Source organism: Artibeus jamaicensis, unplaced genomic scaffold (genome assembly GCF_021234435.1).
Source record: "Artibeus jamaicensis isolate MK-2021 breed Jamaican fruit bat unplaced genomic scaffold, CSHL_Jam_final contig_797, whole genome shotgun sequence".
NCBI classification, from domain to species: domain Eukaryota; kingdom Metazoa; phylum Chordata; class Mammalia; order Chiroptera; family Phyllostomidae; genus Artibeus; species Artibeus jamaicensis.
Genome location: NW_026521977.1, coordinates 20,714,368 through 20,984,921, shown reverse-complemented (window position 1 = coordinate 20,984,921; position 270,554 = coordinate 20,714,368). Strand labels below are relative to the sequence as shown.

At 44.7% G+C, this 270,554-nt stretch overlaps 2 protein-coding genes and 1 non-coding gene across 6 annotated transcripts; all 3 read right to left on the bottom strand.

Annotated features, from left to right (window-relative positions):
* Nucleotides 1-92,073: 92,073 nt before the first annotated feature.
* On the bottom strand, nt 92,074-209,800 carry TRIM44 (tripartite motif containing 44). 4 transcript variants are annotated; one of them, XR_008392946.1, is made up of 6 exons: nt 208,779-209,789; nt 177,038-177,115; nt 156,021-156,260; nt 145,770-145,789; nt 141,994-142,104; nt 92,074-92,982 (listed from the first exon to the last, which is right to left on the bottom strand). XR_008392946.1 is itself a non-coding variant. In XM_037128220.2 (5 exons), exons 1-5 carry the CDS (start codon nt 209,445-209,447, stop codon nt 92,955-92,957), a joined length of 1,035 nt encoding a protein of 344 aa, XP_036984115.2. In that variant the 5' UTR covers nt 209,448-209,788; the 3' UTR covers nt 92,074-92,954. The 4 variants fall into 4 exon arrangements, 3 of the variants coding, with proteins under 3 accessions (XP_036984115.2, XP_053528996.1, XP_036984117.1); XM_037128220.2 differs by lacking the exon at nt 141,994-142,104 and having other exon boundaries at nt 208,779-209,788; XM_053673021.1 differs by lacking the exons at nt 141,994-142,104; nt 145,770-145,789.
* Nucleotides 116,220-116,361, bottom strand: LOC119036494 (small nucleolar RNA SNORA29). The gene has a single exon (XR_005080004.2). It is a non-coding gene; the product is annotated as a small nucleolar RNA SNORA29 (small nucleolar RNA).
* A 33,850-nt stretch (nt 209,801-243,650) lies between the features above and the next one.
* Nucleotides 243,651-246,138, bottom strand: FJX1 (four-jointed box kinase 1). The gene has a single exon (XM_037128299.2). It carries the CDS (start codon nt 245,888-245,890, stop codon nt 244,589-244,591), a length of 1,302 nt encoding a protein of 433 aa, XP_036984194.2. The 5' UTR covers nt 245,891-246,138; the 3' UTR covers nt 243,651-244,588.
* Nucleotides 246,139-270,554: the final 24,416 nt, after the last annotated feature.

The window sequence follows — 270,554 nt, the reverse complement described above, 5'->3', positions numbered from 1 at the left end:
AAGATTACAATGGAGCGAAATCAGGATCTTCTTTAAGACAAGGAAGAAAAAGGCTAGAATTTTTCATGTGTCGATAATTTTTTAATGATCACACCTAGAATAATAGCTACCATGTATTTGTTCTGTGACAGGCACGGTATTACACATTTTATAAGTTTGAACGTATTTAACCCACCCAATATCCCCCAAAGTCAGAATAAATATCACCATTTGACAGAAAGAAAAGTGAGGCTTAGAGATGTCACATATGTGTTAAAAGGTGCCAGAGCTGGGATTAAAACTGAAGTTTAGGCAAATCCCAATAATTACTGAGTAACCTAGGCCATGAACCAGTCTTAAAATGAAATGCCATTGTCTAATTTAACAAATTGGCAAAGATTAGACCCCTTCTAATACTGAGTGTTGGCACAAGTATGAAAGCAGCGTCTTGTAAGGTACAGGTGAGAATGTAAATTGGTGCTAATGTTCTGGAAAGCGACCCATCAATATTTACCAAGAACCTGAATATTTGCATACCCTTTGAACCAGTAATCCCACTTCTCTGATTATATTCTAAGCAACAAATCAAAGATGTGTTGGAGATTCATGTACCAGGTTGTTCTCTAAGATGTTGCTTACCGCAGTGAAAATTTGCAATCAGCTAGAATGTAAAATAGTTGCAGAATAGTTAAGCAATTGGTATTGCTACAGGCTAGAATAATATGCAGCATTAAAATGCACATTTTACTGGTATGAAGAAATATTTTGGCTACGGTCTGAATGTTTATGCCCGGCCCCCACAGTTCTATCTTCCGATCCCACAACCCGAGACCATGGTATTAGGATGTGGTCTTGGGAGGTGAGTAGGTCGTGAGGGTAGAGGCCGCATGGACGGGGAGACTGACCTTATAAAAGTAGCCCAAGACCTTTCTCACCCCTCCCACTTCATGAGAACACCACAGGAAGACGCCCTCTGTGCTTCAGGAACGGCGTCTTCAACAGACACCAACCTTCAGGCAAACTGGTCTTGTACTTCCCAGCCTCCAAAACCGTGGGAAATAAACTTCTATTGTTTGTAAGCTACTCAGTCTCAGGTGTTTTGTTATAGCAGCCTGCATGGACTAAGACCGTTTGCAATACACTCTAAGTGTGGGGGGTGGTTGCAGAAAACAAAACTGAGGATGTTACATGACTCCAGTTTGGAGAGTGTGCGTGTGCGCGTGTGTGTGCGGGATAATACAATAGAGTAACAATTATTTCTGCATGCTGATTTTCTGTGGGAACATTTTACATTTTCCAAACATTTTTTGTTTCTCAAGTTTTATAGAATAAGCGAATGTTACTTTCATACCTAGAAAAACCTACTAAAATGATTTTTGAAAAGAGAAACACTGACTACTCTCCCCGTAGAATACAAGCACTGTGAGAACACGTTCGCTGATGTAGGACCGGAATAGCATCTGGCTCCTGACACGTGCTCAGTGAAGATTTGCTGAGTGACTGCAAGTTAGACCCTGCAGCGTGTACGAAGCCAGTACGTATGTGCAGGTACCTATTGCTGCATAAACAGCTATCCTGAAAACAGCAAAGCAGGACTTCAGACAGGACACAGTGGGATGGCTTCTCTCTCTCTCTAATGCCTGGGGACTTAGCTAGGAAGAGGTGAACAGAGAGGGGGGACTTGAAATGTTAAGAGCAGGAATCAGCTGCAGGTTTCTTCCCTCCCACGTGTGGTGCCTGGATGGAGTGACTCAGAGGCCAGACTCAGCGGAATTGTCCTCTAAAGCATCTCCACACACACCATGTCTCCATCCAGCTTGGGCTTCCCCAGTGGATTCTGCATGCACGAGGAGTGAACCTTTACTAGGCTAACCCACTAATAGTTCAAGATTTGTTACTGTAGCGATGCCTAGCTTACTCTGAACAAAAATGATGCTTTCAAATATATAGCTGTGTTATGCACTAAGATACAGCTGAATGTACTTTGTCTCTTGCCTCTGTCAGCCTGGAGGATGTCTTTCTGTTCCATCCTGGGCATAGGAGATACACATGACATGGACCAGCGTGTCTGCCCTGCTGTGCCCCTTACAAGTTGTGTGGCCTTGGGTAAGTTACGGTATCGTACTGAGCCCCAGTTTTCTCATCAGCAAAATAAGAATGATGATGACAATACTTGCCTTGGGGTTGTGTGAGCATTAAACGAGAGAAGGCGTCTCATACATGGCACTTGCCATGGCATAAGCATTTATCAAATGTTAATTGTTGTGTCCATTCTATTATTACACAGTGTCCCCAATTTCTTGATAGGAAGGCGAGGATGGTATCAACTACGCAATTTTTTTTTTTAAAGTCATCACATTCAGAGAGGATCTGGCATATTTTGGGTGTGGGAAGGGCTGGGGATGAGCCAAAGGAGGGTATTGAGCTCCAGAGTTAAAAAGTGGGGAGCAGGACCTCCCGCTGAGAGTATTCAATATCCACTTATGTCTACACCACCTGGTTCCATATGAGAATGGAGAAGAAGGCAGATTTCATGCTACTTCATATACTGGAAACAAAAGCAGACAACAAAACAAGGATGGGATGTAAAATACAAGCAGAAAGTAGATTAAAAAAAAAAAAAATCTGACCACAGGAACCTTCCTTGCTTGCTGCAGACTTTGGCCGAGCGCTGAGCTCTCCAGCACACTGTGCCCAAGGAACTTGTGCTGGCTGCACGTCCAGGCTCTTCGCCATTTGGTCACGCCATCGCCAAGGTGCAGTCTCAAGGGGAGGGCTGCTGAGTGAGCTGAGGAACGTACTGGGGTTCGCACCCAGTGCTGTGCCTGCAAGCCGGGTCTCCCAGGAGCCCCAAGGCCCGGCTGCCAGGCTCCAGGGAGAGGGGAAGAGCCAAAGAGAAGCATTCAAGTTTTGTGTTCGTCGCCATCTCAAATTCAGAGGACAGACAGTCTAAAAAAATCTCTCCGGTTTGCACTTTTTAGGCCATTTAATTTTTTATGGTAGAGCATGAACAATGCAACAGAGCAGCTTCCTGTCTCCCAGCCCCCACCCCCCACTGCCTGGGAGTTTGGGCTTAAACTGCAGGAGAGGAGAATTTAAATTCTATAAATTAGCTTCACTAAAGATGCTTAAGCATTTATGAAAACATTTGCATTTCATACTCGGCTTTATAAAATCTTAAAGAAAAAAAAATCCCCAACTGCCACGTGAAACTAAGCTGGCAGAGAGTGATCGGCTCAGTGCAAATATGCCAACAGCTTTACAAATGGGGAATACGGAGTCGGGACTAAGAGCTGGCAGATCATTTATCAGTGACAAAGCAGAGATTCTTAGCCTGTGTGCTCCAGTCCCTGGGGACGCACAGGCTACATCCTACATCTCAGAAATGCTATAGATACAGTGTTAACCCATGTATCTCCACGTGTACGCTGGTGGCAGGGAATTCCACGGTGCCCCACCTTGGGTGCCCAAGACAGGCATCCTGATGTAAAGCGAAGAGTTACGTTTTCAGGGGAGACCTGGGGGTCAATCCTGGTTCAGTTGCTGACCAGCGAGCGAGCGACCTTGGACAGCGGACTTCACCACTCAGAGGCTCAGCTTCCTCCTCTGAACACTGGGGACAACGTGAAGGCACTCACTTGGTAAGGGGTACCTCCCTTGTTGCCTTTACTTCTGGGCAAACAGAATAAATGTAATCAAATTACAGAGGCGTTCCATCATATATACATTCAAATAAATGTGTTCAGACAAACATCTCCCTGCAACAAAAAAGAGAGCACGCCACAGAAGAAAATAAGAGACTGGAGTTTGTTTTACCCCTTTACCTGGGGCCTCATGTATTCCTGACTGCACCTGGGCCTCTAGGGTTCCAGGGAAAGAGGTCACAGCCAAAAGCAAAGGCAGACTGAAGAAACTAACTTGGGCTTGTGATCCTGAGGGTGCTGGTTTAAGAATCATTTGGACTCTTGACTGTATAAAAATTTCCCCTGAAGTGCTTACTGTAAAACCGGTGACTTTCCCGTCCCCAGCAGCCTCTTAATCCCTAAATGAATACGCAGTTCTCGCTGCTCTCTTAACCTTGGGCAGCCTGGGGGTACAAGTGCCTGACCACAGGCCCCACTTCATCCTTTAACTTCTTTGAACCTCAGACACTAAACCCCTTTAAAGAGAGGCTTAGGGTCGACAAGGAAGTTCTTGGTCACTAAAATGTATTAAAAACACCTGGAGGCTTTCCAGTTTTTTTCCACCTGATTTACATCTTTCCTGTCCATCAAAATTAGGTGCCCTCCCCAGCAGATAAATACCATCTTTGAAGCAATTATCCTGAGCAGCACTTGCAGATTAGAATTTCCAAGAACAAATACCTTAGTTAATAACTATCACTGCCGACCCCTGCTATCGCTATTTGCACAGTTTTACCTTTAATATGACACATTTATTTTTCATGGCATTTCATGACCGGTCTCCATGGGCAATGGCTTAGCAGAGGGGCACGCTCAGTTCTCAGGTTTGCTTACAGATGTGCAAGATGAGCACTTTCCAGTAGAACTTTCTGGAACGATGTAAGCCTCCCCTGTCTGTGTAGCCCAGAGTGCGAGCTGCCAGCCACCTGTGGCAATAGCACTTGACATGTGACTGCTACAACGGAGGAACTGAATTTTAAAATGTATTCACTTTTTAAAATCCTTGCCTGAGGATATGTTTATTGATTTTAGAGAGAGAGGAAGGGGGAAAGAGAGAGAGAGAGAGAAATATCAATGTGAGAGAGAAATATTGCTTGTCTGCCTTGTGTATGGGCCCCGACTGGGGATTAAATTCGCAACCTAGGTCGGTCCCCAGACTGGGCATTGAACCTGCAACTCTTTGGTGTATGGGATCATGCTCCAATCACCTGAGCCAGCCAACCAGAGCTAAAGTATTTGCTTTTAGGTGATTTACGTTGACACATGAGGACAGTTGCTACTGTGTTGGACAGCTCAGTGGTAGACACTACCTACTTAGGGCTTGTGCTAGACCACTGCTGCCCAGGGGAAATATACTGTGAACCACACAAAAATTTAACATTTTCCAGTAGCCACACTAAAGAAAAGGAAAAGAAAGGCAGTGAAATTAGCGTCAATAATATATTTCGTTAAATTGACTATTCACAATATTATAATCAGGATATAATAAAAAATATGCAAATAAATAAACAAGAAAAATGTATCTTTTTAATGTTAACCTTTTATTAATATTAATAAACATATTAATGAGGTGTCTTACATTCTTTTTTTTTCATACTAAGCCTTCAAAATTCAGTGTGCATTTTATAATTACAATACATTGTGATTTGGACGAGCCATATTTCAAGTGTTCAACTGTGGCTAGTGGCTGATATGTTGGGTAACACAACACAGATATTAGCCACCCAGGGGCTAACTCTTCCATTTGCAACATGGGCATGTTTCTGACAACTGTAATCAAAAACGCTCTCGTGTTTCACTAGGGATGCTAAAACATTTTCAACACATAAGGTGTTCAATGTGAACATCAAACTCACTGTATTTATTACTGAGTTTGTACACATACACAGCTATGCAAAATAGTTTGTATTTCCTTTCCTTTCCATTTTGAATTAAATTTATTAACCAATTTCACCAATATGCCAATATTTATTACTACTTATAGAAGAACAGTTCTACAGTCTGAAGAAATGCAATGTGACTGCACCATAGAATTCTTAAGCTCAGTGCCTAGTAATTTCCATATCAATAATTTCCATTAGTGTAATGGGACAATAGAAGCTGCTCCTGAAATAAAAATGTGTAATCAAAAAAGCAATTATAGAGAATAATTTGGCAGCGAAGTAGATAACCAATAAGCCAATGACCTGATCAATGGGTATTAGATACATTAAATACAGAGGATGATCCTGAAGTGTCCATTAGCAGAAATTCTAACGAATAAATTACATAAAAATAATCAATAGAGCTAGCAGACAATATAACCTGTAACAGCAGGTTCGGAAGCAATTTCAAAGATTTGCATTGGCCACACGTGGGTACCTTCTAGAGTTTTACATTGCAAGCTACACCTCCTCCCCCATCTCAAGCCTGCCGGCTCTTTAATAATGCTTTTTCTACATCCGCTTGCTGCTTTATCCGTACTACGTAGTAATGAAAAGTGGGTAACGGCAGTCATGAGGGTTTTCTGTCTCTCCAAAACACACCTCGCTGAAACATGTTCAATATTTGCTAATAGCTTCGGAGAAAAAGCTGTGACAGTACAGCCTTTGCCTTTGAGGAAGAGGCAAACAGAGGGGAAACCTGAAGGGCGAGTAGCAAGGGGATGACCTGGGAGGGGACATCTCTAAAGACTGCACGAATGCCTTTCAAACTTGGACAGGAAAGTTGTTTTATGAGTGTTCAGAATGTCAGCCTGGCTCCTGATTGGAGAAAAGGAAGAAAAATATAATTCCCATGGCCTCGTACTGTTCCCAACTAACCAGAATCACGCCTTCCACTTTACAAGTCTGCCTAGTCTGATTTTGGATATGCCCCATAAGTGTTTCCATGTCACCAAGTTAGCTGCCTAAGAGAAAGGAGACAGGGTAATGAGCTCACGATTATGTATTATCTAGCTGGTATTAAGTTTTCACTTGCTTTTCTGGCAGAAGCAAGATTTTATGTCGGAGGAAAGCCAGCAGAAGTGGGCTGGAAGCTATACTCTCTCGTGAAAGGCTTGCCCTGCCTTCAAGGAGTTTGATCCCAAGGACTCGATGGGGAACCCAGGAGCCCCTTTATGTCTTTTTTCTGTCCCCTTGTCACCGTGTGGCTGGAAACGAAACAGAGGGCTACCATTTACTGAACACCTAGTGTCTATCAGGCGCCACGCTAAGCACAGTTAGGTAACCTAATGTTACTGATGTTTTTCCCCACCAAGACATAGCTAGTTTGGGGGAAAGTAAATTATTTTGAACACAAAGAAGAGAAAACCCTCTGCCCCTGCCAGCAGCAAAATCCTGGAACCCCAATATTCTAAGGGAGCAGGGCCCTTTGATAGCTCTGGTTCATGACAAGGAAGTTAATCTGGGAGTGGTAAGCTGTAGCTGCCATTCGCCCCTCTTAACACCCAGGCAATAGTGGCTGTGTGACTGGGCACAAGGGTTAAGCTACTTACAGCAAGATCAGTAAAAGCCGAAAACATCGTCCTTGCAAAGCAGCAAATAGCATTAGGTCTCAAGAGGTGCTATTTGCATACCTCTCTGTGGAGTTTCTGGAAAAGAGCCCTTTATTTATGCATGTATAAGTCAGCAACATACCTGTTGCTTTTAAGAAACTGTGAAATAACTATTGACATAAAAGCGATGTTAAAGGACAATATTTTTAAAGGTAAAATCGTGACTTATACAAATGTAAAATGAACACATCTCAAAGATTTTGTTTAACTTACTGATTAATTAGGGATCGAATCAGATAATACACTAGGTTCAAAGGAGAGTTTAAAAAGCAGACACAGCCCTAGCAGGTGTGACTCAGTGGATTGAGTGCTGGCCTTCAAACCAAAGGGTTGCTGGTTCAATTCGTAGTCAGGGCACATGCCTGGGTTGCAGGCCAGGTCCCCAGTAGGGGGCGTGCATGAAGCAACCACACATTGATGTTTCTCTCTCTCTCTCCCTCCCTTCCCCTCTCTCTAAAAATAAATAAAACCTTAAAAAAATAAAAAGCAGATACAGGCATATATGGCCCGATATAAATTTGCTCAATAGATGGGAAACTGGCTGCACAAAGGGCAGTGGGAGCAATTTTCAATATTCACTTGCATGATTCAGTCGGCAGAATTCTGAGATTCCTGACCCCTCCCTCCCGACTGTTCATCCTGGACAATCCCCTATCTTTGGGTATGAACAAGACTCTGGATATTATGGATTTCTTCTCATGATTAGGTTACATTAGATGACAAAGCTGAAGGGATTTTGCAGCTGAAATTAAATCTTTGAGACTTTGAATTAATCAAAAAGGAGATTATCCCTGAGTGGGTCTCATCTAATCAAGTGAACCCTCAATGGGTCCCTTCCTTGAAGGGAGGGATTTGATGCTTGAGAGGTTCCACTGGCTTTTGAGAAGCAAACCACTGCATTGTGGAGAGGGCCAATGGTGGGCTGGTGGGTGATGCCAGGCTGCCTCCAGAGGCTGAAGACGGACAGCCCTCAAGGAAGAATGGACCTCCAACTTGTGACTGCAAGATGAATCCTGCCAACCACCAGTGCACAGAGCGAGAGCAGGGCGGACTTTTTGGACACCTTTGACAATCCAATATGGGGTCACTGTCAGCCATGACAGTTATGTCAAGTTCTATGTCGAGACTGAAATAATGGAGTGTAGCAGGAATGCCATTGGGAGGGGCCTAGAAAACCCAAAACCAAAAGTCTGGTCACTTGGATGAGGCCTCTATCTAGACACCGATACGAGAGGGACCTCCGCCACTTGCGGGCCCACAGGGCGCTTGAGCCTGGCTCTACCACAGTCACGCTCAGAGCCCTGCCAAAGTCCCGCCCCACTGGACACATAGTGCTGCTGCAGCCTCCTGGCTTGAGATGCTCACCTGCCTCTACACTTGCGGACGTCACCTCTGCCCACTTCTATCATGTCGGCTCCCCTTCTCTGTCTACCCTGATAAACCTGGCACTGTGAAAAGACACAAACGTGTGTAAGGGGCTCTCTTCAGGGATGCTCCCTTGCTCACGACAACCAGTGAACTTGGGAGAGGAGCCTGAGCTACAGAAAAGACCAGGCCGACCTCTTAAGGTCAGCACGCTGAGACCCTGGCAGAAGGCCCAGCTCACCTGTGTCTGGATTCCTGACCCACAGGAAACACAGGTAGTAGCTGTTTCTAGTTGGTTGTTAAGGTTGTGGTAGTTTGGTAAGCAGCCGCAGAAAACTCATACACACGTGTACAAAAAAGAATGATTTGTACCGCTCTCAGTTACCTACAACTTACAAAATGGTAAAACGACTCAAGGCAATAAAAGGTATAGAGATCCCACAGAATCAAATAACTTCCGGATTCTCACTGAATGTACCCAGTAATCCATTTGGTCCCTACCATGAAAAATGTTTCATTTGATAAAGTGCCCATTCCATAGTCAATATTGTTCGATTTTATTTTTATTTGAAGAAAATCTCTCCCTCCCCCCTCCTTTGGACTACCCTTTAACTTGTTTTCCTGGGCATTGGAGTGGGTGAGAGATGGCTAGCTAGCAGGGATTACAGAATGGACACTCAAGAAGACTGTAGAAAGTACCAGAAGTCCTGAGCTTCACCACACACCAGTCATTGCTGAGAAAATAGAACTGTCCTGTGAGGGTGATGCTCTGTTTTATCCAGTCATCCATATATTCACCCAGCAAACAGATCCAGTACCTACCTGATTCTAGACAGAGACATGGTGGTACACAAACTCCATCCAGACCCCACTCAGAGGGTTTACATTCTACAGGAGAAGGAATAGCCCAGATTTGGAGACGTGTATGGAAAAGTCCCAGATTTTGAGAACTATACTGGTATTTGACCCTTGTGTGGAGCCATGAAGAACTTTCTGAGGTTAAAGGTTGAGACCCTACCCCTGTGGAAAGAATTTCAGAGACATTTCCATTGTTAATTATCGCAGTAAGAAGCAGATCCAGTCCAGAGAATGGGGGTGACGATGCTGGGCTCTAGACTGAAGTGAGGTGGATGTGTAGGGGGAACTCAAGAGTTAAAAAAAATTAGCTCTAGTTGCAGTTAATAGGCTTAGGAACATCTGCCAACCAGGACGCAGAGACAGAATTGCTGGTCAGCAGACAAAGGGATGCTAGCAGAATCACTGGATGCAGCTGTTATCTGATCGACCTTTGCACTGAATCCCAAACCCCTTATGTGCCCTTTCCTTCTCCTTATAAAAAAGATTGGCTTGAGATGAGATGTCCAGGAGGTTTTTTAGGGTACACAAGCTGCCGTATTCTGAGACTGCTGGCATCTGAATGAAGCACCGCCCATAGGGATTCAGTCCTCATCTCTACTTACTGGTTCTGGTATTGACAGGCAGCACAAACGCTGACTTTTCCGGTTTCAGATGCATAGACGCCCTGACCCCATGAGGAAATACAGACTTCATAAGGTACCGCCCTGGTGCTGGGACCAGCGCTCATCTGCCACGTGGAGCCCTGCATAGACACATGTAGAACATACGAGATAATACATTTATTATGTTAGGTTGTGTACGTTTATTTCTGTGGTTAGTAGTAATGACAGCTAACACACACAAGCACTTACTATGTACTAATCACTGCTCTGAGTGCTTCCCATGCAGTCACTTATTTAATGTTCACAATAACCCAGTGTGATAGGTACTGTTACCACTCGCACGTCACAGGTGAGCCAGCTGATGCAGAGAAAGTTTAAGTGATGTCTCCAAGGTGCAGGAGCTGGTGAGTGTGAGCTGGGATTTATACCCAGACAGCCTGGCACCAGAAGCCTAGTTCTTAGCCCTCACGGGGAACCATCTTTGCAGTAAGGATTCCCTTGGGCAGGGCAGGAGCCACATCTAGGGATGGGGGTGGGGGCGAGTTCTGAAGTGGCTCTACCTTGCAATTGACTTCGGTTACCCCAGAGTTTCGGTATTCTCAATAGCAGTAGTTCATCTTCAGCTGTCCTACGAAATTGAGGCCTTCTGATATTTAACTCTGGCTACTGTGTGGGGACGTGCTGACTGTACACCAAGTAAAGCTAAGTTATCTTGCCATCCCTGCAAATCTGTCACCTATTTAAAAATGTCTCTTGCCTCATCTCTCAGCTTCATTTCTGCTTCCTTTTGAAGAAATGTAGTTCCTCCTCTGGGGACCCCGACTTAGAAGTACATCTGGTTCAGCTCCCCACTGGGATTTAAACCCCCCAGGAAGCAAGGTCTGTAGTGGCAGATCCCCTGCAGCTGCCCACAGACAATCCGTAACACAAAGGAGGACTGAGCGTTTCAAGTTTCCTGTTTACAGCCTCCACCCAATGGGGATCTCTCTGGGGGAAATATAAGGCTGGCAACAAATTAACAAGGGTTCGGTTATTTTACAAGGGAGAACAATGGTTCCTCTGACCACTTTTGATTCATTCCATCTCTGTTTCCATGGAGCATCATAAAAGGACCTATGTGTGTGTCAAGAGAGCGGAGGGAGAGATGCGGCCCAGGACAAACGGGAGGAAGCACCGCCTGATGAGTCTGCGTCCGAAAGTTCCTGTTTGGTGGGCCGCCCTGCCTGGGGAGCTGTGGATGACCAGATTGGACGGCACAGCCCCCATTCCACCAATCACATTCTTTCCTTCTCAGATCTTTACGCCGAGTTTTGGTCCCTTTTCAGACTTACTCTTACCTCCATATGGTGACTAGCTGCAAAAAAAAAAGCTGTGTAGAAAATCAGCCGTGTCTGCAGAGCAGCCTCCCAGGAGGAAACAGTTGAAGAATTTCCTGGGGCTGATGCTGGAAGTTGGGGCTACTGAGGTGAACATCTGTGCCTTCTCGGCTGCCCAGAATCCTTTCCCCGTAAACCACTCCACTCCCCTTAAAAATAAAAACCTCCACCATCCCCTTCCCTTCTCAGTGGTGATTCTAGAAAGATTTAACCCCTGGCTCAGGAGTAGATTGAGCATGCGATTTAGGTCTCAGTAATCAGTGCATTGCCTTTTCTTGGCCACTGATGGCGGGTTCATTGATAATCACCTGATTTAATTAGAGTCAATTTCTGGGAATTCTGGGAAGAGAGTTTCTTGCCCTCCTTGCCTGGACTTAAGGGAGGTGTGGGGTAAGGGCTGCTGTGGCCGTCCCACTGTCCACAGGGGGCGCTGCTCTAAGGGTCCCCGCAAGCCAGGAGGAGGACGAGAAGCGCTCGGAATCTGGAGGACAGTGCCCTGGATCAATCCATGTCTCAGGGAAGCCCCGGTTCCAGACACTCTGTTACATGACTCAGTACATTTTCTTTAGGCTGGGTACTGTCTTGGGTTGGATTTTGTTTCTTGTAACCGAAAGAGTGTCTATTCCCCACGAGGAAAGGGCGAGAGGAAACTAAGAGCTGCCGGAGGAAGGGCGGTTCACAGCCCTTCGGGCAGGGAAGTGATTCTCACTTGAGGGTGCTGGTCCCTGTACAACTGGCCGGAGAAGGTAAAACCTGCAAAATATGCTCTTAGAGCCATTAGCCTTTCCATTTCCTCCCACCTGAAACTGCCGTTTTTAGGGGCGGGAGGAACATCTGTCCAGTCTGTTATTGAAGTGATCGCTGGGCCTGCCTTCAAGTGAACACAGACGTGGGTTGAGTTCCTCAGTGAAGTTCATCCATATATATATATTGTTTTGGTCACCATGCCTCTTAGGTGCTTATGCTACCATCTCAATTGCACCACCTTTTCAGCTAAGGTTTGGCGCTCAAAGACATTTGGCCTGGGGACCCAGAACCAACTAAACCCTGCCTCTGGGGCCAACCCCGTCTGTACGCAGCACCCCGTGCTGGCAATGAGTAGAACTTTACTTTCAGAGAGAGTTTTGGTCCCAAACCTTAACGCGCCCTTGAGTATGTGTGGACCTCGTGCTTCTCCTCATCGTTCAGTTCCAATTCCCAGATGTAACGGCTTTATTTTTCTATGTCCATGTCCTCTGCCACTGGTGGGCATGCGTTGGATCAGGTTTCTGTTCCAACACATGGAACAAAAATGTTCCCGTGGTTTGTTTTTGATTTTTGATTGTCAACGTACATCAGGGAAGGAAGAGGGAGCATTTTGCCCTCTTTTTTTTTTTTGCCCAGCATATTTGCCCAGAGGCCGCCCAAGTCCTGCGTTAAGGAACAAAATTCTGCTGAGTAAATGTTAACGATCTTATTGGCTTTGTTCAGCCATTCATAAGTTGGACAGCACCCCATCTGGCAGACACAAAGGAATTCTGACAAGCTGTACGAGGTGAGAGATTTTTTTATATACCACAGTAAGCGGGAATAAAGAAGTTATAATGGGCCTTTGCTCAGGGATTAAATTAGGGTTACTTTCCTCATGTGGAGCAAAGGGAAGTCTGAGAGCCGAGCCAAAGAACTGGGGCTGAGCGGCGAGGGCTAATTGGGTGACCGAGGCCTCCGTTTTCCGGTACAGCTGAGCCTGGAAAGCAAACTGAGTTTGGTTTGCTGACACAGGGCTTCGCCTGAACAACTCCAGCGTGGGCCCGATCTGGTACTTCCAAGTGGGAGGGTGAATACGTGTCTCAGGAGAGAGAAAGTGAAAGGCTGGGGAGAGGGGGAGAGAATGTGCTAAGGCTGCCCTGCCATTCTGGCCACGAGGAAGAGAAAGAAAGAGAGACTGTACTTACATGTGCTATAGCCCAGTTTCTGTCGAAATGCCTGTCTTTACAAAATGTGAGCCAATAAGTGTCTTGAAACCAGTGAGATTAATACCCTCCTTCTCCGAGCAGAACAAGACAGGAGATAAAGAACTTCTGAAAGCTTGTTCTTAATACTTAACATTATTGTGTTAGTGAGGATAATGCTGGCTGCGGTACCAAATCATCTTCAGAATCTCAGTAGCCTAACGGAACAGAACTTCATTTCTTGTTCGTGTAATAATCTAAAGTGGCTACTTCTCACCGACAGGCTGCTTTCCTCCACTTAGAGATGCAAGAGCCCACGTGCCTTCCACCTTCGGGCTTGCCTCGAAGGCAGTGGTTTCCAACTTTAATTGCCCGGTGGGCTTTAAAAATACGAACACGTGGGCTCCACCCCGGGAGATTCTAAATTCCTCCATTCAAGTAGCAGCTTGAGCACTAATATGCTGTTCAAAACACCCCCAGAGGAGTATAAAGTGCAACCGGTATTTAAATCGGGCGTTGCCCCAGGGCAGCGGCTTCCAATGCATGGTCCCGGGACTGGCAGCATCAGCAACACTGGGGAATTTGCAGGACTTGCAAATTCTAGGATCTCAGATGGATTCGCAGAGTAAAAGCTCTGGGGAGGGAGCCCAGCAATCTGTGTTTCAACAGCCTTCCAGCTGATTCTGGTGCACATTCAAGTTTGAGAATCACCGCCCCAGAGCCCCCAAACTCAGTGCATCCAAATGGAATGGGAGAGGGGGAGCTCGAAGGAGCACAGCTGCTTCTGAACATCCTGGGGCTGGGAACGATGCTCGGATCCTTTGGCAACGTCTGGCCACATGGGTCCCGACTGGAAGCCTGTTTCTGCCATAAGCATATGCCTTTGGTTGTCTGCACTGACCCTGGATTCCACACCGACTCAGGATTGAGGGAAGATTTTCACCTAGTTCTATGTGTCCTAGGGTTTTGAGACCAAGCAAAAACCTGTAAGAAGACATGCAATTGTTTATGTTGATGCAGAATAGAACGGGTTCATTCGGATAGAAAAATTAACACATAAACGTTGGATAAATTTGTAAGCGATTGACCGCCTCTTGAAACTCATCTATTAACGTGGTAAAACCTCTCAGAAAATTCTCATTCAGACTCATAGGTCTCTCTGTGAGTCACCTCCTCCCACTCGCTCCATCCCCCACTCCCAACCCCGGGTCGGGGCAGAGATGGAAGATCACATCTGCACCCACGGGCTATCTCAGAAGCCGACCCAGAAGGCACCGCCCTGCCCAAGACTCTGCTATGCCAGGAGGAAGAGAACGAAGAACTTAAAGCCGGGCAGTGTGAGGTCTGTGCCCTGGCCCCACCATTTCTTTCTCACGTGACCTTGGCCGAGATGCTGAACCTCTCTGGGCCTCAGTTTCCCTGTCTCTGAAAGAGAGAAAAAGTCCAGGCTTGTAGAATTATTGGAACGACTACATGAAATAATGGAGGGAAGGGTGCTTTCAAAACCTTCACTGTCTAATCCCCACTTTTTTCTTTCTACACTCAGGGTGGGAATAAAGCCACAGAAATAGGCAGACCCCGTCGGCCAGGTTCGGGTCCCCACTGCAGGAGAATGTCACTTGGTTGAGTTTTGGCTACCTTGTGATGACAGAGGATTCAGGCCATTCTTATCCCCGACAGGCCACATGAAGGAGACAGGACTTAAGATGCTTTGAGATTGTCTGAGGGTAGCTAAGTACAAGCTATTTTTATTAAAGCTATTTGTACTGAGAAGGCATTCAGGTCAGGCCTGCCTTTCCAGTCTGCCTCCTTGGCAGGGTGGCAGGCCCCAGCCCCTGTCTGTTATGTGTTCCCTGTGGTTTGTATCCGCTCTGGCTTTGGTGGTTTGCGTCACTCAGACCACATGCCAAGACGATGATATGGTCCAGTGAGCTAAGGGGCAGCCTGGTTACCTGGAGTCTGACCTGTCTGTGACACTCAATCAGCCTGCGGTACCTAGAAGGGAAAACCTACGAACCCTTCACCCCTTTGAGGGCAGAGGCAACTCTGGCCTTGTGAACACCTGAAATATATACCCAGCCCTTGAACACTAAGGGGCGATTTGGGGTCTGTGATCTTTATAGAGGTCAAGCGGCCACGCTTGGGGTGGGGTGGGGTGGGGGAGGGGATGACAACAGGCAACTGCTGGCACCTAACAACATTGCACATCCCAGATAAAACGCATAATTCCTGGATGGTTTAATATCCATATCTCAGAGTCAGTTCAGAGCTCGTGACAATACAATGACAAATGTAATGAACATATGTACAGTGCTTTGCAATTCACAGAACATTTTCATACACTGTGAGAAAGCTAATCTTTCCCATTTCCTAGAAGCACATATTTGCCATGGGCAGAGATCCTTTGCTGGCGTGGAATACAAACTCACCACACGGTACCAGGTACCTCTGCAACAGCCAGAGGTACCCCCTACCTTTCTAAGGAAGACAGCCATGCATCAAAGCAGCATTTTTCTCCCAGTCTGGCCTGAAGCTAAAGCTCGGGAGTCGATTCTCACTGCCAAGCATACAACACGGCAGAGGTGGTGTGGCTCTGCAGAATCCACGTGAAAGGCCAGCTGCCTTCACATTTATGAGGACGCATCCCTCCATGGAGTGTCTGGATGTTGTACTAAGCTTGTCACATGTCATTAACACAGTTCAATTTTGCAGTTGAACTGCTGGGAAACCTGATTTCATTGCAAACTTGTTTTTGCCAACAGCATCAGCATCTTCCCAAAATATATTAGAGTTGCTATTGACAGATGGTCAAAGAGGGGCCCGAGGAGGCTGCTGACAGGTATCTTGAGATGGATCTTATTTCCTTGGTGAATCTGAAGACTGTCTCATGGGAAATGTCTTACAGGCCTGGAGGCCACTATAACGGAATGGAAGCACTTCAAGAGAACTGCCAATAAAAAGACAGAAAATGGGTGCGCCTTCCAGGGGTAGTTTGGCAATCTGCGTTCAGTCTGAAAATATCCGTGCCCTTTGACCCTGGTTTGTCATCTTGGGTTTTAGCTGAAAGTGCTGTTCAGACATGTATGCAAATATTTCTGTAATGTTTTCACTGTTGCATTAAACAGAGAATGGTGAGGACCTAACTGGAAATCACCTAAAATCTCACAGTGGTGTGCTGGTTATACTGATATCCAAGCTGATTATGATTTTAAAAAATCAGGATAAAGAACTGTTTGTGAAGGGTGATCTAAGTTTGTGAAAGGAAAAAAGATGGGAAGAAAATGTTTTCTGCATGTTAATATCTCCAAGTGGTGACATAATGAGTAAGTTTTCCTCATTTCAATTTTTGTATTTCCACTGAGATTCCTGGGCAAGTGTCAGGAAACTAGGTGCTGTTTTAAATGTATATAAACAACAACCTATAGAAAGTTTTGGCTATCATCAATACAACCATGTACATTTTTATGTTATGGGCTTTGTCTTTGTGCGTGGAAATTTCAGGCATAGTCAGAGAGTGCTCATAAGTCTGTATTCTATTTTTTTACAACCTAAGTAAGAATAACACTAAAAAATCTGATGAACCTGAAAAGTTGTGTGTGCATTATTACATGAAATATTAACTTAGTTGTTTGAAAATTGCTAACCCACATATGTGGGATAACTCTCCTAATCAGAAAACTTGCTTATCCAAAACAAGTTAACTTCTTTCTATAGCAGAAATACCACTGTACGCTTAAAATTAGAAATATAAAACTAATTCCGTGAATTTCACCAGTTTAGCTGATTGTTGAAATCTACTAAATACCCCTCAAGAACATCAAATTTAAACGTAACTCAACCCACTGGAGAAGGGGAATGATGGATTTACAAAAACACCCGTGGATGAAAAATCTGTGAGGCACCAGGAAGCAGCAATAGCTGTGAAAGTGTCTCTGAGACAGAAGCACACACGGAATTACAGACCACGGTGCAGCACGAAGGGCTGAGGCCCTGTCTTCATGTCCATCATGACCATGACCTTGAGGGACAGTTGGGAGGGTTTGAAAATTCAGCACTTAAATGATACAGAAAATAAGTCTATGTATTGTCCTCTCAAAACAATGCAGAATCTTCACTTTTACTTCCACAAGGTCTGCCTCACACAATTCAAGTTAAAACATTAATGTCATCAAAGAATTATCTTTGTTCTCCGATGAAAGAACACAGAAAACACATCATGACATTACTTGGCAAGGTCAAGAAAACTCATAATCTTGACTCCAGGGGGAAGACAGAGTAATTGTGCTTCTGTCTAGACCAGCAGTTCTTAACCAAGGGCAATTTTGCCCCTTAAGGAACACTTGGCAATGTCTGGAGGCATTTTTGGTTGTCACATCTGGGCTTCACAGAGGGGGATGCTGCCTGGTATTTAATAGGTAAAAGCCAGAAATACAGCTAAATATCCTACAAAGCACAAAACAGCCTCTTACAACAAAGCATTGTCTGGCCCAAAATACCAGTAGTGCCAAGGTTTAGAAACTCTGATCTAGAAAGATGACCAAATGCAAGACCCCTGCCATCCTGCTTTCTGTTTGGGGGGGTGGGGGTGCAGGTGGAGCAGAAGACTATGGAGAGGCCAGGGGCCGGGCGGGGGAAGTGGCTCCCGACTCCTGCTGGCTGAGGCCTCAGTGGCATGTTTCATTAGGACTCAATGAAAAAAAAAATCTTGATTTAACTGGAATTGACTCTCAGTTTAGCAGACTTTTTTTTCCTCCTATGCAAGGGGAAAAAAAGAGCAAAATTCATGGAGCTTATTTAAGGAACTTCAAAAACATATCCTGAGGTCAATTACAATTTCTACCCAATCTCCTGTTTTGTTTTCTGGACAATGGGAATTGGGGTCCAGAATGTTTAGCCTGAGGTCCGGCTTGACCCTCAACTATCAGAGAAGCATTAAATCACAGTTGGAGTGAACTGTGTTTTAGGCAGGAAACTCCACTCAAACCTTTCGATAATATTTCCAACACTGAGTTTGGTTGTTAAAAGGATTTTCTGGTTAACTCTGAGATCACTTGGAATCTCCCATTCCCTGGGCATTTTGACTAATTGGGGTTTTCCTGTAGTTTACATTCCCTAAGACTTTCTTGACAAGCTACTGACAGTATCAAAAACTCCAATTCAGACTTTCCCTTTCTATATTTTCATGTCTGTAATGTTGGACTACATTAAAATAAGCATGTCACATTTCTCTGTAATCAAGAAAAGTAAGTCAGCCACTTTGGGTTGTGTATTGCTTTTGTCTAAATAACACAAAGACAACACTCAGTAGGCAGAGATGTCGGCAGGAGAGGGCAAACACTTGGGTTCCAGGGTGCAGCATATTCCGGATGGGCAGCCTTACGTGTCTCTGTCAGTGGTGAGGACTCTGGAAAGTCTGACTGAAAGTCTGGTTTGCACGATTGTCTTGCTAGGAACAGACCACAGTGAAGTAAATGCTTTTTGCCTGAATCAACCGCACTCCGTCCAGACAGGTTCCTGTACGAGCTGGGAGCAGTGGGGGCCAGCTCCTCTTGGGCATTATTGCTCATCGGCAGCAGCAGATAGTGTGTGAGTTTGAGTCCATGGCACGGGGGGAAACAACAACGAAGCCAAACTCTACAACTCCCATCAGCTTTAATTAATCAAGAAAAATCAACAGCTTAAGAATGAACACCTACTGAGCTAGTGGGAACCTCGTGGCCTCAAGGCGTCTCCAGGTCCAGCTCACCTTCCCTGCTGCTTGGCTGTTCCATTTAATAACTACGATGTTAAGAATGGCTATTCTCGACTCCTCCCTGAAGGAGCAATGCTTCGTTTAGAAAGTGCAGATGCATCCTTCACAGACGCAGTGCTAGCAGGTTATTCTCCCGGTCTCTGTCTCTTTTCCTGAATATACACAACCAGTGCATACCGTGCCAGTACTGATAGCCAGAGCCACACGTCCAGAATGTGATAGAATCTCTGTAAGAGGCCATCCCAGTCAAGACACATTGTTTTGTGTGGAATAACGTGGAGGAGGGGAACAACATCAAGTTGGGTTCTCCGCAGACCTAGGTTGAAAGCCTTCCTCACTGGCTTCCCAGCCCCGGGACCGGAATCGATACAATGTGCTTCCCTGAGACTCGGCTAACTCGTTGTAAAACGGTTTTAGAGTCAGTGCTGCACAGCCTGTGGTGAGGACTGAAGTCAACAACATGTGAGAGGCAAATGGCCGAACGCGATGCAGGCTCACCCCGTTCCCTGTCCCTCCAACACGCGGCCCAGCGTGAACCACCCACAGTTATTTGCTGTTCTTACTGGTGAAGGTTTTGTTGAAATGCTTTTGTTTTTAGGGAAGAGGGTGAAAGCATCAGAAACTGAACTGATAGTGAAGAATGCAATCAAAGGCCATTTTTGTAGCAAGTTCTCGGTGAACTTATGACAGGTATGACTCATGATCTTTGGTTTCCTACACATAGAGTTCAGACTAATGAGAACGGGAAGTTTCTACTGATGACCTTGCCTGTGTGTGTCTATTTCATTTTGGCATCTAGGCCTTACGTGCCTGATTTGTGTGTGTGTGTGTCCATTTCATTTTTTCATACATTTCCAAATATCAGCTTTATCTTCACATCCCAAGGGGCAGAGAAAGAGCAGCCCAACAATTCTGGAGGTTTTGTGTTACATCCCCAGTCACATGAAGATACTGACGTAACTAAATGGCGCTCCATTTCAAATGCCCAGGGAAAGGAGACCACCTAGGGTGCGCTGTACACCTGATCTGTGAGCAGGCGGTCAGGAGCCCACCCTGCAGACCCGCCTGGCGAGGCTTGCTCCTGAGAGCCTGAGAGTGGGGAGAAAGGCGGAGTTCTCAATGACTGGGGAAAGGGGACGGTCGCGTTAGGTGCAGACACAGCAAAGGGGTCGGCAAAGGTGTCGTTCTGCTTTCTTCATTAGGGAAAGAAAGTAAGTTAATACACTGCAGAATAATTTTCCATAGCCGGGGTCACAACCTAAATGGTATTCTGCTGTCCCAGAGCGAAGACAACAATTCAGTGAACCCAAACTTATTTTAGCCTATGAAGAGGAGCACAGTTTGACACCCCAACATACGCCTCCGTGGAATAGTGTTTTAAGCTGGTTATTTTTTTCCCTGCAAACTTATTTTTTTAAGTAGTTTTTAATTGTTTATTACAGTTGTCCTGGATCTTTCTCCTTTTGCCCAACTCCCCGCAGCCCCTCCTCAGTGGATCCCCATTTCACTGTCTGTGTCCACGGGTCATGCAAACATGTTCTTGGGCTGGTCCCTTCACCAGTCCCCCCGGTCCCCCCTGACAGCTGTCAGTCTGTTGCGTGGATCTCTTCTGTTTCTATTTAGTTCATTAGTTTATTTAGTTCATTAGATCCCACCTATAAGTGAGATCATATAGCATGTGTCTTCTGCTGACTGGCTTATTTCACTTAGCACAATAATCTCCAAGTCCATTCATGCCGTCATATAAGGTGAGATCTCCTTCTTTCTACTGCACAGTATTCCACTGTGTAAATGAACCACAGCTTTTTTACCCACTCATCTACTGATGGACACTTAGGCTGTTTCCAGATCTTGGCTGTTGTAAATGGGCACTGCCGTGAACATAGAGGTGCATTGCGTTTTTTTTTGTATTGGGGTTTTGGGATTCTTAGGGTATATTCCCAGAAGTGGAATTGCTGGGTGAAAAGAATGTACCATTTTTAGTTTTCTGAGGATATTCCATACTGCTTTCCACAGTGGCTGCACCAGTCTGCATTCCCACCAACAATGTACTAGGGTTCCCTTTTCTCCACATCCTCACCAATACTTGTTGTTCGTTGATTCATTGATGGTAGCCATTCTGACAGGTGTGAGCTGTATCTCACTGTGGTTTTAATTAGCATCTCCCTGATGCTTTGTGACGTTGAGCATTTTTCATATTTTTTAGATAGGGGATGTGATGGGGGGAACCAAGCAAGGTCCCTTTGATCAAAGTCCTTCCTGTGTCCCACTGTTAAAGACAGCCCAGCAGACATTTGTTTACCTAATAATGCTTGCCATGTATATGTGATGCTTTCCTCCCTTTGAAGTCCCAAGCCGCTTGCCCCCTTTTCTCCACAGTTCCAGACAGCATGGGGTGGTGGGGGAGGGTATGGGAGAGGGCAAGATGGCATATAGGCCTTAAATGCCTGATTTGTCCTTAGGGCTCCATATTCTTATGGAATCCCTGCATGTACATACATAATTAAATTCGTTTTCTCTGTTAATCTGTCTTATGTCATTTTTAATTAATCGACTGGCCAGGAGATCTAAGAGGGGAAGGAGGAAACTCTTCTCTTCTGACGCCTGCATCCCAAATGAACCAAATACAGAGCGTGGTCTACCTAACAGCCAGTTCCCCTTTCTTTTTAGCTGGTAGGACCCCGCATTTATTTGGGTGTTCACTCCTCCCTCATATCACTCATAGAAAGATGACCCTGGCCCTGAATTTAGAAATAATTTATCTAATGAAGTGTTGTGATCCCATTTGTCTTCTTACATAGGCACATGACACACTTCTGACCAAAACAAAATGATGAGGAATCTTCTGAGAGGCTTTCTGCAAAGACTTTTATCTCACTGATAAAAAGAAACTCACAGGAATACTCTCTATTCTTATCACATTCGAGTATCTGGGTGTGATGCCTGGAACTGTGGCAGCCATCTTATGAGCATGAGGTTGACCTCACACGAGGATGGAAGAGAGGAGGATGAAAAGAACTTAAATCCTTGATAACACCATTTGAGTTGCTGGCTTAACCCAGCTGAGATTGCTTTATCTCTGGGATTCTTGTTATTTGATTTAAAAAAATGTTCTTATTGTTTAAGCCAGTTGAGTTGATTTTAAATTTTATGTTACTTGCACCCCCAAAGATCCTAACTGATCTACCTCGTAATTAATACAAGTCACAAAGCCACAAATGCGACATGCTTTAATAACAGCTGACATAATAGCATGGGGAATCATTCTGCAAATACATGGGAGAAAAATGTCCTGTAGGCAACATTGATATGGAGAGCTAGGAGATCATTAAATCCATTCTAATGCTCCCAGAGCCTATCAAGACATGGCATTTTGCAAGCAGACCAACATTATGTTTTTTATATTTATAAAAAGCAATTTAAAGGAGTCGTTCAGAGTAGCTTTTTTATGCTTCAAAGTCCTTGCTCCTTTAGACAGGGAGCTGGCCAACTTTAAAGTGGTTTCACTGTACGTTCTGCTCGCTTGAGTTTGATGGGCGGTGTTCTCATGTCAGGTCTGTCCCTGCAGTGGGTGTCTCGGATGCTTTGATGTGGGTTGCATTTGGACAGCCTAATACTCAGGGAAAAATGTGCAGAAATTGAACAAGATTGCTTTCTGCCCAGCTGTTCTCCAAAGGCTCAGACATTTTTAGCACTGAGCAAAGAAGCTTGTATTTGTTTTGACAGTCTTGGCAGGGAGAACAATGGTTGATTATCCCAGCACTTTACCAACAAATAAGACCGCCTCCAGCAGAGATAAAATATGGGTCTTGACTTGATTGCATTTTATGTCCAAGGGAATTATCTTCTATTCATTCCCATGCTCTTCCATTATGCAGTGTATCTTTTTCTTTCTTTGTTCTGGCCCCCCAAATCAACCTTGGGGCTCTCTGTCTGAGGGGGCAGGGCAGATTTCCGGAACCACCATGGGCATGGTGGTTTGATTATCTTATAAAACATGTATTTTCATTTCTCCAATTTGATTTCTTAGAAGTTTTTTGGTTGTTGTTGTTTATTTTCTGTTCTCCAGATGTGTACGGTTAGTTTCTTCTCTAATTTTCTGCCTGCTTGCTTTTGCTATTTATGTGGCTGCTACTGAAGCCATGGATTTCACATCCTATCTGCAAGTTGAAGGGCTACCCCCATGCTTTTTTTGACCTATGAAGAGAAGTGTTTACAACAGAGTAATTATGATTCCTTCAAAACAAAGGGATTTTTCAAAACTTTCATGAAAACATTTCTATTTCTCTGTATCATTTGCCTTCCCAAAATTTTTTAAGGTAAAAATATCTTTAAATATGACATGTATGCAGATAAGCATATAGCTCAATGCATTTTCACAAAGTGAACACACCTGTGTAAGCCTGTTCCCCCCTCAGCCCCCTTCACCCCCCCCCCCCAGTCTGTTATTACCTGCCTCTCTCCAGAGGACACCACTGTTCTGACTTCTGTCATCAAAGGTGAATTTTGCCTCTTTTTGCTCAATACTACAGCTGTATCCTTAAATTGTGTTGCTGTGCCTTGAGGTAATTTTTTCATTTTTCTTGCTGCTATCCCATTGTGTAAATACATTGCAGTTTACACTGATGGACATTTGGTTTGTATCCATTTGGGGCTATTACAATAGTACTGCTATCACATTTTCGGGCATGCCTGCAACTATATGTATATATTTTTCTTAGTTATCTAGGCATAGGGGCAGAATTGCTGGGGACAGGGCATGCATCTGTTCGCTCACCTTTGGTGGATTGTCCCAATTTATCCTCCCACCGCAAAGCTGCGGAAGTCCAGCATCAATTCAAATCCTTGCCAGTGCTTGGTATTATTGGCCTTTTAATTACAGCAATTCCATTAAATGTACACTGGCATCTCACTGGGCTTTTATTATGCATATTCATGATGATTAACAAAATCACACACCTTCTTATGTGTATGGACCATTCAGCTATTCTCTTCCCTGAAGTGACTTGAACCATTTTTGTCCTTTGTCTATTGAATGATCAAGTTAATTTGTAATACTTCCTTATGTATTATGGCAATGAGTTCTTTGTGGATATATTATATATTATAAATACATTCTCCTATTCTGTGGATTGCTTCTTTCTAGTCTCACACGAGTGTTCATTTCTTTGGATGAACACTGAGGCATTGCTGGGTCATATGGCTTTTGTTTTATTTACATTTAAATATTTAAAAGTCGACGTGACCTTGAATAAGCGTATGTTTAACTGTATGCACACGTAATCCCCAGGATTTCAAGAGGGCCGTGTCAGTTTGCATTCCCACCAGCCATACACGAGAATTCTGGTTGCTCATCAGCATGTCATGCCACGCATGCCTGGTCACATTGAGATTATGCATATTTGGGGGCCAAGAATGCCTCCGATATGACCTGTGCTCTTCTCTGTGAACCGCATCAGAAGGCACGTGTATCAACACAGCTTGTTACTGGTCAGGCTGACTTTGATCCCATGGTTAAGGTGGTGTGTGCCATAATCCTCTGTAAGGAAGGTCCTGTTTTCCCAGTATAAGCAATGAGTATTCCATAGGGAGACAGGAAGTCTTTTGCCCATTTTCCTACTGACTCATTGCGTTTTATGTTTGCTCATTTTCTTATTGATCGGTAGTCCTTTATATATTCTGAATGGGTCCTTTGTTTGGAAGCACGCGCTGCAGACATCCCGTTCTGTGGACTCCCTCGGCATTCTTTTCATCACGTCTTTAGATAAATGAAAGTTCTTCATTTTAATATAGCCCAGTTTATCAAAACTTACCTTGGGTGTAGCACTGTTTATGTCCTGTTTAAGAAATATGAACTACTTTGAGCTCACAAGGATTTTTCTCTGACTTTTAACTTCTAGCACCTTTTTGCTGTACCTTTCAATTTAGGTTGCATTCTTCTGGAATTTTTTTATGTATAATGTAAAATAGGGATCAAGATGCATTTTTGTTCTAAAAGATTTCTAATTACTCCAGGACAATTTTTTTAAAACAAACTGGTTTTCCACCTTATCATAAATTATGTTACCATATATGTGTGTATCATTTTCTGGTCTCTACGTTATATTGTTCTGGTCTAGTTGTATATTTTACAACTAATTCTTTTTTTTTTTTTCATGTACAACTAATTCTAATGAACAAATTGAACTAACAAACAAAATAGAGACAGACTCATGGAGGCTGACAGTTCTGGTAGGGAGGTTGGAGGGCAGAGGGATTAACCAAAAAAAGAAAAAAACACTCAGGGACATGGACAACAGTGTGGTGACTGCTGGGGGAGGGGTGGGAGGAGGTAGCAGAGGGTACGAGGGAGATAAATGGTAATGGGAAAAATACAGTAAAAATAAACTATTAAAAACCAAAAATAATCCCATACTCTAAAAATAAAGCATTATACTAAATCTTGGCCCCTGATACTGTAAGTGCCACAGCCCTATTCTTCTTGGAGATTGTTTTGGCCATGCAGAGCACTTCGCACTTCCATCAGCATTTTAGAATAAGCTTGTCGATACCCACCAAACACACACTCACACAGAACTGCTGGGAGTTTGCTTCTGTTGGCATTGAATATATGGATCCATTTGGGGACATCGTCTTCTTTATAAGCTTGTGCTTTTTAATTCGTGGAGGTGGTATGTCCTTCGATTCAAGCATTCCATAATTTGCTCCGAGAATGGGAATTTTCCAGCTATCTTTTGGTTATTGATTTCCAGTTTAATTGCACTGTAGGCCAAGACCATGTTGTGTATGTTTGAAATCCTTTTAAATTCACGGAGCTTTGCTTTGATCATGTATACTGTCAATTTTGGTAAATGTTCCATGTTCTGTAGTTCAAGAATCCAGGCAAGCTCTTCTGGTCTCTGTTCCATGTATGCCAAGGTTAAACTCAAGGTGTCAGACAGCTGTACCTTTATCTGAAAGTTCAGGGGATGACTTCACTTCCAAACTCATTCGGGTGTTGGCAGAATCCAGTCCTTTAGGTTGTGGGATTGAGATCCTTGTTGTTGGCTGGCTATCAGCTGAGGATCGTTCTCTAATTTCTTAAGGCCATTCATATCATCTACCACAGTCCCTCCAGCTTCAAGCAAGAAACAGCAGGTTAAATAAGTTTTGTTCTTCAAATCTCTCTGACTTTCCCTTCTGCCTTTCTTCTGTTTTAAAGGGCTCCCGTAATGACTTGGGGCCTGGCCAGTTAATCCAGGATAATATTCCTATTGAGTAACTCTTCATCTGATTAACAACCTTCACTAGGACTGCAAAGGGCCCTTCCCCGAGTAACATAACATATCCATGGATGCAATGCCAGGAGCAAGGGCCGGGGGGCGGGGGGTGGCCAAACTTGCCTGTCACAGAAATAAACAAGAAATGGGCAAAACTGTCTCCTAGAAGGCACTGAAGGACCCCAAAGAGAGGCCCAGCCTCCCTAAGATAAAAAAGTAAGTGCCCTTTGGATTTCGGCAGACAAACCCTGCCCTCAGCCCTCTTTCTGGAACTTGGTCCACCTTGTCGATGGAATACAAAATTTTATGTTGGACCAGTTAGAGGTAACCAGGGACTCAGTAGCTGTTCCGAGAGTGGTGAGTATGAATCGAGCCCTCTCACTGGGATGCTTTTCTCACCTCTGCCTGGTGCTCCTGTTAATCCAAGGCTGATGGATCCATTCCAAGCGCTAATCTTCTCAGCATCTCGTCTTTGGTCAGCTGGTAGCTTACAGATGCAGATTCACCAGTGCACCAAATGAATTACAATTGCTGGTGGGAAACTCGGGTCTGTATTCCCAGCTCACTCTCCAAGTGATCTTTATATCTTCACCGTTAACCACACGTGATTATGTCAAAACTCAATCATCCCAAGCATCAAGAAGCGATCCAAACCATCAGCTTAGAGAAGTGCAAGGACTTACATTTCAAGATCATGAGGAAGCATCTTGATTTCCCTGTTCGGTGGAGGGGGCACCCTGAACCCTGGGGATGAGGCCATAAGTGGGGGAGAGACAGGCCAGGGGGGAGTGCACGCTCGTATAGGGCAGCAGCTTCTCCACCTACACAGACACACAGACGGAGACAGGCAGGACAGACCTCCCGTGTTTCACGATTTGTGCTGAGGCTGGCCTGTCTGGTTTCACAGGTGGGCTTCTTCCCTCTCCTGACAGTCAGAACACAACCTTCTCTCCACCTCCTCCGATTTCCTGCCACATCGCAGGAAGCAGAGCCAAGCGCGGTGGCAGCCTCAGCCTCAGGAATGTCACAAGCGCAGGTGCCTCTGGATTTATGGAACTCCGGACTGGAAGACGGACCAGCTGCGTTTTTACTGCATCCCGTTTGTCCTGCTTCCTCCCTGCCTGCTTGGCTCCCTCCTCCCCTGCATGAGGCTTGCACTAAAGCACACTGGCACAGACGTGGGTGCAGGTAACAGCTGCTCCGAGGCGCCCGGGGATGTGTGAATTCAGGGCTGTCACCTCATTCCCCATTTAGGCAGCTGGCCAGCACCTGGGTGATTTTCCGATTTGCCAAACACACATTGGAGGCCGAGAGCAGGGAGAGTATGGTGGGGACAGGATGGCAGCTGGGTGCAGTGGAAAGAAGGCTTTGGAGCCAGCCAGGCCTGGCCTTTGAACCCTCGCCTGCCACTTCCTGTGTGACCATGAGCAAGTCATTCAAGCTCCCTGTTATAGTTAAAACAAGGACTTTTATCTATCTTTTGCACATGTGTTTTGTGGATGAAAAGAAATAATATTAAATTGTCGGTTAAAATGCTTGTCATGTTGTAGGCTTTCATTTATGTTTGCACCTTTCTCCCAGTATTAAAAACCTGCTTGGCAAACTGTTCAGTGCCTCAGTCTCCCCATTTGTAAAGCAGGGACAGTAATAATATCTCACACGGGTTGTTGTTGTGAGACTTAAATGAATTAATATACGCAAAGCTTTGTAGAACAGTGCAAAACACTGTTCGTAGAAAGTTTTCAAGAAGCGAGAATAATAAGTTACATGCCTCCATTGTGTGCATAACTCACACGGGCTAATAAGGAGATGCTGTGGTGAAGGCTGGAAACCTGGTCTGGAGACAGGCCCCGTCTCCCCACAGATAACAAAGTCACGGCCCTTCAGATCTTGCAGACAAACCCTCCTTTCTTCTCGGGAGTGGAAGAGCCCCTCCCGGCAGAGGAGGCACTGCTAACTCCCTTGTCTGTCTACATAAATCCAAGTGTGCGGACATTATATTAATTATCTGCTGCTGCATAATAAATTACGCCCAAGCTTAGTGGTTTTTAACAAACATTTATTATCTGTAGGTTTCTGAGGGTCAGGAGTCTGGGAGCAGCTTAATTAAGTAGCTGTGACTTAGGGTCTCCCATAAGGTTGCGGCCTTATGGCCTTCAGGGCTGCAGTCACCTGAAGGCTTGACTGGGACAAACGGATCTTTTCCCAAGATAGTCACTCATTTGGCTTTGGCAGGAGGCCTCAGTTCCTCACCATCTGGGTCTCTCCGCTGGAGTGTCCTTGGAACAGGGCCCTGGCTTCCCACAGAGCAAGGTGGGAGAGAGATGGAAGCTGCAGGATCTCTGTCCTTCGTGACCCTGCCTTAGAGTGAACACATCATTTCAGCAGTATCCTGTTCATTAGGAGCTGGTCGCTAAGGCCAGCCCACCCTCCAGAGAAGAATGAGGTGGCATCTTTGGAGGGGGTGTTGTTGGAGAACCTGAGACAATGCTTTAAAATCACTACACCCTCATCATGCCCATGACAGGTGCAGGGAAAACTGGGGAAGGAGGCCGATTCCCAAATGAGCCAGTATCTTTATTCTTTGTTCTTTTAAGTAGCTCCTGGGGGTGGGGGGAAGATTTGAAAAAAACAGCCTCCGGAAATGGTTACAATTCTTCCCACAAACTATTACCAAATGCCTTCTTTATGTTGTGTCCTACGTGGGGCATGAGAAATAAACAGGTGATTAACACAACTCTCTGCTCTCCAGGAACTTGATGCTTCACCGAGAGACAGGAAAGAGGCAGAATAAAACAAGAGGTGGTCAGCTTTACCTCATTCCTTATTTTCCATCTCTATATCCTCTTCTTTTCCAGTTTTTGTCACAAATAGCATCTCCTCATTCATTGGTTTGTTTTACTTGTTTATCACTGACTTCTTTCCACTGCACCCCCAGGGCCTGCCACGAGGTTGCTGGGCAGACAGGCTCAGTGAGCACTGCCCGTGAGTGGCTGTGAGGAGGTAGGCACAGTGAACTCCAGACAGCAAAGAGAAGGACGCCCACCCCGGCCTTGAAGGAGGACCCCTGGGAAAGGCCATCCTGCAGTGAGATTTGAAGTCCAAACAGGAGTCAGGAAAGTGAAGCGTGCATCGTTCTTGTCCCCAGGAATAACATCCCAAGCTGAGAGAGAGTCCATTGTATTGGAGCAAGGAAGTGAAGAGCCGCCGTAGTGTCCCCTCCAAGGTGTGCCCCTGGGGACCACAGGTGCCTCGGGGGCCAGAATCCAGAAGGTTTCATTGAAGAAGTTATTTCTGGACACTCTTGGGCAGAGAACACAACCTTTATACCCATCTTCCCTGGGGCGGGGGCAGCAGCTGCCTCAAGCCCATGAGGCCAGGCCCCAAGGGGCCCCAATCAGTGGCCCTCAGAGCTTCTAGAAACCAAACCCTGCCCCTCCTCATTCTCTGACTCCCTCTCAGAAGCAGAGTTGGAGGAGTGGGTGCCTCAAGCCCAATGAGTAGAGCATAGAGACCATGGGTGGGAAAACACGTTTTCCTGCAACATGAGGAAATGTAGTGTTCCTTAGATTCCCCCACTGGAATCATCCATGGCAAGTACTTGCAGTGTAACAGAAAAGCAGTTTTCTCCTGGAGACATATGGAAAACAGTTTGTTTGCTTAGAGGAAAATCATAACTAGTTGGGTTTTTTTTTCCCTCCAGAGGGAAATTAAAACTCTCACACATTTCAATCCCTTGTTTTTCTTACTCTCCTGAACCACAATGCAGGCAGGGAGAGCGGTGCTTGTTGGTGAACAGGAAATCTGATTCGGAGGGTGAGTTCCCCTGGCCCACAGATAGCAATTCCGAACTTTAATCGCCCATTCATTGTCTCTAAGGCCGGAATAGGGTCATTAGGCCACAGAACAAGATGACCCATCTTTCACGGAAGGGAGGATGGGGCTGGCGGACGGCACCTGCATGGTGGTGGGAGAACAATGGGTAGCGACTGAGTGTGAAAATCCAAACGCAATCTCCAAAGCGGGCTCCAAATAATTCTCCCTTTGGAGACACAATCTTCCACATCCAGAGGAAAAAGAAAATGACCGTCTTTCATTTTGTTCACTAGTCCAGAAAATGGGCCTGGGAAGAGGAGGCGGAGGAGGGTGACTGATGTGAATAGAAGGGGCTGTGGGGGCGGGGGGTGGGGCTGGGGCCTGGCCGGGGCATTCTATGGGGATTTCTTTGGCCCAAGAGCCTCCTCAGCCTAGGACTTCCGCCTCCCAGGAGATCTGGGAGCTGCCCTCTTTCTCCCCTCAGCATCCCTCTTTGAACAACCTCAGAAGCTCTTTCCTTGGTACCATGAGAAACTGGACACAGGCCTTCAAGGATACATGAGTGATGACCCGTACTGAGTCATGGACTTACCCTCCCCACTAACAATTCTTCCAGAGAACAGTTGCCCGATTTGCAAAAAGTGTATCAAATCCCCCAGAGGATGGTGTGCATCTTAACTGTGGATGAATGTAATTCTGATCATTCTCTGAAAGCTCAAAGCTTTATGAACGGAATAACCCAAATGTGCAAAAAACTGTCAGCTTCTGAAGGGCAAGTTGATTAGCCCTGAAGGGGAACTGAAATGAGTGGGGAGATGCAGATTAATTCTCTGGATAGACTATTTGAATAGCCTTTTGGGTATTTCCAGAAGTAGGACTTAAGTGAGCCAAATTAATCATGCCTTCCTCTTTTAAAAAAACATGCTAAGCACCCAGAATGTGCCAACAGCTTTGCTCAATGCTTGTAAAGATGTGCCCCGGCTGGTGCGGCTCCCTTGGTTGGAGCACCATCCAGTAAAATGAAAGGTCGCAGGTGGGATTCCGGATCAGGGCACGTGCCTAGGTTGTGGGTTGGGGCATGCAGAGGCAACTGATGCATTTTTCTCTCTCACATTGATGTTTCTCTCCCTCTCTTCTCCTCTCTCTAAAGAACAAAAACAGTAAAGGCAAAAATCACTTGTAAAGATTTACAAAAAACACAGCCAGTGAACTCTGAGGAAAGGAAACACACGAGATAAGCTCCACGTTCAGCCCACTTCCCGCCAGGGTTCAGTCTGCAGATGCCAGCGCAAGAAGCAGATCCCGGTCGACCACGGTGGTCTCACTGGGGGCAGGCAGCGGGCTCGAGTTCTGGCTGCTGAGGGGCTGGACGTTATGGGATAGGATACGAACGGAGATATAACTGAGCAGAGAAGGTGCCTCAGAAATTTGCTTTCAGGTCTCTTTCAGTCTTTAGCTAAATACAAAGCTGTGCGTGTACAAGGCAAGCTCCTACGTGGCTGCGCAGAGACTAGGTAGCTACCGAGGGACCAGGAACTGCGTAGAGATTCCTGAGATGACACTGTGATGGAAGACGTGGGTTTCCGGCCCGTCAAAGTGTAGTTATGCTACTGAACACTCTGGGCATTCAACTGAGACCCTAGAAAGGCCAATCTAAGAATATAACTACACCAGCCCTAGCACCTGAGCTGTTCTTGACCCACCTTAGCAACACTTAAAAAGAAGCCTTCGGAGGGTCCAACTGAGCCACAAATAAAGGACTCAATACTCAACGCTTTCTTTGTAAGAAAACAGCATAACATTCGCAATGTCCAGCATTCAGAGAGAAAAAAACAAAACAAAACTAGATGTACAAAGGAGCCACAAAACGTGACCCCTAACCAGGAGAACAAGGTCAACAGAAACAGACTCAGAGTGGACCCAGACAGAGGCAGCAGCAGAGAACGTGAAAGACCCGTTGCAAGGAAGCTCAATAGTTTAAAGGGAAAGACAGACCTCTCAATATAGACATCTCAATGAAGAAAGATAAAATTTAAAAAAGAGACAAATGGAAATGGTAGAACTAAAAAACCCAATTTATGAAACGACAGTTTATTAGATTGGACGATGAAGAAGAAAAGATCAGTGAACTTGAAAACAGGTAAACAGAAATTATCTAAACTGAAGCAGAAAGAAAAAAGTTATTTTAAAAAATGAACAAAGACTTGGTAACCTGTGTGAAAACTTCAAGCAGTATAATATGTGTGTAAGTGAAGTCTCAATGGGGAAGAGAAGGGAAACCAAGGCAAGGAAAGAAAAAGAGGAAATGCTAACAAATGTTTCCCCAAATTAGGCGAAAGAAGATAAATAAGATCCGGTAAATAAGATAAGCACAAAGAAAACCACATCTAGGCCTATCATAATCAAATTGCTGGGAAAAAAGAAAAGGAACATTTTGAAAGTACCCAGAGGAAAAAAAAGCAGGTCATATACGTAGGAATAATGAAAGAAATACTGCTGATTTCTCATCAGACATAAAGCCAGTCAGAAGATAAGGGGACAATACCTTTCAAATGCTGAAGTAAAAACAAAGAAGAACAACGAAATACTCTTAGTCAACCTAGAATTCTATGTCCAGAAAATAATAGCTTTAAAAAACAAAAGTAAAGTAACGACATTTTCAGAGAAGCCCAAACCGGATTCATCATCAGCATGCCTGCATTCATATAAGAAATATTGAAGGAAGTTCTACAGACAGAAATAAATAATTCCATGTGATATCAGATCTATAAGGAGTATTACAAATGAAAAATATGTATGGCATAAGCATAAAACACATTTCTTTTCATTTTTTACTTTCTTAGAAGACATTTGACTGCTTAAACCAAAAATACCCCTTACAAGGCATATAAATCTACATAGAAGCAAAATGTATGGCAACAAAGTGCAAAAGATGAGAAGGGGCAAATAAAAGTATATTGTGTGGGTTTCTTATGTTGTATGTGAAGTGGTATAAAGTTAATGCAAGGCAGACTGTGGTAACTAAATTATGTTTATTGTAAACCTCAGAGTATCCACTAAAAATTAAAAGAGGCATAGTTAAAAAATCAGTAGGGAAGATAGGATGCAGTGCTAGAAAACATGTACGGAGTCCAGAGAAGGAAGGCAAAGAGGGATAAACAGCATACACGGGACGAAAACCCGTACCAAGACGGTAGCATTAAAACCAACCAATTCACTGATTACGTTTAAATAGACTGGACAGCCTGATGAAAAGAACAATATTGTCCGACTAGATTTCAAAAATGAGACCCATTTATGTGATGTTTATGAGACGCATTTTAAACATACATACAAGTTAAAAGTGAAAAAAATAGAAAAAGATAATCATATAACGATTATTGTAAAAACACTGGAGTGGCTATATGAATATCCTTGACAAAGTCAAGGATAATTACCAGGTGTAAAGAGAGACATTACATAATGACAAAATAATCAGTTCATTAAGAAGATATACAATTCTTGAACGTGTCTATACCTAATAACAAGCTTCCAAATAAATGAGTACAAAACTGATAGAATTGAACTGACTTCGGAGAAACAGACAAATCTGCAATGAGAGTTGGAGAGGTTTATTCTCTTCTTCCAAGAATTGATAGAACATATAAAGGAAAAAGTCAGAAAAGATATGGAGGGCTATAAACAAACTTAACCAAATTGGCATTTTATCAAACACCACTCAACAATGGCAGAATATGTGTTAGTTTCAAGGGCACATGGAACATTTACTACAACAGACCATAAACTGGGCTATAAAACACATTATCAATAAATGCCCCAGGATTAAAATCATACACAGTATATTCTTTGACAAAAACAGAATACACAGTATATTCTTTGACAAAAACAGAATGAAATAAAAATTGAGAACAAAAAGATCTCTGACAAATCCAAATATTTTGAAATTAAGCCACATACTTCTAAATAACCATGAAATCAAAGAAGATATCAGAAGAAGAAAAGATTTTGACCTGATAATAAAATCACAACATACACAAATTTGTGAGATTCAGCTATTGAAATATCAGCTAGAGTAAAACCGATGGTCTTCAATGTTTATATCAGATCAGAAGGAGAATCAAAATTAATTATCTAAGCCTTTACATTAAGAAACTTAAAAAGTAAATTATACCCATAGTAAATATTAAAAAAATAGAGTATAAGTCCATGAAATAAAAAGTAGACAAACAATAGAGAAAAATGGAAATAATTTTCTTGAAAAGCAATAAAATGAGAGACCTCTAGCTAGACTAATCAAGAAGAAGAGAGATGACACAAATCACCAATATCAGGAATGCAATATAGGGCATCAGTATAGATTCCACAGTCATTAAAAGACACACAGAAGACACTCAACACTTCATGTCACAAAAATAAGAAGTATAACATATAATAACTATTTGTTAAAGAAATTAAACTTGTAACTAAAAGACCACAAGAAACTCCAGCCTCACATGAATTCACTGGTGAATTTATCAAACGTTTAGGGAAGAAATAATACCAAATTACACAAACGTTTTCAGAAAATAGTGGAGGACAGTACACTTTCCAACTCATTTTATGAGCCCTACATGACTGTGTAACAAAGAGTTATGAACACTGAGGACCTTACAAGGAAAGAATCACAGACCAATATTCCTCCTATGCTTATACGCAACTTTTTTAAACTTAGTATGAGAATATTAAGAAACTGTATATTTCAAACCATTGTAATACATCCTTAATCACCAAGTAGAGCTTCCCAGTTATGTTAAGATTTGTTTAACACTAGAAAAATTGTAAGATAGGTGAATATACAAAAATCAATTGCATTTATATAAAAGAGCAACAAAGACTTGGCAAATGAAAAATTCAGTGTCATTAACCATTGCATCCAAGAAAAGAAATACTCAGGAACAAAAATAATGGGAAAAAAAGTAAGACTTCTATATTGAAATCTATAAAACACTGCTAAGGAATATTAAAGAGCTAAATAAATAGGTATTTCATATTCAAGGATGGAAAGATTCAACATTATCAAGATGTAAAATTAATCTATAGAAACATCACAATTACCATCTGTGTAGTCTTTTGGGGGGGTGGGAAATAGAAATTAACAAGCTAATTCTCAAATTTATATGAAAATGCAAAGGTCGTAGAAGAGTCAAATAATCTCAAAAAACGCACAGTTGGATGACTTTTACCACCTAACTTCAAAGCTTACTACAAAGCTATGCTAATCAAGACAATGTGGTACTGGTCTAAGGACAGATAAATAGATCAATGGAATGGATTAGAGAATCCAGAAATAGATTAACATATACACGGTCAATTAAGTTTTTACATCAGAACTAAGGTATTTCAATGGGGGAAAGAAAAAAAAAATAAGGTGCCGGAATAACTGGGTATCCATGTGGGGGAAAAATGAATTGTGACAGCATGTTACATAGTACTGATAGGGGAACTCAGGAGCTGAACATTTTAGCCTTAGTTGAAAGGTCCAAGTGACTAGTGCGTGTGGAAAGCTGTTACTGCAGGGACTAGAATGCATGAACCAGGTGACACCAGGAGGTTGTTCAACCTTGGTGCCCAGGGGGTCTGCAAATTGAGATGGTATCTGAGCCATTGTGTTTCAGGGAGGAACATGCCTGAGGTGGGCAAACAGTTATTGACGGACAGATAAAGAAGTACTAGGAAAATAGCAGCCAGGACTGCAGCTCTTATCCAATTAACCGCTTTTCCAAATCCCTTAACTACCATTTCTTCTCCTAAGAAGGTCAGTTTGAGATGAGATGTTAAGATGGTTTTTGAGGGTATATAATGTCCGTCTTCTCAGATCACTGGCATCTGAGTAAAGTGCCCATAAAGGTTCAATCCTTGTCTCTACTTACTGGTTCTGGTAGTGACAGGCAGCACAAACACCAACTTTTCTGGTTTCTGTAACACAGATCAGCAGTCACCAACCTTTATAGCACCAGGGACTGGTTTCATGGTATAAATTTTTCCATGGATGATGGGTGGCAGGTGTGGGGGGGAGAGAAGCAGGGGACAGGAGGCATAGCTCAGGTGGTAAAGTGAGTGAAGCTTCATTGGTTTGCTCACCGCTCACATCCTGTTGTGTGGCCAGGTTCCTAACTGGCCACAGACCAGTACCCGTGTGCAACTTGGCGATTGGGGACCCCTGCCTAGATTATAGACCTAAATTTAAAAGTTAAAACTATAAAGCTTCTACAAGATACATTGAAGAATATCATCCCTAATTTGATGTGGGCAAAACTTTCTTTAAAAAGACACAGAAAGCACTAGCCATAAAAGAAAAATGTAATAAATTGGATCTTATAAAAAATGAAAATTTTTGCTCATTAAAGGTACCATAAAAAATCAATAGGCAATCCACTGGAAAAAAATATTTGCTTATACAAACTGACAAAGAATACAAAATATGTAAAGAACTCCTACAACTCCACAAAAGGAGGTCATCAATTGTAAATAATGGCTGAAGGCTTGAACAGCAAATTCTCAGATAGTAGTAGCCCGTAGGCACAAGAAAAAAGGTCTCAATCTCATTAGTCATCAAGAAAAGTTGAAAACATAAGGAGATAACAGCACATAGCCACTGGAATGACTTAAATTGAAAGGTGTGATGATACCCAGTGTTGGTGAAATTACAGAACAAATGGGACTCCATACGTTCCTGTGCAAAAGTGTGTAAAAGGGTGCAAACACTTTGGAACTCTAGGAAATAAATCTCTCTAGCCTCCCTCATTCTGCCCATCTGCGCATTACAGATGCCCAAGAGTGAGTTTCTTAAAAAGAAAATCTGATTGTGGAACTTCTCTACTTAAACCATTTTAGTAGACTTTAGTAGACTTAGTTGCTCTTAAGATAAAGTTAACTTAATTGGCTTATAGGGCCCTTCAAGTTTAGGTCTCTGCTTACTGCTTCAGTCCCTTCTCAGACTTCTTCACTGTTTCCCCTCCATCCCTCAGTCCTTGCCCCAGTAATGCTGTACAACAAAGCACCCCCAAACTCCGTGGCTTAAATGAGCAGTCATTTATTCCCATGGATCTGAAGGTCAGCTGGACCAGTTCTGCTTCTGGCTCTGCAGCCAAGGGTTGGGTGGTCTCCACTAGGCTTGGCTAAGCGGCTCTGCCTCTAGATGCAGTTCTGTAGGTTGTCCTGAGGCTCTGCTCCGTGGGTCTTTCATCCTCCCTGGACCAGCAGAAAAGCTGGGGTATGTTCTTCTCATGGCAGTGGGAGACGCTCATGGAGATGAAAGGAATACCCAATGCCTAAGACCTTGGCTCTTAAGATGCCTTTTAAGATTGGAACACTGACATGTGCTATCAAGTTTTAAGGCCAAATCAAAGTCAACGCAGAGGGAAGAACTCTTCAGCCTGCCTACATCGAGGCTGGGTCTGCGGAAAGTAGTGAAGAACTGGGGCCAATAATTTGATCTACTCCAAATCCCTATGTTGCTGGTAAACTACAGCACTTTCAGTAGTCCCCCAACACACCATGTGCTCCTCTTCCTCCTTCAGACATCCCACTCTTTCTTTAAAGACTGTCGGATTTTCACTCACCCTCAACTCTTCCTTGGCCCTCCCTGCATCAAGGTTAGCCCAGGTGCCCCTGCTGTGTGCTTCCATAGTAACCTGTACTTCCCTATCATGGCTCCTACTACACTGGGCTTGGTTATTCCCTTGTCCATACCCCCCCACCCCCCTTATCTTTGTTGAAGGTTTGGTGATCTTGTCTTTGATGTGTGAGGTAGTGGTGGGGAGAGTTTGTTCCTGTGGACAATCCTCAGTTTCTGGAGATAGAGTACTGGCTGTTTCACATGTTGGGTCTGAAACCTTTGGAAGGGCACAATTGAGAATGGGAAAACGTATACCTTTCTTTGGGTTACAGACACTAACGAAAGCACAATGAATATCTATTGCTTTTGCTTGCCCACCTCTCTTTGGCCTTTTTGAATAATAACAGCTGGCCTTTGGGGAATAGCCCCTGTGCCACTGTATGTAGGCTTGTGTCCTGTGTCCTGTATCTCCTCCTGGGCCAAGGGCGAACTCATCAGATGTTCTTGCCCAACTGTTTGAATCAGATGAAGCAACCTGATGGGAAAATAATTTGAGCAGACTTTTCTCAAAGGCAGTTCTTTGTTGTGACTGCTCATTATTAATGCCTGCTACCCAGATTCTAAGAGCTGCTGGGGTTCTTACTCTTGATGAAGGTTGTAAGTCTAGCTTTTCCTAGTTTTCTTTATGCTACAATAAACCTTTTCAGTGAACGCTGCTTTCAGTTTTTTGAAGATTTTATTTACTTATTTTTAGAGAAAGGGAGAGAGATAGAGAAGGAGAGAAATATCAATGTATGGTTGCCTCTCATGCACCCCAGGCATGTGCCCTGACTGAAAATTGAACCGGCGACCCTTTGGTTCACAGGCTGGTACTCAGTCCACTGAGTCACACCAACCAAGGCTGCTTTCATTTTAATTAAAAACATATAGCTGATGCTACAACTATATGTTCAACAACAGATCCCACTCTGTTAACTCTTTCTTGTTCTGGTCCACAAGGAAAGGGGTAGGGAGTTGCCAGCTCTGTCTAGGGTTAACTAGTCTTGGGGCTCTCATAAAGCTCATTTCAAGAGACAAATCTCTGGATAATTTAAGGCTGTCAGCAGCTGGGAATCTTTATATGTCTGCATCTTTTCTTTGCCAAGGAAGGAAAGACACTTCCTGTGGCAGCTGTAATAACAAATGACTACTGTGTACCAAGTCCTGCACGTTAGAAATTTACCCCCATAATTATACTTGCAGAGCAGGTCTTTTGAGTCTTCTTAGAGCTTTGGGGAAGGAGACAGTCAGCAGAAATTACTAGGTTTGGTGAGCTAGAACATGGCCTGAGAACCATCATATTGCATGTCCAAATAAATCCCCCTGCTGAGGAGCCTCTCATTCATTTGTCTAGCTGTCTGTCTATCTATCTATTGATCTATCTATCTATCATTAGACTTGAATGCACTTTCATATGTCTTAGGCATGTTCACATTTTCCATAAGCCAGAGAGCACGTAGCTGGGTGCACTGACATGGTAGTTACCCAGCTTGTTGAAGAGAAGGCCCAAGGCACAGCTCACTGTGGCCCATCCTCACTTTGTGGTTAAGCTCCCACTTGCTGGGTGACACCAGAAAACAAAAGCAGCCACCCATTAGTCCCTGCTTGCCAGGAACTTATTCCATCCTTGTAAAATCTAATTATGGAATCCTGTCCTGATTTGGGACAAATGACACCTCTAGTTTATTCTTAATTGTCCTCCTATGCAAATTTCTCTTTTCCTTTCTCATTTGTCATGTGAGAAAAGTTAAATTAGCCTGAACATGTGGGAACAGACTCTGCGGATTTTGAGCTCTTCACTTCCTTCCCTTAGGCATTTATTCAGTGCCATTTTTTGGACTAGAGTTGTTTGGCAAGTCAAAAAGAAGATAACAAGACTGGGGGTGAGAGAGGCAGGCTTTTTAAAGATAGAAGTACAAAAGAAGCTGCCATCTGAGTTCTCAAATTAGGATGGAAAGCACATTCTCTACAGCTTTATCTTACCATAATTTGAAGTTTAAAACAGAGTGGATTTGATTTGAATCAAGAGGCAGCGATGAAATTTATTTTTCTAAGAAATGTACTCTTAGTACATAATATAGCCTGCTCTTCACAACTAACTTGGGGAAAAGAGTATATTTCACTGTGAATCTATTTCATTTTATACAGTATATTTCATTTTAATGCAAAGATTTTTGAGAGGCAATGAGGTACAGTGAGAAAATGCATTAGGTTTTCAGAGACCTGAATTCTTGTGTGTCTCCCTGATACTTATCCACCGGTGTGACTTTGCCTAAGTCCCCTATCTTTCTGAGTCACAACTTCTCCCATCAGATAATGACCCCTCCCTCTCCCAAATGAGGGCGGAACCTAATCACCTCCCAAAGGCCCCACCTCCCACAACTCTGTGATCACGTTGGAGGTTAGGTTTCGACACTGGAAGTTTGTGTGAGTGTTGGGTTGGGCGGGGACACAGTCGGTCCAGTGCAATGGCACAGCTGAGATTTGAATGGGTCTGCGCAGCCTGGCTCCATCCAGACTGGATGTTCAGCCACTCTGCAGGTTCACATCCAAGTTTGGTGGAGACTGATGCTCATACAGTTTTAGATGGCCTTTTAAAGGATTCAAAATTGTAAATAGAAGTCAGGCACATTTGGGAAGTATATGTAAGAAACTGTGAAGTGTGGCTGCCACTGGGGAGTTAGGACTGAGAGTTGAGCAGGGAAATTTTTAATTTTCACTTCCGTAGTATTTGAATTATTTGACTGTGAGTATATGTTATTAACATATGTACTCACAGATGACATAGAACTCCTACTCCAAAGACATTAGTTTAAAAAAAGGGAAATTCATTAATTCATACAACCGTTGTGGCCAGGAACATCAGGCAGTATGACAGGAACTAGACTAAGATCACATTCTGGAACAGAAGGTGGGGTCAGTTTCCCCCAAACCACATGGGCAGAGCATTATGGGAAGAGGGAGGAGGGAGGAGGGAGGAGGGAGGAGGGAGGAGGGAGGGGGGGGGAGGGAGGAGGGAGGAGGGAGGAGGGAGGAGGGAGGAGGGAAGAGGGAGGAGGGAGGAGGGAGGAGGCAGGAGGGAGGAGGGATTCTACCAAGAATAACTGAGGTGTTGCCTAAAGATGAGAAAATGGGCACTGGCAGGGAAGAACAGCCTACCACACAAGCATCCCATTTACAATTTAAATAGGAGAGAAAATTTTAAAGAGAAATAGTGTGGGTTGTCAGAGGAAAATCTCAGAGCAACTGAACTATCTCATTCTTTTCCTAGTAAAGCAAAATAGAAACTATTAATGTTAACAATTGAACCCACAGTAGAGAAAATTTTTCCTGTTATTTTTTTCAAAGAACCTAAAGATGCATTTATTTGCTGGAGGAATTAGGCTCATTGAATAATTAATGGTTAATGTGAGGTTGAATTAAACATAGTATATCCACATCATAGGAAATATGCAGCTATTAAAATGATATAATATTGATAAAGAGAAATTCCTTACAGTTACTTTTAGGGGAAAAAAATGCATGTTTTCCTCTTATACAGCTGTTTTCCTGCTCTTCTCTTTTCATCCCTCCTGAAATTCCCCTTCTTTCTTGTTCTGTGCTAGATAACCTATTGGTTACTTTCTTTTCTCTCAATTTATGCCTTCATCTTGATGGAGTACATCCTTCAGTAACTTCTTTAGGAAAGTATGTAGGAGATAAATTTAAGACCTTGCATTTTTGAAATGTCTCTATTCTTAACTCATTCCTGCATGATAGTTTGGTGGGCTATAGTTGGAAATAATTTTCCTTCTGAATTTTAAAAGCTTTGTTCTGTAGTCTTCTAGTTGAATGTCCGCTATTTCTCCTCGACAACGTCTATGACCTTTATTTTTGGTGATCTGAGGTTTGAGCATGACAGGCGTTGATGTGAGGATGCCTCCATTCTGCCAGGCTCCCCAAAGACCCTTTCAATCGGGAAACTTATCCTTCCTTCAGTTCTAGAAAGTATTCTATTACTTCACTGATGCTTTCTCCTCTCCATTTTCTGTCTTGAATATTGGACTTTGGATCTCCAGACAGAGCATATCATTTCTCTCATCTTCCATCTGTGTTCTAATGTTTGAGTTTCTGGAGCTTCCGTGTCAACCACATCTTCTCATCTGTCCACTATATTTTTATTTCTACTTTAACATTTTCAGGTGTTCTTCCTTGTTCTTCTCTTTTTACAAGCTCTCATTCTTGTTTTATAGTTGCAGTATCTTCTCTTACGATGGCCACTAATTATACATTTGGGGAACCAGTTCTGTTACCTCCTGCTTTGAATGAATTATGTCAGGGCGAACGTACCTTGCTGCCTTCCCTTCCTCCCTCCCTCTGTCTCTCACACCCCTGTTCTGTCCCTTCCATGCTTTGTTTCTTTCAGATCGCTGTAGTTTCTGCCTCCCAGAAATCCATCCCTTAATATCTGATGGACATTAGGAGAGATGCTCTGAACTGCAGAAGAAGTTCTCTGCTCATCAGTGGGACTTAGCGGGCTTGCCTCGAGGCAAACGGGGCAGGACCTGGCTGTGTCCTTGGGGACTCCTCATTGAAGCCACTTCTCTGGGCTGAGTGAAGCCCTCAAGGCTCATGCCTGGGGTGGGGTGGGTTAAGTCTGGCAGTCAGCTTAATGGGATCTAGGTGGGGGCCACTCTTCGGTGTGTAAATCCTGTGTTTTACCCTGCACTCTGCCCATGTCTACAAGCTGACCTCACCAGAAAGTAAATCTCCCATTTCTGCCAGGGTAGAGAAGGGGTCACTGCTAGACTTTGAGAGTTGAGGTTAGAGATCTGGGTATCCAAAGACTCCTTTTTAAAGATCAACCATATTTAATTGGACATTGTGAATTATGTTTTAAGAAAAAAACACATTAATTTAATGAAGGGCAGTTATACACTCCACTTAAATCAAACCTCACCTCATTAAGGCCAAAAGATTCCAAGAGCACGCATGTCCTAGCGCCGCAAATATTTGACTGCTCACCAAGAAAGTGTCCAGTCAACTGAGAGCCATGACCAACTTCCTGAACTCTGGGCTCTACAGAACAGTGAAAATAGGTTCCCTGAGGACCTCATATCCCCGACACCACTGAAGCTGCCTCGTATATTACCAGGACTACAAATTCCTGCTCCAAAACTGCTGTATTCGCTGAAGGCTACCGGAGTGTCCTTCTGTGAGTTAAAGATATAATGAACAAACCTGTTTTGGGGCCACCATCTATTCAGCAGTTACTAGGTGCCAGGCCTGTGCCAGGGGCTTTAGTACAGCATTTCATACCTGTATTACCATGTCTGTGCCCTGCACAATCCAAGGGCCATCACTGATGTTGTAGTCCTATCAATGGAGGCTGCTGGAATGGTGCAGCATACAATCTGAGCAGCAATACAGAGTGGCACTGACTGAAACCATCCCAACAGTTCTACAAGGGAGTTAGTGTTCACATCATTTGATAGATGATGAAATTGTGGTTCCAAGACGCTAAGCAATTTGCTGAAGTTCTCACAGCTACCAAGTGTGGGAGCTGAGACTCCAGTCCTCAAAATTCCTGAATTGGAAGCCAGTGCTCTTATTAGGATGCTGTTTCACTGTGGCAAGAAGGGCAGGACGGGGTGGGATGGAGGTACTGGGACCTGTAACCATGCCAGCTGTTCTCTGCAGGTGTCACTCTGCCCTTGAAACTGCCACCTGGTTTTGAACGTGGAGTGTTTTACCATGGTAGAAACATCCTTCAGAAAGTCTTTGCTGCACTGTCTGGTGTGGCCAGGGGGTTGGGCAATGTCCCTCAAACCAAGAAAGAGGGAAAGAGGGAAAAAGGGAAAGAGGGAGGGAGGAAGGGAGGGAGGGAGGAAGGGAGGGAAAGCTTTTGCCTTTTAAATTCAGGTTCCACAAAGATTCTCCTGCTCAGCATGGGGCTTCTCTTGGGGATGTCTGGGCTGGAACTGGCATAGGTTTACCCAGGGCCCTCACTCCCCTTTGCAGCCAGACCATTACGAGAACTCTCTGTCTTGAGCTCAGAAGGTACAGTCTGAGGTGTTAAGAAGGTCAGGAAGTGATGCTTTGGACCTGCAACAGTGTCTGGCAAGGAACTCCAGTGCAACCGTAGCTGGAAAGGAGAAAGCGATCAGGGGGACCCTCATGGAGAAGGTGACATCTACATAAAGACACAAAGGCTGAGAAGGAGCAAGCCATGTGGTTATCTAGGGGGAAAGCATTCCGGGCAGAGGAAGCTGCTAGTGCCAAGGTCCTGGGGTGGCTGTCATCTCTGTTTGCGCACTGAGCACACCAGCAGGCTAGAGCAGAGACCACAGGGCGGTGGCGAGCAGTGAATATCATGCTTCTTTAGTCATGAAATGAAAACCTGTGGGCGATCATTGCTGTACCTCTGACAAAGCAATTGCCCAGGTTCCACAATTAACTGAACTCCACGTTCCTGGCAACTTCTGCTAGTCTGCAGAGACTGGAGGCGGGGCTTATCCCCCAGGGAAGGAAGGAGGGACCCTCTAGGTTTCCACAATGCCCACCTAAGCTGGAGGAAGCTGCAGGGCTGTGGGTAGGTCTAGGGGAACAGGGACATCTCAACCCTCTCATTGCAATGCTGTTGTCCTCAAGTAACTTGGCCACCTGCCCAAGAGCAGCCCTGCGGGACCCTGCACAATTATACCCCTGTCACCCTGCCTTTCTGTTCTTTACTGAAGCCAAAAGAGAAGCTCCGTATAATTCTTAAGACCACATATTTAGCTAACCTGCTCAGGCCTAAGTGATATTTTATGAGGGATTAATCTAATGGCTGATCATCTTTCACACCCTGACAGTGGTTAATGTGTCCTGGAGAGACCTCACCGTTGAGCCTGCCTCCCTGTTCTTGGCAGGGCCTGGGTCTGGGCTGGAGAAATGGCCAACATCTTGCCTTGGCTCCAGTTGCAAGCCAAGTCTGCGGGTTTGGGAGGTCTTCAGGAAATCAGGGCCAACCCAAAGGAAAGCAGATACCGAGAACAAAACAAGTTAAAAATTTTTTGAGGGTATTACTTTTTGCTTCTCATGTATAGTTCCTCTCTATGAGTTAGTTATAGGCAATCAACTCAGTATTTTCCATCCATTAATCAGTACATATGAAATATTAAAGAGCCCAATTTTTGGATAGCTGGTTGCCCTGGACAGCCCCACGTTCCACAGTCCCTGCTATGCCTTCACCTCCCCTCTGGGGGGTCCTTTCCCTACACGGTCCCATGGCGCCTCTGAGTTCCCTCTCCCTGGTCACAGAGGGTAGGTCCCCTTGCCTAGCGATGCCTAGTCCATCACTGCTTATCAACACGTGAGGTGGTCTTGCATCCAGTGGGACAAGTGTGATCAGTCAGATTTCCTCACTGGGAGAACTTAACCTCAAACCCTGGGACTTGAGTGCTTGGTGGTGAGAACAAAAGGCACAAAAGGAGAGGCAAAGACAGAGTGACTGAGGCTTGAAAAGAGGAGGTGAAGGGAACTGATTACAGGAATGTGCTGGGTCCGGAGGGGCTGCTTCTCTGCACTGTCTCCTCTCCCTTTCTCTCTAATCCCTTTCCCCATCATTTTCTCCTCCCATCTGCAAGCTCTGCTTCCCTTAGTGCACGCATGCATGCCAGTGGCAAAAGGGAGGAAAATGAGGAGAAAGGTTTGGTCCTAAACTACATAAGCTCTAGATTTCTATCACTCTAGTGGGAAACTCCAGCTAAAGAAAAGAGCTTCTCTTTCCTGAAGCAATGAATAAAATTTCAGAGAAGGCCTTTGATTGGCCTGTGTGGATCACATGCCCCATCACATGGCAAATCACTGTGGCCAGGAGATGGGTTATTTGCTTAGTCTGGTTTGGGTCCCATGCCTAGACCAGTGACCAGGTGGGTAGTCTTCATGAATCACATGAAATGGAAGATGGGCACAACATAAAAGACCTTGGTATTTGAGTCACCAGAGGAAGCAGCTAAGCAAAATGATGGCCAAACACAGACCTACATGTTGACTGTTTTCATTTGGTGATCCACCCTGTTCCAGGCACCGGTGGGGCAACAGTACAGGCACAGACCCTCCCCTGTATTGGAAAAGATGGCAACCTCATCGGAGACTCATAAAGCACTTACCAGCACTTGTCAAGCAACAGATCTCCACTGCAGAACTGGGATTCCCAAATGCCAAGGGTATTGTTTAGTCACTAACTTGGCTCCATGTCCCCAGCCCCACCTGATTCACAAGGGCCTTACTCAGTGCTGTGTGGTGAGCCTGTGGGAGGTAGGTCATGAACACTGCCTTGTAGCCGATGGGCAAATTCTTAGGTTGTTGCTGCTGTGACAATTTGAGAAAAAGACGTAGGTTGGTGGAAGGAAAAGAGTGCAGAACTATCACGGTCTTCACCCAGCAACAGCCAGGGAAGGTCAGGGGACCCAGAGCCCTCTGGGCCAATGGGAGATTATCAGCCAGGGTATGAGAAAATGCTTCCAAGAACATGGGCCCCAGGGTCAAACAAACCAGGAGGTAAAGTAGAGGTCTCCTGGCTAGAACATCCTCATTAGAGCAGACCACTAACTGTGGGCCCAAATCCTAGATAGAAAACTTGAACTGAGGATGGCAGGGGCATAGCTTTAGCTTTAGAGGTTGGACTTGGGGCACAGAGAATAGTTTGGCAGGCCCCACCCCTGGAATGAGTTGAAAATAGCTTATAGATACCAGCTCAGAAGCTGTCAGGAACTAAGGACTAAAATCAAAAGACAGAAGAGCAGGACTCTGAGGAAGAAGATAGAGCTCAGCACTGAACACAGTAATTGGAGAATAATGGAGGACAATGTACGCCCTCGGACTCAAGTGAGAGCCTCTGGACTATGTGGCACCCAGCTGGTAGAAGACAACTGTATTTGGATGCAATTAGTAGGAAGAAACTTGTTACCAGGTCCGGATGAAATGAAGGAGCCCCTCAGAAGCGGATGGACGGGCAGCCAAGAAGCCTGGAGAGGTCCACACTTGGGCCGGCCTATTGGTAAGGTCTCTGACCTGGAGACAGAACAGAAACTTCTATGGAACATCTTCTATGCGTGAAGTTCTTTTATACTTTTAATCAGCCAGTCAATGTAAATGTGGGCCACCTGCACACAATCTGGTCACCAGCCCAGGAGAAAAGTGGCTTCGGTCATGGGGCAGTGGTCGGGAGGAGGAAGCCAGGGAAGTCTCTGGGGATGAGACAAGGGGTCACGGAGCAGGCAGATGAGGACCTGTTCTGAGAAGGCAGAAACCTAGTGGGAAGGAGAACCATGCATTCGAAGATATAATTATCAAGAATTTAAAGATAGTGACTGAATAACATTAAACCCTGAGAGGGGCCCTTCTGAGCAGGGTCTTCGGTGTAACTGCACTGGTTGCCAGCCTGGGAAGCTGGCCCCATCCAAGCGTAACAGGGGGTGAGAGTTTCAGTGCCTTAGAAACTGGCCCCAGAATTCCTCTCGGGTAACGAATTGTATCTGAGTTGAAGGCAACACCTGAGGAGCATAGGTGCTGGCAAGACTGTGTGACAGAGGGCAAGGTGGAACTTCTCTGAGTGCGGGCAGGAGAGAAATTGTCCCTTTGTTGCAGGGAGGAGCAGGGAGAGAAATGCCCGGGACAAAGTGTGAGGCTGGAGACCCTGTGAAAGTGCAGGGAAGGATGGTGGGGACAGGTTCCTGGTGGATGGAGGCTGGGGACATTTCATCTATTTTTAACTAATTTGAGAGAGAGACAGAAACATTGATTTGTGATTTGTTGTTTCACTTATTTATCAGCTGATTCTTGTAAGTACCCTGACTGGGGATTGAACCTGCAGCCTTGGTGAATTGGGACACTGCTCTAACCAACTGAGCAACCCAGCCAGGCCTGGCCGGAGACCTGTTAAGCACTGGGAGACATAATGTTATTCGAAGATCTTTGCAAGTCTGTGACTTAAACTCTTTTCTACTTCTTCCCTCTGACTCACCCTAACTGGGGAAAATCTTCTGTGCCCACAAATGCCAAGAAGGAGTAGCGTGTGGATGTGTGTGTGTGTGTGTGTAAACATGGGTAAGTTGTAAAAGGAGTTGAGCTTCACATCAGATTCAAAGTGATATAGACCGCGGGAGGCACAATCAGAAGCAGAGTCGTGAGAATAGAATTCCTGCACCCTGGCGATCAAAGAAATCCCAGGGAGGGCTTTGAACTTCCATGGGATATTGAAACAAGAGAGTGGCATCGGGCTAACCCTATACAGATCTCCAGGAGCTATATGATATGTGGGCCGAACAAATCCACGTGGTCTAGGATTGAAATAACCTTGAACTTCTAAGTAGTGGTGGTGGTGATGGTGATGATGATGGTGATAATGATGACTGTGAAGGTAATGATGATTAGGTCAAATACTGTTCAGTGTAATCTTCATACCACCCTATCAAGAGGAACTCTTCAACCTTCTTACAGATGAAGGTACAGAGTCACTTGTCCAAAATCACATATGTACTAAATAAGACAAAGTCCATCCTGGTTGACCTTGAAGGGACTAACTCTGCTTTGTGGTTTGCCTGCCAGAATCGGCTCTGAGCATAAACTAAGGAAATAGCACAAAGGTAAGCACCATTGGTTTGCACCCTGCTTGAGGGAAGAGAAGTCTAGATATTTCGGTTTGCAATGGGGTACAGAGTAGTTTTGTGCATGATTGGATAGATTTGTGGGCCTTTGGATCCTGAAATGCTGTTTGTGTCATACTAAGAAGTGAGATCTGCATAATAAAAATGTGTGCAGAGAGGCCGGAACTTCCGCTTCCATCCTCTAAGATTTGTATCATGGCAGTAGAAACCATGAAAAAGGACATGAAGAGCCTCTTATCAGGGGCCTGAGAGCAGGGGCCCTGACTAATAAACTTGCCATGTGCCTACTTACAGGTAGCTAACGTGAAGAACTGGAGTTTGCAGGTGTCAGTCAGAGCAATGTGGAGTGGAGGGGACTCTGGTGGACTGAAGCACCCACAGCCCGTCTACAGGGAAAGCCATTCTTAGTTCCAGTTAGTTGTTGGCATGAAAAAATTGGAGCCTAGTTTTGCAGAACTTCCAATCGTTCAGGAGAAGCCATAAATCCCAATTTATAAGCTATTCTGTGTTTCCAATGAAAACAACTATTTCAAAATACCATATAGGTGAAACAAAACTCAAATATGAGCAGGATTTAGCTAGTCACTACCTTCCTTTTCCTCCCATTCATCACTCACCCTTCCATTCACCTACCCTTCCATTTATCCATTTCTCCCCATCCACTCATCCATCCACCTATACTTTTGTCCCATCCATGAACCTACCTATCTATCCACACCCCCATATATGCACCCACTCATTTATCCACCCACCTATTCATCCAACCATCCATCCCATCCCTCTGTCCATTTCTTTCCTTCTACTACCCATCCACTTATAAACATATCCACCGATCTTTCTACCCATCCATGCACTTACGTACCTACACACACACACCCATACTCTTATATCCACCCGCTTATCTACCCACCCACCCACCTATCCATCCATCCCTCCATCTCTCTCCCACTGTTAAAAGTACACATCCTCTTAAACCTTTACAAAGCTAAAACACTTCATTTTGTCCCATCATCTCCACCTGCCCTTGGCCCTTTAAAATTCTATTTCCTTCCAAGTTCAAGCAAATTATAAGTTTATAAAGTGGTGCAAAGGTAAGCAAGCTTGTGCCTGCCTCGTTTTATAGGGAGATTTTTGCTCTCTTTATGTCCTTGCTGTGCTGCCTGAAGTAGGAGGGTATTTTTTCCTCCCCTTGGGTTTGAGCCTTTACGAGTAAGTGTTCCAGAACACAGGGGAGAATTAGGTTCCCCGCCCCTTTCTTGCCACTGGGCCATGCTCACTGGGAATTAAATAAGTCTTCAAAAGGAGATCAGAAATAGATTTCTCAGTGGGTTTTCTAGACATCAGTGAGTGGATTTATAGAAAATGGGTTAGGTTTGGCAAATTCTAAATCGTGACTGGGTGAATGTGCAATATTTCTGTGCCAATAACCCTTCTTAAATTTTCTCCTTCTCCACATCCAATTGGAATTCCTCCTCTTTAATGTCCTGCTTCAACTGTTTTTTCTTACTTTACCTGAAAGTCTTTTCCATCTTGAGACCAGTGGATTGGAAATGGGGAGGGACAGAGAACCGGTATTTATAATACTAAGCGTTTGATATCTGTGACAGCATTTATATTCCTGTTTTCAATGGCGTATAATCCGGCATCATCTAAATAGGAGGGCTTCAGCTTCCTCATCTGTCAAAATGGAACAGAGCTTCCCTATCCCCTTTCTCAACCAAAACGAAGTACCTTCAAAGGGGCGACCAAGATGCCTGACACCACGGGGGCGGGTCCACCTCAAAGAAACGAAAACGTCGCTAAAGTGTAAATGTTCCCTGGGCGTTCTTCCCACTGTCAGATAAGAGTTTACTATTCATTAATTCCAAAGAATTAGATTGGGAGGCCCGTGAGAATGTGGAACACAGAGTGGGTGGGTCTGGATGGAGTGTGACGGAGCCAGAGGGGGGTCTGCCCTGCAGCTGCAGGGGGGTCACGGGAGAGGGAGATGACGCTGCGCAACCTCGGGGCGGACTGAACGGGGTCTGGGAGGCAGGCAGAGGAGGAGAGAGCCCTCTCCGGCCGTTCCATCTGCTTTCTCAGCTGGAACCCCTGCCTGTCTGTGAGGCGTCCTGATGTGTCAAAGACAATGATGTCGTGGAGCCGGTCTGAGCGCTTCTCGCCACCCGTGACCCTGCGTCTCCCCTCCCATCAGGCGGACAGGATTGCAGTGAGGGGGTAAACAAGACGGGCTTAGCTAATGCCTGCGTGGGGGCTGCCGTCTCCTCTGGGGGCTGCTGCAGACCGGGCCGTCCCACTACCAAGGACTGGAAGACAAAGAGGGCACAGCTGGGCCCAGGTGGAGGCCAAGACAGGTGACCTGTTAGCCTAACCACCCGTGGACTTGAAAGGGCGTGGTAAGTGGGACAACAGCAGTGACCTTGGTGTGTATTTTGTGCCAGACACTCAACACTTGTCATTTATGTAATACGACTTTCAGCAACCCCTGAAGTAGGGACTCTTCTGAGTCCCATTTTATTACATGACATGTGAACAGAGGCATTCAGGGGTTGAGTATTTCTCCCCAAAGCCCCAAGGACTGGGGTAATCAGCACAGAGTACTGGTGACAGGGACCAGATGGCCCACAGAGCCTAAAATATTTACTGTTTACAGAAAAAGTGGGCCGACGCTGCTGCAGCAGAAGCCACTGGCCTCCCTGATGTTCCCTCTCCTCTAACCCTGTTTCATTTTCCTCCAAACCGCTTATTCTCCGTTCATGTCATATATGTACTGCATAGATGTATACACATATTTCACATAGGCACACAGTGTATATACATATGCATGTGTGTGGACATACACGTACCTGTGTATTTCGGATCTCGTGCTCACTCTGTCGTCCCATTCATCTCTCTATTCCTTAGGCCTAAAACGTCGACCTGCTCAAATCAGGCATTCAGTAAATGCCGGTTGACTGAATGTTAAATAGTGTTAGTTATTTCTTAACAGTCTCTTTTATATCCCATGTTATGGACTGAATATTTGTGTCCTTCCAGAAGTCACATGTTGAAACCCTAACCTCCAACGGAGTGGTATTAGGAGGTGGGGATTTGGGGGAACCCTCTGGAATGGGAGGCGCGCCCTACTAACGGGGCCCAGAGAGCTCTCCTGGCCTCTTTCCCACTATGTGAGGACCCAACAAGAAGTGGCTCGCTGCAGCCTGAGGAAGGTTCCCACCAGAATCCGGATCTCAGCCCCTAGGGCTGGAAGAAATTTCTGCTGTTTCCAAGTCCCCCGGTTTACGCGAGGCTGTTTCAGCCTCCCAGACTAAAACGCCTACTGCCCGGCCAGAGCAGCACCTCCACCACCGGCAAGTTCTGGATGAATGAGAGTGTTTCTGATAAATGTTTATAAGCATATCCAGGACTGGAATCCCGACTTCGAGGAGGGGCTACAATCTCATTCCAGTCAATGACTTTCTCTGCAACCCCCCAACACTGCCCCCATGCCCTTTGGCCCTGCCCCTCACCCTGGGTGTGCTTCCTCTTCGGATGAGCTCATCCTCCTCCTTTCCTCTCCTGTGGCCTCAGGTCACAGGTGTGGCTGGGGGGGGGGGGGGGGGGTGGCGGACAGATGCACCGCCAGTTAGCACCAAAGCGGAAATACATGTGATTTCCTCAGCAACACACAAGGACAGTGAGATTTACGGGGAACAGGAAAGAGGAGTTCTGAGGCCAGCAGGCAGCTGGCTGGCTTCATTTCCTGGGGACCGTAGCAGCCAGCAGGGAACCAGGCAAGCCTGAGAAAGGGGCATTGCTCTCAGGTTCTCTGATGGGAAGTCTCCTGGGTGAGTACGAGGACTGGCACCAAGAGTGGCAGAAATACCCCTACACGGATCACTCAGCAAAGTTTTCCTCAGCTCCTGCGTGTCTCAGGGCTTCACCGAGAGCACCTTTGTGACTGAAACACCTTTTAGCCCATTTCAGCCTTGGAAGCTCCGTCTCCAAACTACCCACACTTCTCTTGTGGGGTGTAGAGAAAACGCAGATGGTTTGTCTGTAACTACTCTGACTTTCCTCACAGGCTGGAGCAAACATCTTCTAGTCCAATTCTACAAACTTAGTTTGACTCAAACTTTGAGAAGGCATGGTTAGCCAATTTAGGGAAAGCAAACAAACGAAAACTTTTCTCTCGTCCTACCCTCCTGCTCCTCTCTGAGACAGGGCCTAGGTATGTGCTAAGGCCTGGGACCCACTTCCATGGCAACAGCGGGAGGCGGTGGCCTCCAGGTCCTGGAGAGTCTAGGCTGCTCCTTGCGCAGGGTCTGGCCCTGCTGTGGGTTCCTGCTCCTTCCTGCCTCCAGGTGGTAGCCAGTGAAGCCTGCGGCCGGTGTACTGTCTCCTGATACATCTTTGGCTTGATCAGGTCCTGGATGTGCTCCTGCAGGGACCAGCCCCCTTTTGGGACTCACCTTTGAGCACCTGCCAAGTTCTCTATCTAGGCCCTTAGGCTAAGTCCTCTCCAGAGTCAAGAACAAGACAAATTGATGTTACCTTTCAAATCTGTCTTTTTCTTTCATTATGATTTTCCTATGGGACATTTCAAACATGGTGTTTAGTCACTGTCCTCACCAAAAACAGAGGACATGCTCAAAGGCATTTAGCTAAGAGAACTGAATGAAGAGACCAAGGAAAGTGTGATGAGGGCTCATGGAACCAGAGAGGGCAAGTGTGACACCCAAGGACTAGCAGAGACCCCTGGGAAGTGGATACATGGCAGGCGATACCACCAGATGCAGGGGGCGAGGAACGGTGGCCTGTGGGCCAAACCTGGCCTGCCACCTGCTTTTGTAAGTAGCTATTGGAACACAGCCCCCCTCATTCATTTACATATTGCCTACAGTTGCTTTATGCTACAGCGGCAGAGTTGAGTAGTGGTGACAGAGACTGTATCGCCCCCCCAAGTATGAAACACATTACTATGTAGCCCCTTAGAAAAAAAGTTTGCTGAGCACTGCTAGTATGGGTGCCATTGTGTCCCCTCAAAATTTAATGGGGCATAGGACATGTTAAAGTCCTATGCCCCATTACTTTAGATTGTAACTATATCTGTAGGTAGGGTCTTTAAAGAGGCAAGTTAAAATGATGTCATTATGGTATGCCCTAATCCATTATGACTGGTGCCCTTATACAAAGAGAACATATGGACACAGATTTGTACAGAGGGAAGGCAGTGTGAAGACAAAGGGAGAGGGTGGCCAACTGCAAGCCAAGGAGAGAGGCCTTAGAAAAAACCAACGTTGCCTGCACTTTGATCTTGACCTTCTGGCCTCTAGAATCGTAAAGAAACAGAATGGCTTTTAGTTACGAGGACCTTAGCAAACTAACACCACTGCAGCAGCAGGCAGAGCTACTGTTAGAGCACTCAGGAGGCAGACAGGGAGCAAGGGGAATAAATAATCTGACTGCTCTATCCTCCCAAGCTAAGTTGCTGCTGGTGACCCCACTGGCTGAATCAACCCAGAAACCAGCCAACACAGGAGCCTGGGCGATTCAGTCAACCAGTGTTGGCCTCCCATGGCACAGAGTGAAGCAAAGAAGAGCAGAGGAGGGGCCCGGGAGCAAAAAGTAGAATACCCAGGGTACACCCGGAAAGAACAGAGAGAATGGTGTGTTAAACCCACACGCAGCCATCCCCAATAACAACTGCCAGTGCTTCTCCATTATTGTTTCATCTAGATTTTCCTACTTTTCCCCTGCAGAATAATAAGACAAATCTCATAAATTATATCATTTCACCCAAGAATCGTTCAATATGCATCTATAAGAACTCGAAACGAACAAAAGCCATGGTAATAGTGCCTTGATTATCCCTGAGAAAATTAACAAAATTCCTTATTAATACCATCTCATCCTTGTCTATCAAATTTCCCCATTGTCTCAAAAACGTCTTTTATTGGTTGGTTTGTTCTAGTCAGGAGCCAAAGCCTATACATTTATTTATCGGGAAAACTGGGTCATTTGTCCTCTTGCAGAATCTCTCACACCTTGGGGTTGGCTGATTGCATCCTTGAGTTGTTGCTTAACTTGTTCCTGTGTCCCTGCATTTCCTGTGACTGAGAATTAGATTCAAAGGCAGATTAGGTTTGGGCTTGATACCCATGGGTGGTGCCTTCTATTGCGTCACAGTACAAGAGAGTATCTGCTTCTTCCCCTTTCTGTGGCATTGAAAACGATCACTGGGCTTGGACGCGTCAGCCCGATGTCTCCATTTCCGAATTCCCTCCCAACCCTTTCTCTAATTATGCTTATGTTTACTGGTAATCATTGCTAACTCTATTTCATTCAGGTTTGCAAAATGGTGACCTATGGGGTTCCCCGGAGGAACAGAACTGTCGGGAAATGTGCATACATTTCCTGTGTCCCCTGAATTTCCTGTAAACTGAGAGTTCGATTCACAGGCTTGATTAAGTTTTGGCTTACTATTCACGGGTGGTGCCATCTATGGCACTGTGGGAAGAGAAAACCAACCTGTGTCCTTAGTAGGTGGTGATTCTAGTGAGGAAGCATGACTTCCCACTCTGAAGTGGAAGGAGTCTGATATAAATGTGCTTGTCACCAAGAGGCTAGCTGAACTCCCTCTAAATAGGACCATACTGATGCTGGTACTTTAGTCATTTAGCACAAAAGGCAGAACAGTTTTGATGAAAAGGATGCCATGTTTTAGGGGCCACGCCAAACCTCCATTCCTGCTTGCTCCTGGCCCTCTCTGCAGACACTGTGGAGGCCAAGGGGAGAGGCTGGTCGATGTCAGTGAGGCATTGGTACCCACCCCATTAGTCCATTCACATACCTCTTCCCCAGACTTCCTTGTTCCTGACCTTATTCAGTGCCTCCACCACCACCCACCACCAGCCAGAGGGCTGCCAACTAGCCCATCATGGAATCCTACACTACTTGACCTCAGAACCAAAGAGCACACTTTACTACTAAGCAGGTATTACACACTGTGTTCACACCAACGGTACCCTAGTACTCTGTGTACCTCATCACCCAGGGACACCCAGCCTGACAGGCCGGCTCAGGGACACCCTGCAGAGATGAGACACCACAGGTGGTACATGGGCTGCAGTCTTCTCCTTCCAGGCCCCTGACCAAAAAGCTAAGCCACTTGCTGCTGTAGAGGAGTCAATGTTCCCACACATTAAGCCAATGTACTGCTGGCAGCTGGGCCACTGGAAAATGTCTTCCTCTGCCATTCAGGGGCCACCTCTAAGTGGGGCTGTAAGGTGGCAGCAGCCCATTTCTGACTAGAGTCAACGTTACATTCGTGCTTCTAGGGCCAGGGCCAGTCCTGCTGGATGACGCAGAGGGACGCCAGTTCAGGCGGGGCTCAGAGGGAGAGGGCTCTCCGGCAGCACGTCCAGGCCGTGGTCCAAGCTTCTCTGACACTTGAGCTGCCTGGCGCAGCAGATCCAACGGTGTCGGAGGCACCGACAGCAGATGATGATGTGGTGGAGTTTGTGATGAACGTCTGTAACAGAGATGAAGCAAGGGCTCCAAGAGTTCTGCAGCAGGGCCAGTAACTCGGAGCTTTGTCGAAGGCAGAATGCCTGTCCACAGGATCCCATGTGGCCATGTAACCACAAATGTTCATCATGGCCTGAGTATGATCAGATTCAACAGGTCACAAGGTTGGGTGGATACCGAAGTAATCCACTGTGTGATAAAAATAATACATTCAGGATTTGGGTTGACCACACCCCCATCAGCACAAGTAAATGGCATAAGCTGGTGGTCCAGACTTCATGCCACCTCCCTCTTTCATACCAGTACATCTGTCAACAGAGGAACAACAGAGAATGACTATTGCTTTCCTTGTCATGTGAAGGAGAACTGCTTTTGGCCTCCCTAGTATTAGGGATAAAGGGGAAAATAACTCACCATATCAAAAACCACAGAGCAAGTATGAGAAACACCACAGCTGGCATAGCAGCTGTGCCGCGACAGGGGCTGCCACCTCTCCAGATTGACAGCGATCCACCACCGTTCCCCAGGATGTGTCTGGTTTCCGCAAAGGCTAGGGAAGTGAACTGAACAGAGACGTGATGGGAGCGACTATCCCTGCATCCGTTAAGTCTTCAGCAGCAGCACCAGTGTTTCTACTTCCTCTCAAAATGACATAATGCTTCTGATGCACTAGGTTGGCCAGGACAAAGGATAGTTTCCACATGGCTCTTCCTGTCGAAATGATCTTTACCCTTCCACCCAGGAAAGCAATGTGAAGGATATTCATCCCATGTATGTATTCTAGCTGGAGTTATAATTGGGAACCAGAGACATAAACGGGGGGTCGATCCACAGACTTCCCCTCCAGCAAAAGGCAATAGGTCGCTTTGGAGAAAGACTGGAGAACTGTTTACTCTATTTCTTGTCATGGCATCGTAAGTTCTTCTTCAAGGGGATCCAGTCCTTCCTTCTGTTGTTGAAGGGTTTGTGAACTTACTTAGATCTGGAAAGTGGATGAGGGACAGGTATGAGGTTTGTTCAGAAAAAGTTGCTGGACTTTTTCTCAACAAACCATAGCTCAAGAATGGTTTGAGCTATGTCGATGTAACCTAGCAGCCAAGGAAAGTGGACTGGAATGTGTACATGTGAACAATGACGACTTCACTGTACCAGTCCATGAGGGCAGGAGACACGGTCGAGTGAGTATGTGTAAGGTGTGGCCAGGTTGCATTAAAAATGACTAAGCGATAGTCCAAGTGTCCATCAGAAGACAAGTAGATAAAACAACTATGGGATATTTGTGCAATGGAATACTCTCGACCATAAAAAAGAAGAAAATTTTACCTTTTACCGCAGTATGGATGGACCTGGAGAACATCATGCTAAGTGAAATAAGCCAGTCAGAGAAAGACAAATACCATGTAATCTCATTCCTATGTAGACTCTAAAGAACAAATGAATGAACAAAACAGAGACGAGCTCATAGACGGAGAACAGATGACAGCTGGAGGTGGGGGACGTTAGGAGGTGGAAGAAATGAGCAAAAAGGAAAAAGGACTCAAGGACAAGGACAACAGTGTGGCGACCGCTGGGGAGAAGGGGTGTGAGGGAACTAAACAGTAATGGAAAAACACAATGAAGATTAAATTAAAAAAACAAAAAAGGAAACAAAATGAGTGAGTGGAGCAATGATCTGCATCACATTTTATGTTAAACTTGAACATTCCTCTGCAGAAACTATTCAGATGATTCAGAGGCCGCAGCTGTGGGCACCTGGTGGTTGGCAGCTGCATCATGTCAACAGGCCCGCTCACGCATCACCTCATGTCTCATGCAGAGTTTTGGGGTGAAACATCAAATCACCCTGGTGACTCAGCCCCCTATAGCCCAGATTTGGTGCCCTGTGACTTCTGGCTTTTCCCAAAACTAAAATCACCTTTGAAAGGGAAGAGATTTCAGACTGTTGATGAGATTCAGGAAAATATGACGGGGCAGCTGATGGCAATTGGGAGAACTGTGTGAGGTCCCAAGGTGCCTACTTTGAAGGGACTGAGGTGTCATTGTCCTGTGTACAATGTTTCTTGTATTTTGTACCTTCTTCAATATAAATGTCTCTATTTTTCATAGCACATGGCTGGATACCTTCTGGCCAGATCTTTTATTTTCCACTGTGATTGCTGAAATCAGCCACCTGCTCTCCAGCTCTCAGTATATTTTGTTATAAAAACTGAGCAGCACTCTTGTCCAACTGCCGTACCACTGGGAACACCATGGTCCATTAGCTGGTTCCACAAATCCCTGCAAGTCAAAGGGTCCTGAATGCCTTCCTGCCAGTTATAGTAATGCCTCTGATGTTGTGCACAATCCCTTCATTCCCACCGATGCTAGAAAGCCTAGTTCCATGGTAATGTCCCCCACTGTCAACCAGGCCTTCAAAGATGCCCGTGCACGTCTCACTGGTGAGATCTCTGTTGCCTTAGTAAATGAACCATTGTCCGTGCCCCCCAGGAGCACACAGTGAGGGGACGAGTCTTGGGTCTTATATACTAACTTCACTCTACCATCATTACCTCATTTCCTGTATGTCACCGACATGTCCAAGTCCAAGGAACCATTCCAGGGAGCTAGCCTGGCTCCAAATACCCTTTTCAAGATGGTAGGTCCCAAGTCACAGGTGTGTGTCCTTGTACCATTAGCTCCACACTCTGCCTCATCTCCCAGTCCAATATCTTAAAGACCCACTCCCACATATGCTTCCTGACTCCTTCTGGTACAACCCAGCCAGTTCCTAAATCTATTTCAGGTGCAGGGAATTTTCTCCCGGAGTGAGGATCACACTTCACGCTTCAGGCTGAGCTGAGATCTGACCTTGGTTATGAGCCGGGAACACCAGGAGAAAGAGAAGAGAATCTTCAGAACACTGTGCTTTGGTCCATGGGGCACTTACTTCAGCTAAGGTCCCTGGTTATTCTGGTAATAGGAGAAGAGGGGAGGCTGTTCCTGGATAAAGGGGATGGGGTACTTTCTCCAGCCAGGGTAATTCTAAGGGATGCTGAGATTCAAGATTGTCAAGTGCACCCACCCAATGTCCCCATCCTGTGCCTCACACTCTTTGTCTATCAGGGCTTTGGCTTTGACATAAAGAACTTATTATGGCTGCACATTTACTATCCTTTGTAGTTCTGAACCTTTATAACCAGGTCCTAAATCTGTTTGCAGCGGGACCCTCCATCCAGTGGCAGGAGGTAAAAATTGTACAGCTGCCAGGCAGGCCCCCTGGCTTTCACCTTGTGCCTGCAGAAGGCAGTGGTGAGCTGTCCTGAGCTGACTGGGTTTCTTTTTCAAAATTTCCAATGTCCTCAAAAGCAGTTACTCACACCACATCTTTATAATTATCACCCCTTTAGTAATCAAATGCAGCAGCCACCTGATAATTGAAAACTTCACCTAATAAGAATTAACCGCAGGTGATGGCTCCAGTAATTGTGGTATCACCATGTATTAGTTCCACTGGCCAACTGCAGTGGGAGGCTTACTGCATTCAGTCAGCCAGACAATCTGACACCAACACCCCATTCAGAGGGTGCACTTCAGTCGCTTCTGATAACAAGTGTCTCAGCCCGAGTTTGGTAGAAAATAGAGTGTAGTGCAGACGTGTATGTCCTAACAATTTATCGGGTGGGCAATTCCAGGAAAGCAAGAGAGATGGAAACATGGAAGAGATGCAGGGTAGGAAAGAAAGGACTCACAAGGAGTGATTATTTGACTGGCTTGAGTTTTGCAAAAACAAAGAACAGTGATGGCTGCTTGTCACTGGACATTGTCAGAAGCTACTGCAATTTTGAACAAAACCACCTGGGAGAAAGAAAGGCTATTTCTCTAGTGTGCCCTTCTCACCCCATACCTTTGTTTGATATTCGTGCTAAATGGTGTTGCACCCCAACACATCTAGGTGGTGTTCGCCGGCCTTCCCAAACAGCTGATGGGGAGTCTTAACACCCATGGGCGCAGTCGGGCAATGCACTACTGTCTCTCGGTCCGTCAGTGACGCTAAGGGCCCTCCTCTGGTGGATGCAGTGGTGGCCACAGGGGCCACGTCTTTACAATCAGGGGACAGGGGGAGCCTGCACAGGGAGCCTTGGGCCATGAAGCAAAGTAAGTGACTGAGGGCTGGAGTAATAAGGGTGAGCAAGACTGAGTAGGTCAGGTATACCCTGGTTCCTTTTTAGAGGAAATGATAGTCAGATCACATTGCTGCAAGGTTGCCATTGCTTCTAAACCATTTCATTGGACACCCGGGGTATTTTCTTTTTTAGAAAGACAAATTATGAGTTCATATTGGTATCTCCAATTAAAAATGTAAGCTTGGAGAGCCTTACCTAAATTATTTGGGTTTATACTTGTGTCTCTTATGCTGAAAATCTTGGCTTGCAATGACATCAATAAAAGTACTTAGTGGCTAATCCTGCAATATGCATGTGTAGTTTCAAAATAAAAGTACTCAACCTATTAATCTGTGTTAGACTGTGTTCCTGTTCACACATATTTGGTGCCAAGTTCTGCAGTGCTTCTTGATGAGAGAAGATTAATACATGCTGATCCTCTTGAGCTCAGATTATGTGACTTGAAAAATTAGAGTGGAAGAGGAGTGGTCACGAGCAGGAAGAGGTTTCAAGAACCAGAGTGTCTTTTACTTTGGCCTCAATGACTGCCAATATTCTAGATGGATGATTTCCCTGGCTTGGGACACAGATCAGAGCTACCGCTGACATGCACTAAACTAGAGTAAGAGAGAGAAAAACGTTTTCTTGTTGCAGGCAGCAGGGTTTGGGTTCATTTGTTATTACAATAGAACATAATCTAGTCCATCCTGATTGATATACCAGTGCAGGTCAAGATTTCTTCATGGTTCTTTTTAGTCCTTAGGATATGTCCCATTAAAGATATGCATTCAAAATACTGTTTTTAGAGTCAATTATAATAGTTTTTCTTTGGGTGGCCATTCCACCATCCTAATACACAATTCCTGTGTTTCCATTTTTTCAATTTTTATAAATTTCCATTTTATCTTTAATTTTATTTTGATTTAGAACATCTGCACAGTTCGAAAGTTAAAATCATACAACAAATTACATGCAGTTAAGTCCAGGTTCCATCTCTGTCCTTCCATCCTGTTGCTTCTCCCTTCTTACAGGTCCGTATTTTTACTAGTTTTGGGTTTATCCTTCCATTATTTCCTTTAGATAAGCAACTATGGCCCAGGCCGGGTTGCTCAGTGGGCTGGAGCATCATTCCGTACACCAAAAGGTTGGGGGTTCAATCCCAACCTCTTTCCTGACCTATGTATGGTCAGGGTACATACCTGGGTTGAGTGTTTGATAACCAGTGGGGGTACCTACAGGAGGCGACTGGTCAATGTTCCTCTCTCGTATCAATATTTCTCTTTCCCACCCTCCCTTTCTCTCTCTAAAATCAAATATCCTTGATTTATATCCTCTAAAATATATCCTTGGGTGAGGATTAAAAAACGAAACAAAATGTTTCTATATTCATATACCTTCCTTTCTTAAATGAAAGTTAGCCTACTATAAACACTGTCCTGTTACTTGTTTTTCTTAACAATATATATCCTGAAAACTGTTTTACATAAATATATAGAGATCCTTCTTATTCACTTTTTATCGTTGTATACTGCTCCTCTCTATGAATGCACCGTAATTTATTCAACTGTTCCTTATTGATGGAAATTTCAACTGTTTCCATTGTTTTACTACTCCAATTATTGGCAGCAGGTGTCCAAAACAGGGCACCGTGGTTGCTATAGCCGTGTGACTGGGAGAGGCCCAGGGAAATTGTGAATGGATTGGCATTTGTGCGGAGGTTAGGCCCTGCCCGGCCATCGTTCTCTTGGCCACTCTCCCTGACCTTGGGGAAACTCACATATTTCCAAGAGTCTGATGCTTTGGCTCAGCTACAGCTCAGCTTATCATTTCATACGGAGGAGTCAAGATTTAGCACTAAACTAGACTGTCTTACAGAAATAAAAGCGCTAGTACCTAAGGATTTATATTCTAGGATATGTATCAGTACATCATTTGCAGTGGCCAAAAAAATGGCCACAACACAAATGCCTATCAGTAGAACCAATAAATACTGGTATATTCATTCGCTCAGTGAGGCATCATGTCGCTTCCAAAAAGTGAGTTAGCGGTGGATCTATTGACCTGGAGAGATGGCAGTGATGCCCTACTCTGGAAACACCACTACAATCTCCATTGTGTATTCCATTTTTGCTATATATTTAACAGGCAAAAAACTGCCTTTGTTTGTATACTCACTTGTTTACATTTTTGAGTATGTTGCACATGTTGGCCCCGGTTTCTTTTCGTGTACAGTGAGCGTAACACTAGACGTCCATGATGAAGTTTTTCTGAGGGTTAAATGAACTGGGGCGAAAACTGCCTACCTTGTAGTAAGAGTCAAGTAAATGTTTGCTGTCGTTATTACTATTATTACATGAACACAGAGAACGATATTGAGAGATATTCTCAGGCTGATAACATCGGTTACAGTGTAGGGGGAAGAGAAAGTCAGAAAAGAGAGATAAATTATGATTTTCACAAAATGGAAATATTTGTGGGGAAAATGTGGAAATCAATATTCTAAGGTATAGCTATAATGCGGTCATAAATATGAAAGAACTACGTATGTGAGAGGAAAAATAGAAATACCGACTTCATTAGGTGACTGGAGTGCAGGTCATTTTCTTCTTAGACCCTGTGGTTATATTTCCATTTTATTTTTCCTACCAACTATTTTTAAAAAGGGCCTCGTATAGGTCCTGGCACACAAGTGTTCAGTAAATGGCAACTATTGATAAAAATAACTTTAAGAACTGCGTCCCCGGCAGCTTCCTGTTCTTGGGCTCCTTCCAAAACACCTATGGCCCTTCGCAGGTGCTCCCCCTAATGAACCCCTCTAGCCCCCCGCATACCTGCTGGATTATTCCTGTTGGCAGAGTTGTTTTGGTCCTGTGACACCAAGCAACAGGGAACCATGACTAAATTGTTACTGATGACTAAGCTGCAAACAGCAACAGTGCCCAATGCCGAGGCCCGGGACGGACTGCAAGCTCGACCTCCACGGTGGGCACGGCAGGGACAGCCTCGCCTGCTTTCCAACACCACTCAGAGCCGACTGTCCAGATCAGAGCACCAACCCCGGGAAGTCACTCTGGAAAGAAGACAATGAAGTCTGGATGTCAAATCGTCTTCCCCCGTTTAACCAAACAGGGGCATAGACAAGCAGCAGTGCAGGCTAAGGATAAGAGAAACCTCAAATGGGTGGTAGGGAAGGGAAGTGACAAATATCATTTATGGGCTCGGGACCATCACAGTGGGGAAGGTGGCTGGTTCTGTTAGCCTTCTTGCCTCCAGTCTTAATGGAATTTTGGACTGGCCACGACCACGAAGGAACGCTGTGACTGATTAGATTTTTACTTCTCCTCTTAGGGAGGAAGGAGTGTATCTTGTTTTCAGAAAATAATGGCATGTCTCATTTTATAATATGGAAGAGGATACAATGGCAGAGTATAACAGATCCGAGGGATGCCAGGAGTGAAATGTGTGGGATGCATCTTGGGTACTTCCTGCGGTCTCCTCCTGCCTTCTCAGATTCTGCTGGCTTCACCTGCAGTCTGGACCCTCAGCTGATTGTTCTGTCTGGGTGGTCACTTCCCTACAGGCCTCCTGAGCCCGACCAAATGCACACCCAGAGTCTCTGGTTACTCCCACCAATTCCGGACTCAGATACCACATCCCGCCAAAGGTCAAACAGGCCCAAATGATGCAACCCAGAAATGTGCAGGAATTAACTCCATGTGGTGAAAAACTTAATCAAGGGGAAATAAGAGATGGGAGGGTACCTGACAGATAAATTCGTCTCATTGGGTCCTTCAACTGATTGTTCCACAGACAGTTCTCCACAGAACCTGCCTGGAGACTTCCCCTGTGGCTGAATACTTCACCTGCTGAGCAACCTGCTATGTCTTTTCTCCGTTTATCCTGAGGCAGTGGTCGCTCAATAATCATCACTTGCATTGCTTTGTATTCTTGTGGCTTTGCTTCCTTTTTTCTCTTCTTACTGCCCTAGGTTTATACATCACAATAAAACTATCAGTGCATCATCCTTACCCCAGGCTCTATTGTCTAGGATACCAAGGTCAACAGAATAGTGACCCCTGGAAGCAGACATGTCTATGTCCTATCCCCAGGACCTATAAGAATGTTACCTTACACAGTAAAATGGACTTTGCAAATAAATTTAGCACCTCAAAATGGAAAGATTATTACAGATTATCTGGATGAGCCAAATGTAATCTATCACAAGGGTCCCTATGAGACATAGGCAGAAGTGTGAAGTTAGGGGGAGCTGGTGTGTTGGTAGGAGCAAGGCTGGGGTCATGCAGATTTGAGCCGAGGGATGCGGGCACATGAAGTTGGAAGAGGAGAGGAACTGCCTCCCCTGGCGTCTTCAGAAGGAAGCTAACAACACCATGTGCCCCATACACCCATTCTGACCTCCAGAACTGTCAGAGAACAAACCCATGCTGTTTTCAGCCACCAAGTAGGTGAAATTTTGTTACAGAAGGCATAGGAAACTAATGCAGGAAATTTGGCAAAAACATTGCTTAATACCCTGGTTTCCTTAGCAATCCTATTTTGCATGACTAATGTGAACAAGAACAGTGGGTCCTACAGCAAGTTACTCCTGAAATATTGCTGGAGGCGAGCAGGGCAAAACTGAAGCTGCCCTACTGCAGCCCCATCGTGAGACGGCGGGGCTCTTTGGAAGAGACAGTAATGCAGGGGAAAGAGGAGGCAGCAGGAAAAGAGGAAGGCCAACCAGGAAAGGGACGGACTCCATAAAAGAAGCCACGGGCATGAGTCTGCAGGGGCCGAGCAGGACTGTGGAGAACAGGACACTGTGGACCCCGCTCATTCATCAGGTTGCCGGGAGTCAGAACTGATTCAACAGCACATAGCGCACGCAAAGCTGAATGTCACGTGTACTTTCTCTTTGAAGTCCTCCTGTGAACAAATTCTAATCGCAGGTGGATGGATGCCCTGGGTGGACTAGGGCAAAGATTATTCTCAGAAAGGCAACTGTTAAGAGGTATGTTTATGTTCATGTACACACAAACAACAAAAACAGGAAGACCAGGAGCTATTCTAAACAATGACAGCAGGTGACTTATTTCCTACCTTGAACTTCTGTGGATTTTCCCAATTATCTCTAACAAACAGGAGTTTCTTTCATAATAAAAGAAGATCATGTTAAGTGATTAGGTACGAGACAGTCTAAATATTTACCCCATTCTCCAGTACTCTAGAAGCTGGTACAAAGGACAGACCACCATGAACAGGGAAGGCGCTATGAAGGAGGGAGGCATCTGAGCAAGGCCTAAAGGATGGGTATCTGAGAGGTAGAGTTGCAAGGGGGAGGGGTATTATGTGAGCAAAAAAATAAATAAATAAAGGATGTATTTTCTTAGGTTAATAAATAAACTCATTTGACTTAAGGGGAGTGTCTGCAGAGAATAAACAACAGTACAAAAAAACTAATTTATACACCACTTGCTTTTTGATGGACACTGTATTAAGGGTTTTGGCTGGATACTCATTGAATCCTCCCAACAATCTCCTGAGAAAGGTTCTATAATTATCCTAAATACATGGGTGAGGAAATGGAAGAACATGGGTGCCATGTAACTTACCAAGGAGTGAGCGAGTCCAGACTCAAATCCCACGATCACTCCAGAGCTAATGTTTGAGAGGTGGACCAGAGAAGTAGCCTGGATAAGAACTCTTAAGGCCTTGAAATAAGTATACCCCCCAAAGTCATATGCCGAAGCCCACTCTCCAATGTAATGAATGGTATTTGGTGATGAGAGTTTTGAGGGGTAATTAGGTGACGAGAGAGGGAGCTCTCAAGAAGATTAATGGCCTCATAAGAAGAGGCACTTGCTAGAGGGATCATCTCTCCCTCCATGTGACGACACAGAAGAAGACATCCACAAACCATGGAGAGGGCCCTCACCAAACCTGATCATGCTGGCACCCTGACCTTGAACTTCCCAGCTTGCAGAAATACATACTTTTCTGTTGATTGAGCCAGCCAGTCTATGGTACTTTGTTAGAGCAGCTTGAACTGACAAGACATTGCATGACAAGTTACGAAAAATTCAGCAGATTAAGATGACACCCATTTACACTATCATAGTTTTGTAGGTAAGAGGTCCAGGTAGCTAATATGGGGTCTCACAAGGCTGAACTGATGGTATTGGTCCGATTCAGCGTTGAAGAGCCTTTCAGTCGCTGGCTAAAATGAGTTGCCATGGCTACAAGACTCGAGTTCCCACTTCCATGCTGGCTGTTGTTGAATCCTGTTCAGGCTTCTAATCTCTAATTTCCTCTTCTATTACTGGCTGGAGATAACGCTCTGCTTTTAATGGGCTCATCTGATTGAATTAGGTCCACCTGGATAGGCTCCCTTTTGCTGCATAACATAATTATGGAAATGATAGCTCATCTTATTCACTGGTTCCACCCACACTCAAGGGAGAATGGATTATACAAGGGTTTGTGCCGTTGGGCCTTTCTGAGAATTCTGCCTCCCATCACCATTTTGGTTTTCACCTTGTTCAAGAAGAACTGAAGAAGGTTTTGTAGAAGGATGGACCTTGCTGAACTGCAGGTCGGAAAAGATTACTGGGCATTCGTGTGTTTTCATTGGGACTGAGGTGAGGAGAGAGTGAAGATGGATGGTGATGATGGCAGCTTAGATCGGGGTCAGGGGAAGCTGAGAGCAGACAGACGGGAAGGACAGACTTCACGGGGCCCGGTGATTCATTCTGCAGGACATTCGACACTCCCACACCCATTATTTCACCTGAGCCTCATTTCCCACCTGTGAGGGAACAGGCATTATTCTCTCCATTTGACAAACGAATTAACTGGCAAGTCCCCAAATGTCTCTGTGCTTCAAAGGTCATTGTGGTCCTGGCCTCTTGTCTACGCCACTCTTCCAGGAGTTCAGGGGAAGGTTTTTATCAGTTGCCTCCCAGGTTCCTGCCACCTACTCTTGCCTGTGCCCATGGGCAGTCCCTTCCCGAGGGACACACCTGGAGGAATCTGAGTGATGGGCAAATGGCTGAGGACAGGAGAAGTTCCTTCCCTCCTCCAAGACCCCCTGCATTCTCAGTGAGGTTGTAAGGAGCGGGGTGGGGAAGGGAGAAGAGAGAGGCCAACAGAGGGAGGATTATCCTCATCCCTGTTAGCTGGAGAGGAGATGGAGGAAAGAGAAACTTATCCTTACTTTAAAAAGGAGATAAATAAAAAGGGAAAGAGAAGGTGGAGAATATGGAAAGAGAGCAAAATGACATCTATTCTACCAGAACTAGTAACCCCATGACACCTATAGACTGTGATACAAGTCTATACAAAAAAAAAAATGAGGTATTACAGAGGCGCAAAAAAGACAAAAAAAAAACTTACTCATAATCCCCCTAGGTAAAAATAATTCCAATTAAGATTCTGGAGCCAGAGTTTCCCAGTTTTGTACGTGAGTATGTGTATCCTGTAACAGGTACCCACTGTTTTGGAAACCTGCTTTTGTGGTCAATCAATACTTAGGACAGCTGTCACGAATGGGGCCTGGGGCCAGTTGGACTCAACGGCTCTCCAAGCAGATGCCTCAGGGGCCATTCCTCCCTTTCTCGCCCGTGACCGATGGACAGGCATGCAGCAGCCCTGTCTTACTCTCTCTCTAGGAAAGCGTCCAGTTAGCCTGCCCTGGACTGCCTATTCTTCAGAAAAAAATCGTTAAAAAAAATTCCTCAATTAAGAATTTCAACCCAGTAATCTCAGCCTTCAGACGCTTGCTTTTTCTCCAGTCTTGTCTGTATAGGAGAAAAGCAGAAAGGAGAATTTTAAATGGCACGTATTGATTGGCTTGGCTCACCAACAGAGAGCACTTTTACCAGCTTTTCAAATTACAATTTATTCAATAGTGAAAAAGTAACTCAGTTTGAGAAAGAGCTCTGACACCCCTCAGGAGTTGCCTTCTCACCACTTAAATTATACCGTATCATTGTTCACTCATCATTCTCTGAAAGCCACTGGGCAAAGCACTATTCTTGGCACCTAGGAGTCAATCAATAAGGGTTGTTGAATTAATGAGACTATAACTAGCAGGAAAGGTCAGATTCCACAGACGTGGGAAATTCAATGTGGGATGAAATACGCTGAACTTGCAGCAAGGTTTATCCCCTTTGCTCAATACTGGGGAGATCACAGGGTTTAGAAGCAGCTGACCTAGGTTCAAGTCCTACCACGTTTTATCTCTGTGAATACTTCATGTCTCTGAGCCTTAGTTTCTTCATTCATGGCACAGTTGTCTCTCCTGCATGTTTGTTGTGTGTATTCAATTAGATGCTCCCCATCCAATGCATCCATGGGAACAGAACAAAGACGGTGCCAAAACACCCTTGGAGAGTAACACCTCTGCATCTTCTCTTGCTAGAGGCTAGGGTTTGATTTTCCAAAGGACAGGCAGCTGTATCGTGAGTCCACTAAAATAGTTGTTAAATTTTTTTTAAAAATTTCTCTTTACTTCCCACTTCCTCTTCCTTGCCTGCAATTCCAGAAGCTGCTCCTAGGGCTAGAGCCATGGGTCGGCTCAGAAATGCAGTGAAGCACAACGGACCCTTGCTTGGAAGACTGGAGGATTTTTGTATCTATTCCTTTTCCCACTTTTCTGTCTGCAAATGACCTGAGTTTCCCTACACACAATAAAAGGATCCACTTGCATATCAGTTTCCCCAAGACCTCACTGTTAAAAGTTGTGGGGCACAGTGTTGCCTGGGCTGTTAGTTGCAGGTGAGAAAGGAAATAAACAGGGGGGAAGCTTTTATAAGCTTCTGGACCCTTTGCACTTGGGATCAGTTGATGACAATTTGGGAGAGACTTCCTGCTAAACGGTTTGGGAAGCTTAGGGGGCTTCCAGAAGATAAGTGGCTAACTTCTAGGTCAAATACTGGAATTAAGAACAATGGCCATAGAGGCATGAAAAAGGATGTTTTTTTCCTTACTTTCATGGGACTTTCTGTCATTTTAAGTGTTCCTTCATTCAATTCATGTCATTCCATTCCATTCCATTCCATTCCATTTAATTTCTTTCATTCATTCATTCATTTCATTTCATTGTCTTTCTTTCAAATGTTTATTGGGTGCTGTCTTAGGTATAGCATTGCTATCTTTAGGCCCTTAGGGTGCTGGCTTGTTGTCTCATGGTCCCGGGGTGGTTCCAAGCAGGGGAAGGGCAGAAGGGAACCCAGGCTTGTACCAGCAGACTGTCCCTTGCTGTGAGGGAAGCAAGAGGATCGCCAGGAGTCCCATCCTGCTTTGTGTTTATTTCTTATTCACCAGAACTGTTCCCAGCAGCGACTGAACTGGAAGGTGGCCAGGAGTCCGGAATGGGAGTTGGGTTAGCCACTCGTGGTGTGGGCTGCAAACACTAACGGCAGGTCCTATAGTCCCGAGGGAGCAGCCCTGGGCCCTCACATGCGTGGAGAACCCTGGCCAGTCAGCTGGCTTCGTGTGGCTTGCAGAGAGGTTGTCCCTCTGGTAACGTGTCCCACGTAGTCCCCTGGGACAGATTACAGAAAGACATGGACATTGTTTGCTTGATCTCACTGGGATCTTCAGGACCTAGGTCAGGGCCTGGTACATTACAGCTACACAGGAAACATTTATGAACAAACTGCCCATCAAAGCATGTGGATTTCAGTAGGCTGAGGTATTCAGGGAAGGAGAGATCTGGGTAATTGGATTTTCTGGCAGCCTGAGGGTGAAGCAGAAAAGCTCATAATTTCAAATTAATTCCAGCAACACTGAGTGCCTACCACATCCAAGGTTTCAAGGCAAAAAAAAAAAAAAGTCATACACAGGCGTACCTCGTTTTATTGTGCTTTGCTTCATCATGCTTCACAGAGGTGTTGTTTTACAAGTTGAAGGCAAGGTCTTTCCCCAGCAAAAAGATCACAGCTCGCCTCGCTGAGGTACTTGCTTCGCGGCAAGTGGTCTGGGACCGAACCTGCAATATCTCTGAGGTGTGCCTGTGTGTTCAGTCTTGGCAGGAGAAACAGCACAGTCAGGATAACTCAGGAGACCTTAATGAGGGACCACTTATAAAGGAATGGCGGGATTAAGAAAACGAACAAGAAACAGCGGAGTCCCCTGCGGCCAGCAGTGGCGGAGGCGGACCTGGGCCCCAGCAGGAACGAGGGGCTGCTGTGGTGGGAGCCCACTGCTGCTGGGGTCTTCCAGAGTGCCTCGTGCCTGCCCACAGCCCGGGGGGCAGGGCCTGGCACAGAGGGGGCTCCGTTCTCTCCCTCCATCTGCTGAACCCTGCTGGGGACTGGAGAAGGGTCCCACTGATGCAGTCCATTAAAATCGAACTGCAGCAGGACACCAAGCAGGGAGAAGGGCAGAGCGAGGATCTGGGGTGGGGTAGGTGGAGAATAAATAGCTGGCATGATGTATCATCCTCACGATGACTCTCTGAGGTGAACTTTACTGAGTCCACTTCCAAATAGTAACACAGAAGCCCAGCGTAGCTCAGCCATTTGTCTAAGTCCACACAGCTCATTAGTGGCCAAGCCAGGACTGGAGCTCAGAGCATCTGGCCCCCATTCCAGGGCCATTTCTGGTTCCATACTACCTCCCACACCAGCCTACGAGGGAGTGAGCCTGCTCATTCCTTTGACTTCTGGATTCTTCTTGAGAACAATGAGACCAGGGTGGGGAGGAACTGCCTTCCTGGGTAGGAGAATGAATTCTGCAAAGCGTAGGGTTGGAATTTGGATGCCAGGGGTAGGGGTTTTCTGTGTGAGCCTTTTCAGCAATGTGCAAAGAGAACGGGGCTGGCAGTCAGCAGGGCTGAGTCCTAGGTGGTTTCCCAGTAACAATAGGCATTATTCATGGAGCCTCTGTTATATGCCAAGTCTGTGCTTCACATACATTATTGTTAACCTTCAAAGGAACTTAGTGTTATTTCTATTTTACTGAAACAGAAACACAGAGGCTAAATTACTTGTTAAAGGTAGAAACAGGATTCAAAAATCAAGGCTGTCTGGCTACAAAGGCCAAGCTCCTTCCTTTACGCTGTGGTTGCCCTTGGGAGAGCTGCAAGCTGATTTTGACCCACTCAGACCACAAGGATTTTGTTAAAAACTGAAATCAGTGGCCAACATCATAAAATTGTGCAATTTTACATAAAAAAACAAATTTCTGACTTCTGTTGAAAAATTGGAAGGTCAGAAACCCTGAGCCCACATTCTTGTATGGCAACAACTGACTAAAGCTGAGTAACAGCTGCCTCCTTTAGACTGGAGATTTGCTCTGTTTTGCCACAGTCCTCTCTACTCCCTATTGCCCAACACAGAGCCTGAGAATAGGTTGCCATTTCTTGTTTGCTGTGCCGCTGGTTCTTTCCACTTATTTATGTGCCTGCTTGCCTTCAGTAGGAACTTGAGCTTGTATCTCCAAATTGCCCACTTTGTTGATGGTTCAAGATGATCTACTGGGGGGAGAGAAGCAAATACTGGACCTTCTCTTCACATGTACAGCCTTGTCCATTTCTAATGTTTATTTCCATGTCTCATACTTAATGTAGTAAAACAATCGTCATGTTTATATTTCATAAGTTATGCACACACATTGGGGACATCTGCTCGGCAGCACTTTTCTGATAGGGCTCTGAGAGAAAGGCCTGAGGGTCACTATTCTGAATCCCCACCTTTACATGAGCCGTGAGATACTGTGAGAATTTCTTTGACTCCTAGGGTGCAGACTTTTTTCCACCTGGAAAATGGATACTATGCACTTTGAAAAGTTGTTTCAAAACTGTAAGCGCCCGGAACACTGTAAAGTGCCAAGCAGTGAAAGCAGAAGGCCATCTGGAAGAAGCCAACCCGCAGGGCCCGCCAGGCGGTGGCCGCTCCTATTACGTTGATGCTGACCGGGAAGTGCGGCTGGAAGGTTCCCCGTAGGGGCTGAGTCATGAAGCCCAGGCTCTGGCTGACCCGGTACAAGCCCCTGAACAGCAGCAAGGAGTGATTTTCAGGTTCATTAATGTGGCTGATGTGCTCCTGGGGAAGACGACAGCCCCGCTCTCATTAAAGAGAAGCAGCAGCAGCTGCCCCATTTCTGTTCACCTGCCCCTCATCTCCTGCTACATCTGGTATCCGAGGGAGCACTTTCCTCATTTCCTTCAACATCCCCTCCCTGCCCCTCCCTTGGGTTCGGTCTGGCTTGGGGAGCATCAAGATTTAAAGGAGTGCTCAGAAACACAGGTGAGGGTGTCGGCGGAGTTCTGGGCCTCACGTGCTCGTGACAAAGCCTTCTGCCGCCCGAAGGGAAGGGATGGTCCTGAGATCAAGCTCTTCACGGCTTCTCCAGGGCAGCTCAGCCCAAGCGCGGGGGTGTGGGCCTCCTGGGGGTGGGCCCTTCATTGGGCTCAGGGGCCCCGGCAGACCCCGAATGCTGACTTGAGCGTCTGGGACAGGATGCTTCAGGCACTCACTTTGTTCCTTCCCATCACCAAGGATGACTGGAGAATTGTTCAAACCCCCAAGGTAGGGAGAGCTAAATTTTAGCCAAGATCACAGCCTACTAAGGAGTGGAGCAAGGATGACCAAATGTCCTGCTTTGCCTGGGACTAAGAAGCTTCCTGAGATACGGGACTTCAGTGTGAAGATAAGGGCAGCCCAGGGCAAGCCAGAAAGGCTGGGCATCGCAGATGGGGTCGGGACTGAAACCCCTGCACGCTGTCTCCAAAGCCCACGTGCTACACTGCTTCTCTACAGTGGCCTGAGGACAGTGAGTGCCACCGGGGGTCTGTGCAGTGTGACAGGCAGCGAGTATCTGGAGGAGGAAAGAGAAAGAGCCGTCGTCCAACACAGGGACAAGTTCTCTTGTTCTCATTCCGTGTTGGAATGGGCCAGGAGAGAGTCGGAGGGTGGCTCTGTACCCACCCTGTTTGCAAGATGAGATTCCGGCAGGGAGAGCGCCAGAGCCGAGCAGACCCTAAGAGCTGTTTGTGAAGCATCTTTCCATTTCCAGCTTCAGTCCAAATCCTTGTGGGGCAGGTTTTCACAGATGAAGAAAACAGAGCTTTGAGAGGTGCAGGACTCTGCTCAGGGCCTGCCGTGGTCCCTTTGGTCTACTCTGACAAAAACAGCACAGACATTTGGACCACGGTGCCTGACCCCCCACCGCCAGAAGTGGGAGGGTCAGCACTTGACACTTGCCCCCAGGTCTGCTTGCTTTCAGGGCCTGTACTTGTGACCAGTAGGCAACACAGTTTCTCCAGGAGGCCTTCTTAGAGCATGGAATCACTCCACGTGATCGTTCTGATTCAGGAGCTGGCAGGCTGGGGAGCAGGTGGGTGGGCACTTTGCTCCATCTTTCTGTGCCTTTCCAGTGCTCTAGACGTTCTGCTGTTGGTTGGCTGTGATTAAAGCAGGGAGCATGAGCGAAACTTGTGTCTCACGTCTCCTATTTATTAACACCTGGTCAGGAGAGCCAGTCAGAGCTATGAAGTCCAATGAGGTCTCGAAGACGTCTGTGGGTTTTAATCACCAGAAACCCCCTCCCCACCTGTCCCGACAAACCCAGAGTCTCTGACTGAATTTAGCCCAGAAGATATAGGAGGTGGGAGCTGCTTGAGCCTTGTCTGAGCCTTTGGGGGTGTGGTAGCGGTGGTGGGAGTGGGGGAGGCATTCCACACGTGTGCACACTGTGGGTTTATCAATGTTACCTTTTTTTAAAAAAAAAGTTAAGCTCTGCAACACTGCCTAAGGGTGAGCATCAAAATTAAAGTGTTATATTTAAAATACATGACTGAAACCCATAGGCATTTAAATAGCTTTAAAACATATAAGACTGCATTGGCTGTAAGATACTAACTCCTTGAGAAATACATTCCAAAGACTTTTTTCCTAGGTGCTGGCAATACGTGTAGCTGCAATCTTCTCATATCTGAGCAAAAGTCATTCATTTGTTCATTTCACAAACATTTACTGAATGTCTCCTATGGCCCAGGTCCTGTGCTAGGTGCCTCGAGGCAAGGAGGTGAGACTGATTAGGACCTTTCTTTCATTCAGACCCCAAGCCATTAAACAAGGTAAGACACCAGAGTAAATATATCACTGGGTAGAAATGAAGAAAGGGACAGCATTCCAGGCAGGAGAGCGGCCTGAGCAAAGCAGGGATGTCCAACCTTTTGGCCTCTCTGGCCTACACTGGAAGAAGAGTTATCTTGGGCCACACAGCAAATACACAACACTAACAAAAACTGATGAGCAAAAAAAAGAAAAGGTTTTATATAAATTTATGATTTTGTGTTGGGCCACATTCATAGCCATCCTGGGCTGCGTGCTGCCTGTGGGCACTGGTGGGGGGGGGAGGAGACCCCAGGGAGGGAAAACCAGGGCACTGGGGACAGGGGAGGAGCCTAGTTTGGCTCCCAGAGCACAGCTGGGACAAAGGCAGCTCCCAGCAGGGAAGAAGTGCCCCTGATGTCTGCCCTCATCCCTGAAGATAAAGAGATGTAGATATAAGCCAGAAATAGGTCCCTGGAAGACCTGATGGTCAACAAGAGTTCAACGGGGATAAATCACACTTGGGAAACTTCCAAACCCAGGGCACAGAGGACGAGGTCGTAAGTTCAGCTGGAGCAGAGCTTGTAGGGGTGGAGAAGTAGTACTTTTTAAGGGCAGAAGAGGAATTCAAACAGAGGTGGGTTTTGGAGGAAGGAAAGAATGTCATGATGGGAGAGGAGGACCAAGACCTTCAGAGCGGAACCTGATTGAAGACCGGTGGGGAAAAGGGAGTCTAGGCCCAGGCTGGTGAGTCCCTGGGTCTGACCAGCGCGGAGGGACCCTGCTGTAATTCCTCCCCTTTGGGGGCCAGTCGACAGACCCGTGAAATCAAGAGCAGCCTGAGTTTGGAGACAGAGGGCTGCGCGCCGGGCTGAAGTCCAGCTCTGTCACTTACTTTAATGGACCTCCCTGTACCTCCCTCAGCCTTGGTTTCCTCATTTGCAGGAGGGCCCTACCCAGGGTTCCCTAGTGGGGTAGATAAGAGAGTTAGAGCCTTAAGTCAGCGAGAGGGCTTTGGGCGCAGGTCACAGCGAGTCCCCCACAAGCTGTCTTACCTTCTGCGGCGCACCCCCAAGCAGGCTTCCTCCTGAGGGGCCTGGGTCACAACCAGGCATTGCTCCGGGAAAGAGGAGAGACAGGACCTTCTCTTGGCTTTCTTGCACGCCAGCAGAAATCTCCCAGAAGCCCCTGCAGGTCACCTGCTCATTCAGATTCACTCATCGACAGGAGGTGGGGCTTGCCTAGGCCAATCACCACCCCTGGAGCTGGGAGGCGGAGCCGGCTGCCTCCGCAAATCCCAGAACCTGGAGGTGGGAGCGGAAGAGGTTGGACCCTTGGAAGTGCTTGTTCTGAGAGTGGCAAAACGCCCCACCCAGGGGGTGTTCGCAGGCCGGTGGGGTGTGGGGGGTGCCGCAGATAACTGGTCCAGTGGTATCTGAGGTTGTTAAACCTCTAAAAACAGGGGAGGGAGAAAATGAAGCTAGATTCTGGGAGAACCCGAGCAGCTCAGAGTTGTTAATATCAACATCATAATGTCTCTAAAGTTCTTTTAAATCCCTGTCTTGTGACTTTGTTATTCCTCTCTCAAAAATCACCTTAAAAAACAACTACAACAAAAAACCCGTTAACGTTTCTCCCCTCTTCTCCAAGGTTTAACAACGTATCCCTTTTCGCTTCATTTTTGCAACCACGCTGCTTCTTGTGGGGATGTCACAGAGTCCTTCCCGTTACCTCTTTGTGCCGCCTGGAGGTTGTTTGTTTGTTTGTTTGTTTGTTTTTGCAGTCAGTACTTGCAGTGCTTGTGAATCTAGTGAGGCCTGGGCAACGTGGACACAAACCCAAACCCCAGCTTCAGCCCCAGCCCTTCATAGCTGCGCAGCTGTGGGCAAGCTGGCCTCTCTCTGCTTGTTTCCTCATCTGGAAGAACAATGGTACCTGGCTTTGCGGGTTGTTATGATGGTTCAGAAAAGTTTTCTTCTCTGTTTGGCAGGGGTGGCTTGTTGAAGATGGGGAGAGTTTGTGAATCCCGGGACTTTGGCTTCGTGCCACTTTCTGGCAGCTCAGCACAGAGCAGAGCAGAGTAGAGCTTTGTGAGGGGAAGGAATGTGCAACTTAATGAAAAGCATGCATTCCATAAATTTAGGAAATTACAGTATTATTACTTGCCAGCATAGCAGCAAGATATAAATAGATACTAATAAGTAAAATTAGGTTGATTGCTGAAAAAGTACAATTCATTAATAGGGTTGCATTATGTAAATGTTTGCACATGTCAAAGTTCGTACATTTGTATGGATTTTAATGGCTGAACTGGCATGAAGAACGACTGGCTCAGCCACTGCTCTCCGTGAGATCTCAGGCAGTTCCCTTCACCTTTCCGAGCCTCAATTTCATTGGCTATAAAACGAGACTAATAATTTCTTTCTTGTAAAAACAAACCAGGTGAGGTAATGCATGAAAGGGCTTTGAAAACTGGAAACCATGACAGTGTTCTTATTTAATTATTATTGTGACTAATAATCACCCACAAAATGTATTCAAAGGCTCATTGTTTGAAATACCAACTTTAAAAGTGATCTAGAAATAACTAAACTCATGCTTTTCTTTACAATGGCATCTAGAAGTTGGAGACATTTAATTTGCTTTTTTAGATACAGTCTTTTTTTTTTTTTTTGGTAAAGATTTTATTTATTTATTTTTAGAGGGATGGAAAGGGAGGGAGAAAGAAAGGAAGAGAAATATCAACTGACTGGTTGCCTCTCACATGCCCCCAACTGGGGACCTGGCCAGCAACCCAGGCAGGTGCCCTGACCAGGAATCAAACCAGCAACCCTTTGGTTTGCAGGCCGGCGCTCAATCCACTGAGCCATATTAGCCAGGGCTAGATACTGTCTTTTTGAGGAACAAGTTTGGACCTTATGGCAGGAATTTGAGAACTGTTTCCAACAGAAATCTGGACAGTCCAAGCTCCTGGATTAAGATACCCTTTTTGTTGCTGGGTAAACATGAAAACTGGATTAAACCAAGCACTTTATTGTGGATAAAAAAAAAAATCAATGCCCCGTGGGCTGACCTGTTTACAGTCACACTACAGAAGTGAATGCACGATTTCTATTCAAAGGTTCTGCTATGTCAAACCGTAACAGCTAGCTTCTCAACTTCAAGTTCATTCACCCGGCCATCAGGATGGAAGAGTCAGCGCTTGTAGGTTAAAAGCAACTAATGTCAGACCCCTGCTGGCCTAGTCCAGTACTGCAGAGAAACACACTCCATTTCCTATTAGTGGGGAAATCTGCTCCAGGTGCAGGACAGCTGAGACGCGGAGGATTCCGTTTTGACTCACTCTATCCAGTTGTCAGCGTTTGTCAGAAGATGTGCCAAAATGGGAGCAAGAAGAAAGGTCAGGCGTGACTTGCAATGGAGAGTTGGTTCTCGAGGGGCCACCAGGGGATCGTGGTCTCCCTGCAGCCCCAGGTTTGAGCTGGCCTGTCCAAGCAGCTTGCTTTTCATGGAGACAGCCTGTAGGGTAGCACTTATTTTCCAGATGCCTTTCAAACTCATCATTGGTTGAGTACTCTAACCTCAAGAGGGGGGCTGAGGTTTTCTCCCCAGCTTTTCAATTCTGCCTCTCAAAGGTAAGGAGGAGAATTAGGAAGGGTCAAGGTCAAAATGAAGGCCCAAGGATATATATAATTGGGCCATAGGAGGGGAAGTTTGCAGGTGTAAGGAGTGCCCAGAATGACAATTCTTTTCCTTCTGGCCCTGCAAGAATTGGGGGACCAGGGGGGAAGAAAGCACAGAGCAGCTGAGAGATAGAGAGAAGAAACCGGAACCAAACAAGAACCTCAGATGAAGGGAGCACAGCTCTGGTTTTCAGGTCAGGGTCTTGACCTGTGCTCCTGGCTGGCAGGCATCAGGCAGTAGAAGTGAGGAATTCACTGGGGAGGAGCCGAGGCAGGAGAGTGGCAAAGTGGCTGAGGTGCCTGGTTCAACTCCCAACCTAGTGTTTTTGGCGACAGTGAACAGGTAAATCCCTGGGAGCGGGGCAAGGGATTGGGACTCGGTAGCCATGAGGGGTGGGGAAAACCATACCACACTCTCTGCTTTGACATGGGCTAGCAGATGAACTTAGCTTTTTCTTCTCAAGATAAAAAGGTCTGAGGAGGGTTGCCAATGGCCAAAAGTCAGGGCCTTAGCTCCTGTGCTCCACGCTAGTGGCGCCGTGACTTGAAGGTCACAGGAAGATGGGGTTGTACTGGAAACCGAGAATCTTTCAGCCAAGCCCCTCGATCCCTCCCGCTTCACGGTTTATGCCTCTCCAGTGTGGCTTAAGTGATGCAAATCCACTGTCCCCGTAACACAAAACCCTCATCCATCGCATTAGCATCCAGAGGACGCTTTGTGACTGCCCCTAAACCCGGAAGCCATGCTGATTTTCAGAGGCATTGCGGGCTGCAGGGAAGGCAGCGAGGAATCCAGCCCTGGTTTTCTGCAGAGCGTTCATCTCTGACATACTTTGTTAGTCTACTGTTGAAGGATACTTAAGTTACTACCACATATTTTTGCCATTAGAAACAATGTTCCGTGAATGTTCTTACACAAAAGGCTTCATCCATGTCCTGTATAGTTCTCTCAGAGAGATTGCTGGAGATGGGATTGAACACGGCCAAATTTCCTTCCAAAAACCTTTGCTTGTACTTCAATCAATTTATAATAATACTGGTAATATTGATCATAACTATTTTATTGCTTAAAGATTTACTATGTGCCAGGCATTATATTAAGTACTTTTCATGCATTATCTCTTTTTTTTTAAAGATTTTATTTTTATTTATTTTCAGACAAAGGGAAGGGAGGGAGAAAAACAGGGAGAGAAACATTGAGATGTGAGAGATACATCAGTTGGTTGCCTCTCACACGCCCCCAAATGGGGACCTGGCTCACAAACCAGGGATGTGCCCTGACAGGGAATTGAACTGGTGACCCTTAGGATCACAGGCCAGTGCTCAATTCACTGAGCCACACCAGCCAGGGCTCATGCATTATCTTATTTGATCATCTCACCAACCCAGGGCGGTAGGTCCTATTATTATCCCCATTTTAGAGATGAGGAAATGGAGACACCAGGCGCATAAGTTAGCTGTTTAAAGTGACCATGCATTCTGATCCCTTATTTGACTCTGAAGAGAGAAACTACTATTTTAGGAAGAAAAAGCATGGGTAAAAGGTGTGGTGAACTTGGCCACAACTGCCCAGGAAAGGAAGCCATTAGAATCCTGAGTCTTCATTAACACACCTTTGAGTCTGGTGTTGATACAAGAACCTTAAACTCAAGGTCACGAGAGTATTTCAATCCAGCTGTGCCTATGAACTCTCTTTTTTAAATGCATAATTCCATCAACCTAGCAGTGGTTCTATTTAACCTCTCCCGAACAACTGGCTGAAGAGATCCCCCCTCCCCCACAGTTAAATTAACCAGTGTTCTCTTGTGGGCTAAGACTGCCTGAAATGGGATGCTGGCAAATCCAATTCGAGACCGGATGTTGCGCATTCCTGGAGATGGAATCCCTCAATAGGCATGGAACACCATGGTGATATCACCCACTCAGGTGATAGCTTTTTCCAGGTATGTTTGCGTCCCTGAGCTCCTCTTGATGGTACGCCTTTGTCCCCGAGAGGGAAAGGGTCAGAGGCAGCTAAGGAAAGGGACCAGAAGGAGGAGGTGGAGGAAAGGCAGCTGTTCTAGCATGTGTGAGAGAAACATCAGTTGCTTGCCTCTGGCACGGGGGTATTTATTCCTTACCACCGCTAAGTGCTCTTGCTGCATTCCAGGGGATCTAGCAATCTCCTAAGAAAATAGCACCCTCTGTCTCTTCTTTACTTGGAAGGGCATAAACTCGGTGAGACAGCCCATGTCCACAGGGAGGGTGTCACGCACACTTTCTATATAAGGAACATCACTAGATTATCAGCTCGATGAAATACACACACACCCACAAAACATCTGACACATGCCTAGCCGGTTGGGGAGGGGCGGTGCCGTAAAAACTTCACTGAAACTGTGATGAGTTGAAAAATTGTAATCCCAAGAACTCCTTTCAGGGAAATAAATGTGCACAGTTGGAAGAAATACTCTGAAAGACAGTTGGAAGTGGGTGGGGTAATGCACCCCAAAATGGTAAGCTGGAATAACAACAGATGGCTGCTAAATGGCTCTTTCTAAAAAAGGGGTCAGGGCTTTTGTTTCTGGGACTGTGGTATGCAGGTTGGGGCACAGGCTCCCGTGTTCCCTCCCCCAACCCCGTGGATGGCACAGTCTCCTACCCTCTAAATAAATGTTGACCTAATATGTAAAGAACAGCAGGTCGGAGGAGTGCCTAGTCATTATTCTCCTGGAGGGGCCCACATTTCCCTCTGGTGTTGTACACACACACACACACACACACACACACACACTCAACTAACTCACTGGCACCTCCCAGCCCCGTGCTGCTGCCTGGCACACACGAGTGCACCTAAAGGGCCAGGTCTAAAGCGCCAGGGAAGGTGTTTGAGAATGGTCCACGTTCAACTCTGTTAAAAACTAGACACGAACAGCCATTTTTAATGACCTGACACCTCGGCTTCCTAAGTCCAGAAAGGGATGTAACTGTTCAGCTGGAATAAAGAGAGCTGCCAATGCATGGGGCTTACTAAACGCCTTCACCTGGCTCTCGGCGTCCCGCAGTGGTAGAGGAGGACTTAGGCTGGCCAGTGCTGCCTTCTCTCCCCCAGCAGGGATCCCAGTGCAGTCTGGGGAGGAGGGGAGAGAGAGAGCAGAGGGAGGGTGGTGGAGGGAGGAGAGGGAGAAGCTTGCACCAGTGCTAAAAGCTATGTCTGTGCAGGCCATCAGACTAAGAACTGCAGCCAATAGAATGTTTCTCTTCAGTATCAAAGAAGGAAACTTGGGGTATTTCCCAGAAGGTTCTACTGTGGGTTCTGGGGTCACTAAACAGCCTTTCTATTCCGAGACAGGGGCCAACTCTGGTTAAGAACTCAGGTTTCCCAACAGCCGTAGAACCTCCGGAGAGTCATTTCATTTCTTTGGACTTGGTTGTTTCTCCAGTTACACTCATGTCTACATCCATGTTTCCTAAAACGGTGACCTAGCACACCAGCAAACCTCACGCTTCTCTTCCTGAAGTTCCACAATGCACGTGCACTTATCAGGAAGTCCAAGAAGTCCCACAGGGAAGGAACTTCATGTAGCCTGCTGTTTCATTTCCCAGTTTACTTGACTACAGGGCGGTTTTTCATGGCTCACGCACACGGTGCCTCAGCCTGCGGGGCTGCTACATTAAAATGCTGTAAGCGGGCTGGCTTATCGACAAAAATGTATGCCTCGCAGTTCTGGAGGCTGGAAGTCTGAGATCATGGTCAGGTTCTGGTGCGAACCTTCTGGCTTGTAGACTGCTGACTCCTCCCTGCATCCTCACACGGTAAAAAGGAGGCGAGGGAGCTCTCTGGGGTCCCTTTTCATCAGGGCACTAACCCAATCCTGGGAGCTCCACCCATGACCTGATCACCCCACCGAGGCCCCACCTCCTCACGCCATCGTCACATAGTGGTTGGGGTTTCAACATGTGCATGTTGGGAAAACAAACGGTCCAACGCATCTGCACAAATGTTCTCCATAAAGACTTCATGCGAGTCCAGTTCTCCTGGGATAGCCCCAACACACACGTCTGTGCACACGCGTACACATACATCATCACCCATGGACACACACATGCTCACACAGGCACATGAACACACAAGGAGAGGAAGAGTGTTGGGGTTCCTGGGGGGGCTTTGTTCCTGTTGGCACCACTTAACTCTGCTAAGATCTTACAATGGGAGCGATCCTCCAATCTGGCTGACGCCCCCCTTATTTGAGGACTGTGTGGAGAGGGGAGCCCATCTGTCCAATGCTGCACAGCTTGTTAGTGGTGGAGCAGGGGGCAGCAGTTGGGTGGTCCAGCCCCCTTCCCTCTTCTCCTGCAGAGAGCACGTGCCCCTTGGTGACACCCCTTGCTCTGGACACTCATGCTGGGGTAGATGTAGTTGACGATGTCTCCTTAGTTTTCTGCATCAAGGTGTAATATCTGGAATAACTCCGGCTCAGTCAGCAAAGTCCACAGAGAGTTTTCGAACATTTATTTTGTGTCGGGCAATTTTGTCAGCACTGGTAACACAGTAATGAACAAGCAATGCAACCTTCAAAGAGGTACAGGCAGTAACTGTATGAACAAGTACATAGACACAGTTTGAGATACTTGTAGTTGGTATCCAAGTGTAACTGGGTGGGTGTGGTAGAGAGGACTGGGAGGCCATCTTGGGGAGGAAGCAGAGGCTGAGCAGAGAAGCTGGTCAGTGTGGAGCAGCATGAGGGCAGGCTCACCTACCCTACGGGGCTCCACAGTGAGGCCTCATGGCCATCGCAGTACGCAGTGCCCATCAGCCGCAGCCCATTGAGAGCTTCCTACGTGGCAGACACTGTCCTAAGCCCCACAGATCCAGGTGCTCACCTAATTCCTCAGACTTGCTTAAGGACATAGCCGGCACCAGAGCCGAGTCTGTCTGCTTCTAAAGCCCCGTTGTCCGGAGCAAGGTCATTCTGTTTTCTAGACAGAAGAACACACGTTGCTTGTTCCTGGAGATGCAACATGGGTGGTAAGTTGTTCACAAGGTTAAGAGTCTTTCCCTAACAATTTAGGCTAGATTTTACTTTTCACCTTATTCCATCACTCCGAGTTCTGTCCTCCAGAGAGCGTCCCCTTCCCCCATTACACACACGCAGCCAATTACATTTGTATTATCTGACACCAGTCGTGTTTGTGCCTCGGAAGGGAGAAGAGTACGTGTTTTATGAGTGGAGGTTTTGTTTCTCTAATCTGTTCCCTCTCAGCGGGATCCCAGTGCTTTTCCTGAAGTTGGACACTGTGTGTGGGTTTGGAGCGGAGCTGGCGAGGAAATGGATACACGCCACACCTTATTTATTTTCTCTTTTGTGGAAGGATCTCAGCTGTTTTTCCGCCCAAATTGAATTCTCTTACTCTTGAAGAATGACCCAAGTAGAGAACTTTCCCAAACATCTGAAATCTGAGCATTCGTGCCTGGAATCCACGAGGCTCATGGCTTCCAGATGGAGGGGCCGGAAGAGGAGGTGCGGGGAGCAGAGAACGGAGCTGGAGGATCAAAGGCAAGGGGAGGCCTGACCTCTGGATCGCTCCTGACTGCCTGTGAGCGAGGCCAGGTATCTTATTTGCTCTGCAACTTTGCCTTTGACAACGTGCCAGGCCTGAAGAAATGCAGCAATTACACGTGACCCGAGAGACTTCCAGTGACTGTTAGGAAGTAGGTCATCGAGAAATTGTCTTTTCGGAGGGCGGTGACTCCCCTCATAGCACAATATAAAACAAAGCCTGTGGCCTGGCTGTCAAGAGGGCCATCAACACTCAGGGTGGATTTTCTCACCAAAAGACAGACATGTCTAGAAATCTTGGCTTCTTTACACCTCCTAACCACATGCAGTAGGGAACCCCGAGGTGAGTTAGTCCTTCTTCCACATGTCTTGTCCTTATGCCAGAGGTGGGGCGGGTGGCTTAACGGGCAACCCAGCTCTGAGTAAATTAACAGGCCACAGGTGCGCTAGGTATGCACTCAGAAAGAATATCCTTCTTTGACAGGCCAGTGTCTTCTAAAAAAGTAGGAAGTCTGGGGCAAATAGATCAGGACCCGTTAGCAAATGAGAAACTGGCTTAAGTGCTGAGAAAATACCCATTTTTGTTGTTTTCAGTGGCCTCTTTATCATCTCCACCCACAACTACCCCACTGATACCACCACCACCACCAGCAAAAGAATCATCTTGCTCCCCTATCATGGTGATTTCCACTTAGAACAGGCTCACTTCGAGACTAGGACACAACCATCCGCCTGGGTCCAAAAGGCCCCGTGTGTGCAGAGAAACCGCACACGGAAAGGTTACTTCCAGTTCACACCTGCAGTCTCCGGATGTCCTAATGAAATGGTGAGGCAACAAATGGCCACCTTCAAGCCAGAGAACGACAGTTGGACTCAACGTTTTCAAGGGCCAAGAAAAGCATTCGGGCTCTTCTTGATCTGCTTTCTTGACCTGGGATGGGTAAAGGTTTAGCTGCACTGTGGCTGGGGGAGATGGCAGGCAGAGGCGGGCATACTCTGCCACAGCAGGACGCCACAGACAGCTCCTCTCGCCCCCAGGTCCGACGAGTGCTGCCCGCCCACAGCTGGGCGGTGCCCAGAATGCGTGCACTTCAGACTGTGAGCTGACTCTGGGGTCCGAACTGGGCACTGTCAGCAGGAAAAGGTGGATGCTTTCCCTCTCTCTTCACCCTCCTTTTCCTGTTGCAGATTAAAGTGTTTAGAAGAGAATTAGGATTTAATCCCTTCTGCTGCTAGGGATGTCACAAAATGCTGGTTGCAATGTAATTGTAAAAGATATTCACATAAAAGAGAAAGAGGAAGGAAGGAATGGAGGAAGGGAGGGAGGGAGGGAGGAAGGAAGAGAAAAAATGTTGTAGCCAATGACACAAGTCATCCTTACCATCGCCAAAAGATAAACAGGCATGGAAAACTCCTTGTCTGTATACAGAATAGATGCAGTTGATTAACTTAGACCATTTCTATACAGCGTGCGTGTGGCCTGTGCTTTTACAATCGTGCAGCACTGGAAGCAGTGCCTCGGGGACAAAGGAGCGTTCCAGTCACGTGTTGCTGGGTTCCTTTATCTCAGGGTCATCAGATCAGGGCCAGGCTGCCACAAAGTGCTCAGTGATCCATGGGGAATGAATCATGTCTTCATTCCAGGGCTTAATATATGCATTACATCACCATTAGAAGCCAGCACCTCTGTGGTGGTTGGCTCCAGCGTGGATCAAGGTCAAAAGTGGTCCTGGAGACCAAATTCCCCAGTGAGGGTTTGCCACGCAACCCCATGTGCCCTTTGCTCCTGAATTCTTTCTTCTCCTAGCAACGACTACTAAACACCATGCTGCCCCAACCAGTATTCTGTCTATGTAAGGTTTGTTCTTCTTGCAGCAAAGAACTGGAGAAATACAAGTGAGAATCTGTTATTAGGAGTTAAATGGTGTTATACCCCACTTGGGGTGAGGGTCCAGTTCCTTTTTATTATACTCCAATTTTGTTGGAATGACTATTGCTTGAAATAAATGGGCAATTGATGGGGACTTAGAGATAACAGGGATGCTTAAACGATCTTTATAGTGGCAGCACGTGTTGTAACAGAATTTGACCAGTATTCGGTTATCAGCTTTATTCGCCACTTTGGAAACACGGCACTTCCACTGTTCACACCGCTATATGCAAAGCACTGTGGCGTGAAAGTCACTTATAAAGCTACGAGAAAAACTCTCCACGCAAGAGGCTCCTGGAATAATAAAACTTCAGCTGGGAGATTTTTTTGTTTTGTTTAGCTAAATGTTCTGGATAGTCAGAGGTTTATTCCTTTTAACCACTATAAGATGGTTTTGGGGCTTTTTTGTTGTTTGTGATATAAATATTTCTAAAATGTCTGATACGTAAAAACAGTCTTCTGAGTCTGATTTAGTTTGTTTAGGTGTGATGCTCAGGGTCATCATTTTGAATAGAATTATACTGTCCAATGATACCGTGAGGCTTCCGGGGACTGGGATGTGTCTAGAGCTGCTGTGGCCCTGAGTGCCCACCCACCACTCTGCTTTTTGAGCTCCACAGTCTCCTGAATTTTTTTTGTATATTAGAGCTCTTTTTCCTTCTTGACCTAAGTCTCCTCTAGAAGTCAGTTTCTCACCCTCAAATGTAATCTGCTGTGAGCTTGGAAACCAGACACCCAACATTTAGAATTGTGTGTGGAGTAGGAATAGACAGGTTCTAAGTGGGTGCTTTATGGGTAGATGTATGACCTTTCCTTTCTGTGTTCACTTCCTAACATTTATTCCAAGTGTCAGAAGCCTTGTTTGCTTAGTTCCTACTTGTCATTTCTGAGTGGGCCCGGCAGAGGTTGTAGATCTTCTAGTTCTGTCTCGGTCACTCCTTGTCAAGCTACTTGTTTGGATTCCTCGTGCAGGAAACGGATCGGTGCAGCTGACAGGGGCTGAGCCGAGGGAAAGGAGTTGGCGTGAAGATTGTTGGCCACTTTTGTCAGGTCCATGGGATGCTGTGGCCGTGATGGCTGAACTCAGCAAAAGACTATATGACAGACAAGCTCCCTGCACAGTCCCTTTCCAGTAAATACAAAGCTGGCCCAGCATCAAGCTGCTGAAGACGACTTCAAGATTAAATTAAAGACTGAGTGTCAAAGCTGGCTGACTTTCGGGATTCCAAGTCTCTGGCAAGAGAGTTACATGGCTTTGCCTTTCCTGGTGATTTCATTATTAATGGCCTTGGAATAAAGAAGATAAAGCAAGTGTAATAGTTCCTCCTTCTAAAAGTTCGATTTCAGGTCAGAAGAAGATTTTACTGCTAGCCTTAGCCCTCCTTCCCTCACTGGACACTGGCTTTGTAGACTGTCCAAAGCAAAGCCTAAAAAGGGGCACATTCCTTTCCCACAAGGCCACGCTACACCTGTGTACGGGGGTGGGGCAGTGATGTTACAACCAATACAAGGCGCTTCAAGGAGGGACGAACAGCAGGGGCAGGTAGTCTGCAAGCCCTGGGTTTAACTCCTGGCTTCCCATTTACTAGGGTGTGACCTTGGACATAGTATTTAACTCTCTGACTCTGATTCCTGAGCAACAAAATAGGGGATGATAATATTAGTACTGTGAGAATAAATAAGATAATGTGAGAGGAACTAGAATAGTACCTGGACTAGGGAACTAGCTCACAAAAATGGTAGCTATTATTAACAAAATAAATAATTTTAACCTGGAGATTTTAATATTTAATAAGCACAGATACTCAACAAGCCGGTTACTAACTTCAAGCAGCCTTTTTTTCTTTTCTTTTCTGTTCTGTGACATTTTCTTCTCTTACTGAGACTGGCAGGCTGGCTTTCTGCTGGGTATTATCTGCCTCTGGTGCCTTGTTAAAGCCAGGGGATGTTCCAGACAAGCCGCAAGTTCGCCTTTTAATGAGCGTAAGGAAATGGGGCTGCCTGTGTGCTGGACCAAGCAAAGATCAATGAAACAAAGAGTTGTAGCTTTCAGGGGGCAGACGATAAAAGGAGAAAGGGCTGGGGCAATGGGACGTGGCGGTGAGGTCCTGCACCAGGAAGGAGGGAAGAACCCCCACCCCACACACATGTTGTGGTTATTAAAACCCCGATACTCCCAAGTGCCGCAGTGTGTGGCAATCCCACCCCGCCAGGCAGGAGTGCCCTCAGCAGCCAGGGTGGAGTGGGGAGGGCCTCGTGATGGCTGTAGGAGACAGAGCCCACCGTCCTGGTTTTATTCGTGTGGCTCATTGGGGGACCTTGAATGACTGACCCATCTGCCTCTTTCCGAATGGGCAATTTTTCCAAAGTTCACCCCAGCCCCCAGCTAATGAAATGGGTCTGATAGACACAAACTTGTTAAAAGGAAATTCAGAGCAGGGCTGATAACCGGCAGCTCCCCCGGGGAATAGCTGCTGATGGGTTTCAGGTTGGATTTTAAAAAACTGAATTTAGGCAGGACTTGTCATTTCTAATTCACACAGTATCTGCTGTCTTGGGTTTTCATTTGCCTCTGAGTGTGTGACTTGGTTTCAGTGCAGCCTCTGGTCCAAGTATTACAAAGTGGACTGGAATTGCTCCATTTACGACTTAATTGTATCTCTTCAGCAGTGACATCAAATGTGTATTTCTAAGGTTCCACAAAAATGACTTTGCTGGCCTCACTGTAACATGCTGTATGAAGTGTCTTTCCCTAGAAAATATAGTAAAAATTCAAGTTTGACCTACTCCTTGCTAACCCAAATTGTAAAGCTCTGTTATTTGAAAATGTCATTCAGGACCAAGATTCTTTAGGTTATACTCCACTTTGCTCAGAAAACTTAACCTAGGTGTGGACTGTTTGACTTTGAGGAGAAAACACATCGACATATCTCTAAGTAATGACTTTCAGTCTGTCCGTTTGCCACTTCCCAGAGACCCCCTAAGCCACCCAGAGAGATCAGGAGTAAATGAGTCTCCCACATCTACTAACCCAAACACCAGCGCCCCACCCCGGGCGCCCCACAGTGAAGAACGCAGACTACCATGAATCCTGACGCCCAGTGGGGTCCTTTGTGCCCAACTCTGAGAGACAAGCGGTATTTCCCGTAATAGTTTATTGATTTCCAAATGCACAGGGCGCTGGGTCCAAACATCCTGGGATAGCGGTAAATCTCTTACAAAATAATTTACAGTATGAAGATGATATACTGAAACGTTAACTCAAACGCACAGTTCCCTTGAAAGACTGAGTGTTCCCTTGTTTAATGTACAGGGCGGAAGGGAGGATGACTGAGGAGGGAACCTGACCGACAGGAACGCAGGCAGAGGACCGCGGGTTCACCGGCTCCTTACACGGGCCATGTGGCCAGTCTCGGCAGAAAGACTGAGCAGGTTTGACTCCTGTCTGGTATAAATCTATTGTCCCCTCAATATCAAGGGCGTATCAAGCCCAGCATGGGCTCTGTGGCATTTTTTTTTTTGCACTAGTATACTCACAACTGTCTTAATTCATTTTCTTTTTGTTGCTCTGATGCATGTTTCTGGTGTGTTCTCAGTTGCCGACGATACCGTTTTACGTGGCAGGCCCCAGAGGGCAGGAACTGCTGGGGCCTTGCGGTGCTCGGGACGGGCTGAGGGGGCTCTGGGGACACGCTGGGTAAAGGCAAGGACATGGGGCTGGGCCTTCTTTTTCCCTTAGGGCTGGGCTGACTCCATGTGTTAACAGATTTGTTTTTTAAACAGAAAATTCCAGATGTGCTAGGCACTCGGGGGACATTGCAACTGACCTTCTTATAAAAAAGCTCATACTGAACAGCCACTCTGTGGGCACGGACCTTCGGGTGTGGGCAGGAGGACGTTTTCCAGGTGGGGAAGGGGACTCTGAGGCCCCGCCATGACCACAGGTTGTGGACGCTGCCACTGGGGCCCCAGGCCAGCGCGGCGAGGTTGGACTCTCAGGTGAACGCCTGCTGTCCTGCTCTCCCGCATCATCAGACGACCTGTATGGGGAAGGGCTGGAGTGCGTTTCCTCCAGGGCTGTCACCTCGGCTCAGTGCCTCAGGGTCTGACAACCTTGGCCCGGGAGCCGCTCTCTATGTCGGCGTCTTGTAAGCCCCTGAACTCCGATTATCTGGCGACCCCTGGAATCAGGGCTGGCGGAAACCTTTGCAGTGGTATGAAAACTAATGAGGGGCTGCTCTGAATTTCCTTTAGTGCTCAAACTATGTGTGTGTGTGTACACACATACATGTATAAATGTCATTTATGTACACACACACACACACACAGGTATCAGCAAGAAAGGCTAGACTCACTGGACTTCAGATTGATTGCCACATCCCCGGGGAGCTCGGAACTGGCTAAGTTCACTGAAATACGAGGACTCCCTTTTCTGCAGCCCTGCAGCAGCGGACGTTTTCAAACGAGGTTACAGAGCTGACACCCTTCACCTTGGCTGTTGCTGAGAAGTTCTGTACTCTTGAAGGCCCAGAAATACTTTACTTATGGGGGTGGCACCAAAAAGGAAAGGCTGCCCCAACTCCTGGGGGCAGTCTGAACTCAGCAGTGTGTACCTAATGCATCTGCTTAAGTGGCAGCACAAGGCTACTTTGATGCTATTTTGGAGCCCAACCTACAGTCGGGAAATGTAATTTTGAAACAGGATTAATAAAGTGGGCTGGTCGGACTGCAGTGGGGGGACCTGATGCCTTTTCTCCCTCTGTACTTAGATGTGTCCCACGGGCCGCAGAGTTAGAGAGGGCTGGGTTCAAAATCCGGCTCTGATGAGTCCTAGCTCTGCGAGTCAAGGTACGTGGCTCTGCCACTCCAAATCTGTTTTATCACCAGGACTGCAGGCCCAGTCCAGGGCCTGCTTCACAGTGAGGCCTCTCCACAGGTCATTTCCCTTCTTGGTTGTCGGAGCCGAGACTCCAAACATTTCTTGGAATTACCCTGAATTTAATGACATCAAATAAATAATAATTTTTAAAAAACCCCTCGGCCTCCAGACACCCAGCATTTGGCAGGCGGCCAGGGACTGGTGACGGGACTCAATTAATCCTGCAGACACTCGCTACCTGCCTCCCCTGACGACGTGTGCGCAGGGATTTCTGCGACTGCCTGCAGCCAGTCAGGGTGCACTTTGAGCACAGCTTGTGCTGACCTGGCAGGTGGGGGGGCCTCGTCAAGCTGGGGCGTGGGGCTGAGCAGCAGCCCCGGCTCTGGGGGAGGCTGGTGCCACTGCAGGAAGCACCACAGTTCTCGCGTTGATAAGTGCTGCCGGCAGGAACTTGGGAGCCGGGCAGACTGCTGTGCCGTGTTTACCGCTCCCCTGTTAAAGTCCTATCAGGCGCCAGGGACAGCAGGAACCCACAGAGCAAGTCCGAGATCCTCCCTAAGTAAGAGCAAAAGTGCTCCCCTTGAGGACGAGAGGGACATGATCATTTACTGAGACAGGCTGGTGTGTTTTTAATATTTCCGTTCACATCCACTGAATAAATGCTTGGGTTTCCCAAATACTGATTTAAAGTAATAACTGATGATCAGATATGGAGAGGCCAATGATCTGTCCATGGCTAAGATAAGGCTACTATTTAGACATTAAAAAATAATTATTTGGAAAAGATAACACAAGCTTCCAAATCCTAAAGTCTTCTAAATCTTCTGGTGTTTAAATTCTGATTTTCAGAGCGACCGCTGGGTCTCCTTTAAGGGCAGCCCAGTCGGACATGGTTGGGAGCTGTAATTCATGGGACACCAGGTTCTCCAGCCTTTGCAGGCAGGTAGGTAAAGCACTGGAATTGTCTTCGCTGCTGGCTGGCTACCAGTTTGAGAGAAAAACACCTTTGCTTCCTTAACAGCCCAAACTCCTCCCAGATTTATCAATAAGCCCTGACATATTTAGTGAGCTAGGATGAAGTATATATCCCTGGTCGCTTCCCGGCATCAAAGGAATGATCATTGGACGGCATGCACAGAACTGAGCAATTATAGAAATAGGATTCCTAACAGTAAGTATTGTCTCTGCCTCAAAACCATACTGCACACACACACACATTGGTGGGCCCTCATGCTCTGTGATAGGTACTGGGGAGTCGCGGGCAGGGGGAGAAGGATTTCCCGGGAGCAGGCTCCTCTGGTCCTGCCTCAGGGGGAGGAGAAGGCCAGGCCCTGAGTCAGCAGCAACCCCAAGGCAGTTAGGACACAGATGCAACTGTACTTCTCAAAAACAAACACAAACACCCGATACCACTAGAGGCAGAGCAGAGGGAACACACGGCCCCACCTGCATATAAGAATTACCAGTGAGGTCTCCCGTTTTATCTTAAGTGCGTTGATGTGTACACACATTCTATTTCCTAATATGCCTGTGTTTGTTTTATCTAAAAATAAGGTCACCCCCTGACTCCAAACTATTTGTTAAGTGTAACTGATGATTCAGAAGAAGCAGGGTTTTTAGCTTGCAGTTTGGTATTTCCAAGGACATCACTGCCCATCTGAGCAGAAAAAGCCTGGTTATAAGGAAATGGGAGTTGGGGGCGGGGAGCGGCCAGCAATCCAACTGTGAGGTGTCTCTGCTCGTGTTTCTGCAGAGGAGGGCGGGGCAGGGGCGACCTGACGGCAGCCTGTGTGGGGAGTGTGGGGAGGGGGTCCCGGCTGCAGTACCAGGAGTTCTGTCTGCTGAGACGGAGCTTGGGCTCTGTCTGTCCGGTCACGAGTGATGAGGATTCTCCCCACACTGCAAAAACTCCCATCAAAAATTCCCATTTGGTAATATACATTCCAGCCTTTCATGTGAATAGATTCAGAAAACCTGCAGAATTCACCCAGATAATTCAGGTTTCATCAGATCCTTTAGTGACTATTTTGGAAGCTTAGGCAATTTGAGTGCAGAAACACTGATTTCAACTTTTAATCAGATCTCTTTGGTCCTCTTTTTTTTTTTTTATGTCATTTCCTTTCTAGCTCTTCAATCTTTTTTTTTCATTTCCACAGTACTGAATTATGAATCCAAAGTCTTGCGTGACCTCGTGTGCTAAAAATATCTCTATAAGTTTCTAAATTTTAACTCTCCAACTCTGTTTCCAAGTCATCCGTCTTATTCCACGAAACCGCATTTTCACGCAGGTGCACTCGGAGTTCTGGAGACTACCTGTGTGTGCTCGGCCTCACTCGGCCCTCCTTTCTTTCATGCTTCGATATGAATAAAGCGGGGTTTTATTAGCACATAGGGAAAATATTCCGACTGCCCTTCAAGATTATTCCAGATCCTTCTTAATGAGGACATGCTGTTTGGGTACCTAATATTCCAGGGGTGGGCTTTCCTGAGTAAGTTCAAAGCAGCCAAGAGGAATGACCTCAATGGCCCTTCTTAACTGCTCCTGGCTGATCCAAGGGGCGCTTTTTCTAGACCTACCACATGAAAGGATGAGAAGCACACAGTCAGTCAGCAAGCATGAAACTGGTCATCCCTTGGAAAGACATGCGCCTGCTGTGGATCGGGGGGCGTATCCGGCGGAAGGACGTTTGTTGCCGGGCACCTTTCACAGGAATCAGAAGCTGTTACGTACACGCTGTCACATACACACGAGGGGAAGGAATGGTTTTCCACTGGGGGTGGCAAGCCTTCATGTGTCCTCTTCTTCACTGGCACAGCTGCGAAGGAAAGGAGAACCAGGTGAGTTCGGGCATCACAAGGAGGAAGGTGACCTAGTCGCTGGTGGAAGGCAGGGCTCTGCTGTCGGACCTCCCCGGACTCCACTCCTACCCCCCCCCCCGCCCCCCGCTGCTGGGTGCTGCCGCATGGCCGTGGCAAGTTACCGAGCCGCTCCGAGGTCTGCTTTATTTGACCATAGGCGAAATGATGATGATAAAACCTACTTTCTTGAAGGATTAAGTAAGATAATACATATAAAATACACAAAGCCTGGTACACAGTAGAGCTATTTAAACAAATGTGTGGGTTACAGTATTTTTTAACTTACTTAACAAAATTAATTTCTGGTAAAAATCAGGAGTTTGACATCCCCGAAGCCTTAAGCCATCTATGGTTAGGAGAGAAAGACGAAAAGGAAGCTATTATTCTGCACACCTCACTTGGAATAATGCCAAGGTTTCAATTCATGCCATGGGGACAGTCACTGGGTTCTGACGTCACCTCTTCAGAGAAGGTACTATATCTAAGTAGGACCCCGGTTATTCTTCATCTTCAGTATGTCTTTCATAGCCCTCATCACATCCTGTAAAGTGATTATTTATTCTCCCCTCTATCACCCACTAGAGCATAAAAGAATAACAACACTGTTTTATTTAATTACTGTTCATCTAGCACTAATATCGTGCTAGGCATATAGAAATGTTCAGTCAATAGTTGTTTTTAAAAAGCGAGTGAGGAGCAAATCAAGGGGAAGGGAGGCGGGGTGGGCAGGCGGGAGGCAGCGGAAAGGAAGGCGCAGTCAGCCGTTCCTGCCCTGACCAGAGGGTCCTAGATGTCGGTGACATCTCCGTGGCCGACAAATGAGTTGTGAGTCCCAGGGGAAGGCTGGGGCTCGGCTGCTCGGGTCGGAGCCTCCCTGGCTTGGTGCTTGCAGAGAACATTGTTCACAGAGGGACTGGGGCCAAGAAGGCAGGGCCAGGCAAGAAAGGGGACAGGAGCAAGCACAGGAAAAGGGTGAACGTGGCCAACTTGCCCAGTGTCTCCTCCTACACTTGCAGCGGCCACAGTCAAAACCGTAACAAGAGCTACTGGGTGCCAGGGCCCTGCATTGGGGGCACCTCGGCCGTTCTCCCACTCCCCACGACAACCCAGGACGCGGGGACTCTTGTTTCCGTTATCCCATTTTCCACGAGAAGGGGGTGACGCTCCGAGAGGCGGAAAAATCCTCAATCACACAGGAAGGTGTGTGTGCTCTGGACAAAGTCCGAAGGAGTCGAGACAGTGGTGGAAACGAGCAACACCTCCGTTCCCGCGCGGAGACAGAGTAAGGAAGGAGGGAGGCTGGGCTGCACCAGCCCCAGTTATAACCTAGACGTTTCCATCTCACCAGGGATGATCTGCATCCGTTTAGAATCTGTGCCCTTTCACCTCCATTTGGGAAAGACTTTAAGGGAAAATACCCTAGGCCAGCGATTTTCAATGGGTGTGCCACAAGAATTTTTAAAACACGCAATACCTGACTATTATATCAGGGGCACTGACTTCTTTTCCCTTAGATTGTCAAATAAACAAATGACATAAGCCAACACAACAATAGCCATCTGGTGTGAATGAATCAAAATTACACCTGTTTTTCATCAGATTGGCAAAAAATATATGTATTTTTAGGTGCGCCTCAGTATTTGAGTGATTAGTTTATGTGTGCCATGAGATGAAAAACATTGAAAATCACTGTCCTGGCCACTAACTTGTAGTACTTCTGCTAAGGGGAGAAAATATTTCAATACACAGAGCCTTGCAAATCAAAGGCTTGCTGGTTCGATTCCCAGTCGGGGCACATGCCTGGGTTGCCAGCCAGGCAACAGGCAAACCAGCCAGTAGGGGGTGAGCAACAGGCAATGGCACATTGATGTTTCTCTCTCTGTCTTTCTCCCTCCCTTCCTCTCTCTCAAAACAAACAAACAAAAAAGACACAGAGCTTGACATTGAGGTAAGTGAACTCTAGGAGCCAAAAGAACCGACTCAGCAGCCTTCGCTCTGCAGAGCTCCGCCCTGTGTATCCCTCTTCCTGACTGCGTCCCACCGGGGAATGAAGGGAGCTTGTTAGGAAGGGCTGGCCAGGGAGCTGCCATAAGGAGCCACGTGTTCGGTGACATCTGTCCCAAAGGAAACAAAAGGCCTTTTCTGAAAGCTTCTCACCAGAGTCTAGGCACAGTTTGGACTGGCGTCATATACCCCCCCCCCTTGGCATGACATCCAGAGCCAGCTCTTATTGTTCTCTTGTCGATTTTCCTCCAAAAATGGGAGGTTGGGCATGGTGACTGTGCCCTTTCCCTAGCTGCCATTCATTTTTCGGCATTCTTCACTTGAAATGCATAGTTTACTGGGTTCATGAACCCACTGAAATTGTATACAAAATTTTGTGTGTATATTCCTTTGTCTGAGAGAGGCCATAATTTTCATCATATTCACAAAGAGGTCACCAGCCTCTCCCTCAAATGAGTGTAATAAAATTATAAATAAGTTCTTTCTGAGTTGCCAGGTTTTTTACTATAAGACTTGTAGAGCTGGCTTGGGGGAAAGGTCAGAAGCCATGGTGGGTAAAATCTTTTCTCATTACCCTAAACGAGATCTGTTCTTGGGTCTGAAAGCTATAGTTCATCTCACAGTTTAAAAGCAATGCCGCCCTGAAAGTGGCATTTCCCCGACCGACTCTTTCATCCGCTGAGTGTTACTGACAGGCTGCCGTGGGTCAGGCACCACAGTAGGCGCAGCAGCACTAAGACAGGCCGCGGCTGCCTGCCTGGCCTCACCCGCTAGGTGATGGAGGGAGAGAGAGATCGACGGAGATAGACATAATAGGGACAAGAGGGGGGGGGGAGTTTTTTCCCAGGACAGCAACTTCAAAAAAGCACATTTATTTTCATAGTTAATTAATGATGTGTTTTTCACAATAACAAAAAGAAAAAGGATCTGAACTGAATCTGTAATATAAAGCTTTGCTTGTGCTATGTGTGGTTTCTCCTGGAGGGTTGCCGCTGTGATTAGAGTGGTAGCCTCTCCCGCAATCTCCTCCTGCACTTTGTATGGAAGCTGGTCTATGGCCACAAGATTTTATCTTGAGGGGTCTGTAAGGTCTTCACCTTCTCCAAGGGAAGTAACCCGGCTTCCACCTGAGCCATTTCTCCTCCTCCTCTGAAGCACCCCCAGCACCCTTGGATTTACAACGGGAAGGTGCACAGAGGTCTCGGGAATTCTTCCTGAGGTCTGTTTAGCTGTTGCTCTGAGAGTAAATAAGGCTGTTAGACAGCCCATTCTAGAGTGGGTGTTGACCGTCGAGAGAGGTGGCATTACGCAATCGCGTTCAACTCACCAGACTGACCCGGGTTTAAGTCCCTGCCGTGGCTCCACTGAGCTGTGGGACCTTGGGTGAGTTATTCAACCTCTCTGAGTCTCGTTTTCCTCACAGTAATATTATCTACCTTGCAGGGTTATTGTGAAAGTTTTCGGTACTTCATGCAATATAAATGATTAAAATTGTTGGCTCCCCCCTTTGACACACCTTCCCTCCCGTCCCTAATCAACACCTGCCTCCTCCTAACTTTCCTCCATGTTCCCGGTTTTGGCATCTGAAACGCTACATCCCAGGGCAAGAACATTCCTATCCCCAAACGCTCTTCAAATATGGGAGAGCAACAGTGCCTTCTTTGCTTGCTTACAGAGGTTTTTTGTTTGTTCTTTGTTGGTTTGTTTTTGACAACTCCAGACATAACGAAATACTGATACTGAATAGAAAGACAGGCTGAGTTCTATGTTTCTGACCCTTCTATTTCACAGGTCTCCAGAAAAGTCGGCCCCTGCAAAGCACTGGTGGGGCGAGACCAGGAGTGACGCCTAGGCTGGCTGGTCCCGGGGGCAGAGACTCTAGTTTGAGAGTGTTTGCTGGGTCTGAAGGCAGTGGTTTTACAACGGGGGAGACACATACCCTTGTGGTACGTGACTTTCCAGGGGGCATTTGGGCTTGGGCAAACTTTTTTAAGGAGATGAAGGAACGTTTTTTCACTTAAAAAAAGATTTTATTTATTTATTTTAGAGAGAGGAGAGGAGCGAGAGGGGGAGGGAGGGAAAAGTCAATGTGTGTGAGAAACGTCAATCCTCTGCCTCTCACAAGGGCTTGGCCTGACTGGGAATTGAACCGGTGACCTTTCCGTTTTGGGGGTACTGCCCAGTCCACTGAACCATGCCAGTCAGGGCTAGGCATGGGTGACTTTAAGAGAATAAATGTCCAGATCCTCAACTTCCATATGTAGTCCTTCTTAAAACAGACATTTCCGAGAACGTGCCTGAGACCCACAGGCCCTCCCCTCAGCCGCTCCCAGCTGCATGGCCGCCACACGCCCACTTCAGACAAACACCGCACACCCCTCGCCCTCCTGAATCCCAGTGTGGGGCCGGGGCAGGTTGCTCTGCTTCCGAGAGGAATCCCATGAGAACAGGGCAAGAAATGGCAAAGGAGGCCTTCCCTTAGCTCATCCAGGCACTGAACTCTTGGCAAGGTTGCATGTCCTTCTCTGTCTACATAAGGTGTACAGAAGCTGTTCTATGTTTATTTGAATTGAAAAATAAAATCGGAGCTGGATCTGACAGAAAGTAAGACAAATCTGACTGGACAGCTTGACCATGAAAGCCATCTTCCCAATTATAAGGTGAATTTTATCTACTAATTTAATATATTAAATCTTCAGTGCTGAAGTTTTGACAAAACATATGTCAAACTCATAGCCCCTAAATAAATAAATAGATAAATAAATACCCATACATCCTTTTCCACTATCTAAACTTGATATATAATTTCAGGAGTTAACTTAAAAATGGGCAAGGAGGCATATAATTTTTTCTAAATTATTTTAGGAGCATAAGAACAAAAAAGTTAGGTGAAGAAGCTGAGAGTGGCTACATCCCGACTGGGAGGGTGGTGTAGTACTCGGCACTCCCCGGGCTGGGAGCGGGGGTCCCGGGGGTCCCAGGGACAGAATGGGACCAGGGAGCCCCAGGCAGCAGGATGCGGTGCCCCTCGTCAGCAGGGCACACTGATGGGGACCCCTTCTTGTCCCGTGGTGGTGCCCGTGAGACTGAAGTGCGAGAGTCGGGCCGCAAACCCCAGCTGCACGGAGCCCCCAGACCCCTGCTGATAAGATGATGAAGACGGAGAGGGTTTCGCTGCCTGACCGTTTTTAGACGGGCTTTAGCTGCCCATACAGACGGGCAGCTCAGACCTTTGGCTTCTGTCCCCGGACGTGCAGGCTTATCAGAGGAGGTTAGTAAGTGAGGTGGCAGGCACTGTGACCTTCCAAGTGCAATGGTTTCTCTTCCTGAGGACATAACACAACTTAATTTGGTTTGGCATCATCACTCACATCTGCTCAGTCTGTGGCTATTTATTAATTATTGCTGTAAAAGGATTATTCAACTCAGGAGGGTCGAGAAATTAAGGGCTAGCGACAAGGGACGAAGCTTAGCATCACCTGAGGTTCAGGGAGATGGATTTAGTTTCCTCCGAGAACGAAGCCACACAGGCATCGCACGAGCAGCTGACTGGAAAGCCTCTATTCTTCATCTGAGGCTGCGGCTGCCTGGTTCTAGAAGATTGTGATCAGCCTGACTTGGGGTGTGGGCCACACACTCAGACCCGGACACACCCCACGAGACAGAGCAGAGCTGCCACCTGGGTCTCCCATGTCACCTGTCCCAACAGCCTGGGATAAAAGTGAGGGGGTTACTGAGCTACAGAGACTCAGAACTTAAACGTTTAGCTGCCACTAAAGGAATGGAGTGAGACACAAATGTAACATGAAGAGTCCTCACTTTACCCTGGTTACCTGAGAAACATGTGCGAGGACCTCAGAGTTCTAATCCTGGTGTTGCTGTGTGATGGGGGGGACCCAGTTTCCTCATTAGGAGATTAGGATGCCTTGAGTGGTAAGTAAAATTCAGGGAATTCCAAACCGGACAAGAGCTAGGCTCCTTTCTTAGACACCTGCTGAGCTGATTAATTAGCTCTCACCGCGACTGTCCTCTCTCTCGCTTCCTGTGCATTTTTCCTCTCCTCTCCATTTCAGTCTGAAGGTTGGCCTCGACATTCCAAGTTCTTTCACCTCGTTTCCTGGCTGGGCCCCCAAACCAGTCTGATGAATATTACTGCTTGATCAGTACCCAGTACAGACCGATGGATAAGCTGTGGTATGAACAAAAAGTGCCACGATTCCCCACTTCGTCATGTTCCTTTAGAAAGTCTCAGGTGATTCTAGTCTTGCTGCATCTTCGTACTCAAATCACAGGAAGGACAGAGAGAAGGGCTCCTCTCCCCCTAGATCACCTTCTGCTTTATCCTGAGGTCCGTCTCTCCTGCAATAATAACCACTGTTTGCCGAGGGCTGGTTTAATGCTTCACGCTCTGTGCTGCGTAATACACATACAAGGACGACCCCTCCAACCAGAGTTATTTATAAAAATTGAGTATTTATTCTTGTATGTTTAAACTTCAGTCATCTCAAAAGTACTTTCCATTTGATGCAGTACACCTATTGAGATGTTTTTTCCACTGCTCAAAACAGCTATGAACTCATTGATTTTGATGCCTTTTAGTGCTTCTGCTGTTTTTTGTTTCACCTCTTCCGCATCGGCAAAATGTTTCCTTTGAGGACTTTTTCATCCAGAAAAACAAAAAAATATCGCTTGGGGAAAGATCGGGTACATGGTGGGGGGGGGGCCTGGGGGCCACGGGAGTCATGCCATTTTTGGTCAAAAACTAATGAAAACTCAGTGCATTGTGGGCAGGTGCCCACATAAATCACCCCTCATGAAATGGGCAGCCACATTGAAAGAGTCTTAAAAAAAAAATTCACTGAAGCTGAATGCAACCTCTCACAACAAGTCCAGCTGGGACACTTACCCAGATGGGTTCTTAGAACACTCACCTAGTGGGGGGAAGCCTGTACTATATGGGGTCCACCCTCCAGAAGACAATTCTGGTATTTTTGGGGTCCCCCTTGTATACACTACCTCACCAAACCCTAACAATAGCTTTTGGATAGGTATTATCATCTCCATTGTACAGATAAGAAAACTGAGGCTGAGAGAAGCTCCACTGCTTGGTCCAGGCACACAGCTTGTAAGTGGTACATCTAGATTGTGCAGACTCCAGAATCCTCAGAAATGAACCTGGACTTGAGTAAGAGGTGAGAGGTGTACCTGGGGGTCTTGAGCAAGAGGGAAGAGGTGAGAGGTGTACCTGGGGGTCTTCTGACCCCCAGTTACTCACCAGGAGGTGACAGCCATTCATGTTCGATGAGGCCCAATTTCACTTTAAAAGCCTGCAACTACCTCTAAGGGTTGTGGCAGTGAAATGGAAGGTACATGCAAGTTCATTTGTCAGGTGGAAAAATGCCGGGTGTGGCCAGGGCTGCTGGAGAAGGGAATGCAGACTCTGGGTCTCTCGCTCTGCCCTCGCAGCTGGCTCTGCCTCTGCAGACCCATGGGGACGCCTGTAAGAGAAGCTTGGGTCCCTAGTGGTCCACACTTGGACCACAGCACCAAATTTGATCATCTCCACGTGCCGTGCAACTAGCTTGCCGATTTCATAGGTGGCTACTGTTCTCGAACTGGGTGTGCGGGCCTGCGTGTGTGGCGGCCTGTTCTACGGAAGATGGGAAGGCACCGGCAGGCCTGCTCAGCAGCGCCTTCTACAGGGAGACACTTGAACAGGAGGAGCAGGCAGCGGGCTTACTCGCCTGCCTATGTCCCGTCTGTTCTTAGAGTGTCTTTCTTTACGACCGAGTCTTTTTTCGCTACTGTTGTTGGACTGTAATGGAATCGTTTCTAGTGTTCTTTTTTCTTTTTTAAATTCAAAAAGTAAGTTTTTCTATTTTGCTGATCTGTACTTCTGTAACAAAAAGTACTGCTTCTATAAAAAGAAAAAAAATCTATGGTGTTATCCACGGGTGATAATCAACATTAACACACTGAAATATATCTGTGCCCCGCTGTGCATATGTGAAAATATACATTTCACAGGTGCTTTCATGATCTGCTTCCCCACTCAAATAGCAAGCAGGAATGCCTTCCTTACCAAGAGTGGTATCTCTGTGAGATGAAGATTCATGCCTGAATTGTATGGATTCCCTGCATCTATACTCCTCGAACACAGATCATTTCCACCTCTTCCCTCACTTCTGGGACATGCATCCATGTGGATGAATTTTTAGGTTGACCCTTAAATTATTTCCCCCCAAAAGTTCCCAGAAGGGAAACTCCTGGGTCAAAGGTTAGAAAAACTTTATTTTTGAGAATAAGTTAAGATTTACAGAAAAATTACAAAGATAATACAGAGGGTTCTAATATCTACTTTCCTCCGTTATTAACATCTTGTATTAGTATAGAATATCTGTTATAATGAATCAATATTGGTGCATCAGTATTAACTGAAGTTCTCATTTGACTCAGATTTCCTAAGTTTTCCCCTGATGTCCTTTTCCGGTTCCAGATGTCACCCAAGACCACAGTACTTTTAGTCATCATGGGTCCTTAGGTTCCTCTTGGCTGTGACAAGTTTTCAGATTTTCTTGTTTTTGATTCCGGTGACAGTTGTGAGGAATACTGATCAGCTATTTTTAGAGTGTCTCTCAACTAGGATTTGTCTGATGTTTTGCTCATGATTAGGCCATAGTTATGGACCGTTAGAAAACTAGAGGTAAAGCGGCTTCTCATCACATGGTATTGAGGGCACACACCACCAACGTGACCTAGCACTGTCCGTGTTGACCTTGATGACCTACTGAGGCAGCGTCTGTTAAGGCTCCTCCTCTGCAGACCTCCTCTCTTCCCTCCCCACACCTCTGTGCAAGGAAGTCACTATGAGAAAGCCACACCTAAGGGGCAAAGAGTTACGTTCCCCCTCGTTGTTGAGGATCGGATATCTACATAATTATTTGAAAGTCTTCTGAACAGAGATTTGTCTCTTCTCCTTCATTTATTTATTCAATCATTTATTTTTTTATCAGTACGGACTTGGGATATTCATTTTACACTTCGGGTTATAATCCACTGCCACCTTACTTTGTTGCTCAGCTTGTTGAGCTCGGCCTTTGGGAGCTCTTCTGGCCAGCAACGATGGCCCTTTGACATTTCCCCACCCATGTGTGCTATTCATTCATTTTTTTAGCACTTCCTTACTTTCAGGCACTATAAAATGCCCCAGGCTCATTTGGTACATTTCCCACCCCAGTCCTATAATCAGATGGTTCTCCAACCATAAAACAATGTGATTCTTAAAGGGATTTGGTTATAGTTAAGCTGCCCCCCCCCCCCCAGAATCATCTCGTGCTCACTTACAATCCCGACTCACACAGGTGTGAGGACGCCCAGGCCCCCACGCCCTCGCCAACCCTGGAGCAGTTCCGGCGGGTCTGTGGGGATGAGACTGTGACGGGTGTCTCTCCTCTGAAAGAATTTCCCTGCCATTGCTCAGTGTCCTGTTGAATTTCAAGATGAAACGCCATGGAGGCGGTGAGACGAAAAGGCTCTCCGTTTTCTCTGCCTTTCATTGGCCTTCCCCAACCCCCCCCCCCATGACTGCCCGCCCCTGTGAGGGCTCAAGAACCTTCTCAAAGGCTCCATTAGGGCCCAGGCAACTCCAGGGGTGGGGGTTCAGAAGTAGAAAATAGCTAAGGGTTTGTTTACCTTCCCTGCTTGCTTTCTGCACCTAGGAAATCCATCCGACCTAGTTTCATCTTTTATTTTGCAAGTGAATAATGGAAACCAAATCTCTTTCAAGCAGGTTCCTTCCACGGAAACCTTAAACATAAGATTTAATAAAATGCTGGACTTCAAATTGCCTGTTGCCGCAGCCCCTGCATCTTACAAGTTACCACAGGGAGGAGAAGGGATCAGTGCACACACACTCTGGACCCTAATCTCTAATCTCTGTATGAATGGCAGGCTTTTGTTTATTTTTTAATTTTTTTACTGTGTCCCAGATTAGTTCTCGGTGGCTTCTGAGTCCCACAATGACCTTGAATTGAGGTCCGGAAGTTGTAGAAAGTTGGAAATTGGAAGCCTACCAACTCTCAAGACCTGGTGCTACTTCTCGTGTCATGGAGGGTATGGATGTGGATTTAAGAGTCAGGAACAGGAGGTTTACGCCGCAGCTCTGCCATTTACTCGCGATGGGATTCTGAGTGTGCTGTTCCCGCCTGGAAGAGCTGCTGGGAAGGGTAAGTGAGGACTCGTGTGCAGAGTGCCTGGCTCGCTGCTGCTGGTGTGCGGAAAATACACAATACATGTTGTAGTCATTTAGGGACATCACACAAAGAAGTCAAAGCCAAGAGGCTGAAGTCACACGGGGTGGACGGCACCGTGAGACGAGCCGGGAGTCAGAATCTCTGGCTCCTGAATCCACCGTCAGGCCTGCCAGCCCCGTTTTCTCTGAGAACGCCAGTCAGTAACAAAAGAGCGAGCACGGCTGCTACACCGGCCCGCATGGGAGGCGCCCGGCTGCCATGAGAATGCGTTCACGATTCCTTCTCAAGCCCAGTCCCTTGGTGTTTGAGAACAGACACTTGTTAATAATGCCAGTGCAGAGCAGCCATTTACTAAGTGGCTTATATGTGCTGACCACTGCACTCAGAACCTTGGAAGTACCGCCCCCTCTCCCTTGGGCCCACCGGCAGGTCCCGTGGACCCCCACTGCGCGGCCTGCCCGCGTCCGTTCACTCCCATGCCACTTGCCGCGTCCATTCTTCTCCACGCCACTTGCCTTTTGACCGGTGACTCCCCACGTCCACTCTTCACTTCTGTTTCATTTGCAAACAGCATTTAGAGCCATATTTTTTCAATGTACAAAGGATCATGTTACTGCCCCACTTAAGAATCCTCCACTGGCTCCCCATAACCTTAGAATAAAGCTCACGGCCCACAAATCTCCACATGATTGTCCCCTGACTACCTTTCTGAGCTATTTCGTGCCACCTCCCAAGCGCAGTGGCTTTATTTCTGCCCCTCACATAAGCAGAGCATGTTCTCGCCATAAGGCTTTTGCAGGTGCTGTTCTGTTACAAAAGCTCTTCCCTTCACAGCTGAGAAGGACCGGCTCCTTAACATTCAGGTCTCGGCTCCAATGTCACCTTCGCAGAGGCTCTCCCTGGCCAAGCAACCCAGAGTGCCCACCCCACCCCTAACTGCATTAGACTGTTGCATTGCCTTCCCGGTGCTGAGAACTATCTGCAATTATTTTGAGATGGTAAGTAAGGGTCTCTAACTGTTTTGTTGCCCACTATATCACCAGTGCTTGATAATGTGCCTGGCACCTGTGAAGCCTCCACAAATATTTTTTGAATGAATGAACAAGTGAATGATCAAAACAACCCCAAAATATATTCCTGTTCTAGAAACCTCCAAGGCATCCCAGGCAAACAGTGGGCAGCCTGCGGGTCTTAGAGATACTGCTCAGTAATCTCATGAACAGCTTACTTCTACAGGTGAACCCAGGCTCCACTGTTTTTCTGACGGCCCCTGCAATCACCAGATACATATAAGCACCGGGGGCACCAGGCGTGGACTAAAATGATGTACATAAGCAATGATTCCTCTTACAAATGACTGAGCCTTACTGGTAAAGAATGCGTATGTTTGATGAACAAGGAGTTCTGTATCGCTGAGGGCAAAGCAGAAGCAAGTTCATGTCTAGCCCTCCCCAAGCAAGGAAACCTGAAGAACCAACTCACCACCAAGAGGAAATGTTCTCATCTGGCTTGTTTATAAACAGCTGCAATTTCCAGCCCTGCTCAATCCAGCTGTGAACTGTGCTCAAGGCTTGGAATCCAAAACTTTGAATTGGAGGGAGAGAGGTGAGGATGGTGTGAAGACATCCAGGCCAGGATGGAAGTAAAGGGGGTACCTATTCATTGCTCTCCTCCTTCTCTCAGATGAAATGTCAGGTGAGGATGCAGGCAGAAGTGGGGGAGCTGAGTTAGTGACTGTGGGGGGGTGGCAGAGGAAAAGGCACATGATGAAGAGTCAGACACACGGCTTGCAGACTGCATCCCAGCACACACGAGCAGTCGGACCTGGGGTGAGATGTCTCTAAGTTGCCACCTGTGTGAGATGAGGATAATGACGCATAGACATGCTCGTTAGAGGCATGTTTTTATTATTATTTGGTGGGTTGCATATTAGATGAGATAACCAAACGTCACCTGCCTCACATACTTACTAACCAGCAGTGAGCGCCGGCCCAAGTCAGCCGTTTGTGTACTGCTCCCGTGCCCAAGCCGGTGGCTTCTCCTTCACCTCATGGTAGTGGCTGAGCCCCGATCACCTGCCAGTGCTGGGAACCCAGAGGGGAATCGGATAGGCTCCCTACCCTACGGGGCTTACAGCCTGGCAAAGAATGTAGTCTCTGTGGTATGAGAGAAGTGGTAGATTCACCTACAGAGTCAGAAGAGACAACTGTTCAATGTCAACAGACAGACCGGCATTTTCTAGGAAGACGAGGGGGCCAGAAGGAAGCCAGCCAGGTGGAGGGGACAGCTTGGACAAGCTCCTGACGATGTGACGGCTTGGTGTGCCCAGGTTGCTGTGGAAAGTTCGGAATGGCTGGAGATGGTGTGAGCGGGCACCCTGGCAGAAAAAGTGTCTTGTCACAGCTTCTAACGCTCATCTCCGGGGGGTCATGCTGGAAATGTCTGCTAAGAAGATGGGGGCCGAGGATGGGAAAGGACAGGAGATGAGCAGACTGCCAGGACTCCACTCGGTGTCAACCACACTGCCAGCACTCCAAAATGTGAACCAGGTCTGTGCTCAACATAGCCAGACACTCCCCAAGGTGGCACAGATGTTTCAGGGAGAAAAGGAAAACACACACCCAATGGTAACTCAATATAAAGCCCGCGTGGGGGGCAGGCAGGCCTCAGGCTGCTCGAACGTGATTATATCACCAGTGCAAGTCTGAGACTCACTTGTGACAGTAACACAGGTGCCAACGGGTGATCCTGGTGGTCTGCAGTGAAGAGAGGCTTGCTCCCCAGCACCGCCAAGGGCTCTCTCTTTGCCAAAGCCAGACTCACCTGTCCACGGGGCTCAGGCCCATGCCAGGGACAGTGAGAGGGCTCTGGTGTGGGAAACGGCAAACTAGAAGGTAGTTTCTTGTGCCGAGTTAATAACCCAGGCACCCCTGCCGACACGTTTTCACTAAGATGAGTGTAACTATGGAGCGGACATTTGTGAACGGGAACCATTCGGATCAGGGCCTGGTTGCCTGCCCGTTTTATGACTCTGCCCTATCTCTGCCCTTGCAGTAAATGTTGTTGTTACCAGTCTCCCTAGGACACAAAGAGAAGGTAAGAAAGCTATCCCTACCCCTAGCATTCCAAACGTTCGTGATCCAGCCAGCAGGTCCAGACGACAGGAATCTGCCCATCCCCCCCTGCCCCGCCCCCCTACCAGGAAGAAGGCTGCTTGATGCAGACGGCCCACGGCGTGGGGGTGGGGGGGGGGGGATGAACGTCACTACATTCCGCCACTTTCACCAGAGGCTCTCCCTGGATTCCAGGTCAGTGCTGTCAGATGCAAAGAAGGTGACCCAAAACACAGAGGAAGAGGAACACAGCAAACAGGAGAGCTGAAGCGGAGAAGAGAGGAACTGAACGAGTCAGGTCTCCATCCCATCTCAAGACTGAACGAAGCCACTGCTCTGGATCAAAGGGCTGCCCCAGGCCCTGGAAGCAGCACCCAGATGCAACTTGACTTCGTGTGAAAAGCAGCCAGGCCTTCGCCACATTCAAAAGGTACAGCCATTAAAATGCCCAAAGACCTCGTCAAAGTTGTTCCTTTCGTCTCAGGCCCTGCACTCCTCTGGCTGAGCTCCTACGTTAAAACTTGGCCAATATTACAAGACAAGAGCAGCCTACAGGCCCACCGTAAACCACTGGAGCGCAGATGAGTTTTGGGGTGAGCCGGCTGTAATTTTAGAAGCTGAGGGGATGAGGCGGATGATTGAGTTTTACTGGGGAAAGAAAAATGATCATCTCAAAGGGCTGGGACTAAGATGTAAACACAGGGCGCTGCGGGGAGCAGACAGACACCAGTGACGACACTATTCTGCCTTCCTCCTAGTTTTTCCTGGAGCCGCCTCTGCTGTCACACTCAAATGACACAAGCCTGCCCCTTCAGGCCTGTTTCATCCATCTGCAGAAGAACCTGTTTATGGCTTGGCCTCAACATCAATCAGATGCCTGGAAAGCAACTGCTCTCCACTGGCCCGGTGACAGGGCCCAGCCAGAGCAGGCCACCCAAGCACCCCAAAGGGCGCCAGGAGAATGTCTCCCGTATTGCTGACTAAGGCCCAGTCACCGTCTCAGGCTGCATGGCTGGGGGACATCTGTCAGCAATCTAGTGGGCTCCCTGCTGTCAGACTCTCACCCTGGCTTTGGGTCGGAAAGGAACAGGAAGAGCACAGACAATCCAAGGTTCGAATCCAGTCCTTCCACTACTGACTAAGATTCCCCCCAGCAGAACTTACTCCACTGGGCCTCAGTTTCCTCATTTGTGAGTCAGAGTCCATGAGTCACAGATTCTTTATGAATGTAAAAGTATATGGGACGTGGCAAAGGCTCATTAAGTGATGGCTTTTCTCATGAAAAGGCGAGACAGAGCCACACGTACCGGACCTACATAACGCACTGTTCTGTCCCTCCTTCCTTCCTCGGCTGGACGGCTGCTGAGGCTCTCGCGTCGGGTCCCAACAGAGTTAAATGTCATACAGAAGAATAGACACATCGATGGCTCTTCTACTGCAGCATGAGGAGTTAGTAACAAGCGTGCAGGCCTCTGCTTTCCCCACCCCTCACTACTTGAAACATTCCACTGAGGTCTTCACTCAGCCCAGCCCTGAGGGGTAGGAGGGAGAGAAGGACAAGGAAAATAAACATTTCAGTTAACCCCACTGAGGGAAACATGAAAGATTCTTTTAGGGGATGTTTTTGAGTTGAAACAAAACAAAAGCCACTTCTGAAGGTGATCATTTCATCTATTACAGAGGTTTAAGAAAAGCCTATGGAAATGCTTGTTTCACGTTCAGCTGGAGAAAGGAAGCTCACTTCCTTCCCACACCACTTCCCCCGTCTCTCCTAAGTCTAATTTCTTTTCCTCTCCACTGTGTTGAGATACAACTGACATATAATGTTGTGTAAGTGTAAGGTGTACGATGTGATGATGAGACGTACTTACTGTGAAACGTTTACCACCACACAGTTCCCTGTGTCACGTCCCTCACGGCCCGTAAGTACCACTTTGTGTTGTCACGACCCGAGGCTGATTTCTGCCAGTGCTCTGAGCCCCGGTGGGAGGCAGGCACTGGCTGCTGACCCTGCGCTGCTCTTGTCCACCAAAGGGTGTGGGGACACGGGGCACAGAGAGGGGTCAGATGAATTGTGTGGCCTAGCAACCAAGGCAGGAGACAGGGGTCCACGTGAAATGCGAGATGACCACCCGCTTACCTCTGACTCATTTTCATTGGCCCCAGTGCTCACAACACGGCTGTGAAGGACACTGGCCAGGGGTCAGAACCAGACTCTCGCGTTAGGCCTGGCACAGAAAGGTAAAAACAGTCTGGAGGAGGAGAGCAGAATGAGTCCGTGAATCTGCCGTAACTCCATCCTAGGGGCTGCACTTTCTCTCACTCTAACTCCTCCCTGGTAAAGCACAGTAACGGCATTGAAACCCACGGATAATCCTTAAATCTCTGTGACAGTTCCAGTTCTAAACTCCTCCTTCACCACTGACGGTCTTAACAGCTGTTAACTAGTCATAACAAGGACCTTTCTTGCCCCAGCCTCGAATATCGGTGTCCTTCCCCTTTCTCCACCCAACTCACAGCCAGCCTTCAAGCCTACAGCTTCCACGAAGGCTGACCACTCACCTTCCACCTGTCAGACTCAGAGTCTGGGTCGCCCCTGTAGGACCAAGGGGAACTCAGAGGTTACTCTGATCGTGGGGGTGGGAGACAGGCAGGACACTGAGGGCCGGGGAGGGACGTGAGAGCTGGAAGCAGCATAGCGAAGAGAGTATGTGTGAGCAATTGCCACAGAGGCACAGAGTCAGAGCCGGCAAAGTGTGGCAGCCTTGAGCAGTGAGCCACGTCCATGAACAGGATGATTCACTAGAAAGAGAGACCTCAGAAGGCCCGGGAAGGCTAGGAAGTGGAGCACAAGTTGAGCAGAGATGAAGAGCTCAAGGTGGAGACCGTGAACAGTGGGGGGCACTGGAAGCCTCCTCATGAAGCCCTGGCTGTGTGGCTGCAGGCAAAGGCCCACACTGTCTAACAGAGTCACACGAGAATGGGCATGAAGCACGTAATGTGAAATCCATTTCCCTGGCATTGATCACCGGTCACCAAGGCGTCTCCCGTGGCCCTGTTAACCCAGTGTGATGCTTGGCTTTTCCTCCTCCTGCCGGCCAGCTGCTGCTGCTCCAGGGCATGTGTTGTGACTCGCCACCTAACAGTCCTGCTGGGCAGCGCGTGTCTAAGGTTCATGAGACGAAGGTGTAAGGGACCTGCAGCCCTGTCGCTACCCCATTTCTTCTACCCCGACCCCTTCCCCAGATAAAGAAAGTAACAGGTTAAAGCAGGCGGAGGCCGTCTAGGCCCCCAGGGACAGGCCAAGCAGTAACGTGTTGTTTGGCTCTCAGGGATGCAGGACGCACCTAAGGGCTCTGCATTTATCCTCACAGTGATGACAGAGGCCCTGTGAAAGGAGTGCCTTTTATTATTTTGCGGTAAGAGTGTTGGAGTTGACCTGTATCATAACCCTCTACCTATGCCACTTCCAGACACGCAGGACAGAGGTGGACGGAGGTGTGACAGCGATCCCTGCAGCCACTCCGTCAGCTGCCTGCCAGCCGCTCAGGGACCCAGCATCGGGGACCATCAACGTGCTCTGCTGGAACAGAGCCTGACCCCCCCTCCAGGGCCCACCGCCTTCCCAGAGGTCAGCCACGAGTTCACATCAAGCAACAAGCAGCAATTACAAACTGAGTGCCCGCTGGGAATATCTTTCTGGTGTCAAGCAGCCATTAAAAGCACTTAAGAAAATTACGAACCGGAGGTGAGAGAATACTTTGGGGAGAGCCATACGCAGGACAGGGGGCCAGAAGAGAAGGCATCAGCCCACCTCCTATCTTGAGGGAAAAGTAGGTCATAAAAAACAAAGTTGGTTCTAAGGAGCGGCCTGCCGTGGGGAGACTGACGAGCACTTGTATCTTTCAAGTGGCCTCTTGCTTGGGCCGCAGTACTTCAGGGAAAACTTTTGCTAACACAAACACAGTAAAAGGGCATTTAAGCAATTATGTATTTCATTATTTTTTAAATTTTTATTGAATTTAGTTGGATGACATTGGCTAATAAAATCATATAGGTTTTGGGTGTGTAAATCTTTAGTACATCTGTTTGTTAGTTTATTTTGCTCATTACATTCCACATATAAGTGAAATCATATTGTACTTGTCTTTCTCTGACTGGCTTATTTCACAAAACATAGTACTCTCTAGGTCCATCCATGTTGTCACAAAAGGTAAGGTTTTCCTCTATTTTTAACTGCCTAATAGTATTCCATTGCAAAAATGTACCACAGCTTTTTCATCCACTCATCTGCGTATGGGCCCTTGGGCTGCTTCCGAACCTTGGCGATAGTAGATAATGCTGCAGTGAACATAGGGGCTTGTAAGTTCTTTCAAATCAGTGTTTTGGGTTCCTTTGGCTATATTCCCAGAAGTGGGATTACTGGGTCAAAAGGCAGTTCCATTTTCAATTTTTTAAGGGAACTCCATACTGCTTTCCACAGTGGCTAAACCGATCTGCATCCCCACCAAGGAATTATGTGTTTAAAAAAGTTATTCAGACTTCCGCCAAGTTGGAGGCGTAGGTGGAAACACTTTGCCTCCTTGCACAACCAAATCTAAAAACAACAAAGTTTTAACAACAATAAACGCAGCCAAGTCACAGAAAATCGAACAATATGGAGTCCGACCGACCCAGGCTCGCAGGCAGTGAGGGAGCAGATCCCAGGTGTGGGGTAGCAATGGGCGGACCCAGGGAAGGCGAGGGGCGGCTGGCTGACCACGGTTGCACATTTGCGTGCAGATAAACAGGCAGGGGGGGAGCGAGTGGTGAGGCGGACCACGCGGGAGGGAGCGGAGAGGACCGCCATTGCTCCCTCTCTGACCCCGCCCCCACAGAGTGTCACAAACCAGGGCTGGGTGGCCCGGCCCTGGTGAACATATAAGGCTCTGTCCCTCATACGGAACAGGTGCAAACAGACCAAAACATGGCTCAAGAAGAACTCAGAGCCCCAGAGCCGATAAATCTAAGTGAACAAGAAATTGCCAACCCATCAGAGGCACAGTTCGAAACACTGGTGATCAGGATCCTCACAGAACTGGTTGATTTTAGCCACAAATTAGAGGAACATATGAAGGCTAATCTAATTCAAATGAAGGACAATGCACAGGAAACCAACAGTGATAGAAAGGAAACTGGGAATCAAATCAAGGGAGCGGACCAGAAGGAAGGAAAAAATGACCAAACAGAAAAATATGAAGAAACAAGAATTCAAAAAAAATGAGGAGAGGCTAAGGAACCTCCAGGACATCTTTAAACACTCCAACATCCAAATTATAGGGGTACCAGAGGGGAAAAGGAACAGCCATGAGTGGAAACCATATTTGAACAAATAATAAAGGAGAACGTCCCCAATCTGGCAAAGGCAATAGACTTCCAGGAAATCCGAAGCTCAGAGAGTCCCAAAAAAGTTGGACCCAAGAAGGAACACACCAAGGCACATCATAATTACATTAGCCAAGATTAAAATGAAGGAGAGAATCCTAGAAGCAGCAAGAGATAAGGGGACAGTCACCTACAAAGCAGTTCCCATCAGACTGTCAGTGGATTTCTCAAAAGAGACATTACAGGCAAGAAGGGGCTGGAAAGAGGTATTCCAAGTCATGAAAGGCAAGGACCTACAACCAAGATTGCTCTATCCAGCAAAGTTTTCATTTAGAATGGAAGGACAGATTAATTGCTTCTCAGATAAGATCAAGTTCAAGGAGTTCATCATCACCAAGCCATTATTATATGAAATGTTAAAGGGAGTTATCTAAGAAAAATAAGATAAAAAAGATGAACAGTGAAAGGACAGCAAACTCACAGTTATTATCAACCACACCTAAAACAAAAGCAAACTAAGAGGACAGATAGATCAGGAGTGAACCATAGAAATGAAGATCACGTGAAGGGGAGTGGGAGAAGGAGAAGGGGGGAGAAGGTACAGAAAATAAGTAGCATAGACAGTAGATAGAAAATAGATAGGGGAGAGGGTAAGAATAGTAGGGGAAATATAGAATCTAAAGAACTTGAGACATGAGGTGATAAACTAAAGGGGGGATGGTGGGGGAGGGGTGTGGAGGGGAATGAAGGGGGGAAATAGAACAAATGTAATGGCATAATCAAAATAAAAAATACTTAAAAAATTATTCAATAAGCATGTACTACAACAGGTACACGTTCTCTCCCACCCCATCTGCACTGCTTGTCTGTGAGGGAGACACCAGGATTCCTCTTTTAGACGAGGAAGCTCAGGTTCAGAGGGGTCAGTCACCTGACCACATCCGGAGGCCTGGTTTGTCCAATGGCAAAGCCCACGTGCTTCCCAGCAAAACGAATGCTGAGCGGGGCTGTGAGTCCTTCCAAGTTTGCATCCTTCTGACCGACCTGTAGGTGGCTGTTACTACTGGGTAATGAGGTACCCGTGTGGGTGGCCTGTAGGGCACAGTGCCTGCCCTGTCCTCCTGATTAAAGGGAGAGTGAACCTGCCTGTCTTCGGTGGGCCAACGTAGTCTCTGATGGAGTCTTTCTTCAGTCTCACAGATGTCAGTACCCATCGCAAAGGCCAGGACTGGAAGCCGAGATAAGTGGATCACGTAACCTTGGGAAAGTCACTTTCCTCTCTGAGTTTCAGTGACTCCACTAAATCTTGCAATACAGTAGTTGTGACTCTAAATAAGATATCTTACGAAGGTCCTTAATAGTGGCTTTGGCACAACATAAAATAAATACTTTATAAATGATAACCAGCATTTTAATTTCTGTTTTATCTCGAAGACACAGTTTTGGAAAATACATATAGGTCTGGCATCATCAACTTGTTCTCATTCAGGAGGTGCTACTTATTAGGTTGAAAGTGAGTTTTAAGTCTTGAGTTTGTTTCACGGCTAAGAACGAATACAACACAAGAACGGCGGTGGAAAGCACGGATGACTGGAGTTCAGGACAGAGAGAACCACATTCTCTCAGGCCGGTCCCTTCCCTTGCTGTTCAATCATCTTACACTACAAGCACAGCTATGTAGAGACTAGAAACTTATACTGTATATACATATGGTAGGAACCTCGAGCATTTTAAAAGTCGGAAGAGAAGTGTAGGATGAATTAATGCAAATGGCTTTGCTCCTTGTCATATAGTCCCCTGAAGGCACATTTGTTAGAGGAACTCTCTTACAATGGCACCTCCCCGGAAGGGCAGTTTGGGCTGGTTCCCAGGCTTGTGGGCAGCTTAACTGCGCAGACAGCAGTGCACAGGAGAATCAGGCTGACACTGGGTTCTTGTCCAGGCTACTCATCGAGTCCCCAACAGAGATGCAGAGACCTATAGGTTCTCAGGTTTCAGTCTCCTGCGCTGCTGACTCGAAGCTGCTCTGGTGGTAACTGTATCATCTGCTCTCAGTCCACAGAAACCCTCCACCAGTGTTGCAACGGACAGCTTCTATCTCCACCCTCAGGTCTGCCCCCTTTTCAGACAGGCTTTTCATGTTGAAGCAAGACCAACCCTGTCCCAGGAAAAAGAAAATGTGCCTCCAGTCCCCGGGAGAGCGGTGAGCCGTGGGGCAGACTGCCCGGGCGTGCAGATGGCCAAAGAGTTTGCCTCTCGCTGTTTTCTTTTAGTGGGTGCAGAGAGCATTACTGCCATTTGAATTTGCAATAATAGAGAATATGGGACTCGGAGACTCAACTCAGAGCTGGGTTCATTTGTGTTTTAACTAATCTCCCAAATAGTGCACTTGGCTCTACATAATTTCCTGTATAATAGTAAACTTTTTGGTACAGGACAAGTGTTAATAGCTTTTTGGCATGAAGGAAGCAAAGAACAATAACCTCTTTAAGGTCATTGCACTGGTCTTTTTAGGTAGATTTGGAAAACTAGTTCTTTCTAGTCTGTTTTTCAGATACTGACAGAAGAATCAGGCGAGGCACCGTGTAAGAATTAAGCTAGAGACTCAGACGGGAAAACACTCCCTGTGAAACAGAAAAGGGTAGATATTGAAATGCCACAGACTAGTTTTTTGACTGTAGATTTTTAAGCAACGAAAAGCTGTTGCAATTTAAGATCACTTAGAGTTATAGAGAGAAACTTCCCTCTCTCCCAAGCCAAATCTCAGAAGGGGCTGTGCCCTTTTTTTGTTAAACAACCAAAACATTTCCAGACTCACTGATACGAGTACACACTGCACACGTGTGTATGCACACATTCACATACACATTTGCACATACACAAAGACACACCCATTCTAAATTCAGTTGGCAACTTCCATTCCTTCTGTAACTGCCTTGGAGTTACTGAGTCAGTAATCCTAAACTGTGTAACCAACTTTCATTAAAGGTAACTCCTACATATTTAAAAGATTTAGCTGAAATAGATGTGGCATAAAAACGTAGGATTTTATAGAAATTTAGTAGGATACTGTTACATTCTATAAACCACCACACTGCCTCCTTTTAGATTTCCAGAACCCTTGAATGAGGATTCACAATATTTAGTCTTACAGGCAGTTTTCCAGGTACCTTCTAACCTCTGAGGTGCTAAGCCTGGAAGAGGATATGTTTGGCATAGATATGTCTAAAAAGATGTCATCCCAAGAATCCTGGCTAGATAGACAGGCTGAACGTCTGTAGCGCGATGGCCCACATACGGTTTCAAACATGGCAGAGACCACTTCTTGGATAGCTGACCACCTCAGCCTCTCTACAAAGTATCTGCCTCCTCCCACAGTCTGGCATTTCAGAACCTTTGATTGCATCCCTCTACTTCACAGACAGACTCTGGCCATGAGTATCAGTTCAGATCCTTAATCCTAAACATATTCTGCTTCCCACTGGGCCTCCAACTATTCGCCCTTGACCTCACAAAGGCTGTGCCAGTGTGTGGGCGATAATGGCACCGAGCACATCAGCAACCTTGCTGGCTGTGCACATGCAGACAGGACCTCTTGAGGCACCCCGAAAGCTGGACCCCTCAACCATCAAGGCTTTCCCTCTTTCCATTCAAATGGAATCTGACCATAATTTGTACCCATTAACTTACCCATTCACAAAGAACCTGCTTGCAAAAGGTTGCCGATATGCACAGCAAATGACCTCTGGTGCGCCCTCTGAGAGGACGGGGCCAGATTCTCACTTCAGACGCACAATTCATTCTGACCAAAACATTCCATTTGCTGCATTAATGCAAAAACATATGCACACACACAGGGTGTCCCTCATTTCCTCTGGAGTAATAGGAGCCCGGGCAATACTTTAAGTGCTCATTCTCCAACATAAATCAGAACGGAGCGTCGCAAACACAGTGGTATCTGCACAGATGCAAAATGGATTCACGATGGTCAGTGCTACCGCAATGAAAGAAAATACATTCCTAATGGCAGGACATTTGAAATAATGTATTACTGGATTCTGCGTCCACAAAACCAGTAACAAAGAAACAGGAGTGTGTCCGACAAACTAAAAGGAGTAACAGGGGCATGGGGTAGCTTTGCAGGCTCTAGGCAATGTCACTGAGAAGGCACATTCGCTGGATGGGGCCCCAGGGAGAAGGTTAGGACAGTTTAAAGGCAGACAGGCAAGAAGGGCCCTCGGCTGGCATTCTGGAGCACTGAGGTTTGAGTCCAGGCTCCGCTAGGTGCTAGCTTTGTGATTGGGAGCAAGTGTGTCAGTATCTCCCTGCACAGCACAGCGCTCACCTGTAAAGTCAGGGCAGCCCACCTGCAGGACAGTATGAGGAGGAAGTGGAAGCACATACGTGAAGTGTGTGGCAGGAGTCTGGTGTATAATAAGCATATGATGAACATGAACATTTTTTTTCCTGTTCAGCCATTTCATGTGGGAGGAGAACACAAATAACGCTCCCCCCTTTCCAGATCATGGCAATTTTAATCTACCTCATACACATGGGCACTAACATCGATTATTAGGAGAAAATGTGGTAGTCAAATGGAGACTGAACATTAACTTTTGCTTTTCTTTTTGTTATCACTAAATAAAGCTCTGTGATTTTACGCATTGCCTAGCTCTACAAATCTCAGTTTCTCTTTTCATAAAGTAGAGCTAATGAAACCTGCTCTTCCTAATTCAGGGGCTTGTTATGAGGATCACGTGAAATGAAATGTATTTGGCATTTGTCCCAAGCTGAAAACCCAATATATTATTGGTTGGCTGGCTTAGCCATTCCCGGCTCACTCTCCTTGCTCTAGTCTGGGAGGCGGAAGAACTAAATATTTGCATACAAAACCTGTCCTGCAGTTGGGGGTGCAGGCAGCCCAGTTCAAGCCCATGACACAGAAGCGTAAGTCCTCTGGTTTCTGGGGGGACTGTTCATTAGCAAAGTGATTACTTTTCTGATGAATAGAGATGTGCCCCTTCTTCTGACCTCTCCTTCATTTTTGAAAATGTGTATGATGCCCAAAGCTACAGCCCCTTTTTAAATCATAAGACAGTAAGCACGAAGGAAAAGCTCAGGGAGCCTGAGAGACACAGGGCAGTACTGACAGTAGGCACTGAACCTCAGCCAGCAGTCAGTCCCCTTCCTCCAAACGCACTGTGTGAAACAAACAAGCCTGTTCGCTTAAACTACTGACACCAGAGTTTTCTCTTACTCAAAATTCCGATGTGATTCTGATACAATGCATGAGTGCTCGGGAGAATTAAAAGCCTTAAATATAAGTATATGAAATTTTCTCTGCCAAGATTATCTTTCCCTTGGACCCATCTGGCTAATTTATACATGCCCTGTAAACTTAGATTTAGTAATTATCTCCTCCAGGAAGCTTTCCAAGACCCTACCCCCAGCTGGATTAGCATTTCCCCAACTCTTCACATGTCTCAAAGTGCTCCACAAACCTCTCTGTTAGAACATGTTATGCTGTCTTGTAATTACTCATTTACTTGTCTCTTTGCCCCACAATTGTTAAAATGTCTCAACAACAAGGATCCCTATTTTAGCCATTAAAAAAATTTCTAGCACTTGACACAGACCTGGCACACAGTAGGTAACTCATTATTTGGTGAAATACATAATAAACCAACAAAGAATGATCTGAAAGAACACAAAATAAACAATAGCCCGCACAGCCTTATTATCCATTCATATTTTTGAAATACTACAAACAGCTTTCTTTTTCCCCCATTTTTAATTAATTTATTTAATTGTTGTTCAAGTACAGTTTTCTTTTACTCCCACCCCAGCTCACCCATCCAACCCTCCCTCCCATTTCCACCCCCCCCTTAGTTTTTGTTCATGTGACCTTTATACTTGTTCCTGTAAACCCTTCCCCCTTTTTTCCCTGAAATTCCCTTCCCTCTCCCCTCTGGTCCCTGTCAGCCTGTTCTCTATTTCAGTGTCTTTGGTTATATTTTGCTTGCTTGTTTGTTTTGTTGTTTAGGTTCCTGTTAAAGGTGAGATCATATGGTATTTGTCTTTCACTGCCTGGCTTATTTCACTCAGCATAATGCTTTCCAGTTCCATCCATGCTGTTGCAAAGGGTAGGAGCTCCTGCTTTCTTTCTGCTGCATAGAATTCCATTGTGTAAATGTACCATAGTTTTTTGATCCATTCATTTACTGATGCAGCAACATAAAATGGAGTAAAAATAGCCTCTTCAACAAATGGTGTTGGGAGAACTGGATAGCTATGTGTAAAAAATGAAATTTGAGCACCAACTTACACCATACACAAAAATAAATTCAAGGTGGATAAAATATTTAAATATAAGCTGTGACACCATTAAAGTCCTAGAGGAGAAGATAGGCAGGAAAATCTCAGACATTTCACGTAGCAACATTTTTACTGATATGTCCCCTAGAGCAAGGGACACAAAGGAAAGAATAAACAAATGTGATCTCATCAAAATAAAAAGCTCTGCATGGCTAAAGAAAACAGTATTAGAATAAAAAGAGAACCAACTGTATGGGAAAACATATTTGACAATGATACCTCAGACAAGGGTTTAATCTCCAAAATACACAAAGAACTTACACGACTCCACTCTAAGAAGACAAGCAACCCAATTAAAAAATGGGCAAAGGACTTAACAGACACTTCTCCAAGGAGGACATACAGAGGATCCAGAGACACATGAAAAGATGCTCAATATCGCTAGCTATCAGAGAGATGCAAATTAAAACCACAATGAGATACCACATTACACCAGTCAAAATGGCCATCATAAACAAAGCAACAAACAACAAGTGCTGGAGAGGTTGTGGAGAAAAGGGAACCCTCGTGCAGTTGGTGGGATTGCAGACTGGTACAACCACTATGGAAAACAGTATAGAATTTCATCAGAAAACTAAAAATAGATCTGCCTTTTGACTTGGCAATTCCACTGCTAGGATTATATCCTAAGAACCCTGACATACCAATCCAAAAGAACCTATGCACCCCAATGTTCATAGCAGCACAATTTACAATAGCCAAGAGATGGAAGCAACCTAGGTGCCCATCAGTAAATGAATGGATCAAAAAACTACAAATAGCCTTCTAATTCCTGTTACTACTTTCAGAATTCTAGGTTGGGAAGCATAGGTCTAGGCAGTGATTTTTTAAAAAATATATATCTTATCGATTATTCTATTACAGTGTCCCAATTCCCTTTGCCCTCATCTTCCCGGTACCCTCATTCCCTCCTGCAACTGCCCTCCACTAGTTCATGTCCATGGGTCATGCATATAAATTCTTTGGCTTCTCCATTTCCTATACTGTTCTTAACCTTCCCCTGTTTATTCTGTACCTATCAACTTGTTCTTATTAATCCCTGCACCTTTTCTTTTAAAGATTTTATTGATTTATTTTCAGAGAGCAGAAGGTACAGAGAAAAAGAGGGGAGAAACATCAAGTGTGGTCGCCTCTTGAGCGTCCCACTGGGGACCTGGCCTGCAACCTGCCCTGACTGGGAATCGAACTGGCGACCGTTTGGTTCGCAGGCCAGCACTCAATCCATTGAGCCACACCAGCCAGGGCTAATCACAGTCCCTTTTCCCCCATGCTTCCCCTTAGCCCTCCCAGCTGATAACCCTCCAAATGATCTCCATATCTATGATTCTGTTTCTGTTCTGCTTGTTTGCTTAGTTTGTTTTTTAAATTCAGTTGTAGTTAGTTGTGAATTTGTTGCCATTCTAATGTTCATAATTTTGATCTTCTTTTTCTTACATAAGTCCCTTTAACATTTCATGTAATAATGGCTTGGTGATGATGAACTCATTTAGCTTTGTCTGGGAAGCACTTTATCTGCCCTTCTATTCTAAATGATGGCTTTGCTGGAGACAGTAACCTAGGTTGTAGGTCCTTGCTTTCCATCGCTTTGAATACTTCTTGCCAGTCCCTTCTTTGCTGCAAAGTTTCTTTTCAGAAATCAGCCAATAGTCTTATGAGAATTCCTTTGTAGGTAACTAACTTCTTTTCTCTTGCTGCTTTTAAGATTCTCTTTTTATCTTTAACCTTTGGCATTTGAATCATGATATGTCTTGGTGTGGGCCTCACTGTGTCCAACTTGTTTGGAACTCTGTGCTTCCTGGACTTGCATGATTATTTCCTTCACCAAATTAGGAAAGTTTTCTTTCATTATTATTTCAGGTAAGTTTTCATTTTCTGTCTCCTCCTCTTCTTCTGGCACCCCTATGATTCAGATGTTGGTATGTTTGGAGATGTCCCAGAGGCTCCTTATTCTACCCTAGTTTTTTAAAATTCTTTTTTTCTTCTTGCTGTTCTGATTGAATACTTTTCTTCCTTATGTTCCAAATCATTGATATAATTCTCAGCTTCATTGCCTCCACTGTTGGTTCCCTGTAGATTTTTCTTTATTTAGCTTAATGCGGTCTTCATTTCTGCCTAGGTAGTTTTTATGCTGTTGTAGTACCCAATGATTTCTTTGAGTATCCTTATAACCAGTGTTTTGAACTCTGCATCTGATAGGTTGCTTATCTCCATTTGATTTAATTCTTTTCCTAGAGTTTTGTTTTGTTCTTTCATTTGGACCATATTTCTTTGTCTCCTCATTTTGGCAGCCTCTCTGTGTTGGTTTCTGTGTATTAGGTAGAGCTGCTTTGACTCCCTGTCTTAGTAGCATGGCCTATTGTAGAAAAGGCACCTGTGTGGGTAAGTGGGGCTTCTTTGAATACTTGGTTGTCAGACTTTCCTACAGCTTGATTTTCTGACGGATCTGGGTGATATTTGTTTTGTAGCCTCGTTGTTATTTTGCTGTAATTGTGCATGGAGGTGAACCATGTTTACCTACGCTTCCATCTTGACCATAAGTCCTAGACAGTGATTTTTTTTTTGGGGTTTTAAAAGTTATTCTACTTGATCCTTGTCTGAATTCATGCCATTCCTCTACTCCTACTCCCTAAATTATTTCATGCCATGTATCTAGCCTATACTTAACTATACAAAAATTATTTTCTTTGTTGTTTTAGAATTTATCCCCCATAATAACCAAAGACATCCCGGGAATAATCCCATTTGGCCCCATAATAAATGTTCACATTATCCAGCGGCCCCCTTCCTACGTGTCTGAGCAATGTCTGTGTGACTGGAGCTTCTGGAAGTTTCCTGCTCACTTGGCCATATCCGGGGCCTTACCATGCCTGAACGCAGTGTGGAGCTCCAAAGGCTGGTCATATGTGGTTCTCTGCCAGGAAACAGATGTAAACTCTTTGTGCCCCCTCTCTTTCTAAAGCCAGTTTGCCTGGATGACTTGTACAGACCATAGCCTTCCTGACAAGCCCCACTGCCAAAATACCCAGAAAAAATAATGTCAGATAATGTAGTATTATCATTCAGATTTCAGATCAGAAGCACACTCCACTGTTATCAGCATCGCATTGAAATAAAGTCTAAAAGGTACAGTGGTTGCCCTTGTCAAGCCTCAAGCCCCAACTCGCGTGCCCTTTGCCTGTGATGCTCCCGTGCCCATTTCTGCTCAGCAGGCTCCTTCATTCAGTCAAGCTTCAGCTCGAAAGTGACCTCCATAAAACTTCTTTGAACACCTTATCTACAGTACCTTTTTCCTCCTACTCTCTTTCTGTCAAATCGCCCTGTTTCATTTCTCTTCTGGCACTGCTGTCTGAAATTATTTTGTTCCTTTAGTGGATTTTTTCCCTTCAATCTCTTCCCATTAGAATTCAATTCCACCACAGACAGGATCTCATCACTCTTGTTTATCCTGTATCCTCAGCAACAAGATCTTTGCCTAATGCAGGTGCTTAATAAACGTCTGTTGAAAATGAGTAAGAAGAAAGTGGGCAATGTGTATTCACTCGGCATTTTCCTGGCCTTTACTTGAGTTTCCTTTTGGGAGTGGGGATAAGAATGGGGTTGACGGCCACCCTGGAAACCCAGAGGTGGTGATGCTGGCTTGGGAGGCCATGTGGAGTTATAAAAAAGCCAGACTCCTGGTCCTGCCATTTACGAGATGTTGAAGAACCAGCACACACCCCTAAATCTCTCTGAGCTTCAGTTTTGTCATCGGCACAGTAAATTGTTTCAGGGGATCAGTGTAACAATTAAATGAGGCAGTGATGGCAGAAAGTAAATAAATTAGTTCCCCTCTGCCTGTCCCTTAAGGCTGTAAAAAGAGGAAGCAGTCCAGAAGCCCTGGGAAAATGGTCTAATGCTTTTTCCCACTCTAGCAGTCACCTTAGCAACTGCAGTGATTCTCCACAGAGAAATCTTAACACGCCGCATCAGAGAGTCTAGCCCACAGGCCAGTTCTGAAGTCCTGAATACATTCTCAAGACTCAAGAGCACAAGTCTATGTTGGAAGGCTGTTAGAGATTTATTCCTCACTCCCCAGTCTTGTATTAACTTACTCATATATCATACTTGGGTTGATGTTTTTGCACAGAGGTGAACTGGTAAATTCATTTTAAAGCACTTTGGGTGCTGATTCTGCCACATCATGTGCTTCTAGTCTCATGAAAACTAGACTATTTAAAGCCATCAAAAATCTGTGTTCTCCAGGCTGCTGGAGACCCAACTGGTGCCATCATCCTTGACGGCTATTTGACTGTCTAAATACAATTAACTCCTTACATTCAGCTCATTCTGCCTATGCATTTGCTCATTCAACAAGCACCAACCGAGTGCCAACTGCATGCATGTATAGTCCTAGTAATAAGAGTCACCATACACTGGCAGGTATTAAATGTTAAACACTGTGCCTAACCCCTTACAAGCCTCAGGTCATTCATCCTTATTTGACCCTATAGGCACTATGATTATCCAATTTTACAGACAGGAAAACAGAAGTTGAAGAGCTCACACAAATTGCCTAAGCGGGTAATAAACGGTGGGCCAGCACTCTATCCTAGGGTATTTGCAACACCAAATTTTATTTGGTAATCACTATACTCTAGCAAGTAGGTCCTGAACATGAACTTGGTACATATCAGGGTACTAGGTGCTTTCATGAATTAGAAAGAAATAAGCCTATACTATGACCTTCCCCAGGGTAGGAGCTCTGTCTTACTCCTCTTTGTATTCCCAGCCCCCCCAAACAGACAAGTTTCCATGCATGACCTTAAAATAACAACACACAGAGAAGACCAATAAAATCGTACAGGGTACAAAAGGTGCGAGTGATTACTGTCAGGGAACGGGTTTACCTCTATAACCAAACAACATAACGAGGAGTCTGAACTAGCTCAGGCCTCAAGACTCGAATGCCTGTCAGTGCCTGGGAGGTAACGTGAAGGAGTGAGGCCAGTGAACTGGGCCAGGTGGGAGATGGGGAACCGAAAGTGCCTGCCCTGTCCAAGGGGCCCACTGCTCAGTGTCATGGGGAGATGTGCGTTCAGTATTGGCAGGACTTTGGAATTTTCACAGGATAAAAAAAAATCTGCTTTCTGACGTGAAGTCTAATTTTTAAGGACTGGCCACTAATTCACAAGTTGAAGCAATACATTACAAGCTAAACAAAACACAACCTTAAACCAGATTCAGCCTGTGACCTATCAGTTTGTGGTTTTAGAATCAGACCATATTTTACTATCTTTTTACCACCAAGGATACCCATTCATGCACTGCAGAATTTGTGACTCCTTGTCTAACAAACAACATTTTTGAATATTTAATTAGTTTTCTTGTATGAATTAAAATCAATAACTGGCAAATTAGGTCCCTGGAGGGGGAGGGACAGTTACCATAACTCTGCCCTTATTGAAGCTAAGTGTAAAATTCCCCATTACAACTTTCAAAATAGTGAGAATAGCTTACTGTCTCCATAGATCCCCAGTTAGACAGCAGCAGACAGAACAACGCTCTGCGACCTGGAGGGGGTGAGGCACAGCGGGAACATGTCGGGTTTGGAGTCAGACAGACCCGCGTTGACTCCTAGCCCTGCAACTTACTGTCTGAGTGACCTACAAATTACTTAGCTTTTATTCAATTGCAAAATGGGAATAACTTGTGATCCATGTTTTCCTCTTAGTATTGCCATCTAATTGAAAGCAATACCCTACATTTAATAATGCTCTTTAACAACATTATCATGATTATAATAGTTCCAGTTCAAAAGTGAATAAAACAAAAGGCCTTCTCTCCTGCACAGGAGCCACGCTGACCTGCGGGACCATGCCGCACTGACTGGGGACCATGACCGTACTGCCTCCCAGTCAAGAACTCCAAGTGCAGAGAACAGCGTGAGGCTGGAGCTGAAGAACCAGGACGATGGTGTGTTTATGAGTCTCGCCTAAAGCCACGCCCTGTTTGAAGTGAACAGTTGTCAGAGGGTCTATTTCTCGGTACCTCGTGCTAAACGTCAAAATAAAATACCGTATCTTTGTTCTCACCTCTGCATAACCTGTCGATAAGGGAACTCATCTGTGTAGTACTTTACTGTTCACAAAATCTTTCACCACACTTTTATCCTGTGTTCTTCACAAATTCCTAGTGGGACTGGTGAGGGACAAGCCAACCTCATTTTGTGAACCACAAACAGGCTCTAAAAAGTTGGAACTAGTTCATGGCCACCAAGTTAGCAAGCGATGGAGCTAATTCCAGTGACTCCAAATTCATGGTTTTTCTCACGTGCTCTGGCCTGTCAGAGGCCACACAGAACAGTGAGAAATGGGTGCTGTTGGGAGCCACATGCTGACTGAAGGATCACTATTTTATTACTTACCTACGAAAAGGTAGGTGTGTAAGCACTGAACTGGTTCAGGGTGGGCACTGGACACGGGCGCTTGGGGGAGCTCTGTTGTGTAACTATTAAAACCGTGTTAAGAAGAACTCAATTGCCATCTTAGATTATACACCGGGGCTTGCCTTTCTAGGGCAGCATCGTGGAATACATAACACAGTTTTGCCTGTCCTTCCCAGTTTAGCCTTCCGCCCTGCCCTCACCTTGGGGAGAAGAAGCCCTGTAAACAAGACTCCTCCTCCACCCCGCACTGCTAAATCAAGGACCGCTAATTAACAGACAGATGAAATTGGCTGGGTTTTCTCTTGAGACTGTGGTGAGGCAGTATTGAATCCTGCATCAGAAAACTGCCATTGAGCTAGGGTCTGAGTGGGGCCAGGGAAAGCAGAAATTACTGGGCGAGAGGACAGACAGAAGTCCACAGAGGACGCTGCTCCACAGGACAGAGAGTGAAGCAGGAGAGAGAAACGAAGGAAGAACGGAGACGGAGACAGCAATCTCTGATCCTAACCACTGTCCACTCCTCTATGTCCACGAGGCAAAGAAACACGGCATCTGACCGAATCCTGTACTCTGTGTTCTCTGAACTAGCTTGGGTGGGTTTCTATTGCTTACAGTCGGTCTCTGACTACCACCATGAGCCACAGGAGCCACAGTTACAACAGAAAACAATGGAAAGAGTAGATGATGGTTAAAAAAATATGAAATCTCTTTTTTTTAGATTGTACGGAAAGAGAGGGATAGAATGAATGAACGAATGAAACTTCAAAGTTGAAAAAGCCCTGGGTCATGGCAGCCTCAAAATATGCCTGGTTTACCTGCATTATGTCCATGCTCTTTTGAGAACCAGAAGGATAAATGTTGGCAAAGCTTTCTGTTAAAAAATAAAGCAAGATGCTGACAAAGGATCTGAATGGTGATAGAGCGAGCACACCTTTCTCCTTGTGAACCACGGTTCAAAATCCCTTTGTAACTAACAGATCTTAATATTCTAATGTCCATTCTCCACCATCCGCCTATGAACTTTCTGCTGTATAGCTGTTCAGGTCACTGGTTGGAATAGGTCAACATCTTTGAAATCTCTCCTGCTTTCCTAGGAACAATTAGTCACTTTTTGCTCTGCCTCCCCCAGTGATGGACACACTTCTCTGTGTGGGTTCTCATGTATCACAACACTTTGCTCATGAGTCTCATTTCTCAGTTAGACTACCAGGGCCCTGGGGGCGAGGCCCGAGGTACGCTGCGTCTCTGCAGTGCCCTTGCATGGTGCCGGCACCCGTGTCGCAGGGCAGGCCACTGCCCACCAGCTTCGTCCTGTGGGCTCAGTCCTGGAACAGTAAAAATTACTGTTACAGGAAATTTTTTTTTCCTGTAACAAATCAGCTGGGGTTAAAACTATGCACACTAATTGATTTAACTATTTCAACTGAGTTAACCTGTAATTTTAGTTAAAAGGAAGTACCAATGTCATGTGAAAATGTAAATATCTCAGTTAAGAAGCTGTATTTCAAAACGCTGCATGGGGTGTCAGTTGGGGCCAGGGATAGGAAGCTTAAAATCCCTCAAACTGTCAAGTGTAACTCTCATCTCTGTTGAGCTCATATTACACCACGAATTTAATACTGAAAAGTCAAAGTAATCATTTAATTGAAATGGCCATCTGAAAAAAGTACAAACCTAGCATTTTACCTGAAATGCTTAGAATGCCAGGATGTAGAGCTGGACCGAGTTTCCTGGAAACAGAGTCTATGGGCCAAGCAGACACTGGCTGAGGGCAACAGGCTCTGAAAGCCACCCCGTGTGATGTGTGGCAGGAAAGCAGTCTCCTCTTTCACAGTGACTGTCCTTCCCTACTGGCAAAGTGGGGGGTGGGGAGAAATCCATGCACAGCTGTGACGTGATATTGAAAGGGGCCCCGCTGAAGGTCATGGTGTCACTTACTCACTGTATTCTCTAATTTCAAACAAGGAGCGCAGTGACTTAAACTTCGATCAAGGTACTACTCTTGGTGATGGAGACCCACTTAATAAAGTACAGTGCTGACTGGGCAGACTGGTGTCTGAGGCTACATGGCAGGTGCCTCCTGCTACCTCCCCTATGAATTAAAGTTATCTGCATCCCAAGGAAGGAGTGACTTAATCTACTCCCTTGCTGATGGAGAAGTTGGAACACAGACTTCCCAGGTTCCATCAGAGGCAATTCCTTCCTAATTAGCCCATTGAATCGGAGAACAAAAGAGTTAGGATGGCCCATCCTGCCTAAACCATGCGATTCGAGAAAGTGAAAGAAAAGAGAGAAAAATATGGCCGTGTGGTCTTTTCGGAGCAGTGGTTATCAACATGTCAACCCTGCACAATGGAGAAGAGAGGTCAAATGATGGGCTGGACTCACACCGATCAGACAAGTTACTTGTCTTCCCAAGGGAAAGAATGAGCAAAGGATGTGACAGGCAGAGCATACCCTTGAGAAGGAGGGAGAGTTAGCAGAAGTTTCTAATCCTATGAATATGTGAGAATAAGGCTTCTCCCAAGAGTCCCAGGCTGACACTGTGATGCTATCATAACGGGGAATAAGCTAGAAGAAAGTACAAAGGTGCCAGGATGTCAAAAAATCCCTGAGAAACATTATGCACCGGGCTACATTAGTCCCCTGACCTCAAGGCCCTGTGTGTTCCCCAGGATCTCACTTTGGAGCCGAAAAATAAATTGTCTCCTTTTTGGATTCACAACAAAGCCAAAGAGAAAGCAGGGCTACAAGCAAAGGCCAAAAGGAAAGAGACACATCACTCAATGGCTGAGACAAATGCCAAACAGAGTCATTGCAACATCTTTCTTGCCAAACCGACCTTCCCTCCCAGCAGCACTCCCCCCACCCCCAAGTAGTCTGTGGTCTCCTAAGACAAAAAGTTTGGAGTCTTAGAAACACAGAGGGACGGAGCTGAAAGGAGTCTCAGGGGCCACATCAAAGCCAGGCCTCTTTTGTGTAAATGTTCGAACTCGAGCCCAGAAGGTTCAATGACTTGTCTGAGTTTACATAACCAAGTAGCACCACAGCTAGGCTATGAAGCTAGTGCTCTTGGATTAGCTCCACCTTTCTCCTTTATTCCTCAAATGCAGCCACTTGCTAAATCCTCTCCTTTCCCCCTACCACGCTTCCCCCACCTCTTCTTTTCTCCCCACTGCTGCTGTTCTTACCCAAGTGGAGAACTAAAGACCTTCCATCTGGATCACTGCAGCCATGCTCTAATCTCGTGGGCCTTCAGGGCTCCTCGCTCCATCTGAAACCACTTCTCACTCTGCCTCACCAGGGATCCCCGGCTGTGCTGGGGCAGGCTGCACGGTGTTGTCATTGCTCTTTTCCCTCTGCCAGCATGTCCCATGTGTCCCACGTGGGGGCTGCTCTTTAGCCTTGGAGAAGGCTAAGGAGAAGGGAGCAGACCTAAAGCTGAGCCACAGTGGAACTACAGCATGTGAGAATAATAATTGCTTGCTGCTGTGGTTTGCCACTGAGATGTTGGGAACATCTGCATATCCCATGTACTTACATGCCTTGCATAAAGAAGGTGCTCAATAGATAGTGTTTTTTATTTTCTACTGAATGACTAATGATAATCTCATTAATTTGCACAGTAACTTCATTTTAGACATTATTGCCTCCATTTTGCCAGTGAGAAGATCAAGGCCTAGGCACTTTAAACAGCAAGGCTGAGGCTAGACAGCTAGCAGGTGATGATGTGCTAGAGTTCAGAGCCGGAACCTCTGACTACAAAGCTTATAGTCCTTCACCAGTGCATCACACTGATTCTGAGAACTCTTAAAACTGTTTGTGTTCAGAACACACATTTGGTTTTTAATTATGTGTTATTTTATGTTATTGTTGTCTAACAATTTCATATATTATAATCTTGACTAACCTCTGCTATTTCCCCTTGGTTGTAAGCGACTTCTGGGACTGATGGAGATAATAACCTTGGAGGAAAAAGATCCCTGCTTTCCTCCCAGATGTTAGTCCTATCACTCAAAGGCAGGGAGAGAACACACTTTCTAGGCAGGTTGTTTTAAAAGAAGAAAGAGGAAACTGTCAGGTCACAGTTGGAAAAGGAGGAGTCAGCACAAAACGTCCGTCTATTTGGGTAAATATCTCAGAATGATACACTGAGGTTCACACTCTGCTTCTTTAGACAGCAGCCTGCACCACCTCCCCCAGGACCACCACTCCTTTCAGAGATTCGTCATGTACAAGGCACACGAGTCTGAAGCTGGAAAGGTGGCACTGTCGTGGACGTACCTGTGCGGCCAACCCTTGCCAAGGATGGGAAAGACAGCACCGCCCAGACCTCTCCAGGGGCTCGTCTGCCACAGCCCCGAGAGCCAGCGTACCCCCTCAAAGCTCTCCCCGCTGCATCCCTGCCCCTCGGAAAAGGCCCGCACGGAGCAGACAGGGCACAGGCGCAGCTTTCAATGAAAACAGCAAAGAAAGTAGCTTTGACTGGTTAGCTTAAAACCCTGCTTTGGAGCAGATGTGCATGGGAAAACTTTTGTTTATTTTTGTTCACAAAATATGTTAAATTTTATCTGTTTATCTAGTTACTTATTTTAGTGCAAGCCTACAGTGGGGACGTGAAGAAGGCGGTGGAGAGAGGCGGCTGAGAACATGGACTCTGCAGCCAGATGGCTTTGATTCAGACCCTGATCTTCTACCATTTGCTAGCTGTGTGACCTTGGGCCAATTATTTAATCTTTCCATTTTTAAATTGTCCTCATTTGGAAAATGGGGGTGAACAACCTCTATCCCTGTGGGGTTACTGTAAGGATTAAATGGAATCATGACCCATAACCCTTTCAGAACAGTGCCTGGCACACGGTCAGCCCTCAATCGGCGTTAGCTATTACGGCCATGCTCATTGTTATCTAAGGCATGGCCAGGGGGTGATGTGTCCCAGGCCGTCGTTTTCCAAGTTTGGACCATGGCAAAGGACTGCTCAGTATAACAGACCTACTGGGTGTGACTGAGATAAAGAAATACCGAGTACAGATGCTGCATTGAAAAGCTCATGGGCCCTTGGTGTAGAAGAAAGTGGTAAGTCCAAAGGAACTGTCAAAACTGGAGGATCGAAGAAGGCTTCGTGGAAGAAGAGGGAACCGAGCTGGACCTTGAAGGAAAGGTAAGAGTTGTACAGATCACAAAGCAGACAGACAGCTGAGTCTCCACGACAGCAGAGCCCTCGAGGGACAGTGCCAGGAGCTGCTGCCAAAGAGGCAGCAGGGCCGCTGGCCATCAGGGATGGTGTTTCCACAAGGTCTGTGAGGAGGCGGAGATGGTTCCCTGAGCATTCTTATGGAAACGGCTCCCTAACTTCGTGCAAATGACAGATTACCACTGCCGCCAGGCCTCCCGGCCCAGGCCAATGTCCACTGGATAAAGTGCTTAGCACTCGCTAGGTACTTAGTAAGTATCAGTGGGTTGATCCTATTGTAACTTTACTAATTGCTATGACGGGAAATCCGTTCTTCTCTTCCCCCTTTCATCATCACGATGTAAAACCAACATCTGTAATGGGACTCAGTTCAGAAAGGACTGAAGGACCTAAAGTGCAGGCGGCGAGGCGCGCTGCCCCCAGCCCCACACTTCGCTGCACACTTCCTCTGCTGGAACGCCTCCTGGTACTGAAGTCTGCCTCCAGAGGCAGGGAACAGCTCCTCCTCCTCCGTCCCTCCCTCCTCCACTTGGGAGGTCAGGCTCTTACAACAGTCCAGTCTTCCTTTTCATGCAGAAACCATTTCCCTGTCCGTGTTTTGGGTCAACAACTAGATTTTACTCACCTGGTGAGGAAGGTCACTGCTGTAAGATCCATGCTACACGTGACAACACAACTCACGGCAACTAGAACATTTACCGAGTCACCTGCCAGTTTCTATCGAGAAAGGAATGGTTCAGAATGACGAGAGCCTACAATGGGCAGAGGGTAAGAAAGATGGCTCCTCAGATGAGGTTTGGGGAGAAGGAGTGTGAAACTGTGGAGACTACCACAAAGGCAGACAACTGCAAAGAATATGAATCTCTGAAAGGAGTCATGGTCACCTGGGGACACACAGTGTTTAAGACAGAAGGGCCAGTTCCTTTTGCTCAATGTGGCAACTGCATAGGATGAGCCTTTCTCGTTCCAAAGAGCATTCAGGTCAGCTCTGCATTTTGTGATGACAGTGTTACTCATCGACTTAAACACCGTTTGGCATGTCCGGAGAAACGAGACTGAGAATAATCAAGAGAGACTTTCCTATCATTAGGGGAGCCCTGCCTAAGTGGACAGCCCCTAGATACTTCACTATTAGTTGGTTCTTAGCAAAAATTATGGTGCATAAGCATCACTCCACATACTCATTTGAGAATCGTATGGCTTGGGAAAGCTGTTTAGGCCAGGTTTTGAGGACGGATCAAAAGGCCCGGGCTTACGATCCTAACACTGCCAGAGTAGAGTCTCTGCCGAGCTTTAAGGGTATGGAGATGCAGAGAGCGCTGAAGAAACAGATTTGTGTAGATCCCACCCCCACCCCTGCCCCAGGGCCGCCCTTGAGAGGACCAGGCTCTGAGAGGCAGACAGGCTTTCTCCTGCAGGTCTGTGACACCTTACTATTTTTAAAGGACTCATAAACATTTGCTTATTTAATCCCCACCCATCTCCCCAAATTCTATCGCCTTGTTATCCCTGTTTTGAGGAATTTTGTGGGTTACAAAAGCAGACTCCCAAATAAAGGCTGAAGGAAGAGGAACTCTACCAGGTGACAGACTGAAAATGTGACCAAGTAAATATAACTGTTCCAAACCAGGATTCTCTCCGCAACTTAGGAAACCAAGCTTGCCTAGCTATTTATTTCCTTAAAAGACTGTTGCCTATAATGTTCCAGGCATTAAAAACACACTGGTTTAAAAGATGAAGCATTTGCCCTAATGATGAACACTTACTTTCTAGTGGGGGAGAAGGAAAATAAGATAAATTCATTAACAACTTTACGTAGTAACAAGTGTATGCAGATAACCAAGGCAGGGTAAGAAACGAAGGTCTCAAGAGGCTAGATTTCACGGAGGTCTGGGTAAAGTGACAGAGAGCCACGTGAAGGTCTGGGGTAAGCATTCAGGCAGAAGGGAACAGAAGGGCGAAGTCCCTGAAGTTGAATGAGTGCCAGGCCTGTGTGAAGAAGAGTAAGAATGCACTGTGGCTGAAGCAAGTGGCCAGTGTGAGGATGGAGAGGCAGGTGGGAGCTACCTCTTGTGTGACTTCATAGGCCCCCTTCTGCCCAGATTATGCTGAAGCCAATTCCAGACATGATATACCCTCCTTCTGGAGCATTCTAAATGGAAGAATGAAATGATCTCCTCTGTCATACAAGAGTACTCTAGTCCATGCCAACCATGAAGTGGTGACGGGTGGTGGGCTGGTGTGAGAATGGCACCTGGGGGAGAGCAGTGGGATTCTCAGAGAACGTGTGCGGCTTGACCAGGATGGGTGGTGGTACACTGAGTTCTAGGGTTGGACGTGCACCTGAGGGTGTACCTGACAGGATGCGCTGATCAGTGGGATACGGGATGGGAAGAAGAGAGAAGAGGAGTATGGCTCCCAGGTTACTGGCCTGAGCATGAGGATGCCATTTACTGAGAAGTCACGGGTAAGAAGCATGTTGGAGAAGGTGGAGAAAACAAAAGTTACGTTTTGAACAAAAGCAGCTATGAGAGCAGAGGCAGTGGACCAAGAACAAGAAGGATGTACTTCAAGTCCTGACTCTCACAGCGTCTAGTTCCAGCTGGGCAACCTTGAATAAGTCACTTCCTCTCCTTCGATTTGCTCATCAACGTAATATGGGAATAGCAATACCACCTGTCAAGTCTGTCAAAATAAAGAAATGAGATGTCTGTGTGCACCCTGTAAGTTGTTAACAGTGCTCAATCGAGGTCAATTTTCTCGTTTCCTTTGTTATTTCTGGTAAATGTTTGTTGAAATGACCTACATGTGAACCTCGGGCTGCGACTACAATCACAGTCTAACGGATACCACTGTAAGAAGACTTGTGACTTCCATCATCCAATCCTACTTTCGTTGGTTAGTGCTCTATACTTTTGAAGGGCACAGGGCATCATTTACATTTTGTATTTGCATTTCTTACACACAATCATTCACGTATGTTATCCCACTTGACCCTTGGCACAGACAGAGGGGTGCTATCGTCCCCAGATGACTGATGAGAAAACGGAGGAACAGAGTGGTTCCACCGAAGGCCTGACATTACACAGCCTCTCAAGCCTTTATTATACCTCTGTACCTGTGGAACTGTAAGAGGTGGGGGAAAAAAGTTGCATTTGCCAAACCTATTCGAACATTGAACCCTACTTAGAAAAGTAAATCAACAATTCCAATAATTAGTGTCCGGTCTAATATACTTGGGAAGCCCTGCACTGGGGGATTTCCATTAATAACTACACATCCTTTTAGTAGGCTGTGGAATCTGTAAGCTGGCAGAGAGTTGAGTTGACACAGAACAGATGTAAACCCCTGAAAACTGGAGGACAGACTGATCGCTATACAGTAAGCTGCATGGGAAAAAGGGACTGTGTTTGGTTTTGATTTCTACCAAAGCCCCGACATCTAGCACTGCCTGGCACACAGTAGACACTTGGTAAAATCTGTTAAGTAATAAAGTTATGAAGCCTGCAGAAATGACAGGTTACATTGATTCCAGAATGAGTGGACACATTGTTTTTCTGTCTTCAGTGATTTCAATTTCTATATCTGGACTTCTAGACAGTGTTTAATTTATTTTCTTAGAACAGAAGAAGAAAATTATTCCAACAGCCTTTTGTATCCTGACCCTGCAGAGAAAGGTTACATTGCTCTTTGTTGATGAATAGCACATTAATGAGACCTCCGTGAAATAGTCCCACCTCTATTACACAGGCAAAATTACACTTTCAGCACAATCACAGTATCTGCTGAGCTCCCAAATTTTGATATTAATTGTTTCACTTGCAAAGGCAATATCAACATATTAGTTTGTCACATCTCTGGAAAATTGGGGGGAAGCTCATAGTTTTAAGCAGTGCTTATCAACCTACACTTCTCTTTTATTCTACCTTCTATTTATTTTCTTACCAGCCAGAAGGACTGGGCAAGTTTTATTTCCTATAATAGGTCTGAAGGGAGGAACTAATGGTTTTCTTTAAAATGTGTTTTTGAATGACATACACTTACACTCCTCAATCCCATGTGAGACTCGAGAATGTAAGCTCTTTGAGGGCCTGGACCTTGAGCATTTTGTTGAAAACTGTATTCCCAGCACCAAAGACGATGCTTGGAGCAAAGTACCACTGAATAAATACTGTTTCTCCTCCCACTTAGATTTCACTGTTTTAAAGTAAAATCTCTCTCCCTCCCCCCCACTATCTGTTTCTCCCTCTCTCTGACTCTCTCTCTCTCTCTTTCTCACACACATAAACACACTCTGAGAGAAACTCTGAAAAATACATACACAATGGAGGTTTGGTTAGAATATATCATTGCGGGAATTTTGGACAATCTCTCTGTGCTCTATAACGTCACCGAGCCACCACTCTGTCTAAGCTTTAACTTCCCCTGGGCCACAGACTCGGCCGATCGGGGCTTGGGACTCAGGGCTGGTCTGTCAGCCATGAGTCTGAAGGATCACAAAAGCATGACAGGATATTCTCCAATATTGTCCATTCAGTCATTTTTATTTTGTGGCTCACCTTATTCTACTAGAAAATATATTACTCTCTTTTTTATTGTAAACTGTTTATATCTACTTAAGTCTGACTTCGTTCTAGATTGGAACCATGACCTCCCTGCCAAGTAGTATAGGTTTTTTTTTTTTACAAATACAAATCAATAGCTCTTTAACTTTGCACAAGGTCCTGACCATTCGAGGTAGAGTCTGACACAAGAACAATAATAGCACCTTCCCGCTGGGCTGCTATAAGGATTAAATGAGATAGACAATCCGTGTGAACCTGCTTTCATTATTATAATCTCTGAGGGGCTGACAGACGAATAGGCAGGATGACCAAGTACCCAAACAAATTTATCACCTCCACAGGTCATCTTCTTACTTTCTTTCTGAGAAGCCGCTCTCTCCCACTCCATCCACAGAAGCAGAAATTCACAACAGGTATGCTTTGCGGGTCTGTCTGATCCCCAAGTGTGACTTTTCTCCTGCAGAGTTTAGAGAGCATTTCTGGATTGCTCCTGGCTGGGTGACGTTATTTAGGGCAGTCATTCATCTGGCCCCCTGCATTTCTTTTTACAGCCCATGTTTCATTCCTTTCCTCATTTGGTCCTAAAAGGGTCTTAGCTGGCTAGGGACTCGACCCTTCCTTTTAGTTTGTCAAAAACTCCTAGCCAGAGGCGGTGAGCACTGAATTCCAGGGGCATGCTGGGCTGCAGCATCCGTGCCTGGCCTTTTCATCTGTGCAGCCTGCCTGCGATTGCTAAGGTTTCCCTCCTGAAACAATCATCCCCCCCATCTCTCTCCCCACCCCCTCCCAACCCCCCAGTTAATTATCAGTTCTGGAATTAAACTGCGTGCCTCTCCTGTCGTTGCCATGACAACAGTTGGCCTGCACCTGCCACTGGGTGAACAGTATCTCTTTCAGAAGAGGCGATGGCAATGGCTCGAGCCACAAAAGCCAGGGAGTAAACTAGTGTTTACCTGTGCAGGGCGAGAAGTTCTGTTCCTTCCACCCAGGCATTTGCCTGGCAAGCTCTATCCCCTCTAGGTTCTCAGATGAACTGCTTGTTGCCATTCAACAAAGAAAACGAAAATTTTTTCTGATAAACATGCCAAACCCCTGCTGGCTTGTCACAATTCCATCCATTAACTTTACTTATTCCAGCCAAGAGATTAGAAGATAGGAATCTTCCATCTCCTAAGAAAAGCCGTGTAGTATAGTATAGCATAGTACAGAACAGTGTAGTATAATGTAGTGCAGTACAGTGCAGTGTAATACAGTGTAGTACAGTATACTACAGTATAGAGTAGTACAGTGCGGTACAGTAGAGTACAGTGTAACACAGTGTAGTACAGTATACTACAGTATAGAGTAGTACAGTGCAGTACAGTACAGTGTAGTGTAATACAGTGTAGTACAGTGCAGTGTAACACAGTGTAGTACAGTATACTACAGCATAGAGTAGTACAGTGCGGTACAGTACAGTGTAGTGTAATGTAGTGCAGTACAGTGCAGTGTAATACAGTATAGTACAGTATACTACAGTATAGAGTAGTACAGTGCAGTACAGTACAGTGTAATGCAGTGCAGTACGGTGCAGTATAGTACAGTGCAGTGCAGTATAGCACAGTGTAGTATAGCGTAGTATATAGTATACTGTAGTACAGAGTAGTACAATGCAGTATAGTACACTGCAGTGTAGTATAATGCAGTGTAGTACAGTGCAGTGTAACACAGTGTAGTACAGTATACTACAGTATAGAGTAGTACAGTGCAGTATAGTAGAGTACAGTGTAATGCAGTGCAGTACAGTGCAGTATAGTACAGTGCAGTGCAGTATAGTACAGTGCAGTGCAGTACAGTGTAGTATATTGTACTGTAGTATAAAGTAGTGCAGTGCAGTACAGTTGTACATTGTAGTGCAGTACAGTGCAGTGCAATGTAGCAGTGTAGTATAGTGTATATAGTATACTGTAGTACAGAGTAGTACAATGCAGTATAGTACAGTGCAGTGTAGTGTAGTACAGTGTAGTATATTGTACTGTAGTATAAAGTAGTACAGTGCAGTACAGTTGTACATTGTAGTACAGTACAGTGCAGTGCAGTGTAGTATACTGTAGTACAGTGCAGTACAGTGCAGTGCAATGTAGCACAGTGCAGTATAACGTAGTATACAGTATACTGTAGTACAGAGTAGTACAATGCAGTATAGTACAGTGTGGTATAGTGCAGTGCAGTGCAGTATAGTGCAGTGTAATACAGTGCAGTATAGTACAGTGTAGTACAGTGTCGTGTAGTATACTACAGTGCAGTACAGTACAATGTAGTGTAGTGCAGTACAGTGCAGTATAGTAATACTGTAGGACAGTGCAGTGCAGTACAACATAGTATAGTACAGTGCAGTATAGTACAGTCTAGTGCAGTGCAGTACAACATAGTGCAGTGCAGTATACTACAGTCTAGTGCAGTGCAGTACAGTGTAGTATAGTGCAGTATAGTGTAGTGTAATACAGTGCAGTATAGTACAGTGTAGTGTAATACAGTGCAGTATAGTACAGTGTAGTATAGTGTAATACAGTACAGTATAGTAATGCTGTAGGACAGTGCAGTGTAGTACAACATAGTGCAGTGCAGTGTAGTATACTACAGTCTAGTGCAGTGCAGTACAGTGTAGTATAGTGCAGTATAGCGTAGTGTAATACAGTACAGTATAGTACAGTGTGTGTGTGGATCTGCAGTATACTATGGCGTATTGTATGGCGTATTGTAGTGTAATACAGTGCAGTATAGTATAGTGTAGTGTAGTACAGTGTAGTATAGTGTAATACAGTACAGTATAGTAATATTGTAGGACAGTGCAGTGCAGTGCAGTATACTATAGTCTAGTGCAGTGCAGTACAGTATAGTATAGTGCAGTATAGTGTAGTGTAATACAGTGCAGTATAGTACAGTGTAGTGTAGTATAGTGTAATACAGTACAGTATAGTAATACTGTAGGACAGTGCAGTGCAGTGCAGTATACTACAGTCTAGTGCAGTGCAGTACAGCGCAGTGCAGGATAGTACAGTGTTGTGAAGTGTAGTATGGTGTAGTGTAGGACAGTATAGCATAGGTAGTGCAGTAGTTGAAAGCACAGAATTTTAAGCCTGACTTACCTGGACTCTACTGCTGGTGGAGTCACTCCATAACTCTGTGACCATGGCTTAATCACTTAAACTCTTATAATACTAATTTCATCTGCAAAAAGAGGATTCAAATAACTATACCCCAGAGGGCTATTTTGAAGCTTTGAAATAATATATGTAGGTTAGCTCCTGTTTAATGTCCAACACATAGGCAGGCATCACTATTACTGCTGTTTAGCTGCTGGTCCTGGACCGACCCTGAAAGTCAGGGCAAAGCTGGCAGCCTGGTCAGCCTCAGCAGGCCCTCACCTGAGTGGCCGTGGCTGTGGCTGTGCAGGACACAGCACACTGCTCCTGCAGCATCCAGACCGAGATGCACCCAGCAGTCAGGGGCCGCTGGGAAACACTCCTCTCCCCACTTCGCTGCCATTCTGTCAGCTCTTCCTTCTCTGCACTGTTTTTCTCACACTCAATCTCACTTCCCTTTAAATAGAATTGATGGAACCAGAGGGGAAGGAGACATGTACTCACCAAGGAAACGAAATGCTGTTCTGTTTTACAACCACACTGCAACCTACGGGGAACAATTGGTGGTAGTGCTGAGGAGTAGGGGGAATGCGGCATTTATAAAAGACACTGATTTTCTTCCCTGAAACCCCAGCCTCTGGATAAGAAAGCATTTCTTTGACGAACCTGTAACCACTCATAGTTACGTTCCTGTTTCCGAAAAGGCACAGCACATGAATATATTAGTCTTTGGTAAACACCTTCTCATTTAGGGTACCCCAGTTTTATCTTAGCTTTTGGACAACCTCCTTAAAGTACTGAAGCAACCTCCCTGCATTCATTGGCTCTCAACTTCATACCAAACTGAAAAAAGAAAAAGAAAAAAGATACAAGAGAAAATCCGGCCAAATCAAAAACACACCAGCTTCTGCTCCCAGCATCCATTACGGATGCCTGATGTGAGTTTCTGGGTAAAGAGATGAGTGTAGTCCTTGGAAGCTATTGGGAAAATGACATCATGGATCTCCTGAACGCCTCTCACTGGGAAGAAATGAAAAGATGCTAGAGAGCACCAGCAGGTTCCTCCTAAAATAGAAAAAGTCACCCTGACAACAATTTTGCTGTGGTTGCCACAGGTGAGGGAGGCATAACCAATGACATCATATTTATTTATTCTTAAAACATAGGCCAGAGTTTTACGACTTCCTAAAATCTACTATGCTTAGTACCAGTTCAAAATAGTGCTGAAGGCTCTGACTGGGCAGCTCAGTTGGTTAGAGCTTTGTCTTGATAAACCAAGGTTGTGGGTTCGATTCCCAGTCAGGGCACATACAAGAATCAACCAATGAATGCATAAATAAGTTGAACAACAAATTGATGTTTCTCTTTCTCTAAAAAATCAATAAATAACATTTTTAAAAACTTAAAAAAAAACCAACAACACAGCTCTGAAGATAAAGAAGGAAGAAGAGAATTGGGCTCCGGCCAGACTCTTCTGCACTTGATTTAACTCAGGGACATATTTGATGTCATTTCCATTCTTTGACTAGCTTTTAAAACTTCTACAGCCTTAAATCCACTTGGAAAATGTTGATGCTTTAGTACTCCTTTTCTCCATTAATCTACAAGGAACTAGATAACTACTTAGGCGGGAGCTGTCAAAATAGGGGTATAAATAAGGCACAAATCAAACAAACAGTTCCCTTTTACGACTACTTTATCTCAGTTGCTTGTTTTTTTTTAATCTAAAAGAAGAAACCAAAAGGAGAACACTTTCAATGCTTCATATCATCTTTGTCCTTAAGATATAATAGGATGTACTATTCTGATGGGGAAACTGAGGCATAAAAGAAAACAATTTACCTATAACCAACCATGAGATGTGACTCGGGAAGAGGCCTGTAAGATTCGGAAGTCTGTGCATTTCTTCCATAGACAGGACAACGCTTTAGTCGAGAAGTAAAGTCTAACAGGAAATGATGCAAACCTTTAGGTACTTCAACATGGCCTGAAGACCCTCATGGGATGAACTCACCCACCTCCTCCCCTCCCCTCCTGCCACAGTCCGCTTGTGCAGTTACTCACTCACTATTCCCCACACAGAATATGCATTTCCATTCCTCCGAGCCTTCGGACATGTTGCTACCCGTGCTCGAACGGGTTCCTACCCTTTCTCTCTGGACAAGCCTACCCCGCCCTTCCTTCCAAGTCCGGCACAAATGCTACCTTTTCTGGTTCTCTGTTCTGAGAGAGTTGTAGCCTTCTCTGCAGCCAATGTATTTATTACAGAGAATCACTACAGACCAGGGGTCAGGAGCCTGCCTTCTCCAGTCACACTGCTCGAGGGTGAAGGCCAATGCCAGCACTTTTTGGTGAATGACCTCGTGTATGGTAGCCTCTCTGTGCCTGTTTTCTCATCTCAGGTGAGAAATGAAGATAATCATCAGCCACTTATTAGGACCGTTTTGAGAAATAAACTAAGTGGTATATGTAAATGTTTCAAATACTTATGGCACATGGTTGGCATTCAATAAATGCTTCTTTATAATAGTTTATAACTATACTATATAATAATTATTATTGTATTGCACTGAAAAGTGAAATTAAAGCTGCTTAATTAGTTCTCTCTTTCAAAGTAGACTTTGAGATCTTTAAATGCAGAACAAAGTCTTTATCATCTTCACATCCCTGAGGCCTAGTGTGGGGCCCGACAGCACAGGAGACAGTCAACAATGTTTGTGAGCAAACAAATGAAAGAATTAGTCTGCAATTCTTCCTGTTTAAGAAAGTAGAGCACAGAGCTCCTAGAAGTGAATGTTATCCTGATAAGCTCTGAGGCCAGAGATACAAACAAGGTTAGCCTGTCAAACATCACAGCTACGGCCCTGGACAGCAAACAAAGGTTGGTTAGAGTAAAACCACAGCATGCGGGTGATACTCAGGCCTGTTCCTACCGGGGCTTTTCTCTTAGCATTATGAAGCCAGAAAAGGCAGATGGCTGTGTGCTGTAACACAGGCTGCTCCTAGCCAGCAGTTCCAGTGTGAGGCAAATAGAATAAGCTAAAGGCACCTTGGCAGAATTTTCCAGCTGTGAATGGATTCTCTGGTGATATACATTCACGCAAAATAAACTAAAGTTGTGATTCTCACAGGTAAATATCTGAAAATCAGTTACTTTAGCAAGGAGGCTTGCTTTTATTACAGACAGGCAAGAGGGTGCATAGCATGGTTTCATCCTACATTTGGGTGAGTAAAAGATAAACAATCCATATCAGCAGTGGAAAACAAAGTCAGCTCAGGTTCCCTGCCAGGGAAATGTAACAGTCAAGAGACTTTCTATGCTGAAGGCCAACTGAGATGTTGGAACTCTACTTATGTATATTAAGCAGCGCTGACAGTTCCATTCCATGTCACAGGATCAAAGCCATGTTCTTTGGCTTCCAGCTAGGTCTTCTGAAATGAAGATAATGCAAAAACGAAACCCTGAATTTGCAATCAGAGGACAAAAGAAAACTAAGTATATCATGACACAGTCCCCTCTCATCTCTATAAACTAAGTCATCTGGAAGAAAAATGCCATATCTAAGAATATATGGTTATTATTTTAAAGGGGAAAAAGGGTACCTACAATACAATCCCCCAATTTTTTAAATTGAGATTTTTAATCATCTCCTAAGTTACAAAATCTATATGTAGATTCTTTCCACTCCATATCTGATATAAAACTATATTCTTCCACACAACTATATCCCCCAAAACTTGTTGGGGAGCAGCTGCGGAGGGGATTGATTGGTGAAGATTAGTATTCATAGGGAAATAAAACCAGACTACAAAGAAACAAAGAGGTTGAATGATTTGCTCGAGCTCACAGGGTCAGTCGCCGGCAGACCAAGAAGAGAAGGCAGGTCTGCACCCCCTTTTTGAGCCTCTCCTCCTCTAGAACTTGCTGCCTGTTTGATCACAGACTCGGCATGGGTCAGATTCACAGTGATCTCAGCAGGCGCTTTTTGCCTGAATTAGAAGCCAGCTCTGAAGATGAAAAATTCTACAGGCGTCTCAGGTATGGCTGTCACTATTAAAAAGCAAGCTCCCTCTTAGTTAAAAAAAAATCATAGGAAATCACAGAAAATCAAACTTTAATATTGATCTTGCTCCTTTCTTTTCTGAGCACAAGGGTTGAAGGGCCCCTCCCTCTCTGACTGCTTCCCAAGACACAGCGGCCTTCCGGGCAGCAGATCTTACTGCCACCCCGTCTCTTGGAACAGATATGGCTTCTCAGCAGGCTCCTGCAGGAGCAGGGAAGGAGCCAATCCGTGAGGGAGCGAACACGAGATCTCCCGTTAAAGCACAGAGAAGACAGAATATTGCTACCAAAAGCATGAATTACGTTTTCTGCTTGACAAAAAGAAAAAGAATCACTCCGGGTTTCAAAGACATCTTCTTGAAAGATGACTCCACGGTGGTTAATATCCATGTTCTATATATCAGGACTTACGCTCCTCCACACTCTGCAAGACCCCTTGTCATTGCTGACATGACCGTGTATCATGGATTTGAAGAGTAAACTACTTACTACCAGACGGGAGGGCAACAGGCAGCTATTCTGGGGGCCCAATGAAGGTTTGGTCAGCTGCTCCTCAGGAAGTCTAAAAGCACCTCTTTCGCTGCTGACCCTCAGAGGACACTGTGTGAAGATCAAATAAAGAAATATCCTTTTATAATGACAGAGGCTAAGGAGAGGAGAAGCAGCGTGCACAGAGGCCACAATGATTCAACGTTGGAGCAAGTAAGAACTATCAAGTTAGAGGAACAAGACCGAAGTGACCCTCTGAGAACTGTGCATGAATCCTCTTGGCTTTCATTCAGGGTCACAGAGAGAAGGGTGCTGGCCTCCTGGAGACAGTCTGAATGGTGTGGAGGGCACGAGCCCCAAAGCCGGACCACATTAAAGTGCTAGCTCTGCCACTTACTAGCTGGGTGTCCAGGGCAAGCTAATGTTTCTGAGCATTAATTTCCTCTTTTACAAGTAGGATAATAATTACACTATAAGCTATATGTGAGGATTAAATGAGAATGCATATAAAGAAAGCTCTGTACAGAGTAAACCTTCAATAAATGGTAGCTATGATCATTACATAGTTCATTAGCAGGACAACTACTCAATAAAATTCAGGGCAAGAAATAGATACGACCAAAAGGACAAATACGTGGCCCCCTCATGTCCACAGCTTGAGAAGTCGAAACTGAAAAGAGGAAAGAAGGCAGGGAGACTCCAGCTTGAGAGAAGAAGGAAAAAAAAAAACCCAATAGATCTATTATGGACCAATACAATCCAATAGGCAGAATTTCCTCTGTTCCTGCCACTGCGGACAGTGGCTGTAATCCAATTCTCCCTGAACTTCAGTGCAGACTGTGGGGAGGTGACTGTGTGGGCAGAATGCTAGCAAAGGAGACCCAGGTATAAAAATCCAAGCAGACCTGGGACTCAGGCTCTGCAGATGAATTTCTCTCCCACCCCCTGTGCAGGCGGGCCCGCCCATACCTCCTTTCTGCCTCCTTTACACATCAAACCCTCACTCAATTCTGTCAGCAATTCAGAAGCCTCTGGAACAGAACTGTTTGGTTTCTTGAGATGGCAAAGTGTCTGTCATAAATAAGAGAACTTTCAGATCAAAGGCAATCTACCCTGAAGTGTTAATTGGAATAAATTGAGCCAAATGGTATTTCAACACAAGCAAACTGAATAGAATCAAAAAGTATAAATTTAAAGGTTAAAAAGAAAATTTGACTCCTCTTTCTGCCAAATTGGAACATACTTTTCAAGTGCTCATTGTACCTAAAAAGGGTTCTGTCAAGTGCCGTTAAACAGAATCCCTGCTGACATCCATGCAGCCTGGCTGGAGGGAAACAGCACGCCATCCAGGTCGCCAGTAAAAAAACTCCATGCTTTACCACTGCTGAGTGACGCGAGGGTGTGGGCAATTCAATTCTACAGCCAGCTTCTCACACTGAATAGTGTCCCTTCATAACGTGTAGTCTTCTAATCAGTGAGGCTCTGGCACGTGACCATAAATAAAGCAGAGATGAGAGTGTTCATCCTAATCAGGCTCTCCCCAGACAGAAATGCCACTTCTGCCCTGTGGAGTCTGCACACTACATCTGCTAAGGTGTCTTTGAACTTTCTATATTGGTCTTGTTTGAATTTTCTTTCTGGGGAAAAATGATCTAGGGTTCTGCTTGGCCGGGATTTTAAGGAGCTGGAGTTAGTCTTGAGAGCAGAAGTGGAGTGCCAAGGAGATACAGAGTGTGTCTCAACCAAAAGTCTGTGCAGAATGGTGAACACTTAGTCAATAACCAGAGAGGTTGTTGATTTAGGCTTTCATCATCACTAGCGTAGTCTGACTAGTCTCCCAAGCTCTAGTGTTTGAAATTCCAGAGTGTCTCCCCACTCTCCATCTGCAGAATAGAGCTCTACTACCTTAAGGAGTCCCACAGGGCCCTCACTGACCTAGGCTCTGCTTTCTTTCCTCCACTGTTCTCTTGTCTAGAGCTTTTACCTAAGTTGTTCCCTAGAACAACTCCCACCCCTGCTCCTCTTTTGTCTGCCCACTCATTTTTCAGACCTCTATTTATAACCTTTTCTAGTAAGCCTCCCCTTATCCCCCAAGACTGACTTAGGAGCCCTTCTTAAAGGAGCCAAAACTCTCCTTACCATAGCACTTCCCCCACAGTATAAGTGCCCAGGTGTATGCTCTTCTCCCACTAGACAGGATCCACAAGATCAGAGACTGTATCTGTTTTAGTTACCATTATATACCCACTATATACAGTGCCTCATAAACACAGTAAGGGAGAGAGAGGAAAAAAACCATGGAGGGAAAGAAGGAGGAAGGCAGGGACGGAGGGGCCACAACACAGAGGGAGCCTGTGGCTGGGAGATGAAGTCTGAAGGGATTCCCTAAGGCTCTGTAGGTTTACAGCGGGACACCTGTGGCTTTAACACTGCAGACAAGGAGCAAGATCTAGGCTGAGAACCACGGTTCCAAAGGGAGGGAAGCCCCCGGAGATGCAGGTAGATGTGGGATAACATTTAGTGCTAAGAAAGAGGGTAAGGATGTGGGACAGGAGAAAGGAAAAAAAGGACACTATTTGTTGGTTTGCAAATAAAACCAAAGGAGGGTTGAATCCTCGTTCCACAGTAAAGTAACCTCAGACAATTCATTTAGCTTCTTTCAATGAGAAACCTAAATGGGTGATTTTCTAACTGAGTCCTGAGGAACCCTAGGTTTCTGCAGAAGTCCCTCAGGGTCTATTGTATTAAAGAGAGGAAATTCACCAGCAGATGGGCCCCCAACTTTAACCAGTGAAAACTGTTTTTATACATTGGGTTTCTACTTAAAGCACATTTGGAAAAAAGGATGCTTCTGCTATAACTCAAGTTCTGAATAGCAATGGCCTGGATGACCTTTCTAGTACCTCGCAGACTGAGCAGTCCCTGATCTATGTGACAAAGGGGACCCATCTGGACGTTGTATTTTACTTTCTACACACGCCCCTCAATTGTGTCGATGGCACAGCTGCAGCATTCCCAGAGCCTGTGTCACCGCCCAAGCAGAAGGACAGGAAAGGGAAGTAAACCAAAGCCCAGGTGCACTGCAAGGCTGAGGCCAAAATAAAATGCACTTTTAGGCATTTTTATTTTTAAATTAAATTTCTTGGGGTGACATTGGTTAACAGGATCACATAGATTTCAAGTGCACAGTTCTATATGATTCGTATATTGCATTGACCACCCAAAGTCAAACCATCTTCTTTAAAATACACTTTTAAATTTCATGTGATGATACAGAAGCACAAAGGAGCTTTTCTTTTTCTAAACAAAACTTTGTATACCTATGATCTAGGATTCATTGCATAGGTGTCTTGAGTCGTACACAAAGATATTATAGGTCAGAAATAAATAATGTTGGATCCAGAGCCTGTAAAAAAAGCAACCTGGCTGCAATCAAGAAAGAACAAGATGCAAGTTTATCTAGTCAGTCCACCTGAGAGTCCAAATGCCATCCAAATACAGTGCCATTATTCTTAACAGATATCCTGCATGTGCCAAAGAATAAAGCAAAGTAATCGTAATTACGTACTTTAGAGTCTACTTTTATCTGAAGGTTACAGGCAGGAAATGGCACAGATGGGGAGGGAGATGGGAATCTTACAAAGCCCTAGCTTAAGAAGGAGATTCCTTTTCTGTGCTGTTTCTTGGCTGTCCCTATTTCATGGGGCATTAAAAGGTCACAGTATCAGATTCTACTTCAATTTTGAGAACAGACAAGAGCAATAATGTGATCTTACCTGGGTCCTTCCTCGTCGCCCTGGAAGAAACAGAAAGAAACAGCATTAGAAATCAACGCTGGTGGAGACGGATTTAGACTTCTTTCTTTTCCTTCTCCTTTCCTGACCTAAAGCAAAGCTTGTGCATTTATTGTAAGAGACAAACTTGTAGATGTGTGAAAACTAAGACAAGGGCTAATATAATCCTATATTCAAACTGCCCAACAAAGATGAACTGGTAATTTGCCCTTGAAAGCAGAGATGTGAATACACAGATCTAGGAGGCCTAAATAATAGCTTTGCCTTTTTTATTTGTATGGTTGGCAGTATTTAGTTCTGAGCAAAGAGAGCCCAAAATAACAGCAGGTCTTAGACAAAAGCTGACCAGCTCCCAAAGTATCAAGCTGCTTCCCTCAAAGACTCCTTTCTGCCCTGGCCTAGCATTTTTTTTCCTCCAAAGAGAAAACACAGAGACTCTAATATACAGCACACTATGGTGGGAAGGGCACTGAACTGGGACCGAGGAAACTGGGATTCCAGTCCAAGCTCTGTTACTTATTAGCTATATGCCCTTGGACCAGCTAATTAATTAATCCAGACCCTGGTCCTCTCCAGAACCAGGGTAGTTCTAGCACTTCATGACCCAGATCATTCTCAGACAACAATGGCTTTTCTGTTTTTCTTGTTCACTCTGCTAAAACAATGTGCGAGTCTTCTTTTCCCAGGTATGGGGTTCTCTGATCCTAACGTCACCAGTGACCACAGAACATTTCACTGAGTCTCTTTCTTGTCCAAACCAGATTTTTCAAATGACTCTCAAGACTTTTCCAAGGGGCCTCACTCATCGTTTTGGTGACAGGGTATCTTTTAAATTCTCCCTTTTAGCCATCTGGGGTTGGTTCTCAGAGAACTTCTTTATTTGATTGATGAATTGTTCCTACAGGTATGAAGAAGAATGAGCTCTGGAGTGGACACTCTGGGTTCCAATCTGGACTCCATCCCTAGCTTGCTATGCTACCCTGGTCAAATTATTTTGCCTCTCTTAACATCAATTTCCTAATCTGTAAAAGGAGAATAATAATTGTCCCTATATCACAGAATGAGTGTGAGGATTAAATAAAACAATGTATATAAACATCAAGCTCAATGCCTAAGATATAGGGTGCACTTAATAAAAGTTATTTTATCATTATCAGCGACAATTCAGTACCCTTCGTTAAGAAGCAACAACATGTAAGTGCTAAGGTAAAAGATGAATAACCCATAATGATCGGGCCTTCTAGTGGCTCTCTGTGAGGAGAAACAGATATAAAGTGAACTGTGACTAAATGCGACAAGGGCCCTATCAGAGACAAACAGAATGGCGTGCAGTCAGTAGTGACAAACGCTGCCTCCCCCAGACAAGGCAGGAAGGCGTCACAGAGAAGGTGCCGTTGGTACTGGCGTTGGAGGGATAAGCGGGATCTTCCCAGGCTGACGACAGAAGGTGAGTGGGCAGGGCACTGGACTACTGAGAGCAGAGGCACAGCGATTTTTAAAAAATGGATGTTTAAGGAACTTTGAGTTCCGTGAAACTGCGGGGTGGGGATGTGTATGTGCCTGTCTTGGGCAGGGGCTGTGGGGGCAGACGTGGTGTGGGGTTTGGGGATTGGGAGTACAACTGAGGTTACAAAGGTCAGCTGCAGACAGAAAGGTGATTCCAAGCAGTGTATACACCGGAGGATGGCTAAGAAGGGCATTGTTAGAACACGGTCAAGGTTTCCACTATTGTTGAGGGCACAAATCATCCGTACTCAGAGGGAAAAGTAGGGCGAGTGGTGGAAGGCAGGTACAGGGACTGTGGAAGCTTTGTTGGCATTTTGATCAACTGGCATGTCTTATGGGAACTATAATCTAGTAAGAAAAAGTCATATAATTTGAATTTAATAATGAGTTACATAACTATCAGTGATACAATTCAACCTCAACACAATTTTTCCATTATCTTTGGATAATTGTCTAGGGGAACATTATAAAAAAAAAAGTATCCAAACTTTCTCCCTTGATTTAGAGCAAGTCCTCCTCATACATTTCATGGTGCAATTGTTACGAGACAGGGTTCTAAGTTAGAAGGGCACAGCTTTAACCTCTGGTCACCAATTCCAACAGTGAAGCTTCTGGCAATCTCCTGAACTCTTCTGACGTTTACCTTCCTTATTCACACACAGAGATCCTAATTCTTATCTCACAGAATGGCTATAGGCGCTAAAATAAGTGACAAATGTTTGTAAAACACTAAGCAAGGGTCCAGTACATGGTAAGCATTCAATGAATGATGGTCATTATTGCACAATACTTTCCTTGAATTGTTAATTAATAACATTACTAGGTAAAGTGGGGAAGGGCAGAGAAGATGGGAAATGAGATTTTGCTTTACATCATTCATCTCTGCGGCTTAATGATTTGGAACACAAGGGAGAAAATGCCATCAGGACAACAAGAAAAAGGAATTAAAAAAAAAACAAAACACAAGGATAGGGTAAGGAGCCAGGGTAGTTCTTTTCAGAAACAATAATCACTATCACAAAGCATGGGGAGGACCAAGGTGAGAATTTCAATATGGATGGATGGAGAGGGAGGGAGGGAGGGAGGGGGGAGGAGGGAGGGAGGAGGGAGGGAGGGAGGAGGAAAGGAGGGAGGGAGGGAGGGAGGGAGGAGGAGGAAAGGACGGAGGGAGGGAGGGAGGAGGGGGAGGGAGGGAGGGAGGGAGGGGGAGGGAGGAGGAGGAGGAAGGAGGAAAGGAGGGAGGGAGGGAGGGAGGGGAGGGGAGGGAGGGAGGGAGGGAGGGAGGAAGGAGGAAAGGACGGAGGGAGGGAGGGAGGAGGGAGGGAGGGAGGGAGGAAGGAAGGAGGAAAGGAGGGAGGGAGGGAGGGAGGGGGAGGGGGAGGGAGGGAGGGAGGGAGGAGGAAAGGAGGGAGGGAGGGAGGGAGGGGGAGGAGGGGGGGAGGGAGGGAGGAGGGAGGGAGGGAGGGAGGAGGAAAGGAGGGAGGGAGGGAGGGAGGGAGGGAGGAGGGAGGGAGGGAGGGAGGGAGGGAGGGAGGAAGGAGGAAAGGAGGGAGGGAGGAAGGAGGAAAGGAGGGAGGGAGGGAGGGAGGAGGGAGGGAGGGAGGGAGGGAGGGAGGGAGGGAGGGAGGGAGGGAGGGGCAGACAGATACACACATATAATTGTAAGGCAATTCTCAGTAGGTCAGTAGACATTTGGAGAATTGCTAAACTTGTTAGTAGAAGAAATGTACATGCTATTCATGCTACCTGAAAATGCACATCCCTAGCCTGAAAGCCCAGCTAATTCCTATCATCCTTCAAGATCAAGCCTCACTTGGAAATTTTCCTCTCTGACAAGCTGAATGTGGTAATCCCCTCTTTCCTCCACATCTGCATGGTTCACACTTCTGCGCTAGGATTTAGAGCAGAACACCGACAGAGACAGCATCTTCCAGGGACCCTGTCTTCAGTTTGCTGCTGCCTGAGAACAAAAACTGTGTGTTGCTCATCTCTTTATTCACCGCACCCAGCACAGCACAAGGCACATAGTGGATGACCAGTCAGAAAAGGGAAGAAGGGAAGACAAGATGTAGGTAGAATTTAGGATTAATTTCTATCCCCATTACAAGTGAATTCTGGTTTCAGAGATTAGTAGAACTGAAAATCTGCTAAACATCAATGTGTATTTAAATGACTTGTTAGGTTAAACAGTGTTTTCAAATTTCTCCATACAATATCCTGAATGCTCTTGACTGTTGGATACATTGTAATACAACTCCTCATTGCCACTTCCACCAATGAAAATGTACGTTCATCAACAATCGAACAAGTTTGTTCCTATAATGATGACACATTGTGTTAAAAAAATGAGTAATGAGTATGAGAGAACTGTTGCTTCTATACATTGATTTCATGAAAATTAAGCTGAATTCTTTCAAAGTGTTCAATAAAGATGAGTTACTTAAAAACTGCTGTCAATTTTGATGTAGGTGAGACATACGCAAAATATAAGAAAAAATAAAGCATAAAAGTCTATCACTTTTCTTAGACTTTTGAAGTTCCCTACCATGTTGTGAATTGCAGTAAAAAGTTTGAAACTATTTAAAGTGAGGTAAAAGTTAAATTTGTATCACTGAAGCAGGATTCAAAGATTATACTCATGACAAATTTCTGGTAATACAAGGAAAATTTTAAATATAATGTTAAGAAAAAAATGATGTTGAGGAGATGAAAATGTTAGCCTTACTGTGGTAATATTTTTCAATATATCCATGTATCAAATCATACACCTTAAACATATGTATATGTCTATAATATCTCAATAAAGCTGGTAAAACACACACACACAGATATAATACCTAATGATGACCATCAATTTAATATGTGTCTACCTTCTGCCACGTCTAAAAGTTTTAAATATTCTATAATGGCTAATAAAGCAATGACTTCAGTTATTTGAAGAGGGAAGGGACCACATCTTTTTAGACCTGTGGGACTGGTATTAAAACTCTTTTCCTACCCTATATTCCACAAGATGGCCCAGAAAGATTTATTAAAGACATATATTTTTTTAAATATTTTATTTATTTACTGTTAGAGAGAGGGGAAGGGAAGGAGAAAGAGTGGGAGAGAAACATCAATGTGTGGTTGCCTCTCGTGAGTCCCCTGCTGGGAACTGGCCTGCAACCCAGGCATGTGCCCTGACTGGGAATCGAACCGCGATACTCTGGTTCGCAGGCCCGCGCTCAATCCACTGAGCTATGCCAGCCAGGGCCATATTTTTTAAAGAAATGTTATCGGGTAACCTTGTAACCTTCGCACCCCTTCAACCAGAAGCTCTGTGGTTCTCCTTGCTAATCAGATTCATCTGTGCTAAAGGTTTCATTAAAACAAACACACTGTGTTAATGGCCTACTTTTAGAATAATCTTCATGAATCAACAGCAAATAGGACTTGGGCAGGTGGGATATCTAGACCTTTAGACTTACTGAAATATAATTTATAATGCCATAAAAATACCTGTTTTCAGTATATATGTTTAATAACTTTTAGTAAATTTCCAGTATGCAATAATTATCACAAACTAAACTATACACATACACATATATAAAATTATGTACATATACGGATACAAAATTATGACTCTCTTCCCCTTCCTAATCTCTTCAAAAGTATATGAGTATTTAAACAAGAACTATAACTGTCCTGAAGTGCTTACAAGTAGATTATTATATATGCTACTATATCAAACAACACAGAAAGAGGACAAATTGGCCTATATAGTCTCATCTACATTTTATTTGAAGTGATACAATTTAATTTTAAGGAGACTCAAAATTTAAGGATCTTTATTATAATCCTCATAGAAACTACTAAAGGTAATATACAATAATAGAGCTAAAAGGCCAACAGATATATTAAAGTTAATTCAAATGTTTCAGAAATCCAAAAGGTAGGAAAGGAGAAGAGTGACAAAAACAGAGAAACAGAGAACAACAAAATGGTACACCTAAATTAAACCATAGTAATAATCACACCTAAACGTTAATTAACTGAGCGTTTCAATTAAAAGGCAGAGACTATCAGAAAGACAAAGAGTAAGACCCAGTTATATGCTGCCTGTGACACAAAGACTTTAGCAACAGGATGAAAGTAACTGGTTGGAAAGACACATATCATGAAGTCAGTCAGCATAAGACTGGATTGGCCCTACCAATAATAGATAAAAGCAGACATCTAGATAAAGAGTATTATTAAAGAAAAAGAGTAACTTTCATGATGATTAAAGGGTTAGTTCATCAGAATATGTATTTGTTTAGTAAGATTCAAAATATCTGAAGAAAAGTTGATAGAATTAAAGGGGGATATAGATAATTCAATGATCATACTTGGAAATTTAATACAGCTCTCTCGACAGCTGACTGAACAATATAAACAAATCAGTAAAAGTCGTAAGTTATCTGGACACCTAGTTGATGTTTAATAGAACACTACATCCCAAGTTCAGGACACACGTTCTCTTTAGGTACACATGTGCATTCACTCAGATAGACCATATCCTGGGCCATTAAACAAATCTTGATAAATGTTAGAAGACTTAAATAGTTCACAGTATGTTCTCTGATCACAATGGAACCGAATCAGAAACAAAAAACAGTACGATATGTAGCAAAATTCCTAATATTTGGTAGCTAAACAACACAATCCAAAATAATCAATGAGTAAAAAGAATACATTGTATGTTCAGAACCAGAAGCTGCAGTTTGCTTTTAGAAGCATCAAAAATAAGATGCATTGGTGAGTGGAAGGGTGGAAAGATAGTCCCGTGTGTAGAATAAATCACGTACAGTACAATACTATTGACAGAGTCAAGGTGAAGGTATACAGGTACAACTATAAAAACCTTTCAATTTTGCTGTACATGTGAAAATTTTCATAATAAAATGTTGGGGGAAGAATCTTTTGGCCAAATTCAAAATGCAGATAATTAAAAAGAATTAGTACCCTGCAAAAGGAAGAAAAAATACCTCTGTTGAGTGATAGGAAGGTACTAGTTACTTGCTCTGATCAGTAAATAACCAGGTGAGCTAGAACGACAGACTATTAGATGATAACAGTTCTTTGTAAGAGCTCTAGTCTGCTGAATGCTACTTCTTATTTTCAATAGCTCATTTTTTCCACAGCCTGGTCCTTAGGCCTTGTGACCTTCGTATCCCTAAGAGTAATTCCATCAGAGTTAACAAGTATAATGCAGTTAATGTTGAGGAGGGGTTAAATTCATTTACAATAAGTAAATGAATTTAACCCCTCCTCAACATTAGATATAATGTTTTTGAGGATTAGATATAATCCTCAAATATATTTCATTGATTATGCTATTACAGTTGTCCCAATTTTCCCATCTTTGCCACCTTCCACCCCGTACCCCCCATTCCCACCAGCATCCCCCTTACTTCACATCCATGGGTCATGCATATAAGTCTTTGTCTTCATTTCCTACACTATTCTTAACATTCCCCTGACTATTCTATACCTACCAATCAGCACTTCCTAATGCTTCCCCTTACCCCTCCCAGCTGATAACCCTCCAAATGATCTCCATATCTATGATTCTGTTTCTGTTCTGCTTGTTTGCTTAGTTTGTTTTTTAAATTCAGTTGTAGTTAGTTGTGAATTTGTTGCCATTCTAATGTTCATAATTTTGATCTTCTTTTTCTTACATAAGTCCCTTTAACATTTCATGTAATAATGGCTTGGTGATGATGAACTCATTTAGCTTTACCTTGTCTGGGAAGCACTTTATCTGCCCTTCTATTCTAAATGATAGCTTTGCTGGACTGAGTAACCTAGGTGGTAGGTCCTTGCTTTCCATCACTTTGAATACTTCTTGCCAGTACCTTCTTGCCTGCAAAGTTTCTTTTGAGAAAGAAATCAGCTGAAAGTCTTATGAGAACTCCTTTGTAGATAACTATATGCTTTTCTCTTGCTGCTTTCAAGATTCCCTCTCTTATCTTTAAACTTCAGCATCTTAATTATCATGTGTTTTGGTGTGGTCCTCTATGTGTCCATCTTTTTTGGGATTCTCCATGCTTCCTGGACTTGTATGTCTATTTCCTTCACCAAATTAAGGAAGTTTTCTTTCATTATTTTTTCAAATAAGTTTTCCGTTTCTTACTCTTCCTCTTCTCCTTCTGGAATCCCCTAGGATTCAAATGTTGGTATATTTGAAGTTGTCCCAGAGGCTCCTTACCCTATCCTTGTTTTTTTTTTTTAATTCCTTTTTCTTGCTGTCCTGATGGCATTTTCTTCCTCGTGTTCCAAATCATTAATATGATTCTCGGCTTCATCCACTCCACTGTTGAATCCCTGTAATTTTTTCTTTATTTCACTTAGTGTAAACTTTATTGCTGCCTGGGGTCTTTTTCATGCTATTGAAGTACCCAATGAGTTCCTTCAGCATCCTGTTAACCAGTGTTTTGAACTCTGCATATGATAGATTGCTTGTCTCCATTTTGTGTAGCTCTTTTGCTGGAGTTTTGTTCTGTTCTTTCATTTGGTCCGTGTTTCTTTGTCTCCTCAATTTGGCAGCCTCCCTGTGTTTGTTTCTATGTTTTAGGTAGAGCTGCTTTGACTCCCTGTCTTAGTAGTGTGGCCTGTCGTAGAGAAGCACACCTGAAAGTTGGATGGGGCGGAGCCTTAGGTAATCACCTGGGCGGGGCAACCTGTGTGAACCAGGTTGATGGAGTCGCAGCTATGGTGTCACCACTATGTGGCTCTGTGTAGGCAGGGCTCTGAAAAGGGACAATGGACACTGCCTGGTCTCTGGAGTTTTCTGGGAGTGAGCTGTCCCCCTGCACCTGCCCTGATGCCAGACACTTCAGTTTCTTCCTGTATGCTACTGGTGCCCTTTAAGCTGCTGTCCCACTGCTGGAGCCCAGAGGGAGAAAGATTGTGTAAATCCTGAATCCTAAGTCCTAAATTCTAAGTCCTAGGACCATTTAGGAGGAGGTGCCTACGAATCCTGCCATTTCTCCCACCAACCAACCCTGACTTGTTTTTATATCCAGAAGTTATGGGAACTTATCTTCCTGGCACTGGAACTCTGGGCTGGGGTCCCTTGCTCCCAAGATATCCATCCTGATTTTTACCCACCACACGTGGGTGTGTGACCACCTGTTCTGTGTCTCTGCATCTCTGTGTCTCCATGTCTCCACTCCTCCTATCCGTTTCAATGAATGGGACTTAATCCTTACTTGTCAGACTTCCATACCATTCAATTTTTTGACAATTCTGGGTGACAGTTGTTTTGAGGTTTAGTTGTCATTTTTGCTGTGGTTGTATGAGGAAGTGAGCCTAATTTACCAATGCCTCCATCTTGACCAGAAGTCCTAAATTCATTTATTAAAATGAAAATAAAAGAGAAGTGGCTACCTCTCAAAATACGTTTTCATTTTTGAGGAATTCTGTTTCCTACTAACTAAATATCACTGCTGTGTGAGTTCCTCTGCAGTTCTCTGCATCTCAATATCCAAGCTGTAAAATGGGTGCTGATTAAAGGATTAAAGGAAATGATGACTAGAAAGTGATCTCCTTCCTATCTAGAAACTTACATAAGCACATACTGTCTTAACTCTGAGGAGAATTAAGTGAAAAGAATGAGTTATTCTATTCTTTTCATGAATTCATGAAAACTAATCAAGAACCTTGGATGAGTGAAGTGGACAACTGTCCAGTGATCTCTCACATTTCCTATCAGATGGCTCAAACAATACCTGCCCCCTAGGTTACGTCCTGACTCATTTGTTGGCTTGCTTATTCTGTGGCTAGGCTCTCCTAGGCCAAGGCAAGACTGCTAGTTAAAGCAGAAGTTATTGAGTAAGTCCTGAAAAGTCCACAAGACTCTCCTAGGTTTTCTTCTAGAAGGGTTTACTCTAAACCCATCTAGCATAAGCCCAACTAGACTTTTCAACACAGTAGTATAAAATCTGATGAACAACAGCTTCTCCCCAGTGGCTGAATATGTTATAAATTTTATATATTTTAAAAATTGGCTGCCTCAAATTATTTTTAGAGATAGATTCTGAATGCCCACACATGTTGTTTGGTAAAATGTCTGAGACCCTTTATTCTGGTTAAAAAATAACAATGAACATAATGACTATATTCCTCATACAGTGATTTAACATTTATCTTATGTCTTTTTTGCACACTGCCTTTTTTGATCTTTGTAATGTCCCAGCCCACATACCTCTCTTAATCCAGCAGTTATGCCCCAATTTATGCAGCTGGCTCCATATAAAATCCAGCTTGAAGAATCCTTTCACCATACACAGAGTCAGGCCCCAAATCATTCATTCTGACCTGCTTTGTGCCCCACTTCCTGACTTATTCTCATTCAGCCCAGTTCTCACCTCTATGACTACTTTACTCATAGGATCATTTTATGATTTGAGATCTGTCAACAGCTCTTTTCTCTGGCTCTGATTTCTGGCTTTCCTAACTAACTGTGATTAGTATTTGCCCTCAGTGACTATATGCCTTTAAGTCATGGTGGACAAATATTTTGCCATGCCTAGTACCGGCTGCAGGCTCCAGAGGCCAGTACTTCCACATGGGATGCATACCAGGCTAAGCTCTCAATTCATTCACATTTAAGGACTATAAGGGGGCATTTCCAGAGCTAACAAAACATGGCTGGCAGACCTCCTATTTGTTCTGCTACTAATAATGGTGGGCATTCTCCTTTACCTCTGCCTTTGGCTCAGCTGCTTCATTAGAGGTATCATGTTGTTCCTTGGCTTGGGCCATCTGAGTCATCAACCTGTCCATGTGGGATTGGATGTCTGCCAGTATCTCAGTCACATGAGCTGTGGCCATTGCTTCCTGGATGTCCACTAGATGAAGGGCCTTCTGTTCCTCATCAGCAATCACTTTCTGAACTTTCTTAAATTCCTGCTGTATAAAAACCTTCATCTGGTCCCGAGTTACCTGTAGCACACAGACAAGCAACAAGAGTCAGTTGGACACACAGAGAAGTGGAAGGTGAGAGCTGTCACTGTAAGTGCTAGGCAGACATGGCCAAAATACAAACACCCTGGTTCCTATTGAATACTGAAGTTTTGGGAATATCCTCTAAACAATGCTCCCCTCTAATATCTTTGATAAATTTCCTGCTAATTTTTTGCCCCTTTCATTCTTTAGAAAGAAATTTTCATCTTCTTTTTTTGTTTTCTTTTTGTTCATTATTACAGCAGTAATATATAATTACTTTTCAAAAATTTAATAGATGAGTACATATGAAAAATGAAATTCTCCTCCTCTCTCCATCCATCTACCATTTCCCTCTTTAGAGGGAAATTACTATTAACAATTTTGCATGTACCCTTCCAGCCATTTTTCTATGTATCTATACCTATATCTATCTATATAATTATCTTATTTTTATATAAATGGATCACAGTACACACATGGACCTGTGTCTTGCTTTTATTTAAAATATTTTAGTACCTACAGAGCAACTTTATTCTTTGTACTAGTTTTAATATCTGTATGATGAGGATAAATGTGCATATTTATTTATATACACAAATATATAAATAAATGCATAAATATCTCATACACATACACACACATTCCCTTCTTAATGGAAACACAGGAAATTTCCTTTTTTTTGCTATTACAAACAGCATATCAATGAATATCCTTGGATATGCCTCTTAATTTTGCATTTGTTTCTTTAGAGACCTTTGAAACCACTGGGTCAATTCATATGTACTCTTAAAAAAACTAATTGAGAAACACTAATCCAAAAGAACCTATGCACCCAGTGTTCATAGCAGCACAATTTACAATAGCCAAGTGCTGGAAGCAACCTAGGTGCCCATCAGTAAATGAATGGATCCAAAAATTATGTTATATTTACACAATGGAATTCTATGCAGCAGAAAGAAAGAAGGAGCTCCTACCCTTTGCAACAGCATGGATGCAACTGGAAAGCATTATGCTGAGTGAAATAAGCCAGGCGGTGAAAGACAAATACCATATGATCTCACCTTTAACAGGAAGCTAAACAACAAAACAAACAAGCAAGCAAAATAAAAACAAAGACATTGAAATAAAGAACAGGCTGACAGGGACCAGAGGAGAGAGGGGAGGGAATTTTAGGGAAAAAGGTGAAGAAGGGTTTACAGGAACAAGTGTAAAGGACACATGGACAACAACTAAGGGGGATGGAAATGGGAGACAGGTGGGGAGCACTGGGGGGGGCTGGGATAGGAGTAAAAGACAGAAAACTCTACTTGAACGAATAAATTTAAAAATTAAAAAAAGAACTAATTGATACTGCCAAGTGCTCTCCAAAAATAGCGCATCGATTACATTCCCACAACAATGTGTGAAAGTAAGCATTTCCCTTATAGCTTCACCAGCACCACATAATACCGAGTGTTTAAACTTTTACTTTCTGATGGGGGAAAATACATTATTGTTTTATTTTGCAACGACAATTGTACGAACCAAATCAATTATGACTGTAGGCTAAACTGGCCAGAGCATAAGAAAGGCCAAGTGAGAAACTACCAAAATAAGAACTTCTAAACTCTGTCTTGCCAGCAACTCCATTTATTGATGTTTCCTCATAATCACATTTACTTTATGAGTATTTTTAAACAACTGTGCATACTGGGTAGCTGAGGTAGGGAACAGGGAAGAGGTGGGGCAGTAGACAATAAGAGAAGGCCAACAGACAGCTGCAGACTCGTAGGAGATGCAGAGGACTCCCATCTTCTTGTTTCCAGTTTGTGCTCTGTTCACTATAATCGTCTGCCAGAGGTCAAACTGGAAAAACCTCAGAAAGGAAATTAAGAGAAAGTCTAAATGAGAGGGAAGATCAAGCCACTTTTGATTGGCCTCTTAAAAATGGAAAGAGCCTTGATACTTTAAGCCACTCACGCAACAGTGCCATAAGAATGTCAATGCAAAATAAGGCCTTTGTGACATGTATCTGCTCACACATCAAGTGACTACGTGACATAGCCCTCAGGAATTCATATGCTCTCTGCAGGTGCTCTCCTGAGGAAGAAGGGATGGAGTGTTAAATGTTATTCATATCCTACAAATTCTATACCGGATTGAGAACTATGATTGTGCTTACTGTTGTAATTCCTTTTAGCTTTTAATGTATTTCAAGACTGTTATGCTTTACGGTGAAATCCATTTATCAATGGATTTCTAGCCTTGAAATAAATTAGGTCTTATGACATCTAGGATTTTCTCTTGAAGACAAACCAAGGAAACTTGAGCTAAGGGATGAACTTCTCTGAATGCCTAAGAAACCCAACAGTTCCAAGTGACTAGAAATAAAGGTCATAATAAAAACTGACTGGCAACCTGTTTTCCTAGACCTCACATCACATGAGGCTGGAGGTGAGGAAGCTGACATCGCGGTCAAGGGAGGTGTGGGCCAGACTGCAGTAGGCAAACTGTGGTTTAAAAAAAAATAAAAGTTTCTGTTTCTCATTGCTTTACATAGATTTTTCAATACGACACTCTTTATTTTATACAGATCGAGCTACGAAAAAGAATTAAAGGCAGAATAATCCACTCTATAAAACCTTTATGCCTTCTTCCTCCTCCAGTTCCCTACTACTTCACCAACAGGTGTTCTCTAACCTAGTTCCAAATAATAAGAACGAACTTCAGGGTCAAGGCATTCCAATTCGGAGCCCGCGGAGACTCCCTGGGGATCCGTCACATGGCAGTTTCAGTGTTCTGGTTCTCCAATGGAGAACCAGGAGTAAAGCAGCTTTCGAAATCCCCTTTCTGGCCCCATTTCACCGCCTTGCCATCAAAACTCTTAAAAACTTTACAGTTCTCCGAGAGCACGATGCCCTTCCTGTTAGCACCTGCTGCCTCGGAACCACTGACATCATTTCTGAGGAGGCTTCTTAGGGCTTCTGGTCTCTGTCCAACAGCTCCCCAAAGGTGAGAGTGAGGGGCTCATACTATTGACACTATTGCATGTGGTGCCACATAAAAGGAGAAAATTCTATATATGTAGAGAGAAGTCTAGATGTATCACGTAATGATAAAACTGGTGATGTAAAAGGTTCCTTTTATGTAGCATCTAATAGAAATTGACAAACCTTTTTAAAGTCACGGAACTTCCCTTTCCTTCACCCCGAAATGTAACAGAGCCAAAAGTACAGCTACTCTGGTTAAAAAAAAAAATCTCCCCTTCTGCCTTGAAAGTAACTTCCTAGGGCACTGGTACTGGTCTCCAAGAACATCTCACCCAAGGGACCTGTGTCCTCTCTCCATGGATGAAACCTAAAGCAGTTTTCTCCCTTCTGTCAACTGCTTGGTCCTTAAGTTGTCGAAACTTTAAGGGCCAAGGTTACAAGCATATTGATATATCTTTGTTACAGCTGCATTAGAGTGAAAAGCTGTCATTACTTAAGCATAGTATTATAATTTGAAAAACATTGTTGGTTTATTTGGGAATGGTCCGAACTAACTATTGAACATCTGATGGTTCTCATTAGAGCTGTGTCCGACCGACACGCTGTATAGGAGGGGGAAGGCCAGAGAGAAGTGCGGTAACAGCGTCAGGTTTAGAAACCAGCCTTCCCCGGGACAGTCCAGCGCACTTTCTTCTGCAACATATTTCCTCTAATGATCCCTTACTGTCTGCTTTGGGTTCTTCAAACTTATTTCTTCTTAATTAAGACGTTTCCTCAGTGAACAGGCTGCTTCTGTTGCCATGCCCTCTGGGATGCTACCCTCACCACAGGAATCTTGGGATAAAGGATGTCCATCTGAATAGTAAGTCGCATCCCATGGTACTTTCTATATGCTCTTGTAGTTAAATCTGCAAGCTAGGCTGCACCCAAGAGGCATGCAGACTGGCACTTTACACATACATAATTAAACACATAAAACCTTGAATTAAGAACTTGTACCTAAAAACAACCCCTTTCAATGTGTTCAACATAGCTGGAAGCCATTAATTCCTAGCTAGCTGGCCTGTAAGAAACGAAGGTTTTATTTACTTTTGTGTTATAGGCAGATTATAAAAACAACAAGCATACTAGCTAAAAAGCATCATGGGCTGAAGGAAAATCTGTTCCAGAAAACTGTTGCTAAAATAAACTGAGAAGGATGAACCAGGGTCAGGAGCAGGAAGCTACATACAAAAAAAGCATCAGAGTCTATACTGATGACAAATTTCAAAAATACTTGTTCTATTAACCAAATTTCCTGCAAGGTTCTCCAGTATTTATTCTGGCATTTTGATTTTACTCCAAGAGAACTCCTTCCAAACCCGTGAGGCTCCAGTGAGGGCGGGCAGGGGAAGAGCTTCATCAACAAGCAGGAAGGCAGAGTCCTTTCTCAGCATACGGCCAAAACTCCCACTTCCTCTATCTTTTGTGTATGAGTGGAGAGGCCACTACCTGTGAATAAAACCACTGCCCTTTCCTAAGGGCTGGAAAATGACCTAGCAGCCTAGAGACGCAGCAGACGTGAACTACGAACTGAGTTCCATCACCGGCATCGCCAGTGCTACCCGACACTACCCTGACGACCCAGGGCAAGGACTGGGTTGCCGGGACTTTACAATGGGGTGTGGAGAAGGGCAGAGAAAGGTTATTAATGTGTAGACAGAAGCACTCATTTATATACTCTCTCCTCCTCTCATCACCCCCATTTTGTTAACAGAGCCCCACGGGACTTCTACCCCAGTCACCACTTAGCTACTTCAAGTATCCACTCAACGAAGTTGCTGTGACTCTTATTTCTATGATAAAAGACCATAAAAATAGACCAAACTAGTGGAGAGTGGTACCTCTGAGTGATGGGATTAAGAGTATTTTTCTTTTTTGTTTTGTCTGTTTTCCATAATAATATGCAACACGTTTTTTATTCAACAATAGCTATTTTTTTACAATGCAGCTTTAAAAAGTTAATTCCTCAATAAAATATTAGCAAATTGAATCTAACAGTGTATAAAAATAATTTATATTCTATGACCAAGTGAGATTTACTTCAGGTATGGAAGGGTGGTTCAACACTTGAAAATAAGTTCATATAATCTAACACATAAATAGTCTAGAGAAGAAAAATTACATGATCACATAAACAGATGCAGAAAAAGCATTTGACAAAATCTAACACCCATTACTGATAAAAACTCCCAGCAAACTAGACTAGAGGAGAACTTTCTCAACTTCATAAAAAACACCTATAAAAATCTCCAGGTAACATCAAATGTAATGGTGAGAATCTAGAGGTCTCCTGCTAATATCAGAAATACGGCAAAGGACATATCCTGAACTACCTACCCCTTTTCAACATCACACTGGAAGTCCTACTGAATGAAGTAAGACAAAAAAGAAAATACAAGGTTTACAGATTGGGAGGGTAGAAATAAAGCTGTCTTTATTCACAAATAAGGTAATCACCTTTGTAGAAAATCTGAAAGAATCGACAAAAAACAAAAACAAACAAAAAACCCCTTCTGGAATCAAGACAGTGTAGTACTGGTGAAATAACAAACAAATATATCAGTGGGAGAGTACAGAAAGCCCAGAAATAGCTCTACATAAATATGAGTTTGCCGAGGAGGTATCCAGCCATGTGTTATAAAAAATAGAGGCATTTATTGAAGAAGATATAAGAAACAATGTACATAGGACAAAGACATCTCAGTCCCCTTCAAAGTAGGCACCTGGGGACCTCACACAGTTCTCCCAGTCACTATCAACTGCCCCGTCCTAGCTTTCTGAATCTCATCGACAGTCTGAAATCTCTTCCCTTTCAAAGGTCATTTTAGTTTTGGGAAAAGCCAGAAATGTAGAGGGCGAAGTCACCTGAGTGATCTGATGTTTTGCCAAAAAAACTCTGCATGAGACGTGATGCATGAGCAGGCACACGGTTGTGATGAAGCTGCCAGTCACCAGCTGCCCATAGCTACGGCCTTCTGACTCATCTGAACAGTTTCCAAGGGGGAGTGTTCGAGCTTCATGCGAAATCTGACACAGATTTGTTGCTCTATTTGCTCAGTCATTTTGAATGTGATAGCCACATAACACATGCTCATTTAATGGTGTCCACAGCTCCTACTGACTAGTAAAGTGAAGTCATCACTGTTCACTCATGCCCATTCCAGTCCACTCTCCTTGTCTGCCATGTTACACCAATGTCACATAAAGTCTCATTATATTAACTATGGCTGGACTTTTTCTGGACAGACCTTGTTATAATTAACTCATTCTGAACAAAGGAGGACAGGCAATAACGACAGAGAAAAGAAGTGTTTTTCACATATGGTGCTGAAACAACTGGACATTCTCTCACACACACACAAGACAGAAACTGGCCACGAGGCTGACCTCTTTCACAAAAATTAACTCAAAATAAATCACAGACTTAAATGGAAAATGGAAAACTATAAAACTCCTAGAAGATAACACAGAAAAGTATCTAGATGACCTTGGGTAGGATGACAACTTTTTAGGTTTCATTCTGAAGGCACTATCCATGAAATGACTGATAAGCTGGATTTTATTAAAATTTAAAAATTCCTCTGTGAAAGAAACTGTTAAGATAGGAAGGCAAGTCAGAGGCTAGGAGAAAATATTTGCAAAAGACACATCTGATAAATATACAAAGACTACACTTAAAACTCAACAATAAGAAAACAAACCACCACATTTAAAAATAGGAAAAGACATGAACAGAAACTGCACTAAAGACGATACACAGATGGCAAATAGCACAGAAAAGATGCTCAATGTCTCCAGCCTACGTCACCGAGGCCCTTCAACCCAGTCCCACCTGCCTGTAGCATTAGGCTGAAACAAAATTCTAAGTCACAAAGAGCTTCTGGGTGATTTAAAGAAACTGTTTAAGATCTTTATCATACCTCCAACTTGTTCTAGAACAGCTTTCTCTCCTTTTCATCCCCACTTGGCCCTGAATTCTTGGCTTTCTATACTTGACCTCAAATCCCACCTTTTGCCCTTCAGACTTAGTAACTACATGTACCCCTCACTCCCTCCTCCTTGGTGTTTAAACCTTACCTTTCCTTATCTAGTCTTTGGCTTGGCTTTGACTCTCAGAATAACATTCTCTCAGGCAGGAGCCCCATATTTCAGTCAGAATAGTCTAGCATTCTATTTCTATAAGAGTGTTTCTTCCTGAGACAATAAATTTTGGTACGTGAGTCGAAGTACTCAACTGTTCTTTAACAGCTTCATGCACATGACTCTGTAATATGCTTCTTCTGAATCTCTTCCCTTTCACAGTTTTCCCTCCCTCACATACAGACATAAATATACATGCAAACACATTTGTGTGCACATACACAACATCAGAGGCTCAGGACCATGTTTCCTGGAGGCTTTGCACTTGAAAGATCCTAATAAACACTTGAATTGAATCTGTTAATCAGCTGTGAAGTGGAACACAACTGTGTGCCCCCAGTCATCAGAGAGATGTAGTCACAGCAGAATGACAAGCAGCTCTTAGTGTGAGAGACAGAGATCTAACCACTATGGCTATGGGACCATTGCTAAGCATCCTCGCCTTGCAAGGCTGCTTATTCATGCTGTCTGCTGCTATGACTTTATTGTCATGACAACTTGATGTGTAAGCCAGTGTCATGGTACCAAACTGGAGGCACTAGAGAACAGTTCAGTAGGATGCTGGACTCACTCTGAATCAATACTACTGCTTGCTCTTAAGATGCTTCTCTCTTTGCCTGACCCCAGGGTGGCAATAAAGAAAGCAATTACAAACTTCTGGGCATCGCTTTTCCTGAGAGAACAGAAAAATTCTAGGTAACTCCCCTATAGAAATATAAAAGTAGAAAAATGAATCCCCAGAGAAACCCAGGACCTGTAACAAATAAGAATAAGAGCAATAGCTTCTAATCCACCTTGTTTTCTTGCTTTCTTTTCACCATAACTTGGGCATAAACTAGAAGGGCAGCTTCTGCTTCAGGAATTATTGCATAAGAAGTTGGAGGTGAAAACTGATGCTGAAAGTTTCAGGGGGCAAATAAACAGAAATTATGCTATTTTAAGCATCTTAGACTTGAATACACAAAGAAAGGCCATTTTATCTCCTGAAGACTTCCAATCCATTCTCTACCCAAACACCATCCCTGCAAAGCTATGGCTATTTGCAAACTATCGAAACCACGAAACTCAAACAACTGCCCGCCACCAGGAATATTCAGAAAAGGGCACCGAGATGTAGGTCTTGTGTTGTCTGCATCTTTTTTGCTACAGAGAATACAGTAAAGCTTGTAGTTTTATTGTTTTATAGTTTATAGCTATGGTAGAGAAAAGAAGTTTGAGTAGTGACTACCTCTGCTAATTATGCTCTGAACCTCAGAAAGGTTAAGTTTCTTCACTTTAAAAAGAGGGGTAATAACATTTTTCTCATTGATATTTTTGTGACATTTACACAAAATAATATATGGAAACAACTTAGGACTCTCTGGGCACATAAGAACATCAGCAGAACCAATGCAAAGAACAGTCACTGTAAACATTTATTGGGTGCTTCTCATGTGGTACCTACTGAGCTCTCACAGACAGAGCGCCCCCAATTAAGAGAAAGAGAGTCTACACCCTTGGGAGCACAGATTCTCATTTCCCAAAGGAACACAGGAAGGACTTTTTCACACATCCTAGGCATTTAAGAGTAAGGATGTCAATCAGTAGCTCCTTACCTCAACTTTAGTAAATGGCCACATGCTGTCAGGGAGAACAGCTACCTTTTCTAGTTTGATAAGATCAGACATGGTCCACTTCACAGAAAGTCAGGTCACATTCTGCCCCTCAGGGCCTACACCCAGTCTGCAGATTGAGTCAGCTCCTCGATCTCACCATTTGCCTCCCCCATAGAGCAGGTTCTCAATTAATAATGTCATTTCATTCAATGTCATTTCATCATAATGTTGCTAAGATGCCACAGAAACCTAACTCTCGTTTATATTTATATCTAAGCCTGTGGTAAAACTTGTCTCATTATACGTCATTTCGCTTAAAGTCGCAGAACCTGGTGATGAGGTTGGAGACTTACTGTATTTTTTCTCTTTTGCAGGCTGAAACGCTATTACACCCACTTCAGCTAACCATCTGCTAATCTAAGGACCACAGGGCTTGTTAACTAACTCAAGTGGATAAAATACTTTTCAGGCCTCCGAAGCCATGATACCAGTCATTACCCATCATTTCTTATCTCCTCTGCAAACTTTGTTTTCAGGGTATACATTAATAAAAATCTAGTATGATTTGTCCTCTTTTACAGACAAAACTGAAGGCTCAGACAAATCAAGTGATAGAGAGAAGTGCCACTACATAGGCTCAGGTCAATGGACTCCAATGTCTCTGCTCTTTCACCATAAAAGGAAATTGTCCTGCTCAAAATAATTTTCCCCCTGAAAGTCTGGACAAACTCTATATTGGCATTTTACTCCCAATACATCTTCTACAGGTAAAAGGTTAAGAACTTCCTATAACTATTAATTCCATATAGCAATCACAGAAAGGAAATGTATTGGCTTCATTAGCCCTGTGGCCTTGGACAATTCATTCAACCTTTAAAACCTTTGTTTCTTCACCTGTAAAATGGGGATTATAATGTGTGACTGACAGGTAGAGAGGTAGAAATTAAGGAGGTACCGCAGAATCTACTTCACCCACTATAACAGTAAACGGCCATTCAACAAGGGGATAGTTATCAACTGGATCACTGGGTTGAAATGGAAGTTCTCTACATAGCCACAGAGACCAGATGGAATTTGCCCTTTGGCCAAATGCAGAATCCATCAGTTAAGAGGCATGGTTTTAAAACTTTATATCAAAGTTGGCCCTCTGTATCTAGGGTTCTGCATCTGCAGATTCAACCAACTAGTGATCAAAGATATTTGGAAAAAAAATGTTATGTTGCTGCTGGTGTGTACCATATAGTTAGGCCCATGATCTGCATCTGTACTGAGTATGTACAGACTTTTTGTGTCATTATTCCCTAAAGAATACAAGCATACCTGGGTATATTGTAGGTTCAGTTCCAGACCACTGCACTAAAGTGTGGGGTGGGTCACGGGGGGAGGTTCAGAGTCACTGCAAGATGTGTTTCTGTGATATGCAGATTGTTTTGAGCTAAAGGCAATTTTAGCTTCAGGCTCAAGAGAAATTTCTTCCCCTCCCTTCACCTAGAAGAGTTCAAATTAGGGACCTTGCCCATAAGAGATTATCAGTGATAACCTTTTCAACCCACCTATATAGCAGGGCAAGCTTTTACTTACTAAATATCTGCCCTTCTAATTATCCTGCAAGGATCCTTTGAGGCCCCTAAGGTACTCTACCTCTGAGGACCCATCCCTAGCTCAGAATATCTTATATAACTCAACCCCCTTTTCTACCTCTGAACCTTCCCTGCATGTGGGGTCTCTGACTCGCTAGTGTATGCAGGGTTCCCATACGTATGTATGTATTAAAGTTGGTTCTTTTTCTCTTGCTAATCTGTCTTGTGTCCATTTGATCATTAGACCAGCCAGAAGAATCTTGAGGGTAGAGGAAAGTTTGTTCCTCCCCCACACAAGTACTGCAATAAAGCAAACTATAATCTTTTTGCTGGTAGAGGGTCTTGCCTTCAACTTGTAAAAAACACAACATCTGTGAAGCACAATAAAGCAGAAGTGCAATAAAAAGAGGTATGCTTGTACAGAATAACAGCTATTTATATAGCATTTACATTGCACTAGGTATTATAAGTAATCTAGAAATGATTTAAAGTATACCAGAGGATGCGAATAGGCTATATGCAAATACTTTACCATTTTACATGAGGCTTACTTGAGCCTCCTCTGATTTTGGTATCCATCGAGGCCCTAGAACCAATTCCCTGTGGGTATAGAGGAAACACTGTATATATACTTACAAGCATCTACATACAGACCTGAGGTAGACTGAGAATTGCACTGTATAGCTTTAGCCTTAATCCATCAAAGAAAATATCTTTTTCCTCGAGCAAACCTGTTTTATTTCCTAGCTGAACAAAAGGTTGAACTTATAGGAAAGGGGAAAAGGAGAGGGCCAGGGGAGAAGTAGGCCCTTAAATAAAAGTCTGGGTGGTTTTTATCACTATTATCGCAGTGAAGTATTATATCTAGGCTCCTAAATTAAATGTCAAATACAATCCTGCACTGGAAACGTGAAGCGTGGCTGGTGTGGGGAGTCCTGACAGCTCCACTCCCTTCTCTATGTTGGCCACGTAATCAGCCCTTCAAGCTTTGGCAGAGTAAATTATCAAGTCTTCTATCAGTGCCGAGAGGAGCTGGAACTGGGGGAGAAGGACATCACAATGTATTAATTTTATTAAGCCATTTAAAAGCTCAATCCCTTTGCTTTCTAACAACGCTCCAGCTCACCAGGCAGCTCAGAAACCATGTCCAGCCCTCGTTTTAAAATGCCTGGAGTCAATCTCCGCAGTGCTTCCATTAGGAGCTCTGGGGCTCCAACAGGAAGAGACAAACCAAAGGATAATGCTGCAGGGGGAAGGAGAAGTAAAAAGGGAACAAGAAGCTCAGTGGTGTTTAAAGTGGGGATATATCTCCTAATGGGTCTCTTAAATGGGACACAATTTCTATTGTGACTCTTAATTCCATTTAATTTGGCACCAGGCAGCTTTGCTAACTAGAATTTGCTCCATAATAATAAACATAATTGATTTGCATTGATTTCCTGTTTCTATTGGGAATATATGGACACACAGCTGCACACTCCCAAGGCGGACTGCCTTGGCTTGAACAGGTAACAGAGCTACACTGAACTAACTTCATGCCAGGCAGCCAGGGAGCATCACCAAGAGGTCCCAACTATGAAAATTTAACTCAATTTTCATGTCATTATCAGTCAAAGAGGTAGTAGGAGCCCTTTAAAACCCGCAATCTGTGTTGCTAACCCTGGGAAGTATTACTTGGTCAAAGTATTTTTCTCTGCAAGGGTTAGAAGGTCTCCTGAACAATGGGGTTGAGGGCTGGGGGCCAGGGGCTGGTTGGGGAGCTGCCTCCACACACTCTCGCTTTCTTCTGGAAGCAGCGATGGTTCTCAGGATTAGGAAAAAGCAGCCACCACTTACAGGATATTGTACTCTAAGCACTTTAAGTGGATTATCTCATTTAATCTTCCTGACAACCATATGAAATATGTACTATTACCCCCTATTTTGCAGTTGAAAAAACAAAACAAACACCACCCCCCATTCCCCCCACCCCCAGGAAACGGAGAGTTTAAGCAAAGAATCTGCCTGAGATCTCAAAGCAACCAACGCTGGATGGGACCTGTCCCTGTGCAGTCTCATTCCAGAGCCTGAGCTGTTAATAACTGCCCCACCCTGTCAAATACTGCCCCTCCCCACACACACTGAGGCTAACAGCAGGATTCTGACCTTCATCCCTGTCTCAGGGATGAAAGAGAGAGAAAAAGACTACTCACTGCTGACTCTTCAAGTGAGGGGGCTAAAAAAATTGACTCAGAGAGTAAATCTCTCAACAACTTTATTGAGATATAATTCACCTATTATCTAACTCACCCACTTAAAGTGGATAATTCAACTGGTTGGTTTTTTTTTTTAGTGCATTCACAGAGCTGTGCAGCCATTACCACAATAAATTCTAGAGCAGTTTTATCAACCCAAAGAGAAACTCCTTATCCATTACGGTCACCCTGCAACCCCAGCCCTCCAGCGCCCTCAGCCTCAGGCATCAGTGAGTCTACCGTTTCTCTCTATAAATTTGCCTATTCTGGACATTCCATAAAGTGGAAGTCTGTAATATTTGGTCTTTTGTAAATGGCTTCTTCCACTTAGCATGTTCTGAGGATTATCCTTGTTGTGGCATTTATCAGTAATTCATTTCTTTTTATTGCCAAATAGTATTCCACTGTGTAGATACGCTGCATTTTACGCACCCTTTCATCGGTTGGGTTGTTTACATATTTTGCATAGTATGAACAAGTATGCAGTTTTTGTGTGGGCATACATTTTCATTTCTCTTGGGTGTATACCCAAGAATAAAATTGCTGGATTATATGGCATCTCGGTTTATCCTTTTGAAGATCTACCAAACTGCTTCCCAAAATGACTGCACCATTTTACATTCTCACCAAAAATCTATGAAGGTTCCAGTTTCTCTATATCTCAGCCAAATGAACAAAACTTCTCTTTACTGGGGAAAACTACGGAGCTGTAGCCCTTCATAAGAGCTGTCAAACTGCTCCAACTCTGCCTCCAAAACTGCTTGGGTGACCTCTGGCATGAACCTTTACTCTCTTGGCACCTTAGTTCCTCATCTACAAAGTGGGAGGGGGTGGATCGGAACGGATAGCCTGAGACTTCCCACTGAGCCCTACGTTTATTCATTCAGGCACATCACGTGAGACACCGTGACCAGTGGGGAGGCAGATGCTGTGAAAGGGATAGCTCGGGGTCAACTGTGTGACTGCATTTTTCTTCGCATTAACTCAGTTACCACTGTGCCTCAGACTGTGACTCTATCACACCTGCTTAAGGAAAAAAAAAGATAAACCAGAAGGGAAAAAAAAACAAACCACATGGAATCTATTAGGAAGAAAACAAAAATGCTTTATAAGTGAAACTGTCATTAGGCAATAATGACAGGGTGTCTTCAGGATTTTAGTTCTCTAAACTGGGGTTCAAATTTGGAATTGGATTCCAATGATAAAAGTGCGTGCACTTATAAGGAATGATAACAGGTGATAAAAGTAGAATACAAATTATGTGTGCATACACACAATAGTTATATATGGGTGCGTATATAACTATTTCTATCTGAAAGGCAAAGCCCATTTTCTGCCTGAAAGATGAAGCGCCATAATATTAGCCAGTTTTTTCATAAGCATGTCTCATGGTGTGATGTAGTCATTCACCTTGTGCATCCGAATAATCCAGGCTGCATATTAAAAAGCAGATCTCAGAACTACCAAACTAGATGCTTTGGGTGAGGCTCAAGAATCTGTATTTTTAAAAGTATTCAGGGTCTACAAACCATTGCAGAGAGTGGAAGAATGGCTGATTTTTTTTCTTTCTTCTTTTATATGTAAAATTCCTTACCTCAATTTTCTGCATTTTTCTACAGAGGGCATCTATTACTTTCATAATTAAGGGACAGAGGAAGAGAGAAGTTGTTTTGTTCTAATAAAGTCAGGGAGCCCTGGCTGGTGTGGCTCAGTGGATTCAGTGTAGGCGAACCAATGGGTCACCGGTTCAATTTTTAGTCAGGGCACATACCTGGGTGGTGGGCCAGGTCGCCAGTAGGGGGCGTGCAAGAGGTAACCACACACTGACATTTCTCTCCTTCTCTTCCTCCTTCCTTTCCCCCTCTCTCAAAAAATAAATAAATGAAATCTTTTTTAAAAAGCCAGGGAGATGGTGAAGGACAGCAAGGTGTTTGCGTCTCCTCTTTCTGCTACCCATGAGGATACAGAAGATACAAAGGGGCCACATTGGCTTCTATGTGGATTCCATGCCTCAGGGCTTAGACAGAACCTGAGAAAGCACAGATACTTTTCCCATTTGGTGTCCTCCATCAACAAGGGGAAGCTACTGAGCACTCGTCTGAGTTTTTCATTTAGCCAGGGCTAGATGCTCTGGAGCTGGCATGGCTCCTTTGCCATTGCCCCAGATTTTCTACTGGAAAAGGCTCTTTTTCAGGTCTGGGGCCCTAGGATTGTGGGGAACTGTGACTGCAGGATCCAGGAAAGAGAGGGAAAGAAGGGCGTGAGGGGAAAGTGGTCACTCACACTGCCAGGGATGGCAGGCTCCCTGTGTACACATCTACTCGTCCGAGGGTTCAACGACAGTGCAGGGAAGAACGTGGAGTAAGAGAAATCTGAAGTTATGTCCTGGTCTCAAAACGTACTAGCAAGCTAGTTAACCTCTCTAAGTCTTATATCGCTCACTCATAAAACAGGGCAAATAATATTTATTTTCATAGGTGTTATAGTAAGTTAATGCATATCTATTAGTTTGTGCCAGGTAGCACGCTAATAGGGCTTGAAGATACAGATAAACACAATTCACACTCTGTAAGGTTACTATTTACTTCTTTTTTATAAAAAGTACAGAAAGAGATCAATAATCATAATAACCTTCTAACTGAAGGAACACTTCCGAACAAGTCAACCTGCTAAGTGAGGCACTTCAATTCTCGGTTTCAGCGGGTTGAATGCACACTGCCTCGGAAAACGCTTCTGTCCTGTGGCACGATAAGGACCAGCACCAGGGCTGGCTCGACCCTGGTGAACACCAGGACGCTGCTAATCAGAATCCCAGTTAGGTTTCGCATATACCCATTACTATTTGTACATACAAAACCTACATCATTTTAGCAGGAGTCTGATTAGCATAAAAGAGTGAAGAATTGGGCTGTGTTCCACACTTCAATGATGTCAGCTATTTAAAGAGGATGGTAAAATTCCCTCATAATTATAAAATTCTATGTATATGCTAAATAAAAATAAGAAAATAATTATCAGATCCATTTAACTAATTTTATGTTGCCAGACAAATCTTTCGTCTCCCACTTTAGTATGACCATCTTTAAAAATTGAAGAAAATAGGAGGAAAGACCCTGCTATATTTCAGACAGCCTTGGTATGACCACATTCCATGTTTAATACCACTCCAGTCAGACAATGTAATGGGAACCACTTGGTTCAAGACTGAAGACACTTTTTAAAAAGGTAACTTCTCCCTGGCTGGCGTAGCTCAGTGGATTGAGCGCGGGCCTGTGAACCAGAGTATCGCAGTTCGATTCCCAGTCGGGGCACATGCCTGGGTTGCAGGCCAGTTCCCAGCAGGGGACACATGAGAGGCAACCACACATTGATGTTTCTCTCCCACTCTTTCTCCTTTCCTTCCCCTCTCTCGAAAAATAAATAAAGAAAATATTTAAAAATAAAAAATAAAAAAATAAATAAATAAATAAAAAGGTAACTTCTTATAAGATTACTCTGGCACACAAGACACACGACTGTGTTTTTCACTGTTTGTTTCAAACGTGCCAGCTATAGGACACAACAAACGGCACATCTGAGATGAAATGAAAAACAACCAGTGTATAATAGAGAAAGTGCTTGTTATTAACTTCATAGTAAGAGGTTAGTTTACATGAGTTCGCGTACCGTGCTTTCGGTTCGGTGCTTTCTGAGAGACTGGGCAGGGAGGGGGAAGGGGACAGAATCACGCATTTTCCAAGCTTCAGTTTCCTCTGGGTAAACTGTGAAAGGTAACTGCCTAGTCACTGCAAAGGCAAGCTATAAAGAACTCAGAACACTTTAAATTTCTTAAAAATCCAAGTATAGGCAGACAGATAGACATATACACACACACCCTGACTAATTACACCTTTTAATTTCCTGAAAGTGTATCATAATAAGTATAAGGAATCTACCGACAAAAATCCTATTTTGTGCAATAAATGTTTCTGGGAAGTTTGACCGAAAAAGATGTTTGCAAACTGGATCATGCCAAGTACATTAGCATGTCTTATAATTGAAAAAACCACTTCCAATTACACAAAATAGACATTGTCTGTTATTAAAAACAATCTCTTTCCACTGTATACAAAGTTCCGGATTTCTGGATGTATGCTCCCTTTGAAGCAGGGCTCACCATGGCAACATGCACGCACACAACTTCCTCTGGCCCTGTGCCTTACTTACCAACCATCACTGGCTGATTCCTGTCCTCAGGTTCACCCCTAGTGTCTGGAATTTGACATCTCCTGCTCCTCTGGTTTTATAACTCAGCCCACTCTCGGACCATGGCACGGACCTTGATCGTCCTCTTAAACCCCGATCAGGACCCCTTTCCCTCTTTCTAGCTTTGCTATTTCTCTATCGGACATGACTGTTCAAAGGAATCCTGCCATCTCAGGCAGCCTGAGCTGGGACTACTCAGTTCGCCTCTCTTCCCCCTCCCTACTCCTTTGCTACCCTGGTTCAATGTATTTGCTTTCTAAGCCTAGATTTTTATGTATTACACTTTCTTCCAAAGTTGAAATCACTTGGACTTATTCATGAGGGGTCTTATGGCTATTTGCTCAAAAGAATGAAAAAAATCAAAACCAGACAGAAGGAACACAGCCAAGGTCTAGTACAGCCTCTAGTCCATCCCAGGCCCACTGAATTTGTAACCCAGTGGGGGGGGGTGGCCTAATATTATCTTTTAATCAGTCTTCCTCGTGATTTCATGCACACTAGTTTAAGAACTACTAGTCTGAAGGAAAAGAGGGTATGTGGTACATATTTTGGACAAAATAAGGCATCTAATTAAGTCTGTATTATTGACAAAGAAGAATGTCTAAGGTATTCTGTGTAATAGAACTATAGGTATAGTGTAATTTTTGTAAAAACCCTTAGAAGTGTATTTCCACGTGGAAATGTGTAGGTTACAGGAAAAACTGTTAAAGTGGTCAACGTGGGGGAAATTCATTTTACTTTTCCTTTATGGGTATCTGTTTTTTTAATCTATAAGCATGTATTATTTTTTAAATTTAAAAAATGGTTAATCTAGGCATCTACCACTCCTCCCTGGAAAAATCTGCAGGTAGAAATGAACTCAGTCCCCAGGAGACTTCAGTGCTTGGACAAATCAAGCTCTGCGATGCTTCAGGGAAGTGTGGAGAAGCGAGGCAGAGACAGTGCTCAGTGCTCCATGACTCGATCGGGGGTCTACGTGAAGCTACTGTACCAGGAATAACGAGTCACAAAGTTTGAGAGATTCTGCCTTTCTTAAATAGGCCAACTTAAAAAAAGAAAAAAAGAGGGGATGGTGAGGTTCCAAGGGAAAACAGAACAGACTAAACACTTTCCTGGAAGACACCAATTTATTGAGGGAAACATTTTCTTTGTTGCAGAAATGAAGTATTTAAGTGTCCTGTTTTTCACCACCTCTCACTTTGTGATCTGGCAGTCGTTCTGTAATTACAATGTCCTTCTTCAAGCCGGCTCCAAGTGTATACAGCATATGCATATGACAGACCAGAAAGAGGCTTGGAAATAAAATTGGTTGGTGGAAAATAATGCAGGGCAAGATAAAAATAAGAGAGGTGACTGTGTATACGCATATCCAAGATCAAGCCAGGCCCTAACAAATATCCTTTAGCTTATGGTGCATCATGGGAAAATCCTGAGGCTTCCGTGGGTTGCTCTCACAGGACCACTCAATTCTTTCACCTCTGGCAAGTTTCCCACCAGAAGTACTACAGGCATTCATAAAAGATCCCAAAGCGCTTTACCTGTATTTATCATCGTGCAGAGAAGCCACTCGGTGTAATCTGTACACATCCCCTCGAGCTTCCTGCCTAAAAACATGTGGATGTGGCAGAAACAAAACACGCGGTTGTCTCCCTCACTACAGCTGCTGTCCCAGAAACCAGAGAAACTCAGAAGAAAAGCTTTCGGAGATCTTTAATAATTAATTGATTCATCTTCACTAAAAAAAAACAACAAAAACTACTTATACCAGGGATCTTTTTACATAGAGCTAAATAAAAGTGATAAAGGTTACCCCAATTGTTTATCTATCAAGATACTCTCCACCTCTAGAACCCTAACTATACCTGAAGACAAGAAAACTACTAATGTCCCAATACTTTTACTGCCGTATGAAGAGAACATTATTTTGTGACCGGTAACCGCAGCCAACTTTTGAAAAGCCTGCCGTCTTCCACGGCCTTGCCTCATTTAGTACTTCCCATTAGAAAAGAGGTACAATGTGATCACAGGGTAGAAAACAGACAAAACCCAGGGCTCAGTCTGCAACGTGATATAAAAGATAGAGCATGGGCACTGGTGTCAGAGTTTGAATCCCAGCTCTAAATTACACTGGATCTGGGGCAAATAACCCCACCTCTCTGAGCCTCAGTGTCTTTATCAATAATAGGGGAATAATAAGCTACTTTATGGAGTTGCTAAAGTAATCACACATATGCAAGAGGTGCAATAAGGAGTTAGTGTTTAAGGGGTACAAAATTTCAGTTCGAGATAAAAAAGTTTTGGAGACAGATGGTAGTCATAGTTAGAAAACAATTTGAGTGTACTTAATGCCAATGCCTTTTTAACACTTATGAATTGTTAGAAAGGTCAACTACACTATATATATTTACCACAATTACTTTTCCAACTATATAAGGCTCCTACCACAGTGCCTGGCTCTTAGTATGTATTCAAGAAGTGCTAGTCTTATCCCACCTATAAAGAATTTCAAATGAAAGAAAGGAGATACCAAAAACCAAAGAATCACGCTCCTCTCTCAATTTCCTTGTGAGCAGCTCTGGTTCTCGGGCAGAGCCAGCTGGCACCACTGCCAGGTAAGTGCCACAGTAAGTATCTGGGTAGAAGGGAGGCTGTGTTAGTCATAAGCCCTCCAGCGTATTCAGTTCCCAGTCCACCCCCACCCTGGTATGGCATCTCCCAGAATATGAATCCTATAGCCCCCAACATTTTGCAAAGAAAGCTGGGAAGCTTAAAGCATTTCCCAGACCAGACTCTAGGTCTTGAGGACAAAAGCATTAGCAGGGGCAGCTGGCTTCTGTAAGTTGGGGGGAGACAAAATGCTAATGCTGAACACCAACTGGATGAGTCTGGATCCTGTTCCAGTTTCCAGCATTAAGCTGATCAGTATCTCAGATGCCTTTGGATGAGTTTTACGGGCACAGAGGACAATAGTCTCAAAGGCCTGATAACGGAAGATTAAAAATGCACCTGTCTGCAGTTCAGGGAAAACAATGATTATTTGTTAGAAGTCATAAAATACAGAAAGGGAAAAATAGATGATTTATCTCTACCCATATTAGAACACTGCTTTTGATGAGCAGGCTTAATTAGATCTTGATGCAGTATGCTGATAATGATTGTTAACATCCCTCGAACTTAGCTCAAGGAGAATGAAATACAGGTTTTCCTGTCCCTATGAAACCTTTTGTAAGCTGAAATGGCATAAAGTAAAGAAGCAATTACCATTAATTTATATGGAAAATTTTTTGAGTGTTCCCATACCCCAAAATTACCTACAAATCATACCAAAGATGCTTAATTGCCAGTTTTACGCTAAGTGTAACACTCTTTGGAACTCTCTCAGGCTTTTCTGATACTTATGACACATCTTGCACAAAATAAATGGAGATAAAACACAGAGGCTCACAGACACCGTTCAAAGCTACAGTGGCTTGGTATTGAGATGCTGAGTGTAGTTCTTCAGGAAGGAGCTTGGCAGGGCCACTTGCTGTTTGGGCTTGTGCTGCCTCTGTAACAGGTCATTGCAAAACGAAGGTTGAAGGCTCTTTTCACTTTTCTTCATAAAAACGAAAATTCTCCTTGGATTTCTTTCAGTCAGTGAAAACAGGTAGTAGCCCTGGCTAGCTGGTGTGGCTTAGTGGATTGAGCATAAGAAGCAAAGGTTTGCCCGTTCAATTCCCAGTCTGGGCACATGCCTGGGTTGTGGGCCAGGTCCCCAGCAGGGGGCGTGTGAGAGGCAACCACAAATAGATATTTTTCTCCCCCTCTTTCTCCTTCCCTTCCCTTCTGGCTAAAAATAAATAAACAAAATCTTAAAAAAAAAAACAGGTCTTTCATAAAAGCAAAATGGAGTAAAGTGAACTCTCAGAAAGTGGGGGATACCTGTACATGGGGTTACCAATATCCAATAAATTCCAAAACAATACTTACTTTAGGGTCTGAGCTCTTGAACTTCAACCTTTCCACCAACTCTATCATCGCCGCCTTCAATCCGCCAGAGTCTTTGCTCTAGAAAAAAGAAAAGTCAGGAGTCGTTAAGACAGCATTTTGTTGGTCTCTCAATCACAAACAGCATGTTCATGGGACAATGAAACAGAAAGCAATTTTTTCTTTTTCTCAGCCGAGAAAACTAAATGACCAGGGAGAGCTGTGTCGCCCTTCATCTTCTCTATGGATAAAGAGGGCCGAGACATGAAGTGCCCAGCAACCTGCGAGAACGACTGGAATGAAAATCAGAGACAGTTGGTACTGGCTGGCTGACTGCTTCACGTCAGTGCCCAACTGGGCCGGCTGGTGTTCACCGAGGGCCAAGACCCTGCAGAAGAGACTTCCTTCTGGGGTGCCTGTTTTATGACCTGGCAACTTTTATTTTGACCTTCTACACACCAAATGCAGAAGTATGCAATGTTAAATATTTTTCACAGAATAAACACACACACAAAATGCCCCGAGATATAATAATTGGAAATGGTATCACGGTGTGCTGGTTGAGTACAGGTTTTTAAGTCAGACATAAATGGTTTCAAATTTGGGGTCTGTCATCAACTAGTTGACTGACCTCAGGCAAATTACTGACTTTCTCAAAACTTTCCCCTCCTTCCATAAAATGGAGATAATAAACAGTTACTTGGAGGCTTAAGTAAAATAGTGTTTGTAAAGTTATTAGCACACTATGCGACACATAGTAAGTGCTCAATAAATGTCACCCACTAGTTTACTGTTGTTATTGCATTGTAATGACTTAGAGTAGCACAGTCCAATAAAAATGCAATGTAAAAAACATAAAATAAAAAATGCAATGTAGCCCACAAATGCAAGCCACATATGTAATTCTAAGTTCTCTAGTATCCACAAAAATAAGGTGAAATTAGGTTTAATATATTCAACTTAACACAGTATATCCCAAATATGCAATTTCAACATGAGGTATTCTGTGTACTTTTTTCATACTAGGTCTTTGAAATTTACACTTACAGCCCAATTCAATGTGGCTAGGCATATTTTGAGTGCTCCCAAGCCAGGTATGGCTACTGACTACTGTATTGCTCAGCACAGATTTAGAACACACACTCTAGAGCGACAAGGTCTGGAATCAAGTTCCAGTTCTACCACTACCTGTGTGACCTTAGGCAAGGCACTTAGCCTCTCTGTGCCTTGATTTCTTTGTAATATGTAGCTAAACACAATATCTATTTCATAAGGTTGTAGTAGTATTAAATGAGCTAATATATGTCAAATGAGAGAATATATCCTTAGAACAGGACCTGGCACATGGTAAACACAATAGAATAGATGTATGAGATTTTTTTATTATTGCCTATCTTCCTCACAATGTTTTAAGTTCCTTAAAGGTAAGACTACATCTATCATCACTGTATCTGTGCCAAGCACCAAGTAAGTTTTTTAAAAAGTCTGCTGAACAAAGGAATGAATGAACATACAATCTTAAGACATGAATGTCCTAATAATAAAATGTGTGTAGCACAATCTAAAACCACATGAATTAGTTTTATTTTCTAATCTCAACTTCTCTGTGGGATAGGGTAGAATCATCACCCGCACTTTACCAGCGGCAAAAAGGAAGCATGAAGAAGTAAAATGCTTACCATTTTTAGTGGTGGCGGGGGCAAAACAGAAGTAGCATATAAACAAACACTACAAATATCTTGTTACTTGGAACTGTCCACAGAATCAGTGACCTTTCCCAAACCTGAAGAACTCGGAACCAACTCCAATTCTTCCAAAACAGGAAATACGTACTCAGTAAGATCCTGTCATACAGATTAAAATAGACTAAAGGCTAAATCTTTTTTTACCCTTTAACCTCCTTTCTCTCCCAAGCCTATACAGAAAATGTCTGATGTAGCAGGACTAAGACTGATACCCAAACACAGCTTGATTGATAGTCCCACTTTAGCTATGTTTCTCGATTTTAATAATCTATATTTTAAAAATGGTGATGTACAACTCTCCACATTTCTTCACCAATTTAAACCTAGAGGTCACACACCAGAGTGTGGGTGAGACCCGATGTACCTAAAAAAGGGTTAAGTTGACAGATACAGTTCTGCTCTTAGGAGATGACCAGACAATAAAGCCCGTCTGGTGATACCACCCTTCCGACCTGCTTCTCGCTGGCTAAACACGCAGGCCACTCGTCCCTGGAAAGCTCTCTTCCCCCACATCCCAGCTGCCAGCGCCCATGTTAAGCTTTTCAGCAAGAGCCCCGATATATTATGACTTTCCCCCTGGCTCTAGAGAACAGAAAGGAATGCATGAAACTGCCTTAAAACACTCAGAAAGGAAACAGCACGACAAAGGAATCCCTAAGAAGCAGACAGCCTGTGTGCAGGCAGATGTGCCTTGTGTGGAGAGATAAGGGAACCCTTAGCCTTCTTTCATAAAAACACCGTGCGTCAGCAGAATCCTTTCTCCTTGTAACAAAGCATTGGCAGCACTGCCTGTCCAGGGGAGAGACAGAGGGGAGGCAGACACTGACCCTTCAGGAAAGCCACCATTCCAGCTCCCCACCCCACCCTCTTTGAGAATTATTCTCAAAGATCAGCTAGGGTCTACATTGAGGCGGCTATACTCAGACTGTAAATGGGCGGTGAAAAAAACCCTTTCTCTATGGCCTCTTTTTTTTTTTTTTTTAAGAAACCATAAAATAAGCAGTTGGTCCGAAGGGAGAGGTTCCTCTGGGCAGACCTGCCCCTGAGAGACGCAGGACTGGGCTGCAGTCCTGGGCCCCCAACACACCTTCCTCCTCCTCCCACACCCCAGGCCTCCTGGGCCTCACGAAGCCTTATACACAGACATTCAAGCTAGAAGAGCTCCCCTCTCAAGTAGTTGCCCTTATTCACCCTGACTTAGGAAAGCAGGTGTCAGGGGTGGGGTCTAATGGCTTGATCCACCTTTGGGAGGATGCTCTCAGAAAGGGACGCTGCAGGTCCTGGAAGTAGGTTCAGGACATTTTGTCTGGTAATTCTCGGGTCCTCAGTACCTGGAGAGTGGTCCAGGAGATGGGTATGGCCAAAGGAGAGCCCCCTAAAGCATGGGGTATGGGGCAGTGGCACAGGGTTGTCTAGGTCTAAGGTGGTATTGAAGCATGAATGTCCCTACAGTGGTATCATGCTTTCGTTAATTATTAGTTTGCAGAGGACCATCATCAGTCAAAAGGGAATGGGAACAGGAGAGTGTACCCTCATACCTCCCCACTATGGTAGAACAGAACAGCTGCCTCTGAAACCTGCATTCTAACTGAGAAGTAGACCAGAATAGTAACCAAAGGCAAGCTAATTCTAACCTTGTAGACATTTGGTTCCATTAAGGGGTGGATTCTACTATGTCAGTCCTTGGGGCAAGCACTGTGAGAGGTAAAGAGACGAGATTCCCCTGATACCACTCTTCTCCACCTCCATCCCACACAACGCACTCCAAGAACATGGGATTCAATGTAAGCATGCCTTGTTTATGCACCTCTTTCCCCCACTAAGAGCGTGTAGAATAAAAAAAGAGAGAAGTGCTATTTCGTGACACCCACCCACCCCTCAGGGTCTGATCAGTCTGCAGAGATGTGGGGTGCTTCACAAAAGCCAGCCCCCATGGATGATTCATAATGACAAGAGAAAAACAAAAAGGCCTTACATGTAAAGATATTCTTTACTTTCCGAAGCACTTTCATGTGCTTTTCCATTGGTTTTTCACAATAAGCCTAAAATATAGTGTATTCTCACTTTATATTTGAGAAAATGGCTGAGGGAAATTAAAAAATGGAGAGAAGAACCCAAAAATCACAGAGCTCATACAATCTTTCATTGGCACTTCACAGTAACAAAATAACTGTGGAAGTCGGACAATGTCCCCAAATTACACAGCCAGTAAATACCAAAACCAGAATCACAAAGATGCAGATAAGCAAGATTAAAACATACATCAGAAGAGGTTGGTATCAAGAATACAAGATAAACTTGGAAAACTGTAGAACATCAAGGAAATAAATTGAGGAAGATACAAATAAGTGGAACCATATACTATGTTCGTGAATTGGAAGATACTACCCAAAGCAATCAACAGATTCAGAGCAGTTCCTACTAAAATACCAATGGCATGTTTCACAGATCTAGAAAAAATATTCCAAAAATATATATGGAACCAAAAAGATCCTGAATAGCCTCAGCAATGCTGAGAAAGAACAAAGTTGAGGGATCAAAAACCTGATATCAAATTATACTACAAGGTCACTGTAATAAAAACAGCATGGCACTGGCATAAAAAACAGGCTTATGGATCAATGGAACAGAACAGGGAGCCCAGAAATCAATGCATTCCTAGATGGTCACTTGGTATTTGACAAAGGAAGCAGGAGCATACAGTGGGGTAAAGAAGCCTCTTCAATAAATGGTTCTAGGAAAATGAGATAGGTATAAGCAAAAGAAATGAAACTAGATTACTAACTTACACCACAGACAAGAATAAACTCAAAATGGATAAAAGGATTATACGGAAGTCATAAAATATACATACCAGAAGACGGCTTGCCTCTTCACACAACCACATCAAAATTACAAGTAAAATAGAGAAAACCATCACTCAGATGAAGCACAAATCCAGTGGAATGAAAGTCTGACACCTAGAGAATTAAAGAAACCACATCCATCCAGACTGGCAGGAGGGGCACAGATGCAGAACGGGCTAGTGCCACACCCACATGTGGCAGACAGAAATTCAGAAGGAGGATCTCAGGAGCCGGGAAGTCTCAGTCCCACACCAGGACTCCCAGCCTGAGATTCTGGTGCCAGGAGGATAAGTCCCCACAACTTTTGGTTGTAAAATCCAGTGGGAATTGAGTTGGTGGAAGAAACTGCTAGAGCCCCAAAAAGTTCCTCTTAAAGAACCCACGCATGGATTCACCTACTCAGACTCATTCCCTCTGAGCTCTAGCACTGGGGTAGCTGCTTGAAAGGCGACAGTGGTATAGAGGGAGAAACTGGGGTATCTGGCATCAAGGTGAACAGAGGCCACTGTCCCTTTTCTGAACCCTCTGCCCACAGAACTGGCAAGCTGGTGCCATATCTGAGATTCCATCGACCTGGCTAACACTGTTTGACACATCTTGGAAACCCCTAGAGACCATGCCCCTCCCAACTTAAGGGCCCACCGAAGCTGCTTTTCCGTATGGATGGCTGGTGTTGGTTCATGCTTCACAACTTCCTAAATACTACAAACAAGAAACAGCTGGCCTCAGTGAGCCCCAGGCCTTATACTAGCAGCAGCCAGCCTAGCCACAGCTTGGCTTCACCTGGGTATATCCAAACCCAGCACGAGAGGCAGCTGTCTCAGATTGCTTTATGGCTCAGGCACAGTGACCTCAGGCAAAACACAGGTGGGGGTTGACCGTGGTCTGCACTACCTGGGAAACTCCAGAGCCAGCACACTCATTGAACAGCCACAGACCATGTCAGAGCACCGCCACCATATCCCTGCACAGCTGTTCCCTGACAGGGGGCAGAGGTTGGTGGTAAGCAATCATAGCCATCCTTGCAGCTGACTGGTCTAGGTAAATCCCTCCCATTGATCTGCCAACAGGAACCAAGGCTCAACAACAAGAAGAGGGTGTACTCAGCCCACATGAAGGGCGCACCTTAAGCACCCAGCTTGGGCGATAGGGGAGGCTGTGCCACTGAACTCTACAGGACACCTACTACTTTAGGCCACACTTCCAAGACATGGAATCAAAGCAGCTCTACTTAACACATAGAAACAAGCACAGGGAGGCTGACAAAAGGAGGGGACAAAGAAACAGGACCCAAATGAAAGAACAGGACAAAACTCCATAAAAAGAGGTAAACGAAATGGAGATAAGCAATCTATCAGAGGCAGAGTTCAAAACACTGGTGATAAAGGATGCTCAAGGAATTTAGTGAGGACCTCAACAACCCAGAAAAGATCCAGTTAGAAATGAAGGATACACTAAATGAAATAAAGAACAATTTACAGGGAAGCAACAGTAGAATGGATGAAGCTGAGAATCAAATCAATGACTTGGAACAAGGAACTCATCAGAACAAGGAAAAAAAGAATCCAAAAAAATTAGGATAGTGTAACCTCTGGGCAAATTCAAGAGAGCCAACATTCACATCATAGGGGTCCCAGAAGGAAAAGAAAAGGAGCAAGAAATTGGAAATAGATATGAAAAAACACTTCCCTAATTTGGTGGAGGAAATAGACATGAAAATCCAGGAAGCACAGGGAATCCCAAACAAGATGGATGCAAAGAGGCCCACTCCAGGACACATCACGATCAAAATGCCAAAGGTTAAAGATAAAGAGAAAATCTTAAAAGCAGCAAGAGAAAAAAGTTAGTTATCTACATGGAAGTTCCCATAAGACTGTCAGCTGATTTTTCAAAAGAAACTTTGCAGGCAAGAAGGGATTGGCAAGAAATAGTCAAAGTCATGAAAAGTAGGGACTTACAGCCAAAATTGCTCTAGTAAAGCTGTCATTTGGAATGGAAGGGCAAACAGATAAAGAGCTTCCCAGAAAAGAAAAAACTAAAGGAGTCCATCATGACCAAAACATTATTATATGAAATGCTAAGGGGACTTATTCAAAAAACAGGAGAAGATCAAAACTATGAACAATAAAATGTCAATAAATACATATCAACAATCAAATTTAAAAAACACACTAAGCAAACAAGAAAAACAGAGACAGAATCATGGACATGGAGAGCATTTTGATGACTACAAGATGGGAAGGGGGAATGGGTAAAGAGGTGGGGGATTAAGAAGTACAAGTAGGTAGTTACAGAATAGCCATTGGGATGTAAACTACAGTATAAAAATTGGAGTAGCCAAAGAACTTACACACCTGCCTCATGGACATGAACAAAGGTAGGAGGACTCCCTGAGGGAGTGAGGGTTGCTGGGTAGAGGGGGGACAAAGGAGGGAAAATCAGGACAGCTATAATAGTATAATCAATGAAATATAATTATAATTAAAAATACACTAAAAAAGTTAAGTCACAAAACTGTAAAAATACTAGAAGAAAACACTGGCAGTAAAATCTCAGACATCTCTTGCAGCAATATTTTTGCCAATAAGTCTCCTAAGATGAGAAAAATAAAGGAAAAAAAAAACAAATAGGACTAAATCAAACTAAAAAACTGCTGCACAGCCAAAGAAACTGTTAACAAAATAAAAAGGGAACCTACTATGTGGGAGAACATATTCACAAACGATACATCTGATAGGGGTTAATTTCCAAAGTAAATAAATAACATGTACAACTTAATAACAGAAAGGCAACAATCTAATTAAAAAACAGGCAAAGGACTTGAATAGACACCTTCTCTAAAGTGAACATACAGATGGCCAATAGACAGATGAAAAAAGTTCAATGTCACTAATTATCAGAAACATGCAAATTAAAATTACATTGAGGTATCACCTCACACCTGCCAGAATGGGTATCATCACTAATTCAATAAAGAACAAGAGTTGGTAATGATGCAGAGGTAAGGGAGCCCTCATGTACTGTTGGTGGGAATGCAAACTGGTACATCCATTGTGGAAGACAGTATGGAGTTTCCTAAAAAAATTAAAAATGGAACCGCCTTTTAACCCAGCAATCCCACTTCTGGGAATATACTCAAAGGAACCCAAAACACCGATTCGAAAGAATAGAAGCACCCCTATGTTCACTGCAGTATTATTTATAATCACCAAGATACGAAGCAGCTCAAGTGTCTGTCAGATGAGTGGATAAAATAACTATGGGACATTTACATAATGGAATACTACTTGGCTGTAAAAAAAAAAAAAAGAAAGTTTTACCCTTTGTGACAGTATGGATGGACCTGGAGAACATTATGCTAAGTGAAATAAGCCAGTCAGAGAAAGACAAATACCATATGATTTCACTCATTTATGGAAGGTAATGAGCAAACTGAACTACCAAAATAGACATAGACTCACAGAGAGCAAGAAGACAACAAATGGGAGGGGTGGAGGGGTTCGGTAAAAAAAGACAAAGGACTCATGGCATGGGAGACAGTGTTGTGATTCTGGGAGGGGGGAAAGGGAACTAAATGGTAATTTAAAAAATACAATAAAATTATTTTTAAAAAGTGTATTGTAAGTTAAAGATAAGTAAATAAATAAATAAATTTAATATAATAAACAAGAAAATACATAAGGGATTTCCATAAATAAGAAGACAAGTCCCCAAAAATCCCAACAAAGGATATGAACAAAATAGAAATGTGAAACAGCTAATTAACATATAAAAGTTGTTTTAGGAAGCTCAAATTAGGACTTCCGGACAAGATGGAGGCATAGGTAGACACACTGTGCCTCCTCACACAACCCCCAAAAAGACAACAACAATTTAAAAACAAAAAACAACCAGAACTGACAGAAATGATTAAAAACACCTGTGGGGGTTGAGGTAGCAGTGGGAGAAATTCCCAGCCTCACAGGAGAGTTCAATGGAGAGACCCACAGGGTCCTAGAATGTACACAAACCCACCCACTGGGGAATCAGCACCAGAGGGCCCAATTTGCTTCTGGGAAGTGGGGGAAGTGACTAAAAGCCCGCAGAGAACAGAGCAAGCAGCATTGTTCCCTTTCAGACCCCTTCCCCACATACAGCATCACAACTAAGCTGTGTGGGTTACCCTGCCCAGGTTAACACCTAAGGCTCTGCCCCTCACCACAAAACAGGCTCGCCAAGACAAAAACATGGCCCAAACAAAAGAACAGATCAAAGCTCCAGAAAAAATACAACTAAGTGACAAAGAGAAAGCCAACCTATCAGATGCATGGTTCAAAGCACTGGTGATCAGGATGCTCACAGAATTGGTTGAATTTAGTCACAAATTAGATGAAAAAATGAAGGCTACGCTAAGTGAAATGAAGCAAAATACACAGGGAACCAATAGTGATAGAAAGAAAACTGGGACTCAAATCAATGGAGTGGACGAGAAGGAAGAAAGAAACAACCAAACAGAAAAGAAGAAAGAAACAAAAATCCAAAAAAATGAGGAGAAGCTTAGGAGCCTCCAGGACATCTTTAAATGTTCTAACATCCAAATTATAGGGGTACCATAAGGGGAAGAGGAAGAGCAGCAAGTGAAAAAGTTATCTGAACAAATAATAAAGGAAAACTTCCCCAATCTGGCAAAGGACATAGACTTCTAGGAAGTCCAGGAAGCTCAGAGAGTCCCAAAGAAGTTGGACCCAAAAAGGTACACACCAAGGCACATCATAATTACATTAGCCAAGATTAAAATGAAGGAGAGAATCCTAGAAGCAGCAAGAGAAAAGAAGACAATTACCTACAAAGGAGTTCCCATAATACTGTCAGCTGATTTCTCAAAAGAGACCTTACAGGCAAGAAGAGGCTGGAAAGAAGTATTCCAGGTCATGAAAGGCAAGGACCTACAACCAAGATTGCTCTATCCAGCAAAACTTTCATTTAGAATGGAAGAGCAGATAAAGTGCTTCTCAGACAAGGTCAAGTTAAAGGAGTTCATCATCACCAAGCATTTATCATATGAAATGTTAAAGGGATTTATCTAAGAAAAAGAAGATAAAAAAATATGAACAGTAAAATGACAGCAAACTCACAATTATTAACAACCACACCTAAAACAAAAACAAAACCAAACAAAACTAAGCAGACAACTAGAACAGGAACAGAACCACAGAAATGGAGATCACATGGAGGGTTATCAACAGGGGAGTGGGAGGGGGAAAGAGAGGGAAAAGGTACAGAGAATTAGCATAAATGGTAGGTAGAAAATAGACAGGGGGAGGGTAAGAATAGTATAGGAAATGTAGAAGCCAAAGAACTTTTATGTACAACCCATGGACATGTACTAAAGGGGGGGAATGTGGGTGTGAGGGGGTATGCAGGGAAGAAGGGAGTAAAGGGGGGAAATGGGACAACTGTACTAGATAATCAATAAAACATATATTTTAAAAATCTCAAATTATTTAATCAACAAAATATGTTTTATCCATTATACTGAAAAAAAGTTTTGATCTGGTAATACCAAGTGATGCGGGGCTCTGGGGAAATTGGGGGCTTTCATATGTTGGTGGTTAAAATGACGGAGCTACTTTGAAGTCACATGCCTAGCAAGTCCATTTCTCTTTCACTCCTTGAGAAATAACACTAGCACATGTACCCAGAAGGTATGCGTAAAAATACTTACTGCTGCACTGTTTGTAACAGTGTGAAACTGGAAACATCCTAAGCATTCATCAATAGTGAGTGGCTGAATAAATTACAGAATTAACATACTATGAAATATGACACAGCAAATTAAAGGAATAAAGTCGATCTATATGTACCTGGATATAAGACAAGACATAATGTTGAATTTATGATACATACTATAAATATCGTTTAGTTTTTTAGAAACCCACAAAACCGTTATTTTCTCTGGGTGATGTATATGTATGTAAAAGACTGGAAAAGCAATGATTTGAGGGACAGGTATTAGGAACAGTAGTAGGAAGAGTCTTAGACTTACCTAAGTGTATTGTCTAATTAAGATTTAATATACAGCCCTGGCTGGCATAGCTCAGTGGATTGAGCGCAGGCCTGCGAACCAGAGTATCGAGGTTCGATTCCCAGTCAGGGCACATGCCTGGGTTGCAGGCCAGTTCCCAGCAGGGGATGCATGAGAGGCAACCATACATTGATGTTTCTCTCCCACTCTCTCTCCTTCCCTTCCCCCTCTCGAAAAATAAATAAATAAAATATTTTTTAAAAAAAGGATTTAATATACAAAGGGAAGGGAGGGAGGAAGGAAGAAAAATCCTGGGCCCTCTTCTTCCAGTGCTTCTCTCCATCAGTTTGCCTAAGTATAAAGCCTGGACACTGTTCCCTTTGCGCTGCCAACGTATGAACCAGCAGGTAAAAGGGAGTTCTTTACCCAGTGTTCACATATGGACTCCAGGCGGTTTGACATCTCCAAAACAGTATGCCAAATATGAAACATACATGCCCTTTTCTAGGGAAAGAAATTTAGCTTTCCCCAGAGTCTCCCGAAAGCCCAGCTTTCTTATGGAGAGTGTAGAGTCTTGCACCAAGAAAAAGGAGACGCGGGCTCTGTTCCTCCACCGATTGCTGCGTGAGTGTGGGTGAGCCACTCTGTATCTCTGGCTGTCTGCTTCTCAGTCTGTAAATGAGGAAAAGGGGGTAAATCAGAACCCACACACACGCAGCCTGAAAACTTGTTAGGCCTTTAGAGTGTTGTCCCACACAGCCTACTGGGAATTTTTTAATTAGCCACTACTTTAAAAATCAGGAAATATGATATAATAAAAATTTCCAGTTTCATTTGAAAATCTGAAGGTATGATTATACTGGGTTCCCATTCCCACACAGCAGCAATTAGCTGAAGCTGAATAGCAGCTACCCACTGTAGGCAAGGCCAGCTCTCTCCCGTTTGCCATAGTAACTCCGGCTTGCTTCTCTCATTCACATCACCTCTCTTGTCCCTGTAGACACTTGAAACTGCACCCCTGGAAGCAATTCTCTCTGATGGGTTTTTTAAAGCCTTTAAGGGTACTTGTTTGAACACCAAGAAAGTTGAGATGTCTTTCTTCATAGAGGGTCAAAATATTTCATAAACACACGCCCATCACTGACCTCAAAATATAGAAATAAGATAGCTCATTCTAATGTAAGCATCCTTTGAAAATGAGCAAGAGGCAGAAACAAAGGTGGAACATGGTAGGTAAAGTGGTATCAGGACAAGTATTTTTTGACAACCAGTCTCTGTACCGGTTGGCAGTCAGCCAGCTGAGCGCCAAAAGGAAAGTCATGTATCAGTAAAAATGTAAATGAAAGTCACTTAAATATCCTCAGGTGGCTCCTAAGTATTGAATTCTGTATTACAAAGAATCAGAAGATGCTGAGTTCAGAAAAAAAAATTGGCTGCCTGTTTTGTTTTTTTTTCTATCCCACTGGCCTTGTGTTGGTACCATGCTTTAAAAAAAAAGTCAACCCGACTTTCTGTCATTTTTACAAACAGGTTTTGTTTGGGAGAAACAGTGGAAAAGGATTGTGAGACACAATATGTAAGTAGTCTTCCTAAGGAACCAAATCAGAAAGCAAAGCCTTGTCAAAAGGAAACAGAACTAAATCTTAGTGCTGCGCCACGTACAGAAATTCTCTACCATCTTCACATTACTTGATTTTCCAACTTCGAATCCACTCATATGTTAGGCAACCATCTTTACATAACTGCTCAGATCCAAACTCACGTTGGGCCCGAGAAGACTCACCACCCAGCTCTAAAAGATGCGCCACCTCCAACTCCTCTTCGCCCTCTCGGCTACTGGCCAGTGCAGGCAGCAGCACTGCCCCCCTCCTGCGACCCCACAGTCCATTCTCTCCAAAGGAATCAGAGTGGAATTTTAAGAACACATATCAGATCACTCATTCCTGTGCTTAGAACAGTCCATGGCAGCCACTGGAAGTAAAATCCCACATCCTTACCTCGGCCTACTTGGAAACCTCACTTCCTCCAGTCCTGCTCCAGACACCCTTTGTATCCCTCAGAAAGCCTGTCCCATCTCAGAACCTCCACACTTGATGTCTCCTCCCCTGGGACCACTATGCCCTCAGATCTTCCCATCTCGGCTTTAACCATACCAAGGTCACTGCCTCAAAAAAGTCCTTCTCAGACCCTTGGACAGCCTCCTTCCCATGTCCCCATCCCGGTCACTCTCTTTCTCCTTCCTTAGTTTGGTATTCATAGTAATACTCATCCTTACGCTTTTTTAAAGAGAATTTTTGTAAGAGTTTATTTAAGCCAAACTGATGACAGCGACCAAGAAGCAAGATCTCAAATGCCTTCATAGGACTCATCCAGCCTTATTTGAAATATTATTTACTATTTTACTTGCTTACATCTATTTTGCTCATACAATATAAACTCCGTGAGACCAGGTACTTAGAATTGTTTACTGTTAAATTTCCTACTTCCCAAAATACTTCATCTAAAGTAAAAACAATTATGTCACCAACCTCAAACAATATATAAAAATATCTTAATGAATACTCTGCCTTAAAGAATTATAAAAATTTAATGAGATAATATGTAGAAGGTTTACAGTATAGAACCTGGCACATAATAAGTTCTCAATAAATTGTAGTTATCATTGCCATTGTTATTAACTGAATAATGATACACTGGGTGACCCACTACTGAGCATCAAGCACTGAGCTAGAGAAGTGCTGAATGGGAAAAATTAACAAAACAATCTGTTACTACTCAAAATACTCTGTAAAATCAAAGTACTCTAAACTATCCAGGAAGAAAACTTCAGACAGAAGGAATAGCTTTAGAATACTCAGAAAATATGTCTCTATTAAATACTTTCATACTTCACTGACCTGTGTGGCTCACCTGGTCGAGCACCCTCCTACAAAGCAAAAGGCTGCCAGTTCGATTTCTGGGCAGGGCCAGTTTGAATGGCCTGGGTTCTGGCTTTGTCCTCAGTTGGAGCATGTATGAGAAGCAACTGATGGATGTTTCTCTACCTCTCTTTCTCCCTCCCTTCCCTTCTCTCTAAAAAGAAATAAAATCTTTTAAAAAAAAACACCTTCATACAGATAGTAAACAGCAGGAGAGTGTGTGTACAATTTAGACAGGCTAAATGTAAGTGGGAATAATTAAGAATAGAAGCAAAATGGGATGGTAGAAAAAACAAGTACTTTGGAATCAGTCCCAGATTCATATCCTAGTCCTTCCACTTATTAGCTAACTGACCACCTGCAAATCTCAACCTCTTTGAGTATCACTTTCCTCATCCATAAAACAAGAATCATAATAACAAGCTGATTGTGGGAGCTGTATAGAGATCATTTGAAAAAATAAAGGAAAAGCACCTGACCTGAAAGCACTCAATAACTATTATTATTAGTCTTCTCATCTCGGGAAAGAACCTCAAAATTCAATAGCAGGCAAGAGTTTCTTGACTCTTACCTTACTTTTATAACCACAGCTGAAGGTTAACATTTTCATTCTTCATACACATGAAGTCAGAATCTACCACTCGACACAAACTATACCCTGCCAGGGTTCACACACACCTGAAGTACAGAGAGGAGAACAGTAGGGATGCCTATAACATTTCTCCAATGATTGCCTACTGCAAAAATATGGAGGCAATTTTCTAACCAGAAAATAAAGAGAATATTGCTCCTGCCTCCCCTCTGCTTCCATAAAAATTTCCAACAGTTCAGAATGTAAAACAGAATTTAAAGACTCGTGGACCTAAAATTAGGCCTATCAGCTGTGTTTTGGTTAGCTAGTGCATAAGGTACCAGCAGAGCACTAAAATATACAAGCGCCTCTTCTCTGAAGACAAGCTTTTCACCAGCCTATCTACCCACCAGATTAGAGAAGGCAGAAGGAGCAGAAGGAGAGGGGGCTGAACAGTTCTCACCCGAAGAAGCTTGGTATCCAGAACTTCTACTGCTGCCAGACTAACTGTTCTGGCATTGAACTTAATAGAACCTCAGATGGCTCTGTAACAGTAATAAGAATAAGAGCAACCAAGTGCTGAGGGCTTATTATATCCCAAGTGTTATGCTCTTTATGTGTGTGATCTTATTTGTTCCCCACTATAACCTACTTAGGACAAACAATTATTAAAGCCATGTTACAGATGAGGAAACCAAAACTCAGAGAGGCTGAGTAAATTATCCAACATGACAAAGCTAGTAAGCAGCAGAGCCAGGATTCAAACCCACAGACTGCAAAGCAGCCAATTAAAGCAAGACAGCTTAGTCATTCATATTCATTCTCCCATTTTTCCTTAGTAACAGATGCCAGATTTTAGCTAGCTCCACTGTGGCCTGCAGAAAAGACTGTTTCCAGCTCCTCTTGCAACTAGATAAGGCCATGGTACTTAATTCTGGCCAATGAAGCAAATGGCAATGTGAGCAACTTCTGGAGGGTTCTCTTAAAATAGAGGGGCGTGCCCTTCTTCATTTCCTATGCTAGCTACCCTGAACTTGAATGTGCTGGCTGGACCTCCAGCAGCCATCTTGGTCCCTGACAAGGAGTACACCCTAAGGATGCTAGAGTGGAGCTGGGAAGAGCCTACATTCTTGATAACCTCATGGTTCCTCTACACCAGCCTTAGACCACCGACATTCAAACTTCTTTTATGCAAGAGAGAAATAAACACCTATCTTGTTTGAGTTGCTGTTATTTTGAATTTTTTCCAAATTATTTCATTATTTTAGAAGCAGGTAAACTTAATCTAAACATTGATATACTAAATCACTATGCAATGTCTTTTTCACTTCTTCATTGATGCTCTGGAACTAGATGAGATTGCCCTTCATATCATAAATATACCAAATATTTCATGTATATCTACTATGGAAAGGCCCTGTGCTAGGTGCTAGAAACACAAAGATGAATAATGTATAGCCCTAACCCTAGAAGAGTTTATAACCCACGCAGGTCACAGATGCAGAAAGAAGTACCATTGACAGCACACTGTATTTAGTGGTACAGTAAATGCACACAGGCTGTCGCTAGGGGAACACAGAGGGAGGTTACCTAATAGTCTGTATCCACCTAGTAAAATCTATCCATCTTCGAAGGCCCACCTCTAACACCATCCCTTCCAAGAAATCTTTCCTGATGCCATGCCTCCAGCAGAAATTAATCTCTCTTTTCTCTGAGCCCCCACAACATACTCTTTGTAGCTCTCCTATCTTTCCTGTTAGATTATAAGCTTCCTAAAGTTGGGAACCACTTATTATTCTTCTCAATAGGTCATGCAGCTCTCTATAAGTACTCAAAGATTACTCAGATAAATAAAATTAACTTAAAAAATACCCATCTTTGACACTAACATTAATTACAGGCTATAGTTTCAATACATTACAATGAATGCTTTTCTCTAACATTCTATTTAAGTTAAAAGCAGACTACTCTGCCACCTGATTTAAAAAAAAACTAGCTAAACACATCTAAAGTGAGTTGTATACTTAAATGTTCAACAAGAATAATTAGCACATTGTAATGCACATCCGAGTCATTGTCCAAATGCTTGATTGCCACAAATTATGGATTGAGCCTTTGGTATATTTGGAGAATTTTGTTTGTTTTTTGTTGGCCTTATTTATTTTCACTGCCTTTTGACAGAAAGAAAGGAGGGGGAGGGGAAGGAGAGAAAGCGAGAGTGAGAGAAAGAGAAATATCAATGTAAGAGAGAAACATCGACTGGTTGCCTTTTTGTACATGCCCCAACTGGGAGATCGAACCCGCAACCTGATTATGTGTCCTGCCTGGAAATTGAACCCATGACCTTTTGGTCTATAGGACAACATTCCAACTAACTGAACCACACTAGCCAAGGTTGGTTTTATTTATTTATTTTTGACTCATTTTTGAAATCTGAAAAGGGCATCAATACTGATTTTTCCCAATACCATGTTGACTTGATCCCTATCATAGTGATATACACACACACCCAAAACAAAAATGCATATACAAAGGATTTAAGTCTCCCAGGACCAGAATTCTGTGTTTCTCACCCCATTCTCACCTCTACCCCACACATCAAGACTAAAGTTTTCGTTCTACCCATTCTTTGTCTATATCTGTTCTTTCTTTTGAGAGGTCCACGAGCATCCCTCCTGCCAAATAACAAGTTAGCCCCTGGCTCTGGATATTAAAACAAGCAACAGGAACAGGAGGATGAAACCGAGCGGCTCATCCTGGACTGAACTAACTTCAAGCGGAAGGCACACTGTGCACTGATGCAGATCAATCTCTGACTTCTCAGTGTTGAGTCAAATGCAAGGAAAGAGAAAAGATGAGTATACCAATGAACAGGCAGGGCAACTTCCATGTCATGGGCCATGGTCAAAATAGGCTTGTGCCAGACATACAGTCCTTTATCCTCAAAGGGAATAAGCCTATTGCATCAGCAACCTTACCTAGAAAAGCAATTGTCTAATAGCATAAAATACCTGTTTTGATTGAAAGGTCAGGGAAGAGCAAAGGAGGGCACAGTATTCTTGGGAGAGCCCAGAAAACTTAGATCTTTTCTCTTGAGTCAGCTATTAAGAAAGTTTAGCTAAGCTCTGCCACATTCCAGTAGTATGACCCTACCTCAACTATTTGATCCCTCTATGCCTCAGTTTCCTTCTTTTGTAAAAGAGCTAATAAAATGTACCTGTACTGTTATTATGGAGGTCAAATGGGTTAATATAAGTACAGAGTACTTAGAACAGTGCCTGGTGCACAGTATCACATGAGTGCTAGGTATTAATATGACTAAATCATCTTTCGAGACTCAGGCTGCACTCACAGGTTGACCTGTGAGTAAAGGAAGGGCAAGGAGACACTTCCCAGGCTAGTGCGTGAGACATTACATGACCCTTAGTCAGTGACACTGCAGAAAAGGGTCATAGATAGAAACTGCCAGAGAACTGTCTATTCTCTATCTCCAAGATCCCCTGTCTTCCATATATCAACAGTAATGCCATCTTGATAATATGTGCCCTTAACTCTGCGATTTTCCTCCCCAAACCCAATAACTCCAACCTAATCTTGAGATGAATATGAGACAAATCCCTACAGGACGTTTTACAAAATATACCTGACCATACCTAGAGATTGTGATTTGATTTCATTGGCTGGGGTGGGGCCAATCACAGGTCTTCTTTAAGAAGACCTTTAAATTACCTGTGGGGCATCCGCTGCCCCACAGGTAATTTAAAAATGTGGCACCGAGGTGAGAAGCACAGCTTACTCTGTAGACCTCACTTCTTACTCCTTTCACTCCACTCTACTCCATGACCTTTTTGCTGGCCCCCAACACCCCAAGTTCACCTTTACCTTAAAGCCTTTGCATTCACCATTCTTTCAGCCTTAACCATGCTTCTCCCAGATGTTTTTTTTAATTCTTAAGATTATCAAGTGTAATTTTCATCATGAAGACTGTGGCAAGAGTCCATGCCCTTAACAGGACACAGTTAGATGGCTTTTCCCCTCCACTTAACCCTGCAAAAGTGCTCTAGGCTCCCATTAATGAAGCTCCATCACCATGAATGCTGATCCCTGAAAAAAAAAAAACGAGCTGTTGTAAAAGGGATCTCTGTAAGCTCATATTCTCTCCACAGAGCAGTATTTTCACCTGTGCTAACAGTACATTGCAACAGCTGGAACTACGTTATTCCTCTTACCTCAAGGGCCAGCTAAACCCTTTATGAACAGTTGTATGAATCAAACCAGTGGTCTCTGCTAAGAATCACTGGACTTCGCACAAGCAGCACTGACTAGTAACACAATAGGAGGGTTTCTAGCTCTTTGTGAGACCTCATCATTTATGTCTCCGCCCAAATGTCAGATATCAGAAATGCCTTCCATGACTACCTTATCCAAAAGTAGCCCTCTGCCGCCACACCACTTCCTCTTTCTTTACTATGAATCACTTTTTTCATAGTAGATACCACCATGCAAAATATCTCTACCTTTCTACCTAGCCAGAAGGTAAACTGCATGAAAGCTACTGCCCAGTATGTCCTCACGGCATACTTCTAAGACTATTGCAGGTTAAGAAAATACATTTTATTTTTTTTTTTTCTTTTGTTTTTTTTTTTTTTTTTTTTTTTTTTTGGGTTGGAAATTATTGTGGGAAATAAACCTTTAAAGCTAGGGGAAAGGAAGAGATGGGGGAATCCCAGAACTGCAGGCCTCACATAAACTTTGCATAGAACCATTCTGGGTGGCTGCACCTGACACCAAGCCTTAGTTTTACAGCTTTTGTCTTACATTATACAATCAAATAAAACACTAAGTGAAGTAGCCAGTGCTTCACAGTTGTATTAGAAAAGTGCCCCAAAGCCTTTAGGACAAGAATAAAGAAAATAACTAGTTACAATTCCCGCGACCCTGAACCTTCTGCCTCCCTACCAGAGCTGCTCCTTAGGATCTGCCTAGAGAGTCGGAGCCACTGGCCTCTATGAGACACCACGGTGGCATACCTCCACCTCAAGCCCCTCTGCAGTCACAGCTGCTCTGCGCATGTGCTTCTATCCTTCAAACCACCCTGCTACCAGTGTCCCCTCACCAGCTTCCCCCCTGTCATTGTTCCTGATATCACTTAGGCAAACATTCCTCTCCCCAAATACCAATCTTAAAGGCACAATCTCGAAGGCAAAGCATGTGGCTTCAAAAGCTTTGGGTCTGTCCATAACAAGGCCATGTTAAGAATCCAACGAAGCTCAAAGGCATCGGCTGAACTCCACCAACCCTTCTCCCTTTGCCATTTTGTAAGACTCCACCTTTTCTTCGGGTGATCAGACAGTGAACTAGACAAGGGCTTTTCAAACCACAGGACATGACTCATTAGAATGCAATGATATCAGTGTAGTGGAAGAATCCAGAAACTTTTTTGAACAGAACAGAAACAGAACACATGGTATGCATGAAGGTAAACAGTGTTCCATTTGAGTTATATGTGTATATATGTGTATAAACAAGGTCACAATGTAAAATATATTTCCCCTACTGTAAGTTATGTTCAAAATATTTTTTAAATTACTGGTCTACAGTTCTGAGTGTACCAGACTGTGATTGTTCAACAAAAATGATGCATTAAATGTAACTACAAATGAAAAGGCCCTTAAAATAGAATTTTTTTCACTTTTTATTGACTTTATTGGGGTGACACTGTTAACAAAATTATAAGGCTTCAGGCATACAATTCTACAACGCATCACCCGTGCAGTGTATTGTGAGTTCACCCCTCCAAGTCAGGTCTCCTTCCATCAACGTTTATTCGCACATACCCTTCACCTCCTCCCGCCCCGCCCCGCCTCGCCTCTCCCTGGCAATCACCATGCTGTTCCAGGAGTTTCTCTCTTTTTTTCCTTGTTGCTCAATCCCTCCATAGCCCCCAGCCCCCCATAAGAATTTTTATATAAATAAATCTACCAACCAGATCAAGCTCCTTTGTCAGGCCCAATGACCCGTTTTCCAGCTCAGAAATTATGGTCACCATAAAGGAAACCTGTGTATCCGAGATGAGATGTTATGACTCTGAGGAGTGGTCATAATTTGGGCTGTGTAACTATAGTTTGTTGATAAAGCTGGAACACAGGCTCAATTCAAAATACTTTTGAGACAAAATCCGATGGAACCACACTGGAAAGGTCACTGGCTTGATTCCTGGTCAGGGCACACCCGTGGTTGCAGGTTTGGTCCCAGGTTGGGACACATGAGAGAGGTAGCCAGCAGATCAGTGTTTCTCTCTCACAGTGATGCTTCTCTCCCTTTCTTTCTCCTTTCCCCTCTCTCTAAAATAAATAAATAAAGTGTAAGTCACTTCAGTAACTAAGTGTTAACCTTGTCTCTTCAAGGTGTTCACCCTACTTCTTTTGGCCTATCCTTCAGGTTACCTCTGCCCTAATACCCTCTTGCTGTGCAGTCACCCTGGTTTTCTGCCCATTCTGGGTTACTCTGAACTGTGCTTTCAGTGTCAGCATCCCGTGGCAACGATTTGGCCTTCTACCACCAAGGCCACCCACCCCCTGGGGGCACGGCCCTGGGCACAGAGGTATCAAACATATATTGTACAAACTCAACTCTACACCTGTATGTTTAACTAGACTCCTCATAATAATAATATAAACAATGACTTACATTTACTGAACACTTACAATGTCTTAAGCATTGTTAAGCATCTTATCACAAAGTCATTTATTCTTAAACAATTTTATGTTATTTTATTTCGACTTTTGGCCAAGTTGGAGGCGTAGGTGGAAATACTGTGCCTCCTCACACAACCAAGTTTAAAGTTTTAGTAAAAAAAAAAAACCGCAACCAAATCACAGAAAATCGAACTATACGGAAGTCTGACAACAAGAAACCCTTCACCCAGACCAGTAAGAGGGCGGAGCCAGCGACTGGTGGAGCGGAGTTGTGCAGGAAAACTCGGCCAGACCCACCCAGGTGCAGGTGGCACTTGGTGGATCCCAGGCATGGGGTGGCGATGGGCAGACCCAACGAGGGTGCAAGGCAGCAGGCTGACCACGGTCACACATTCGCACACAGATAAACCAGGCAAAGGAGCGAGCAGTGAGACAGGCCATGCAGGCCCCAGTGGCGGGAAGCAGCAGAGGGGACCGCTATTGCCCCACTTTGATCCTGCCCCCACATACTGCATCAAAACCCAGCGACCTGGGTGGCCCCGCCCTGGTGAACACCTAAGGCTCTGCTCCTCATATGTAACAGGCGCTAACAGACCAAATTATTATGGCTCAAGAAGAACTCCAAGCCCCAGAGCCAATAACTCTAAGCAATGAAGAAATAGCCAAACTTTCAGATGCACAGTTCAAACAACTGGTGATCAGGATGCTCACAGAACTGGTTGATTTTAGTCACAATTTAGAGGCACAAATGAAGGCTAAACTAATAGAAATGAAGAGAAATGCACAGGAAACCAATAGTGATGGAAAGAAAACGGGGACTCAAATCAAAGGAGTGGAGCAGAAGGAAGAAAAAAATGATCAAACAGAAAAATATGAAGAAACAAGAATTCAAAAGAATGAGGAGAGGCTTAGGAACTGTCCTTCAGGACATCTTTAAACGTCCCAACATCTGAATTATAGGGGGTACCAGAAGGGGAAGAGGAACAGCCACCAGTGGAAAACTTATTTGAACAAATAATAAAAGAGAACTTCCCCGATCTGGCAGAGGAAATAGACTTCCAGGAAATCCAGGAAGCTCAGAGAGTCCCAAAGAAGTTGGACCTAAGAAGAAACACACCAAGGCACATCATCATTACATTAGCCAAGATTAAAATGAAGGAGAGAATCCTAGAAGCAGCAAGAGCTAAGGGGACAGTCACCTACAAAGGAGTTCCCATCAGACTGTCAGCTGATTTCTCAAAACAGACCTTACAGGCAAGAAGGGGCTGGAAAGAAGTATTCCAAGTCATGAAATCCAAAGACCTACAACCAAGAATGATCTATTCAGCAAAGCTTTCATTTAGAATGAAAGGACAGATAAAGTACTTCTCAGATAAGATCAAATTCAAGGAGTTCGTCATCACCAAGCCCTTATTATATGAAATGCTAAAGGGACTTATCTAAGAAAAAGAAGATAAAAAAGATGAACAGTGAAAGGACAGCAAACTCACAGTTAGTAACAACCACACCTAAAACAAAAGCAAACTAAGAGGACAGCTAGATCAGGAGTGAACCATAGAAATGAAGATCACATGGAGGGTTAGCAACAGGGGAGTGGGAGGAGGAAAAGGGGGGAGAAGGTACAGAAAATAAGTAACATAGACAGTAGATAGAAAATAGATAGGGGGAGGGCAAGAATAGTATGGAAAATATAGAATCTAAAGAACTTGAGACACGTGAACATAAAGGGGGGAATGGTGGAGGGAATGGGTGTGCAGGGTGGAGGGGAATGAAGGGGGGAAATAGGACAACTGTAATGGCATAATCAACAAAATATATTAAAAAAATAATAATAATAAATTTTATGTTATTTTATTTCTTAAAATGGTATCTATTTTAGAGATATGGAAACCAGTCCAAGCTGTTGCATAACTGGCCCAAGGTAAAAAAGCAAGTGTCAGAGCTAGGATATTTCCCATTTCACTCCAACCCTACACACTGTGTTTTACTTTTTTCTTCATAGCACTTATAACATGCTTATTTGCTTATTTGTTCTTCTCTATTTCTTTATAATATAATATAAGCTCCAGTCAAAGTAGGGACTTTTCCCATTTTGTTCACTGCTATATCCCCAATGCTCAGAAAGTACTGGCCCTTGGAGATACACAGTAAGTACTCGCTGAACGAACGAACGAACGAACGAACGAACGAACGAACGCAGTGTAACAAATGTCCTCTGCTCTCATTGTCAGCATGCTGAACCACTTTTAGTATCCCTAGAGACCTACTCTCATGCCAATAAGCAAAGGCACACTGCCCTCAAAACATTTGAAACCAGAGGCGAACTGAAACTAATTAAAGCTGCCACCAAGCTATGGCTAAGCTCAAATCATTACTGGAACAAAAATTTCAGCCTCTCATCCTAGCTACCAAACAGAGCAAATGGCATGCCCTTTCTCAAGGAGAAAAATATTATTCTAGTGTCTACTGTTCTTTTAAGCAAATATCTAGTAGGATGAAAGATTGAGATAAGAAAAAAAAACATGAAAACATGACATACAGTCAAGAATCAGACCCCCCAAAATTCAGAAAAACAAATCTTTAAAAGGTAACAAATAGGCATTCTGGAGTTGAAAACACAGTATCATGAATTAAGAATTTAATGAATGGCACACAATGGAGTATTTGCAGCTATAAAATAAATGTTGAAGTAAACAAGTAGATCTATGGAGTTATTTCCAAGACATACTGCTAATTTAAAAAGGCAATGCACAAAAGAGAATTTATATTGCCCCAAAACCCATAGTTTCAGTTTCACCATGAAAACATCAGACAAATACAAACTGAGAGAATTTTACGAAACACCCGACTAGCACTCCTCAAAACTCTCAAGGTCATCATAAATTAGGAAGAGTAACATGGGCACCGGATACTGGTACAAAAGTCATCAGAGGAAAAACTGGTGAAATTCTAATGAAGTCTATAGTTAGTAATACTGTTCCAATGTTAAGCAGAGTACAGTAAGTAGCTTTTGAACTCAGCACCCTTACTGACTGAAAGAAACTGGGCTGTGCATTTAGTTGATTAGGGCTCAAAAATGAGGAGGCAGGAGGGGAGATGGTGACAGAAAGCAAAGCCTGTGGCATACTCAGAGTGGGACATTTGAAGGAGACCCTTTCCATACAGACTTGGGATCTTCCCACCCCTGCCAGGGAATAAAATCTCAGAGTAAAGACAAACTCAAGTAAATCTGTCACTACCTCACCCTCCACAGAGGACTGAGGGGAGTGTTGCCTTGGAGCTGAACAAAGTGGGCTGAAAGGGGTGGCTCTGGGATGGGATATAAGAAAATTATTTAAGAGGTTATAAACTTGGGAGGACAGCTCCTGAAAATTTGGTCTCGTACACTTAATTTAGTCTATGGAGGTTCTCAACAAGTTGTGCTTTCAGGCCTTAGCAGAAGCAAACTCAAATCCTCTTTCAAAGAATACACTTTCATGCCAAGACTTGGGAAATCCCCACAAATAATTTTTTAAAGCCAATGAGAAGCTATGCATTCAAACATAATGAATGAAAGGAAGTAAAGAAACATGAAAAATAGCATCAAAACAACAGCAGAGAGAGTTCCACGAAGTCTTCACGGACTGGAATTATCAGAAGCAGATTATAAGTGAATATACACATTCTTCATAAAGGAACAAAGAGGAGAGCTGAAGAACAAACAAAAGATATTGTGAGGATATGATTCACAAATTTATACTAATACATTTGAAAATTAAGGCAAAACAAACTTCCGGAGAAATAATGTAACAAAATTGACTTAAGGAAAATAGACAATTTTGACAGAACTATATTAAATTGAATCATAGCGAGAAATACTACACAAAACAAAACGAAACTCTTTTTTTCAAGTCTGGAAGCCTTTCATGGTCAGTTCTATCAATCAGTCTAGGAAGAAATATTCCAATCTCACATAAATACTTCCAGAGCATTAAAATAGAAAGAAAAATAAACTATGTGAGAAGCAAACAACTTTACTCATAGTATGAAGTCGACATAACCTTGACAGAAAATCTCATGAGGACAGTACAAGAAAGGAAATTTATGAGTTAATTTGTCCCATAAATATAAATTAAAAACCTACATAAATTATTACTAAACCAAATTCAAAACTATAAGGACGCTTCATCATGACCAACTTGGGTTTATCCTAAAAACACAAGGTTGCTTTAACTGTATGATATAATAATAAAGACATGAAAGGACGTAAATAAGACCACACATATGAACATGCCTGTATTCCCTAAAAGCAGCACTTGAAGGATAAGCAAAAACACAGGTGAAAGGAGAAAAGGTGGAAGAGAGGCTTTTGAGACATGTGACCATACTACTGATTTTTAAATTTAATTTAAAAAGTAAATCAATTAATGTAATTAATCACATTAACACAGTAAGAGTAAAATCACACAAACAGCTTAACAGATACAGAAAAAGCATTTGATAAAATTTACTATCCATTTAATATTAAGAAAACTCTTAATATTGAATATACTAGGACTAGAAGGGGACTTTCTTAATCAGATAAAACATATCTAATAAAAAAAACTACTATCCCATTATTTGAGAAATGTTGTAAATAATCCCTCAATTAGGAACGAGGCCAGAATATCCACTATTACTTCTATTAAACATTATACTAGAGGTTCTATCCAAGGCAGTAAGGCAATTAAAAAAAATAGTAACAGTTACAAGGATTGAAAAGAAACAAAAATTGGGGACTTCTGCCAAGATGGAGTTGTAGGTGGAACCACCTTGCTTCCGTGCACAACCAAATCTAAGAACAACTATTTTTAACAACAATAAACACAACCAAAGCCACACAGAAAATTGACAATACGGAGTCCAAAGACAATGAAATGCTCAGCTAAACCGGTAAGAGCAGCGAAGCCAGCAGCGGAGCAGGTTGGCAAGAAAAAATCCCCGAACGGGTGGTGCGCGAATGGGTGGTGCGCAAGCAGCTGAAGGCGCAGATCATGGGCTAGCTACGGGAGCGCACAGGGAAGAGGTGCAGCGGGCTGTCTGCCGTCGGTCACGCATCTGCGTGCAGATAAACCTGTGAAGAGGGGAGCAGGTGCGGGGCAGCAGGCTGCACAATTCCGATTGGATAAACAGGCCCGGGGCGAATGGTGGGACTGGACGGACTCGGCTAGTGGAGAGGACCGCCACTGCTCCCTCTCTGACCACGCCCCCACACACAACGTCACAAACCAGCGACCTGTGTGGCCCGTCCTGGTAAACAACTAAGGCTTCGCTCCACTTACTTAACGGCGCGAACAGACCAAAAATGGCTCAAGAACAACTCAGAGCCCCAGAACTGATCAATCTAAGTGATGAAGAAATAGCCAATCTTTCAGATGCACAGTTCAAAACACTGGTTATCAGAATCCTCACAGAACTGGTTGATTTTAGTCACAAATTAGAGAAACATATGGAAGCTAAACTAATTGAAATGAATGGTAATACAAAGGAAACCAATAGTAATGGAAAGGAGATTGGGACTCAAATCAATGGAGTGGACCAGAAGGAAGAAAAAAATGATCAAACAGAAAAGAATGAAGAAACAAGAATTCAAAAAAATCAGGAGAAGCTTAGGAACCTCCAGGACATCTTTAAACGTTCCAACATTCGAATTATAGGGGTACCAGAAGGGGAAGAGTCACGAGTGGAAACCTTATTTGAACAAATAATAAAAGAGAACTTCCCCATTCTGGCAGAGGAAATAGACTTCCAGGAAATCCAGGAAGCTCAGAGAGTCCCAAAGAAGTTGGACCCAAGGAGAAACACACCAAGGCACATCATCATTACATTAGCCAAGATTAAAATGAAGGAGAGAATCCTAGAAGCAGCAAGAGCTAAGGGGACAGTCACCTACAAAGGAGTTCCCATCAGACTGTCAGCTGATTTCTCAAAACAGACCTTACAGGCAAGAAGGGGCTGGAAAGAGGTATTCCAAGTCATGAAAACCAAAGACCTACAACCAAGATGGCTCTATCCAGCAAAGCTTTCATTTAGAATGGAAGGACAGATAAAGTGCTTCTCAGATAAGACCAAATTCAAGGAGTTCATCATCACCAAGCCCTTATTATATGAAATGTTAAAGGGACTTACCTAAGAAAAAGAAGATAAAAAAGATGAACAGTGAAAGGACAGCAAACTCACAGTTAGTAACAACCACACCTAAAACAAAAGCAAACTAAGAGGACAGCTAGATCAGGAGCAGAACCATAGAAATGAAGATCTCATGGAGGGTTAGCAACAGGGGAGTGGGAGGAGGAGAAGGGGGGAGAAGGTACAGAAAATAAGTAACATAGACAGTAGATAGAAAATAGATAGGGGGAGGGTAAGAATAGTAGGGGAAATTCAGAATCTAAAGAATTTGAGACATGTGTTCATGAACTAAAGGGGGAAATGATGGGGGAGGGGTATGCAGGGTGGAGGGGAAAGGAGGGGGGAATAGAACAAATGTAATGGCATAATCCATAAAAAAGTTTAAAAAAAAAGAAAAGAAACAAAAATTGTCCTTTGCATATAATATGATCATGTATGTAGAATGAACCTATAGATTCTTAGAATATGTAAGGTAATTTAGAAGATAATATATAAAAGTTAATCATATTCCTAAATACACAACTAGAAAACAAAAATTAAAACCTTTTTTACAATACTATAAAATTTAAGTATCCAGGAATAAATTTCACAACGTTGTACAAGATCTTTCAGGAAAAAAAAAATTATAGAACTTTACTGTAAGGCATTAAAAAGACCTAAAGAAATGGTTTAGAAAACTTCATGCTGTAATAATATTATTTATATATTGGTTTATAAATTCAATATAATACAAAAATATCTTGCAGGCTTATTTCATATAACTTAATAGTATAAGAAATGTAAATGGCTAAGACTGGCTAAGACACTCTCCTAGAAGAACAAAGTGGAAGAACTTACTCTACAATAAGACCTGTTACAAAGCTACAGAAACTGCTTAAAAAAAGCATGTTCACACAGGGACATATGAGTAGGTCAATAGGGCAGAATAAAAAAGCCAAGAAACACATTCACACACAAATGGGCTTTTGATAAATGACAGGTGGCAACTGGCTATCTGTACGGAGGGAAAAATGAAAAACTGAGCCCCTACCTCATCTACACAAAAATCAAAACTAAGTTGAACAACACACAAAAAAGCACTAACAATAAAGAAATTTCCGAGACTTCCGCCAAGATGGAGACGTAGATGGAGGATCCACCTTGCCTCTGTGCACAACCAAATCTAAGAACAACTATTTTTAACAGCAGTCACAACCAAGCCACACGGAAAATCGACAATACGGAGTCCAAAGGACAACTAGATACTCGGCTGGACCGGTAGGAGGAGCGAGGCCAGCAGCGGAGCAGGTTAGCAAGAAAAAAGTCCCGGGGCGGTGCGCGGCGCGCACAGGCAACCGAGAGCACTGATCGCCAGCCAGCTGGCTGCCGGAGCGCACAGGGAAAAGGCGCGGCGATCAGTCGGTCGGTCGCGCGCATTTACGTGGGGAGAAGCCAGTGAGAAGGGAAGCCGGAGCGGGGCAGCAGGCTCGCGCAATTCCGATCGGATAAACCCCAGGCGCGCGGAGTGACTGGAAACGCTGGGCTAGTGGAGAGGAATGCCATTACTCCCTCTCTGACCCTGCCCCCACACACAGCGTCACAAACCAGCGACCTGGGTCGCCCCGTCCTGGTAAACAACTAAGGCTTTGCTCCGCTCACTTAACAGCACGAACAGACCAAAAATGGCTCTAGGACAACTCAGAGCCCCAGAACCGATAGACCTAAGTGATGAAGAAATAGCCAGTCTTTCAGATGCACAGTTCAAAACACTGGTTATAAGGATCCTTACAGAACTGGTTGACTTTAGCCACAAATTAGAGAAACATATGGAAGCTAAATTAATTGAAATGAATGGGGATACAAAAGATTCCAATAGTAATGGAAAGAAAATTGGGACTCAAATCAAGGGAGAGAACCAGAAGGAAGGAAAAAAGGATCAAACAGAAAGGAATGAAGAAATAAGAATTCAGAAAAATGAGGAGAAGATTAGGAACCTCCAGGACATCTTTAAACGTTCCAACATCCGAATTATAGGGGTACCAGAAGGGGGGAAAGGCACAACCACCAGTTGAAAAATTATTTGAACAAATAATAAAGGAGAATTTCCCCAAGATGGCAAAGGAAATAGACTTCCGAGAAATCCAGGAAGCTCAGAGAGTCCCAAAGAAGTTGGACTCAAGAAGGAACACACCAAGGCACATCATAATTACATTAGCCAAGATTAAAATGAAGGAGAGAATCTTAGAAGCAGCAAGAGCTAAGGGGACAGTCACCTACAAAGGAGTTCCCATCAGACTGTCAGCTGATTTCTCAAAACAGACCTTACAGGCAAGAAGGGGCTGGAAAGAGGTATTCCAAGTCATGAAAACCAAAGATCTACAACCAAGATTGCTCTACCCAGCAAAACTTTCATTTAGAATGGAAGGACAGATAAAGTGCTTCTCAGATAAGACCAAATTCAAGGAGTTCATCATCACCAAGCCCTTATTATATGAAATGCTAAAGGGACTTACCTAAGAAAAAGAAGATAAAAAAGATGAACAGTGAAAGGACAGCAAACTCACAGTTAGTAACAACCACACCTAAAACAAAAGCAAACTAAGAGGATAGCTAGATCAGGAGCAGAACCATAGAAATGAAGATCTCAGGGAGGGTTAGCAATAGGGGAGTGGGAGGAGGGGAAGGGGGGAGAAGGTACAGAAAATAAGTAGCATAGACAGTAGATAGAAAATACATAGGGGGAGGGTAAGAATAGTAGGGGAAATACAGAATCTAAAGAAATTGAGACACATGTTCATGAACTAAGGGGGGAAATGGTGGGGGAGGGGTATGGAGGGTGGAGGGGAAGGGAGGGGGGAATAGAGCAAATGTAATGGCATAATCAATAAAAAAAATAATAAATTGGCAATAAAATGTAAAAAAAAAAAAGAGAAATTTCTTAATAAATTTTACTACATTAAAATGAAGAACTTCATTCAAGGCACAAATTTCTAAAAAGGGAAAGAGAAAATAGAGTAGACGAATCTTGCAACCCATATAAACAACAAAGAAGTCAGAAATAAATGTATAAAAACTCCTATAAACTAGTGAGAAAAAGATAGACAACCCAATAGAAAAGGGAGCAAAGGCCTGAATGGGCACTTTAAAAGAAGAAATGCAAGATACTCAAAGTTGTCAGTAACCAGAGGAATTAAAATGTAAACCACAAGAAGATACCAGTATTCACAAGACTGACAAAAATTAAAAATTCCGTAACAGCAAGTCTTGGTGCAGATACAGAACAAGACCTCTCAAACATTCTTTGTGGCAAAGCAAATTGGTACAACTACTTTAGAAAAGAGTTGACAGCATCTGGTAATATTAGATATTCATAGCCTATGACCCCAAAATTATGCTCTTAGGTTTATAATTTCATTTAAATATATGCAGATGTCCATTGGAAGACATGAACAAGAATGTTTATACAAACATCTTTAAATAATGGCCAGAAACTCCAGAATCTGGGTATCAAATGTTCAATATTGACAGAATAGGTAACTTGTGGCACATTCGTAAGATGAAATTCTATACAACAATGAAAATGAACAAACCACAGCCACCTGCCAGATGAATCTCACAAATATAATGTTGAAAAAAAGGAAGTAAAACTCCAAAGAATGCATGATAACAATATGATACCAGTCTGCCAAGTTCAAATAAGTTTAGGAATGCATACATATGTAGTAAAGTAAAAAGATAAGCAGGCACATTATCACTACAAAAGTCAGGACAATTGTTACTTAAGGGGAAGGGAGATGGTTACAACTAGAAAAGGGCATGGGGCTTCAATACTGCTAATGCTCTATTTCTTAATGAGTGGAGGTTACATCAGTGTTTGCTTTATAATTACTTGTTAGACTGGACTTATATTTTTACACACTTTGTGCATTTTACAATAAAAAAGGGAAACTCTTCATAAAATCAGGTATTTTAATTATCAAAGTGTTTGTTATCTCAGTGCCAGCAACTGCAAGGTTACTTATAGGATCAAAGGGGGTCCTAAGATGCCAACATTCACCAATGGAACCCATCACTTAATAAACTGATCACTCCACTCCACCATTCCTCCCTGGTTAATGCCAGCAGTTTCTCACACTGAGTATATACACCCACAACTTAAATAAAAGGCAAGTCAGCTGCAAATTCATTCATTCAACAAATATTTATTAATGCCTACCATGTACTTTCCAAACACTGTTCTAGGGAAACAGCAAGTTCCTCTTACAAAAGATGGAGGATTGAGGACCCCCACTCCCATCCCAATTTTTGCGTCCACCTGCTCATCCTCCCTTCCAAACAGGTATCAAACACGAAAGATCTAAAAGGAAGTCAGCACACCCTTGAAGTTATTATCAAAACCCAAACCTTGGGGAATCATGGCCTGCTTGGATTCATTTGGCAAAACCATGGTTTCCCATGTTTCCAAGCAGGCAAAGAGGTTGCCTTATCAAGAGCCCTAAGTCAAGGCACAATCTCCATAATGGTGCTGGTGTGGGAATCAGCTTAAGTGAGGCCGAAACTCCCAAGAAATGCTTTATTTGGGATGCCGAGACCAAAGGCTTGCAATTCTCCGGGCACTGTCTCCTAGATTTCGTGTACACGTGTTTTTCTTGGATCAGAACTTTCATCTGACTCTCTGAGGTCAACCAAAAAGATGAATAAGCCCTGCTCCCAACAAGCTGAATAATGAGCTTCTTAGGGACACGATGAAAGTGAACATGGCCACGACCACGCCACCTGAGTCAAAACCCAGGTGTCCTGACCTTTAGGCCTCTGTTCTGAATGCCCAATACTTACTCTTAGCTCTTCGAAGGCTTCATCTAAGGTGGAAAGTTGGTGGCCCTGGTGAGCCCCAATGACTGGACACAGGACACAAATGAGCTGTTTATCTTCCTGGCAATAGGTGCTCAAATCAAGCCCATGGTCTGGACACTTCCTCTTGGCCACTCTCTCTGCTTCCATTTCTATTTCTGGGTCAAATTCACTTTCTGCCTCAGTTTCTCCCTCAGCCTCAGATTCTCCATCTTCATGGTTGTCTTCCTCCACCTCGCTCTCTTGCTCATCCTCCATTTCTTCCTCACTGTCTTCTTCACTCTCCTCACTCTCCTCCTCACTCTCTTCCTCGGTCTCGCTCTCTTCTTCGGACTCACTGTCCTCCTCGGACTCCTCACTCTGCTCCCCCGCCTCGATCCCTACATCTCTCTCATTCCCCACCTCGGCCTCCACGCCTTCCTTCCCCTGGCCTTCCTCCTGGACTCGGGAGGTCCAGGCCTGGGCACCGTGGACATACTCGGCCAGGTGGTGCCCAGGGAACTTCTGCCTGTGCGCCTCTGCGTGGCGGCGGCAGTAGCAGAAGCCGCATTCTCTGCACACTTCCTCGGCCCCGGGAGCCTCGTCGGGCTCGCACTGATCACACGTGCCATCGTGCGGCAGCTCCTCCAAGGCCGCGCCCCCTCCGGAGGCCATGTGGGTGCGGGGACGAGGCCCAGGTCGTGGGGCCTCCGAGCTCGCCGCCCGGCCTTCGCGGCCCCCTCACGTCCTCCTCTCCACCCGGTCCGAGTCCCGGACCCCGCTTGGCCCCGTGCAGTGTCTCCGTGCGGGCCTGGGGCCGCGGCGAAGCCGGTGCTGCCTGCTCCCAGCAGCCCCCACCCGGCCCAGGAGCAGAGAGCCTTCCCGCGGGCTGCAAGCTCGGGGGCGCAGGCGGTGCTTCCCCGGCCGCCCGGCCACTTCCGGCGCGGCGGCCCGCGCCCGTGTCGGCCCCACGCCGCACAACCTGCTCGGCCTCCAGCTGCCCCTGCGAGATCTCCGCACCGCGCCGCCCCGGTTCCACTTTCCCTTTCCCTGTCAGGCGGGCTCCTTTCACTTCCTGAGTCATTTAAAGTGGCAATGGCCCTTTTCTGCGACTCCTGCGGGGGCTCCGCATCCCTGGAAGGAGGGGAGAATGGAGGAGGCCTCCCTCACTCCAGAGGCGGGAATTGGGCCCCGCCTACCCCCTTCCTCCCTAGAGGTGTCAGTCCCACTTGTCAAGGCCACTAGGCAGGTGTACGTGTGTATTTCAGTCTCCTTCCCATTTGTCACCGATTCCCCCATCCCCCCAAGTCCCCGCTGCTGCGTGCCCTGGAAGGTGCCAGGACCGAATGTTGTTTACCAGAATGAACCCGAGCGCCTGGGATTTCCAGAGGGCCCTGGGAAGGATTGTGTTTGTTCTCCTAGGCTCAGGGAATCTCAGAGTCAGCTTGAGCAAACAGACATTTTCGATCCAAAGCAATATTATACTTTGTCTATTTGCAAAGTCTATTTGCATCCTGGCTCCGAGGGGCTCAGAACCTATAGGGTGACAACCTTTGTACCTTTTTTTTTTTCTGAGAGTCTACCATGGGTTTGGCTGAGATCTCGAGTGAGGTAGCTGAAGAGACAGTATTGATCAAACGAGAGTTCAAGCGTGCAGTCATTTTCCCTTATGTGAGGAGACTGTTTAAGTTCAGATTGGGTTCCATAAGATGGGGACTGTTATTTATTAACCAATACTAAAGTGCCAAGAATTGGTCTAGATCTTTTTTGTGGCTCTTTACAAGGGGGGGGGGGTTGGAAATCCAATACCCAAAGACTCCCAAATCTTGATAATACAATTTGTTGACTTAGTGACCATGGAGAATTTAATTGATCTTCCTGTTTTCCACTTTTAAAAAGGTATGTAGGCAAAGTGGAAATCATGGTAATGCCTATTTCATGAGGCTGTTTTGTGGATGAAATGTGAAGGTGCCTGCCTTGTAGAAGTTTTCACTATACTTTAACTATTATTATTGGTACGGATTATATTTAATGGACATAATGACCCTTTGAAAGGGTTTAAACATATTTTTTAACACATTAAGCATTTTTTGGCTGGCTGCTGGTAGTGTAATCAGCCCCCCAGCTCTACCCCATATCTGTGCCCCCAGGTCATTGAAGAGCTTTTGTTTTGTGTTGGTAAGAGAAAAAGGACATTCTAACCTAGTGCCAGGAGAGGCTGAGATGTGGTTGAGAAGAATGTTTTCCATGGACTCCCTTGGAGAATTTTGAGCTTGAATTTTCAGATGAACATCACAAAAATGCCAGAGGATGGGGTGATATAAAAATCATTTAAAGTAATTTTTAGTGTCTCCATGTATATTGTATACTTGCTCTCTGTGCAGCTTTTGTTAGAGATTTATTATTATTATTATTATTATTATTATTATTATTATTTTAGAAATCTTTGGTTTTTTATAACCTAAAACAATTCTATAAAATGTTGGAAAAAAAGAAAGTTTTTCTTCCCCCAATTCAATACACATTTTTATTTCTTTCCAGTTCATTTTTCTGGAAATTATTTCTATGTCTGCATTGAAAACAGGATTGATGCACCATTCTGAAAAAAATATTCAACAAATGTCAACTCAAACATCAACATTAGTATACCTAGAGAATTGTATTTCTTGCTTGAAGAAACACAATTCTCTAGGTATACTAATTTCCGCCTCTCCGAGCTTACAAGGAAATAGTTTTTTACAAACATAATGTTATAACATTTAAATTTTTTCACTGAAAACAATTTTTAATGTCTTAAAACAATTTGTGGGTGTATATGTGTGTGTCCAAGATCTTTGGTGGAGAAGGAAGGATGTCTTTTTGTTGACGTTATTGTACTTAGTTTTACCATAAACAATTTTGTGTGTGCGTGTGTGTCCAAGATCTTTGGTGGAGAAGGAAGGGTGTCTTTTTGTTGACATTAATGTTGTTACTTAGTTTTACCTGACAGAAAGTAAAAATATCATTCTGTGCAGTTCAGTATCTGACACTTCACATTTCTTTTTTGAGCCTTCCCTGATAAGAGGGTTTAGAGGCAGAAGCTGATGGAACTGCTAAAAAGGGACTTTATAAAGTTCTGGTCATGAGGTATGGCAGACTCAATGAGACAGACCTGTAATCCTTTGAACAGAAATCAGAACAGTGTGATTCCCCATGGAATCGGAATCTTTGGCAGCATCCAGAGATAGGAACCTTGTTATATTAACCTATTACTGCATAGAAAATTACCTCAAAACATAGTAGCTTAAGCAATAAACATTTATTACCTCACACATTCTGTGAGCCAGGAATATGGGAGTGGCTCAGCTGATTGGTCAAACTCAAGGTGTCTCAAAAGATCTCAGTGAAGATGCTGGCTGGAGCTATAGGCACTTTAAGGGGTGACTTGCAGGATTTGCTTCTAAGGTGGCCCACTTACGTGGCTGTTGGCAGCCACGTTCTACTGGGTTGCTTTAGTGTCCTCATGACATGGCAGTTGAATTCTCCCAAAGCAACTGATCCAAAAGAGGGCAAGATGGAAGATTCGATGTCTTCTCACCTAAGCTCAGAAGTCCTACATCATCATTTCTAAAACAGTTCATTAGTTACAGAGATCAGCTCTATTCATCGTGGGAGGGGATTATACAAAGAGCATGAATACCAAGAAGTGGGGATCTTTGGGGCCATCTTTGAGTCTGACTACCATATTTTGCCCTTTTGCCTTCAACTATTCACATCTCTCTCAAATGTAAAACACATTCACTTCCACCTAAGATCCCCAATGTCTCAACTCATTGCATCAGTTCAAAGTACAGAATCTTATCTAAATCGGGTCCAGGTGTGGATGAAGTGGCTCGGTGAAGTGTCTTAAATGCAGCTCCTTGAGTGTAGCTCCTCTCCATCTGAATACTAGTTTTCCTTCACAATACCAACATACAATGATGACACAGGTTTAGAATGACTGGTACAAACACTCCTGTTTAACTGAAGATAAGACACTACAGTAATCCTGAAATTCAGTTGGTCACACGTTAGAAGTTCCTCAGTTAGAGCTCAATTCTACTTCTGCTCAGGAATGACTTTCCATGGCTTTTGACTTCACCCTTCAAGCTCTTGATTCCACTCTGAGTCATCCTTCCTTTTCTATAAAAAGTAGACCATGTTTGCAGCTATATAATTTGTCAGTCTGCTTTCTGCCAGTAGAATATAGGCGATTTAAAGGCCCCTTTTCATTTTGTTCTCTCTCTGTTCCATTCATTCCATGCTGGCATTGTCTCTGCCAATATAATTCCTTTAAAAATGTTGTGAGTCACCTATGAATCTAACTGGGGCACTGCTTCATTGGACAAAAATCATATCCCAAAGTCTACTGTGGAGGGTCCTTCTCCTGAAACTGCTCAAGTACAACACTAATAAGCTTCTTTGAAGCCATATCGTTTGTCTGAATGATTCTCTGAATCACTACTGTAGATCTTTTTGAGGTATGAACAAAGGGGTTTACAGCTACACTCTTAGCTTCATCATTTGATGGTGTTTTCCTTGCAGTTTCCTGGAGTTTATTTTTGACTGGAAGCCATTTCTTCACTTTAGCATTGTCATTTAAAGAAGATGGGGATATTCAAATCTAGCAAGTTCTGGATCCCTTTTTTTTTTAAGTCCTTTAGGTTATTTCTTTCTTCTCACATTTTTTAATAATCAGAAATATGGCATCAGTCAGCACCTTCAGCACTCTACCTGGCAATGTACTTAGTTAGAACACCCAATTAATTAGGCGCATTGTCTACTTTATACATTTACTGCAGGTGATAGTGTTGCTAAACAGCCTGCTGCTGCCTAACAAGGACCCTATTCCTCCAGTTTCTAGTCACATTTTTCTTATTCCCCCTTAAGCATTAATCTACCGTATTTCAAAGGGCATCAGAATTCTTCTAGCAGTTTCTATAACTCTTCATTACTCTCCTCCAAGTCCTTCCAGCTTCTCCAACTGCCCAGTTCCAAAGCCACTCCAACAGTTTAGGTTTTTGTTATGGAAACACCTTACTCTCTATAGTATCATATGCATTATTGTCTGTTAATTAATAATAAATGACCTCCAAACTCTGAGCCCTTTGTGGGGCAAACCACCACACTTGACGTTAGCATTGCCTGCGCATCAGGTTAGTCACAGCTGTTAGGCATTTCCAGGATGGTCAGCAGGCAGCAGCTGTGGGGACAAGGCAGCTAACCTTTGAGGCTGTTTCGTGAGTGCATGTGGGACTTTGAGAACTGAACGGTCAGTTATTATTAAAATAATCTGGTGTCTGCTAATTATGTGGATGATAGCTCTTGAGTTATTAGACATTTGAACTCACCACACATGTGGAAGCCTATGTTCAGAGAGGTGAAAAGACTTGTTAAATGTTAGTCAGCCAGAAGGTGGCTGAATCGGGACTCAAATGTGAAGCTATCTGAGTCGATTTTACCACGTTCGCCTGTGGATTGAACAGGGTATACCCCTCAGTTGCCTGACTGCTTCTCAGTAACCTTAACCGTCTTTTCCTTCCAGCCATGAAATCAATTTCTGTCCCCTTCACCTGTTTCAAAGAGACAAACTGGATTTAGTAAGATTCATAACATAGTACATCTAATTAAAAAAAAAACAAACAAACCCAACGCTCTAAAATTGAGAGAACACGGTGGAATTTACAAGTCCACTGCTTGGCTGGAAGTGTTTGTGCTCCCTGAGTTGGTCCCATTCTTATGATGTCATTAGATTGTCACTTCAGTGACTGATTTCCTTCCCCCTAGCCCAAGCCCCTGAAATCCCCTAAAGCTCATCTCATGCTGTTATCATATTAGCTAACATCTTATCCTATTCAAACCAGTGCAGTGAAATATATCCTCAAGCCAATCCCAACTCTGCCAAAATATAAAGAATGAAAGCTTGATGGGCGAGCCTGACCCTTTTTGTTCCTCAGAAGCTTATTGAAGATAGATACCCAAATGATTCCTCAGCCCAACACTCTTCTGAATATTTTTATTTCATTCAGTTCTCACAAGTGAATGGTTCACTGCCTTTTAATATTATAATGCTCTAAACACCCCCAACCCCTTAAAAAATAAGTAAAGGTAACTCCAGATAAGCTCCGATCGAGGTACTTCACTTTCAGTACATTCATTTAGTATGTTACTTGCTAAATGGTGTTAATTCCATAACCACAACAAATAATAAAAATACCTCATTTTTATAACCACCATTTCATTGGCCTCAAGAATTCCATTGGCACTCGTTTCCGTTTTCTTCAAATACTTTTTTACAAAGTGCCTGCCTGTGCATGCCTCAGCTTTAACAGTGTGGAAACTAAATGCCAAGAGAGTTATTTAAAAGAACATCCAGTCAATTTGGGTTAATCTCTGACTTCCTCTCTGGTCTTCCAGCCAGCTCCCTAACCCCTGGGTGATATTAATTCTTTTTGGCAAAAGGATGTTTTTTAAACTCCTCTCTTTGTAAATGCTTTCTTACGGGTGGTCCCAACTTTCATCTGAGTGGGCTGCAGGGAATAAGAAGGACACTTAATCACTTGTAAAATCAGTAATTTGGGGGAGTGAGAAAACTCCCTAAATTTGCCTTCCATTACTCCAGGTGGCAAAGCAGTCACCTGTGTACAGGAAATCATGAAAGACTGCATTTCAGCAGTTAGTGCCCTGCCCTTGTAGACCAGGGGTTGTGAAGGAAAATCTCCCCAAGGTTCGAGCCCTCCGTTAATTTTATTTATTTAGGAACCCAGGTACAGATAGGCTAGTTAATCAAAGCACTCAGATGATAACTTCAGTTCGTGCAAGGCAGCTTTCTTACTTCATTTCATTTTAATTTGACTTTATTTTTCCTCTATTGCCAAACCCCACTCCTATTCCTGCAACTTTTCCCCACAGAAATTCTCTGATATGGTTGATAAATGTCCTTGAATATACATGTATCTTTAAGAAGTATTCAATTGCGTGTATGTATGTGTTAAAGTCTACAAACATACACTCAAAACTGATTTCTGTTTTTTTTTTACCTAATGCTATGATTGTTAAAATCTTGCATATTCATTCTTTGACATTTAGTATTATCTGAAATTCTATTTTTTTGTCAATTTAATGGTAAATTGCTGTAATTTGATAACTCATTGTGGTTTTACTGCATTTCTTGGGTTACTTTTAGAGATGAATAGTTTTTTTATACCCTAGCTACATGATACCAAATGTCAAAGCTAAAAGAACTCAGTCATGAGTTTGGCACCCTTTATTCAAGGGAAAACATCCACGGACTGGGGGAGTGCAGTGCCTCACAGGCAGCAGAGCGCGCTTCCAGAGAGATTTGGGGCAAGAGTGAGCTTTGTAGAACGTTGGGAGCAGCGATGAGGAACAGGGCTGGGGCTGCATATCTGACCTTATTTAGAAAAACCAAGGAACCAGGAAATAAGCATAGAGCCCAGAGTTGGCTTAAGTTTTTGTTGGCTGATCGAACAACCTTTGTTTTCTGGCCGAGCAGTGCATTTACAGGGACATCAAAGTTCATGTTGCTGGCATGGCACCCTGAGCAGGAGTGGTTCCATGTTGGGCCTAGAAATATATTTCCCTAGTGAAGAGCCTATTTTTAGCTTTTGCCTATTTTTGGTCGCATTCTCTGTTGTTCTCTTATTGTTTTGCCGGATTTTCCGGTACCCTCCAGATATTACCTCAGGTCAGTTTTAGACATTGCAAGTATCCTCTCCTGACCTGTCACTGGGCCATCGACATGACATTGTCTGTACTGAGGTCTTTTTTGAACAGAGAGCTCATGTTCTGATGTGGTCAAATTCATCCTGTTTAAGAAGTCCTGCTGTGCCCCCGAATCATACATCTGTACTCCAACATCTTTTTCTTTCATCTCTATGGTTTTACTTTTCACACTGTGGTCCATCTAGAGGTCACCTTTGTATATGATTTGAGATAGAGAGCCAAGTTAATTTTTTTTCTGTAGAGTGAAATAGTTTTCTCAGTATCCTCACTCAATTTTTAATTCTAACCATGAATGAAGAAATTTGTCTTATGTGAGTTACCATGATGAACTGATTAAGGGGGAGGGGTAAGTAAACAGGTGACTTACTCCTTTGAAGTATGCTCCCTGAAAGTGGTACCTTTTAAAAACATTGTTAAGGTGATATATCTTCATAGTGTTACAGAACAGACCAGGGGGCGGGTGAATGATATACTATTACTGAATGGACCCCCCTTGTGCTCCATGTCCCCCCCGCCCCATACTAGGTTTTCCTTGCCTGCCACCAGGGAAAAATGTCTCTCAATGCCAGAGATTGGTGAAAAGGAAAGGGATTATTTATTCAAAGAGTTATAAAAATTTAAGACTAGTGACTTAATGTCTTCACTGAGATCCCAAAGTCCCTTAGAATACCCACAAATGCACACAGTCCTTCCTCCTCCCCTTTGCCTAGTCTGGGGTACCGTATCTCAGGAAAAGAAGTAGAAGTCTGTGGTTCTTCTCTGCCCAAGCCACATGGTCCCCCAAAAAACCTGCATGGCTGCCGAGCCTGGGTTTAAATCCCAGCGCCAATCTTCCCCTGCCACACCATTTCCAACTCCGTCCACAATTGGCCACAGCTGCCAGCATTCCTGTACGTTCCAGCTTTACTGGGCTGCCATAGTAAGTCCCTGCAGGTGTGGCCCTGTGGCATGGAGCCAATCATCTCCAAGCTCTTATGCAGGTGCTGTAACTACGGGGAGTTGCCTCCCAGGTACGTCATGGGTTGAAGTCACTCCCATCCCCCTGGCTCAAAGCATGGTCACAGCTATCTAACACATCCATGAGACCAGTTAGGGGTTATAGATATGTTAAATGACCATTCTAGGGGTTAGCTGCAAAACTGTTGCTATTCAAGACAACTCTCAATGGCCCTGCTCTATGCATCCCATCCCTCAGCTCAGACTTGCGGGGGTGAGGACATCCTACACACATATATTTTTCTAATATTTCCTAGACCTCATTACAAATTCCTATTTGGGGCCTCCCCTTGGCTGCACCCTGTTACAACAGTTGTCATTTAGTCTATAATGAAGAAGCATTAGAGAAGTGGAATTGATTTGAAGAATTGGCTTCAGTTCAGGAAAAAGTCAGATAAACCTGAGGGAGCATAGACACAATAGAAAGTTGAGTTATCCTGGAAACTCTTGAGATAGCCTCTTCTGATGAGGGTGAAATGAAGGGTGAGAATGGGTAGTTTCACAGTGGGCCATTCATCCACTCACTCACTCATTTAATAAGTTTTGATTGCTTTGCATGGGCCAGGCAGTCTTTGGCTCTGAGGATGCACAAAACAAGATTGTTGAGATTGCTACTTCTAGTGTACTTGTATTTCCAGTATAAGTTGACATTCTTACATTTCTGGTTCCCCCTGTACATTGTCACTGTAATAATTTCTCCAAAATGCAAATTTAACTAAGATATATCGATCTTAAGAACCTTCATCAGTAGATTTCTATTGCCTACTGCAGACTTGGAATGTTATACAATGTCTTCCCTGCTTTGACCACCTGCCCATCTCTCTAACTTCATCTCCTGCTACTCCCCCAGCTCCACAGGCTGCTCCCTAATAGAACAAACTATCATAAATGCTAAGCCTTTAGTGACCCTAGATGTAAGATAATTTCCCCATTTTCTGTGGGAGGACCACCCATAAAAACTCAATGGACAACTTGAATCTATATAAATGTCTGGGGATGTAGCTGAAAATTTTAAATGTATACTTGAAATAGCTAACATATTAATTTAAACATTTTAAATTATTACATGAAATACTAACGTATAAATATTGACTCCTTTTGTCTCTCAAATTTCATGAAATAATTATATTCTGACTCTTTATTGGTGGCTCTGACAATAGTATTTGTCTTTGTCATCACTGAGTTCGCTCTTTGAGTCACAGGATGCCGATTTTCAGAGCATATTGTCTTTACAGCTTTGTTTGTTGTTTGTCATATACAGAACTGTTTGAAACTGTGGGGATGCTGCCACTGGAATTTTCATCGCAAGCTAGCCACCCACCCCCATCCGTACCCCTTTATTTAACAGTAGGACATTTCAAAGAGTCTCCTATAAATGTATATATGTATTCTTCATGGTGTAGTCTTGTGCTATTTTTTAAAAATTGTCTTTAAAACATCAGTTTATAATGAAATGTACTACTAACAATTTTGAGCACATATCCCAGGCAGGGAACAGTACTAACTATGCAATGTGTTTAGATCCTCTCTCTCTCTCTCTCTCTCTCTCTCTCAAATAATTTCATTTTATTCCCCCCAAAGTAATTTATTTTATTTAAAATAAAGTAACCAGGAGATCACTCCACAAAATGAGACTTTGTAAAAAAATAAGATATAACATGACCCTTTTCCGAAAAATGATTTGGGGGAGAATCTTGCCTTACACTTGGCCAGGAGGGGGGATTGGTTACTGTGGTTGTCTAAGCCATGCCATGCCTTCTGCATGTCCACGTCTTTGCACTTGCTACCCCCTCTGTCCGTAATGCACTGCCAATGCTCTTCCCCAGCTGTCGCCCACCAGTGCTCCCAGTGTGCCTCTGTTATTGTTTCATGCATCCAAAAGCTGTCTTTCATACTGCGCAGTGGCCTTATTGAGGTCAAGGGCTGTATCTGCTGACCAGGGTATCTTCAGAATCTCTCAGAGCATCGAGTACCCATTTTAACCAATGAAACCTGAAGTAGTGGGCTAAGAGTGACCCATGATGGAGGAGGTCACCTGATGCAGACCCGGCCCTCGGGATCCATGTGTTGTGGCTGTGACAAACAAATTCACATGGACTACAGAAGTCCTGTGGAGAAAAAGGGACGGCATGGCTGCTGTCTGAGTGAGAGAGAGGGCCCTGGCCCCTGCCTGGACAGACTTTTATTGCTTTTCTGGGTACATTACATCCAGGATGGTCCTCATTTACTATGCACAGGTTCGCTGTAGGTGATTACCTTTTACAGATAACAAAGGAAAAATGTTGCTAATTATATCGAAGAGAAGGATATTGCAGATAAAGGGGAAAAGTGTTTGAACTGGTTACACTCCATACTTGGGAGGTTTTAGCTCAGATGTCAGGAAGTGACTTTAAAGATATGCAGTAAACATTTTCTGCCTCAATGCAGGGTGAGGGAGTTTTAGTGAAAGCAAGCCTAGGTACAATGCAGACCTGATTCCCCATGGGAGAACCTATCCATGAGCATGGCTCCTATGTGCCGACTCGCTCCCCACTGGATTTTCCAAGTCAGGGGCTGGGCTACATTCCCCATGCCATGTGGAACAGTTCCCTATAATCACCGTATGATTTATCATACAAACTGGGACCCCTTGAGAGTGAAATGGAGCACTAGGGACAAGTAGGCCAGGACACTAACATGGACCAGAAAGGCCCTGGGTAAACTGGAATGCAGTCATCCTGACAAGGTGGCCAGGGGGTCAGCCTTAGGTTCTTAGTCCAAAAATAATAGGTCAATATTTTACCCTTCACTTGTTCAGCTTACTTCCTGTTTATCCCTTCTTTTCCATTCCTCCTCTCTTTCTTATTTTCTCTCTCTTTTCTCAGCAAGACTCATAAATTTGCTAAACCACAACTCCTACAATTCCCATCCTTCATTTCACAAGGTAATTTAAGGGTGAGAAGAGCCCTTGAATCCTGATGGAACATACAGCAAGTGAAGGTGGGGTGCGAAGTGCCTTGATTATGGTTCTTATGTGGGATAAAAACTCAAGACTTTTTAATTTCTCTCCTCAGAAAGAGTCTTACTGCCTCCGAGCAAATACTCAAGGAGGAAAAAACTCTTAGAAGAATTCATATATGTCTACTCTGGCTTTATTCTGAAATCCATAATGACCTGGAGGCACGTTTAAGAAATAAGATGCAGAGTTGGGCTGAATGGAAGAAAGAAAGACTTGATTTTTGAGGAAAGGGCCCTTGCAGTGAGTGGAAGCTGTGAATCACGATGGTTAAAAGATCAAGTAGTTCGGAATCTGACTGATCTGGGTATGAACCCTGATTCCACCACCTACTTAGCTGGGTGACTCTGGTGCATGTTACTTAACCTCAGTTATGTTATTTGGAAAGTGGGGGGCTGTGCCACACCTATTTAATAGACTCACTGTGAGAATTAAATGAGAGTGTATTTATCATTAAGCCAGGCACATGCAAGCTAGGACATTCACGTACATTAGCAAAAGTTGAAAAATGCACTCTGTTACCTGTGTAAAATAATTATTCCAGGTTTAATGATCAAAGCAGTGTATTGAGAGTGCAGAAATCTGAGATTTTGCCACACCTGGGCCACTTTTGGACTATGTGGCTCAGAGCAGGTCACTTGTTTTATAGTCTCCTCTGTGAAATGAATCTCAAACACTTAGTGGCTTAAAACAATAATGATTCACTGTTTTTCAGGGTCTTATGAATTTTCTTGGCTGAGCTGGGCAGTTCTTCTGCTCTGTGTGGGGCTGCTCTTGCAGCTGCTTTCAGCTGGGTGCTCAGCTGGGTCTGGACCGGCCAGAATGGTGTCACTCACGTGTTTGGCAGCCATATTTGTCAGCCCCTGTGTGAACCGTCATCCTCTAGGATCATTCTCTCCCTACACAGCCTCTCCAACATGATGATTGAGACTGCTTTACATGGCAGCTAGCTTCTGAGAGGGCAGAAATGGAAGCTTCCAAGTTTCTCAAGGCCTAGGCCAGATGGCACACTGTGTTACTTCTACTATAAAGTATTTGTCAAAGCAAGCAGGCCAGCCAAGATTCGAGGGTTGGGGGAAAGACTCCACCTCCTGAAGACTTTCAAAGTCACATTATCACAGAGCATGCAATATGGGAAAGATTGTTGTGACTAGTTTTTGAATCAGTCATCACAATCCCCAGGGTACATGTTGGCTCCGACAGTCCATATTTAGACTTGCATTTCTGAGGCAATCCCCCCTCTTCTCAATTTGGTTTATGGACTCTATGAATTCCCCAGTGAATGCTTAGTGTGCTCCTGGCCTTGAAACCTTCTCTGCTCTCCATTTAGCCCCAATAGAATTTTTTTTTTTTTTTGCTCGCCACCCAGTATACCCTCAGCTTCCACTGGTAACTGAACTCCCCCCGTCCCGGGACCTGGTTACAACCCAGCTGCCATCCTGCCTGTTTCTGTGCAGTGTTGATTTAGTTGTTTCAATGTTCTTTGCACAGTCCACCTCACATTATAAATTATCGGAGGACCAGAACTGTCTGGGCTTATTTATTCAGAACAGAGCACCAGGAAGCTTAATGATTAAGGCCATATTTCATCAAATCTTAGATGCCACCAATTGGAATTCCATATAGCACTACGAAAGAAAAGAATGCTGGGAATTGTAAGACTTCCCAATTTGAGAGATGTCAAAATGTGGAAAAATGTGCATCTTAGAGTTCATAAAACAGAGTCTAAAGATTTTTTTTTTTAGTGTTAATGTTGATGAACTGTCAACTCCCAGACTTCCGATTCACTCCCAGGCTGAACAATGATTTAGATTTCTTATACCTAAACCCAGACTGTTACAATTCCCTTGGAAGTTGTTCATTGTTCAAGATAAAGTACTATTAAGAAGTAGCTTCACAAACATTACTAGTGAAACATAGGACTTTTAATGTGCTGGATTCTGCGCTGAGTGCATCAGATGCACTATCCCTCTTGATGTCTCATGATCATCTTATGAATAATTAGGTTTTTAACATTGCCATTTGCAGAGGAGACAGTTGAGGCTCATAGACGTTTAGTTCCTTGTCCAAGGCCACCCAGCTGGCACACGGCAGAGAGAAGCTTTGAGTCTCTGCCTCTGACTTCAGTGCTTATGCCCTTAACTGATGTTTCATTTCTCATATAAGCAAAAGCAGCGGGAAGAACGCCTCGACTTTCCTTTATCAAATGTTCTCCTCCAATACTCTTTGCATCATACAATTTAATGCCTGCTTTTTCTCAGTCTTTCTAAGCTATTTACCCAATTATCCCTCCAATAAGTGCTTTTACCTCCCAGTACTCATTTGCTCTTGTTCCCTTATAAATCAGTCTCCAGAATTTTAATCATTCTTGGCCCATTTCTCTAACAACCTTACCAAAGACATGGCTGGAATTGCAGTCAGAAAAGGGCCCTGAAAACTTTAAAAAACAAAACACTTTTACAGTCCATCTGATCTACACAGGAAATTAGAAAACACCATATTCTTAAATGGAAAAATACTCAAAATGAAAAGCAAGGTTTGCTGTTATTTAGATTTTGATTTTAAAATGTTCATCCCTTATCTAAGGCTCGAGGACACTGGAAATGAGAGATCTGAAAGCTCGCTTTATAGAACTTTAATGATCTTCTCTTATTATGTTATATTACCATTTCCTAAGCCTGTGGTCAAATACGGTAGCTTTATTAAAGATGTGATTCAGTTAGAAAGGGGAATGAATTTTTCTGCCACAAGAGCCCTGGTGAGAGATGAAGGAAGCCGATAGTGCTGTTCGCAGGGAGAAAACTCCTGAACAAAGAAAGGGTAGCCGCCCGCCAGGGGCTCACTCCACCAGGGTTTCTTCTTCCTTCTCCTAGGAGCCAGCTCTCTTGAATTCACTGCTAAACATCCCAAGGGTATCTTAGCTTGGAGTCCACTGAGGAAAGGAAAATAAACAAAACAGGAAGGAGGGCTGGGGTTGCAGTCTGGATTTGAGATAAAGCCATTTCTGTTCCTCCTCAGGTTCTTAGGTATGCAGCATCAATAAAGATAAACACTCAGGCTTATCCAGCATCTCCTCTGGGCCAGGCGCAGCGCTGAGCACCGTCCATTTGTTATATCATTTAAGGCCTTCGACAACCCGATAAGATGGATACTCCGATCTTTTGCATTTTCCTGGGGTGGAAACTGAGGCAGAGAGAGTTATTTGCCTCAACTTCACACAGTGAACGGTGGAGCCAGAATTTGAACCAATATTTGACTCCAAAGGCTGTACATGAGCTTGGCCATGACACTACACTGCTAAACACCCACCGGCCTTTGCCAGCAGACCATGCGCCCTGGAGGCAAGTTAGGAGTGGGGGCGGGGGAGCCTCTCAGAGAACCAGTAACCTGAATGCAGTCTGAGAAAAGAGGGGTTTGGAAGGAAATGGCTGTGAAGCCTCCTAACTGAAGCAGTTCTGGCTTCCTCTGAAGGGAGAGAAATAAAGCAATTTCAAAGAGTACAGGGAGGTTAGAGGTCAAGACTAAGCCACAGTAGCTAAGCGATGCAGTAATGCAAGCCTGTCATTGCTAAAGTGACAAAATAGAATATCAGGACCCATTCGAAACAACCTCGCATAATTATTATGGAAATTAACTGGTGCTGTTTCTGAGCCGTTTTTTGCCAGCAGTGTGAGGGACCTATGACATCGTGAACAATCCCTGATGTAACGGAGGCTGAGGGATTGAAATTTGGGACAATTATATGACCTTGACCGGTTACCCTCTCTGAGCCTCAGTTCTCTCACTGTAAAATGGGAACATAAAATGGGAATATAAAAGCATCTACTGCTCAGTGTTCTTGTGAAGACTAAGAGGTGATAATGTAGAGAAAACGCTCAGCATCGTGCACAGTGCACAAAACGCGTCCCAACTAAGTGGATTCTCCCTCTTGCTCCCCTGGCAGTTCCCCCTCCTGTAAAACAGCTCCGTCTGTCTGAAGGGAAATACATTATTTGCCCACGAAGAGGTGGATGTGACTATGAATAATAACCAATATTTGTTGAGTGCCCTCTGGATCCCAGGCTGGGTGCCAGAGATACAGCGGTATTCTTGTGGGCCTCGGTTCCTCAGAAAACCAGGAGGCCTTTTCTGATTCCCAGAATACCTCAGGCCCCCTGGGATAAGGTCCCAGTCAGCCCGTTCAGTGCCTTTCTTACTCATTGTTTGCAGTGACTCCCACCTGTAAGCCTCCCCAAGGAAATGACTAATTAATGCCTTAAGGAGGCGTGTGAAGTGATGGGAGGTGGGGGGACCCAGGAGTAAGAGGCACTGGGATTCGGGGAAGAGCTAGTGTGAAGTCTCAGAGTCAGTGTAGAGTGAGACATGACAAAGAACCAAAAGCCAAAGCGGCCCAGCTTGGCTGAAGGTCAGAGAGCAAGGGGTGATCTGTGAGGTCACAGGAAGAATCAGGGATGAGGTTATGGGGGTCTTACCGCCCTGTTGCTGGAGCCAGCTCCTCTGGTGAGGCCCAGAGGTGACATTAGGCCTCAGAATGGTAGGATCCTGTCTGTGCGTGTGTGTGTGTGACTTTATATTATTCTACCCAGCCAGGGTTCAGTCAGGACTACAAAGGCCACCCCGTATATTCCAAGGTTGAAGGGTTACAATACAGGAAGCCGTAGTTGTACAAAACTGAGGGGGTGGCAGAGCCAAGGTCAGAGAAGCAGCTGATGGGGTTCAGGACACACTACCTTCAAAATATGTTGCCTTGGTGTACTGAACATCTAAGCTGAAGGGATCCGAGAAAACAAGGCAGTAAGATCGCCTGCCCTCCCACCTGCACACACATGCTCGTTCCCTGAAACTGGTCATGAATCTGCCATGTGATGGGTACCTGACCTGCACCAGGAAGAAGACGTTCTTTACCAGAGATGATGGGGAATTGGGGGCCAAGAAATCTGTACAAACAAATCTCGTAAAACTCACCCTTGATCCTTCTCTTACTACACCCATTTTCTACCCGTAGCCCAGACCGCTCTGTTCAATTCTTCACCAATGTGCTGTTTCTCTGCCTGAAGGTGTAAAAGCTTTCCGCCCCGTCACTCCCTGAAGTCTTTGTTCTCTGGGGAAGGCTCTCATCTACATGTAGAATTTCGATAACATGTGTATGTCCTTCTTTCGTTAATCTGTCTTTGTCAGCTTAAGTTTTAGAGCCAGCCAGGAACCCTAAGGGGGTTGGGAAAAACTTTCTCCTTCCCCACACGGCCTCTGACCAACTGGTCTGGCGGCCTCAGAGCAGTGGGTTCTCAAAGGTCTGCCTGGCAGACAGAGCAGACCTGCAGCTCCCTTAGAAGAAGAATGTCTCCTCTCCTACCTTCCCAATGAACCTGAAACCTCACAAGGAAGGGGGTCTGAAAATCTAGTGGCTGGCTTTTCCCCTGCGGGGCAGCCGGCAAAAGCAAACTATCTCCCTGTACAGAGATGGACCATGTTGATCAAATCTAAGGCACACTATTATTTTATGTACCATGAAAACAAAAGGGAAAATGCTGCCAATTTCACTGACACATTGCTTTCTTTTTATCAACACTTAGGCACATCCCCATCTGAAAGTCATGAAAATGTGTGTGTGTGTGTGCGTGTGTGTGTGTGTGTGTATTGTGTCTAGGGGAAAAGGGCCTCTCACAATGGATTTTTTAAGTGAATTTAAAAAAAGTTATATAATGACTGTTATGAACTCATCTTCTGGACAGCAGTCCCCAACCATTTGGGCACCAGGGACCGGTCTCCAGGAAGACGACTTTTCCATGGACTGGGGTTGGGGAGTGGGTAACAGGAGGCAGAGCTGAAGCTGTCATTAGAGTAGCGTCCACAGACCGAGAGAAGGGAGGTCGGGGACCCCAGTTCTGAAAGATGCTGTACCTTGGGGCAACCGAGGTAGGGCTGCAGCCTGGCTCTTTGTCAGGACCCAGGCACCTGGCTGCGTGGGAGTGGAAAGCCTCGTTTTACCTCCCGCACTTCCCTGAAGTGACCGGAGGGAAACTGCGGACTCAGAGCCAAGAGAGTTGATTGCCCTTGCTTGCCTCAAGGCCACCTTTAAGGTGTTTTTGTTTTAATGTTTAATTTTTTGTGAAATACATAACACAAACAAAAAATACACAAAACCACCACCTCGTCAAAAAATGGAGTGTGACTAGCACCCCCCTCCCCGACTCTTCCTTGTATCTGCCGCCAATCAAATTTCCTTCCTTCTCCCTAAAGGCAGTCACTAGCCTGACCGCTAACCCCCCAGATTAGTTTCACAGACTTTGAAGTTTTGCATAAATCGAATCAAACAGTAAGTTGTCTTTTGGGTCTGGCTTCTCTCCCTAACATCACTTCTGAGATTCATCCGTGCTGTGTGAGGTTCGTTCGTCCTCACTGCTGTTTAGTGTCCCTTGTACTGGCATGCCATTGCACCGTTGGGCAGCTGGGCGATTCCCAGTTCGGGGCTGTTGGGAAGAGTGCTGCCATTGACATTCTAGTGTGTATCTTCTGTGAAGACGTATGTGCATTTCTATTGGGTCCCTAGGAGTGGAACTGAACGGGTATGGCTTCCGTACAGATGGCCCAACCTCGACTGCTGTGTGCAAATCAAGCTTCCTTGGTTTCATCCCTCAGGAATCACTGCCCCCAGAGCGTTTTCAGAAAAGGTTTCAAGTAAGGACTTGAGCCCTTGGAAACATTTCTTTGAGAAAAAAAAATTACTTTCATGACAGCAGAGGAGGCAAAAATGGAGCCGACACATTCTCTCCTGCCAGAAGGAAGAGTGCGGTGCTGGTGAATACAGTAGGGCCCGCCTGCAACTGGAGAACTTTGCCTTGGAAGCATCTTTTGGGAGGGTCGGCTCTTCCTTCGCCTTATTCAGCCTTATTCAGCACCTTGCTACCTGGGCGGATCCAAAGTTACTAGCTTCAGAAACCTCCAAATGCATGGATGGGTTTTGCGTCCATGACAACGCATGCCTTACATACCATTTTATTTCAAACAGTGAGAAACTAAACACTGGATGTGAAGCAATGTCGGGTTTCAGGTTGGAGGGTGGGGGAGGCGGTTAGACTGTGTCTCCAAGTGGCAACTTGTCAGACGGAATGCCTAATGCAAGGCACTTAAGGAAAGGTGTTGATAGACTCCTTGCTCTGTGTGTCACGCATAAAAAAATGTCTCTCTCTGCCTGTTTCCTTCAGTCATCCCTATCCTTGCATGCAGATTGCATCTCGGCATGTAGACTGTGTACAGACTCACACACACACACACCCATGCACGCAAACAGTAAACCTTGTGATGAAGCAGAAAAACAAACAAGCAATAAAGCCCCCTCTATTCAGAATGTCCATCCTTACAGGCAGGAGAAGAGTTGTAGGCGCTCACTAAATATTTGGTTAACAGAGAGGTGAATACATGCAGCCCAGAGCTCCTTGCGGCAAGAAGGAAAGGGTGACTTTGGGGATCACATTTCACTCTGTGCCCCAGTTTCCTTATTATGGCTCGTAATGACTTAATTCTGTGATTCTTTATGCCCTAATAAAAACACTTCTAACAATTAGGGGTTGTCTCTCAGAAGTTGTATTTTAAATTAATTAGGCAATGTATTTAACAGCTTCTACTGTCTGTTGAGGCCAACATTCTGGAGAGTGGCAGGTGGGGAGGTACATTCTTGTTCATAGTGGCAATGCTGCTGTCTATCTCTTTTCTGTTCTTTTTTTTATAGACGTGACAACAGCTGGTGGGACTGGAAGGACAAGAAATCAACTGCACTGTTGAAAGGCCAACAAATGCTGGGTTCTCTCGTTTTTGTCTCCTTTCATGTTGAAGTCACCACAGGCATTAGAGTTTCAGGTATACGGAAACTTCCCTGGCTCAACAGACAGGGAAGCCATCCTCTATACCCCACGGCGTGTGCTTTAGGAGTAGCAGGTCGCAACTCCTTGTCACTTGCAGAGAATGTTACATTTTGGGGTCGGTTTTTCTTTTTCTTATAAACACACAGAAACACACACCTACCCACAAATGTGTGAATGCTTAATATTTAGAGAATCGAGCCTGGCAGGTGAAAATGAGCCCTTTTGACAAATCTCTATTTATTGTGTTATTTCACCAACAAAGGCTAAAATGCTAACTTTGGGAATAATTTGTGGATGGGAATGTGATCATTTTTCTAAGTCAGCCAGTGGGCTCAGTTCATTGCACTCCCCACCTAAAAATAAATTCTCTGGCTGACTGTGATCACACCGATACTTGCTGCAAGTGAAGCAAACTTATGGGGACCATTAAAGTGCCAGGGCATTGGAAAATAACAGTGAAGGGAATGCTGATTTGCATTTATGTCATAAAATAACTTGTCACCTTCAATTTATCACAGTAATTGGTACCAGAGGAGAATGTATGATGCTGATACTTGCTTCAAAGCCACCTTTCTTCACCTGCCCGTCCCTGCCTCTCCCTCTCCTGAAATAGCGATGGGTGCACTGCCAAAGAGATATAACCTTGGACCCTTTCTATGTCCTTGGAATTTTAGAAGTTAGATGCATTCATTTATTCAAAGAAATCAAATCTCACAACAATCCAAGGAAGCATGTGCTGTTATTATCCCCATCTTGCAGATGAGAAACTGAGACACAGAGAAGGGAAGTAACCTGCCCAAGGTCGTATAACCAGTAAGTGGGAGAGCCAGGATCTGTGCCCCAGCAGGGGGACCGAGAGCCCACGATACTCACCACTGTGCGATATCCCACGGGCTTGGACAGACTATAATGTGCATCCCAATATAAACATGTGGGTGGGGACCAATACCTGGGAAAAGCATACATCCCCAAGATCTTCAAACCTATAAGAAAAACACAGTGAGCATGACACACCATTACCATTTTAAACCAAGAGAGAGACATGGCCAGGGATAAGTTATTCCAACTGGGTTTAGAAAAATAGCCAGTGGTTTGTGGTTATCACTGGTGCAGTTCAGGTGTGGCTTTCTTGATTACAGTGGAATGCTGTGAATCCTGATTCTGTTTCTACAAGTCAACCAAAGCCAGGCGTGATAGGTAGTCGCGTCTTTCTTCAGGAAGTTCTCCAGGTCTCTCTCCATTTAGCTATTATCAGAGCATCTATATATTTTAGTTCTGTAAACGAATTGTAAATTGACTTCTCCTACCAATGAATTCTAAGGTATCTCTGCATGTGGGGCTCACGTTTCAGAGAGCACGTAAATTGGGCTCCATCTGACTGGCATATGAACATCCTGAAATAGGGGTACCTTTTCCAGGCATTTTGGAGTATGGGAATTGTGCTGCATTTGACGGCAGGCAGGTCAAGGTTCCAATCCTCCTCTATCACTGCCGGGCCTGGGTCACTTAGTTTACCTCTCTGAACTTTGATTTCCCCTCTGTCAGAAGAAGCTTAAGGGAGGGAAGGCAAGTGTGCACACGTAGCTGACATTCGCAGCTCACTTCACAGATTATGGCAACGCATACCAAGGTCTTTCATTTGGTTCATGCTGTGTAAGTACTCAGACTACGTACACTGTACTGTTGTCTTCTTAAAAATTAAATGGTGAAATATATGTAACATGAAAGTGACCATTTTAACCATTTTTAGGTGGCATTAAGCTCATTCACAATATTGTGCAGCCATCACTACCATCCATTTCCAGAATTTCTTCATCTCCAACTGAAATTATGTACCCATTGTTAGGTTGGAGTGGCTCATGAAACTGGATGGACGCAGCTTGCTAAGGAGAACAAGGTTTATTAGCAGGGAATAAGGGAAAGTGGAGCCAACCAAGGGGGGGTTGGAACTTGCTTAGCTGTTCTTAGGTCAGGGTTTTTAAACACAAAAACCTGCAGTTGGGGTGTCAGAGTCTGATTGGCTAGAGCTGGTTGCTGGGTGAAAGCTGCATCCCGTTATGCCAGATAAGCTGACCCCAGACCCTAATCTTCCTAGGGAGGGTCTGCAGGCAGCTTCCCATGGGGCTATTTTCTCACCTGGTGATTTTCACGCCTCCTAGGCCTGCCTAGATCTAACACCCATTAAACAGTAACTTCCCATTTCCCTCTCCCTCCAGCCCCTGGCAATTACCGCTTTACTTTCTTTCTCTATGAATTTGACTATTCTAGGTACTTCATATAAGTAGAATCAGAAAACACTTGTCTTTTCATGTCAGGCTTCATTCACTGAGCATGTCTTAAAGTTTCACCATGTTATAGCATGTGACAAGATCTCCTTCCTTTTCAAGGCTGAATAATAGTCCACTGTATGTATGTGCCATAGTTATTTATCCATTCATTTGCCAATAGACATTTGGGCTGTTTCCACCTTTGGCTATTGTGAACATGGGTGTACAAATCCCTGCTTTCAATTCCTTTATGTATATATGTACAGAATTGGGATTGCTAGGTCATAAGATAATTCTCTGTTTAATTTTTTGAGGCTGTATGTCATATATATATATATATATATATATAAATTTGGAATAAAAGAGGTGTTGAGTGGTACCCTAGGAGATTCTCAGGTACTCCCACAGGACTTCCTCATCATCAGTTCCCAAATTACTTCAGGGACCTGCAAGGCTGCTCCATAAAATCAAAAGCACGCTACTTACTTATTTAGGATCTCTGTTGCCTGCCTGTCCTCCCCTGTTACAGGTGACAAATTGCCAGAGCAGGGGAAAGCAATCCCAAAGATATTAGTATGCAAACCCGAACAGGGAGCAATATGGTTTAGAACTGTTTCTCCACTATTTTGCTATGGATTTGTGTCTGAATGTGGCACATACCCCCCCGCCCCCACCGGCTCCTCTCTCCTCTGGGAAAGGGAAGGCAGGCACACTGGGGACGTTAACCCTTCCTGAACCTGCATCAATGACTTCCTCGAAGCATTTGATATTTCAGCAGCCCTGCCTCTGAGCAGTAAGTTAGATGAGAAGCTGTCAAATCACTTGATGATTGCAATTGTTCTATAACTGACATACACTGAAAAGTCTCATTATCACCAATCACTAGCGCACCTCATCCATATCACACCTGTCAAGGCTGTACACATATCCAAAAGGCCAGCTCCAGCATCACACACAGGAAGAATCCTGCTCTCCAGTAACGCACCTCACCACCGGTCCTCATGGGGAAGTTGCCGAAGATCAGAAGCCACCGCTATTCAGCAAACAAACTCATTCTTTGGATGTTGCTTTTAACCTGTTGCTGATTTCAGCAGACAGGTGAGCTTTTCAGAGAGAAAAGCTCTTAGCGGATCATGAGTAAGTGCCAAGGAGGAAGCCCTCTGAGTGGTGGAATTGCAGCTGGCCCTTCAATGGGTTCTTGCCAAAGTCTCAAGTCACCCAGCTGGGGTTTTCTAGGAAAATCACTTCTGTCTACTGATCAGGGGGTCTGTTTAGACGGAGGAGTCACTGATGTGGCATGACTATCAGGGGCTTTGTCATCAGGACTAGTTATGTCACAGAGGAAAGTACTTAACCTCTTTCTGCCTGTTTCCTCAGCAATGAAATGAAGAGATATATTTTTTAAAAAACTACCTTTCTTTGAGAACTTATTAGCTACATGGGCTTTTATAGATCAACTTTTTAAAATAGACTTTTAAAAAGATTTTATTTATTTATTTTAGAGAGATGGGGAAGGGACGGAGAAAGAGAGGGAGTGAAACATCAGTGTGTGGTTGCTTCTGGCACACCCCATACTGGGGATATGGCCTGCACCCCAGGCATGTGCCCTGACTGGGAATCAAACCTGCAATGCTTTGGTTCACAAGTCTGTGCTCAATCCACTGAGCTATACCAGCCAGGGCCTGTAGATTGACTTTTAATGAGCCTTAGTTTCCTTACCTGCAAAATGGGTAGAATAACTTCTATCTCTAAAGGACTGTTGTGGAGATGAGATAAAATGTAGGTCAATGAAATGGTTCAAGTAAGTACTCAATAGTTGTTAGATACTATTATTTCAAGCTACCTTTCATCTTTTTGATGGTAAATAGGGCATAAATAATCAGAATGTACATACACAAATAAAATTTGGACTCAGAACATTTCAAACCTGTGTTGATTTATCTGGATGTGTGAGTCTGAGGCCGCCTCCCGCACTCTAGGGGACAGAAGCCTGTTAGGATCTGACTCTCCCTGCAGCACAGCAAGAGGCCTCTGGGTCAGTGACCCGGGATGAAATCGTGGCACCTCGGCTTCTGACCCTCGTGATTTTGAACAATTTTTTATCCTCTTTGTATGTGAGTTTCCCGATCTGTAAAATAGGGATAAGAATTGTAGCTGCCTCAGGCAGATTGATTAAACAAGATGATCCAGGCGAAATACCTAGAATGGTGCCCCACACCAGGTAAAGCGTTTAATAAATGTCAGCCATCATTACTATCCAGACGCTTTCCCGTGCAGCCGCTATGGTTAGAGGGCTGGGCGTGGAGCTGGCTCACACGAGTTTAGAGCAGCTTATGGTGCACGTCTTCCCCAGTGACAGCACATGAGTTTGAAACTGGGAGTATCCACACCATAGAAACTGGCAAACTTTACCCATCGGCCCCTCTCCCCTCTTCCTACCCAAACTCAATTAAACAAACATTCCCCAACACAATATTGGGTATGAAGAAACCCATGGTGCCACGAGGCCTGCCTTGCCACAGTCCCAGAGCCAGGCAAAAACAGGGATGCCAGCCAGGTTGAAGGTCACTGCCCAGTCAAGCTGATGGGGAGAGGCAGATACTCTTCCATGATTCTGTCATCGTCACCCCTGTGGGTCCCTGTGACAATGCATTAGGTGAAATATCTGTTGTCAGGGACAATCTTTCCAGATATCAGTTCTACCCCTCCTACTCTCTGAACACTCTCTTTAATAATGGATCTTTAATTGTAAGCAACAGAAGCAAACTGATAAACACAAGCAAAAGGAGAATATAATGGCAGGGAATGCTACATTCACGGGCTCGACAGAAAGTCTGATCAACTTTTCTCTTTTATTTTTCCCTTGCTTAAGTCTTTTTCTTTCTCTTAAGACACAGTCTTAGGAGGAAGAAATCAATTGCCTGAGTTGAGATCACATGCTCACTCTTTGGTTATATGGGAGCATCTCGATTTAGGACTCAAGAAAATTACCCCCAACTGTGTGATTTCCCAAAGTAAACCACGTGCTCTTGGAGAAGTGGTGCTCGGTGACCACGGTCCAATGTTCACTCCGCCTTCTTAGCCCTCCTGGTGGGAAATGGTTTGCAGTCCCTTTTTTTGCAAAGCAGATAGATGGTCATGCCGACTGACCGTCACACACACGGTCTTTCACAGAGTGTGATGCAGCACAGATGAGTGGAAAAAACCCGAGGCCTGTCAGGCTGAAGAAAAGAAGACCCCCCAAAGGAAGAGATCCTTGCCTAGAGCTCAAATAATCCTGAAGTTTATGGAGTTCAGGAGAGTGCACTTCACCAACCGATCTCCGTGTGGCGTCCTCTGGGGAAACAGCCCTTTTCACCTCCAGTTTCTCCTATTGCTGCCCAGGGTGATTAATGTGGTGGCGGCTTTGATGACAGCTTCACAGAATCTCCGGGGAGCTATAAACCCGGGGTGGCATCCTAGGGCGATTGGTCTCCTCCCAGGCCTCTGTCCATTTCTTCCGGCACCAACCAGACCCTCCGGAAAGGCTTTTATAAACCCATCCGCAGTACTGCTGGGCCAGGGTGGGCCTTTTTTAGTTCCAATTTCTTTTTCCTTCTATTCCTCATTGTACTTGATTTAGAAAGGTGGTTTTATCTTCTTTAGCTCGTTTTTTTAAACAGTGCTATAGCTGATGGCCTCGTTTCTTTCACACTGTGTGTTTAATCTCCCTTTAGCAGCAGACCACTGTGTTTTTTCTTTTCTTTTTTCTTTTTTTTTTTTTTTTTTGAGGACTATGCTAAGAGATTGGCTCAGGAAAGATCAATAATGAACCACCAAAGACATACGGAATCTGCTTTTGATAGAATGGGCCATGGGAAGGGGGTCAACAAGTAAGCTTCTCATGAACTATTTTATTATGTGACAACAACACAGATAACATTGGGTGTCCTCAAGTGGGATTATTAAGCTCAGAATATTTTATTCGACAGCCACCTTTGATTCGGGTAGAAAGGGGTGGACGAGGAGCCACTCATCTGTCTGTGCCTTCTTTACTTTGTCCTAACATTTCTCTCTCTCTTTAATATGTGCTAGGCATTTTTCTAAGTGTTTTGCATGTGTTAACTTGTAAAAGGTAGGTCTCATTATTTTCCCCATTTTCCGATGAGGGACCTGAGGTTCTAAGGGCTTAAATACTGCCCTAGGTCACAGAGCCAAAAAGTGGAGGAGCCAGAGTTGGAACCCAGAGAGTCTTGCTCTAGAATCTGGGCCTTTCCCACGAGGCTATGGTGTCTCTCTACAGGGCAGGGGCTGTGTGTTCCATCTCCTGCTTTCTGCGCATGGCACTTAGCTAGTGCTTGCTCAACTTTGCAGACTCAAATCCTGCAGTTCGCCTTGTGGGACCACATTCTCTAAAACACTGGCCTTCTTTCCTTTTTGAACAGGAAGCTCCTTCTCTCAGGGCCTCCAACCTGCAATTTCTTCTGACTGAAACTCTTTCCACTTTGCCCTCCATGCTGGCTGACTTCTACTTATCACTCTGGTCTCTTTAAATGACACATCCCTCCCTTATTAACACTTTCATACATCCACGTGTTTCCCTGTCATCCCACTTACCACAATCAATAACGGTTGGTTTAATGTCTGTCTCCTCTACCAGACTCTACACTCCAAAAGATCAGACACCATGTCTCCCTAGTGTACTGGCTTGTCCCTGCTACCTGACACTGTGCCTGACCCAAAATAAGCAGACAGAAAATATGCATGGAATAAAAAGATGCTCAGTGTCTACTGGCCCAACACAAATTCTTTGAATAAAGCAGGGGTACCAAAGATAGGACTTAGGATCACAATTCCCTTGTTTCCAGAGGTTGGTACCATTATACCTTCCACCCAGAAGATGTTATTCAAACTATAGAAGGGGCAATCAGAACTTACTATTGGACTTAGTGCTCGGGCACTGGTCCAAGAGGCTTCCTGATGGTCTAGGTATTAACCTTTTAGTGGCTGAATCATGGAAGGCTGTAGGGGGTTGCTCAGGAGAGAGACCAGAGTGCTTGGGAAAGTGGGAGGGGCACTCAGAACTCAGGGCAGCAGGCATTTATCAACCCACCTGGAAGTATTTCAATAGTCTAATAACCAACATAACTGTGCTGATAAGTCTACACATAACGTGGGCCATAAATAATCACTTGAAAATAACCCAACAGGGATTTCACATGGAGCACCAACTTCTGAGATGCTAAAGGTGAAAGCATTACAATAATTTGTGTGGTGTGAGTCACGCACCAAGGATCCTAGTATCAAAGGTACATACTTTATGTGGGATCGGGTCAGACAAGCTATACTATAGGAAGACTTTGGATAGGCCTCAACTACAAACAAATGGAAGAGAAGGGAGACACACAGAAACATTTTTTGGATATCTTTTATTAGCTGGATGTCTTGAGAAGGCAAAAATGCTTAACTTCTTCCTTCATTAGCATTTTCGATGTTCTGAGGTCACTAGAAATGGACTGACTAAATGATGAAGCCAAATGTGCTGGCCCTGGGAATGCAGGGTTGGCACTCACATGTGACGGTGTCAAAGGCTTTGTTTTCTTCACAAAGAGGATGGCAGATTCTGGTTATCAGTGTCAAGGGGCCAAAGATTAAGGGGTGATGGCTGAATGCGGCATATTTGAGAGCTGTTGCAGAGGCAGGAAGCTGACTGTGGACGGAAAGTAATTTTCCCTGAAGTTACTTAACCTTTCTTTGATCCTAAGTGTAACCCACAGAGGCACTAGCTTTTTGCCTACAATGTGACATTACTTTTGCTCTGTCTGATGACGATTGAAGGTCAGTCTGAGGGCTAGACATTCCAGAGGCAAAGGCTGCCCATTGGCCGCTCTACCAATGTGAATTTGTTAAACAATCCCTTCTCATTCCCCTTTTCTTTTTTTCCAAGATATTCCTTTTGTTCTCCTTTTAACCATGTTCCTGGTTTATATCTCAAACTTGCTAATGGCAAACAGAACAGAATTTGTTCTTGACTTCTGGCTCACTTGTTTCATGAATTATTTCAGGTCAAATCCTATTAAAGTAAATGTCTCCACTGTGGGGAAATCTCTCCGAATAGGGCATCTAGCCCTCAAGTTAGGGCCAGCCTATTCCAAGCAGGATTTGATAGCAGGGCGGAGAGAGAGCTTGGGTGGACGTTGCTTCTAGCAATAAGGCAAATGACCTAAAATCCTCCCCTGTATAAAACACCTATGAATGTTTTATAAAATATAACAAACATCTTTTTAAATCCAAAGCTGAGTGCATAAAAATGTAAGGAATAACCCCATGGCTCCAAAACAAAGAGAGGATTAAAATCAGAGTGATAGGTGTGAGCTGAAACCAGGGCTGCCTTGACTGTGTGTGTGTGCGTGTGTGCATGGGAGTGAGAGTGGGGAGAATCTTTATATTGAGATGATATTTTTTTGGAGGGGAAGTTAGATCTTTTCAAGCCAAATATGCTGCTTGTAGAAATAAAGGAAGTACCCTCCGAGAAAAACTGTAGCCTTTCAGCAAAGGGAGATAGAAGAGGAGATTGCTTGTCTTAGCCTGAACTCTGGTTGGGGAAAAAGAAAAGTCTCTGGGAAGATTCCTATCATCATATATGTTTAGTATTTAAATTTATGCTACCTGCTAAAACCTCAACTTTCTGGAAAAATAATTAATATAAAAGCGAACCAGTTTTGGCTTTAACCCTGGAGGGCCTGACACAAGGCAATGCAAATCTCTCGGGAAGGACAAAACTCCAGCCCAAGCAAAATGGGAGCCACACAGACACCTGGATGAACGTGAGTTTAGAATCCAAAATAATGAAATAAGAAGGTCCAGTAAGGCAGGTTGCCCGATTTAGGAAAATAAAACAAAATTAAGACACCAAGGTGGCTTTGAATTTCAGAGAAGCAACACATAATTTTTAATATAAGCATGTCTCAAATATTGCATACCACTGACTTACACTAAAAATAGCTTATTATTTATCTAAAACTTGAAGCTAAATGGGTGTGCTGTACTTTGCTGAGCAACCTCATACCTGTACAAGTCAGGACACATAACGGCGGGGTTAGACTGCCAGAGTTTCAAACACTGGAGCAATCAGATGTGTACTTTTAGATAATTGAATACATCTTGAAAACATAAGAAAAGAAGAACCAAATATAGCTTTGCGAGACAGTTCCGCAGTTTCTTGCAAAACTGAGCATACTCTTACTATACAACTCGGTAATTCAAGTCCACATAAAAACCTGCACGCAAATGTTTATAGCAGCTTTATTTATAATTGCCAAAACTTGGGAGTCACCAAGATGTTCTTCAGGAGGTGAATGAATAAGCTGCAGTACACTCAGTGAAATATTAGTCAGCACAAGAAAAAAAAAGAGCTATCAAGGCATGAAAAGACATGGAAGAACCTTAAAGGCACATTGCTAAGTGTAAGCAGCCAATCCCAAAGGTTATGTATTATATAGTTCTAACTCTATAACATTCTGGAAAAAGCAAAACTGCAGAGATAATAAAATGATCAGTGGTTGCCAGGGGGAAGGAGGGATGAATAGGTGGAGCACAGAGAATGTTCAGCACAGTGAAACCATCCTGTTTGATACTATAGTGGTGGCTACCTTTCATTATACATTTTTCCAAACCCATAGAATGTACCATCAAGAGCGAACCTTAGAGTAAAATAGACTTTGGAGGATGCTTATTTATTAATGTGGGTTAATAGATTGTGGCAAATAAACCACTGTGGTGGGAATGTTGACAAAGGGCACTTTATGTATGTGTGGGGGTAGGAAGTATATGGGGAATCTCTGTACCTTCTGCTCAATTTTGCTTTGAACGTAAAATTTTCTGTCTTTCTCACTAGACTCTGTGCTCTGTGGAGGAAGGTACTTGCAGCACCTGGCCTGCCATTGGCTCTACAGAGCCTAGCACATGGCCTGGGACGTTTTCGGAGGCACCTTGAAAGTCAGAATCTTCAGGTAGAGAAAAGAAACTGGAAGTTAGGCATGAGATTCATTTTTCAGGACTTCTCTGCATACAAACATGCTATTTTTCTAGAGCTGAAAGGACTCTAGAGAACACCTAGTGGTGCCATTGCTTTTCCCGATGAGGAGCATGAGGAGTGCATCCACTGGCTGAAAATCTAGGGCGACTAAGTGGTGGAAGTCAGGCTCAACCCCAGTTTTGCCAGTTCCCAAATGACACTGCTTACATTCTGTCATGTTGACTTTAGGCTCAAGGTCACGGCTGTGTAAGTGAAAAAAAACCGGAGGCACAAAAGGACAAATATTGCCTGCTTCCAGTTACATGAAATGTGTAGAATAGGCAAATACATGGAGACAGAAACCAGGTTGGAAGTTCCCAGAAGCTGGGGGAAGGGAGCAATGGGCATTTATTGCTTAACGATGAGAAGTTTTGTTTGGGGTAATGAATACATTCGGAAATAGTGGCACGGCCGTGCAACATTCATAGTATCGTATTACTGAATTGCACACTTAAAAAGGGTTAAAATGGGAAACATTAGGATGTGTATTTTATCACAATGACAAAGAGGAAGAGATCATGGTGGTGGTCATTCCCACTCGCTTTGCTTCTCCAGGACATTTGTAGGATGAAGACAAAGACCTTAATGGGCATTTAAAAAAATACATTGAGAGGAAGGTCTAAAACAAGCAGAGACAAACGCATGATGTAGGGCCATCAAATAAAAAGTGACGCTTCTCTATTATTAGCCTGCAGTTTCTCAGCAAAGTAAAATCTGTGAGCTGACACTGGAAAAATGCCAGCTCCATACATAAGCTATTTAATTTATCTGGATAGGGTGTAAAATAACTGTTAAAACTATAAAAGACACCATATGGCATCAAAGAAAGAGGGGGAAAAGAGGTTTTTTTGTTGTTGTTGTTATTTGATGAATAATGAGTTCTCTACTCTCCTAAATAAAAAAAATAACGATGCCATTAAGAGAAAAATTCCGAACGTGTCAAGAAGACATATCCAAAATGGAAAGAAAGTTGAAAAGATCAATCAAACGAGCATTCCTTTAACTGTATTTGGCGGAGTGCTGACGAGAGGAAAGATCCCGGCGAGGTGGCGTTGAGATGTAGTTCGCCGATGCAGGCTCTCCTGCGGCAGGACACACAGAACTTGGTAAAGCAATCACATAAAAAAATTACAGCTCTTACATCTGATCTTCACGCCCACACAGAAAAGAAACGGTCCTCTGGAGTTGTCCGTAGGCCACGTTGAGGCAGAGGTTCAGAGAATAAATTTTTCCCTTCCCAAACCCCGCAATCGCAGGGTTTGCTCACACATGGGCAGAACAGACCGAAAGCAACGTCTCATGTGTAGGTAACCTGAACGACGTTCATAAAAAGCCCCTGTATGAGATTTCGAGCAGTTCTCCCAGTCACGTTTTGAAAAATCACTCCTTTTGTGTTTAAAGAGTATACACAATTGAAATCTGTATTCCCTTTGGGGGGAAATTGTAGTAGGTGGTAAACTGCTTGTAAGTGGAATCTCTCTAGAATCTCGGATCTGGAAAGGAGTTTAGGGATCTTTCAACCTACGCTGGTGCTCTTCACAGTGTGGACCGAGCCACACCCACGAATTGACATCAGTTTAGTACTGGGAGGCAGAGGAGGAGGAGGAATAGAACAAGGTTCAATTGCGTATTAAAAGTGTGTGGCATATACTGCTTTGTGAGACTTTGGTTTCAGCTGTATGATTGTGCATGTGTATGTGTGCATGCCTGTGGGTCACAATGCAAAGTCTGTGATTTACTGTAAGTTCTGATAAAACACACACAGACAAACTGGACAGTTACCAGTCATATCAAACACTTCCTGTTCCTGGTAAGTCGCCTGGAGCCAGAGAGGGGAAATGACTTGACTTTCCCAAGTCGCATGTGAGTCAGAAGTGGCTCAGGTCTCTTGAGTCCCGATATCCTCTAGTGATCAAAGCATGCTTGCAAGTGGGTGTCAGCTCTGCCCTGCGGTTTCCAGACCCCCTAGGCAGCTTCAGTCTATTCTCTTCTGGAGCAATTCCTGTGTTTCTGCATCAAATGGACTCCCCTTTCTCCTTATCTAGTACTACTCCAGACCTTGTACCATATAGGATCAGTGGTTCTGCTGACAACAGTGGGCGTTAGCTAATTCCTGCCAGACTCAGGCACTCGGCTGGTCTTCCTGAGCAAAAGTGGCAGCACGTAGAAAGTCTCCTATGACTGCAGAGTATAGCAGGGTTGTGAAAGAAGATCCTGCCTAGGACTCCAAGTGCCTCTGGTTTTGACTTAGGGGAGAGAGTTATTGGGCCCACCAATAAACAAACACTTCTATTACCTTTACTATGTGTCAGGCACTGTTCTGAGAATATCACAAATATTTACTCGTTTACTCCACATAATGAACCTCTAGGCCTTAGAGGGCTCTGCGAGCTGCAGTCTAGGCAGGAGGTTGAGAAGTGTTAAGATGTGTTAGAATAATCTGTTTTTCTTCCTGATTCAGGAGGGTGAGTACTCTTAATAGAGTTTAGAACTATGTCATTGACAATGTGAATTAATCAAGCCAAATCCAGGGAGAAAAGGTCAACTGCCTACTTTCTCTTGGCAGAGGAATCGGGAGGATTGTTCTTGCAAAGATTCATCACTTTTTGATGCATTCCAGAAGTGGTGATGAATTCGCCAGGAGCTATCTACTTTTTTTTAATCTCTTCATATATTTGTAGTACGGCTCCCTCGGTGCAGGGGAGTCTGCTTAGATCCTGAAACAACCCACTCAGGCCCATATAGAGGTCAAACCTGCGCCCTTGGCCTTTTGTTCCAGGACTTTGCATAGCACCGGACGAAGTCCTCAATAATTTGTTGAATTAATTTATTACCATACTTCAAAAACTGAACCGGACTTTGAATACTTCTGGTTTCGATGATGAAATTAGTAGTTTACTGAAGTGCAAGAAAGGAAAGAGCTTTCCCCCACCCCCCTAAAGATGAATAGGAAGTGAGGGTTTTTGTGAAGTACGTATGAGGTGCCCTTATGTTTTATATGTTAACATTTAAATCCCACAATACTCTGATTGAATCTCCATTTCCTAGAAGAGGGAACTAAGTTAAATGATTTGCTGAAAGCAAATAGGTGAGGGGCAGCATTCAGAATATAGTCTATCTGCAGAACCCATTACTCTTTCCACATCATGCTCCAGACTGGTGGTCATTCCCCCCTTCACGTGAAAAATGAGTTGGCCCCCATGGCATTCACTGACCATGGCCAAACTTTAATTGATCTTTCCATGCCACAGCCTACTAATTATCCATGTAGAAGAAGCAACAGTTAAAGCCTGTTCTCTGTAATTAAGACTTGGTTCCCTTAACAACTCCACCATGTAATTAAACTTATTTCTTGAACAGGCAGATATGATTCACCAAAGGATCTAAGAAGCCATTTAAGACATGTCTAGTTTCTTGCTCCGGGTCAACCCTGGTCAAGTCTGGGCTTGGACCTGAAGTCCAGGGAGGAATGTAGAGAATGCCGTAGGCCCAGGACGCAGCAGCACGGAAGTTCTACGGGAGTCAGTGTATTTCCCGCACAATCTGTGAAACTTCCAACTTATCTCTGCTCATCGTTCTCCTCAATGAACATGTCGGGTAAAAATGCAGGCTGCTGAATAGTTATCCTTTTCTCGGAGTGGTCTCCGTTGACTTAGGCAGCAAATCTTACATAGTTATTCACTGATTACCAGAGATGGAAATTGTTTCTTGTTTGGAAGGTAATTATCAGAGGTCTCACACTAACAATGACTTGAAAAAAAAAACCCACGTATTTGTTGTTATCAGTGCATTGTGGCTGTATTGTGACAATATTTGGCTGGCACCACAAAGTTTATAGATTTTTTTTTCAGCTGAGATAAGATTTGGCTTAGCAGAAGGCATGAAATCATAAGAATGGCATTAAATAGTAGTTAAATTACATGTGGTGTCATAATACAGTGAGGAGGGAACCCACAAAGATTTAATATCTTCAGAAGTCTGTAAAACTCTAGGTTTATAAATGCTAGTCAAATAAAAAAATTAAAGTAAACAAAAGTTGCTTTGAGTTGAAAGCCATTAAATCAAAAGAAGATAATAGGCAAGATCACTTGGCCCCAGATATCAAATAAAATGCCAAGATAAAAGACCAATGGGTTGTCCAACAAAAGAATCACCTTTCCCCTCCCCCATGGGTCAAAAGCAGTTTAGGGCAATCCAAACGCACTTTTTAAATTTGCAGAACTGAAGAAGAGCCCAAATGTCAAACATGAAGTACTGCATACTGTCACGGTCTCACAATGGCTGCTCTGTGGGAGGGCACACAATTAGTACCTGGGACCCCCCCAACAAAACAACACAGTACAGTCACTTTACAGAACTGGATGATGACTCCAGATGTTGGAGATTATCATCTCCTGGATGCAATGGAATTTATGCCAGGAAAGCGAAGAATTAATGAATGACTTTCTCTACTTGTTTGCAATGAGTTCAGCTTATTATTTATTATTTGTACTCATTGTGATGCATGGTAATTACAATGCTGAAAAGAATGTGCAACACGTGACCGCCGTAGTTAAGTTTAAAAAGGGGGCATTTGTCATTTTAGTCTGCACATCTGGTTCTATCATAGCTGCCACATGATTAATATAGGAATACATTACAGTGAAATCCCTTTATATCAAAGTTTTATTTTCCAGGAAAGAGAATACTTTCCTTCCCTCTCTCTCTACCTTCTCCCACATTCTCTGCTGAACTCTGAAATCTCCGGCATGAAGGTTCATTGCAGTGAGAACAGGGAATCTGTTCTCGTCTTTGTTCACTTGCGTTAAGTTCCATAGTTACAAATGGGGTACACATGCATCCTTTGTTTTGAAAGCACACCCACAAGGGGGAAAACCCAGAGCTCATTCTAAAACCAGGCAGGGCATCAGAAACCTCAAACAGTTAAAACCACAGGAGTTGAATTGTAAATTTTAAACTCCCTTTTATTGAAATATAAGTTTGTTTAGTATATTTACACCACAATTTATGCACATATATACATACTAGGCAAATTTCGTCAAATAAAAAAGTTTTTCTTATTACAAAATTAAAAATAAAAACAAAGTAAAGTGCATGAAACTGATTTCTTTTTCTTCTGCTGAACATCATCATTGTCAAAATTTTGGTCGACTGGGGGAGGGGAGAGGAATTCATTATGTGGCTCAGTGCACACAGCCAGTCAGTCCCTCATTTGCAGCCTTCAGGCCAAAAACACAAGCGGTAAAGAACAAGCCAAACACACAGTCGGGGACCGCGGGGCTCCCCGGGTTCTGGAGGTCCTGATCTCTTTGTCCTATCCGGATCCGTTCCCCAGCTCTGTACGGTGATCTCACCACCACCAGCTGGAACAAAGGGAGAAGACAGGAAGGGGGCTCCACCAGCCAATGTCACGGCCGTCTCTGGGCCGCCAGAGCTACGTTTGGTAGGAAACTGCAGAATTAGCTCCAAGGCTCAGACAGAAGTTTTCCTTTTGGGGAAAGGGGGAGGAGGGCAAGGAATGGGATGCATCTCCCACAGAGACGGCCACCGGGGGGCCAAACTCCGCAGCCAGTTTCTTCCGATCCAAACTCCCTTTTGGCGCAGAAAAATAATCTTTTTATAGACTGGGTGGAAGGGACGTTATACTTCTCACCTCGGCGAGTTCTCTCAGAACTTTGAAAGGAAACAGCATGAAACTGAAAGAAAGGGGCAGGTGGGTGAAACACAAGTTTTTAGCCGCCTTCTCGCTCACGCCACTGGCTGGGCGTTGGCCGGCTGGTCCTGGGCGGTGGCAGACGCGACAGCCCTTTTGCCATCACCCACTCCCCAGCCAGGGATCTTTCTTTCTCTTCCTCAGGATAATGCTAAGTCCAAGGTCAGCGGCCGTACTTGGCCTTACAGTGCAAAATGTGCTTGGCGAGGAAGTCGAGGCGGCGCTGCAGTAGCTGAGCGTGAGGGTCGGCGAGCTCCGCCAGCTCCGGGAAGCGAGGCTCTTGGTGCTGGTAGAGGCTCAGCAGCCGGGCGGCCGCGTCCTGGCCGCGGTGCAGCTCCAGGACGCGTCGCGCTGTCCTCTCTCGGAACACGCACACTGACTGCAGCAGTGGCTCATTATACTTGTCCCACATGCCCGCTACCCGGTAGCCATGCACCAAGCCCGCCTCGTTGTCCAGAAAGACCAGCGCCCCGCCGGGGCCGCGGTGCAGGTTGCTAGTGGCACGCTGCATGACGCGTGGGTCCCACTGCAGGCTGAAGAGGTTGCTGACCAGCCGGTCGAAGTTGGCCGTCAGGTAGTCGAATAGGATCAAGTCGGTCCATTGCACCAGGTCTACCAGCTCCGCCTGGCTCCGGTTAGCTAGCTCGTCCCCGGTGGCGCGCAGGGGCCGCAGATGGCCGTCCTCCGAGCGCCAGGGCGCGGGCACCACCACGTCCGTGAGGTTGGGCAGCCAGCTCGTCAGGCTTACCACGCTGCCTTCTGTCCAGTGCGCCGCACGAAGCTCCTCCTGCACCTGCGCCCACTGCGCGCCCCGAGCCTCCACCCGAGCCAGTGCCAGCGGCGGCACGTGGCGTTGGAGGCCCAGCAGACGCGCCAGGTAGTAAGACAGGGCCTCGCCCTGTATCTGCTCGGGGTTGATGCCGTAGCGCACGCAAGCACGGGTGCCGTCGGGGAAGAGCGCCAGCCGGTTGGAGCTGCGTCCGCATCCCCCGCGCTCCAGGGCCACTACCCGGGCTCCGCGCACCGTCTCCAGCCACGCCGCCGCCTGGGCCTCCGAAAAGCCCCGGGGCACCTGCTCTTCCAGGCCGGGGCTCCAGAAGATGCCGCCGTGCACCACGGCGCGCTCCTCCAGCCGGGGCCGCCCGGCTGCCGTGTGCCTCCTGCGCTTGTCCCGGGGCTGCGGAGGAGGACCGTCTACGCCGGCCGCCAAGGTGAGCAGAGACCGGAAAGTTTTCAAGGAGCCGCTGCGGGCGTCCCGCGCCAGGAGCGGGGGCTGAGGAAAGCGAGGTACGGATTCTGGGCCGCTGCTCCCGAGCGGGCGCGGCGGGATTCCGCCTCCGGGCGGCCCGGGCGGGAGCAGCTCAGTCCGCGGCGGCAGGAGCCCGCCCCACAGCGCCAGCAGCGAGCCCAGCACCAGCAGCCAGAGACCAGCGGTGGTGGCGGCGCCCCGCATCCTCCTGCCCATGCTCCTCGGGCTGTGCTGGTGCTGCCGCCGCTTCAAGCCGAGCCCGGGTGCCCGGGTCCCGGCGGCGAGGCGGGACCGGCAGCTTGTTGGCTCCGGGGCTCCGGACGTCTCAGCCCCATCGCGGCTGTGAAGCGGTGCGGGGCTGTGCCCGGCACTGGGAACTCGCTCCGCCGCCGCTTCCCAGCTGCTTTTGTATTTCGCTGTGAGACCCTCCGGCGGGCTCGATTCACAGGCGTCCGGACCACGTGGGAGCGAGGGGGGTCCCACCCCTCCCCTCCTCCGCTGCGTTCCCCGCCCCCCCTCCTCCGCCCCCTTCGCCTCCTCTTCCCCTTAAAGCGGCGATGGCTTCTTCCAAGCAGAGGAGTCGGCCCCACACTGGGTCGGGGACTTAGGGGCCGGGAGCAAGTCCGGCAGGCGGCGCCCGCGCGGGGGCGCCGGAGGGGGCGGAACTGAGCTGGGGTTCAGCGGTTCCGAAAGTCGCGCGCCCGACCCTCGCGGGGGTTGGAGCGGTCGCGGTGGGGGGGTCTCTTGGCCTGGGCAGCGTCTGGCCTCCGCTGCACTTCAGACCCAGCCTCCGCGTGCTCTGGGTGCAGCCGGGCGAGGATTAGGGCGGGTCCTTGTGCCTTCTTCGCTTCTGGCGGTGTGATTCACGTTGCCTTACGTAAACCTCTGGGAATTTCTCCGCGCCAGGGACCATGCGACTCTGGAGGGAAGAGGAGTCCGTTTCGAACCGACACCCACTTTCCCGGAGCGTGCTCACCACCATTGGTACCTGCAGCTTTCCCGAGGCACTGACAAGGATTTAAACCTCACTGTGCAGGTCGAGCTCCCAGGTCCGCGCCCATTCATTCGTTCATCCGTTCAACAAAGCATCTGCCCTCGGTTCTGGTCTCGGTAAAATCCACAGACCCAGGGCCCTGGGGTCATGGAGCTCACCTTGTAGGGGGACGTTCAGGTTGCCACGAGAGGCTAATAACCCAGGATCTGACTTAGTGCGGGGTGGGGGGCTGGGTGTGTGTGTGGGGGAAGGGGTGTCAGAGAGGTTTTCTCTAATGAAATGATACTATTCTATGAGGAAGCAGGCACAGAACAGGGATGGTGTTTGCTGAAGATCCCGCAATTAGCAAGAGGAGAAAGTAAAGTTCAAACTCAGGTCTCCTGGCAACATGCCGCTCGATTTTCCCTCCATCTTTTTACCAAGTTGTTAGTATTTCTTTTACTAATGGCGATTTAGTCAATCACTTTATTACTGAAATGTGATTTTCAACTCAACGAGTAAAGAAAATCCCTATATTGCATTTGACTTAATGCTGTAATGATTGAAGGGAAAAAAATAAATAATTGGGGGAGGGGTGGAGGAGCAGAAACTAAGAAAACAAATAAAACAACAAACCACTCTGTCTTCCAGGCACCTTTGGTTCAATCCACCAAATCCATCTGGGGTAAGAACGGTGCCCCTCCTTCCCTCTCTGTACCAGGGTGTGTTCCAGACCCAAACCAAAATTCCCAGGTAAGGTACATGATTGCTGGTGGTGGTGGGATCCACCTGCTGATTTCGCGGGAGTTTTAAATGTCTCCTTACATGTCTTTCCTTCTCTTGTTTTTTTCCCCATCACCTGCACATGGGGTTTCCAACTGTATTAAGTCATCACCTGGTGCTGAGTGTATTTTATTCACCAAAGAATGAACGTTCTGGAGATGTAGGGCAGACACCCTAATCTCTGTGGCAGAACAGAGGCATCAGACCACACAGAGGGCCTCCGGGCGCCGACTCGGTATACCCTGAGTGTTTCCTTATTGGTCCTTGTTGCATCTGTTCTACATCATACAGTGGCTATATCACTGCCTTTTTATAGATCTTATCTGACGATGGGATTACTATTGCTCCCATATGGACACATCAAAAACCCGTGTTCATTCATTGAAGGGTGCTCTCTTCCTGTTCTGAGCAAGATCCCTACCCTAACATCCCCTGGAGGGCAGGGACTAAGTCCTATCACCTTTCTATTTCTGAACAGCTAGCATGGTATATCACACTAAAGAGGGGCTCAGTAAATTCCATTTAATTTTTTTTTGTCTTTTTGTTGTAACTTCCACTGAGAATTATTATTATTTTTTCCTTCTTTCCCCAAATGCATTCCTTTCGACTTGGGCAAACTGTAAGCAAGATCGCCACCTTGTGGGAAGAAGTAGAATATCATCTAATTAGAGAACTACATTTTTAATGGAACAATGAATGGTTTAAGTTCAATTCTGAGAATATTACGTGGCTACCATGGCGCACACCGTGTGTGCACTAGACTCTATGGGGAAACCCCAAGTAGTTGGGGTCTCTGTCTTTTTAGCTGTTAACAAAGACTGCACGTAACGGCAGAGATAGTTCACTGTCAGCTCCAGGAGGAGTCTGTCACTGCTCTGTGGTTGCCTGATGTGATGCGTGGCCCTTAGTGGTGCTCACTAGCAATTTTCTGAATAAATCGTTGGCATGTTAATGATATGAAGCTCTGCAAGTAGCTCATCTGAAATCTTTTTTAAAACATCTTACTGCAAAAGGATACAAAGAAGAACTAAAAGGAACAAACATCAGTGAAGCCTCTGTTTAATGTAGGAGGAAGCACCTGAATTTTAGTCTGGGAAGGCTGGCCTCAAATCCGGATGCCCCGGCTCACAGAATCTTCCGATCACATGACTGGTACTGATGAGGAAACTGAGTCTTACAGGCGTCGGCGAAGATCTTACACCTGAGAAGACAGATTGACTTGATCGTGGAGCCTCTGGCAGGACTGAATGCTGGAGCACCAGAGCGGGAGGCACTAACAGAGACTTGAAGAAGTTCATTGATGTGTGGAATTACAGAAAACGAGGGGAATAAATCAAAAGCAAAAACAAAAGACAAACCCAACGTGGAATGCTGTTTTGAAGTGGCGTTTGCTTATTTTAGACAGTGTTTTAACATGCTCCTCTTTTTACCTGTAAGACGGATACATTCCTGTTCTTTTTCACTCCTTGGTCTGAGGACACCCCACCACACACCCGTGGTCAAGCCACTGTGGCTTCCAGGGTAGCACAACTCACCACAGTGTGTGACTTTGGTCCCATCTGCCCCTCCCAGTTGCTGGGGGATGAAGCAAGGCGCTGCTCACCTGTCACTGCATTGGTGCTGATTCTCACCTTGAAACCTGTCTTAATATAATTCCTCAGAGCTTCTCCCTGAGCCTCAACTTCCAATTGCCTCAAAGTTTTTCATGGTCTTGTTTGAAGAATGATCTGGTTCATATAACTGTGCCTCCCGAGGCAGAGAGAGGAGGTGGCGTTGAGGGCTGGGAACAGGGCAGCAGGCTTGGCGTTGCGACATTTTTCAAGTCTGGTGTTTCCATTTTCTGGCTGTTTCCTTTCTGGCTGGTCATTTCTCTGCTCTGCATGTCGGTGTGTGCGCCTGAGAAATGAGGATAGAAAACCTTACCTCACACCTGCTTCTATGACGTTCTAGGGAGATATTAATAATCACCACCACCTTAGCTGCAAACACTTATGGAGTGCTTATGATGGGCTTGGCCCAGGGCTTTAACCCTCCCAACAGGTGTTATTGTCCCCACTTCACAGATGGGAAGACTGAAGCTTAGCCAGTAACTGACCTGAAGTCAAGTAAATGGCAGGGCTGAGATTCCGGAATGATGGGAACAAAACTCTAAACAAATGGTAAACTGGTAGGAAAATGTCGGATGTAAAATTATTGCATTGAATCAGAGTACACTCAACTCAGATTAAGTGTTGATTTGAAATGTTCTCTGGGGTTGCTACTAGGCGAAATGGTTAAGGGCATGAACTCTGAAGCCAAATTGGCTTTAAAACAAACCAGGTGTGTGACCTTGAGTAAGGTACTTGACCTGTCAGTGTGTACACTCATCTGCAACATGAGTACAGCAGCAATAATAATGTTATTGGTATTACCAATCCTAATTATAAGAATTATATAACATCTCGTAATGAATAGTGATAAATAACAGTTACAAATCCCATAGCTTTTGTGGTGATAAGATCAGTCCCTACTAGGTGCTTCCATGACTGTCCAAGGTGCACTGTTATCATTTCTCCCGTTTGTTTCTTCCTGGGTCCGTTTCATTGCCCAGGTGGGGTCTCCGCCCCTTCCCGTTGCTGTCCTCCAGTGCGCATGACTTGGGTCTCCAGAGACCTAATAAGCTGGCGTCCCTGCCCAGGATACCCTCTTTATGCCCAAATGGGCATCTTCTCTGAAAATTTTGCTCTTGTCCTTCCCCGTGGAGCTGGGCCAGCTAGACCGTACTGAGGTCCCCAGGGCAGCCCTTCTTGAACGCTAGCGCCTCCAGCCAGCCAGCCTTGAGTAGCTGGCTTCCCTCCTCTCCCTACTCTGCCTCCTTCCATCCCAGACATTTCTGGGTCTTCTGAGTTACAAGTCCCTCCCGAAGATAGAGGCTTCTAAACACACTCTTCCAGATACTTCTATGAAAAGGAAGAGATAGAAAGACCACGTCAGAGAGAGGACTGTAATATTCCTTGAAACAGGGTATGGCTGCTGCTTCATCACTGGCTGTGTGACCTTGGGCAGCTTTCTCGCCTGGGTCAGTTTCATTATTCGTGTCTCCCTCTTCTCCATTCTTTCTCCCCACCAGGGCACGTTATTTTTGTGCTTGGAGATCATTGTCTTTTTCTTGGTGTTTCTCTATGTGACCATGACCTGGATCTCCCAAGAATTGCTTAAATGATCTCATCCTCACATACCTGGCTGTCAGGGGCCGGTGCATGCACATCTGGTTCCAGGTATGTCCCACTGGGTTCCTAGAAGGAGGTCAGGAAATGTAAGAGTCTTTGCAACTCACCTGTCTGCCTGAACAAGTCCCATCTTTAAGGAAACACAGGGTTGTGGAGAGAATGTCAAGGTTGACGCGAACCCTTAATGTATGAGGAGACTAGCGTTTTTATGATTCTCTTTATTCCGTGTAGCTCTCCTTTTGACCTGATTTTGAAAAAGTTTCCGTTCGAGACCAAACTCTAAAGGTTAGAGCGCTGGCAAATTTAGTGAGTTTCAGAGCAGTTGTCACACACACCTCAGTCACATGCCATCGCAGCCTAGTTTCAGGGATGATGGTAAAAACGCTGGGTGGGGCATCTGAGGACCTGAGTTTCTTTTTCTACTATAATTTAGTTCAATGGACATTTATTGCTCACATGCTAAAGGCCACAGAACTGGGCAGTAAGTGATGGGGCATCAAATTTGCTCTGTGTGAGGGGTCCCATCAGGGAGTGTCAGCCAGTTACTCTTCACCTTCCGCCTTCCCTTCTCCTTGGTAGGTGTCCATGCCCCCGTGCCCCTGCCGCGGTGCCTCGTGCTGGAGGGGAGGCTGGGTGCTGATGGGGATAAACCAGTCACGGTGCCTTCCGTCCCCTTGCCGCTGTTTGGTTTAGGCATGGTCGTGAGCATGTGGCACCATTCTAGCCAGCGAGACCTGAAGGCGAGACTACAGGGAGGTTTTCTGGAAAATAGGTGGGTGCTGCGACCCAAAACCGCAGACAGCAAGGTAGCCTCTTTCCACCGTGGTTCAGGTCCAGATCTGAGGCCTGGAACTGGGGCATTGTTGCACAAGTGCGAGGGGAGTCAAGCACACACTCAGAGGGTGGCAGGGCAAAAAGATGGAAGGAACCTGGGTCCTTCTGACGTCACCACGCCCCGGAATTAATCAGCTCTGGAGCCGCCCTTCCTCCGGACTTCCGCTCTAGTTTAACCCCCTCGGAACTGGGGTGTCTGTTCTTCGTAGCCTCTAGATTCCTAATGATGTACCTCTCAGATGGTTAGCTTACCAACCAGAGAGGGGGGCAAACATGTAAGTGCATCTCCCGTCCCAACCGTGCTGCCGGGGAGGCAGTGTGGCGAGGTCTTTTTGCAACACGTGTTCTGCAGCCAGGCTGAGTGGTGCGCTTACTGTGCTCTCTTGGGGAAGTCGCCGAACCTCTCTGGGCCTGTGAACTCTCCTGAAAAATGGAGATGCCAACTGCACCTGCCCCATAACATGATTGTGTGGATGAAATGCACACGAACCATTTAGGAGGTGCTCAGTAGATACCAGCGATTAGAAATATAAACTGTGAGAGCTCAGAGGAGACAGCAATGAATTCCACCAGGGAATCCAGGAAGGCTTCTCCAAGGGGACAGATGTTGCGTCCTGAAGGGCAAACGGGGTTTGCAGGTCATGGTCTGGGGGGGGAAGGACATTCAGGCGAGCCGTGGGAACAGCATGTGAGCTCAGCAACCGCGTGCCACCCTCCAGGAGCTCAGTGTCCTCGTCCTTACAAAATGCTTGAGTGTGTTGGGTTAGCCTAATCCTCTTTTCACAAAAACAAATCTCAGGTCCCTCTGCCCAGATTTCGAAGCGCCAGATCAGAGACTGTCCCCGGCCTCTTGATCACTTTCTCAAGTTCCCACCCACCCCGGAGAAATTCATTCAGCAAACCTTAGCGGAGGAAGGAGGCTTTGTTGATTTCCTTGTTCATTACCAGCCGGAGCCTTCACTGTGCAATTAGAACGCTGCTCTTCCTCAGCTTCCGGAGGCCCCACACGTCTCATCAGTCAGATAGGTGCTGAAGCTTAATTAAGCCTGTAAAGCTTTCTGATTTCTTCAGATGAAAGGTGGCCCATGAGCATGTACCAGGTTTTATTTTGGTGCCAGGGGTTATTATAAATAGCACGAGTGTGATGTGCCTGGGTTCTTAGGGTGGTAATGTGTCAAGACCAATCATGGCTGCCGAGAGCTGTGATATTATCATAATGGCCCCATCACAGGCGGTGGGTGTTAATGGAAGTGGCTGTGAAAAAGAAAAAAAAGCACTGCAGTGAGTGCAGCTGGGATAGAGGTGGCTGCAAGTGAAATATTGGCTGCTCGTGGGACCTCCGTCATAATCATTAGCTGTGTTAGTCTCAAAGCCATTTTTTTCCTGCCATCTCTTCTACACCAAACTCAGATTCGAATAAAAAATGGACGCCTTAACTCCAAATGAAAATATATGCCTTTGCTGCTTTTTAAAATCCATTTACATTAAAATGATGGCCAGCAGGTAAGTAATTTGTAACTGGGGGCTCGCAGCAGTGCAGACGCCTGTCACCAGAATAGTGAGCAGGCTCAGTGGGAGACCGGGGACCCCCGGACGCGGGAAAAGCCATTGCCGTTGGACTCAATAGGCTGGGAGCACGTGCAAAGGCAAAGGATGACTTACGTACGGTGGGGAACAGTGATCAGAGAGAGGCAGCTTCGTATTTCAGCGATGAGGTGGGTGGGAACCAGGTGGAAGTTCTTCAGCCGTGCAGTCCTCGTGAAGTATGTGCCAGCTTCCAAGCCCAGGTTCAATGTCTGAGACCAGCTTTCTGCCTTCTCTGGGCAGATAATCCATACATCTGATGATGATGATGGTGGCGATGACGGCGTTGACAGTGATGGTGAAGACAACGGTGCAGCTCTTTTGTGAGGACCTTTCCTACTCTTTTGATAGCCAGTTATTCTTGACCCAAATTCCTTTTCCATTGTCTGGGAGGGTTCAGAGACTTCCCCTCTAATTCTGAGAGTCCCTGGGGCTTCGTTTCTCAAGTTCGTCTTTTTGCTTCCACTTCCTGCTTCCGTATTTGTTGCATTGGCACCAACACGCATTCACATGGGTGTGCAGTTCCATGCCTGAACCACTCCCTGCCTCACCAAATCCACTTGTACCCAAGATAGTTCGGTGACTTTACCGAAGACTGCAGGGGAGAGGGGTCTTCCAGGGTGGGAGGGTCGTACATCACTGTGCAAAGCCTTCCTTCATCATCTGGCTGTCCCCTGCCTCCCTTCTCTCTTCACATCCCTTTGTGGACACAGACAAAATGTCCCTCTTACTTCATGGAGCTCAGGGCTGCTCCCGCGCAGCCTTCTCAGGGTCTCAGATGCTACCTGTGCTCAGCAGACCATCAGGGCTTCTCCTGTGATCCGATGGGGAAGGGAAATCTGCTGGACACAGCATTTCCAGGGTCCTTCTTATATGCAAGGCAGTGTGCTCAGAGCTTCCCGTGTGCTTAACCTTTAAGACCACCCCACTTCTGCCCCTGAGAGGGGTTGCCATTCCCCCATTTTATTGATGGGGAAACTGGAGCACGATGAGAAGTAAGACTGTTAATTATAACACTACGTGGCCTCTGGGGCCAGTAAACACCCTGGGGAGTTAGCAAAGGGACCTCTTACTGGGAACCGTCTCTTCCTGGGTTCTGGCACATTATCCTACCCCAAGAATGCTTGGAACAGGTGCTCACTTACCTGTGTCCTCGTCGCTGCTGTGTGATTGAGCCCATCTCTTGCAGCGTGGGATGCTCCCTGTTATCTTAGCAGGTGCGAGGACGGTGGCTGAAAAGAAGTGGGCTGCTTCTAATAGTCTTGGGGACAGCACTGTCCCTGCCTCAGGACCAGAATGGCCTGAATAAGGATGGCAGCGCAAGAACCTCCGCTGTAAAGTCCCCTCTGGTCTCACAGATTGCCGCAGGGAAGCAGGGAAGGTGCCTTCGTGGGGCAGAGTATGGATGTTACTCCCCGTGCGCTGAGACTCGCTCCTGAAAACCTCTGGTTCCTTTCTGTTTCACCCAAGGAAATGAGGGCAGAGAAAAGCTCAGAGGTCATGTCTTGCCTGCCTGAGTTTAAAGAATGGCAGCATTTTTGGGGACAACATGGGCCTAAGGAATAGCAAGACAAGGGCTGGGGAATAAGGATGGTGATATATTCATATAGCTCCTCGCAGTTTGTTCCCATGCCATTCTGGCCGCATTTTCACAACCACCTGCTAGGGATGGAAGGTGGGCGGGTGTTAGTGACTGTTTCTATCGGATGAAACAGAAAGCTGAGCGTCCGAAGGTTGTGTGAGGAGCCCAAGGGGCATAGCTAGTTCCTGGCAGACCTGGAACTTGAATGCACTTCTCCTGGCTTCCACATCCGGGTTCTTCCATGACATTCTTCTTTGCTCAGTTCTGTTCCCATCTGCAGACTCTGTCCTGACCTCTAGTTTTCCACACGGTTACATGTCCATGTTGCGTGCATGCTATAATGTTTACCAAAACTCCAATTCGAAGGGCAGAAGAAAAAAACTCAGGGGCCATTCCTAAAAAGCTGGAATATTTAAAGCTTTCTTCCCATCTAATGGTGTTTTCTATTTCTCTTGTTAGTAGCTAGGGCAGTAGGAGGAGGGAAAGAAAAATCAGAAGCGTTAGGGGAAAAAAACATTATTTTGAATTTTTTTCTTTTTGCTTGCCTGTGTCTGTGGGTTAACAAACAGAAGATTAATCAAAGGAAGTCAGAGAGAAAAAGAGGGAGGAATCACTGATCATTGGATTTTTCTACTGAAAAAAGTCATAAAACAATTCTCACCTGGCAAAGAGGAAATGGTAAGAAACCAAAGTTATTTCTTCTTTACTCCCATGCAAGCTGCCCTTGCTCACACAAGGTAAAATCAGCCAAGAGGCCAAAGCAAGGTGCTTGACCTTGTCACCTTTCCCCATGGAGAGGGCCCTTTGGGTAGGGCTGGTGGCAGGTCAGCATGGCTGTGCGGGATGAGCGAAGGTCGGTGGAGTCCATGGAAGTCTCCTACCTTGGTTTTCTCATTTGGAAAATGGGATGTGATTTTTGCCTCGCAGTGAGAATTAAATGAGGTACAGGATTAGATAAGACAGAGCAAGTGAAAAGTTCCAATCCAGGTTCTGGCTTATAGTAGGAACTCAACAAACATTTGTAACCACATACTCAGCGGTACAGAAACATGTCTGAGAGGGTGCGCATGAAGCTGTCAACAGTGTTACTCCTTGAGTAGGTCTCTGTGTGTGGGAGGCACTTTTTACCACATACATTTTTATGTTAGACATCAGAGAACATTTCAGGGAAGTATGCTGTGTAAGAATTAATGGGTGTGTGTGTGTGTATGTGTGTGTGTGTGTGTGTGTAGGCTCAAGTTAAAATAAGATCACATAGAATAATAAAGAATGTGACATTTTGGCAACCCCGTCTTTGTGTGATTGTAAAATTTGTACTCACCTCACTTGAACAGTGAAGACGCCTTCGGCTAAGTCAAGGAGCACAAACGGGATTTGATAGTTCTCAGCATCAGCAGAAGAGCTGAAAACTGGGCGCTGGAAAGCCCCAGAACTAAGCGTTCCCAGGAAGGTAAGCACCTTCCCTCAGAAGAGCAGGTAGAGGATGTCTCAGCTCCAGTCACCTTCCACTCAAACTTTTGCAGTCCACAGAGGGGGAATCTAATTGGTCCCTTCTGGGACAGACGTCTCCACCATTGGCTCATGCGGCTTTTGCCACGTGACAGGGCAGGTAATATGTAACAAAAAAGCTTGGTGCTGAACCCTCATTTTGTATGCACCCCCCAACACTTCACTGATTTTTCAAAAACTGTCATCCTGCATTACTTTTACATGATAATGAGAAAACTCTAACAACTAATAAAAGAAGTAGAGCCGAGCTATAAAATCTCAACAAAATGTATTTTGTGCGTCTTTTCTAAGGAACCAATGAAAACCAAAAGCAAGCAGAACGATTCGTCATCCCTGTGCCCAGTAATACATCACAGCCACGCAGCTGCCCACGGTCTGTATCAATGTTGATTGGATGGCAGACACCCCCACACAGTGGGAACAGTGCTTGTCTTTGGCTTTAATGGTTAGCAGGCCTAAAATCTCCATAAATTTGTTTAGTGCTGCCTCTCAGATTAGAAAGGGAGTTTGAGACCTTTATTAGGGTAGAGAAAAGTAATGGTGCATTTCTGATTTTTCCATCAGTAGCTATTATTTTATGGTGATTGAGAGGCAGGGAATGTGAGGCGCATGGAAGGTATGCACGTTTGTGTGTGTGTGTGTGTGAGAGAGAGAGAGAGAGAGAAACATTTCATTGCCCTGGGGCAGTGTGGTCTAGCCAGTCCGGTATGAGGCAAACTCAAACTCAGGCTGCATCTTCTGTGCTGATCATCTGTGTTTCCCAGGAAAGAGGAGCCTAGTCAGGGTCTGAGAGGTTGAGAAAAAAGTGAGAGGCAGGGAGCCCAGCCAGTTGGAGAGGGGCTGGCTGGGATGCTTGGTGTCCTAGCAACGTGTCCTGGCAATGTCAACACCACTGAGGCTGCTTCCCCTCCTCCGCCATGAGCATCATTCTGGGTGTGGATACATCGTCTTCTCAGGCACCCACCCCTTCCTTGTGATTTTTTTTTCTGGGAGTGGGGGTTGATGGGGGAGATGGTCAGAAACTACTTATTTAAAAGTAGGAGTCTCACCTTGAACAACCAGGGATAGACTAATAACGGATACATTCCTGAGACTTGCTCCATGCTGGGCCGCTCACATGTCCTCACCACCCTGTCAGATGGGTTTTATAACTCGTTTACAAACGAGGAAACCAAGGTTCAGAGAGCTGAAGTGTATTGCTCGGAATTTTGGAATGGTAGAGGCAGTGTGTCCCAGGTCACTTGGTCCTAACGCCTTCTCCTCGTTGGAAAGCTGGCTCAGATGGTCCCACAGCCTGGTAGCTCTGCCCCCAATCCCTGAGATTAGTCACAGAACAGTCTCAAGTTTTAGCTACAACAGATCAGGAATTATGATAGAGTTTGCTTCCAGGGCCAGCAATGTATGAATGTAATCTGAAGCCAGGCCTTGGAGTCTGCTCTTCGGGGCGTGATTGAGAGACCAAGATACCCTGCACCACCAGGAGTTTCACGGGTTGTGAGAGCCCTTGGAGAAGCGCTTTTCTAAGACATGCAGAGGAAGCTTTATTCCTCTGCATCTTCAGACATGGGGTGTTCTAACCTCTGTACAGTTGCTAGAACAGGACCATTCAACTGAGTAGTTTTATTGGAATTAAAAATATTGTGAATTTTGTGCTGCCTCTGGCCATAACTGGAATAAACGTGACATTTCAGGCAATATTTGTGCACCAATTAAACCCGAGGAGAATGAAACAATGGAAATACAGTACCAGGCTGCGGGCGGCAGAACACTACCTCAGCAGGGCCGTTGAATTTAAATGTCCAAAGTTTTGAGGGAATGTGGACCTACGAATTGTGTAGGGATTTTTAAAAATGTGATTTCAGGGAAGTTCCTCTCTTGCAGGTTAGTAAGTTTGATAAAGCTATATTATGTTTTGTGGAAAAAGAAAGTATAAAATATACGAGTCCGGGAGGATACCATTCATGGCAATGGCACTGGGGAAAGGAAAATTGAAGAGAAAGACTTTTTTTTAATCTCAGTTTTTCTGTGTGTATTCCTGGCATGCTTACGTTCATTATTCTCAGCACGTGTTTGTGAGCAGACCAGGATGATTGGGGGAGTGTGTTAGAATGATTCATGCTTCATGGCACCAGGTTATCAAAAGGCAGATTAGTTAGGGGGGCATTAAAAAGCTGCCCCAGTAGGCCAGGAATTAAGGTGGGAAGAGTCTTAGCTTGGCTGGTGGCAGCGGAGATGGAAAGGAGGAGAGAGGGACTTGAGTGTCATTAAAAGCCAGGAGCACAGGGCAGAGGGGGATAAAGGGGAGAAAAAGAAGTGGGACAACTGTCATAGCATAATCGATAAAATATACTTTAAAAAAAGCCAGGAGCCAAGGTGGAAGAGTTAATTTTTACGTGTCATCTAGACTGGGCTGAAGGACACCCAGATAGCTGGGGACACATTACTCCCGGGTGGGTGTGCGAGGGGGGTTTGGAGGAGATTAGCCTTTGAGTGGTAGGCTGAGAACATGATCTCCTTCCCCAGTGTAGGGGACACCGTTCAATCTGGTGAAGGCATGAGTAGAACAAAAAGGTGGAAGAAGAGTGATCGACCTTTTTGGTCGAATGGGACACCCGTCTTCTCCTTCTTGTTCTTAAGCCTTTGACTAAGAAAAGGCTCACATCATCGGTCTCTTGGTCATCAGGTCTTTGAACTTGGACTTACATCATTGACCTTCTGGGTTCTCAGGCCTTTGGATTCAGACTGAATTACACCGCTGGCTTTCCTGGTTCTCCGGCCCGTGTCCGCTCTGGAACAGCGCCTCCGAGGCTGCGGGTCACTGTGGAGGAGAATGGTTGTGAGGATGGCTGAGAGAACAGGGCAGGAGGAACTGAGGTCCGGGGGTCCTAGACGAGGGGCCTCCAGGGCTTTGCTTGTCTCTGCAGGAGCCTGGCATGAGCAGGGAGCTGGTGAGTGATACCCCATGGCAGCATGGAACAGTGTCGTCAGACAGCACATGGGAGACCATGGACCCAAAGCAGCTCCGGGGACATTGTATGAGTTCCTGTATGTAGGCCACTTAGAGTGCACGGTGTACAGGGTGCACTTAACCGCTGTTACAATAAGTGTTCATACTTATCATTGTTTGAAGAAGTAAGAGGACAGCAGCAGTGGAAACAGGAGTCCAGCTGATTCAGGACTCCTTCCTCCTGGACAGTGATAGCTTGGTGAACCTCCTTTTAGGGTTTTAGGACCCTGGGGAAGGGAGGCCTCCAAAATGTGGTGACTGGGATTCCTTCCAATCCCGTGTGTGACTGAGATCCTTATGTCACGTGAGCACGGAGCAGTTTGTATACACAGAACTGTGAAATTACATGCACATATAGCCAGTGTTCTCACTGCTTGACAGAGGAGGAAAGCTCAGCTGGGAGGCGTTCATCCATGACCTACGGTCCAGAGCCGGAACACGGTGGAGCTGGTCCTTGAACCCAGCACCCACACCCCCACACACCCTTGTGCCTTCCTGATTGCACCTAAATGTGGCTAACTCTCCCACCCTCCCCGATGGAGCCAGTGCTGGGGGCTGTGCCCTCACCCTCGCCTGCAGGGGAGAGGCTGTCGTTCCCCTGGACCTAGTTCTTATCACCGGAAATCTGGCAATGGGATTTTGGGAGAAGTTTTCTCACTTCCAAGGGAGAGCTACAGGGATCGCTTCCCAGTTCTTCCTCCAGACATCATCATGTCTGGGTGAGGCATCTGGGACCGCTGCATAGCCACTTGCCACCACTCTGAGGACCAAGGCAAGATGGCGGGGCCGAGATAGAGAGAGTCAGGTCCTTGGTGGTGGGGTGAGTCACTAAGTAGCCCATCCTTGGTGCCTCCAGCAGCAGAAACTGCTAGGTGCCTTCCCAATGTCTACTCTCTTCTTCCCTAGTAACAGGAAATCTGTATTGATGGATGTGCCAGTGTACACCGATATAATACCACATTTTCCAGACTCCCTTGTCAGTGCAGGCAGCTAATGAAATGTTACGTGGCCCTTTGCCTGGACCCTCTTGACCTTCCTATGTCCTGGAATGTGGACATGATGGCTAGAGCTGCGGTAGCCGCTGTTTGACCATGGGGCTACCTTGAGGGTGGATGCCATGGGTTACAGATGGCAGTATGGAAAGTGCGGGCCCCTGCTGACCACAGCGTTGCCGCACCGGCTTTGACTGTGTATTCTGGGCTTTTGCATGGGAGAAATATAAGCCTCTATCTTATATAAGCCATTGTTATTTGTGTTTTATATGCAGCCGAGTCTAACCCCAACTGAGAAACCTATATATTTCAGAATTTCTTATTGGGTGAGAATCAATTTCCTTAATGTGTAAACTGTTTGGAGTTGGGGTGGCTTTTATGTGCAATCAATAGCATCCTAATTGTTTCCTCTTCAAAACCGATACTGTTAACAACTGCCCTGGGTAGTCAACTATTACAACAGAGGGCTGAGTTCTTCAATTCTTCCTTATTCTTGGTGTGAGGAGGCCCTAATGTTCTACACGCCACATTCTACATACCCTCTCCTGCCTCTAAGCCCCATGTTTGGGCAATAAAAAACTTCCAGAAAGCCCAAACAAAAAGCAAGTGTTCTAGCTAGCTTCACAGGGGTGGTGTGCCACGGGTGGGGAAGACAAGTGGTTTCCTTGGCACCAACCCAAAACTGGCATGGGGAGGACCCTACTCCCCACCTGAGCAGGGTGTGGCTTTCAATAGCCCGCTGGCCGTTCCTCCAGCTTCCACGTTGCCCACTCGTCCTCAGTCCCCCGGCCCCACCATGAGGTCTGCCTCCCACACAGTCCTCGGGGAGAAGAGCTTTTAATAACTGGCGAGGCAACTATTGACTCAGGTTTTGTTTGCTTGCCACTAGGTTAGCATTTTATAAATGCAGGGTTCTTGGCTTAATAGGCCAGTCATTGTGTATTATTGAAGTAGCAAATTAATTATTCAAAGCTGTGCTTGAGATATACCAGAGATTTCACTGAGGTGGCCTCTCTCGTTCCTCATTCACAGGAAACATGGCATTTCTGGACGGTCAGTATTTATTTAAAGTATAAAGGCGATCTCATTAAATCCAAGTCTGTTAAATCTAAATGTAAGTCAGGAATTCGTCCCGGAGGGAGGGGGAGGAGGTAGTCAGCCTGCGTGGAGAAAGTGCCAGACTACCAGCACCATGACTCCCATCTTGCTCCGAGGATGCCATGTTGGCTTGTAAGCGTGGCTGGATTGATCACTGCTGTTATCCGTGGACAAAGGCACCCACCACCCTTAGCCCAAGAGGCGTTCCTTTGGATGTGAAAGCATAATGTAATGATTGTAGTGACGGCCACCATTTACCAGCACTTAAAGATGTGCCAACTGCTTTAGATCCATGACCTCCAAGTCTCAGGGCAGTCGCAATCTACAGATGAGGAAACCAGGGCCTGAAGGGTTACTTAATCTGCCCAAGGTCACGCGTATGTTACTTGGTGGAGCTGGGAGTCATACTCGGTTATTTGGGTTCGAATGCATTGTCCTCTCTTGCTGCAGAGACTCTGAGGCCTGGAGCCTGCATTTTTTGTGTCCCACCCAGGAGGTTTCTATTCCTTAGCTCTTGGCTCAGAGCCTGACTACCAGCACAGTCTGTTTCACCTCCCACCCTCCCACCCCATAAAGAAGCCCCTTCTTTGCATGGACATGCACACTTCCCTTCTCCCACTCCTGCAGCGCCTCACTGAGACTAAAGTAAGAACAGGCCACCCTGCCTACCTTTGTGCATCCCTCCCTTTTCCATCCCCGTGTGCAGGACTGCTGGGTGTGTTGCCCAACTCAAAGGAGAAGGAAGAATGTTCCCAAAGAAAATATTCCAGTAGAAAAACAATTTTCAATGTAGCCGAGCCATTGTTCTGGATTTTCCATTGGTGTGTCTCCTGCTTTGCTTTGTGAGCCCACCTGTGCTCCTTCACTGTGGGCCTTTGGTTTACAGTGGAGGCCCAGCAGCCCCGTCAGTGGAGGGAACATTAGGACAGGAACAGCGACTGCCTGGGGCCTTCAATGTAGCTCATGACGTAGGATGCCAGATGCCTAGTTTGATCCATGGCATGATGTTGCTGAGCACACAGGCCACCTGGTTCAAATCAAGGACCTAAGAGAGGACGTTCTGTTCAGCTTCTACTTAAGGGAGCTAAGTCATTTGTTTTATTCATTCATTCGCCTAACCCATATCTGTTCTTTGCCCCCTATGTGTCTGGCACTGATGTAAAGCACAAGGGCTCTGACTTGACATGAGATGTCTAGAATCCCAAGGGCAGGGCACAGGAAGGACCACTGACCGGAGAGAGCTAGAGTATCTGGCTGAGTTAGGGCGGCCAGTTCTCCTGGTTTACCGGAGACTTTCCGAGTTTTTGCACTGGAAGTCCTGCATCCTGGAAAACCTCTTGGCATCGGTGACACAGGTAGTTGACCCTCAGAGACCCAGTTCTGAAATCTACTCATTCGCCTGTCAGAATATATTTCCTGGGGGTCCATTATGTGCTAGGCAGGGTTCCACTGCTGTGGGAATAGTGATAAACAAAGCCCAGTCCCTGAGCTCAAGGGGCCCCCTTGAGTAGAAGTCAACAGACAGGACGAGCAAAGGGAAATGAGATAACTCAAGGTGTGTCTATGTACCATCAAGAAGATAAAGCAGGTACTGTGATGTAGGTTGAGTGCCTGGTGGGTGGGGTTATTTTAGCTGGGAAGGGCGGGGAAGGCCTCAGTGGCAGCAGACAGAAGCCTCAGTGAGGAGGCAGTCACCGAAGGATTGCGGTGGGAAGCCTTCTGAGCACCAGGATCATCTAGGGCAGCGGCCCCGAGATGAGAATAAGTCAGCCATGTTTGAGGTCAGAGGGAGGGTTAGTGTGGATGGGTAGAGGGTAGGAAGGAGAGGGAAGGAGGAGGAGGAGGTTGGAGGAGCAGGCAGGGACCAGGTGATGGAGGGCCTTGGGCTCTGCATTAGGTATGTGTCCTGCGGGAAAGAACTTTCAGATGAGGAGTCAAAGGTTCAGAGAGGTCTAATGTAGCTGGAAAACATACTTCAGAGGGCTGAGATGAGGATTCCTAGCTTCCCCCACAAATCCGCTTTCTATGTTGGATTTTCTATCCTTGGAAGAATGTCACCATTCAGAGCTGCCAGGGCTGAGAACTTCAGTGTCATCTGAGCCACTCAGCCTCACATCTACCTCCTTTTCTCTGTTTTCCTGGACTCTGCTCCGCTACAGTCTCTCATCATCCCTCACCTGCATCAGTTTCCTGACTGATCTTCTCGCCTTTCATTTCTTCCCCATATTGATGTGCGCTGCTGAAATGCATTCTAAAACATGAATCATGCTGTGTCCTTGCTTAAGCCAATACACAGTACTTGGCACATTTTTCTCAAGTTGGATTTTCCAGAAGCAGATTCTGGGTTGGAGATTTGTGTACAGGAAATTTATTGGGGAGTGCTCTTGGTTTTGATATGGTGAGTTATACGACCTGGTTTTCTGGTGTTTAATTAACCTTGGTTCCTGGGACAAAACCCTCTTGGTTATGATGTATTATGTATTTTTTGTATAGTGCTGAATTCAATTTGCTCATATTTTGTTAAGGATTTTTGCATATATATTCATGTTTTTTTATCTTTTTACTGAACACATTACTTTTGTAATGTGTTCATCTGGTTTCAGTATGACTATAACTCTGACCTCCTCAAATGATGAGAGACTGGATTAAGGGGTGGGAACAGTAGGACAAGAGAGTACTGTTTTTCATTGTAAGGTTATCAGCATTATCTGATTTATAATTATTTTTCTCTAGTCACTTTTTTTAAATACTAAAAAAAAATTAAACCTATTATTTTCCCTGACTTGACACTATTTTATTTTACTTTCTTTGGAGTGGATGTCGAGGAAGTACTTAGGTGTTTGGAGGTGGGCTGGGTAACAGATGCAGTGTAGGCTTAGGTGGGCCTGGACCTGAGGCAAGGTGATTACCACCATATATAGGGTACTTTATGTGTCAGGAGTTGTGCTGGGCACTGTGCTTATTTGACTTAATCCTGATAAGAGCCTGTATCAGTTAGCTGTTTCTACGTAATAAACCGGCACAATTTAGTGGTTTCAAATAACTACTGATTCTGCCATAAACACAGTGATACAGTACTCCTCCTTGCAAGAAGCCAGAGAAGGGGATGGATGGACGAAAAAATCCAGAACTTTCCTGCCTGCTTGGTCATTATCTTCTTGTAATTGAATACCTAAAGGATGATTATAACTTTGACAGTTTGTACCAGGAAGGGGCACGGGCTCATCTCATTCACTGACTGGTACAAAACTCGAAGGATCCTCTCTGCAAAGGTGGTGAGCATTCTATAATTTGGGCTGGGCAGTTATTCTTTGGTTTTGCGTGGGGTCACTCATGAAGACTGCAGTCATCTACCCATGGGGCTCAGCTGGTGTAGAATGGTCCAAGATGGTGGTCATATCATATCTGATGATGAGCACAGGTATCCTGGTTCTCCTCCAAGTGGCCTTCACAGCAAGGTATCTTAGATGGCGGTGGCAGGACTCCAAGAGGGCAAACCGCACTATGCAAACACCTATCCGATTCTGTTGGTGTCCCATGTGCTGATGTCCTATCAGTCAAAGCAATCACATGGTGAAGTGTAGCACCAGCAGGGGAGGGGGATACATAAGGGCCTGGATGGATCCTGGGAGGTTGTCGGTGGCATGCAGTATAAGAGTCTGTCACAGGATGCTATGAAGCAATTATTTGTTTTTATCTTTGTTTTATAGATGAAGAAACCAAATGGGCAAAACCTTGCCCAAGGTCCTCACTCCTGTCTGGTGAGGGTGGGGTACAGCTGGGTCTCACACTCCCTTCTCCATCTCCAAAGTCTGCACCTTAACTAGTGTAGCATCTCTGGCATCCTGTCTTGGCACTGACTGTTTTTGCATAGTCCATTGTCGAATTATCCTGATTTGCATGCTGACTCACCTATTCTCAGGTCTTCTGCTGGTCTGTTGTGTGTCTGCCCTCAACTATCCCCTCCAAATACACACAAGTGCACACACACTCTCAAAAGAGCAGTGTTAGCATGGCTGACTCCTGTTTTCCCTTTGTATATACCCCCTAGAATTACAACATGGCCCTTCTCATTTTCACTTCCTTTGTTTATAGGGCCTTGAGTGAACAAATGCCCCTCACCTTTGTAATACCATTCAACAAATGAGAGGAGTCCGTGTACCTGCCTGGCACAAATTTTCCTCTTTTTAATCACCCTTTTAGCATGCAGTTACAAGAATAAAATGGCCAAGCAGGTAGAAAAGTTCTGCATGTTTTAACCCACCCATCTCTTTCTCTGGCTTCTGGAGAGGGAGCCTGCTGTGTTACTTCTCTCCTTCCTTTCAGTTGACTGATGGAAACGGGTGACGTGGGGTGCTGTCCCCATCATCGCCATCAGAAATCTTATAGCATCTGACAGACCGAAACAGATTGCCTTTGACTCAGTGAGGCCTGTCTTGTTGACAGGGTCCAGCCTGAAGGCCCTGAGCACCCTCTCAGTGTTGTTGTAGGCAACGTGATTGAGAGGGAAGCTGGGTTGCTTGTCAACTTGGCCTTCACGGGACTATTACAGTGAAGCAAAATACTAAAATGTATTTTGTTTTCAATAAGGTTCCATTTCTGTCATATACATGATCAGCTCCAAAATGTGTCATAAAAATATGGCTTGTTATTAGCCCTACTTTTAGGGCACTTGAAGACTGTTAGGAGAGGTGCAAGCAGGGACCTGTGTGTTATTCTTTACAGAGGAGTGTGATGCTGCTTTTCCTGAGATCGTTATTTGTGGTCAGTGGGAAGACATTCACTTCCTAATCCCTGGAACCTGTGAACATGTTATGTCCATGGAAAATGGAAATTAAGGTTGCAGGTGCAATTAAGGTTGCTAATCAGATGGTTTTAAAATAGGAAGACTATCCTGTGTTATCCTGCTGGGTTCAATGTAATCTAAAGGGTTATTCAGTGTGGAAGAGGGAGGTCAGTCATTGAGAAAGATTCAATTGGCCATTGCTTGCTTTGAAGGTTGAAAGGGTCAGAAGCCAAAGAATGTGGGAAGTCTCTAAAAGCTGGAGAAATGCAAGAAGAAAATTTCTTTCCTGGAGCCTCCAGAAAAAAATGCAGCCCTGCCGACACCTTGGTTTTAGCCCAGTGAGACCCATTTTGAACCTCTGACCTCTAGAAGTGAAAGCTAATCAATCTGTGTCATTCTAAGACACCAAGTTGTTGTTAATTTGTCAGCTCCTTGAATAATGGTCACTATGTAAAGAATACCCTCACACTTATGGAGGAGTTTGGCATGTATCATAGGAGCAGAGTTTATCACTCTTGGTAGGGATATTGCTCCACCCTCCAATTATCAGAGAAAACCATCTTAGAGTCACACTACCCTTACACGATCAGTGAAGCCGAATAGCAATGTCTGAGCATTCCTGCTCCTGTGTAAGTTGTTTTTTTTCCCCTGAAGATTTTGTGGGCTGGCAGTTTGGGCAGGACTCAGTTGAGATTGTTTATGTCTGTACTGTGTGGTGTTAGTTGGGGTCACTCATGTGCTTGTGGTCACTTGGCATGTTGGTATGGTGTTGGCTGATCCTGCATGATGTCATTCACAGGTCCAGGAGTTGGATGCGATTTTAGTGGGGGTACTTTGGTCTTCGTCCACACGGCCTTTCCACTGGCATAGCTAGCCTGGGTTCCTCCCTTGGTGGCCGGGTTCCAGAGTGCAGAAGTCTCTTGAGGTCTTGGCTCAGAAATTGCGTGATGTCATTCTGCTACCTTTGACTGGCCAAAGCAAGTCACAAGGGTGGTCCAGATTTAACAGAGAATAGAGACATAAATAGACTGCACATCTTGATGGGAGCAGGGGCAAAGGGGCATGAATAAAGGGATGGGAGGAAATTGTAGATGTGTTTTTCAACCTTCTATATTCTCTGTGGCTCCCTTTCCTGGGCTGGATGGTCTGAAGCTGGTATACATTCATCCTTCTGCTCTTGCCTCTTCCATGCAGTGAGCCCAAGGAGGGCAAGATCTGCCCCTGAGGGGCGTGGCCTGCAGCTGTCCAGCTATAGGTGGCTAAGTGCAATTCAGAGAGGGGTCAGTCTCCATGCACCAGTTGGGTTAGCCAGCGCTATAACTATTATTAGGATGTCTGTCTGACTCCTCTGTATATCACTCAATTGCTTCAAAACTTGAAGGGGAGAGAGGTATGATTAATTAGTACTTCAAAAACTTAGCAATAGCTACGTGAAGGAGACAGAGAAAGAACCAATGGCAAGCAGGAGAGAGTACAGTAGGGGCAAAACCAGGGCATGCTCTAAAGGGGAAGGTACAAACGCTACTAACACGAATGGTAGATGCACAACAAAGAGGTGTGCACCACCCCCGTGGACCCACTGTAAAATGTTACAACTAGGATGCTGAAAAAGCACTGACAGAATTCTGGAAAGCATTTCGCTGGTTTTGCATTTACATTCCGGTGAGGTCCTTTTTGCCTGAGAGTTGATATTTGGACAGGTCCCCCGAGATAGCAGTGGAGTATAATATAAACTGGCACTGAAACATTTCAGTCTTGAGTTCGTCTGGTTTCTTGGACAACTCGAAGGAGCGTATACTGAACACACATTGACACACACACATTTTCACTGCTGTTGGTGCCTCTGATAATGGGACACAAGAAACGAAGGGTCTCTCGGGGCGGGGGAGACTTTTTGAATTAGTACTTAATCCAGAAATTGTTCTCTTTCCTCAAAGGTGACAGTGACAAGAGTTACACAGAAGCTTTTTACAGGCTGGAGAGGAGGCAGTTGTACGTGGTACGCGGCCACAGGCAGCTTTGTGGTTAGAGCAGACACACGAGGAAGAAGGTAGTGGAATGGACGCACACTTTGATTAAAGATTGGCCTGGGTTTTTTTTTTTTACTCCTGGATTTATAAATCACTCCCTTTGAAACCTCTGAAATCACCTTCTTCCACCTCTGAGTCTTCTGTAAAATGGGGCTGTGACCTTTGATTCCCACAGCTGGTGGAAGGGTTAAATAAGATGCATTTAAAGCATATACTACTCTGCCTAGCACACTGTAAGTGCACAGTAGTGATGGCCATATGAAAACCAAATTTGCAGAATTGGTGGGAGAGATTTTTGTTTGAAGCCCTGGCATGGATAAGTGCAGTAGCCAGCAAGAACAGAAGACTTTCTTTGAGGCAGTAGAGATGTGGTTGAAGAAAGTACTAGGTTTTAAGAAAAAAATGCATTCTTAGTAACTAGGACTTTACTAAATGCATTTTTGTTAATTAGTAGTTAGTAAGTGCATTACTAAAAATGCATTCTTAGTAACTACAAAGTAACTAGTTACTTTGTAACTTAGTGACTTAGTAAGGGGCAGTATCAGAACTAAAAACCTTTTCAGAGAATTGTCTGAGAACTAATGGCATTGGTCTGAAAAACCATGGACCAGTGTGACAGGGCCAAGGGGACGGAAGATGATGGAGAATAAGATGGCAACAGAATGCACAGAGCTGAAGACTGATGCTGACCCTGGCTCTTGGGGTCCACCACATTGTGGATGAGATATGAGAAATTCACACAGACCACCGAGTCCTATGGAGAAAAAGGGATGGCATGGCTTTTCTCTCAAGGGGAGCAAAAGCCACAGCCCTTGATGTGATTGGCCTTTATTGGGTCTCTCGGCCCATTACATGGTGGTCCTCATTTACTATGCACAGGTTTGTTTTAGGTGGTTACCTTTTACAGACAACAAAGGAGCCAGTGCTGCTAATCACATCACAGAAGAGGGACATTAGCAAATGAAAAGGGCAAAAGTGGTTGAACCAGTTACACTCATCCTTGGAAGTTTAGAATAGATTTTAGGAAGTTACTTTGCAGTAAATGTTTTCTGCCTCAATTCAGGGTGAGGGAGTTTTAGCAAAAGCAAGTCTCAAAGTGGCCTAGGTACAATGCAGGCCTGATTCCCCATGGGAGAACCTATCCCTGTGTGTGGGTCCTGTGATTCTCCGAGTGGGAGCTGGGCCCATGCCATGCAGGACGGTCTCCTACAGAAGATCACTTGGATGCCAAGCTCTCAGGCTGATTCTGAGCTGTGCAGAGAAACAAGTTTGGTTCCCACGAGCTACCCTTCAGTCTTCCTTCCCATTGACATGGAAAGAGTGGTTCTTCTGCACCCCTCAGCTCGAACAGCTCTTAGAATGTTCTAGAGGAACAGGTAAGTAAGCTGACACACAGGAGCCAGGGCACACTCTCCCAGTGGAGAGTGTCTCAACCGGTCTCCCAACAGCTGGGAAAGGACATGTTCTGGCTCAGCTTTCCCACCTATGCCCTGGATTCCTGGTGCCTCTCCCAGGTCTCCTCTGTACGACCTGTTGTCATAGCAGGAGGAGGGAGAGATTCCCGCCATCTTTCTACAAATCAGCCCACCTTTCTGGCTGCCTCGTTATCATAGAGATGTCTCCTTACAAATGGCAAGTCACATGCCAGAAGTAACGATGTCCTTGGGACTGTCTCTGACTCCCTCTCCCAACAGGAGGGAAGAGTACCTGTCCTTCCAAGGCACAGAGGTAAGAAAGGCTTCTCTCCTCCTGATTCTCTGTCACAGCTGTTGTGGGGCCAGACGTTAAATACCGCAGCTCAGGTGAGCAAAGCCAGAAGGGAACCATCTTTACTTTAATAGCTGATCTCCTTCTACTCTGGAGCCCCCATAGGAGTAGAGGGGAAGACATGAACAAAAGCAGATGTGCCTGTGGAAGAGATCTCAATCTCCCCCAGTTCAAAAGAGGCCCCCGTGGGTCAATATTTTGATGTTCTGTTTCCTGTCACGTCTGTTTTTTCTCTTTTCAGGAAGTTATTCTCTACTCTTCCAAGGTGGCATCCAAGGCAGGAGAGCCTCAGGCTCCTCATGGGAGGAGGGGAGGAGCCTTATGTGGTCCTCTAGGCCTCACCTTCTGGCCTCACAGCCTCACAGCCTCAGGGTGAAGCCTGGTGTATTTGGTGGAGGTTCTCTTAGCCAGAGGAATGCAAACTCAGCTCCCTCTCCTGGGAGGGAGAGGCCCACCTGGGATTTCGCTGGTTCTCTGGGACTTGGTCACATCCTCCATCACGTCCCCAGATCTGAAGAGCGCTCCCTGTGGCCTCTGCCACGGGTTTCCCATCTCATCTCAGTGAACATTTGCAGGTAAGTTCTATAGTTGTTAATTCTCAGCTACCTTCATCATCCCTTTCAGTGGCCCTTGAGAACTTTCCAGACCTCCTCTGTGTTCTGCTGACACCAAGAGAGACTTGATGTGGGGGTGAGGGCACCCTAGGTCCTATCTGTATGGGCACCC

What these genes read in the sequence shown, in the direction of transcription:
- TRIM44 (XM_037128220.2), bottom strand. Translation starts at nt 209,447, where the DNA reads ATGGCCTCCGGAGGGGGCGCGGCCTTGGAGGAGCTGCCGCACGATGGC. An exon ending in TCAAGAGCTCAGACCCTAAA is followed by an intron (nt 156,261 to 177,037) that starts GTAAGTATTGTT and finishes TGTGTGCTACAG; the next exon opens with GTAACTCGGGACCAGATGAA. An exon ending in CAGCTGAGCCAAAGGCAGAG is followed by an intron (nt 145,790 to 156,020) that starts GTAAAGGAGAAT and finishes TGTTTCTTCCAG; the next exon opens with GGCGACGAGGAAGGACCCAG.
- FJX1 (XM_037128299.2), bottom strand. Translation starts at nt 245,890, where the DNA reads ATGGGCAGGAGGATGCGGGGCGCCGCCACCACCGCTGGTCTCTGGCTG.